At 49.2% G+C, this 234,197-nt stretch overlaps 4 protein-coding genes, 2 long non-coding RNA genes and 1 pseudogene across 11 annotated transcripts; 3 read left to right on the forward strand and 4 right to left on the reverse strand.

Annotated features, from left to right (window-relative positions):
* Nucleotides 1-22,814: 22,814 nt before the first annotated feature.
* LOC101145937 (cyclin-Q-like) lies at nucleotides 22,815-24,098 on the reverse strand. Its single transcript, XM_055387373.2, has one exon. It carries the CDS (start codon nucleotides 24,050-24,052, stop codon nucleotides 23,306-23,308), a length of 747 nt encoding a protein of 248 aa, XP_055243348.1. The 5' UTR covers nucleotides 24,053-24,098; the 3' UTR covers nucleotides 22,815-23,305.
* Nucleotides 24,099-28,918: 4,820 nt separating this feature from the next.
* DUSP1 (dual specificity phosphatase 1) lies at nucleotides 28,919-34,096 on the reverse strand. Its single transcript, XM_004042998.4, has 4 exons — nucleotides 31,418-34,096; nucleotides 30,992-31,137; nucleotides 30,401-30,620; nucleotides 28,919-29,958 (listed from the first exon to the last, which is right to left on the reverse strand). Exons 1-4 carry the CDS (start codon nucleotides 31,782-31,784, stop codon nucleotides 29,588-29,590), a joined length of 1,104 nt encoding a protein of 367 aa, XP_004043046.1. The 5' UTR covers nucleotides 31,785-34,096; the 3' UTR covers nucleotides 28,919-29,587.
* On the forward strand, nucleotides 33,053-40,555 carry LOC129533648 (uncharacterized). Of its 3 annotated transcripts, none has more exons than XR_008679940.2 (3): nucleotides 33,053-33,316; nucleotides 38,322-38,501; nucleotides 38,994-40,555. It is a non-coding gene; the product is annotated as an uncharacterized lncRNA (long non-coding RNA). The 3 variants fall into 3 exon arrangements; XR_010133998.1 differs by lacking the exon at nucleotides 33,053-33,316 and adding an exon at nucleotides 37,249-37,388; XR_010133999.1 differs by lacking the exon at nucleotides 33,053-33,316 and adding an exon at nucleotides 37,634-37,852.
* A 4,398-nt stretch (nucleotides 40,556-44,953) lies between these two features.
* On the reverse strand, nucleotides 44,954-46,707 carry LOC109026782 (phosphatidylinositol N-acetylglucosaminyltransferase subunit P-like; annotated as a pseudogene).
* Nucleotides 46,708-95,372: 48,665 nt separating this feature from the next.
* ERGIC1 (endoplasmic reticulum-golgi intermediate compartment 1) lies at nucleotides 95,373-213,359 on the forward strand. Of its 2 annotated transcripts, XM_019027663.4 has the most exons (10): nucleotides 95,373-95,549; nucleotides 149,793-149,854; nucleotides 157,990-158,062; nucleotides 170,589-170,683; nucleotides 175,630-175,754; nucleotides 184,646-184,750; nucleotides 187,147-187,207; nucleotides 193,090-193,190; nucleotides 195,838-195,960; nucleotides 211,370-213,359. In XM_019027663.4, exons 1-10 carry the CDS (start codon nucleotides 95,530-95,532, stop codon nucleotides 211,475-211,477), a joined length of 873 nt encoding a protein of 290 aa, XP_018883208.1. In that variant the 5' UTR covers nucleotides 95,373-95,529; the 3' UTR covers nucleotides 211,478-213,359. The 2 variants fall into 2 exon arrangements, with proteins under 2 accessions (XP_018883208.1, XP_055243350.2); XM_055387375.2 differs by lacking the exons at nucleotides 184,646-184,750; nucleotides 187,147-187,207; nucleotides 193,090-193,190; nucleotides 195,838-195,960; nucleotides 211,370-213,359 and adding exons at nucleotides 176,439-176,611; nucleotides 181,289-181,496 and having other exon boundaries at nucleotides 95,380-95,549.
* A 1,890-nt stretch (nucleotides 213,360-215,249) lies between these two features.
* Nucleotides 215,250-220,543, reverse strand: LOC129533650 (uncharacterized). 3 transcript variants are annotated; one of them, XR_008679942.2, is made up of 4 exons: nucleotides 220,368-220,543; nucleotides 218,817-219,111; nucleotides 217,845-217,992; nucleotides 215,250-215,767 (listed from the first exon to the last, which is right to left on the reverse strand). It is a non-coding gene; the product is annotated as an uncharacterized lncRNA (long non-coding RNA). The 3 variants fall into 3 exon arrangements; XR_010134000.1 differs by lacking the exon at nucleotides 220,368-220,543 and adding an exon at nucleotides 219,964-220,056; XR_008679943.2 differs by lacking the exons at nucleotides 215,250-215,767; nucleotides 220,368-220,543 and adding an exon at nucleotides 215,792-217,139 and having other exon boundaries at nucleotides 218,817-219,330.
* On the forward strand, nucleotides 219,531-230,396 carry RPL26L1 (ribosomal protein L26 like 1). The gene is made up of 4 exons (XM_004043000.5): nucleotides 219,531-220,142; nucleotides 220,542-220,718; nucleotides 229,138-229,278; nucleotides 230,086-230,396. The coding sequence occupies exons 1-4, from the start codon at nucleotides 220,065-220,067 to the stop codon at nucleotides 230,212-230,214; spliced, it is 525 nt and encodes a 174-aa protein (XP_004043048.5). The 5' UTR covers nucleotides 219,531-220,064; the 3' UTR covers nucleotides 230,215-230,396.
* Nucleotides 230,397-234,197: the final 3,801 nt, after the last annotated feature.

Raw genomic sequence — 234,197 nt, forward strand, 5'->3', positions numbered from 1 at the left:
GTCCCAAGTACAGGCCAACATCCTCCTGAAGATGGTGCTTTCTCTTCCTACTGGGGCTTCTCCCATGGAGACAAGAGGCAGCCCACAACAGGAATTTAGGGGACGTGCCATTGGCTCAAGAAGGAAATGCCAAAAGTGAGGAGGACAGAAAAGAGTCCCTGCTGTCCTTCCTGTGTCCTGGTGCTGGGTTTACTTGTCTGCATTTCCCTCTAGACTGAGTTCCTTACATGCGGGGGCTAGGGTTGGGGATGCTTCTCCATCTTTGTCTAGGAAACCCAAAACAATCAATTAAATTCAAGTAGCATTTTTGTCACATTTCTACCCCCTGGGCCTTTTCACTGGGGACAACAGAATGAGTGAGCATTTGGGCATTTGTTCGGAAATATTCACTGGGCTTCCAGGATGTGCCAGGCACAGCTGCAGCTCCCACGCTTGTGAAGCTCACTTGTGCTATTGCAACTGCAACTGACATTTTAAACCCACTCCACACTGTATGTATTTTGACTTGGGGAATGTTTTCTTCTTTTTTTTTTTTTTCTTTTTAAAAGAAAATAGTGGCCGGGCATGGTGGCTCACATCTGTAATCGCAGCTCTTTGGGAGGCCAAGGCAGGCAGATCACTTGAGGTCAGGAGTTTGAGACTAGCCTGGCCAACATGGTGAAACCCCATCTCTACCAAAAATACAAAAATTAGCCAGGCGTGGTGGTGCGTGCCTGTGATCCCAGCTACTCGGGAGGCTGAGGCAGGAGAATCGCTTGAACCCAGGAGACAGAAGTTGCAGTGAGCCTAGATCATGTCATTGCACTCCAGCCTGGGTGATAGAGTGAGACTCTGTCTCAAGAAAAAAAAAAGAAAACAGATTTCCACTCCTAGGAATATACTAGGTATATACTCAAGAGAAATGAAATTATACATCCACACAAAAACGTGTACACTCACAAATGTTCATAGCAGCATTCTTCATAATAGCAAAAAAAAAAATGGAAACAACCCAAATGTCCACCAACCAAAGAATGAATAATAAAATATAGTTTATTCATACAACAATGGAATATTATTTGGTCCTGAAAAGGAATACAGTACTGATACGTGCCATGACATGGAAGGCCTTGAGAACATGAAGCTAGGTGTAAGGAAACAGTCACAGAAGGTCACATCTTGTATGATTCCATGTATATAAAATGTCCAGAGTAGACAAAACTATGGGGACATAATTGGATTATCAGTTGCTTACGCTGGTGGTGAAGGGGAAGAGGAGTGACTCCTAATGGGGTAGGGGGTTTCTTTCTGGGGTGATGAAAATGTTCTTAAACTGATTGTGGTGATGGTTGCACAACTGTGAATATACTAAAAACCATGGAATTGTCCATTTTGCGTGGGTGAAGTATATGGTATGTGATTATATTTCAATAAAGCTGTTATAAAACAAAAAAGAAAGAAAATAGAGAATTTCCCCTTTCAAGCACACCAAGTGTCACGGAAATTGATTTCACAACCGAGTGTTCTGCTTTGGTTTATGAGTGGAATTTTTATTTTTCAACAGCTTTGAGCTCATTCTTCAAGTCTCCTTTTCTCAAGGTTTGCTTTGTCCTCAGAAGCCTCCAGTTTCCCTTGCCACCGCCTGTCTCCAGTCCAGGGAACGCTATCTGTGGCCCTTGGCCCACCTCATTCCTCGCCCACCACTGCCCCCACCCCCAGTGCCCACCCTGCCAGGCTGCTGCCAGCTCCCAAATGCCAGAGCTGCCACCTGGGGCCCTGGAGACGCCGGGGCCCACACTGTTGTGATGTGTTTGGATGGGGAGTGCGTTCGGTGCCAGCGTTACCAGGCTCGAAGGGTGACTAATCCCGTCTGCATTTTTGGTTTCAGCTGCCTGGCCTGCTCAGCTGGAGAACCCCGCATCTGTCAGCTGTTTTCGGAGAAGCTCACCTCACAGTTGTGGATGCCGGAGCATAAGCCCATTCCCCAGCCCCCCAGCACCACCTACACATGAGTGTGGGCCACAGAAATCGATTGAACACCTACTATGTGCCGGGCACTATTCTGAGGACACAGCAGTGATAAGAAAGAGTACTTGTTCTAACAGAATAACAAAAATACATAGGAAAGAAGGAAGGAAGGGAGGGAGGGAGGGAAAAAGAAAGAAAAAGGAAGGAAGGAAGAAAGAAAGGAAGGAAGGAAAGAAGGAAGGAAGAAAGGAAGGGAGGGAGGGAGAGAGGGAGGGAAAAAGAAAGAAAAAGGAAGGAAGGAAGGAAGAAAGAAAGGAAGGAAGGAAAGGAGGAAGGAAGAAAGGAAGGGAGGGAGGGAGGGAAGGAGGGAAACAAAAAAGAGAGAGAAAGAAAGAAAAAGAAAGAAACAAAGATCTAGATAATGTTAGAGGCTCTGCTCATCTAAATTAAACAAGGTGAAGTGATCGTGAATACTTAGAAGAACTTCTGATTGAGTGGTTGGTGTGGGGAGGCAGCCTCTCTGGGGAGGTGGCTGAGGACAAACCGTCTGCGTGAAGATCTGGAAAGAGAATGAGCCAACATGGTTCCTGCCTCACAGCCAAGGGGGAAGGAGGAAAAACGAAGTTGGGGCAGTGGGCAGGCCAGGTTTTCCTTTTTAAATGCCACAGGGCCAGGCATGGTGGCTCACACCTGTAATCCTAGCACTTTGGGAGGCCAAGGTGGGTGGATCACGAGGTCAGGAGATCGAGACCATCCTGGCTAACACGGTGAAACCCCATCTCTACTAAAAATACAAAAAAATTAGCCGGGTTTGATGGCATGTGCCTGTGGTCCCAGCTACTCGGGAGGCTGAGGCAGGAGAATCGCTTGAACCTGGGAGGCGGAAGTTGCTGTGAGCCGAGATCATGCCACTGCACTTCAGCCTGGGCAACAGAGCAAGACTCCATCTCAAAAAAAAAAAAAAAAAAGCAACAGGAAACCATTGGGGGTTTTCACTACAGAGGAACAGAATTTGATTTACATTTTTTGAAGCTCACTCTGGCTGCTGGGTGGGGAGTGGACAGGTGTTAGGTAACGGGAAAGTTGGAACCAGGACAGCCTTCAACCCTGGTTCAGGCCCTGCTCTGTCCGCCCCCTACTTCTTCCAATGGGGCCTGGGCAAGACTCCCCCACTCACTCTGGTACACTGTAGTGGTTTTGGTTGGGGTTTATTTTTCAGCCTCGGGTTCTTGCTCTGTTGCTAGGCTGAAGTGCAGTGGGCTCAAGCAATCCTCCCACCTCAGCCTTCCAAGTATCTGGAGTCACAAGCATGGCTGATGGCACCCAGCTAACTTTTTTTTTTTTTACTTTTTGTGGAGAACAGGATTTTGCTGTGTTGCCCAGGCTGGTCTCAAACTCCCGGGCTCAAGCAATCCTCCAGCCTCAGCCTCCCAAAGTGCTGAGATTAGAGGTGTGAGCCACTGCACCTGGCCTAACTTTATTTTTTAAAAGGAAATTATATCATAGCCAAAGGCCATGGGTTTGATGCACAGGTTACATGTGTTTTCTAATCCACATGAACATAAATATATAACTTTTTTTTTTATGAGACAGAATCTCACTCTGTCGCCCAGGCTGGAGGGCAGTGGCATGATCTCGGCTCACTGCAGCCTCTACCTCTCAGGTTCAAGTGATTCTCCTGCCTCAGCCTCCCAAGTAGCTGGGATTACAGACATGTGCCACCATGCCTGGCTAATTTTTGTATTTTTAGTAGAGACAGGGTTTTGCCATGTTGGCCAGGCTGGTCTCAAACTCCTGACCTCAGGGTGATCCACCCACCTCAGCCCCCAAAAGTGCTGGGTTCACAGGCATGAGCTACAGTGCCCAGCCTCCAAAATATATAACTATTTTTAAAGTTTAGGTGAATGAGTGAATATAGTCTTAATACTAAAGATGAATAGTGAAATTATAAGAATAAAGGTTTATGGGAACACATGGATTTGACACAGTATTTTTTCTAATATACATTAAAATAAAATAATTATTTTTTAAAAATGTTAACCCAAGTACCAGTTTGAATCATCTCATGCAAGTTTGGGAAATAGCAATACATAAATTAGGGTTGGGGACTTCATGCTAGCCGGGCTCTGGCTATGGTATTTCCTGGCTGTGAGGCTTTGACCTGGTTACTTAACCTCTCTGAGCCTGAGTTTCCTCTTCAGTGAAGTGGAGATAATGACCCAACCTCATCAGGGTGTTGTGAGAACTAAATGTATGAGAAGTGTTTAGAATGGTGCTGCACAGAGCACTGGCTGAATGCACAACATCTAGTTACACAAATCAAACAGGCTGCAATTAAATTCCACCAGAAGGCCGGGTGCACCACTGCACTCCAGCCTGGGCGACAAAGTGAGACTCTGTCTCAAAAAAAAAAAAAAAAAAAAAAATTCCACCAGGCTTTCCTGAGCACCTACTATGTCCTGGACCCTATAATAAAGACTAAGGGTCCAGAGGTAAACAAGAACAGTCCCTGCCCTGATACTGTTAATCGTCTAACTGGGAAGACAGATAAGCCTCTATGTAATCACAACCCGTGGTAAAAGGGGCATAGTAAAAGGATGCTACAAGGGGCACAGGTGGTCCAGAGGAAGGAGGGAATTCTGCTGCCTAGGGCAAAGTCATGGACAGCTTCTAGGAAAAGGTGCTGGTTAATTTGGGTTTTAATGGATGAATAGGAGTTTGCCAGGCAGACAGAGAGGAATGAGAACATTCCAGGCACAGGGAACAGCATATGCAAAGGTATGGAGGCCTGAAGTAGGAAACTACTAGAGCATGAAGTGCAAGAGGTTGATGGTGATACTCCCAGGTCCTACCTTTACCTCAAGCTTGGAAGGCGCCTAAATCGATGGGGGCTGTGAACCCACGCCCCTGCCTCCATTTTCTCCCGAGCCTGAGTGGAGATAAAGAAACTGGTGATTCAAAGATGAATAGGAAGAACTCAGACTCCAGAGTAGATGGCCATGGAGTGAAACCTTTTACTCTGTGCAAACTGGGTCCATATTTTCCTCATCTGTGACATGGGAATGAGGTACCTGATTTGCTGAGAGTTAAACAAGACAAGTGAATAAAGGGCTGGGCACAGGCCTGGCTCACGGTAGGCACTCAATGCCAGGCTTCCTCGTTCTTGTCCCCACCCCACCCCCACTGCAGTGTGTAGTGAGCTGAGCCACCCAGGGAGGGTGGGAAGGAGACTCCCAGCAGCCTGCATGCCCAGCCCAGCAGAAGCCAGACCAGCTAAGCCAGCCCCAGCCTGTCCTTCCCCTGGCCCCACCATGCCACTCTCCACACCCGGGAGTTCCCAGGTGGGCAGGCCATGGCAAATGAGATGCATACACATTGCTAAGGACAACTGAGTGACCTGTGTGCTCCAGCCTCTGCACACACGATTTCAGCCAAGGACCCCTTTGCTGGATCTTATCACAGCCCATTTTATCACCTACTGTGCAGACAAAGAGGCCTTGTCCAAGGTCACACAGTCAGGATCAGGATTTAAACTCAGGTAGGGGCTCCAGGATTCCTTCTTTGTCTCCTGCACACGCAAGTGCATGTGTCCGTGTGGTCTGAGTCCCTCCGAGGGCCCCCCCGACCTGCCTTTCTGGCCACCAGCCCCATCCCTGATTTCCTCCCTCACTCCTTCCACCCACGTCATAGGGAACCGCTTGCAGTCCCCGATGACTCTGCTTACTGTACACCCTGTGCCTTCTGCGGGCTATCCTCCACACCTGAAACGCTCTTCCTTAACCCTCACTCCTCAATTCACTCCTCTCCCATCTGCCAAACTCCTATTCATCCTTCAGGGCCCAGCCCAATCGCCTCCTCCAAGAAGCCTTGCCCAACAGAGTCAGTCTTATCATCCTTCTTGATCATAGGGTATCTTTAAATCACAATGACCGAAGAGAGAACAGACTTTCAACTTTGATCCTCTTAGTGTCTACTAATAACTTCTTTTTTTTTTTTGAGTCTCACTCTGTCACCCAGGCTGGAGTGCAGTAACGCGATCTTGGCTCACCGCAAGCTCCGCCTCCCGAGTTCACGCCATTCTCTTGCCTCAGCCTCCCGAGTAGCTGGGACTACAGGCGCCCGCCACCACGCCCAGCTAATTTTTTGTGTTTTTAATAGAGACAGGGTTTCACCGTGTTAGCCAGGATGGTCTCGATCTCCTGACCTCGTGATCCGCCTGCCTCAGCCTCCCAAAGTGCTGGGATTACAGGCGTGAGCCACCGCACCTGGCCTACTAATAACTTCTTAATGAACAAATAAGAGAATTCATAAATCAACTACTTTGCCGTTGCATGCTTTTAAGAGCTGCAATTTTGTTTATTGATTTTTCTTGTTGTTGAGAGCAGAGTGTGGCACGCTGATGGGGTTGCCATGTGCAACCTCATAGACTGTGCAGTGCGCAATGCCTTGGGGTGCTGAGCACACAGGCAGCGATGTGAATTACACTGTCTGGAGATGGGCAAGGTGCCAGCCCTGACCCTTGGCCATTCTGGAAATAGCTGCAACTCATCAGGTGGTGGAGCAAAAGGGGCACAGGCATTGCATTCAGACTCACTTGGGTTCAAATCCCAGTTTTGCCACTTCCCCACTGTGTGCTCCCAGACAAATGACTTAACCTCTCTGAACTTCTGTCATAAAACGGGAACAGGCACCCACCTCACAGAGCTTCTGCTAGAGTTATATAAGTCAATAGAAAATGTCTAACATGTAGCAGGCCCACAAAAAGTGTTCATTCCCCTCCTTGAACATCTGGAATTCCTGCTCTTCTCCCCTAACTTCCAGATTGTTTGCATGTCTAGGATGCAAGTGAGATATCCTAAGCCAGGCTCTTGCTAGACTGGCTGCAATACCTTTTTTGTCCTTGCTTCTATAAGCTTTGGCACTAGGTCCAGTTCTGACACGAATTAGTAAGGTCCTATTCCTCCAGGAGTTTATCTCACTGGTGATCTCATATATGTGCAAGAGAATGTGCACTGAAGTATTGTGAATAGAAGCCAAAGACTGGAAACAACCTCCATGCCCATTAGAAGAAACAGATCAGTGAATTACATGCATGCATGCAGTGTGTACCAGACAGTCGTAACAAAGAGGCAGCTCTCCATATACTCACAGTAAGTCATCTCCCAGATAATGTAAGAGAAAAAGAAAGGTATGGGATAATTTGTTGAATTGAGCAGCTGGGGGTCAGGGTCTAACCACAGAACAGAGAAAACGGCATGGGGGACTAATGCTCAGTTTACCCAAGGATGGCGCAGACCTGGAACCATACGGATGTAGAGGAGAGAAGTTAATTCCTTACACACCACAGATGCCGTGGGGCATTGAGACCTAGTTCTCTTGTGGAAGCCCCCTGAGAAAGCCTGGACAGACCATCTCTGGAAGGACATGCAAGAAACTGATAACATCAGTTGCTGGAATAGAGAATGAGGTGACTGAGGGTAGGCTTGGAAAGAAGTCACTTGTCACAGATCAGACCCTTGAGTAGTTTTAAGTATTTTGCTATGGATGTGATTTAATCTGTAAAAATGAAAGCAAACCATTTTAAATAAGGATTTTGTAAGGCCCATATGTCTGAAATAATAACTTGCTGTTTGACCTTGGGTGGGACTCACAGGGACTCCATATCTCCATCTTTGAAATGAAAAGACCGTCTCAAGAAGAAATGCAGGCTCCACATCAGAGACCCATTCCTGAGTCCCAGCACCCAGGGCTGTGGGCCTGGGCAGAACATTGCATTTCAGTGGGGCCAAACCAACCAAGGCAGGTTTGTCCTCAGAGGGAATGAGACATCAGCCATCCTGAGCCACTCCAGATTCAAGCACACGCTTTATGTCCCAATAACAGAAGCTTGTTGTTTACATCGTTTCCCAGGGAGCAGGATTACAGCAGCCCCTGGCTCAAGGGGCCTAATTTTAAACACTGGGTTCTGGGCAGACAGCATAAAAAGGCCAGACCCTGGCTACCTATAAGACACATGTACTAAAAAAAAAAAGGTGACCCTGAGGGTAGATAACAGAACAGAGAAAACAGTCTCTCCCTTCTACCTTTCTCCTCCCACAAACTGGCTTTTTCAGCAAGTACCTATCCTCCAGGAGCTCCAAGGAGCAGGAGACAGGCAGCTATCACTGCCTTGGGGGCAGTTCGCCTTTTACCCAAAGTCTCAAAGCTGCCTGATCCTAAGAATGCCATCTGGGAGCATCAGTTCAAAACAGATCACTAGGCCCCAGACAGGTGGTTCTTAGGGATCTATTTGAATTTCCTGATTATTTCATAATGTTTTTCATTTGTTTGATTGGTGAGTTTGCTTCACAGTTTGTTTAGATCAGAGTCCTAATGAGATCCAGACATGGTGACTGTTTGGCATGTCTCCTAATCTGCTTTACTCTAGAGATTCCCCCTCCCTGTATTTATTTATTTACTTGTTTATTTCTTATTTGTCTGTCTTTTTTCTTGCATTTTATTTGTAGAAGAGACCAGCTGTTTATCTATAGAATGTCCCACATCTGAAGTATGCTGACTACATCCCTGTGGTGCCACTTAACATGTTCCTCTGTCCCCTGTAGCTTCTGTAACCTGGTTGAATCTAGGGACTTGTTCAGATTCAGGTTAGAGCTTTGGACAAGACTGTTCCATGGGCGGTGCCACGTTCTGCCACCCACAGGCTCATACTACCTGCTTGTCTGTCTCTTTGTGATGTGAGCAGCTGTAGTTGCCCAATGCCTGGTTCCATTACCCCATCAGGAGTGGAACGATGACTTTCTCGTCTATCATCCCTTCTACATTTTTAAGCAGAAATAGAAACTTCCACTCATCAACCATTTGATTACCTGGAGGTGCCATTTATACAGAAAGCGCAGAATTAATTATTTAAATTCTTTTGGCACAGTGAATATGAACTTGCAGTGTGAGTGGGCAGGTTCCTCTGAGCGGGTCTCCACAGGTGTAAACTGGAGGTGCTGGTGACCTCACAGCTTTATCCTGGTATCTGGGGAGAGCTCATTCTCTTAGCAAATGCTGTGTGCATATGCATGCTTTCCAGGGCACCTCACAAGGTTTTCCAGCCTCTTCCCTGGCCCCAGCCTCAGTCCCAAACCCACTGTTGAAAGATGACCAATGCCCGTAGGACCCTCTCTAAGCAATGCACAAATTCTAAGCAAGACACAAATCCAGTTCACCTCTGTGGCCCTGTCTGCAGATAAGAATGCTAATACCTCCCTCCCAGGGTGGCTGTGGGTACCAAATGAGATAAGGCAGAAGGGCCTGACACTTGGGGAAACCCAGTAAGCAGTCCTCCCTTTTCCCAGTCAGGAAGCATAGGGCTCTATGGCCCTCCCACCCTAAGGATCGTGCGCGCGCGCACAAACACACACACCCACGCGCGCGCGCGCACACACACACACACCGGGCATCAGTCCCTCCCAGCAGCCCCGGCAGCCAGCCGGGCAGCCCTATTGTTCAGCCACTTTCCCAGCCCGAAGGGGGCCGCTGGGAACGCAAGGAGGCCCCGGCCCTTCCTGCTCCGTCGCTGACGCGCGGCCTGCGGAAGGAACAGCGCGTCTCCTGGGGCCAAACGCATTCCATTCATGCCCCGGCCGGCAGCACGCACGTCCGCACCTCGGCTCCCAGCGCACAGGCTCACTGGCGATCCGGGCCCGACTTGCTTAGGGAGAGAGAGACTTGGTTGGAGAAGTCAGATGAGCAGATCCCACTTGATATCCCGAACGCTCCCTTCCGGGAGTCCTGCGAGGATGCGCGCATCAGCCCATTCTACGGCTAAGAAAAGTGGAGCGCAGAGGCCAGGTGCGGGAGCTCATTCCTGTAATCCCAGTTCTTTGGGAGGCCGAGGCGGGCAGATCTCTTGAGCCCAGAAGTTCGAGACCAGCCTGGCCAACATGGCGAAACTTTGTCACTACAAAAACACAAAAATGTGCCTGTTATGGTGGCGCAAGCCTGTAGTCCCAGCTCCTTTGGAGGCTGAGGTGGGAGGATCACTTGAGACAGGGAACCCGAGGCTGCAGTGAGCCATGATCTCACCGCTGCACTCCAGCCTGGGTGACAGAACAAGACCGTGGAGAGACAGAGAGAGAGCCAATACCTCCTAAGCACTTGCTTTTCTCCTTTCATCCTCCTGACAACCTGGCCAAATACAGTGTCTTTCTAGGAAGTAACTGAATCCAGGTTTTCCTGGGTCCAAAGATATTATTTCTCCACACAGCACAATGGTGGACTCTGACACCATCACAGCAGAACTTAAATCCTGGCTTCATCACTCAGATAGCGGCCAGGCAAAGGCAAGTTGCAGCATTTCTCTGTGCCTCAGTTTCTTATGTGTAAAATGGAGATGATAACAGTCCGTACTGATAGGGTTATTGTGAACATTCTAGAAAATGATACATGTAGTTCAAGCTATTGCTATAATTTAGCTTCTAGAACTTAAAACGCTGTGAAATGGAGCCGGAGTGACCAACTGTCCCAGTTTGCTGGAGCCGAAAGCCCTGCATGCCGGAATTTCCAAGCTAAAACCAAGACAGTCCGTGGCAAACCAAGACAGATGGTCACCCATAACAAAGCTGTTGGTTTTTTTTATTGTTTTTGTTTTGTTTTGTTTTTGAGACGGAGTCTCACTCTGTTGCCCATGCTGGAATGCAGTGTTATGATCTCGGCTCACTGCAACCTCCATCTCCCGGGTTCAAGCGATTCTCCCGCCTCAGCCTCCTGAGTAACGAGCTGTTTTTAAAAGTCCATGCTCCTCTCCAAAGGGCAGGACAATGGCCATTCATGCTCTCACTATCGAGATTTTCCCAGAATTCCTTGGGCATCGAGCCCCTTGTCCTGCTCTCCCTGCTCCACCCTTGCTTAGCCAAAGGGAAACCAGACATTCTTGACATGAAAATTTTCCACATCCTTCAGGGCAATCTTTTGGTGCCAGAAATAGTCAGTAGGATTTGGGAGTTAGCCCAGGCCACTAAAAATAGCTTTCATTGCCCCCCGGAAGGCCTGCGCCATCTCGACTCCAGACGGCCTAATGAGCTGCCCGCCTGGGCCAGCGCCTTAAATGACCAAGAGCTCTGCTGGTCTGGCTGATCAAGGGCGCAGAGGAGGTCAGCTCCCACTCAGCTTCCTCAAACCGGCTATCAGGCCAGGACCACCCGGGCCGCCCACCCAGAGACATCCCCTCCTCCACCCACTGGCATGCTTATGTCCTTGACTCAGGCAAGCACAGCACCATCACACGTGTCCACACCTGGACAATCACCCACAGCCTCACAGGCATCCCTACAAAGGGGAACACACAGCCACACCCTCCCTGCCTTCTATACACTTCAAAACACCCAAAACAGCCACACACATGCGCTCATGGCTAGCATATCATTTTCACTATATAAATGTCAAGCTGTCCTCTGCATTCCTAACACAGTGGTTCCAAACTTTCCTATCTTTGCATCTATTCCTCCACAACTCCCACTCCATCCCAGGAAGATTTTTGTTAAATTTGCATTTTTCTACTGGGACCTGGAACTTGAGAACAAGAAAACAAGAAGTTTGAATATACATTCTCAAAATATTTTCAAACTGTCTGCTGCTCCCCCCATCTGACATCTGTCCTGTACCTGCCTCCTATCAAGTCAACGAGAATCCAAGGCCAATAAAGAAGGAGGATCCGGCCAGGTGCGGTGGCTCACGTTTGTAATTCCAACACTTTGGGAGGCCAAGGCAGGTGGATCACCTGAAGTCAGGAGTTCGAGACTAGCCTGGCTAACACAGTGAAACCCTGTCTCTACTAAAAACACAAAAATTAGCTGGGCGTGGTGGCAGGCGCCTGTAATCCCAGCTACTCGGGAGGCTGAGGCAGGAGAATCGCTTGAACCTGGGAGGCAGAGGTTGCAGTGAGCTGAGATCATGCCACTGCACTACAGCCTGGGCAATAGAGCAAGACTCTGCTTCAGAAAAGAAAGGAAGGAAGGAAGGAAAGAAAAGAAAAGAAAGGAGGGAGGGAGGAAAGAGAAAGAAAGAGAAAGAAAGAAAAAGAAAGAAAGAAAGAAAAGGAAGGAAAGAAAGCAAGAAAGAAAAGGAAAGAAAGAGAGAGAAAAGAGAAAGAAAGGAAAGAAAGGGAGGGAAGAAAGAGAGAAAGAAGGAAAGAAAGAAAGAAAAAGAAAAAGAAAGAAAGAAAGGAAATAAAGGAAAGAAAGAAAAGAAAAGAGAAAATCCCTGGGGAGCACCCAGGGGGCTCCAGATCCTCAGCCCAGCCTTGCAGCTTGACCCTCACAGCCAGGTCTAGGAGGGAGAAGGTGGGAAGATGCCCTGCCCGGGGTGAGGCGCCAGGGCTAGGAGGCCAAGACACCTGGAGGTCATTGCTACACACAGGAGCAGAAGCATTTGCTGGTGCTTCTACCTAGATTCAGCCCCAGGCTGCCCGCCTGCTCTCTGAAGGGGAAACAGAAGAGGAAGAAGAAGAGGTCTACACTGGAACTAGCCCTCAAAAATGTGGAGGCCACATCCTTGCCCTGCGGAAAAGCAGAGAAAGAAGAACTGCCTGCCGGGCTCTGACAAGACCCCAGCAGCGAGGCAGGAAGTGGGGTTCCCGTCAGGACCCTCCCACCCAGATTCTGACCTGTGCCGGGAACTTTCCCTTCACTACACTTCAGCTCCCACTGGCAGGTGGTGTACACAGGGCACCTTCCTGTGCAGACAGTCCATGGTCCTGTTCATTCACTCATCCATTTATTCCAAAACACGTTTCTTGAGCACCTGCTATGTTCTAGGCCTGGGCTGGTGCTGGGAGAAACAGCTGTGAACAAGACCGCTAAGGTCCCTGCCCTACAAGTGCCTACAGGGCCATCAGGGAGATAACACTAAGCCACAGTCACCCTTTAACAGAAGCTGGAGCAGTGCCTGGGGCATCGTGTGCTCAGGGAATGCAGGCTGCATGGGACAGCTATGGCTGAGGGTGCTATTAACCAAGGAATGGGTGCCCAGACAGAGCAACGTAGGCCACAGGAGGTAATGCAATCGATAAGACCCTCTGAGCAGGGGGAGAAGCCAGCCTCACAAAAGGGTGTGGAGAGGGGTGGGAATATGTTGGGTGTGAGTGTGCATGCGTGTGACTACACGTGAGTGTATATGGGAATGGGTATTGTGTGAGCAAACGTATTTGAGTGTGAATATTATGTGTGTGTGGGTGTGTGAGTGTGTGTGGTTGCTTGTGAGCGTGTGTGTGTGTGTGTTAGTGTTCAGGAATGTGTAGGTGGGTGTGAGCATGTGTGAGTGTGAGCATGTGTGAGTGCATGTATTTGAGCATGTATGTGAGCATGTGTGGTGTGCGTTTGTTGGATGGAGGGGTTAGAGTTCCAGGCAGAGGGAAAGGTGCAAATGCTCTGCAGTGGGAATAAGCTCAGTTTCTTGAAGAAATGAAAGAAAACCCACATGTTGTTTGCAGTGGTCAGTGGAAGGGACACTATGCCGTAGTGATACATAGTGAGGGCTTGCCATGTGCCTGACCCTGTGCTTACTACAGTAACTCATGTGGCTCTCTCCACAACCTGATGAGCTCTATTCTATTACTAATCCATTTTACAGATGAAGAACCTGAGACACTGAGAAGTTAAATAACGCCCAAGGTCACAGACATCGGAAGCAACACCACTAGAATTTCAACCACAGGCCTTGCTCTTAACCACTCTGCCAGAGACCCAGACTAGCTGGGCCTATGGAGGACACAGAAAGAGTTGGGCTTTATCCTGGATAAGATGGCAAGCCACTGGAAGGTTCTAAGCAGAAATATGACTTCATGTATTAGAATTAGGTTCATTTCCAATAAAAGCCCAGCATTACAGTAGCTTAAACAACACAGAAAGATAAAAATATAGTTTGCTCACACACACAAAAAGCCCACCAGATTTAAGAGAATGAGAAGACAAGCCTCAGGCTGGGAGAAAATATTTGCAAAAGATATATCTGATAAAGAGCTGTCATCCAAAATACACATAGAGCTCTTAAAATTCAACAGTATGGAAACAACTCACTTTAAAAATGAATAAAAGATACCTTAGATACCTTACAAAGAAGATACACAGATGGCAAGCGAGCCTGTGAAAAAATGCTCAGCATCATGTGTCATCAGAGAAATTCAAATTAAAGCAACAGTGAGACACCACTACACACCTAGTTAAATGGCCAAAATCCAAAACTCGGATGCCACCGAATGCTGGAGAGGATATGGGGCAATAGGAAGTCTCATCCAGGGCTGGTGAAAATGAAAAATGCTACAGCCACTTTGGAAGACAGTTTGACAGCTTCTTACAAAACTAAACATACTCTTGCCATGCAACCCAGCAATTGCGCTCCTTGGCATTTACCTGAAGGAATTGAAAATATTTCCACACAAAAACCTGCACGTGGATGTTTATAGCATCCAAACTCACAATTGCCAAAACTTGGAAGCAAGCATGATGTCCTTCAGTAGGTAAGTGAATAAACTGTAATACATCCAGAGAATGAAATATTATTCTGTGTTAAAAAGAAATGAGCTATCAAAGCCATAGAAGAGACATGGATGAATCTCAAATGCATATTACTAAGTGAAAGGCATTGATCTGAAAAGGCTACATACCATATGACATTCTGAAAAAGGCAAAACTACGGAGACAGTGAAAAGATCAGTGGTTGCCAGGAGTTATGGGGAGGGAGGGCTGAATACGCGGAGTACAGAGGATTTTGAAGGCAGTGAAACTCCTGTGTATGATACTACAACTGGGGATACCTATCACTAGACATTTGTCCAAACCCACAGAATGTCCGATACCAAGGGCGAATCCTAATGTAAACTATGGACTTTGGGTGATACTGATGTGTCAGTGTCGTTAACAGACTGTAACAAATGCACCACTCGCTCTGGTGGGGAATGTTGACAGTGGAGAAGTCTATGTGTATGTGAGGACGGGAGTATATGCGAAATCTCTGTACCTTCTGCTCAATTTTGCCATGAGCCTAAAACTGCTCTAAGAAATGGAGTCCATTGAAAAAATTTTTTTAAAAAGAGCCAATGATGCACACAAAAACATGGATTAATCTCAAAAAGCATCCTAATTGAAATAGACACAATAAAGGAATACTATATAATTCCATTTATAGAAAACTCTAGAAATCACGACTTTAGTCTACAGTGACAGAAAGCATAATGCTAGTTGGCTAAGGTGGGGAGGTTACGGACTGATTGGGAAGGAGCACAAGGGAATTTTTGACGACGGATATGTTCCATATCTTGAATGTATTGGTAGGTATAATACAGTCTGCAAACAATTGTTGAAATTTAAAAATATACAAAACTGTATAAATCTGTCAGAATCTATTAAATTGTAAGCTTAAGTGAAATATAGTTATTAAAATAAATATTATCTCAATGAAGTTAGAAAAAGGAAAACTTTAAAAAGTGCACCAGAGCTAACGATAGTGCTCTGCTCCGTGAAGTCCTTGTCAGACATATGAAGGGTCTGAGATTTATTTTCTCCTACTTGCAAACTAACAACTGAGCTTACCACAATTGCACAGATGCCAGCAGAAGACACAGGACTCTTAGGTCAGAGACAAAGGACTTTATTACTCACAACACGGGAGGCAGCTCAAGCTTTATCTTTGCTCTGGTTTACTTGCCTCCTAAGTTCCGTGGGGCTGGAGCAGGAGGCCCAGGTGGATCCTGTGTACACAGGGCTCATGTCAGAGCTGAGATATACTGATCTTAGGAAATTCCTAATCTTATAAGCATAAGAGGCTGCTAACAAACCTGGTCAACATTCCACCTGGAGAAAGGCATTACCTTTATAATCCTGGTCAGGAAATAAATCTGTCCTCTGCTCCAGAGTGAGACACTATTCCTGCTCCCCCAGGCTATTTGTCATACAAACATCCTTGAAAAGATGGTTCCACACAAAAGGTGTCACAAGAGGTATAAGAATGCCATGGAGAATTGCCCCTCAACAGTCCTAAGGGAAGGAGACTCCTTCTATCTTTCTGCTCTGCCATCATTCCCGACATCACTTCATGGTTAAAAATGGCTGCCTCAGCTCCAGCCATCACTCTGTATTCCAGACCACAGGAAGGACAAAACAGGGAAGAAATGTATCAGCCCTCTCTTTAAGGACACTCCCTGGAAGTTGCACACACATTAGGTTTGACATTCAAATAGCTATGCCTGGCTGCAAGAGAGGCTGGGGAATGTGGGACATATACCTGGCTAAAAGCCTATTGCTAAGGAAGATTAGAGCCTGGGGAAAAACCAGCCTTTCTGCTCTACATAGTCAGTGTCACAGTGGTCTGTGAATCTCTGCATAGTCAGCATCACAATGGTCTGTCACAATGGTCTGTAAGTGGTCTATCAAGTGCTGAGGACACAGGACACATGAACCTTTATTCCGGGAGTCCTTGGGGGAGCTTCTCATTTAGTGCCATCCTTGGTACTTCCTACTTTCCCCAACCTTAAAGGGGATGTTAGGCCCCTGAGTGAGGGTGGGATTCACCCTTGTCTTGCCTGGTACAGTGGAAGGCCCTGCCAGGCTTAGGTCTTGGACCACACACTGTGTTAAACCTGAGCTGTGGGTAAGTCCTCTCCTTCTCCAGGCCTCAGCTACTCACTCCAGGTGACATGGTGTATTCGTTTGTTTTGCATTGCTATAAAGGGATACCCAAGACTGGGTAATTTATAAAGAAAAGAGGTTTCTTTGGCCCACAGCTCTGCAGGCTGTATAGGCAGCATGGTGCCAGCATCTGCTCAGCTTCTGGTGAGTCCTCTGGAAGCTTCTAGTCATTGTGGAAGCTAAAGGAAGGAGCCTGTGTATCAAATGGTGAGAGGGTACAAGAGGGAGAGGGAGGAAGGGCCAGGCTCTTTTAAATAGCCAGATCTCGGCAGGTGCAGTGGCTCATACCTATAATCCCAGCACTTAAGGAGGCCAAGTCAGGCAGATCACTTGGGGTCAGGAGTTCAAGACCAGCCTGGCCAACATGGTGAAATCCCGTCAGTACTAAATACACAAAAATTAGCCTGGCATGGTGGCAGTTGCCTATAATCCCAGCTACTGGAGAGGCTGAGGCAGGAGAATTGCTAGAACCCAGGAGGCAGAGATTGCAGTGAGCCGAGATCATGCCACTGCACTCCAGCCTGGGCAATAGAGTGAGACTCCATCTTAAAAAATATATAAATAAATAAATAAACAGCCAGATCACACGTGAACTCGTAGTCAGAACTCACTTGGCTGGGCACAGTGGCTCATGCCTGTAATCCCAGCACTTTGGGAGGCCGAGGCAGGTGGATCACTTGAGGTCAGGAGTTCAAGACAAGCTTGGCCAACATGGTGAAACCCCGTCTCTACTAAAAATACAAAAATTAGCCCAATGTGGTGGTGGGTGCCTGTAATCCCAGCTATTCAGGAGGCTGGGGCAGGAGAACCACTTGAACCCAGTAGGTGGAGTTTGCAGTGAGCCGAGATCAAGCCACTGCACTCTCCAGCCTGGGTGACAGAGCGAGACTCTGTCTCAAAAAAAAAAAAAGAACTCACTCATTACCCCGAGGACAGCACCAAGCCATTCATGAGGGATGAACCCACCCCGATGGCCCAAACGCCTCCCACTAGTCCCCACCTCCAATACTGGAGGTCACATTTCAAGGTGAGATTTGGAGGGGACAAAACATCCAAACTCTATCAATGGTTTGCTAAACGTGGCAATAATAATAAGCCCACCAAGCAGGCTAGATGGATGTACTAAATCAGTCACATATGTAAAGCAAATACTGGGTGAGACCTGTCTCAAAAAATAAAGCAGATAAGTAGGAATCTGAAGCCCAGAGAGGTGATGTAACTTGCTGAGAGTCACACAGCAAGGAAATGCTACACTTGGGGCTAGAACACAAAGCTGCTGCCTGAAGTCTTTGGCTATGGCTCAGAAAGTCTTAAGTCATTGATGATGAGGAGGATATGACGAAGGAGAGTGGCCAGTGAAACCTACAACAGACCCTTCCTCTGGCTCATGGTGAAGGGAGAACAGCCTAAACTGCTCATCCGATGATGACATTGAGGGAAGCTGGGGCCAGCGGACAGGCTAGTGCTTTCCAGTCCTTCTTCCCGGCTGGTCATTTCCTTGGCTTCAGAGCAGCCCGGTGCCCACACTCTGAAACACCCACCGCAAGGGATACGGGACTCTGATCCTTTTTGCGTAAAATAGCAGCATAAGGGCAGGGACCCTCGTGAGGGCTCTTGGGAATTCAGTTCTAGGGAAGAAGGTTGGGCCTGGAACAAGTCCTGAGGCCTTTATTCCTCTTATAAAATCTATGGAACAGCAATAAATTGGCATCAGGTCATCCCTCGACACTTGAGATGGGAGTCCTTCCTGTGCCACGTGCTCAGCCTTCTAGGGCTCAGGGGTCACCTCTTCCAGGAAGCCTTCCTGTATTGTTCTCTCCTCTGCCCACTCTTCCCTGCATTTCTCCACCCCCTTGCTCTGCCCGCACCTCACCTACAGCCCCCAGATCACTGTGCCAAAATCATGGGCCAATGCATCAGTCTCCACCACTTGCCAGGAGAGCCTGAGGTCAGAAACCGTGTCTCCCCCAGTGTCCCATGCAGGGCCCGGCGCTACTAATAGCTCAGTATGGTTGGTTCCCTGACTGAACTGTGGGCGGGGGCTCGAGCATGTGTCTCCACCAGAACTGTCTTCCAAAGCCTCCCTAGCAACACCCACAGCAGGATCCCAAACGCTGCCACTGCCTTGAGGCTCTTCCAGGCTGGTCATATCCTAGAAGGAGGTCCCTCGCCCACAAAGTGTTCCTTCATGTATTCAATCATTCACTTCCTCAACAATGTGCCTAGTCCTGCAGTAGGGGCTGGGGACACAGAAATGAAAAAGGCACGATCTTGCCCTCAGGTGGCTCACAGTCAGGTGAGGGAGGCCAAGACCCTCTCCCCTGCCTCCCTCCATCCTTGCCTGTCTTCCTTCTTCCTTTCCGTATGTATTTATTGGGCAGGAGACACACAACTACGCAGTGACAAGTGCCAGGAAGGTGGCTGTTGAGAGCTCTGCGGGAGTCCCGAGAAGAATCCCCAGCGGTCACTAGAGGCCTTGACGAAAGAGATTTCCAGGAGACTCAGCATAGATGTTGAATCTTCCTATTGGAGGAGAAGCTGTGAGTCATAAGCCCCGAGCAGCCCTACAGATTTCCCCATGAATCACTCACTGCCCTCTTCTCTTCGTTGGAGGCACACGCCATGGGGAATTCTCCTTCGGACGGGAGGGAGGAAATATGAGGGAAGTGGTAGGAGGACAGGGCTCAGAGTGGAGTCCCCGAAGTAGATTTTCCCATTATCTTTCTAGACCCAAAGCCCTGACCCCAGACGCTGAGCCCCAGGATGGCCCCGGTCTTGAATAGCCAGGACCCTCATGTGGCTTCCTGCTTACAAAGCGCTTTCACACACTTTATTTCATCTGCCCACCACTGTGTGTTATGGGAAGGTCTCCAAGGGAAACTGCTTCATGAGGAAGGGAAAGAGGCTGGTCGAGAGCAAAGAATCACTTCCCCCTAGCTTGGACCCAGGACCCACCCAGGAGGGAAGGGAATTGTCCGCAGCCTGCAAAGATCTTTCACTTATCCATCACATTCATTGAGCACTCCCCTGCACGCCAGGCACTGTTCTAAGGGCAAGATGGCCAAGGTCCAGGCAGAAAGAAGAGCATGGGGCCCAGTGCAGGAGTGAACGTTGCCAGTGCTAGATAAAGCAATGAGGCCGGGCTGGCTAGAAGAGACGAATGAGGGAGGAGAGTGGCAAAGATGCGGTCAGAGATGTGCAGCAAGATAGTATCAGGTCTTGTAGCCTTTGTTAGGATGTGTCTTTTAGCCTGAGTGAGATGGGAACCATGAGAGGGTTTGAATAGAGGAGAAAAATTATCTGATATGCTAAAAGTTTCCCTCTGGATTTTTAAAAGCCCGACTCCCTTCTAGTCATGGCAGAGCATGGAATTCAGAACAATTCTACTGGTGAGGACAAGGTAAGTTGGACAAAATATTAACATATTTTCATTTAAAGGCATTATGACACTAAAAGGCAGTGAGGAACTTTGGGACCAAGACCTGGGAAAAGAAAAGTCAGAGGGATGAGCTGGGCCCAGTAGCTCACGCCTGTAATCCCAGCACATTGGGAGGCCGAGGCAGGTGGATCTCCTGAGTTCAGGAGTTCGAAACCAGCCTGACTAACACGGAGAAACCCTGTCTGTACTAAAAATACAAAATTAGCCGGGCGCGGTGGTGCATGCCTGTAGTCCTAGCTACTCGGGAGGCTGAAGCAGGAGAATGGCTTGCACCCGGGAGGTGGAGGTTGCAGTGAGCCGAGATCGCACCACTGCACTCTAGCCTGGGCAACAAGAGTGAAACTGTGCCTCAAGATGAAAGAAAGAAAAAAGAGAGAAAGAGAGAGAGAAAGAAAGGAGGGAGGGAGGAAGAGAGGGAGGAAAGGGAAGGAAGGAAGGAAGGAAGGTCGGTCAGAGGGATGAACACAGCCCTTGGGACCTCTTTTCCCCAAAGGGTATCTGCCAATTCTGAAATAAAAGGATCAAAGGCTGAGAAGTTGAGTGGAACTTTAAAAAGACTCATGGATCTAATGGGATGAAAGTTAAAGCTCAGGGCACACCAAGGGAGATCCTGGCACACCCCTATGCTTTTGGGAGTATTACCCAAAAAAAAAAAAATTCCAGGCTGGAGGGTCTGGTAGATCCACCAAGCTTTTAGTTGAAACTCCAAAGGGATACACCAATGGACTAAGAATGAACCAGTCATAACAGGATCTAAAGCCCAGCTTCAAGTCATCTCAACCCATCTCAATCTCTGCTTGGATTAAGGTGATGTGGGGTTCCTAACATCCCTAGACACCTCCTACAAATGGAAAATAACATTATCTTAAGCTTCAAATGATCTCTAAAATTTTTCATATACAATGCCTGACAACCAAAAATATGAGAAAATGAAACATAATCAAAAATCAAGAGAAAAAATAGGCAACAGAAATAAACACAAGGATCCAGATAGTTATTGGTTACACACATTAATTCTGTTTAATATGCTAAAGTATATAAATGGAGAAATAATAACTGAGAATTATCCAAGGCAAATGAAAGGCATCAAACCACAGATTCAAAAACCCCATGAATCACAAGCAATATAAACAGGAAAAAAAAACTATAGTCATATTATAAATAAAACTGCTAAAATCAAAAATAAAGAGAAATTCCTAAAGCAGAGAAAAAAGACAGATCACCCTCAGAGGGACAACAAGGCAGTTAGCTGACTTCTCAGCAGACGTAACAAGTCAGAAGACAATGGATTGTATCTTCAAAGTGATTAAATAAGGTCAAAACTTGAATTCTTTACCCAGGAAAAATTCTTCAATAATGAGGCCGGGCACAGTGGCTCACGCCTGTAATCCCAACACTTTGGGAGGCCAAGGCAGGTGGATCACCTGAGGTCAGGAGTTCGAGACCGCCCTGGCCAACATGGTGAACCCCTGTCTCCACTAAAAATCCAAAAATTAGCCGGGCAGGGTAGCAGACACCTGTAATCCCAGCTAATCAGGAGCCTGAGGCAGGAGAATCGCTTGAATCCAGGGGGATGGAGGTTGCAGTGAGCCAAGATCATACCACTGCACTCCAGCCTGGGTGACAGAGCGAGACTCCATCTAAAAAAAAAAAAAAATTCTTCAATAATGAAGATAAAAACATTTGTAGGGAGTTAGAAACTAGAATTTGTTCTCAGAAGCTAATGCCCTAAATGCAACACTAAAAGGATAGCTTTGCCGGCTGGTTGAAAATAGACATAGAGGGGCTGTGCTGAGGCAAGGAAGCCAGCTTGGAGGCTGCAACACTGTAGGCAAGATATGATGGTGGCTGGACCGGAGAGGTAGGTTTGGTCTCAAACTCCTGGCATCAAGTGATCCTCCTGCCACGGCCTCCTAAAGTGCTAGGGTTACAGGCATGAGTCACCATGCCTAGCTCAGAGAAGTAGTTTTGGAAATGATGAGAAGTGATATATTTGGGAAACAGATGTGTTTGAAAGTGGACCTGTCTCAATTTGCCATTGAATTAAATATAGGTTATGAGGGAAAGGGAGGAGTCAAGGGTGTCTCCAAAGTTTTTGACCTGAACTAATGGAAGAATGAAGTTGCTATTAACAAAGGTGGGAAGACTACAGAAGGAGCTGGTTTTGGGTGACTCAAAGGTTTGTTTTTGGAATTGCCAAATTTGAGAGTCTATTTGACAAACAAATGGAAATGTCAAGGAAGCTACTGGCTATTCAAGTCTGCAGTTAGGGGAGAGGTCTAGGCTAGAGATATGAGTTTGTTTCCTTTTTTCATATTTCCCTTATAATGATGAAGATAATGACAATGATGGTTAAAATAGCTAACATTTATTGTTTACTATGTGTCAGGTACTGTGCAAAACATTTTATATATACTATTTCATTTCATCTTGACAGCTACCATGTGAAGTGAAGCAAATACTTTTTTTTTTTTTTTGAGATGGAGTTTCACTCTTGTTGCCGAGGCTGGAGTGTAATGGCGCAATCTCGGCTCACTGCAACCTCCGCCTCCCAGGTTTAAGTGATTCTCCTGCCTCAGCCTCCCAAGTAGCTGGGATTACAGGCATGCGCCACCATGCCTGGCTAATTTTGTATTTTTGGTAGAGAGAGGGTTTCACCATGTTGGTCGGGCTGGTCTCAAACTCCTGACCTCAGGTGATCTGCCTGCCTCAGCCTCCCCAAGTACTGGGATTAACAGGTGTGAGCCACCGCACCTGGCCATGAAGTAAATACTTTAACTCCCTTTTTATTTATTTTATTTTATTTTATTTTTTTGACTTGCATCAGCTTTTATTACACAAAATAGATTTCAGCCATGTTGCACATTCATTCTCGCTATAGATCTGGCTTTTAAAAAATCCCTAGGGATTCAGTCTCATCGATTTCATGATTTTCCTTTCATTGATGTCAGGCCTCTATTGTAGTCAGAGTCCTCTCAAAGGACAAAAGCCGATGTGGCTGCCTTGGATCAGCTGCACACAGTGCACTCCCGGCCTGCCCGCTGGAGGCGCGGCTCCCATCACCTGCACCGCGACTGCTAGGGACTGTCAAAGCGGCAGCATGCCATCGCCTTCTCCAGCCCTTCTCCAGCAGCACAACAAGTCCTCCCAGCTGGTCCTCTGGGGACCAGCCGTCATGGCGACGTGGTGGCAATGTCCCCAGGCAGTCGACCATCCTGGGCTTCTCTTTGGACAGGCCTGGGCCAGGACCTTAGGGGATCTCTGTGTCCATGGTATAAATCTGAATGAGATCAGACACAATATTATCAATGATTGGCTTGGTAAGGTCGTCACCAAACACCTGCCACCACGGCTTCTCAGCCTTAACTTCGGCGGGCACCTCAACTCCGTAGACCTGCAGGGCCAGGTAGAGCACCGCCACCGCGATGTGCTGGGCCTGGAAACGGAGGCACAGACCCCCGTGGTAGCTGTCCCGCAGCAGGGCCCAGGGAGTGACGGCAACCGGGGTCCGCTGCCAGCTGTGGCGGTTCAGACAGTTTTTGAGGGAAACCAGGTAGTGGAGCAGGTACTTGTGTGGATGCTGGAAGGAGACCTGGAAGCGCAGAACTCTCAGCATGAGAAGCTCACACTGCACAATGCTGTCCCGGAGCTCCCAGAAGCGGGAGTCCAATTCCAGGGGCTCACCGCTCGGGTTAAAGTACCTGTTGGACACATTGATGATGTCATGAGTCCGCAGGTGCTGCTTTTCCGCTTTGCCGGCCAAGTAAATGGAAGACACGGCAATCAGGTAAGGGTCATAAGCGTCCAGGTTGGTATCGCAAAAGAACTTATGGTAAATGGTGCAAGCAGTGGCAATGGGAATGGACCTCATCCCTAGCTTGACACCTGCCTCCATGATGAACCTCGCCACTCGGAAGTGCACCCTGGCTTCGGGCGCCGGCTGCCCCTCGGGGCCCCGCGCTGCAGGCCCCCCTCCGCCGCCATCCGGGGCTTCCATGAGGCCCCGCGGCCCCGGCGGAAGGAGAGGCTGCTTCGCGCGCACAGGCCAGCAGAGCGGGGGGTGCTCGCCGCTCCTCCACCCCACCCCACCCCGCAGGGCCCGCACCCGAGGGTCTAACTCCCTTTTTAGAGATGTCAAAACTGAGGGTTTGAGAGGAGAAATAATCCACTCAAAGTCATACAGACACTAACTAGTTGGACCTATCAGTTTTGTCCCAGGTATTTGGAACAGAATCTCAAAATTTCCTTTGGTGGTATGATTTTCACATCTACTGAGTGTTTTACAAACCATGGGTACTTAAAATATGTTTATTGGATGAGTGAATGATTGATGTCGATCTTGGTGAAACTTTTAAATCCCATCTTTGCAGTGTGCTCCACTGCAGAGGGCTGTGCAGGCTGGGAGGGAAGGAGGGCCCAGGGGTCAGAAGTATGCAGTGCCCCCACAGGCCCTTGTAGGGGAACCCATCCCTGCAAGAACCAGTCACATCTCCATAACACCAACCGACCTTCTGAAGGTCCAGGATCCCTCACTGCCTCTTCCCAGAAAGTGTCTATTTCCTCCCCACTTTGTCTCCCTGAACCAGCCTTCAGGAACCCTGGGGATTCCAGGACCCTCCCAAGTTTGGGTATGGAAGGGACTTAGCACTGGCAGATGGGTGGGAGAGGAGAATAGATGAGGTTCACCGCAGGGTCTTCTTACACATGAGGGTACGAGGCCCCGAAAGGGGAAGCAGCTTGCCCCAGGTTAGTGGAGCAGGGCTAGATGGGCTCAGAACAGAGGCCACTGCTCCAAAGCTCTGATGGCCTAGAGTAAAGCATTGTCTGATGCGCGCCCAGGGTGTCACTTTGGTAAGGCAGCCCACTTTTGTGGGCGCTCAAGCACGAGCGCCCCTCCGGAGCGCTCCGCAGCCACTCCGGAGGGGCGCTCATGCTTGAGGGACAGAATAGGGAGCAGCTGAGTCACAAGAGAATATTACTGGGCCGTATTACAGATTGGGAAAACAGAGGTTAAAGAGTTTGATAGCAGGCCGGGCGCCGTGGCTCATGCCTGTAATCCTCGTACTTTGGGAGGCCCAGGCGGGTGGATCACAAGGTCAGGAGATCGAGACCATCCTGGCCAACCTGGTGAAACCCTGTCTCTACTAAAAATACAAAAATTAGTTGGGCGTGGTGGTGCGTGCCTGTAATCCCAGCTACTCAGGAGGCTGAGTCAGGAGAATCGCTTGAACCAGGGAGTCGGAGGTTGCAGTGAGCTGAGATTGCGCCACTGCACTCCAGCCTAGCGGCAGAACAAGCAACCATCTCAAAAAAAAAAAAAAGAGTTTGATAGCTTACACACCACTAACAGGTGGCAGAGTCAGGACTTGAACGCAGGTCTAGCCAACTCCAATTCACACGCTGTATCCACTGGTCCACAAACATACCTCTCAAACATCAGGTCTTTGCTGCTCTCCTGGCCTTGGAGCCCTCTTTCCAGTTCACCTCTCAAATGGGCAACTGGGTTATATCATTCAGGTCTTAGTTTATCCTGCCTTCATAGCCTTCATCCTTATCTTATTTTGTGATTATCTTATTTCTATAACCCCCCCATATAGAGTGCCATGAGATGGCAAGTGACAAAGTAAAATTACTTTTGCTGTTTAGTGAAAATAGCAAAAGTAATTTTAGCTACTTATAAGTAGGAATTTTGTCTTGCACCAAAGTATCCCCTGAGACTATACTTATCAATATTTGTTGAACACATGAATGAATGAATGAATGAGTGAATGAATGAACGAATGAGTGAATGAATGCGTGGGCCTCCTGCCTAGCTTTAAAAGCCACATTCAAGGAAAAGGTGGCTATGAGCTTATCTTCCTTGGCAGAGCAGTTTTGTCCACTGTGGCGCTAGCAGAGAGTGCACCCTTTGTTCTCCACGGGGTGGAAGACACCTCCTCGGCGGGCAGAGGGGAGCAGGGCTGCTGGTCTGCACCTACAGGCTGTTCTCAAACAGGCTCACCCCGCAGAGCTCTGGAAAAGAGATGAGCAGCCCTCCCACCTGCTCTCCAGAAAGCAACCTGCAGAGAAAAACAGCCTGGGATGACCTGGATCCACCCGGCGGGCGCGGGGAGGGGCCGCAGCGGCATTGTTTGCCTCTGTGTATGGCAACCAGAAACCACCGCAGCCAGCACTTCTCAGAGGCACCCCGCCCCCCTTTATTTTAATCTCCTAAACTGATTTGTCAGCAGCAGGAAGTGACATGACAGCTTTCCTCACAAAAGGGAAACTCCTCCGCGTTACCATGGGGATGGAGGCCACTGTAGGATCACAGATTTATATAATCTTAAAGGTGTACACACAATGATGTCATCCTCTGACAGGCCAGGGGAGGGAGGGAAAGGGACGCCAGAGGCTGCAAGTCCAAAGCAAATTAGCTACGATTTGCAAAATTCCAAGGAGAGGATGCGGTGGAGGTGGGGGAGGGGGAGGGGGAGTGTTAGAGGTATTATAATGAAATAATGGGTGCCTGGAAACCACAGAAAAGCATAATGTATGCATTGATGCATTTTCTACATCCCAGAATTAGAGAGATGGGAAGAACAGTACTCAGATCCAGTGCAAATTGGTCATTTTACGGAGTGGGAAAACTGAGCCAGGAGAACTGCCAGAAGCCATTAGGACAGAGACAAGGGGATGGAAACATTTCTCCATGGCCCACTGTGTGCCAGGCACTTTACATTCATCAGCCCATGTCTTTCTCACAAGTGAGCCTCAGTTTTGTCCTCTGTAAAATGGGTATTGCTGTTAAAGGTTACTTAACCTTAGCAGTACCTGGCACACAGTGCTTACTCTAAAACTGGCAACCATCGTTGCCACATTATCAGTATTAAAAGTCTTATTTCAATCTCTTCCTGGGAAACAAACACATTAATAGACTTTAAGTATCTTTCATCACGAGATATTAATTTTTTCCCAAGGAAAGCAGTCTGAGGCCAAATATGAGATTTTCTGGAGGGTCTGAACACAGTGACTCCAGTACATGGGGATCGGGGGTTATCATTCCTGGCTCTCAGGGCTGGCATGAGGCAGAGTGGCTTGAGCCGGGAGAAGTGAGTGACTTGTTTTCACTGGCGGCTCCCTTAGGCAGCCGCTGTATTTTTCCACTGCGTGGATCACACTGGAGATTAATTTTGGTTCAGCCAGTGCCTGCCAAGCAGAAAGCGAAGGCCCTAGCCCACGGGGAAGTCAGCCATGGCATCTGTCACAGACTCAATGTCGCTGGTACATTTCCATGGAGAGAGATATTTACAATAGTAAATTTCTAGGCTTTGATAAAAACACTGGGTACGATTTGTTTTGATAGGCATGAACATACTTGTAATCGGAAACCCAGCTGAGGAAATGAGCTTGCCAGCCCGGGGTAAGTTCTTAGAACTTAGAACACAGGGATCTTTCAGACCCTGGGAGTCAAGTGGCAGACAGTGAGCCACAGGGGCAAAGTCAAGGACACTGATTCTGCGTAAAGACCTTGAACAACAGGACAGGACCAGAACCATAGCACAGGGTGCTCCTGGATAAGGCGAATGGGATATTTCCTTTTCTGCTTCCCATAGCACTTTGTCCAGAAACAAAGAGTGGGGTGGGGCGCTAAGGGGCCAGTAATCCAAGAGCTTCGCTGTTTCTTAACGCAACATTATAGACTGGATTATGGATTGGTAGCAATTACATCTCTTCTGTTTTTTGCCTGCTTGGCAAAGGAGTACAAATTCAGAATATTATCCTAGAACAAGTCAGGTTTAATTGCTTATCTTCAACAAAACTATGAAATCAGAGCAGCAGGTAACATGAAGGAGGCAACTACCAAAAATGCCATGTCTCTATGCAGAAATGCCAGTGTGAATGTCCTCCACAATGTTAGCGATGGTCAGGTTGGGGATGGGCTGTTGCGGGTGATTTCTTTACATGGTATTTGCTTATAGTGCTTGGATTTTTTGTCTTTTTTTTTTTTTTTTTTGCCAATGTATTTAAGTTTTCACAAAAACAAAAGCCTTTTTAAAAGCAAAAAGATAGGTCAGGAGTTCGAGACCAGCCTGGCCAACATGGTGAAACCCCGTCTCTACTAAAAATACAAAAATTAGCCAGGCATGGTGACGCGCACCCGTAATCCCAGCTACTTAGGAAGCTGAGGCGGGAGAATGGCTTGAACCTGGCAGGCGGAGGTTGCAGTGAGCCGAGCTCACGCCAGTGCACTCCAGCCTGGGCGACAGAGTGAGACTCCATCTAAAAAAAAAAAAAAAAAAAAGCCATGACACGGGCAAGTGAAAGTCTGAAACAGATGTAGATTCCAATTCTCCTATTTCTGCCCCTTAGCCATGCTGGGTCTCAGCATCTCATTTGCAAAAGGCCTTGCTGAGTTTCTCTAGGGGCAGGTAGCACACACCTGCCTTATGTCATGTGTTTGGAAAAACTTTTGTCTCCTCATAACTCCAGCACAGCTCAGAGATGAGAAGGCGACTTTTTATATTAACCTGAGGAGGGTATTAAATGAAGAAGGCAATCCAGGCAAGTGGCTATTTCCTCCTAGCTTTGGCTCTGGGGACACCCTGGCATCCTGGGTGACATAGTAGGTTACAGAGCTGCTAAAATGGGCATGGGTAGACACACTGATCCAATACTAAGAGTTCAGCTGTAGCGTCTGGTGTTTCACGATACTCACTTGTCTTCCTCCCTTGCAACCCAGCCATTTCATGGGACCAACGGGCCACCACAGGGCTTGGGATCAGATCTCAACACATTCTGCAGGCCCTTGTCGAAATTCTTCCCTAGTTCACTAGTGGGAGAGGGATTGGGTGTGATTGCCAAAGAAATAAAAGCGTTGAAATTTCAATAGAAATGCCATAATTTATTCCATTGTATAAAAAAGTCATCCTTATGTAACAAAATGTCTTCTTAGAAGAAGAAATATATTATTTCAGGTCATAAATAATCAGCAAACATACAACTGTTGGCAACTAAAAAAAAACCCAACACTGGTATTTTCCATCAGTGCTGAAAACAAACCTGCTTAAGATATATTTACAGGATAGTACAGTACTCAAAAACAAAAATTGAGGTATTTGGTTCTTCTAGGAGTAGACAATGACATTTGTGAAGGCAGACACCTACACAAAAATAAATAAGGTATATTCTCATATGTATATGTGTCGTCGGGAATGATAATACTGGTAGGTATGTCAAGCATGAAGAGATTCTACAAAAAACAGGGGCGAGCAAAAAGAAACCGGCTCACACACTGAGTCCTTTCTCTTCTGCCCCATTTTGTCAGATGGACTTGATGTACCCACTATATATTGGTCCCGAATGTGCTGAGTTCAGCAGATGTCTTGACGCTAAGTCATCACCATAACTGCTTAGAACCCCAGAGGAACTCGGGTGAAGTTAAATAAATAAGGACCAGCCCTCTCGAGCCCCTCCCAGAGTTATTGCATTTCTCCTCTCAAGGAGCATGGAGTCCCAGTGGGATGTGAAGAGCCTCACCTCCCGTGGCCTTTCAGCAGCTGGGAGAGGTCGTAATGGGGCTCTGAAGGTAGCTCAGCGCACTGTTCGTGGAGTGGACAGGGATGGAGACGGGGAAGTTGAACACGGTGGTGGTGGAGGTGCCTCGGTCGAGCACAGCCATGGCGGGGCTCCCAGCCTCTGCTGAGCAGTGCGGGGCCAGCACCTGGGACTCAAACTGCAGCAGCTGGCCCATGAAGCTGAAGTTGGGAGAGATGATGCTTCGCCTCTGCTTCACAAACTCAAAGGCCTCGTCCAGCTTGACTCGATTAGTCCTCATAAGGTAAGCAAGGCAGATGGTGGCTGACCGGGAAATGCCTGCCTGGCAGTGGACAAACACCCTTCCTCCAGCATTCTTGATGGAGTCTGGAAAACAAAAGGAGCGGCTGGTTACTTGAGAGTTCAGGAGAACCACCCCAAGCCCAGGTACAGTGTATCTGAGAAAGGTCATGTGTGTCTTGTCTAGAAATGGTCAACATCACCACATGCCGTCACATGGATCCTGTTCATGGAGGCAACGTGGGCACTGTGCAAAGGACGGCACAGGATTTAAACTCAGACTGGGGATTTCCACTTAGCAGATAGATCTCAGACCAGTCAATTCAACTTTGTGAGCCCCAGTTTGCAAATCTGTAAAGTGGGACATCGAATCAAATTCATATTTTACAGGAATGTTGCCCACAGCAGACTGATACTGAATGTGTGGAAGAAGGCTCAGAAAACTTCAAGCTTTTGCCACAGAGGTTGGGCTTAGTGGCTAAAATGAGAAGAGAGAGGCAGAAAAGCCCCAGGCATCCATTCCATTTACCTATGAAGTCAATGGCCTCGTTGAACCAGGAGCTGATGTCTGCCTTGTGGTTGTCCTCCACAGGGATGCTCTTGTACTGGTAGTGACCCTCAAAATGGTTGGGACAATTGGCTGAGACGTTGATCAAGGCAGTGATGCCCAAGGCATCCAGCATGTCTTTGCGGGAAGCGTGATAGGCACTGCCCAGGTACAGAAAGGGCAGGATTTCCACCGGGCCACCCTGAAATCCAGAAATATCCAACATTCATCAAGCTTGCTCAAAGCCAAGGCCAGTGCCCATACCCACAAAAACTTTCTGCTGGAAAAGTCAATTTCAGATACCAAGTGAACTCAGTTCTGTTGCTGGAGGATAAATAAATAGGGAACTAAGCCTATTTTATTTGCCTGGGCAGGACCAGCAAGTTCATTTCTGTAGAGCCTACAATTAGAGACTCGGCTCCGTCAGACCACTTAACTGTGGAATAAATCATATCCCTGCGTCCCCTCCGTTATAAATAATGCTGCAGGTCACTTTCTATATTCTCCCTGGCACTACTCTTCCATGCCTTTGCCAGTTCTTACTTCTTCCCTGTGGCAGGGACACCTACTAACCTGATCGTAGAGTGGGGTACTGCAGGAACTGCACCCAGATTCCGCGCTGTCAGGGACGCTAGTACTCAGGGGAAGGCTGAGCCCCATGGGGGTCGACTGTTTGCTGCACAGCTCCGGGCAGGAAGCCGAAAACGCTTCGTATCCTCCTGGGAATACAAAGACATTTTTTTTTCCCCATTAGTGACGCCGGGACACGGCACCTTCATACAACTCCCCCACCCACCAAGGGCTGGAAGTTTACATCGGAAAGGCCCAGGCAAGTCTTTGTTTCCAGAGCCAAACAAAGCCAATGACAAGTTCCAGAGATAAATGTACTCCAGCGCCCACGCGCTGCAGGTGGGGCGACCCCCCGGGAGCCGAGAGCCAGGGGTACCGGGCAAAACCTCAGGGGTGTGCGGCCCGCCCCGAGCTTCCCCGAGGGCGTACCTTTGAGGAAGAAGACTTGCGCGGCGCGCGCCTCGCGGCAGAGCGCGCCGGCCGCCAGGGCCAGGGTGCCGTCGCGCTTGGCGCCGTCCAGGGCGGCGCTGCGCTCGTCCAGCAACACCACGGCGTGGTAGGCGCCGGCCAGCAGGCGGCCGCGGAGCTCGGCGTTGGGCACGATGTGCTCCAGGCCCATGGCGCCCTTGGCCCGGCGCCGCACGATGGTGCTGAAGCGCACGTTGACAGAGCCGGCGATGTGGCCGGCGTTGAAAGCGAAGAAGGAGCGGCAGTCCAGCAGCAGGCATTGCGCCGCTCGCTCCCCCAGCAGCGCCCGCAGGCCTCCAGCGTCCAGGGTGCCCACTTCCATGACCATGGCCGGCCTCAGCGCCCCCAGCGTGATCGGCCCTGCGGTGCTCTTTGTCTGTCCTCGGGGCCAAGGGCAGGGCGGCGCTTTTCGAGGAAAAGCTAGACCCCCGGGTCTCTCTGCGCCGAACCAAAAGCCGCTTTTGGACTGAGAGAGGAGCGTCACGCGGGGCTCCGGGCTCCTCGGCTTCTTCGCGGTTCCCCCGACTGCCCCTCCGACCCGCGTCGCACACACAGCCCAAATGTCCTTCGCAGCGAGCCTGGCCCGGGGAGCGCGTTTATATGCGGCCTCTGGGGGACGGGGCGGGCCAGACCCGCGCGCAGGGGGAGGGGGGGTGTTTGTTTGAATGGTGATCACGTGACGGGGCGGTGACGTCACCCGCCCTGCCAGGCCAGGCGCCGCCGAGCCAGAGGGGGAGACGTCATCAGCCTCGGAGCTGGGTCCGCTTGCCGCGCGCTGGCTCGCGGCCCGGCCCCCGCCCTGCTGTCCGGCCTGCTCTTGGCGCGTCCCCAGGGACCGGGCCCGCGCCGCGCTCCAGGCCCAGCGGGGAGGAGGAGGGCTCGCTGCCAGCTGAGGCTGACCTCCGGGATGCGAGCGGCCGGGAGAACGGGCGACGTGCCACCTGCCTTGGCCTCGCCGCTCCTCCCTCTCTCCCTCCCCGTGTCCCCTTCCCCGTGCCCCTCGGCCGCCGACCTGAACCGAAAGGGGCTTCCTGTGCTTTTGCGTACTCTTGTGCCCTTTTTTCTCATTTCCTCATCACTAACAGGCGGGGAAACAGGTTCCCCAGGCGAAGCGACTGACTTGCCCAGAACCACACTACTGGGGTGAGGGCAGCAAAGAGGCGCCTAAGATGAAGTTTAGAGAAAAATGAACAACTCTGCCGATAGAAAAGTCGTCCCTACCAAGACCGACTCGAGCGAGTTGGGGCGGAGAGGTTCAGGGCAATGCTTTCCTGTTTCCCAGACTTTCTTTAAGGTGGCTTTAAAATATCTACATTTGCTATGAAAGTGTAAGCAAGCAAACTCCCACCGGGAAATAATGCTATTCCTAGTCTTGTGGCCCCCGGAAGACTTGGAGCCAAGGGAGGCAGGTCAGGGGGCTGAAATCCCGGTGAGGGGTGGCAAGGCCTCGCAGTGGATTCCAGGGTTTGGCGTTTGGAGGGGTGAGGGGCGACCCGCAGCGCGACTCGACGGCGCCCCCCAGGGGCCGCCCGACACGTTTCTGTCACCTTGGCTCCAGACTGAGCTTCTCCATCCCTTTCTTTATTATACAAATAGGCAGTATACACAGTGAGCGCCCACTAAGCGCTGGGCTGGGGGGCTCCAACCCGGAACAGAAGCCGGCCACAACCCTCGCTCCCTGTCGTCGCGGCCGTTATAGGCCGAAAGCAAAATCCAATCCCGGGCCATTCTGGGCGGATTGCCAGGACCTGGATCGCAACGCTTGGGAAGACCCCCGCCCCGCCCAGCGATATCCGTGCCCTGAGTCCCAGTGACGGCCCCCTGGACAGCGGAGCCTGCTGCAGCGACGCGACGCGCTAGGTACACAAACATAAACATTGCGCCACCCGCCCGGGTGCCGAGTCAGGAACATTCTGCGGTTTCCTCCCCTCCTGGGGGAGGGGATTTCGCTGGCCACCCTGTGTCGTCGCTGTGCGAGCTGTATCACCAGTGGCAACTTCTGCATTTGCCTCGCTTAGCTTGTGTGTTTTCGCCTGCGCAAATGTTCTGCCTGGATTCTTCTAGAAAAGTTCAGGGCATGGAGTGCTTTTTTTTAAAAGGGCGTTTTCTACCTTCATTTGAACATTGGTCGAGGACAGCAAAGAGGTCCTCAGATAAGAGCAACACCCTCCCTGTATGGAGAGATAGAAGAAAAAGAAATTGTTTATACTACTTATTCAGCTGAGGAACTCAACATAGTTTTTGCGTTGAATCATAGAATGTTACAGCTGCTGACTTTTCACTGCATACCGACTTGATTTGTCCCATTTTTTTTTCTCACCAAGAGCATTTATTATACCTTCCCCTACCGAAATTTTTCAAAAAGAAAACTTTTTTAAGAGCTGGGCGCTGTGGCTCACACCTGTAATCCCAGCACTTCGGGAGGCCGAGGGGGGCGGATCATGAGGTCAGGAGATCGAGACCATCCTGGCCAACATGGTGAAACCCTGTCTCTACTAAAAATACAAAAATTAGCTGGGCGTGGTGGTGGGCGCCTGTAATCCCAGTTACTCGAGAGGCTGAGGCTGAAGCCAGGAGGCAGAGGTTGCAGTGAGCCAAGATCACACCACTGCACTCCAGCCTGGTGACAGAGCAAGACTCTGTCTCAAAAAAAAAAAAAAAAAAGAAAGAAAAGAAAACTTTTTAATGCCATTATCACAGTAGTAGTGGCACAGTCTGGCCCTAGAGCCAGGTGTCTGCTGGCCTCTCCTGCTTTTCTCTCTCCTCCCTCGCTGGAAAGAGTGCAGAGAGTAGACTTGAACCCTGTCATTTTGCTGTTGGATGGTCAGAGGTGAGTCTCGACCCCTACTGAGCCTCCAAGCCCACATCTGTACAGTGCGTCTACACTGGCCCACTTTGTAGATGGTTTGAGGCCCAAGTGAGAGATGGGGGGTTTAGGGAACCCAGGCCCTACCTCACCCCTGCTCTTTATGATTCACTGTATCTCTAGGGTTTCCCCTTCCCAGCAGAATGGTTCTTTATATATCATCATGCCCCTGTGCCTTTCAGAGACTTGCCTCAGAACCAGGGAGAAGGTCACTGCAAGCCATCTGCTTATGAAAGGCATCAGTGGACAGGGGCCCAACTCAGGGAGAGCTCCTCTTTAAGGCCCACTAACACACAGTGCTCGGGCCAGTGGGTCACCTGCCCGGCGACAAGTGGTAAACGTGTAGCCACCTAGGCCCCCAATCCAGGCAGTGGAGATGCTGCTTCTGACTGAGGATGGAGCCAAAGAGAGCCCAGCATAATCTGGTCTCTGTAACCACAGAAGGAGTGAGGGACTGGCCCTGTGGGCCTGGCTGCCAGAGGGAGTGAAGCAGATAAATCAGTGGATGTTGACTCAGGGGAGACAATTGGGCCTTTCTGACCTGGGCTGTTCCCAGTTCTACCTAGTCCTGCTTAGGAATAAACCTGGAGACAGTGAGGAGTAGCGGGAAGAAGGGTTCAGGGTTCCACACTCCCCAAAAAGCTGGCCTGGATTTTCTACCTTTAATGTGTGGCCTTGAGTAAGTGCCCCCATGGTGCTGAGCTCCACCCCCTCCTTCCCATGATGGAGAGAAGAATAATAACATTCACCTCCAGGGACTCTGGGGAGACTCAGTGTAGCCAGGGTTGGCCCTAGCTCACAATCCCTGTCCTAATCCTGCTCTCAAAGGCGACTTTGGATCTCTCTTAGGATCACAGGAAAAGAAAAGAGTTGAGCTCCCGCTGATGACAGTCAGAAAGAGGCCCCCGCTCACTGTCTGCTTGGTGACCTTGGGCAAGCAGCTTACCATTTCTGAGCCTCTGTTTCCCCATTTGTAAACTGGGAATAACATCCATTTAGGACCAAGTAAAACAGTATATAAGAACGTGATGTGGATGACACCCAAAGAGGGTGCTCTCAGGAGAGGGAGCAGGGCCCCACATTCATGTTCCCTCTTTCAAAACCCACGGCCTTTTTCCTGTCTCCCCTCTGCTGTATGGGGGTTCCTCCCCTCAATATCCTTCTATAACTCCCCATTACTTAGCAAATCCAAAACTCACTGCCACTGGGCCTCGGCCATCTATATGGCTCAGCTTCCCCCTCTCTTTGCTTTCTCTCTTGTGCTCCAGGAAAATTCTGTGGGCCTGTGTTCTTAGAATGTTCTTGTCCTCTCCTACATCTTTGCTCACATTCCTCCCCCTCCCCCTGCCAGACAGTGGCCCCTCTGGGCTCCCCCATAGTCTTTCCAGGTGAAGACTCCTCTGGTTTCTCCAACTTCTCCCTCTCCTGTGTCTGGAGGACATTGTCCGTATATTCTGATTATGTACAAGTCACCTAGATCTTTGTCGTACTCTCCCCAGGTTCTAAGTTTGTCAGCTTGAGGGCAAGGGGTGTGTTTTTCTCAACATTGCACTCCCCAGCCTACTACCTTTGAGGCAGTGCCTGGCACATAGTAGGTTCACGATTTGGGAAACGGTAGAATTGTTTCGAAGGGTACTGTTGAAAAGTGTCAGAAGAGAGGAGGGTGGTCACTGACACTTATTAGGCCTCACCTCTGGGCCAGGTGCATTACAGGTATCATTCCATGAATCTATCAGTGATCCTGTGAGGTGCTTGTTGTCCCCATTTTATAGGCAAGGAAAGAGGCTTAGAGAGGAGACATGCCAAAGGTCACATGCCTAAGGTTATAAAGCTGGTAATCATCAGACACAGATCCAAACCCAGCGCCTGTCTGACTTGAGAGAGGGAGCTGGGCCTGGGTCTGTTGAGGCCTCCGCGTCTGCCAGCCCCATGTCTGGCAGCACTGGCTGAAGCCTCTGCCTCCCGGCTTCCTGGAGTTCTTCTCGCTGGACGGAGTGGTCCCTGGTGTCAGCCCAGCAGGGAGCCTGGAGCCTTCTAAGACTCCCAACTCAGGCCCTAGTGCCGCTGCTGAAGAGACTCTGTAGCCACTCAGGCCTACCTTGAGGGACTGGCAAGGGGCTGACTTCACCCTCTACACCCAGGCAGTTGGGACAGAGCTAGCTGCCATTGCACAATCTTTACAAACAGATCTCCATGCTCAGACCTGGCAGGGCCCACAGAGCTGTGTCATCCTGTCTAACCTCCTCATTTGAGAGGCAAGAGCCCAGAGAGGTTAGGCAATCTGTCCAAAGTCACACAGTGTTCAGAACATTCTAACTGTAGTCAGCATTGTGTGAGCTGTGTGTCCAAACCCTTAACAGTGTTTATCTTCAGAAGGTAGAGTTCCTTTCATTTTCTTCCTTATGACTCTGAATGATTTGAACTTTTTAAACTTAAATGTGTAACTTTTGTAACGAAGAATAAAAGAAGATTAGAAGGCAATCATATGTAGGTAACAGCATTGTTGTTAAAACCAAGTTACAGAGTTAGACTGCCTGGATTAGAATCCCAGCTTGCTTACTCACCAGCTGTGTGTATTTGGGCAAGTTACTTTACCTCTGTGAGACTCAGTTTTCTCATCTTTAAAGCGGGAATAATAATCATATCGATCTTGTAGGGCTGATAGGAAGGTTATATAAGACAGTGATTGGCACACTAGAGCCTGTGAACCAAACCTAGCTCGCTCCCTCCTTCTGTACAAACCACAAACTAAGACTGGTTTTTATATTTTAAATGGTTGGGGGAAAAAAATCAAAAGAAGAATCTCATTTTATGACATGTGAATGTCATATAAAATTCAAACTTCAGTGTCCATAAATAAAGTTTTATTGGAACACAGCCACACCCATTCCTTTACATGGTATCTGTGGCTGCTGTCACACTACAATGGGAGGTGTATACTGTGACAGAGACAGTATGGCTCACAAAGCCTCAAATATTTACCCAAGTCCCTTTACAGGAAAAGTTTGCCAACCCCTGATAGGAGCTCATGGATGAAAAGTACTGTAGAACAATGCCTGACACAGAGTAAGTGTTTAGAAAACTTCGTTATTATTATTATATAGATATTTATAAAATCTTCTTCCCTTCCGATGTTTTTAAAAGCAGTAATTGCTTTCATCATATAATTCATTGTGTTGAAGGCACAGTTTTCATATTTTAGCATTTCTCAGAGTGTAACAATTGGAGGCATGTCATCATTAATTGACAGCATTTTCCTTTCTTAATGGTGCACAAATTAATGAAAGGGCCTCAGAACTGATGACATCTTAGAGCCAGTAGATGCAGTAAAGTATAAAAGGTTTAAGATGGAGAAGAATTAAAGTGCTACAGTCATTCAGTTAACAGCCGTTCTAGTAGTGGGACAGACTTGTTAAGTGCCAGGATAGAAACTGGGTAGCCCAGGAAAGATGCCCAGAGGAGGGGACGTCTACTTGGAGATGTAAAGGCTGATGTAGGATAGAAATACCTGGAGGAAATGCCTTTGAGAGGTGGGCCTCAGTTACTTACCACTTTCCCCCGGAAGCCTCACCTCCCCATAAAATAAGAATAGTAATAACCCCTAAAGACCACTTTGTGATTCATTTTCTTTCCTTTTTTTTTTTTCAGCTGGAGTCTCGCTCTATTGCCCAGGCTGGAGTACAGTGGCGCGATCTCAGCTCACTGCAACCTCCGCCTCCAGGGTTCAAGCGATTCTGCTACCTTAGCCTCCTGAGTAGCTGGGATTACAGGCACCTGCCACCACGCCTGGCTAATTTTTGTATTTTTAGTAGAGACAGGGTTTCACCATGTTGGTCAGGCTGGTCTCAAGCTCCTGACCTCATGATCTACCTGCCTTGGCCTCCCAAAGTGCTGGGATTACAGGCGTGAGCCACTGCAACCGGCTTATCAATAATCATTTCTATCTCTCCCACTAGCTTGGAAGCAAGGGCATGATTTCTTGTCTCTCTTGGTCCCCAGTACAAATCTCAAAGCAAGGCTTGTTGGACAGATAAATGAAGATGAGCCCAAGAGCCCAGGAGAGGGACCGGGAACAGCAGGGCCTCCGTGACTCACACAAGCTTCATCCCTGAACCAAGGACGCAGCCTGCCAACAATGGCCCCAAGCCACACCCCGCCACAGGGGGAACTGATGCTGCGGTGAGAAGTGACAGCTTTCTGTTGACTCTTTTTTTTTTTTTTAAACAGAATATGAATTGAGACATAATTTCATTTTCATAATCAGAACCTAACACTTAGTAACTAATGTTGGTGGAAGCAAATGAGATCACAGTTTGTCTGTTCCAAACTCATCTCTGGGAAAAGGAGGAGGAAAAATTATTGGCACTATGTTCAGAATCGTAGCTGAAGATGCAGAAATTGTTCATCCCAATTTTGCCTTTGTAAGTAATGTGGGGGCAGTTCTTATTAGTAATTGCCAATCTCTACTGAGACACAGTATTTTGCTAGGCACTTTATATTCATTTCCTGGTATGATCATGACATTAACCCTGTGAAATGGGTACCCTTACTATCTCCATGTGAAGAAATGAGGGAACTGAGGACCAGAGAGGTGAACTGACTTGTCCAAAGACACACAGTAAGGGCTGTGACTCTCCGCTTTCTAAGATTTTTGTTCTTATCTCTCCACAGCACATAGCAGGCGTAGTATGAAGGCGGCATGCTGCACAATTTCGCTGTTTGTTTCTTGGAATAATAATTTTTAGGGGGCTGCTTCTAGATTCCAAAGGAAAGAGAAAGGAAATATGCCCCAAACTCAGGCTTTCTGCCTGGCCCTGCCTGACTCACTGAGCTGCCTTGGACAAATGATTCATTCACTGGCCTTGACCTCAGTGGGTTTGGCCACCCATTGAGAGTGAAGTCACACCTCCAGCACTGCGATGCATTTATTGATCCACTCACCTAGCTTCGTGGCAGGCAAGAAACAGGCCTGTGTGAGCCTGCCCGGGATCAGGGACAGGAGAGCACACAAGTGTTTCTGGATATCCTCAAGCTGTAGCCTGGCTGCTCGATTCTTCCCTAGGAGATCCTCCGGGGGCCTGAATTAGTTTGCTAGGGCTTCCGTGACAAAGCGCCACAGACTGAGCGGCTTAAATAAAAATGTGTCATCTCATGGTTCTGGAGGCTGGAAGTCTGAGATCAAGGTGCTGGGGATTAGGACTTGAACATATGTTTGTTGGGGGCACACTTCAACCCACCGGAGGGCCTGTGCCCCAAAGAGAGCCTCCTTCTGTGTGCAGTGAAGGTGTGAGTTCTAAACATGAGAAAAAAACACCCCTTGTTCTTGGATAGGGTGACTCGATACCACAAACAGGTCCAACTGGCCCAGGTAAATATATTCGTTTAACATGATCGTCACAAAAATATTGAGGGTAGTTGTTTTTTTCTGGAGTTAAACAAGTTGATTCTGGAGTTGATGTGAAATGATAAACAAGCAAAAATAGCCAGAATTGTTTTTTTTAAAAAAGGGCAGTGGGGTGGAGGTAAGCCCTACCAGACATTAAAACACACCATAAAGCTTCTGTAATTGGCAGGGCACAGTGGCTTATGCCTGTAACCCCAGCACTTTGAGAGGCTGTGATGGGAGGATTGCTTGAGCCCAGGAGTTTCAGAGCAGCCTGAGCAACATAGCGAGACTCCATCTCTACAAAAATAAAAAATTAAAAGTTAGCTAAGTGTGGTGGTGTGCACTCGTAATCTCAGCTATTCCAGAAGTTGAGGTGGAAGGCTTGCTTAAGCCAAGGAATCTGAGGCTGCATTGAGCCATGATCACACCACTGCACTCCAGCCTGGGGGATGGAGTGAGATCACGTCTCTAAATGTTTTTTTTTTGAGACAGAGTCTCACTCTGTCACCCAGGCTGGAGTGCCGTGGTGTGATTTCATCTCACCGCAACCTCTGCCGCCCATGTTCAAGCAATTCTCCTTCCTCGGCCTCCCAAGTAGCTGGGATTATAGGCGCCTGCCACTGCGCCCAGCTAATTTTTGTAGTTTTTAGTAGAGACGGGGTTTCATCATCTTCGCCAGGCTGGTCTTGAACTCCTGACCTCATGATCCAGCCGCCTCAGCCTCCCAAATTGCTGGGACTGTTACAGGCGTCAGCCACCGCGCCCGGCCTCTAAATTTTTTTTTTAATGTTTTAAAGCCTCTGTAATAAAAATGGTGTACCTGGAAACGAATAGCGAGACAGACCAATGGAACACAATAGAAAGTCCAGAAATGTATCCAAGTACACATGAAGATTTGGTGCATGGCCAAGGTGGCGTCTCAGATCACTGGAACATAAGACTTCTTCATAAGCATGCTGGAACCATGGCATTGCATTTGGAAAAAAGACAAAAGTGGATCCATACCTCACACCAAACATCAGAATAAACACCGAATGGTCCAGAGATCCAGATTTTAAAAAATGAAACCTTACAACTTCTTTTTTATTTTTATTTTTTCATTTTTTAAGACTAGTCAACTACAGTAGTGAGAAGAGGGGAAAGGGTAGAACAAGGAGTTTGATCAGTAACTGACAGTCAACAATTCATTGAGATAACTCTCTACCTTTGAACCAGCCAAGGAAAGTTTACAACTCTTTTTTTTTTTTTTTTTTTTTTTTTTTGATACAGAGTCTCACTCTGTCACCCAGGCTGGAGTGCCGGGGAGCAATCTCTGCTCATTGTAGCCTCCGCCTCCCAGGTTCAAAAGTCTCCTGCCTCCGCATCCTGAGTAGCTGAGACTGCAGGCACCCACCACCATGCCTGGCTAATTTTTCTATTTTTAGTAGAAATGGGGTTTCACCGTTGTTGGTCAGGCTGGTCTCAAACTCCTGACCTCAAGTGATCCATCCGCCTTGGCCTCCCGAAGTGTTGGGATTATAGGTGTGAGCCACCACACCGGCCAGTTCACAACTTTTAAAAGAAAACAGAGGGAAATGTATTTATAACCCAGGAGTAAGAAAATTTTTTATCTATTTAGGACTCAAAAGCCACAAACAATGAAAGAAAATTTTGATAAATTCAACTATATAAAAATTAAAGGCAAATTTTTAGAAAGCTTTTTATGCCTAAAGCTCCATAAGCAAAATTAAATTTTATTTAAAAAAAGGCAAATAGGGCTGGGCGTGGTGGGTCATGCCTGTGATCCCAGCACTTTGGGAGGCCAAGGCAGGCGGATCATGAGATCAGGAGATCAAGACCATCCTGGCTAACACGGTGAAACCCCATCTCTACTAAAAATACACACACACACAAAAATTAGCTGGGTGTGGGGGCGGGGGGCCTGTAGTCCCAGCTAGTCAGGAGGCTGAGGCAGGAGAGTGGTGTGAACCCAGGAGGTGGAGCTTGCAGTGAGCCGAGATCACACCACTGCACTCCAACCTGGGCGACAGAGTGAGACTCTGTCTCAAAAAAAAAAAAATTAACAAAAATAAAAAATAAAGGCAAATGGGAAAAAAAAATTGTAATTTACAGATGAAGGCCAATTCCACCTATCTTAAAGGAATTCTTAAAAACAAAGGATGAAAAAGCCAAAAATATGATTTTAAAATAGACAAAAACTGTGAGCAGATAGTTTACAGAAAAAGAACTACAGTCCTTCTGAACACGTTAAATGCCCATTCTTTTTTTTTTTTCCTTTTTGAGACAGAGTCTCGCTCTGTCACCCAGGCTGGAGTGCAATGGCATGATCTCAGCTCACTGCAACCTCCGTCTCCTGGGTTCAAGCTATTCTCCTGTCTCAGCCTCCCCAGTAGCTGGGACTATAGGCACCCGCCACCACACATGGCTAATTTTGTAATTTTAGTAGAGACAGGGGTTCACCATGTTGGCCATGCTGGTCTTGAACTCCTGACCTCAGGTGATCTGCCTGCCTCAGCCTCCCAAAGTGCTGGGATTACAGGCGTGAGCCACCACACCTGGCCTAGATTCCCACTGTTAATCATAATAAGAGACAAGAAAATTACTTAAGAGACTGTTTCTCATCCATCATCAGATTAGCCAACATCCAAAAACTTGACAGCACCCTCTGGGACAAGGGATACCTGACTATGGACTGGATATTAGGTAATATTATGGAATTGTTAATTCCACTTTGGTGGGTGCCTAGAAGAATATCTTGTTCTTAAGAGATGCATGCTGAAGTATTTAGCAGAGAAGGGTCATGATGTTGACAACTTGGTCTCAAATGGTTTGGGGAAGAAAAATATGCACACAAATAAATCAATTAATCGTGGCAAAACATTAACAATTGTTGTGTCTATATGATGGGCATAAGGGTGTTCACGTGCAATGCTGTTGAGCCCAGAGGGCATTATGCTGAGTGAAATAAGCCAGACACAGAACGGGATCTCACTTACATGTGGAATCTTGAAATTCGAACTCATAAAATCAAAGAATAGAATGGTGGTTGCAAAGCACTGGAAGGGAGGGGAAATGGGGAGATGTTGGTCAAAGGGTACAAACTTTCAGTTATTGAGGATGAGTAAGGGTTAAGGTTAGGGTTAGGATCGAGTACACCTTATATTTATGTAATTTTATTTGTCAATTATACCTCAATAAAGCTGAAGAAAGCCACCACTAAGAAAACGAAAAGAGAAGCAGCAGACTAGGAGAAAATATTTGCAAAACCAAATCTGATAACGGACTTGTATCCAGTATTTGCAAAGAACTTCTAAACTTAATAACAACAACAGCGACAAAGGAGCAAAATCCCTGGTGGTCTAGCAGTGAGGATTAAAAAAGAAAGAAAAGAAGCAAAATATATGAACAGCTGTTTCTCCAAAGGAGATATACCAATAGCTAATAAACATATGCACGGGTGCTCAACATCATTAGTCATTAGGGAAATACAGATTAAAATCACCATGAGGTACTACTTCACACACACTAGAATGACTAATCAAAGACAGATAGTAACAGAAGTTGGCTAGGATGTGGAGAAACAGAACTGCTATGGTTTTAACGTCCCCTCTAAAACCCATGTTGAAATTTAATTGCCATTTGCAGTATTAAGTAGTGGGACCTTTATAAATTACCCAGTCTGTGGTATTCTGTTATAGCAGCAGAAAACAAACTAAGACAAGAACCCTCATACATTGCAGGTGGGAATATAAAGTGGTGCAGCCTCTTTGGAAAACAGTTTGGAGGTTCCTCAAAAAGTTAAACATACAATTACCATATGACCCAGCAATTCCACTCCCTAGGTATCTACCCAAGAGAAATGAAAACAGGTACTATACAAACAAAGACTTGTGAGTCACTGTTCATACAGCATAATCCATAATAGCCAAACACTGGAAACAACCTAAATATCCATCCACTGATGAATGAATAGGCAAAATGTGCTCTATCCATGCACTGGAACACTATTCACCAACAGAAAGGAGCAAACTGCTGACGCACGCTGCCATATGGATGAACCTCAAAGGTGGGAAAGTTCAAGAAGCTAGGCACAAGGAACTGCGTATTGTATGATTCCATTTATATGAAATGTCCAGAAAGGCAAATTTAGAGAAACAGTAAACAGATTAATGGCTGGGGCTGAGGTGGGAACATGGTTATCTGTAAGTGGGCATCAGGGAGGAATCTTCCTGGGAACTATGAGAATGTTCTAGAATTGATCTTTAATTAATTTTTATTGTTGTTGTTGTTCTTTGAGATGGAGTCTCATGCTGTTGCCTGGGCTGAAGTACAATGGCGGGATCTCGGCTCACTCCAACTTCCACCTCCCGGGTTCAAGGGATTCTCCTGCCTCAGCCTCCCGAGTAGCTGGGATTACAGGTGCCCACCACCACGCCCAGCTAATTTTTTGTATTTTTAGTAGAAACAGGGTTTCACTATGTTGGCCAGGCTGGTATTGAACTCCTGACCTCGTGATCCACCCGCCTTGGCCACCCAAATTGCTGGGATTACAGGCGTGAGCCAACGCACCTGGCCCTTCAATTAATTTTTTAAAAGATGTGATCTTGCTCTGTTGCCCAGGCTGGAGTATGGTGGTGTGATCCTGGCTCACTGCAGCCTCAACCTCCCAGGCACAATCAATTCTCCCACCTTAGCTTCCTGAGTAGCTGGGACTGTAGGCATGAACAACTGTGCCTGACTAATTTTAAATTTTTTTTTTGTAGAGATGGGGTCTTGCTTTGTTGCCCAGGCTAGCCTTAAACTCCTGGGCTCAAGCAGTCCTCCAGCCTCAGCCTCCCAAGTAGCTGGGATTAAAGGCACAGGCAATTGCTCCTGGCTATAAAATTGATTTATAGTGATGGTTGCACTACTTGGTAAAGTTACAAAAAAACATTGAATTGTATACTTGAGTAGGTTGAATTTTACAGTATTTAAATTGTACCTCAATAGATCTATTTTTTAAAAAAGATTCGAGTTTCTTTTTTTATTGTAATCCAGTACAAATAAAAATTTGTTCTGCCCATTAATAGCTATTATTTGTGAACATTTACAATATTAATGGAGCTTAATCTAAAATAAATTCAACTTACTTTTTAAAATATCTCAATACTGGGTATTAATAAAAAAAATAGTCAAAATAATTATGGTCAAAATTATGCCAAAAACTTAAAAACAAATGCTTCGTATTAGTATGTCTACACACAATTCAGTATTTGGCGTAAAGTTTTTTGGCTGCAAGAAAGGATGCTAGTTTTACTTCACTACGGGGAGTATCTCTTAATGCTTGGGTGACCTCTTTTGGTATTCCTTCTGTTGTTGGTTTTTGGCCTAGTTATCTGTGACTGTATGAATGGAGTTGAGTGGAGGGGTATCCATTGTGTTAATTCCAAATAAGAGTGCATAACTTACATAGTTTGGATATTTGTCCCCACCCAAATCTCATGTTGAATTGTAATCCCCAGTGTTGGAGGCGGGGCCTGGTGGGAGGTGTTTGGATCGTGGGGGTGGATCCCTCATGGCTCGGTGCTGTGTTCGTGATAGATCTGGTCACACCTGTAATCCCAGCACTTTGGAAGGCCAAGGCGGGCAGATCACTTGAGGCCAGGAGTTCGAGACCAGCCTGGGCAACATGGCAAAATCCAGTCTCTACTAAAAATACAAAAATTAGCCAGGCGTGGTGGTGGGCGCCTGAAATCCCAGCTACTCAAGAGGCTGAGGCAGGAGAATAGCTGGAACCTGGGAGGGGAAGTCTGCAGTGAGCCAAGATCGTGCCGCTGCACTGCAGCCTGGGGGACATAGCGAGACTCCATCTCAAAAAAATAAAATAAGAGTATATGGTACCCCCTACACCCTGTCTCTCTCGTTCCTGCTTTCACCGTGCAATGTGCCTGCTCCCCCTTGCCTTCTGCCATGATTAGAAGCTTCCTGAGTCCTCCCCAGAAACAGATGCTGGTGCCATACCTCCTGTATAGCCTGCAGAACCATTAGCCAATTAAACCTCTTTTCTTATAAAGTTCCCAGTCTCAGAATTTTTTTTTTTTTTTTTGAGATGGAGTATCACTCTGTCCCCCAGGCTGGAGTGCAGTGGCTCGATCTCAGCTCACTGCAACCTCTATCACCCTGGTTCAAGTGATTCCCCTGCCTCAGCCTCCCAAGTAGCTGGGATTACAGGCTCCTGCCACTGTGCCCAGCTAATTTTTGTATTTTTAGTAGAGACGGAGTTTCACCATCTTGGCCAGGCTGGTCTTAAACTCCTGACTTCATGATCCACCTGCCTCAGCCTCGCGAAGTGATAGGATTACAGGTGTGAGTCACCGCGCCCAGCCTCAGATATTTCTTTATAGCAATGCAGGAATGGCCTAACAGTAACTGATTACTAAAATAAGGAATAAGGAGATAGACAATGTAACTGCCCAATAATTTTGAGGCCCATAATTTAAGCCTAAGGAGTTTAACCATGATTCAGGAATAAAGGCCCACACAATATACAGTATGAAGTTAAACTGGAAACAAGAAAAAAAACAAGGCCAGGCACCGTGGCCACACCTGTAATCCCAGCACTTTGGGAGGCTGAGGTGGGAGGATTGCTTGAGTCCAGGATTTCGAGACCAGCCTGGGCCACATGGCAAATCCCCGTCTCTATAAAAAATACAAAACTTAGCTGAGTGTGGTGACACACACCTGTAGTCCCAGCTACTCAGGAGGCTCAGGTGGGAGGATCACTTGAGCCCAGGAGGTCAAGGCTGCAGTGAGGCAAGATTGTGCCACTGCACTCCAGCCTGGATGACAGAGCAAGACCCTGTCAGAAAAGAAAAGAAAAGAACAGAAGAGAAGAGGAGAGAGAAGAGAGAAGAGAAGAGAAGAAAAGAAAAGAAAAGAAAAGAAAAGAAAAGAAAAGAAAAGAAAAGAAAATCCATAAATGCCTCTTTCTGGCAACAGCAAGGGTGAAACTTCCACCATTTTCCCTGTGACTTTGGACAATCTCAGCACGTTGTTCACATTACTCTCAGCTCAACTCTGGCCAGGGAACCACAGGGTCCAGAGTTCAAGGTTCAAGTTCAATAATTCAGTGTTGAACACCTGACCCAAAAGGCCTTCTGGCTGTACTAGGCAAGGATAGGACCCACTTCTTTTGCCATGGAGCCCTTGCTGGGCATGGTAGCATTGTAGACACCGACCCACCCCACGTAGGATGGGCACTGGTTTGTATTCATTTATATAGTCAGCTTTCCACTTCGGTATAAACTTCTGAGGACAAATGGGACTTAGTAAAGGCTTACAAAGTTAATAAGTGTGATTTGGAAAGCCAGAGCCAAGCAGAAAGAGAATGCCACTTCCGATTTTCTTTCGTCAAGGAAGTGTTTGATTGAGATTTACATTAGTGTGAGAATAAGAAAAAAGAAAAACTTAGCATGGCAAAAGTCCAATATATTTAACCTAATGTGATTTTATCCTAGATATAAGAGAACCCTGGGCAAAAGGGAAAATAGCCCACTTAACGTGAACGAAGTGAGCAAACAACCTACTGTTTCCCTAAAAAGGGTTGGCGGAGAATAGAAAGTAAGAGAAAAATATAGGTAAATGAAAACTTTGGTTGGAGAAGCTGATGCATCTGGATGATAAAAACATGTTATATGAAAGAAACAGAGAGACAGGAAGAATGAATGAAGAGAAGGAAGGAGAGAGAGAGGAGGCCAGTGTAGGGGGACAGCATAAGTGAGGGGGAGAGAGGAGGAAAGAGTGCAGAAAGGTAGGGGACCAGACTTTGCAGGGCCTCTCAGGCCATCAAAAGGATGGGGGGTTTCTCCCCTGAGTGAAGCAAGAACGCTGGACACAGTGGGCACAGCAAGGACGGATGGATGTGTATGGTACCAGGACAGTAGGACGCACTTCATTTGGGAGGGTGAGGAGGAGATGGGTTCACAGGAAAGTCCTCAGCACACTGACACACAGTAAGCACCAAGCCCACCACTTATATCATGAGCCCTATTCTATCCCCCAATACCTGCAGGCCCAGAGAGGTAAAGCGCCTGCCCAAGGTCACAGCCACAGAGACACACAGACATACACAGAGACATTTGTCTAGAGGACCGTGGGGAGCCGGGGTAAGCGAGCGGGAAGTCCAGAGGCAGGTTGGCTGCTGGGCAGGAAAGGGCAGAGAGTACAGGGTTACTGTGCCGCCATTGGCCTCTATATCTGTTCCTTACCTAGGGGATGGGGGAGTAGCAGTGACATCTCCTACATGAGTCATGTAGGTGGCGCGCACACACACACACACACACACACACACACACACACACACAAAGAAACAAACACAGACACACAGAGAGACATAGACACACAGAGGCACACACAGAGACATACAGAGACACACATACATACACACAAACACACACACACACAGATACACAGACATCTGGAGACACACAGAGACACACAGATACACAGAGAGACCTCTAGAGACACACAGACATACAGAGACACACATACATACACACAAACACACACACACACAGATACACAGACATCTGGAGACACACAGAGACACACAGATACACAGAGAGACCTCTAGAGACACACAGACATACAGAGACACACACATACATACACAGAGACACACAGTTATACAGACACACAGAAAGACAGAGACACACACACAGACACAGACACACACATTCATACACACACACAGAAACACACACGTAAACACACATAATACATTAGTAAACTGAACTGCCAAATTGTCAAAATAACAAATTCCAGAATGAGCTAAGTGTTGATGAAATTCTTCCTGTAGAAATGAACAGAAGAGGTGACACCAGGGCTAACCTACTCAGGAATGACCTGGATAAGCTCTTCCTAGGACAAGCTGTCACAATCTCCCCAAGGAGAAAGAGACACTATGCCGTTATGGTTAAAATAAAGGGGTATTTCCTTGACTTCCCTCCCACCATTTTCCCAGGCAGAAAGCAGCACAGTGAGATTCAGATGCAAGCACACATTACTTTTCACCTTGTCAGGCCTCTGAGCCCAAGCCAAGCCATCATATCCCCCGTGACCTGCACGTGTACATCCAGATGGCCCGAAGTAACTGAAGAATGACAAAAGACGTGAAAATGGCCTGTTCCTGCCTTAACGGATGACATTACCTTGTGAAATTCCTTCTCCTGGCTCATCCTGGCTCAAAAGCTCCTCCACTGAGCACCTTGTGACCCCCACCCCTGCCCGCCAGAGAACAACCCCCTTTGACTGTAATTTTCCTTTACCTACCCAAATCCTATAAAACGGCCCCACCCCTAACTCCCTTCGCTGACTCTCTTTTCAGACTCAGCCCGCCTGCACCCAGGTGAAATAAACAGCCTTGTTGCTCACACAAAGCCTGTTTGGTGGTCTCTTCACACGAACTCAAGTGAAACACCTCACATGCCACGTGGAGGGCCTGGAGGGCCGGCTCCGACGCTAGTGGCCCGGAGAAGCCCGGAGCAATACTCCATCCCAGGCTCCTCACCTAGGACCTTTTGTGATTCCTGCCTCCTAAGTCCCACCTCCAGAACTTCTGATGTCACTCATCTGGGGTAGGCCTGGGCATGTGGACTTTAAACATCTTCACAAGGGTCCCAACATACAGTCTCAGGGCTGCAAACTACTGACTTAAAGGGTTATCTTTCATGCCCAGCATATATTATGGAGAGAAAATAGCAAGTCAAGGAATCTGCACGGTGGTTGGCAAATAGTAGGTGCTCAGCATATGTTCACTGGAGGGTTGAAGTATCCAGCATGGATTCCCTCCTATTATTAGACTTGCCCTTTTCCATGCTTATTTTCTAGCTTTGGCATTCTTTACTCCAAGCTTGTATGCTTTTTTTGTTGTTGTTGTTGAGACGTAGTTTCACTTTTGTTGTCCAGGCTGGAGTGCAGCCTGGACACTGCAGGCTCACTGCAACCTCCGCCTCCTGGGTTCAAACGATTCTCCTGCCTCAGCCTCCCGAGTAGCTGGGATTACAGGCATGCTCCACCATGCCCAGGTAATTTCGTATTTTTAGTAGAGACAGGGTTTCTCCATGTTGGTCAGGCTGGTCTCGAACACCCGACCTCAGGTGATCTCTCCGCCTCGGCCGCCCGAAGTGCTGGGATTACGGGCATGAGCCACTGAGCCTGGCCGCTTATATGCTTTTTAAAATCAATAATAATGGAGACGATTTGCCAGCTGTTCAAGGATCCACAGGTCAGTTTCTTTTGCTTCCTTTTACTTTCCCTATTCAAGGGACAGGAAACGCCCATAAATAGCCATGGAAAGGAAACGCCTCAGTGGGGGCTGAATCTGTGAGCTGAAGCCCACAGGGCTGAGCTGCTGAGCCCTCCAAAACCCCTTCAAAAGTCCCTAAGCTCGGCAGCCTGGATCCCGCCGTGGGTTGTGGTAACAGAAAAGCTGGGGAGGCCCTGTGGGATGGTGGCACTGGTGGGGGTTGGGGGTGGTCCTGGGTTCCTGAGTCAGCTAGCCTTGGAGCTCCACTAGATCACTAGATCAAGGTCGTGGAGACAAGTCATTCTAGTGACCTCACACTGACATAGCCACCAGGACCCGCCTCTGGGTGTTTCAGAGAAAACTCCAGGCAGCGGTAGGAGAACGCTCCAAGGGCTATGTTATCTAGGGTAAAAGCCACATGACACTCTGTGAGGGCCAGCTCAGGGTCTTTGGGCTGCTGATAGGGACACCAAGGCCAGGCTCAGGGTCCCTTGGTGCTGGTCCTAAGCCACACAAGCTCCTGAATTTTAGGACCCTGAAATTCATGGCATCCTGAGGCCTGGCTCCACTCTGGCACCGTCCTGGGACTCTGCCTCAGGCTCTCCTGCCTAGACACAGAGCAGAAGCCAGGTAACTCTACAGCCTAAGGAAGACCCCCAGGAAACCTGAAGCATGGCAAAGCACTAGGAAATCCCTGCTCCAGCCCTAAGCCTGTTGGAGCAGGGTTCTAGCAACTGCTTCCCCAACCAGAAGCATAGCACCTGCCAGGCCAGGAACTTAGAGAAATGAAGGCCTCCCCTAATCCCAGGGAGGCAATACTATTATTTCTCCTGTTTACAGACAAGAACCCTGGGGCTGAGAGCCATTTGGTCACGTGACCAGGGCCTTCCCTGCAGAATGGGCAGAGCCAAGTCCCCTGACCCCGAAGTGCAGGCCTCACAGTGCTTTTGGAGTGCCTGAATGGTGGAGGGGGCTGAGGGCTTTCTTCCCAGCCCTGGTCATCTCGCCCCAGGCCTCAGCTGTGGGCATCTATCTACCCAGGAAGGCCAGGAGAGGCAGGCCTGAAGAAGAATCTGGAAGGAGGAAGTCCACCATGGGGCATCAGATACTTCATTTGTATGCTGAGCCAAGCTGGGCTGGAGGCCGGGGGCCCCTCGAGGGCAAGCCTCTGGGCCGGGAGCCAGGCTGACCTCTGCCCACTGAGGCCAGGATGAGTATGTCCTTTTCTGCCTCTCTCTTTCTTAGAAGTACTCTCAGCCCAGTACTTCCTGAGATTTCTGCTGCAGTGCCAAGCAGCCTGCTTAACCCCCTCACCTCCCACTCCTTCCGAGGCGACTCAGAACCCAGAGAGGAAGGGTCAGAGGTGTACAGGTGCCCAGGGGTTCCAGGGAAAGACAGCATGCATCCGGGACCCTGGAGGGCTCTGTTTCAGCTTCACCTCTTAGCCTATGCCTTAAATGAACCACTTCACCGCTCAGAGCCTCTTCAGCTTCAAATGGAGTTTGGCGATGACAACAGCCTGGTAGAGCGTGCTTGCAGATGGAACAAAGACAGACCTAGATGGGACACCAAGCACCTTCTCTGGGCCAGGCACTGGCATTACTGATTGATGTGCATTTCCTATTCATTCCTTGCAATCACCCAGTGAGGTGGAAATTAGTATTTCTGCCATTTTATTTTCATGGGACTAAAGCACAGAGAGGGAAGGTAATTGTCCAAGGTCACGCAGCTGGCAGGTGGTAGAGCTAGGGGTAGCTGAGTAGAAGCAAAAAGAAGTCTCATTTGGCCTCTGATGAGTATTCTCAGCACTTTAGGGGCTTCTGGTAGACTGTGGCTCACGCAGGGGTCAGGCCTGGCCGATTCACTGTGCATCCCAGCACCAACACCTAGCAGGATGCCTGGTGCAGAGTCGGTACTCTGAATGGCAAGAGAGCAACAGTGCAGACATGGGAAGGAAATTCCCTGGGCTCTGGAGTGAGGACTCCCCTCCATCCCCCACCCCACTGTTTGCCAGCTCTCTCACTTCTCCACTCTGTTACTGCTTGATTGCTTCTGCCTCTTGGAACCTCCGTCTCCTCATCTGTAAAATACAATCACAATAATAGTACCACAAAGGGGATTATGAAGATTCAAGGGTAAGAGGTGCATATAAAGTCCCCTTACACCTGCAATGCTTGATAAATGGTACCTGCCATTATTAATTGGAAATGGGGAACTGTCTGCAAAGGGACTTTGAAGAGCAGACCCAGTATCTTCGGATATGTTTTGCTGCTATTGAACTTCCTGAGTTCACAGACAGAAGGAGAACTTTCCTAGGTCAGGGTGAAGGTGTGAGGGCCGCAGTTCAGAGGAGGGACTCAGGGATATTTGATATCACCTTGTGAGCCAGCACGTGATGGGGCCAACCAAGGATGTGAGACACAGCCTGAAACTCGGGTGGGGCCAGCCTGGGAGCAGGCTGCCTGCTCTGGCCCAGAAGAACCCGCTGAGGGCTGCCAGCTGGATTCTCAGACCAGAGCCTAAGGCTGATGCCAGCCAGGTCAGGGGCCTCAGGCAGGTCCTACCCCCACTGCCTTGGCCAGCTCAAAGAGCCTGCCAGGACCACCCACACCCACGCCCAGCTTCTTCATTCTGATAGGGAAAAGCAAGGCCCAGTGAGGGGCAAGGACTGGCCAAGGTGCCCAGCAGGCACTCGGCAGGGACCAGGATGCCCAGCTCTTGACCCCAGCCATGCCCCTCACTTGGCTGGGCACTCCAACTGAGGCCACCCTGCCCACATCCAGTGCCCAAGAGGGGACAGACTGTGGACAGGTTGATTTCTGCCTCATGATCACCAGCACCAAGCTGATATTCCCTGGTTCAGGCCCTGGCATGTGGTAGGGCTTGGAAATACCTGCTGCGCAAGTGAGACCCTACTTGGTGCTGGGCGCAGGGGTAGGACCCTTGGAGCCTCACGGGGCTGCCCACCAGGAGACCGTGAGTTCACAGAGGTGGAAACCATGTGAATCAGTGAGGAGGGTGACACAGGCGTGATTTATTAGGGTAGCAGATTTATTAGGGTAGCAGGCTGATGTGGAGGGTCACAGGCTTTGGGCCACACTGTCCAGGTTTAAATCCCAGCTCTACCAGGGACCAACTGTGGGGCCTTGGGAAAGTGCCTTAGCCTCTCTGTGCTTCAGTTTGCTGGGTCCTGGAGTGCTGACCCCTTAGGGTTGCCATGAGGATTAGTGAGATATATGCACTTGGCATGGCCCGGAGTACAGTCAGCACTCACCCAGTGGTGGCCATTGTTGCCCTCCACCATCGTTGTCTCCAAGCCATGCACATGCCTGTATATGCATGTGGGGTCCCAGAGAGCCGCACTGCTTCCAAAGAGGAGCTGTCACCGCGACTCACTGGAGCAGAGCTTTCTAAAGGGTGTCAGCTCTTCCCTGCTGCTGCTGGTTTTTACATTTTTACTTATTTATTTATTAGACAGGGCCTTGCTCTTGTCACCAAGGCTGGAGTGCAGTGGCAATCCTAGCTCACTCCATCCTTAAACTTCTCAGCTCAAGCAATCCTCCTGTCTCAGCCTCCCAAGTAGCTGGGACTACAGGTGTGCACCACCATGCCTGGCTAATTTTTTTGGGTTTTTTTGGTCTTTTGCACAGACAGAATCTCATTCTGTTGCCAAGGATGGTCCTGGCCTCAAGCAATCCTCCCATCTTGGGCTCCCAAAGTGCTGGGATTACAGGCATAAGCCATTGCATCTGGCCTCTGCTGCTACTGCTAATTCCCTCTGGATCTTTCCAGATGACTCCAGTCCATCTGAAGCCCCTTCATTCCTGCCCTGGGCTGTCACCCAGCAATTCCTGGGGGTGGGGGCACTGAGGCCCATGAGCGTCCTTACTCTAAATGGCCCCAGAGTGCTGGGTGAAGTGGGGTCAGCCAAGAGCCTTGGGCAGTGGAGCAGGGCTTCTATCCTGGCTCTGCCTGTGGTTTGTGGCAGCCTCGGGCTGGGCATCTCTCCCCTCGGGGCCTCCACATTCTCGTGGTAAGGTAGCAGATGATCTAAAATAAGATTGTGATCTCCACTGCCTCTTTGATGGCACAGACTCCGTTATTCTATTTTTGCGTCTTCTGTTAATAGCATCGTTGTCCTCAACAGTAGCGAGCATTTATTGAACACCTGTTATATGCCAGAGACTGAACTTGGTGGTTTGTATCATGGTAGCTATCAGTTACTGCATGCTCGGATCCACCAGCCATAAGCGCGTGGCAGGAGCGTCTCATTCAATCATCACAGATCCCTTCTGGGGAGGAATTATGATCATCCCAACCATAAGGATGAGCAAAGCAGGTTCCACATGATGAGATGCCCTCATTCTGCCAATTTGGACGTAATCACCAAACCATGACCAAATCCCACTGCTCTGTGAAGGAAGAATTTTCATCTCCCATTTACTGACTAAAGAAAAACCAAAACCCGCTGCCCAGAGAGGGGAAGTGACTCAGCCCTCATCCCACTGTTTGAGATGGTGGCCTCTGAGGACATTCTGCCTCTACTCTCTATCTTCTTTGATGCCAATGGTCTCAGCTGAGGCTTCAAAGAAATGTGACCTGGGCTTTGTGACTCCCAGTTCCTCCTCAGAATTCCTGTTCAGTTACTCTGGGTCTACAGTGGACTCCAGGTAACTAAGGGTCTAGCCTTTGGACAGAGGTCTGACCTCCCAATAAACTTGAGCTCTAGGGAAGAAAGGCACAGACCATGGAAGGTCACACCGTCTCCACTGCTCCTTCCTCCCTGAAGCTCAAGCAGGGGCTTCTTCCCACCTGGGCCACCTGCTCCGTGATGCACCCACGTTATCTTCTTTGTGGCCTGTGACAATTTGCTGGCTCGGGATGAGGAGCTTCATTTTGCAGATGAGGAAATTGAGGTCGAATGGTTTATCCGAGCAGGGAATCATTGGGTGGTGCCCCAGGCAAATAATATTATCAAGGACGCTTTTTAAAATTCCAGCAGACTGGAGAGGGTGGGTTGTTTTTCCACTTTTGGGTAAGGAAATTGGACTTCAGCCTGCAGGCCCTGCCTCCAGCCAGGCAGAGGAAAAGGTCGCATGAGAGATGCAGCTCTGGTTCAAAGGTCCCTCACGGAGAAGCCTTTTCCTTCCAGCAGCCGCCATGGAAGGCTGACTTACTTGCTCTTTTCAGGCCTCTATTATACTCGCCTTTTACCCCTAAGAGCAAAGAAAAGAGGAAGCTGCTGTTTGCTTTCTGGAGGCCCAGGCAAAGTGAAAATAGGAGCACCCATGAGAAAGATGGTGACTCATTCCCTGACGGAGGGACCAGGCCAGCTAGAGCAGAGGGGCCTTGGGAAGACCTGGGCTTTTGTTCCTTTTGGGACCAAAATGAATCACTGATCTCATTAAGTCACACCGGCCAGTCCCAAACTTTCCCGGGTAGAACCACTGCAAGCATCAAATCTTAGGTGAGGCCCCATCAATGGGCATGAACAGGAGCAAAAAGGTTGAGCTTCTCCTCATTCAAAAGGCCAGACAAGACCTTGTTCTCCTTGGAGCAAAGTGGTAACTGGACCCAGAAGAGGAAGGTCAGACCGGTCAGCAAGGTGGTAGCCCCCTACCTAGGCACACTAGTGCTTTGGGACGCCATACAACACACCCACTCATTTGCCCATGGATTCAGACAGGGAGTCAGCAAGCATTGACAGGACATCCAGCTGGTGCCAGGTGTTCTACATGCCATCTCTTCTCCAGACCCTGCATAAGAGGAAGAGGAGCCTCATTCCACAGACAAGAAAACAAAGGTGGCTGGGCGCAGTGACTCACCCCTGTAATCCCAGCACTTTGGAAGGCCAAGGTGGGCTTATCACCTGAGGTCAGGAGTTCGAGACCGGCCTGGCCAACATGGTGAAACCCTGTCTCTACTAAAAATACAAAATTAGCAGGGCATGGTGGTAGGCACCTGTAATCCCAGCTACTTGGGAGGCCAAGGCAGGAGAATCGCTTGAACCCAAGAGGTGGAGGTTGCAGTGAGCTGAGACCGCACCATTGCACTCCAGCCTGGGCAAAAAGAGCGAAACTCCCCCCTCAAAAAAAAAAAAAAAAGAAAGAAAGAAAAGGAAAGGAAAGGAAAGAAAAAAGAAAAGAAAAGAAGAAAAGAAAAAAAAGAAAAGAAAAGAAAACCAAAGCACTGGCCTGGCTCACACAGCCAGGAATCCATCCCAGAGCTGGCTGACCCCGAACCTTTCTTCTTTTGATGTTTTCTCTACAGAGACCTACTCTTCATCAGCAGGCACTGAAGGCACATTTCACACATCATCATCTGCGTTTGTCTAGGAGAGCCTAGAAAGTCAGAGATTTTTCTCGACAAAGCAGCCTGGGTTATTTCAGAGGAGGAACCTGCTGCATGGAGAAGCAGAAACTTGGGCCCATCCTCCAAGGCTTCAGCATTCCAGAGGCCAGATGTGTGAGCCTGACGTCACCCACCAAGTCGTGGCCCCATTCCAGGCTGCGCTCCGATGGATTGCGACCCCTGTTCCTCCATGCTGTCTCCTCCTCCCTTTCCTCGGCATGAAGGAGACTGAGTGGTGCTGGCAGCCACTCCCCAGCATCTGGCAGAACATTCTGCCCCATAGTTGAGCTCTTTTCACTCCCCAGCTTCCCCTAGGGATGGCTGGTGACTCATATTTCCATTTTCAATGTGGGGCCAGGAGCCCGATCTTTCCATGACCACCAGGACTGGCTATATAGCGTCGGAATCAAGGACATGAGCTATGACGTCAGATAGGCCTGAGTTCAAATCCTTCTCTACTGCTTGTTGGCTGTGTGATTTCAGTCAACTAACTCACCCTCTCTGAGCCTCTCTTTCCTCATTTGGAAATGCAGGCCACAATGATCCACTCTGATGTCTTCCTTCTTGCAAAAGTCCCTTCCCTTTTGCCTGAAGCTCTGAAAAATGAACCGTTCCCTCTATCAGCTTTCTCTTTTAAATATTTACCTTTCACAAGCCAAGGAAAGTGGAAGCTGATATTAGATTTTTTGAAATAGAATAGTAATATTTATATGCCATTTACTATGTGTAAAGGATCTATTTTCAGGTGTTATTATTCACCCCATCTTATAAGTGAGGAAACTGCAGCCCAGAGAAGTAAAGTAACTTGCCCGAACCAGTAAGTGGCACGGCTGAAATTCACACCCAGGCTGTCTGTCTTCAGAGTTCATGCTCTTAATCCCGATATAGAGAAATGCAAACGAGATGAAATGGGGAAGGCCGTGGCACAGTGCTGGGCCCACAGTGAACTCCAAGTAAGTGTTTGCTGCTAGTACTATTCCTACTATTACTTCACCAGCATGTCAGAGTCTCATCCTTGCACATGAGAAGAAGCAGGGCAGGGATCCCTGCCCTTCTGGCCAAATCCAGCAGTCAAGATGCTCTTGAGTTAAAGAGGGCCAATCGCTCACCCCAAATGTGGGGGTCCCTTGCATGCCAATGGAATGTTCTTGTCACGTGGCCTGCCAAAGGGGGATGCTCTCCCTTGTCCTTAGGGTGGAAACAGGAGAGGCCCCATAGATGTCAGCAGATTGTCAGGTGACCGTCCAGCCCAGGCAGCTTGGCTCCAAGGGCCAGGTTTAACCACCGGGCTCTCTGCTTCCCCGAGAGACCACTCCTATCAAAAGGTGAAGCTTGCGATTTGGGCCCAAAACCAAAAACCAATGAGATGCTGGTAACAGAACACCTACCAGAGACAAAGTATCCCTTCGTGGTTACAAGTGAAAGGCTGGGCCCAGGAGTATCAGGAAAACACAAACAAAAAGAAAGCAGGGCTAGCAATATGGATGACAGACAAGACAGAATTTGAGGACAAAAGCATGAAATTGAAGGATAAGGGGACCTCTTTGTCTCCATGTGCCACCTCCAACTGGCCTCTCATTTTTATTATCCTTCCTAGACCTCTTCCACCTCATCCAGTTCTTCTGTGGCCCCTTGGTGGCCAAGGCCCACCCTCTTCATGCCCCACGAGAGATGAGCCAGCCTCCAGGCCTCCCACTGCTGCTTGGTTTCCTTTCTCAGGGGCCTTTGGGAGGTTGAGATTTTTTTTTTTTTTTGAGACGGAGTCTTGCTCTGTCACCCAGGCTGGAGTACAGTGGCGCCATCTTGGCTCACTGCAACCTCCACCTCCTGGGTTCAAGCAATTCTCCCGCCTCAGCCTCCCGAGTAGCTGGACTACAGGCGTGCACCACCATGCCTGGCTAATTTTTGTATTTTTAGTAGAGACGGGGTTTCACCATGTTGGCCAGGCTGGACTTGAACTCCTGACCTTGTGATCCGCCCACCTCAGCTTCCCAAAGTGCTGGGATTACAGGTGTGAGCCACCGTGCCCAGACGAGGTTAAGATCTTTACTGCTTGGTCTTCTTTGACCAGACATGGCTATTATCCCCTCTCTCCCCCTGTTTCCAAGGTTCCAACTCTGCCTGTTCTCAGGGCACTAGGGAGCTTGCCTCCCAGAAGGAGTGAGAGCGAGGGTGGACACCCAAAGGCCCTCTGCCTGGCTGGTTGCTCACACAGCTGTCTTTGAGTGAAGCACCTGGCCCACAGTAGACATCCATAAATGTGTGTTGCCTAAACTCAACTGAACCCTTAGTCTATAAATTCTGTTACTTTAACTGGAAAAAAGTGATGAGGAGGTCTTATCTGACAGTATTCATCCTGAGCTATAGAGATCATTCTAGAAAATTTCCTACCGAATGTTTTCAGCTAGAAAAGAAGCTCACTGGAAGCCCCCAAGCCCATGCCTGTCCCTTACTTCCTTCATTCAATGAGCATTGATCAAGATTGCTACCCAGCACTTGATGTTGTAAGAAATGCAAAACTGTGTAAGGCTTCAAGCTGCTAACACTATAGAAAGGACAGGAAGTCCTCCAGCCACGGGTCGATGTCTATGGAACATCAGCTATTTGCTCCCAGATATCGATTACATACAGTGCAACAGGAAACAGAACACTTCGTGGAGCTCATAGTCTCCAGCGGGGGTTGACAGACATCAAAACGAAAATCACAGCCCCAAGCGCAATCACCCCAAGCCCCCATCACAGTACCAGGCACCCCATGCAAACAGCTGCCTTTCAAGACACTCACTTCAGAGTTGGGCTCAGCTGGCTAGCACCTCAGCTGCATCACTTACTTTGTGTGACCTTGAGCAAAAGGTTAAACTCCCTGAGGCTTAGTTTCATTTTCTGTAAAATGTAAATAATAATCACTTTCTTCCTGGGGTCATGATAAAAACGAAAAGCAATGACCCAAGTAGCTGGCATATCATTATTATTATTATTATTATCATTATGATAATGACCATGACAATATAATAAATACCAGATGAATGGCACAGAAATGGGAGAGGGAGGGAATACTTCTTCCTGGAGAGAGGGTGGTATGAGGATAATTTTCGGGAGAAGGTGGGTGTTGGTGCTGAGCCCTAAAGGAGGGGTTGGATTTCTATACAAGGAAGTGGCGAAGAGTGAATCAGTTCAAAAGTAGAAAAATGAATGATTCAGAAGGTCATTAAAGTAAAACAAATAAAGAATCTAAACCAAATGACTGGGTTCCTTAAAAATAGGACATTGCATTGCCAAGCTAAGAAGCATTAGTCAGGCGGAGGAGGTGGCTACTGGGAAATTTCACCCAGTTCAGCATTATTGAGAAGTTGTGGGTTCCTGAAGCCTTCAGTGGGCGTTGTGCAATCCTGAGGGGTTAAGGTAACCCCAACCCTGGTCCAGGGAGTGAAAGGGAACTGTTTAGGTTGGGGTCAATATTAGAAAAAAGCTCCTTGAAAAGCACAGTGGTCTCCAGGGAAAGTAGTTAAGTATGTTGGAGGAGTCTGGGGCGGTTCTACGGGCCAGGGGGCATCTGTCCGGGGAGCCATGACAGAGAACATCTGGAAGGCAGGGACTGTGCAGCCCGGGGTCTGGGTCTGACCCATTCATTCTCCCTGCAGTGTCTTGCAGTCTCTCCTTGCTTCTCTGCGTATTCTTCTGCGACAGGCACACTCCACCTTCCCTGTCCAACTGGTGGGGCTTGGTAGATGGGGCTCAAACCCCAGCTCTGCCACTCACTTGCTGTGTGATATTGGGCAAGTCACCTCACCTCTCTGTGCCTTCATTTTCCATCCATAAGAAGGGTGATCATAATAGGATTATGGTGAGAAATAAATGAAACACGCCTGACACACATAGGTCAGAAAATGTTACTTCCAGCACCTTCTGTTCTCCTCCTTGTCCTGGCCTCATCCTCTCCTTCTCTACCTCTTCTGATGATTTCTTGCTGGAGGTGACCATGGATTCTATTAGGCAAATAATTGAACACCTCCTGTCTGGTGTCCTGCCAGACAATGACAAATGTCATTGATTCATTTGTGTCATTCCACTTACATTAACAAATAACTATAAGAGGATGAGCATTGTTCTTAGAATGAAAACAAAAATATGATACACAGACAGAGGGACGAGGGGCATACAGAGATGGAAAGGAAGTGGCCAGGGACTGGGAAGGGAGAAGCCAACATCTGCAGTGCCCCTGTTGTGTGCTGGCCATGGAGAAGGACCCCCAGGATCAAGAGGAGAATGGAGCCCAGCCTGGGCTTTGGAGGTGCCACGGCGCAGTGCGAGACAGACGCACAAGCCTAAATGTTGGGGGTCCCGGGAGAGACTGTGGTTTTACTGTCTTGGGTGAGCTGGGGAAGGCTTTTGAGAGGAGGTGATAGAGGAGCTGGGGGCTGAAGGTTGAGTGTTTACCAGGAAAGGCATTTTAAACAAGAACAACCCATGTGAAGGCTGAGCGGCATCAAAGAACAGAGTATTTGGGAAATAGTTGGGTGTTTCTTTAGAGTAAGTGAAATTAAACCTTTTCATTTAGCATAGGGCCAGACACAAAGTAAGTGCTCAGTTAAGTGATTGAGCATGGGTCCAGCACGTTGGTACTGTTAGATCGTCCATCAATTTGCCCCCCAGCTCTAAGCCCATATTCCTCGGGACAGCCCCATCATCTTCCAGGATGAGGGCAGCCTCAGGGTCAGAGGGAGGAGAGAAGTGAGCTACAAACAAAGAGAGGCAGTGGAGTGGGACAGGCCAGGGCTCGTTTTCTGCTTCTCAAGGGCCTGTGCAACGTCTTTCCTGCCTGGGGCCGAATGTTCTGTTCCCTTCCCCGGACAGAACCCGAAGGTTGAGCCAGCCTGCTGACCCGGGCTGAGCTAACGGGAAAGTGGGCCGCACTGGGCCCCAAGTCATCAGCTCACCCTGATGAGCCAGGCCCTGGAGATTCCACCAGCCCCAGGCAGCATTTAGAGAAGTACTAGGCCGAGTCATCAGCTCTGTGCAGTCACTGCCTGCTAGGGCTGCGCAGGGTGAGTGGGGAAATAAACAGATTGCGGCACTGAGCTGTGGGAACCAAGCGCAGGGGCACTGGAGCTCTCTCCCTGGGTTTGTTACCAGAAGATGGTTATGTAATCAGCTCACTCATGCCTTCAACAAGCATGTATTGAGTGCCGACTGGGTGCCAGGCACTGTTTCTAGGCTCTGGAAATATAGCTGGGACAGATACAGAGACCCTGTCTCAGGAAGGTGACATTCTGGTGGACAAACGCATGTGAACACTGTCCTCCTGCATTCAGTGAGTGTTTACCGGAAGCCAAGTTCTGTCCCAAGCACTGTGCTGATGATATCTCATTTCATCCTCTCTGTCACTGTAGGAGGCAATCTTTATTGTTATCCCATTTTACAGAACACACTCTCCTGCCTTAAGAACCCACCAGCAAGAACCCCCTTCCCCACATCTTCCCATGGTCCTTCTCATCCTTCAGGTCAAATTGCTTCTCAAAAGGCAGTGAGGGCCAGGCACGGTGGCTCACACCTGTAATCCCAGCACTTTGGGAGGTCAAGGTGAGTGGATCACTTGAGATCAGGAGCTCGAAACCAGCCTGGCCAACATGGTGAAACCCCCTCTCTACTAAAAATAAAATGTAAAAAAAGTAGCCAGGCATGGTGGCGCACACCTGTAATCCCAGCTACTCGGGAGGCTGAGATGGAGAATCACCTGAACCTGAGAGGTGGAGGTTGCAGTGAGCCGAGATAGTGCCACTGCACTCCAGCCTGGGTGACAGAGTGAGACTCCACTCAAAAAAAAAAAAAAAAAATGCAGTGAGGTAAGATGGGGCACAAATGGTGACACCTTGCCTTACTCTCAGCTCTTGGTGATCTAATGGGTCAGGAACGAGGGGCCTGGCATCCTCTGATAACAGTCAGGCCCTGCCCACCCAAAGCACTCTCCTGAACTCACTGGAACTTAGAACTTTCAAATGCTGTCAGAGCCTTGTAATCATGCCTTTTCCAGCATTCCTTAATCATCATTACTCTGGGCTCAGGCATTTAATTGCTCATCAGTTTCTTCATACTTTCATGAATGGAGAATTTCTTCATTCTTTCAGGGCGAGTACAGCCTTTGGTCAAATTGTGCCGTAGGTGAGTCCTCCCCACCCCACCAATTCTACCCCTGCCCCATAACTGGTATTCTGCCATATGCCTTCACTTACTCACATGAGCCCTGCTGTGTGCCAGGAAATTGGGTCAGGAGCCCCAAGGGAGGCAGAGGAAGAAGCAGCCACCATGATCAGGGGCCAGAGAGAAGGTGGCACCAGGGAATTGGTGAGCCCAGGGATCGTGTCACCCCACAGGGCTAAGAAAAACATTGCCTGCCATCAGCTGCATCTGGAAGGCTAATAGAAGTCATCCAGGTTCAGGGCTGTCTGGGCAGAGAGCAGTGAAAGGACACGTGGCCTTTGGGGAACCTGGACACAGCCAGGGGTGCACCACAACATCTGGAGGGTAAAGGGGCCCAGGCAGCCAAAGGGCCAGCAAAGAGATGAGGGTGGCCAAAAGGGCAAACTCATGGGAGGTCTTCAGATTGGGATTAAGAATTTAACTTATTCATTCAAGAATGAATTCAAGTTGTTGAGCCATATTTCTGATCTAGGAACTGTTCTAGACCTTAGAGACTTGACTACGAAGAAGAAGGCAAGGCTCCTGCCCTCAGTGGAGTCTACCTGGTAGTGGGAGAGTTAGAGCCAGATTGCACCTGCTCACAAGAACAGGTTGTTTTAGATTTTCAGGAATTTGGACAGCCGTGTGACATCACTTTGGCAGCTTGAAATTGGCCACAGTGGATATGTTTACACCACAGAAATTGGCAGACGCTGTAAGGCAGCCTCCCCACTACCCACAACCATCCTGCACCCAAAAGCTGATGTTAAATATTTGCCAGGATACCACCAGGGGATATAGACAATAAATAAGTAGGCAGATAGGCAAATGTGGTAACAATAGATTGTACATAAGGGAAAAAATCAGCAGGGCCTTATGGTACAGAGGGACTGATGGGATGGGGGTGACCAGGGATGGCTTCCAGGAAGTGAAGTCACCTGAGGCTAATATTTAGATCCTGAGGAGGAAGGAATCAGACTTTTATTTTGTTTGTTTGTTTCTTTGTTTTGCGTTTTTTTGTAGACACAGGGTCCTACTTTGTTGCCCAGTCTAGTCTCAAACTCCCGGGCTCAAGCGATCCCCCGACCCCAGCCTCCCAAAGTGTTGGGATTACAGGTGTGAGCCACCATGCCCAGCTAGAACCAGGCTTTTGAAGAACTGGGACAGTGTTATAGACTGAATTGCTACCCCCTCAAAATTCGTATGTGGAAGCCCTAACCCCCAATACTTCAGTATGTGAGTGTATTTGGAGATAAGGCCTTTAAAGAGGCAGTAAGTTAGAATGAGTCATCACAGTGGGCCCTAATCCAATGACTGGTGTCCTTATAAGAAGAGGAGATTAGGACAGACACCAAGGATGCGTGAGCACAAAGAAAAGACCCTCAGAGGACACAGTGAGAAAATGGTTATCTGCAAGCCAAGGAGAGACCAAACCTGCTGGCACCTTGATCTTGGACTCTCAGCCTCCAGAATTGTGAGGAATAAACTTTTGTTGTTTCACTATCACACACTATCCAGTGTATGGGATTTTGTTATGGCAACCTTAGAAAGCTAATAGAGACAGTATTCCAGGTAGATGGTACAGCAAGTGTCAGCAGCCTGGGGACATGGAGGGAGGCCAGTGCACCTGAAGCACTGTTGGGAAGAGGGGCCTTGATAAGGTACCTTTTCAAAAATTTTTTTTGTGGAGACAGGATCTTTCTAGGTTGCCCAGGCTTGATTCAAACTCCTGAGCTCAAGGGATCCTCCCACCTTGGCCTCCCAAGTAGCCGGGACTACAGCCACACACCACTGTGCCTGACTAAAGTGCCTGGTTTTCGTTTAAGTGAGTTGGTGACCCATTTGGAGAGGTTTTATTTTTTAAATTCATTTGTGACTTATTAAGATGACTTTTTTCGTGATCTTTCTAATATTTTCATTAAAAACTTTTAATTGGTATTAATATATAATTGTACATATTTATGGGGTACACGTGATATTTCAATACATGCAGACAACCTGTAATGATTAAATCAGGGTAATTGACATATCCATCATCTCAAACAGTTATTATTTCTTTGTACTGGGAATTTTCAAAATCCTCTCTTCTAGCTGCTTCAAAATAAATAATAAATTATTGTTAATTATAGTCACCCTGCTGTGCCATAGAACATCAGAACTTATTTCTTCTATTTAACCATTTGTACCCATTAATCAGCCGTTCCCTACCCCTCCTTGCCTGCTTCTCTTCCCAGCCTCTGGTAACCACTGTTCTACTCTCCACCTCTATGGAATCAACTTTATTAGCTCCCACTTATGAGTAAGAACACGGAATTTATCCTTCTGTGCCTGGCTTATTTCACTTAGCATGATGTCCTTCATTTGGAGAGTTTTAAGCAGGGAGTAACAGTATAGAGCTCAACAATAATCATTTCTTCTTCTACCAAGAAGATCCAACCAAGAGTCTACCAAGAAGATCCAACCAAGATTCTACCAAGAAGATCGTGGGGGATCCAACGAGATGGTGAGCATTCCAACTGTTAACTGCTCTAAATATGATGAAATGTGAGAGAAATTGGGAGAATGGTAATAAGGGGGAACAATCCAACTTAGAACAAGGAGAGTCAGAGGTAGACGGTTTAATGATGGGAAGTTCTTCTCCCTCTGTAACAAGCCAAGAGGCAACACATCTGCAGAAATCAGCTTCTAGATTCAATTCACTTCAACAAGTATCTAGTGAGCCACGCCTGATGTTCCAGGCTTGTTCTAGATTCTGGGGATAATTGAGATTTAAAAACAGCAGACAGTCCAGGTGCAGTGGCTCACACCTGTAATCCCAGCACTTTGGGGGGCTGAGGCAGGAAGATTGCTTGAGCCCAGGAGTTCAAAACCAGCCTGGGCAATGTAACGAGACCCTGTCTCTACACAAAATACAAAAATTAGCCAGATGTGGTGGCACACACCTGTAGTCCCAGCTACTCAGGAGACTGAGGTAGGAGGATGGCTTGAGACTTGGAGGTTCAAGGATGCAGAGAGCTATGATTACACCACCGCACTCCAGCCTGGTTGACAGAGTGAAAGCCTGACTAAAAAAAAAAAAAAAAAAAAAAAAAAAAAAGGCAAAAAACGAAGAACAAAACCAGCAGACAAAAATCTCTGTCTTGTGGAGCTGGCATTCTGGGGTACATGTAGGGGAGTTGGGAGACAGCAAACATGTAAGTAAGATATAGGCTATGTCAGGTAAGTGTGGTGAGAAAATAAAGCAGGGGAGCATGGGGAAGGGTGCTTGGGTGGAGAGGGGTTGCCATTTTCAACATGACAGCCAGGGAAGATGTCAATGAGAACATGACACTGCATTGAAGACCCCAAGAAGATGATGTGGATGCTGCAGGGCAGGCCTGTGGGCCCCAGTGAGATGGGGACCCCTGGAGGGTTGTGAGCAGGAGAGAGACACAATCACTCTGTGTGTTGTACCAAGAATAAACTCTCACAGGGAGACAAGGAGACTGGGTGGGAGGTTACTTCAAGAATCCAACAAATGCCCTTTTAAAAAATTGAATGGATGACTGCAGGCCTGTCCAGCCCAGAAGCCACATGTGGACATAGTATCTCTTCAACCTTCAAGAATATGTCTCCTAACACATGCAGCCAACTTTGGAAAGGATGTCACAGATCATCAGGGGCTGATGTAGCTGTCCAAGAGATGGCATTGAATTTAAAAATTAGGTTGCAGAACAGCATAATCCATTTTGTGCATGAAAAGTGAGTAGGTGATAGATAGTAATAGAAGATAGATGATAGATAGATAGATAGATAGATAGATAGATAGATAGATAGATAGAGGATAGACAGATAATAGGTAGATGGTAGGGAGGAAGGGAGAGAGAGAGGAAGTGAGAGAGGACGAAGGAAGGGAGGGAGGGAGGCAGGAAGGGAGGGAGGGAGGGAGGAAAGGGAAGGGAACAGAAGAAAGGAAGGAAGGGAAGGAAGGAAGGAAGGAAAGAAGATACGGAGGGAGGGAGGGAGGAAAGAGAAAGGAACAGAAGAAAGAAAGGAAGGGAAGAAGGAAGGGAAGAAAGGGAAGGAAGGAAAGAGGGAAGGAAGGAAAGAAGGAAGGAAGGAAGGAAGACAGGCAGACTCAATACCCACTTGGTACTAGCTCCTTCAGCTGCTCTCCTGCTGAACTGAGGTCAATCCCACCAGAGCCCATCTCCTTCCAAACCACAAATTCAACCCTATAGTATTGCCAAACATGTGGATTTTAAAAAGTATTTTCTTTATTATGACATATACATATAAGGAGTATATATGTTCAGGTCCACCATATTGCCAGAACCCAATGTCTCAATCACATAGATTTTACTGCTGTTTTCCTCTAGAGATGGAGGAGGGTGTTGCACCACACAAGGCCCATCAAGGCTTCTGAAAACTTCGCTTAAATGCCCCTTCTCTTTTCCCCAAGCTCCTCTGTCCACGGCATCCCTGACACCCCACCCTGAGCTGTCTGTCAAATGCCCCTCCCAGCTCCGCAGCACTCTGGCCGCCTTGCTTCTTCTTTCTCTTCCTAACATTTCCAAAGCTGAGAGACTGAGAACTGGGCAAAACAAACAGTGGGCTGAGGGCCAAACTGGGATGCTATGGTCCTCCAGGACTTCCCTGGGGGCCTGCTCAGACTCACAAAAAACTCTCTACAGGGGTTACCTTGGGGAAGGCTCAGGGGCTTTAGCTTACCATTTGCCACCCTTTTGAACAATTTCTTCCTTGGAGGTATGTCGGTTTTAGAGAGACAGTAATCATACCCCCACCCAGACCTGTCACTCCCAGTTTGGGACACAGGGAACGAGAGCAAAAGGAGGTCCTTGATCCCTGCCTACCCCTTCCCTTCCTGCCCCTGATCCAGCCTCTGGGAAGCTGTGTGGACAGCCCAGCCTGAACTTGTCTTGCCCGCACTCTCACCCCTAAAGCTGCCCTTTGGTCATCCCTCAGCCCTAGGTCTACTCTTGTTAGATCAGATGTGGAAAGAGGCCTAGGTAGGCCCTGGAAATAGATTTGGGGATATTTTAGCAGTGAATTATGTCCTGGGTGCCCAGAGCATGGGGTGTGGAGTGGCAGAACAGAGGGGAGGTTAATACTGCATCCACCCAATGATAAGATTACCAGCATCTTTATCCTTTCATCACCTCTTCTGTATTCTGTATTTTCTTTTCTTTCTTTCTTTCTTTCTTTCTTTTTTTTTTTTTTGAGATGGAGTCTTGCTCTGTCACCCAGGCTGGAGTGCAGTGGCGTGATCTCGGCTCACTGCAAGCTCCGCCTGCTGGGTTCACACCATTCTCCTGCCTCAGCCTCCCGAGTAGCTGGGACTACAGGCGCCCGCCACCACGCCCAGCTAATTTTTTGTATTTTTAGTAGACACGGGGTTTCACCGTGTTAGCCAGGATGGTCTCGATCTCCTGACCTCGCGATCTGCCCGCCTCGGCCTCCCAAAGTGCTGGGATTACGGGCGTGAGCCACCGCGCCCGGCCTGTATTCTGTATTTTCTATCAAGCAGAACCCTGAAGATCTTTGTGTGGTCTCCAAATTGTGCGGCCACATTTGGAGGAATCGAGATGACTACACAGTGAAGCACAGTGAATGGGAGGCCCGAGGAGCCACGAAGACCTGTAGCACATTCTGGATTTTGTCACATCTTAGCCGGGTGCCCTGAGCAAGTCCCCTTGGCTGTCTTGAGCCTCAGTCTCCTTCTCTGTAAAACAGGAATAATAATAACCACGTGAATGGCACAGAGATTTTTAAGATGTAGTTATTACTATTTTTTAAACGTCAATTGATGCCAGGAATATTCTGCCAGCCCTCCAAGGGTGGTTTCAGCATGCTTACTTCCTGGTCATAATCACTTCCTCCATCCCCGGCTTCTGTCATGCTCAGCCCTGACCTCACCACCGGCCCGCCCCGCCCCTCCCATTAGCTGCGTCACCACTGCCTGCCCCCACGTTTAGCCCAGCCCCCAGCCCAGATCTCAGCCTTGGGTGAAAAGTGTCAGCCCGCACACTTTCTATTTTACCTCCGGCTGCTCTTTTAACCTTTACCCTTTCCCTGCCCCCTTTCAGACCCTCTTACTCACCTCTACAGATGACGTGTAAAAGAGCTCAAATCAGTGTGTTACCTTTCCTGGTGTTATTTTCTTTTTAAACTGAGGTTTTGTCCCTTGGTGAGAAAGCTGGGGTACCGCTGAAAAGAAAGCCAGCCTGGGAGCAAGAGACTTGGATTTAAATCTTGCATCTGTACTTTCTAGTTGTGGGGTCTCTGATGAGTTACTTTAGCTCTCTGAACCTCAGGGTCCTCATCTATAAAATGGAAGAATGTCCAATGCTTTGGGAGGCTGAGGTGGGGGGATCGCTTGAGCCCAGGAGTCCAGGACCAGCCCGGGCAATGTAGCAAGATCCCATCTCTATGAAAAAAAACCCACAAATTAGCTGGGTATGTTTGTTCCCACCCATAGTCACAGCTACTTGGGAGGCTGGGGTGGCTCGATTGCTTGAGCCCAGGCGTCCGATGTTACAGTGAGCTGTGTGATCACACCACTGCACTCCAGCCTGAATGACAGAGCAAGACCCTGTCTCTTTAAAAACAAAAAAAGAGAGAGAGAGAGAATGAATGATTGAACAATTTCTACCCAACAATTTTGTATATCGAACCACCAACATGTGTAAGACACAGAAGAGGAGTTTGGTCAGTGATAGGTATGTAACCGCCCAGTGGGTTCATCTCGTCTGCTGCCCAGGGGAATGGAAATAGAGACAAGAGTTTATACACGCAGAGCCTGCTGAACAGGAAACCGGAGTTTTATTATTGCACACATCAGCTTCCCAGAAAATTTGGAGGCTAGGGTTTTTTAAAGATAGTTTAGGGGGCTAGGGTATGGGTGCTGCTGACTGGGTGGGGATGCAATCGTAGGGGTGAGGAAAATGGTCCTCGTGTACTGAGTCCACTTCTGGGTGGAGGCCTCAGGACTGGGTGAGTGGAGAGTCAAGGGTCCAGGTAGGGCCATACAGTTGTCAGAAATGCAAAACTCTGAAAAGACATCTTAAAAGGCCTGTCAGGCCCAAAACCCTAAATTCTTTTTTATCTTTTTTTTTTTTTTTTTTTTTTTTTGAGACGGAGTCTTACTCTGTCGCCCAGGCTGGAGTGCAGTGGCGCGATCTCTGCTCACTGCAAGCTCCGCCCCCCCGGTTCATGCCATTCTCCTGCCTCAGCCACCGCACCCAGCCCCTAAATTCTTTTTTTATTTGATTTCTGTTTTGTTTTGTTTTCTTTTCTTTTCTTTTCCCAGATGGGGTATCGCTGTGTTGTCCAGGCTGGAATGCAGTAGCGATATAATGGCTCACTGCAGCCTCAACCTCCCAAGCTCAAGCAATCCTCTTGCCTCAGCTTCCTGAATAGCTGGGACCACAGGTGTGTGCCACCACACCAGCCAAGTTTTTATTTTTCTGTAGAGATGGGGTCTCTGTATGATGCCCAGGCTGATCTCAAACTCCTGGGCTGAAGCAATCCTCCCACTCAGCCTCCCGAGGTGCTGGGATTACAGGCTTAAACCATTGAGCCCAGCCCCCAAACTCCAAGTTGTTAGGGGAAAACAAAACACCTAGTGAGACTACAACAAAATGAGAACCAGAAGTGTGGGTGTCCGATAATAGCAGGTTAGTCACCGTAAGGAGAGGAAAAGCACATTATATGCAGTTGACTATAAGCACATTTTTAGGAAACCTATACATGGATACAAGATAATATTTACAAAAGCAATCACAAATATAAAGTCTCCAAGTTAAGTCGTTGTGGTGTTATGATCTGTATTGATTTTCATCCACAGTTCCTGGTTCATAATCCCATAGCCCTAGTTACAGTGTTTTATTATAATGTTGGGTGAGTTGGGTCTCAGGAAACAAACTCTCCTGACCTCGTTTCACTTACTTCAAAGAAGAACTCTAATCTTCCCCCATCTTTTTGACTGTGGGTTTTAAGACCCTCCCCAGAAAGGGCCCTGTCCTATATCATGGAGGAAGGAATGCTGACTGACATCATTAAGCTTCCATAAAAACCCAAGAGGATGAGGTTTGGAGAGCTTCCAAGTAGCTGAACATGTGGAGGTTCCCGGAGGGTAGCGTACCCAGGGAGGGCATGGAAACCCCACATCCCTTCCCTTATACCTCACCCTACACATCTCTTCTTCTTGGGTTGGGAGAGGATGGCCAGTCTTGGGAACTGAGCCCTCACCCTGTGGTATCTGACACTATCTCCAGGTAGATAGTGTTGAAATTGAATTGGAGGACACCCAGCTGTTATCCATTGCTCAGTGTATGGGGAAAATACCACACATTTATTTGGTCACAGAAGTCTTCTGCTGTGTTGGTGACTGTTGTGATGGTGTGAGAGCAGAAGAAAAACATGGTTTGAGAGAGGTTTTCCCTGCACAGTTGTCAAGACTTCTTTAAGAAAATTATAAATAATATTAAGTGGCATTAAAGAAAACCTAAATATATGGAGATGCATACCATGTTCATGGACAGAAAGGCAATTATCTTCACATTGTCCTAATGCTATTTCTTTTTTCTTCTTTTTTTTCTTTTTTTTTTTGAGAGAGTCTCACTCTGTTGCCCAGACTGGAGTGCAGTGGTATGATCTCAGCTCACTGCAACCTCCACCTCCCGGGTTCAAGAGATTCTTCTGCCTCAGCCTCCTAAGTAGCTGGGACTACAGTTGTGTGCCACCACACCTGGCTAATTTTTGTATTTTTAGTACAGATGGGGTTTCACCATATTGGCTAGGCTGGTCTCAAACTCCTGACCTCATGATCCGCCTGCCTCAGCTTCCCAAAGTGCTGGGATTATAGGTGTGAGCCACTGCACCCAGTGTCCTAATGCTATTTCAACCAAAAGCCCCAAGCAGTTTTTCGTATAATTTGACAAGCTGAAACTTCAATTTATATGAAGGAGCAAAGGACCAAGGAAGGCTAAGACTTGCCCAAAGCAGAATTCTGGGCAGGTACTTGGCCTCCAAATATTGAGATTTACTATAAACAACCACAAGTAAGATAGTATGAAAATGACATAGAGATTGACAAACAAATGATGGAACAGAATGAAGGGCCTCAAAATGGATCCACACAGGGATCCAGAATACCTGCTTTCTGGTGGAGGATGCCCTGAAGACTAGTGGGCAAAGAACAATTTATTTCATAAATAAAGCTGGGACAATTGGCTATCCAAATTGGAAAGACAATACCCCTTAACACATAAAAACTCAATTCTAGGTGGATCAAAGTCCTAAATGTGAAAATAAATCCTTAAAACTCTTAGAAGAAAATGTAGAATATTTTTATGATCTCAGGGTAGAGACAGATTTCTTAAGCAAAATACAGAAAATGCAACCACAAAGAAAAAGACTGACATTTTTTGAAACAGTAAGTATGTGATTAAAAAAAAAACTGGCACATTTGATAAAATAATTTCTGTTCATTAAAAGACATCATAGGTCAAGCACAGTGGCTCATACCTGTAATCCCAGCACTTTGGGAGGCCTAGGTGGGAGGATTGCTTGTGGCCAAGAGTTCAAGACCAATCTAGGCAACATAGCAAGACCCTGTCTCTATAAAAAATACAAATTAGCTGTGTGTGGTGGCATGCACCTGTAGTCCTAGCTACTCAGGAGGCTGAAGTGGGAGGATCACTTGAGCCTGAGAAGTTGAGGCTGCAATGAGCCATGATTACATCACTGCACTCCAGCCTGGGTGACACAACCAGACTGTCTCTTAAAAAAAAATTGTTTTTGTCTGGGCACAGTAGCTCACACCTGGAATCCCAGGCTTTGGGAGGCCAAGGCGGGTGGATCATCTGAGGTCAGGAGTTTGAGACCAGCCTGGCCAACATGGCGGAACCCTGTCTCTACTAAAAACACAAAATTAGCCAGGCATGGTGGCGCACACCTGTAATCCCAGCTACTTGGGAGGCTGAGGCAGGAGAATCACTTGAACCCGGGAGGTAGAGGTTGCAGTGAACAGAGATCACACCACTGCACTCCAGCCTGGGCAACAAGAGCGAAATTCTGTCTCAAAAAAAAAGTTGTTTTAAATAATAATTTAAAATACATCATAATACATGAAATGATGTCATAAACTTAGAGAAGATATTTTAATGTATAATCAATAGATGATTAGTATCCAGAATAAAGTCCTACCAATTCATAAAACTAAGATAATCTCATAGAAAAATGGGCAAAACACTTAAACAGATATTTTACGTAAGAGGAAACAAATGTGACAAAGGAACTTACGACCAGATGCTCAATTTCATTATCATTCATGGAAATGCAAAATCAAACCACACTGAAATATCATTCTGTACCCACCAAACTGGTAAAAACCGAAAGTCTGACAATAATAAATGTTAGGATGTGGAGCAACTGTGATGACCATATATTCTTGATGACACTGTATGTTGGTGCTGCCACTTTAGAAAATAGAACACTCGGGCTGGGCGTGGTGGCTCAGCACTTTGGGAGGCCGAGGTGGGTGGATCACAAGGTCACGAGTTCAAGACCAGCCTGGCCAAGATGGTGAAACCCCATCTCTACTAAAAAAAAAAAAATACAAAAATTAGCCGGGCCAGGCGCGGTGGCTCACACCTGTAATCCCAGCACTTTGGGAGGCTGAGATTGGTGGATCACGAGGTCAGGAAATCGAGACCATCCTGGCTAACATGGTGAAACCCTGTCTCTACTAAAAATACAAAAAATTTGGCGGGCGTGGTGGCTGGCACCTGTAGTCCCAGCTACTCGGGAGGCTGAGGCAGGAGAATGGTGTGAACCCGGGAGGTGGAGCTTGCAGTGAGCTGAGATCATGCCACTGCACTCCAGCCCAGGCAACAGCAAGACTCTGTCAAAAAAAAAAAAAAAAAATTAGCCGGGCACGGTAGCAGCAGCCTCTTAAACCAGCTACTTGGGAGGCTGAGACAGGAGAATCGCTTGAACCCAGGGGGCAGAGGTTGCCGTGAGCAAGATCATGCCACTGCACTCCAGCCTGGGCGACAGAGTGAGACTCCGTCTCAAAAAAAAATGAAAAAGAAAATAGAACACTCACATCTTATGACCCAGCAATTCCAACTCTAATTACATAACTAGAAAAACCTCTTGTACATGTGCATCAGGGTATATGTACAAGAATGGTCATAGCTGTCGTTTATTAAAAATTCTGGAACCAGCTGGGCGTGGTGGCTCACGCCTGTAATCCCAGCACTTTGGGAGGCTGAGGCGGGCAGATCACTTGAGGTCAGGAGTTTGAGACCAGCCTGGCCAACATGGTGAAACCCCGTCTCTACTAAAAACACAAAAATTAGCCCGGCATGGTGGTGCGTGCCTGTAGTTCCACCTACTTGGGAGGCTGAGGCAGGAGAATCACTGGAACCTGGGAGGCAGAAGTTGTGGTGAGCCGAGATTGTGCTACCGCACTCCAGCCTGGGTGACAGAATGAGACTTCATCTCAAAAAAATAAATAAAATTCTGGGACCATTTTACGTACATTAGGATGGCTATGATAAAAAAAAAAATTTTAAATAAAAATACCAGAAAATAACAGGTGTTGGTGAGCATGTGGGGAAATTAGAATGCTTGTGCACTGCTGGTGGGAAATGTAGCATGGTGCAGAGACTGTGGAAAACACACGGTGGATCCTCAAAAAATTAAACATAGAATTACCAGATGATCCAGAAATTCCACTTTTGAGAATACACCCAAAATAACTGAAAGCAGGGGTCTGGGGCGGTGGCTCAAGCCTGTAGTCCCAGAACTTTGGGAGGCCAAGTGTCTCACGCGTCCGTGTGAAGAGACCACCAAACAGGCTTTGTGTGAGCAATAAAGCTTTTTAATCACCTGGGTGCAGGCAGGCTGAGTCCAAAAAGAGAGTCAGCAAGGGGTGGTGGGATTATCATTCGTTCTTATAGGTTTTGGGATAGGTGGTGGAGTTAGGAGAAATGTTTTGCAGGCAGGGGGTGGATCTCACAAAGTACATTCTCAAGGGTGGGGAGAATTACAAAGAACCTTCTTAAGGGTGGGGGAGATTAAAAAGAACCTTCTTAAGAGACCAGCCTGGCCTGAACATGGCGAAACCCCGTCTCTACTAAAAATACAAAAATTAGCCGGGTGTGGTGGTACACACTTGTAATCCCAGCTACTTGGGAGACTGAGGCAAGAGAATCCCTTGAACTCTCTTGAGGCAGAGGTTGCAGTGAACCGAGATTGTGCCACTGCACTCCAGCCTGAGCAACAGAGCGGGAATGTTTAAAAAAAAAAAAAAAATTAAAAGCAGAAACTCAAACAGATATTTTATACTGATGGTCATGGCAGCATTCTTCACAATAGCTAAAAAAGGTGGAAGCAACCCAAATGTCCGTCAATGGATAAATAAATAAACAAAATATGGTATATACATACAATAGAGTATCTTTCAGCCTCAAAAGGAAGGAAATTCTGACATATGCAACAACATGGATGAACCTTGAGGACGTTATGCTAAGTGAAATAAGCTAGACTCACAAAAAGACAAATACTGTATCATTCCACTTATATGAGGTCCCTAAAGTTGTCAAATTCATAGAGACAGGAAGTAGAATGCTGGTTGCCAAAGGCTGAGGGGAGAGAGGAATGGAGAGTTATGGCTTAATGGGTGCGGAGTTTTAGTTTGGGAAGATGAAAAATTCAGGAGACGGATGGTGGTAATGGTTGCACAACAATGTGAATGTACTTAATACCACTGATCTATACACTTAAAAATGGCTAAAATGAGGCTGGGGGTGGTGGCTCACACCTGTAATCCTGGCATTTGGAAGACCGAGGAAGATGGATCACTTGAGGTCCAGAGTTCAAGACCAGCCTGGCCAACATGGAGAAATCCCATCTCTACTAAAAATACAAAAATTAGCCGAGCATGGTGGCAGGCGCCTGTAGTCTCAGCTACTCGGGAGGCTGAGGCAGGAGAATGGCATGAACCTGGGAGGCAGAGGTTGCAGTGAGCTGAGGTTGTGCCCCTGCATTGCAGTCTGGGAGACAAGAGTGAAACTCTGTCTCCAAAAAAAAAAAAAAAAGAAAGAAAGAAATGGCTAAAAAGGTAAATGTTTATATATATAGACAGAGTATAGACATATATACACATGTATACAACATATACACGTGTATATGCTGTATGTACATGTGTATATCATAATAGAAAAATACCAGTAATCACTTAGCTTAATAAAATGTTTTAAAGATAAAAAAAATTCCTGGAAACCACCCACGTGTATATCAGCAGGAGCATAGATGAATACAGTATATTCATATGGTGTATCATTGTACAGCAATGACAATGAATGATCTAAACCTGCACCATCAACATGGGTGAATCTCACAAACACAATACATGAAAAGGGCAAATTACAAAATAATACAATCCAATTATATATAAAGGTCAAAAACATTACATCATTTTGGGACTTTATCTATCTATCTATCATCTATCTATCTATCTATCTATCTATCTATCTATCTATCTATCTATAGTAAAACTATATAAAGAAAAGCAAAGGGGCCAGGCGTGGTGACTCACACCTGTAATCTCAGCACTTTGGGAGGCCGAGGTGGGAGGATTGCTTGAGTTCAGGAGTGTGAGACCAGCCTGGGAAACATGGTGAAACCCTGTCTCTACAACAAATAAAAAATTAGCCAGGCATGGTGGCACATGCCTGTAGTCCCAGCTACTCAGGAGGCTGAGGCAGGAGGATTGCTTGAGCTCAGGAGGTCGAGGCTGCAGTGAGCCGTGATTATGCCACTGCACTCCAGCCAAGGCAACAGAGCAAGACCTTGTCTAAAAAAAAAAAAAAAAAAAGAATGATTTGCACAAATTCAAGATGGTGGCTACTCAGGGTGGGTAGAAAGAGGCACATGATCAGAGTGGGGCATGAGAGGGCTTCTTGGATATTGATGATGGTCTATTTCTTAAGCTGGGTGATGGATACACGGGTATTCATTCTACATTTGTTCTTTAATTTACACATATGTGTTATACACACTTTTTGGTATCTGAATGATAGCACATAATTATTTTAAAATGCTATATATAGAAAAAAGCCTGGAAGAACTCTAAATATAATGGTGTCTCAGTAGTGGGACTTTCTTTTTACTTTCTACTTTTTGTATTTTTAAAATAGTCTTTTGTACTTTTATAATGAAAAAAAGCATTAAATTACAATAAGAAAAAAAGAAACAAAGAGAGTTTTCCCCTCAAATTTGTTCGGAGAAAAGGGAAGCGAGAGAAGATGGGTGAAAGCTCTGGGCTTCCCCCAATTCTACTGCAATAAAAGATGACATTGGAATTTTGAGGTTAAATGCTGCTTAGGAGATAATGAGTTTTAACTGTTATCTTGAGAAGGGAAATGTTCCTCCGAAAAGCAAATTCCCTGGTCCCTTTTCTCAGAAATTCCCTGCCAGTTTCAAGAGTGGGCAGAGAGTTTTGATGTCCTTTGGAAACAAGGGGACATAACCAAGGAGATAAAGCCACGGGACCCAGCCAGTCCTTGATGAGACTGATTTCAAATGAAAATCTTGACACAAATCCCCTTTCAACAGCCTAAAGAGCAGATGAAAGAGATGAAAAAGAGGAAATAACAGAGCTAAGAGAAATTGTAGAGCTGGGAGATGGCTTGAGAATATATGGTCCAACACAGGTAACATAGTTCTGGGTAGTGCGATGGCCTTTTGGCTAAATTTGATTCAGGAGATCTTAGGTTTCTCTTCTTAGTACTATCATCTTATGTACCTGGTCGCTTTCCCTTCATCACTCCCAACACAAGATAACAAACTCAACCATTCTCTCTCTTGAGGCATCTGTGTGCCCCACAAACATGTATGCAACACCCACCATGTCTACAAGCCTTGTTCGGCACCTAGAGATGCAGGAGAATGACACAGTGACTGTCCCTTCAAGAAGCTACCCCCTCAAGGTTGGGAGGCAGATACAATGGCCATTAGAATGGAATGTACAAGACATTGTGGGCCATGTGGAAGGGACTAACCCAGCCTGGGGTAATAGGGAGGGCAACCAAAAAGAGATGGCCCTTGTATGAAGTCATAAAGGATGAGCTGCACTAAGCCAGGCAAAGAGGGGTTACGGTGAGTTCTTCCAGGCAAAGAGGACTTTGCCTGGAAGTCCTCTTTGAGCAAAGACATGGAGTCCACATGAGCAAAGACATGAAGGAGAAAAATGGCATGGCACGAAGGGAACTGCAGGTACTGTAGTTTATTTCTTTCTGGGAAGGTGACCATGAGGCAGAGCCTGGCCAGGGGAGGGTGGAGAAACTAACGGGAACCATGTCTAGAAGATCCTTTCTCAACAGGTAGAGGGACTTAGACTCTGTTTCTTGGGCACTGGGGAGCCATGGAGGTATTTTAACAGGGAAGGGAGGTGGCCAATGAGTTCTTTGCATTATGACCAATCTACTATTTAAATGGCCCACTTGATGATGTCAGGGAAACAAAAAAAAAAAAAAAAAGAAAGAAAGAAACTATAGGCAGATTAGGGAGAGGACAGATTCATGCTAAACTTGGAGAGACACATCCCTGTCTGAATCCTGCCTCACTACTCACCAGCTGTGATGAGTCACTTCAACATTCGCTGAGCCTCTGCTCATCTGCAAAGTAGGGGCAGTGTGGGAGCATCCAGTGAAATGTTTTTGTAGATTTGTACTCACCTGATCTCCCAGATATATTGTTAACCCAGAAATTAAGTGGCTGCATAATATGCACAATATCATTAATCTTAAAAGACTAATAAAGCAAAACACACATGTATGTAAAATGCAGAGAAAAAAGTTGGAAGGAGTCACACCAAATCGAAAATAGGGGTTGCCGCTGGAGAGGTGGAAGGAAGCCAAGATTGGAGCTGGAGATCAAAGGGAGATTTAGCCTCATCTGTAGTTTTCATTTGTACAAGGAAAATGTACTCCTACATTACTTTACTTGCATCCTTAAAAATTAATTTTTAAAGGCCGGGTGCAGTGGCTCACAACTGTAATCCCAGGACTTGGGATCACAAGGTCAAGAGATAGAGACAAGCCTGATCAACATGGTGAAACCTCGTCTCTACTAAAAATACAAAAATTAGCTGAGCATGGTGGCGCACGCCTGTAGTCCCAGCTACTCAGGAGGCTGAGGCAGGAGAATCGCTTGAACCCAGGAGGCGGAGGTTGCAGTGAGCCGAGATCATGCCACTGCACTCCAGCCTGGGCGATAGAGCAAGACTCTGCTTCAAAAAAAATTAATTAATTAATTTTTAAATAACCTAACAAAAGCCCTTGACAGAGAGTAGGTGTCCAGTCCGTGTTATCTCCCTTCCTGTCACTTACACAGTAAAGGTCTTTCCAGTTCCATTTCCTAATTCACCCTCATTCCAACTTCAGTTCAAGGCCAGAGTTATTTCTGGCCCGTCATAGTCACTCACTAAATATTCGTAGAAGATCTTCCCTGAAGGGGTCAGTTGATCTCTTGCAAGTGAATTGAAGATTGTCTTGGCAGAACCATGAGCCCAAGGCTTTGACGCCCTGGAGACCACAGAGGAACTGAGCTAGTCCTCAGCAGCCATCCTGAGCCATACTGAGGAGCTGCCATCCCTCTAGCCTTCTGGTAGACCCTGAACTCCTTGGGAATCATCTGCTCTTGCTCCTTTCAGGATTCAGAGCTCCTGGCTGGGAAGACAGAGTAATCGCTGCCTCCATTGCCTTCCCAAAGAAAGGCCAAGATTATCCCTGGCACATCAAAGAGCCCAGTCTCAACAAAGGAAACCATCAGCAGTGGTGGCCTTTGCACCAGGGGAGGAGGGGGATGCCAGAGAGATTTCACTTCCTGCTTAGGGACCCTTTTCCTTTTTTTTTTTTTTTTCTCCAGACAGGTCAAAAATCCTCTGTCACCCATGCTGAAGTATAATGGCACCGTCACAGCTCACTGCGGCCTCGACCTCCAGGGCTCAATCAATCCTCCCACCTCAGTCTCCTGAGTAGCTGGGACTACAGATGCACGCCACCATGCCCAGCTAATTTTTGTATTTTTTGTAGAGGTGCGGTTTTACCATGTGTCACAGGCTGGTCTCAAACTCCTGGCCTCAAGTGATTGGCCCACCTTGGCCTCCTAAAGTGCTGGGATTACAGGCATGAACCACCATACTTGCCTTCCTTTTTCCTGTTTGAATATCTTGTTTAAATGTTACTTTTTATTTTTTATTTAGTTTTATTTAGGTTTCTTTTTTTGAGAGAGAGTCATACTCCATCGCCCAGGCTAAAGTGCAGTGGCACGATCTCAGATCACTGCAACCTTCATCTCCTGGGTTCAAGTGATCCCCCCACCTCAGCCTCCTGAGTAGCTGGGATCACAGGCATGCACCACCATGCCTGGCTAATTTTGTATTTTTAGTAGAGATGGGGTTTCACTATGTTGGCCAGACTGGTCTTAAACTCCTGGCCTCAAGTGATCCACCCGCCTTGGCCTCCCGAAGTGCTGGAATTACAGGCGTGAGCCACCGCAACTGGCCTTATGTTACTTTTTAAATTAAATACATACTATTCCTTTAATCGGATGAGACTGGGTGCATTCAGGGTAGACAGAGTGTGGTATCCGGTGGGAGTATCCAGGGCAGATAGAGTATGGTATGACCATAGACCATTCTTTTAATTAATTAGTTGATGCAAACAAAAAATAAATTTTACAAATGGAAATTCTAGTTTGATAACTCTGATTTAGGCCAAATGAGGGTTCTTGGTGAATATATGATTTTTGGGGTTATAGCAGAAAGAACAATGATCATTTGATGATTCTAAACATGAACAATGGTGGTATTACTTTTCTGGAGAGGAGGATAAAGTTGATGTCTGTATCCTGCCCACATAACTCCTAAAGCACTTCCTGAGGCTTGGGTGAGGATTTATTTAATTTAATTCACATAGGAAGCCAAGTCCAGGGTCTGCTAAAAATGTAGCTGTTTTGTATAGGAGGGGGAAAAGTGAAGAGAAGATGGGATGAAGCCACAGAGCAAGAAGAGGCCTCGGTTGCTGTCCTGACCAGTCCCCTCACTTCACCAACAAGGCCATGAAACCCAGAGAAGGGATGTGACTTGAGACCCAGCCAGAGCCAGATCCAGAGTTGGGAGGGCGGGGGTGCTACAATATGATCACAGAATCAACACTTGACCCCTCCCAGCGACCTGGCAAAGTGGGCACTAACTCCATTCTGCAGAGGTGGAAACAGGCCAGTGTGGGGAATGGAAATTGACTGGGCTAAGCTCAGAAGCCTGAACTCTGACCCCAAAGCTCTCTTGTACCTTTGACCCCCTTGTCTTGTCCTGCAGCTCTTAAGGTTACAGTGAGCCAGTTTTTCATTTTGCCTTTCTCCAACGGAGGCACCTTGGAAAATAGAGATCTGGCTGGAGCAACCTGGAACATTTGATGATTGGGCTTATTTATAATTATCTATAGAGTGATAAGCACTTATATGCGGAAGGAGAGAGTTCCTGTCCTGCTCACTGATGTATCATCAACTTGCTAATGAATGAATGAATGAACAAATGCTAATCCTCACAGATCACCTCTCTACAGAGGAAGAGGCTGAGGCTCAGGGAGGTGCAGCGACTTGCTTCAGAGACACAGGAATCATGCCAGGAATCGTCGGGCCTCCCTTTTTTCTCAGAGAAGAAAGATTGTTTCTGTTTCCTCCTCCGTCATGCTGGGCTTGTCAACCAGCCAGTCACCGGCCCTCCCTGAGGAAGCGCAGCACAGTCACCAGCCAGGAGAACAGATTCACCTGCCCCGGGACGTCAGCGCTGCCCACACACGGTGCCGCCCACGCACTGTGACACACACTCACACTTGGGCCCCAGACTCCCCAGGTCCAACCAAGGAGCGGGAATGGCAGAGGAGCGCACAGGGGTGGGGCAGGCACTGAACCCCGCTGGGGAATGGAGGGGGAAAGGGTGGGACAGGCCCCACCCAGCCCCAACTGTCAGACGACGAAAGAAAGGGTGCAGGTGGGCTCCAGGTTGGAGAAGAAGAAGGTGAGCCAGCAGAGCCAAGTCACGGCAGCCTGCCAAGCCGACTGCTGAGGCAGAGTTAGCACTGGCTGGATGAGACACTTCACACTTCACAGCTCCTGAAAAGTGTGGAGGAAATGCCCACACCCTACATAGACCAGAGGGCCACTATCTCTTGAAACAAATGGCCCCTTCCTGGACATCCTTTGTTCCCCTTTATGGACAAAATGCTACTACCTTCACTTACACCCTCCCTAGAGATCTCCCAAAGGAGGAGGATGAGGGAAGCTGCCTTTGGTTGAGTCTATACTATGTGCCTGACTCTGTGCCAAGCTCTGGACCTCCACCAAGTCAGGTGACATGATGATATGGGCACTGCTAACCCTGGTTTCCCAGTGGGCAAACTGGGCACGGCACAGAGTGGATCAGTAACTTGCCCTGAGTCACACAGGCTGGTAAACGGGAGCCAGGATGGGACTGAAATGCAGGTCTAGCTCAGCCCAAAGCACATCACATCAAGGGTCTCACAGAGCAGGGGTCCCAGGAAAGGTTACCATGTCAAGCAGAAAAGGGCCAGGCAAGCAAGTCCCCAGCAAGAGCCAAGACTGCACTGTACCTTGCAAGGGGCATTAGACACTTCCAGATTTATCTGGATTCAATGACAGAGTGAGGACTCATGAAGGAAGGATAAGGTGGGGCTCAGAAAAAGAGAGTCCAAAGAACTGAGATCTCATGTGCATTGAAAATGTTAGAAAGTTGCTTCCCAGGGGCTGGTGACAAAGTGGGTTTTGACATAGCTGTGGGGAGCATCTGAGCACTTCATATAAAATGGAAACACTACCCACACACTCATTTGCTCATGTGTGCACACACTTATAGGTGTGCACTCACACACACACACATGCATATGTATCTTCCCAATGGGTGGGCATGTGTGTGGCATGCAGAGGTTGGTGCTGGAGGAAGAGGGGAACACATACCTACCGTCCATATACCTGCTTACTAATGAGCACCTACTGTATACATGGTGCTTTGCCAGACACTGATTGTCCAAAGGGGAGTCACTGTGATTCCCAGCTCCGAGGTGGACTATATGTATAGGCACGAAGAGTTAGCTCTTCAGACTTCTCATCACTCTCCGAAGGCCTTGGATTGGTAGGTTGCTTTGTAGCTTCCAAAGCACTTCTATATATGTTCAGTCTCAGTGAAAGGAAGAGCCCAGCACGGTGAGTGTAGGAGGAAATGTGAAGAGTGCCCTGAGCATCACCACCACGGATGAGTCTTGCCTGAATCAATTACTGGGATGAGTGTCAAATGGTTTTCCAATTCCATCATTCCTTCTATGTCTATTTAGTTGGCATCCTACTGCAAGGGAGAGCTCTCCCTTCTCCCCCATGTAGTGATCTACTTGTTTATATTTGTATAAACCCAGATTCTTATTTTATTCCATGTGTAATCACCCATGATCATCATTTTTGGTTTTGATGTTGAAATTGTCCCAGATTGGCCCGTATTTGGCCAGTGGGAGCTCCTTCAAGCTGGCTCCATGTCCTTTCACATGCACGTGCCTATTATACCTTGAGCATGTCCTTACTTCTGACCTGAAAAGATGCTCCGGACTCATCTGGCACTTCCCCCCGGCCCAGCCGAAGAATCAGCTCCAGGTTGAGTAGCCTTTATCTGAAATGCCTGGGACCAGAAGTGTTTTGGATTTGGGATTTTTTTTCCAGATTTTGGAATATTATTTGCACATACATAATTAGATATCTTGACCTTGGGATCCAAGTCTAAACATGAAAATTTTTCAGATTTTGGAATATTATTTGCACATACATAATTAGATATCTTGGCGATGGGATCCAAGTCTAAACATGAAATTTCTATAAAACATTCATGTTTTATACACATCATATACACATAGGCTGAATAAAATTTTACACAATATTTTAAATAATTTGGGGATTTTTATTTGTTTTGGTTTTTGTTGTTGTTGTTTTATTTTATTTTATTTATTTATTTTTGAGATGAAGTTTCACTCTTGTTGCCCAGGCTGGAATGCAATGGTGTGATCTCAGCTCACTGCAACCTCTGCCTCCTGTATTCAAGCGATTCTCCTGCCTCAGCCTCCTGAGCAGCTGGGATTACAGGCGTGAGCCACTGTGCCTGGCTTGTTGTTTTTTGAGATAGTGTCTCACTCTGTTAACCAGACAGGAGTGCAGTGGTATTATCTCTGCTCACTGCAACCTCTGCCTCCTGGATTCAAGGGATTGTCGAGCCTCACCCTCCTGAGTAGATGGGATTACAGGCATGCACCACCACACCTGGCTAGTTTTGTATTTTTAGTAGAGATGGGGTTTTACCATGTTGGCCAGGCTGGTCTTGAACTCCTGGCCTCAAGTGATCCTCATCTCTTGCTAGGCAGGATCCATCTGCGTTGGCCTCCCATAATGCTGGAATTACAGGCGTGAGCCACTGTGCCTGGCCAGAAGCAAGGTTTTGACCACATGTTGACTACAAGCCATTTCATGAAGTCAGGCGTGGAGTTTTCCACTTGCGGCATCACATCAGTGCTCGAAAAGTTTCGGATTTTGGAGCATTTTTTATTTCAAACTTTCAGATTGGGGATGTTCAACCTGTGCTTCTCCAAGGACCCCTGGTTCTATTACATGGAGATTGGTATTAAGAAACCACGATCTGGGCAGTAAGTATGTCACTAGTGCTTCCTAGATAACAGAGCTAAGAAGATATATGCATATTCACACACACACATTTCTCCATCTAATCTATCTATCATCTCTCTATGCACATAGTAAAATCCACGAGTTCACACCAATACCCCCAATTCCAATACAAAACGACAAGGCCTCTTCTAGTCTTCCTTTTTTCCGTATTTGCAATTCCCATCTCCAAAGTAAGAACCTGATTCCCACCATCCCCAACACATAAACTTAATTGTTCAATGCTCCTGTACGTAACAATTTCCCATTAACACAGGCCTCTTCCTTGGCCCTGGCCTTGCTGGACACGGGGGCCACAAAAGCCAAGTTCCTGCTGGCCCTGGTATCACTTCACTCTGATTTACATTCATTCCTTCAATAAATCTTTACTGATCACCTACTGTGTATGTGCCAGTCACTATTCCAGATTCTGGGAACCAAACACATACCAAAAAATCCCTACCATCATGAAGCTGAGGTTCTAGCGGGGAACAGAGAAAACATGCAAGATAGGTAAATGAAAAATAAATGAGTGGAATTGTATGTTAAAAGGTGATAGATGCTATGAAAAAAATAAGAGTAGGGTAAATGGGCATCAGGAGTGTTGGGGAGGTATGTAACTTAAAATAAGGGGCCAGAAAAGCCTCCCTGAAAAGACGTTTGAGCAAAGACTTGAAGAGGAGGGGGCTGGACAAGCAGCCACTGGGGGAGGGCAGCAGTGTAAAGGCCAGGGGCAGGAGCATCCCTGCTGGCTTAAGGTGTGAAAAGCCACTGCAGCTGGAGCCGAGTGAGCAAGGGGAGGGGGCCAGGAAAGGAGGTCAGAAGCACACTGAGGCAGATCCTGCAGACTGCAGGCCATCGTAAGGACTTGCCGTTTATTCTCAGCGAGACAGGAGCCTCTGGCATGTTCTGAGCAGAGGAGGCACATGGTCTGACTTCGGATAAAAGGTCAGTTCTGGCTGCGGTGTTGGAAACAGGCTGAAGGCGACAAGGCTGAACGCAGGAAACCAGTTGAATAGCAATGCCTGACCCAGGTGAGATATGATGATGACTTATATCAGGACAGCAGTCATGTGAGGTGATTAAAAGGGCTCAGATTCTGGATCTGAATTTTGAAACCCAGGGAGACTGACATCAGAGTCAGGGTCTGCCACAATTTGATGACCCTAGTAAACCTCCCTAGCTTGGGCTGTGACCCTGAAAGGGCTGTACCCTAGAAGTAGGGGTGAAATAAAAGCAAACTAGTCCTGAGCTTCAGGTCATCTGGGTAACCTAGTAAATTTCAGCCTCTGAACTTGAAATAAGGTGATCCTAGAATGCTGATTTGCTCCAGGTGCCTGGAGAAAGGGATTTTTAAAACAATCATCCCAGGCCTAAAATTATTTTTATAAATATTTTTCCAAATACAGTATTTTTTTTTTTAGCACATAATCGAAGATAACCAGATTTCATGAGGGGAAAATACACCATGAATGGTAACAAGCAGAAATGGATCTCAAGGACTCCAGACATGGAAATTATCAGACACTGACTGTAATATAATTATGCTTCCTATGTTTAAGGAGATTAAAAGTCATGCCTGAAAATTTTGTAAGGAGACCGGAAACTATACAAAGTAACTATGTCAGTCATGTCTTGTCCTGAATATGATGGCATAATCTAGGTGGTTAGAGGGGAGTTTAACTAAGCGATGCTTTCATTTTTATTTTCATCATTTTTTGAGACAGGCTCTGGCTCAGTTACCCAGGCTGGAGTGCAGTTGCATGATCTTGGCTCACTGCAACCTCTGCCTCCCAGGTTCGAGCCATTCTCATGCCTCAGCCCCCTGAGTAGCTGGGATTACAGGCACGTGCCAACAGGCCCAGCTAATTTTTGTATTTTTAGTAGAGACAGGGTTTCACCATGTTGGCCAGGCAGGTCTCAAACTCCTGACCTCAAGTGATCCACCCACCTTGGACTCCCAAAGTGCTGGGATTACAGGCATGAGCCACTGCACCCGGCCAGACGCTTTTAACAGAATGAAAAGAGTATAGGGAAACTACAAGAGATACTCTAGAGCTAGTACCCTGGAGTAAGTAACAGTGGAGTGCTATTACTATCCCAAGGCCTGAAGGGGAAGGAGAAGAAGTGGTTACTGGAACTAAGAGGAGTGGACCTAGGTGAAGACTACCACCTGGTAGAAATTATGATGTTCACTGAATGACACAATCAACCTGGGTGACCACTCAGGGCAGAAGCTGGGCAAATACATACCAAAACTTCATTCTTCTCCTTCCTTCCAATCTACTGCAGGTACTCCCCACAGGCTGAAATCAGTCAGAAGCCAAAAATAAGGAGCCATCAAAACAGGTCAAGAAACCTCCCAGCACACAGAAAAGGGTGAAGAAGCAGAGTTATTCTGGAGGGACAAATAGAAGGCACCTGGCACAGTGAAGTCACATATTTGAAAAAGAACCAAACACAAATTCCAAAACTGGGAAATACAATGATAAAATTAATAATTCAATGGTCAGGTTTAATAGCAGATTCAACACAACCAAAGAGAGAATTAGTAAACTAGAAAACAGGTCAGAAGAAACTATGTAAAATAAACAGAGAATAAAAGCAAGATGAGAGAAGAGAGATAACAGGGCAAAGTTAATATCCACAAATAAGTAGTTGGTAATTTTCCAGGACATTGAGAAAACATCAATCCACAGATTCAGTAAGTCCAATGAACCTCAAGTCTACACTCACACTCATTATAGTGACCCTGCAGAGACAGAGAGGAGTCAGGGATGATGGTAAAGATAACAGGCAAATGGAAGCTAATGGAGTTGCCCTGGACTGAGAGGAGAAGACTGAGAGGAAGGAAAATTTGGGAAATTTGAGGAATTGTCTGCCTGGCCCCTGCAAGCCCTTGTGTTTGAGCCCCCTAGTCCCCGGATCTTCTGAGTAGTTCTACTGCCTCCAGACCCATTCCCCACTCCCACTGACTTGGGCCTACTCCCCTTCTCTTCTCAGGAGATTGTAGCAACCTCCTCTTTGGCCTCCCACTCCAGTCCCTTCTCCACATTGGCTGCCAGAGTCATGCTTCTAAAAATGGCAAATGGTTGGTGGTATGATGTGGCCTAATTGTGGGTGATATACTTTCCTACTGCTCTGGTTTCTACAAAGAAGGATTTCCCCTCAATACTCTGGGCTCCCCTCAAGCCCCGCCAGGTAAGATGGATGAATTCTGACTGGTGAGTGTGGGACTGGAGTCTGAGATGGTGGTGCTCAGCTCTTCCTTTCTTCTTCCTTTTGGGAGAAGACCACCCGCAGGGAGCTGCATTTTGCTCTCCCCTCCCCAAGAAGGCCTGTACTTTTTCTTTGCTTTTTATGCCTCCTGTGTGGGTCTGTCTGCCAAATTCTGAGGTTCACCGTTAGGAAGCCCTCTGCAGATAGAAATCACATTTGTTCAGACCATTGGCAGAAAAGAGAAACTACATTGGGTTCTCCAAAACCCCCAAACCAAATTATTGCAATACATCCTAACTTAAAATGCTTCAGGGCCTCTAACTGCCTACCAGAGAAAGTTCACATTTTTAACACAGCCCTCAAAGTCCTTCACCATCCAGCCCCTACCTCTCCAGCTTGATATTAGCCCAGGCTGCATCTATGCTGTCCTCTCTCCTACCACCCATGTTATTTGGATCCTTACCCAGTATGTAGCCAGTCCCTTGAAGACTACTTTATAAAAGGCAGACTCTCTTTCCTCACTCACACTGGGGAAGTCATATCATGAGCAGCATTATGGAGAGGTCCATGTGAGAAGGACTGAAGCCTCCAGTCAACAGCCAAGTGAGTGAGTGTCTATCCCCCAGCTCTAGTCATCAGCAGAGTATGTAGCCTTGACCGTGCCAGAACCACCCAGCTAAGCTGCTGTTGGATTCTTGATCCTCAGACATGGGGGCATAATAAATATATGCCATGGTTTAAATCCATCACCCAAATTTTATGTATTAAAAACTTAATCCCCTAATTCGTGTTGATGGTATTTGGAGGTGGGGGCCTCTGGAAAGTAATTCGGATTATATAAGGCCATCAGGGTGGAGTCCCCCTGATGGTACTGGTGGCCTTATAAGAGGAAGAAGAGGTCAAACTCGGTGGCTCACATCTGTTAATCCTAGCACTTTGGAAGGCCGAGGCAGGCGGATCACCTGAGGTTGCCAGTTCGAGACCAGCCTGGCCAACATGGTGAAACCCCCATCTCTACTAAAAAAAAAAAGAAAAAGGCAAAGAGAGGCCTGAGCTGACATGCTCATGCCCTCTTACCATGCTATGCCCTCCACCATGTATGAGACAGGAGAAAGGTCCTCACCAGAGGCAGCCCCTCAGCCTTGCCCTTCCCACAGCCCCCAGAACTGTAAGAAATATATTTATTTTCCTTATAAATTCCCCAGTCTGTGGTATTCTGTATAGCAACAGAAAATGGACTAAGACCTTGTGTATTGTTTTAAAGTTTTAAATTTTGGGTAACGTGTTTTGCAGCAATAGATAACTAATGTACCCAGCCTGCTTCTCTCCCCTTGACTAACTTCTTCATCAGGTCTCAGCTCAGACTCTTCCTCCTCTCAGAAGCTTTGCTGACTCTGTCCAAGACACCTGATGGTTTAGCCTCCCAATACCTCCTTCTCTGGCTGCACTGCCCAGACTTTTCTTTAGGGAACCACTCTTCGTCCATCTGAGTCTGTGTGTGTAGGATGAGGGTGACTCCACCCCAGGTTTGAGGGCCTGGCTGCCAGCCTAGGCCTGGCCAATCAGCACTCTCCAAACCCCTGGAGCCACTGTTTAGGCTGTTACCTAAGCCAGACCCTTGGGGGTCAGCCCAGGAGCCTTTCAGGAGGTACGGGGGAAGTGGTAATCTTTATCTCCTGGCATTGCTGAGTGGGAAAATATCAGCCTGGAGCTACAGGCACACATTTTGCCAGCACAAGGGGAAGCCTGCCTCAAGACAAGGCCAGAGGAAAACAAAGAAGAACCTGGGCATGGGAAGAGACAGATTCCTGATGCAATTGTTGAAGTGCCTGTATCCAACTGTGCCTGAAATCCAAATCTACCTCTGGACTTTTGGACTTTAATTTTTCTTTTTTCTTTCTTTCTCCCTCCCTCCCTTTCTTCCTTCCTTCCCTCCTTCCTTCCTTCTTATCTTTTTCTTTTTTTTTTTGAGTGCCATAGACAGTGTGTGTTGCTTTTAGATGATTTCTGTCACTTTCAGCTGAAAGAATTCAGACCAATTCATCCCCACGGGTGGAATCAGGGACTCCCTCTAGACTCCCAGATCCTCTGGTACCACCCTTGTCACTGCACTTATCACAAAAAACTGCACCAGAGATACGTGACCCTTTCCCTGTCCCTGATTTTTTTGTGATGGTATCACACTTTTGCTTACCTCCTCCCTTCTTTTTTGAAATTTGAGGTATGTCAGGTTCATTTCTACATCCAGAGTATCTGCCTAAAAGAGGTATTCAGTGAATAATGGTATAATGAACAAATACAAGAAAGGATGAATGAATGAACACACGAGTGTCTTCTAGTTGGTCAAGAGACTTTAATAGAGTGAGAAAGGAGAGTTGTTTCTCCAGAGACCTACCTGCTATGAGATCTAAGTTACACTAAAGTCCTCTCTGAGCTGACAAAGGATTATTATTTTTAAATCTCTCTTCACCCAGACCACAGCTGAACCGGCCACACCCATGGGACACAAACCCATCTCCCATTACAGAAAAACAAATCTGACCCAGCCATTCTCTGCTTAAAGCAACTTTTGGTGACGTTTTGGACGGGAGTGGGTGGAAGGGAGTGAACATTTGGATTCAGAGAACATTCGGTGTTATAGAACATTCATTTGTTTATTGACTGACTCATTAGACAAGCAATGAATTAGCACCTACTATGTGTGGGCACTATACATGTTACTTCATCCTCACAGCAAGCTCTGTCTTAGGCCAATGTATTTGTTATCTGCTACTGCATAACCAATTACCCTAAACCTAGGGGCTAAAGCAACAAACATTTGTTATCACACAGGAATCCAGGTGCAACTCAGCTGGCTGCCTGTGGCTCACAGTCTCTCATGAGGTTGCAGTCAAGCTGGGGGCCAGGGCCGGGGTCATGTCAAGCCTCCACTGGAGCAGAAGGATCCATTTCCAAATTCATTCACAGGGTTGTTGTCAGGCCTTAGCTCAACCTTGTCCAGTGTGTGGTCTGCAGGCTGCCTGTGGCCCCGGATGGCTTTGAATGCATCCCAGGACAGCTTTGAATCCAGCCCAACACAAATTCTTGAACTTTCTTAAAACATTATGAGATTTTTTTGTGATTTGTTTTCCTCATCAGCTATTGTTTGTGTTACTGTTTTTTTGTTTGTTTGTTTTTTGAGATGGAGTTTTGCTCTTGTTGCCCAGGCTGGAGTGCAATGGTGCAATCTCAGCTCACTGCAACCTCCGCCTCCTGGGTTCAAGCCATTCTCCCGCCTCAGCCTCCCGAGTAGCTGGGATTACATGCACCCACCACTACACCCGGCTAATTTTTTGTATTTTTAGTAGAGACGGGGTTTCACCATGTTGGTCAGGCTGGTCTTGAAGTCCTGACCTCAGGTGTTCGGCCTTGGCCTCCCAAAGTGCTGGGATTACAGGCATGAGTCACCGCACCCAGCCCGTGTTACTGTATTTTATGTGTGGCCCAAGACAATTTTTCTTTCTATTTTATTTTATTTATTTATTTATTTTTTGAGACGGGGTCTTCCTCTGTCACCCAGGCTGGAGTGCAGTGGCTCCATCTCTGCTCACTGCAACCTCTGCTTCTCAGGTTCAAGCAATTCTCCTGCCTCAGCCTCCTGAGTAGCTGGGATTACAGGCACGCGCCACCATGCCTAGCTAATTGTTTTTGTTTTTAGTAGAGATGGGGTTTCAGTATGTTGGTCAGGCTGGTCTCAAACTCCTGACCTCGTGATCCACCTGCCTCTGCCTCCCAAAGCGCTGGGATTACAGGCGTAAGCCACCACGCCCGGCCCCTAAGACAGTTTTTCTTCTTCCAGCGTGGCCCAGGGAAGCTAAAAGAATGGACACCCCTGCCTTACTTAGAAGAATCACTTGCAAACTCACCCACAGGGGCTTTTCCTTAGGGCACAGAAGCCAGCTTATCCAGGGTGACTGATCCAAGAGATAGCAAGAGAGTGTCCAAGACAGAAGTCACCATCTCTTGATAACCTAATCTCAGAAGCAACATGCTCATCACTTCTGCCATATTTTGTGCATTAGAAATGAGTCCATAAGTCCAGCCTACACTTGAAGGGAGGAAATTACACAAGGGTATGAATACCAAGAGGTGGGTTAATTGGGACAATTTCAGAGGCTACCTGCCACAGGTAAGGTATTATTATCCTTCATTTCATACCTAGACACCCAGCTAGTTAAGCAACTGGTCCACGTCACCCAGCAGAGAGTGAGCTGAGTCCGAAGTGGTTTTCTATTTCCCCAGGCTGGCGGGGGGTGAGATGGAGGAAGGCAGGGAGAAGTTACTGGTAGGAAAAAAAAATAATGAGGATGGAGTCTCTGTTATTTATCTACTGCTGTGTAACTAATTACCCACAACTTAATGGCTTAAAGCAAACGTTTATTATCTTATAGTTTCTATGGATCAGGAATTCGGGAGCAGCTGAGCTGGGTGTTTCTCAGGGTCTCTCAAGAACCTGTGGTTAAGCTGTGGGCTGGGGATGCAGCTTTGAAGACCTGACCAGGGCTGAGCCGCTACTTCCAAGAGAGCCCACTCACATGGCTGTTGGTGGGAGGCCTCATTCCTCACCGACCAGGCCCCTTTATAATTGTGCTTGAGCCTCTTTAGGACAGGCAGTTGGCTTCCCTCAGAACGAGTGATTCAAGAGTGGCTAAGCAGAGCCTCAGTCTTTTGTGACGTAGCCACAGGAGTCATAACTGTCGTTTCTGCAATATCCTGTTGATTACACAGGATAGGTCAGCCCTATTCATTGTGGGAGGTGATTCTAGAAGGGCATGGGAATACCAGGAGATCAGGGTCACTGGAGGCTGGCTACCTACCACAGGCTTCCACAAGACTGATAATCCGAAAACTTAACTTGCATTGTTGTTCCCCTGCTCAAAGAGACCCAGAGCCTTCCCACGTACTGCAGACACAATCTGATTTTCTTAGCTTCATCTCCCACTGGCTCCTGAGTGGATGGACCATCTGGGACTGACAGCCTGGTCTGCTCACAGACCTCACCAGTCCCACAGCAGAGGCCCATGTTGATACCTCCCCTCCCATCCGCTGTTCTGTTGGTAAGGCCTGCCTCCGTGGGAAGGCCTGGCTCCCTGGGAAGCCTCTATTCAAACTTCAACGCATAGTTAGTGCATCCCCAGCACGTGCAGGGTCTGGCTGGATGCTAGGATATGATGGTGATACCACCTTGTCTCAGGGAACTTTCCTTTTTTTTTTTTAATTATACTTTAGGTTCTGGGATACATGTGCAGAACGTGCAGTTTTGTCACACAGGCATACATGTGCCATTTGTGTATGGCATCATCGTTTGTGTACCCATCAACCCGTCATCTACATTAGGTATTTCTCCTAATGCTATCCCTCCCCTAGCCCCCTACCCCTCGACAGGCCCCTCTCAGGGAACTTTCACTCAGATGGGGTAGTAGTTACTAGCGAATTAATAATAACCTAATCACACGTCATGCCCAGTTCTCCCAAGGAAACCTACAAGGTACCATGCGATTATATAATAGGGGACTGGCCTAGTCCATGAGCATTGGGGCAGTCAAGTAGCTAGCCAGGCTACATAGGTGTATCAGCATTGGGTTTAGGTGTAAGTGTCTGAAAATACAGAATAACAATAGCTTAAATAAGATAGATGTTTGTTTCTCTTGGGCAGGTGTTTGAGGACAGGTATTTTGCCACTTAGAGACAGGAACTCAGGTTTTGTTTTGTTTTTTTTGAGACAGAGTCTCGCTCTGTCGCACAGGCTTGAGTGCAGTGGTGCGATCTGGGCTCACTGCAACCTCTGCCTCCCAGGTTCAGGTGATTCTCCTGCCTCAGCCTCCTGAGTAGTTGGGATTACAGGTGCGCGGCACCACGCCCGGCTAATTTTTGTATTTTTAGTAGAGACAGGGTTTCACCACATGTTGGTCAGGCTGGTCTCGAACTCCTGACCTCAGGTGATCCGCCCGCCTCGGCCTCCCAAAGTGCTGCAATTACAGGTGTGACCCACTGTGCCCGGCAGGAACTTAGGCTCTTTTCGTCTTGTTGCCCTGCTCTGTGGTGGCCTCCACCTTATGGTCCAGGATGGTGACACCTACATTCCCGGCAGCCAGATGGAGAAAGGGACACAGAGGGTAAAGCAGACATACCAACTATCCCAGATGCCCCACAAGACACTTCCCTTTACTTCTCAATGCCATATCTAGCTACAAAGGAAGCTGGGGAAATGCAACTTTCACTGTGAGCACCCACATGCCCAGCCAAAAGTTGGGAGCTCTATCCCCACTCGAAAAGAGCAATGATAGTCAACTCTGTCTTGCACTTACTCTGTGCCAGGCATTTGCTGACCTTGGATATCATCCCAAATGCACACTTGATTCAGTAGGTCTGGCCTGGGGACAAGAGTCTGTCCTGTGATGGCCATGTGGCTGGTCTGTGGACCACAGTTTGAGAAGGGAGGATTCAAGGTCAAAGATCCATCATTGCATGTTTCCTCCCACACAGGGCCAACGAATGGCTGTTTGGAAGCAGTGGCTGCTCAAGACCCCTTAACTCTCCCTGCTGCAACTAGGTTTCCAGTTCAGGCTGAGATTTCCTTTTCTCCCCCAACACTGTCAGACCACTGACACTGAATGAATGAATGAATGAATGAATGAATGGAGTGAATGAATGAATGAATGGAGTGAATGAATGAAAAGGGAACGCAGAGGTCAGGTCCCGGCATATGCTCTAGGGGAAGGCTTTGGTTCACCACGCCACCCTACCCCAGACCCCGTGCTAGTGCTGTCCCTTCTGAATCCTCCCGGAGGAACCAGCACTGCGGTTCCCCTCTATTTACACAGGGGGAAACTGTCTATTGACTCTGCTTTTTGAACCCGAGCCCTCACCATTCTCCCCTGGGTTTTTTCAAGCCCTGTGCCACCACAACCTTGGAGAAAGGGCCAGTGACAGAACCTGGGGGAAGTTCAGGGAAGTTCAGAGTGAGCTTCCCCTACTCAGGTCTTGTGTGACCTCAACTACCATCTCCTCTAATCCAGCAGTCACGGATGCAGCTGCTCTGTATTCCTGAGGAGGAAACTGAGGCTCTAAGGAGACAATCGGCACAGTCCACGTTGCCCAAGTCACAGTGCAGGTCCCATCTGCCTCTGCCACAACCCTGCATGTTCTCGATGGACCTGGTTCAGAGCAGATGCTCTATGAATGCCCACTGGAGTGAACCACAGGGGCAGATGGAAGCAGGGACAGCCACTGCCAGCCTCAATAGTTTCAGGTGCCTGGCACTGTGCTAAGCCAGTCTCCTGTTTCTCAGCTGATCCCCAGGAAAACCCCCTCAAGTAGGTGTCATCGTCCTCTTTGTGCAGATATGCAAAAGGGGCGGGGCGGGGGGGCGCTCTGAGAAGCCCAGTGGCTTTCCCAGAGAGGCACGGCAGGGGCAGAGGTGAGTCCACCTTAACAGCCTAGGATGGCCGACCTCTTCCCTTCCCCCACAGTATTAGGCCCTCACTCAGAGCTAGACGCTGTGCACGGCCAAAGTCTGTATCACCCCCCCGCCCCCAACTCAATCACAGTTCAGTGAAACTGTTAACAAATGTAAAAAACTGGGCTCGGAGAAGCAGAGAATTTGTCCGAGGTCATCCAAAGAGATGGAGAAGGAAATCTAAGTGGGAGGCTTGAAGGAATGAGTACTGGAGTCTTTGGGGTGCTCCCTTCCCTTCCGACAGCCTCGACTCTCCGCCCCTTCCCTGCCTGCCCGCGGGCCCCTTTAACCGGGTGGCGGAAGGGGCGGCCGGGCGGGCGGCGCCCAATGGGCTGCGCGGAGCGTCACTTCCCGGCAGCGGGAGGCGAGTGGCGAGTGGCGAGTGTCAGGGGGGCGGCCGGCGGGGGCGGGGCGGCCGGAGGAGGCGTTGGCAGCGGGCTCGGACCCACGCGGCGCCGCGGCCCGCCTGGCCTGCAGCGCTCCCACCCCCGGCGGCGGCACGATGCCCTTTGACTTCAGGAGGTGAGTGTGGCGACCCCGGCCAGTCGGGAGTTCCCTCAGCGGGCAGAGGGAGCGCCCCGGCACGCCGCGGACCCCTCCCGCCCTGCATGCAAAAGCGGCTCCCCGCCCTGTGCATGCCTCCGCAGGCCCCTAGGGACCCCAGGCGAGCCCCCCCTGCCGCACACGAAGCCAGCCAGAGCCGCGGAGGCCCCCTCGTGCAGCGGGAGACAAATCCACCCACCTTCCCTCCGCCGAGCCCCCTCCCCAGCCTGCCCGGATACCTTGAATTCCCCTCCCCCACACTAGGAAACATTTCCTCCCTCCTCCCAGATGGGAACAGCCCTTAACACCCCAGCATCCCTCTCCTCCCTCTACTGAGCCTCCTTGGTGGACCCCACCCCAGCTGACAGGTGGGGCAGGGCACCTGGAATGAGTCCGGAGGGGCCTGGGGCCCCATGCAGTCTGCCGGCAGCTGGAGGGTTTTAAGTTTCTGTAGCCTGAGGCTCCCCCAGGCCGGACAGATCAGGAGGCCTGCCCCCGCCCCTCCCTCCCTCAGCCCCAGCCCTGTCCGCTGGGTATGGGGGCACCATGGGAAGGGGAGGAGGCGCCTTGGGCAGGACTCTGCAGAAGGGCCACCGGGGTCTGGCCTTGGCTTTCTGCAGTCACCACAATGAGTCCTTTGTGGGGTCCAGCTGCCTCATGGTCTAGGTTGCATGGGGCATTCTGGAAGCCTGCGGGGGAAGAGATCTCCACCAGAGGTTCCCTTGAGGTGTGGAGCCCCAGGGGATGTCCTGGCCTGAGGCAGCCACACATGGTGTCTGGCTGGGAAAAGAGCAGGGCTTTAATGCAGGGAGGAGCTGGATTAGAATCCTGGCTCTGCCCTTTCTACTGAACAGCTCGGTATATTCTAGAAGTTAGGGGCAAAGGCTCTGGGTTCAGAACTCCCTGTCGCTGCTCGGCTGACTGACCTCAGCAAGTCTCCGAGCGCTCTCAGTTTCACCACCTGCAAATCGGGGCTAAAAATAAGGTCTCCGCTTGTGACGACTGAGTGCGTGAAACACCCTTAGCAGAGTCTGGCATGATTTAGAGCTCAGAAATAGGGCATTAGTGGATGGGGGGTGTTCTCCAGGAGGGGTTTTCCACATCTACAAAATAGTGATTCAGATGCCTGTGCCACAGGAGGTATTTCTTCCTCTCTTCTTACATGTGAAGGCAGTGTAAAGTGACAGTCTACCCAGAGAGAAAGGCCCTTAGCCTGCCATGACCCCCATAGCATGGGATATATTGGGTGGGGTTTAGGCCCAAAGAGGACACTGGCCTTGGACCTCTTGATTGGTTGACATGGTTTTCCAGCCTGTCCGGGTCCCTGATACCAGCTAGCAAATGTTTGCCGGCTTCTTGCCCCTGCCGGGCAGCCCTGAGGCTAGCAGACCTAGGCAGTTTTGAACAAGGAGAGCCTCTCTGATGGAATTCAAGGTCAGTCCTAATAGCATCAGTTAGGTCTGGGCCATAAGAGCTGTGGTCGGCACATCAATTTCTGGTTCCACAAAGCCTCCCCTTACCCAGGCCAACCATAGGGATTTGTGCCACCGCCGCCCCCCGCCCCTGTGTGATTCAGTAGGTTCCGGTGATTTTGAGCTTGCTGGGGAAATTGCTGTTTTTGATCTTTTAATCCTTTCTCCCTGCACCTCACCCTTCCGTCTTACCAAGGAGGAAATGAGGCTCCAGGGATGAGGGACTTATCTTGGACTTTATGGGTGCTAAATGGGAAGGGTAGATAGACTTAGGTCTCAGGTCACACATGGCTCCCAACCTTGTGCTCCTTGAATTGGTGGCTTGTGGGGGCAGGTAAGGGAAGTAAGGAAAATGGGTAAGGCCAGCTCTAGCCTTTGGCCTTGGAAGGGCCCTGTGTCAGGCATTGATATTTAAAGAGAGAAATGCTCAGCTCTGAGAAGCTGGCTAGTCTGGGGCTCCCTTGGTATACTTCAGGTCCCTGAGCGCCCAGGTGCCAGGGGGCGCAGCTTAACTAGGAAATACTCTCAGGGCTTGGGCTCACTGTGGAATGGTGAGAATGGATTCAGTGCTTCACATTTGCACCTTGGAGGATGAGCCATGTGTGCCCAGCAAACCTGCACTCTTTAAGCTCTGTGAACTTCAAGGCTCCAGGACCTGGGTTCTACCGAGGGTTCGACCATCCCCATGCGCCTTCCTCCGCTTCAGTGTGCATTCATCAAGCATTCATCAAGTGTCCAGTCCATGCTCAGCCCTCTGCCACAGGCCCCACCGTGAGGAGGTGGGTGGCATGTGGTCCGGCTCTCTTTGCATTCCAAGAGAAGGGAGGAGGGCTTATGGGGTCCCAGGAGTGGGGGTGTGCGTGAACTGGCACTCAAGGAGCATCTACCACTGTATACACACTTTGGGGTGCAGACATCGATTCCCTTGTCACCTGAGAGAGGGAGTTTTAATCTTCATTTTAAATCAAAGGAGAGGGGAGCTCCACTGAGTAGAAGCCGTTTGCTCTGGCCATGCAGTGCATGAGCTGGTGGATCTGGGATTTGAACTTGGGGCTGTTAGCTCCAAAGCCTTAGATCTGGGAGAAAAGGGAGAGATCGGAGGGGCCCACCATCCTGTCAGCTCTTTTAAGAATTGTGGGGAGTGGAGAGGGGTATACCATGATTAGACCTCCTCCCCCAGTTCAAGGCCAGGGAGAAAACCAGCCTTCCTGCTCGTGTTCCTCTTCTTAAAATCAGAAGCAGGAAAAATAGTGCACTCTTGCCCTTCCCTACGGATACTTCTGATTTTCTTACTGCCTGTAGAGCCTGGTGCAACTGAGTTCTGTGTTTTCCTGTCTGTGAAATGGGAATGAGGAGAGTACTCACCGAAGTAGAACGGTTGAGGGATGAGGCAGTGCGGAAAGCATTTAGACACAGAGTAAGCGCCCCATCCATTTTGGCCGCCATATTTATTTGTGTCATTTTATTTAAGCACCCGTCATCTTCTAACACATTATATAATTCACTTAATTATCATGCTGCTTCTCTCTCCCTCCCATTAGTACATGAGCTCCTGAGGGCAAGAAGTTTTTATCTGGCTTCTTCAAGGTTGCATCTCCAGCACCTAGAACTGTGCTTGAGCCAAACTCGATCCTTGGAGATGCCTCTTGAAATCTGTCAAGGAAGCCATAGACATGACGTGACTTGATATGCCAGCTTCAGTGGGCAGACTTTCAGCCATTAGTGGAGAAATCTCCCCTCTCCACCCTTGAATCTGCCATTCCTAGGTTGTTTTTGGGGTTAAGGAAGGAGGCAGAACGCAGGGGAGGGAGGCTGAGCTTTCAATGATTTATTGTGTTTGCTTTGCTCTTGTTAAATTGTTTCACTAATGGCTGGATGTTGCAGTTGTGGAACTGGCCTTGTGACCCACATCCGTGTGTGTTGTTTCGAGTTCCGGCTGGCCTGGGGCCAGTAGCACCTGCTGCCTTCTGCACACCAGCCCAGGGTGGGTGAGGAGGGAAGATAACAGCATCCGGAAGCCCTGTGCCCAGGCCCAGTGGTGCCTGAGCACTGCCTTCCGGGAGGTGCAGGTGGCTGCTGTCCCACAGTGACAGCCCCCATGTTGAAACCCCAAGGCCTGGGAGGTGCCGCTGCACTGGCACTGACCAGATGTGCTCTGGGACCATTGACTTCCCCTCTCGGAGCCTCCATTTCTTCATTTTAAGGAGGGGATGTAAACTTCGCTGCCTCACCTGGTAGAGTAGATGTAGGGGCAAGTGTGATCAATGCACACTTGCAGGATCAATGTGCAATGCAACTTGCAATGCAGGATCAGGCCCATAATTTGTGGGGCCCAGTGCAAAATGAAAATGTGGAGTCCCTTGTTGAAAAAGTATTAAGAATTTCAGGACGGCAGCAGCAGCGCATTCAGCCAAGCATGGACCCCTCTGAGTGTGTGACCCTGTGTGCCTGCACAGGTCATGCGGCCCTGATGGGGCTGGCCCTGCTGCAGGGCCTTGGTTTGGCCTCTACCATTTTTCACTCTGGCCTTCTGAGTGGTCTTTCCCCCTCCAGGATACCCCAGACCTCCTCAGGACTCCCTAGTGAGCGTTCCAAAGTTGATCTGATATTTTCATGTCGTGATTTCAACCTTCAAATGGGTCTCATTGCTCTAAGGATCCAGTGTGAATTCCTTTTTTAAAAAAAATTATATAGAGATGGGGTCTCGCTATGTTGGCCAGGTTGTTCTTGAACTCCTGGCCTCAAGTAATCCTCCTTCCTTGGCCTCCCAAAGTGCTAAGATCACAGGCATGAGCCACTGCGCCTGGCCCAGTCTTAATTCCTTAGGCCCCAACAGGGAATGGGACCCTGGTAGCCCCATCAGTTCCTACACCAAGCTAAGCCCCAGCCACCACAGGAACCTCTGAGCACAGAGTTAACATTCAGCAGAGAGTAGCTAACATGAATGCCTGTATTTCCACCCTGCTGTTTCTTCCAGAAAGAATTCCAAGGAAGCTGACAAGAACATATACTTTACAGCAAGTTTTAAAAAATATAAAATGAGCACTGTGGCTCATGCCTGTAATCCCAGCACTTTGGGAGGCCGAGGTGGGCGGATTACCTGAGGTCAGGAGTTTGAGACCAGCCTGGCCAACATGGTAAAACCCCGTCTCTAATAAAAATACAAAAATTAGCCAGGCTTGATGGTACATACCTGTAATCCCAGCTACTCGGGAGGCCGGGAGGCTGAGGCAGGAGAATTGCTTGAGCCCGGGAGACGGAGGTTGCAGTGAACTGAGATCTTGCCACTGTACTCCAGCCTGGCCAACAGAGCGAGACTCTGTCTCAAAAAAAAAAAAAAAAAAGTGTATATATATGGGCCAGGTGTGGTAGCTCACACCTGTAATCCCAGCACTTTGGGAGGCCGAAGTGGGAGGATTGCTTGAGGACTGCAGGAGTTCAAGACCAAGCTGGTCAACATAGCAAGACCCCATCTCTATGGGGGAAAAAAATGGCCAGGTGTGGTGATGTGCGCCTGTGGTCCCAGCTTCTTGGGAGGCTGAGGTGGAAGGATCTCTTGAGCCCAGGAGGTGGAGGCTTCAGTGAGCCATGTTCATGCCATTGCATTCCACACTGGGTAACAGAGCAAGACCCTATCTCAAAACACACACATACACACACACACACACACACACATACACACACACACACACACATACACACACATACACATACACATATAGGCTTAAAAATCAGGGCAAAAAGAAAATAAAAATTAGACCAGAGAGAAAATTATGTGAAAAGGCCAGTATTTCGGGTTTATTGAACATTTGCTAGTGCCAGGCACTGCTGTAAGGATCTTACTATGTCAGCCCCTTTAATTCTCCACAGTCCTACAAGGGAGATGCTGTTGTTACCCCACTTTACAGATGAGCCAGCGGAGGTGCCACAGAGTTCGGAAACACGGTCGTTCCCATTCCTGGAGCTGGGATTGGAACACTGCCGTTTGGCGCCAGCGCTCCACTGTGTCCTGTAGGCTCATCTCTAAAGCTTTCTCTTTTCCATTCACTAAATTCAGAGAGAACTGAGAACTCTTCTAATTGGATTCATTGGATTTCTCTTCACTAATCCTCACCCAACAGCGCTCATTAAGAAGCTTAAAGCCATCAACTTTTTTCCCCCTAGCTTCATGTAGCCTGATACCTGATTCTGAAATGGTCTTCAAAGACCCTCACTCCAGCTAATGGCATCACCCTCGAGGGGCTCAGTTTTCCCACGCTGACCAGTGGGGGTTTTCCAGCTTAGAGCATCATGTTTACCTGCTCGCGGGGACATGGAATGAGATGGAATGTCCTCTCCTCCCAAGGCAGTTTGGATTCCTGACTGTGGTGCTGTAGTAGCAGGAGACAGGGCTTTAGCCAGCTGTGTCCTGGTTAAGTTACATTCCCCATCTGGTAATCCTTTCGTATTTCATTTGGAGTTACTCCTAGCCAGTTTTCATCAGGCGTGGGAGAGACAGGCAGGGTGTGAAGAGGGCATTTGGGGTGAGGCTTACCCGGTACATCTAAATCAGTGAGCCTCAACCCTGGCTGTATATTAAAGTCTCTCATGTGATTCTAATGCACAGCCAAGATGGAGGAGAAGTGCTCTGAATTGGGAGAAGCAACAGCAAGCAGGGCTGAGAGCAGCAGGAGAGCCAGGTCGGGTGGCGGTGGAGAGCCTTGCCTCGGGAGGCTGGGGCGTGGAGTTCCTGTCCCACCCATCACTCCTGCATGACCTTCGGCAAATCTGTTACCCCACCAGTGAAGTGGACAGTAAGGGGCCGTAACTTTCTACTAATAACCTTGCTCTTCAAAGTGCAGTCCCAGATGCCAGCTTCAGCAGCACCTTGGAGCTTGTTGGAAGTGGAGAATCTCAGTGCCCACCTGGAATCTGAATTTGTATTTTAACAGAATCCCCAGGTGATTCATGTATTCATTAAAATGTATAAAGCCCTGGTCTGTATGATTGATTTGACTCAGTGTCCTCCAGTCTGTGTCCCTCCATGCCGCACCGGCTGCCTCACTGAGGGCCCTGAAGAGTCCGGCACTGAGCGAACCAGAGTTATTTGGTTCAGCCCAGCATTTGCCACATGTATAGTCTCAGACGCCCTGTTGTTTATGGAGCAGCTAGTACCATTTCTCAAAACACAGTTTGGGAAACACAGCCCTAATTGATCCTTTAAGGAAGTGGCAATTAGCCTAATTGTCTGTTGTCAGCTTTAACTTTTAGGTCTATTAACTTAATTACATTGATTGTATATGTGGGAAAAGTACAGGACAGGAAAAAAACCTCCAACGCTGGCTGTATTTGTTTAAAAAAAACTTGACCCACGGGAGAGGCAGGGTGAACTCAGGGTTCTCCATACAGCCAAGAGCCAGGGGACATGTGGGGTCCTTTACAGATACCTCTTCTCCCTCGGAGTGGGCATGATCCTTCCTGTTTTATGTCCAGGGAAACCGACCCTCAGAAATGCTGGGTCACAGCTGGTGCATCTGACAGCGTAATCCTCATGCCCTTGACAATTAGCCTTCCTCCTGGCACCTGCCAGGCAGCACAGCTACACAGGAAGGAAGATCCGCTTGAAATGGACAAACCATTCTGTTTCTCCAAAAGGTGGAAACCCTATTCGAGATTAGAGGCCTGGCTGTAATTACAGTTAGTATAGTCAGAGGACCCGGATGTCCCTGATGTACTGGGGACTGGCATTGTGATAGCCCCTCCATACATTAGCTTTCCTTTCTCAGATTCTGGTCTGGGTCTTGAATATCTTTGGAGGAGAAGAAGTGATGCTCATCTTATTAGCAATACCTCACGGCCCTTCAGCTTGTAATGTCTTGAGCACTGGGCTAGGCATGTCATTGGACTTATAAAATCACACTGGCCTTACAGACAGATACAATGATTCATGATTTATTTTCTTTGTTTTATTTTTAAAGTTAGCATATGATAAAATTAATGTGTGTTTGTGCACTCTTCTATGAAAGTTAAGGCTTGTTTATCATGTAATCACCACCATCCAGATACAGGACAGCTCCATCTCTATCACCCCTCACATCTCATGCTGTCACTTTATAGTCATACCATTAATTTGGTTATTTTTTGTGTGGTAAGAAAACCTAACATCAGAGCACCCTCTTTTTTGAGACGGAGATTCATTCTTGTTGCTCAGGCTGGAGTGCAATGGCGCAATCTCGGCTCACTGCAACCTCCACTTCCCAGGTTCAAGCAATTCTGCCTCAGCCTCCCAAGTAGCTGGGATTACAGGCATGCACCATGAAGCCCAGCTAATTTTGTATTTTTAGTGAAGATGGGGTTTCACCATATTTGCCTATTTTAGATACTTCATGTAAGTGGAATCATGCAGTCTTCATTCTGTGTCTGCCTTATTTCACATAACATAATGTCCACCAGGTTCATCAATGGTGTCACAAATGACAGAATTTCCTTTTTTAAGGCTGAGTAATATTTCAAGGTGTATATATACCAATATTTACCCATTAATAGACATTTAGGTTGTTTCCACATCTTGGCAGTTATGAATAATGCTGCAGTGAGCATGGGAGTGCAGATGTCTCTGAGATCCTGATTTCAATTCTTTTGGATAAATACCCCAAAGTGGGACTGCTGGATCCTATGGTAGCTCTATTTTTAATTTGTTGAGAAATCTTCCTCCTGTTTTCCATAGTGGCTGCACTATCTTTCCTTCCCACCAACGGTGTACAAGCATTCCCTCTCCCCACATCTTGCCAACATGTCTTTTGTTTTTCTGGTAATAGCCATCCTAACAGGTATGAGGTGCTATTTCATTGTGATTTTTATTTGCATTTCCCTGATGAATAGAGATTTTGAGCATCTTTTCAAGATCTTGGCCATTTGTATGTCTTGTTTGGAGAAATATCCATTCACATTTTTTGTGCTTTTTAAAATTGGAGGGTTTTTGGCCAGGCATGGTGACTCACACCTGTAATCCCAGCACTTTGGGAGGCCAAGGTGGGTGGATCACCTGAGGTCAGGAGTTCGAGACCAACCTGGCCAACATAGAGAAACCCCATCTCTACTAAAAATACAAAAATTAGCTGCGCATGGTGGTATGCGCCTGTAGTCCCAGCTAGTTGGGAGGCTGAGGCAGGAGAATTGCTTGAACCTCCGGGAGGCGGAGGTTGCAGTGAGCCGAGATTGCACCACTGCACTCCAGCCTGGGTGACAGAGTGAAACTCCGTCTCAAAAATTAAATAAAATAAAATAGGAGTTTATTTTTGCCACTGAGTTTAAGGAGTTGCTTATATATTCTGGATATTAGCCCCTTATCAGGTGTATGGTTTGCAAATGTTTTCTTCCATTCTGTAGTTGCGTTTTCACTCTGTTAATGTTTTCTTTATTCAGTTTTAAAATGGTAAGCCAAGGCACAGAGCTGGAATGGGAATAGCCCAGGACACAGCTGGTGAGGTGCGGAGCTGGGGTCCCAGAGCCTGGCACCTCACATGGTGCTATCCTGCTTTGCTGATTTTTCTTGCTGATTTTTCTTATTCTTCACTACATCTTCTCTCCCCTCCCACTTTCACACCAACATATAGAATTACCTAAAGTATCCTTTAAGAACTTTGGGAAACCCTGGTGATATTTGGCGTGTTTTGATGTCTTGCTGGGTCCAAGAGTATGTTCATGGTGTGCAGAAAGAGTCTCCAAGTCTTCAGGGGAAAGTGGTATGTAGCGGTCCAACCCTGGCCACCCTTTCTGAATGGTCTTCGCCCTTGCAAACCCCTCTGGGGACTGACCACAGGTCCCCTGGGGAACGCTGTGAAGTGCCCTTGGAACTGACCCTCACATTGCACTCATTCGGCAGAACTCTCTGGATTGAAATCCCTTCCTCAGTGTTTACCAGCTGTGGGGCCCAGGACAAGACACTTTGCCTCTGCAAGCCTCAGTTTTCCTCATCTGCAAATTGAGGTGCTCATACTTTCTTTGCGGGGATTTTGTGAGGGTGAGATGAGCTCATGTGGAATGTGAGACAAGTGTACCTGGAGGCGGGAGGACATTTCCCTCTCCTCTGCCTTTCCTGGCGGCATAGTCCTGTGCACCTCGCCGAGCCGTGATAGATGGCAGTGTTGGGTCTTCTGGTAGGTGGACGTGGTAAAACCAGGGCCTCCGGGGTTTGCAGGGCACAGATACAATCACGTGGGAACACCTGAGATGGTCAGACCCAGAGTTAGACCCCTCTCCCTTTGCGGTACCCACACAGCCATAGATGTCAAACACCAGTCTGTGGTAAGGGAGAAAGTGGCCAGAGGGCCACACACGCAGGCGCCCCTACCTATCAGCAAGTACCTCGGTCGGTGATTGGGCAAGATGTGGGCCGTGGCCACCTGGAGCACGAGGCCCTGTGGGGAAGGGACAGCTGACAGGCAGCTCTGTTGCTTACTGCCTACAGATGCCCTGATTTTTCAAGAGACAATGAAAATCTGATAAATTGCGTGAAAATGGTTGGCCACTGATCTCAATTTTATTTCTGTTAAACACCAAACAAATCCTTCTGAGGGCTGACGATAGCCTATGACAGGCAGGGTGCCGCCTCTGTGTCGCACATGGCAGTGTGACCAGGACAAGCTCGGGGTGGGCAGGACCTTGGGCTCCTGGGAGGTGGCCTGGTGGGCATGGACTTGAGGCTGGAGGCTGAGGAGTGAGGGACCGACAAGTCAATTTCTTTGGGCACAGGCAGCCTCGGGGCCCCATCCCATGCTAAGCCCCCTCCCACCCGGGGCCTGGCCTGGCCCTAGGACCTTGATTCCTTCAGGTGTCAGCTGGGGCTCCCCTCCTCTGATGGTGTGGGAATGGCACCACCGGCCCCTGCCATTGGACCTGCTGTCCTCTTTGGTGATCCTAGAGCTGGCCCAGGTCCCTTTGGAGTGACACACCCTTTCTGCAGATCCTTCAATACCTTCGTCCCCGGGGTGTCTTTCAGGTGACTTCCCAGGGCTATGCTGTGACAACAGTAGTGCCCACAATAGTCACTGCTTATCAAGTGCTAGACTAAAGGCTTTTCTTGGATTCCTTCAGTCCATCCTCAAGTCAGGTAGGAGCCATTTCCCATTCCCATCTTCTTGAGGAGGACGCAGGGGTATAGAGGGGGGACAGGACTTGGCCGAGGTCACACAAACAGCAGGTGATGCAGCTAAGACCCAAGTGCCTGTCTCTATGCCAAAGCTGGCTTTCTTAGCCAGTATCGTGCCCCAGGAGGGGAGTGTTGTTACCTTGATTTTCTTGCAGCCCCTCCGTGGATACCCCCCATCTACTCAGCTGTGTTTACAGTCTGTTGCCTTGGGGGCAACAGACTGTGGAAGTGGAAGCCTTGGGAGGCCCTGGTTGCTGGAGAGGAGGCTGGGCCTGGTGACGATTTCCTACCACCTTGTGCATCTGTGGGCGAGAGATTATGCTGAGCCCCTGCTGGGGGAGCCAGGAAGGCGTGCAGCACTTCCTGTGGACAGCGGGCAGGGCTGGTCCTCTTGCCGGAGGATGCTCTGGCCAGTCCCCAGGGCCCCTGTCCACAGACCAGGAGCAGCTGGGCCATAGAGTCATCTGTTGGTTGAACACATTGATTGAGGGCCTGTGTGCCAGGTATCATTCTAGAAGCTGGGGACATAGTGCTGAGCCAAACAGACAACCCCTGCGCTGCAACTCATGATTTAAAATTCATGTTTTAATTCTGGTATTTTGCTTCTCTCTCTCTTTTAACTAAATACACTTTTTATTTTGGAATAGCTGAGATTTACAGAAAAGCTGCAAAGCTAGTACAGACACCCTACATCCATTCCGTGAGGGTCCCCACCTTCCATTACCACATTCTCACCACTAAGAAGCTGACCTTTGCTCATGAATATTCTCTAAACTCTGGGCTTTATTTGGATTTTACCCATTTTCCACTGATGTCCTCATGGCACCCCAGGATCCCATCGAAGGTCCCACATTTGCATTCAGAGCCCGTGTGTCCCCAGGCTCCTCTGGGTGGGGGCAGTTTCTCGGTCGGTCCCTGTTTTCTATGACCTCGGCAGCCTTGAGGAAGACAGGCCAGGCATCCTGTAGAATGTCCCCGGCCTGGGTTTGTCTGATGTTTCTTCCTAAGTGGACAGGGTTATGGTTTTGGGGAAGCATCCCCAGAGGTGAAGCACCCTTCTCAGCACATCCCATGGGGGTCCATGGCATCCATTTGACCTCTCTGGCGATGTCAGCCTTCAGTACCTGGTTAAGTCCTCATTTGGGTTGGTGGTCTTTCTACCCCTCCCCCAATCCCCTGCACCCATCTTTCCTGTAAAGTGACCCTCCTGGAGGGAAGTGGACTGACTCCCAGCATCTAGAATCCCTTGTGTGATGCTACGTGACTTAACAGCGCCTCTTTCTGCGCTGTCTGTGCAGGATGCCCAGCACTGGGCACTTTGAGTCACTTCTGAGCCCAGCAGCGTAAGATGGGGCAGGAGAAGGAGCTTGTAAGAACCCATTGTCCTCCCTGGCCTGCCCCTTGTGCCAGGCTGATGTCAGGTGGTTTATGGTTATGATCTCATTTCACCATCATTACACACCTGCATGGTAGGAGGAACTGTCTTGGCTCTGAGTTGGGAGACAGCAGAGCTAGGATTGCAGCTGATCTGGGTCCCCACTCCACAGTCTTTGGATTATGCCCTGTGCCCTTTGTAAGAAGAGCCAATAAGAAGGGCTATAGGAACCATGTCATAAGAGTAACCTTCAAAGGAATAGGAAGGTTTCTCCTGGCGCAGGGAAGTGTTTTAAGAGGTGAGCATGAGACTTGACCCAGAGTCTTTTAGGCCCCTTACAGTAGACAGTGGTGGGCCTGTCTGGAGCTCATTGCTGTGGATTCAGGATATGACTCTTGACTGCCGTGAGGACTAAATAAGTTTGCCTCTGTAAAGCCCTTAGAACTCTGCCTGGCATCTGTTAGGTGCTTGATATCTATTCGTTACAGAAAAAAGCACCAGGATATCCAGGCTGTCAGAGAAGATTTATGGATGGGCAGGAAGTTGGACTAGAGATGCCTCCTTCGTGTTAGCCTAAGTCAGCTAATTCCTATAAACAACCTGCAGATCTCAGTGTTGTAATGCAGCACACGTTTGTTTTTTGTTCAGTGTAACTTATGCTGGGACTTGATGACTGCTCATGAAGTCCCAGCAGACGATGGGGTGCTCCGCTCCCCCTGGGTACTCAGAGGCCTTGACTCCTTGCATCTTCTGGCTCTGTCCTCCTCTGGGGTGTGCTGGATCCTCTCCTTGGCCTGGCAGTGGTGGGGAGAGAAAGGAGGATGGGGACAATTGGGTGGCAGGTCAAGATGTGGGGCCATCACTTCTGCTCACACTCCTTTGTCCAGAACTCAGAGACCTGGTCACACCTAACTGCAGGAGAGGTCAGCAAATACAGTCTAGCAGTGTGCCCAGAGGAAGAGGAAAGAAAGGGCTTTCATGAGCATGTTAATAAGCATGTCTCTACCATGGCAACTGAAATCAGTGGTTTTTACCCTTCCACTGTTCTGCTACTATCATCATAATTTTTGGCAGATTCCTAAACAGCATGTGATATATATATATAGATATATATATAGATATAGATATATATATTGTTGTTGTTGAGAGGGAGTCTTGCTCTGTCGCCAGATCTCGGCTCACTGCAACCTCTGCCTCCCGGGTTCAAGTGATTCTTCTGCCTCAGCCTCCCAAGTTAGCTGGGACTACAGGTACGCGCCACCACACCCAGCTAATTTTTGTATTTTTAGTAGAGACGGGGTTTCGCCACGTTGACCAGGATGGTCTCAATCCGTTGACCTCGTGGTCCACCCGCCTTGGCCTCCCAAAGTGCTGGGATTACAGGCATGTGCCACCACGCCCGGCCACATGTGTTATTTACTTAATGTTTTTTCTTTGAATTAATCAGGTTTTGAACTTAACACTTTTATTGATGAAAGGTGACCTTATAACATCTTTGAAAATGGAAAAGCAATAGCTCCTGCTGTAAATTGATACAGATAATTGCAATGTGTTTGGTTCTCACTAGCATCTGGTGCCTGGTGAAGTTGCTGGGTTTGTTAAAAAAGAGATATTAGCAAGTGCTAGAGAGAGGAGATGCTGAAGACATGGTAGTACCACCCTGAGACTTTCTCGTTGATATTCTGAGCATACTCAAAAGAGAGCTGAACAGGGAATAACTTTTTTCATGGTGGGGTCTGATGTCATTTAACCACCAGGGAAGTAGGGTTCATTCCTTTTTTCCCTCCATCAAAAATTTGTTGGAGGGATTCTGGGGAAAACAAGACAGACACTGTTTCCACCTTCATGATGATTCCAGGCTATTGGGGAAGATGGGCAGAGCAGCAGGGAACAAATCATTGCACAAGTGGTTATTTTCCATTGTGATGAGTGCTGAGAAGGAAGGCAAAGTAGATGGGGTGATAGAGAGTTTGTAGAGAAGGAGCTCACTGGATTAGCTTCGCTAACTAGTACTCTTCCTCAAAAAAGATCTTCCCGGACTGCCTCTTCAACCTAACTTGGGTCACCTGCCACCCCTTTTCTGGCCGCACCTTTTTATGACACCTAGACAGGTCCTTCAGATCCCTTGGCACAATTAGCACAGTTGCAGTGATTTGTTTGTGCAGTTTGTCATCTTCTGTCTGTCTTCCTTGATGGAGTCTAAGTCCTCGAGAGCAGAGGCCATATCTATGTGTTCATCACTGGATCCTGGTGCTGAGCCAGGGTCTGCACACTGTGGGTGGTCAGTAAATATTGACTGAATGAAGGAAGCAGAGAGACAGGGAGGAAGGGTCCAGCTGAGACCCTCCTGCAGTGTGGCAGAGGGGTTCACCTCCGCAAGAATGGAGGACTTCGTTGCTATATCCCTTTGTGTTTGGAAAATGTTTCTAGTTTTCTCCTAAGTGCATCTCAAAGAATTTATTTTGACCGAGTCCTGAGGAATTGGGAAGTCAGACATTACTGAGGCCCTGCCTGAAGGAGGGGTGGGTGGCCCACTACCTATCCTGATGGGAGGCCACCACGTGCCAGCTCCCCTTGCTTGAAGCCATGTTAGTCCCCAGAACAGGAGTAAGGCAGCCGGGAGAAGACACCTGACATTCCACCTTCACTCCTGCCTGGGCATTAGGATTCATTGTAATTATTCCCATTTTGAGGAAATGGAGACCGAGAGAAGTTAAAGACCTGGCTCAGGGTCATACCTCTGGCAAAGTAACAAACCCAAGCCCTAGCTCTACTTTCCGACCCCCAGAAAGTAATGCTTTCAGTTAGATCACCTAACCCTGGAAATCTTAGTTGCCTGTTTTTGAGTTGAGCAACTGTGCTCTCTCTAGCAAACTGGCCAGTTTCGCTAATCACCTGGGGCCCTGTGCGGATCCGGGAGAGTCAGATTCAGGTGGCCTGGGAATCTGCATTTTCACCAGTGTCTTCAGTGATTCTTAGGGTCAGGCAAGCTGGAGAGACCCTGAATAAGGGTTCCCCCATTATGTTCCCAGCGTAACTCTGGAACTGGGTACCACAAATCTTTGTTAACCTAGTAATGACCATCACAAAAGCGAGTGATGGGACTAAGACTTCAGAAAGCCCTTGAAGATGTGTGTGCTCTAGGGATCATTGTTTTCTCTGCAGATGAGGAAGCTGAGGCTTTGGGGGGTTGAGAGATGGGGGTCACACCTGCAGGATTGCAGCTCTTCTGAATTTGAATCCCATACGTTTTCCAGTTGATGGCAGGAGTCATATGTGCCTTGGTGAATGTTAGGTCCTCACATACCCCCAATGACAGCAGCTGTGGGTCTCCTCTCTGTCCTGGTGCATAGCACAAGACCTCACCCACGCTGTCTGCACTCAACTTGTTTCTGGAAGGCAGGGAGGAAGGAAGCTGTCAGTGCTAGACATTTGCAGGGGAACAGGGGTGGGTAGGTGGTGATAGTAGAAGTAAAAACATTCACTGAGCATCTCTGGGGTATCAGGAGCAGTGCTACAAACTATAAATATCATCTTCTTCTGTTCTTACCCATCAAGTTGGGGCTTTTATTTGCCTCATTTTACAGGTGAGAGAACCGAGGTGGTGTGATCTGATCTAGTGTTGGGTGTGTCAACGTCGTGTGCTGATTAGAATTAGTAAACACGGAAGCTGGAAGGGTCCCAGGATGGGTTCAGTGTCGCCCTGATGTACCCAACAAGCCAGGTGGCAGGAGCTGGTTCCACCCTTCGGGCCTGCCTGACTTTCCCCAATTCGGCTTCCGTTGGCCAAGCTGCAAAACTGGGTCACACTTGAAGCCAGGTGATTGGTCAGAGCTGAGTTAACCCTGAGTCAAAGGAGGGCATGAGAAGGTTCGCCTACCCGCCCCCTCCCTGCCCCACCCCACCCCACCCCACCCTGGGCCAGGCCCCTCACAGTGGAGCCACACAGGCACGTCATCCTGCTTGGGCCTCCGCCTGCCCCACACTCACCAGAGCATGACAAGTCAGCCACCCGGGAGTTGGCTGTTCTAGAGGCACTGTTCCATGCTGCCAGGCAGACCTGGGACAGCTGGGCTGAGGGCTCGGGGGAGTAGAGGGAGGTGGGTACAGTGTAGTGCGGAGAGGCCTAGGGCTTTGGAGTCTGGTGGACCTGGGTGCTGATCCTAGTGCTCCCACCCACTCGCTGTGTGTCCTTGGGCAGCTCACTTCACCTCTCTGAGTCTGTTTTCTGCTACAAATGGGGATATAACCCTGACACCAAGCAGCTGCTGTGTAGAGTTAACAAGAGCCTCATATAGCCCTAGGTCTTATTTCAGTGTCGAACCCCTCTTTTCTTCCTGCATTTATGAAACTTCCTGACACATTTGGTCTTCTAAAGCGGAGGTTGCAAACTGGTGGCATCAGAGGTTGAGTTTTGCCCACAAATGTGATTATTTGGCCCTCACATTTTTAAAAAATTGAATTTTATGTCAGCATTTTTGAATGAAAATATTTCGCATAAAAATTTGGATTTCCAGCCGGGCACGGTGGCTCACACTTGTAATCCCAGCACTTTGGGAGGCTGAGGTGAGCGGATCACTTGAGGCCAGGAGTTCGAGACCAGCCTGGCCAACATGGTGAAACTCCATCTCTACTAAAAATACAAAAAATTAGCCGGGCGTGATGGCATGTGCATGTAACCCCAGCTACTCAGGAGGCTTAGGCAGCAGAATCCCTTGAACCCGGGAGGTGGAGCTTGCAGTGAGCTGAGATTGCACAACTGCACTCCAGCCTGGGCAACAGAGCAAGACTCTGTCTCAAAAAAAAAAAAAAAATTAAAAATTCAGGCACAGTGGCTCACATCTGTAAAGCCAGCACTTTGGGAGGCCGAGGCAGGCGGATCACCTGAGGTCAGGAGTTCAAGACCAGCCTGACCAATATGGTGAGATCCCGTTTCTACTAAAAATACAAAAATTAGCCGGGCATGGTGGCATGCACCAGTAGTCCCAGCTACTCAGGAGGCTGAGACAGGAGAATCGCTTCAACCCCGGAGGCAGAGGTTGCAGTGAGCTGAGATTGCGCCACTGCACTCCAGCCTGGGTGACAGAGCAAGACTCCGTTTCAATAAAAAATTAAAAAATTGGATTTCCAATGCATCTGGAAAAATGGACCTCAGTGGCCACATGGCAGCCCAGGGCTGTTGCTGGGCAGACCTCTGGGACCTTAAAGCGGGAGATGTGAGAGCCAGGATCAGGTTGCAGGGCCTAGACAGGGAGGTGGGGGGGGGGGGGTATGGTCACCTCAGGGGCTTCAGGTGCCCGAGGACCCCTCTGAGACATGAGGACAGTCTTCCAGTGTGACTGACTTAATTCCACCTAGTGAGGAGGTGGCTTTTAGAGTCTGGATGCCCCTGGGTAAAAGGGCTCCACTTACCAGCTCCTTGGGCCAGTCACTGACTTGTCTGTGCCACTTTCTCATTTGCAAAACAAGAGTAATGGGTTGTTAGTAAGCACCATGGTAAGCACTCCACTCGTGTCATCAGCTCATATGAGTCCATCCCAAGTAGGAGATTTGCCCGAGATCGTCTTTGAGAGTTGTCTTTCTAAAGGTTCCTGGAGAGACAGGCCTGTGTCTGGAAATCCCAGGCAGGGACTCTGACTGTGATCAGGCCTCCACCTGTCAATGGGTGAACCAGCCAAAAGGAGACCGCCAAAGCATCAGGTGCATTGCCAGGGGCATTGCCATGATTTGATTGGGAGGGAGTGTCAGTGTTGCATTTTTTGTACCCCCACTTTGAGCCCTGTGCTTAAAGGCACCATCAAGGCCACCCCCTGATGCTCTTGGGAATGGATAGAGCTGAAAAGAGTGAGTCCCAGAGGCAGCTTTTCGTTTTCCAAAACGCAGGCAGGGTCTGCCCAGGTGCCCTCTGTGGGCTTGTTAGCCTGCAGGAGCTGGTTTCTGCTGGCTGATGTTAAGTCAAAGAGGTCTCCTGGCTCTAACTCAGACACTTCCTCATACAGTCTTCTTAGTGGGCTTCCTGCTGACAGTGGATGCCAGGGACCCAGGCAGGGAGGTCTCCCTTTTGAAAGGGGCCACTGGCCTTTGGGAAATAGTAGAGACCATTGATTAAGAGCTTGATCTCCAGAGCCCCTCATAGGCTGTCAGTGACATGAGAGCAGAGACCGGCTCAGCCTTGTTCTCTACCAGGTCCCCAGGGCCAAGGACACTGAAAGCCCTTTTTAAAAAAAGTGTTGAATAGTAAATGAGCAGGGTCTTCCTCTTGGGTCTGAACCTCAGCTCTCCTACTTGAAGCCTCTCTTGACTTGCCAACAACTTACCGTGTCATCAGCGGGGATGGTAATGGTACCTTCCTCCTGGGGGACAGTAGAGTTTCAGTGAGATAACGTGTACATCACTCAGCGTGGCACGCAGCCATGCGACGTGCTCAGCACATGTGGCTGTGATGACTGTTTGGTTTGCACAGGCATTTCTATGTGTGGACCTTGACATAGGTTCCCACACAGGACTCTGGCCCCATGGGTGACGGTGTCACAGCTGTCCTTTTGGAATCTTCACCTCACCTAAACTCCCTGGCAGTCATAGCCCAGGGGAGAGAGGGCATGTGGATTTGGCCAAGGGAGAGGATCTCTGGGGAAAGTCACCCTGTTTGTCCAAGAAGCGCCTGTGTGTACATGTAGATATGAGTGTGCAAATGTGTGAAACTGTGTGTTCATGCCTTTGCTGCAGGCCCACAAGGTGGTTTACCACGTGCTGTTGTTGCCTGGAAAGGTATTGTGCAGGATGCCGTGTGGTATGATGTCCCTGGCCCCAGCAGCCCCAGTGACTGGTGAGTGGCTCCTGGGTCTGCTTCTGCCTCCAGTAGAAGCAGCCACAGGAGTCCTGGCCACAGCCCCCATTGCGGCCCCCATCGTGCTGGGTGCTGGCTTTTGGAAATCCCTGCATACCCGCAATGGCTCCCGTGGTGGGGGTGGAGGTGGAGGAGCTGGTCAGGCCACCCAGAGGCATCTTCCTCAGTGGAGCCTTCTGCCAGGTACCTCTCAGCTGTTTTCCAAATGACTACTTAGCATTTCCCTGCCTCAATCCCCACAGCAGCCCTGTAGGGAAGGAGTGGCCCATTTCACAGATGAGAAACTCGAGGCTTACAGAGTCAGTCTGCGCAACTGGGGCTGGGGGCAATGTGCTGGTTAAAATGCAGATTCCCATCTCACCCCGCCCCGGAGGATGGGATGTGGGAATCAGGGTCCAGGCCTTGGTGTTCTAAGCAGCCTCTCCAAGGAGCTGCGTTGTCAGGAGAGTGGGAAGCAGAAGCAGGAGCCTTGGGCCTTACAGTTCTGGGAGTGTGCTCTGGCCCTGCTGTTTGCTCAGTTGGGGCAATTGCATCAGCTTCCTGGGCTTCCTTCAGCTTTCTCAGCTGTGAGCTGGAGAGAGTGGTGCCCACCTCCAAGGGGCCTGGTGAAAATTCCATGATCAGTTCGTTTATCTCACTTGGGATAGTGGAATTCCTGGAGAGTTCAGTAAAATGGTTTGTTGCTATTATTCCACATGGGATTTACTACAAAAGCAATTTCAGAAACATCCAAAAAGATATCCATGTGCATAATTGACAGTAGGGTATCTGCTCATCTCCTTCGAAGTGGGAGTTTCACAGGATGGTGAATCAGGGTTGCTCTAACCCCCATTTTAGAGATTAAACTACAGCAGGCAGGGCACGGTGGCTCACGCCTGTAATCCCAGCACTTTGGGAGACCAAGACAGGAGGATCACCTGAGTCCAGGAGTTCGAGACCAGCCTGGGCAACATAGTGAGACTCCATCTCTACAAAAAAAAAAAAATTAGCTGGGCATGGTGGCCTGCACCTGTGGTCTCAGCTACTCAGGAAGCTGAGGCGGGAGGATCACTTGAGCCCAGGAGGTTGAGGCTGCAGTGAGCTGTGATCACGCCACTTCCACTTCAGCCTGGACAACAGAGTGAGACTGTCTCAAAAAACAAAAAAAGAAACTACAGCAGACCCTCGAATAATGTTTTGTTATAAAACATTGATGAGAAAAAAAGTATTTCCTGGCTGGGGCCACTGTCTGTGTTGGATTTGCACGTTCTACCCACGTCTGCGTGGCTCTTCTGCAGGCACCCCCACCCACCTACCCACATCCCAGACCTGTGCCTGTCAGGTTCATCAGCATGTCCGCATGGTCCCGGTGTGGGTGAGTGTGGGTGTGTGGGCATGTGTGCCCTGCGATGGGAGGGCGTGCTGGCCAGGGCCGGTTCCCACCTTGTTCCCTGAGCAGCTGGGATGGTCTCTGGCCACCCGTGACTTGGAACTGGAATAAGTGAGTAAACAGTGATCTTACTTGTTTTGACAAATCTTTCTTAAGTGTATGTACAGCTCACATGTATTTTAATGTCTAATAGTAGAAGTGTTTTGATCTTTATTTGGAAGTTTGGTGTTGTTTTTGTGATCAGAAATATGCCTTAGGAACTTAAGTCTTGTTTATATCCATTAGCCTGTGGGGAAATTGTTTTTCATCTTCTGCTGTTTCCCTCAAAGTCATGGTTTCCAAGAACCTACCAACAACCTTAAGTGAGGCCTTGCTGTACTGAGGGGCCACTTGGGACTCACATAGGTTTTTAGCTACCAGGGTTCTGGGGCTCCTGAAATGGACTCAGCTCTCCTTCAGACACCTACCTGGGCTGTGTTCCCCCAACGGACAGTGGTGGATGTGGGTTGGGATGTCACAGGTCACTGCACCACCTGCCACCTCCCTGGAGTGGCATTTCCCAGAACAGCAGGACACACTGCCGGGTGGGAACAATGACGCTGGTTTCCAGGAGAGCAGTGGGGGTGGGAGAGGAAGCATGCCTACCTGTCTTCCATGCCTGATCTGGACCCAGAGAACACGGCCCTGAGGTGCTCCATGCCCCATACCTCTCTGCTGGGGGCTCCAACCACAGCCCTTCTGCTGAGATGGTCTCAGGCCTAACCAGGACCTCGCTGGCCCATTTGCTCACTCAGTCATGTAAGAGATGTCTGTTGCATGTTTACTATGTGCTGCGCCCTGTGCTGAGGCTGGAGTATCTGGCTGACCCCACAGACATGGTCCCCACTGTCCTGGGGCTTACACTTAAACAGGGAAGATGGACAGTTGGAGGATCGAGAGTTTTCCCAGCAAGAATATCCAGGGAACTCTGGGGATGTTCTGACCCAGCCTTGCGTGGGGTGCGAGCAGGTCCTCCCCACGATGTTCAACTCAAGGCCTTAGTGAGGAGCAGAGCTGGTTTGGTGCTGGGGCAGGGAGCCAGGCCCGTCCAGCACGTGGTACACTGATGAGGGAATGCACCAGGCAGGCAGAGCCTTCGGGCACGGTGAGGAGTGTGCCCTGTCCTCAGCATAGAGAGGCCATGCCTTGTGTTGGGGAGCCGGGTTCCATGTGGGCTGTGAGCGGCCCACTCAGCCTGTGCTTCAGAGGCTGGCCTGGGTGCAGCCCGGCAGGGGCCAGGCCAGCGACTGTCAGCTCCTGTGGCGTCCAGTCTTTTTGCCAAGAGGCCTCTTTAATTCACATTTTCCACATCGACTTGATGTTTTGAAAATGTCGACCTTTAGTTCATCAAATGTCACTTATTAAATCATAAGTCACATCCCATTCAATTAAAAAAAGACAATGGACTGGTGACTCAGTGTGTGGTCTCTTGGCAGGAGAGACCCTGAAGCATTTGAGGCCAGAGGAAGACATGCGCCTTGTCAGTGATCCCTGCATCCCTAGGGGTGGGCAGCACGTCATTCCTGTGAGAGGCTGGACTGGAGAGAGACTGGGTTGGCAACCAGGCTGGAGAAGCTGTGACCAGCCTGGAACACCAGGTCCAGGCAGGTGGACTTGAAACTTACTCACAAGAAGCAAAGAGCCCTGTTGGAAAGGTGAGGTTTGGTCAGTCAGGCCAGAGAGGAGTCAAGGCCATGCATGCAACAGTGCTTGACTGGAAGAGAAGCAAATGGCAAAATGTGTACAGGCAGGGAGTGAATCAGGGGGCTTCCTGGAGGAGGGACACTTGAGAGATGAGTTGGAGTGAAGTCAGTAGAGGTGAAGGGATTCTAGCCAAGGGCTCTGCAGCCTGATGAGAGGCTAGGAGGTGGGAAAGAGCGGGGGATACAATGGGCAGGTGAGATGGGGCTGCATGTGCTGCCTCAGGCACTGGGGAGCCCTAGCAGGTTCTTGAGCATGCGTGTTGCTCCGGAAGAAAAATAAGATCAAGTGAATGTAAAAGCTCCCTACAGCTTAGAGGAGGGAGCACCGAAAGTCTTTTGGTATGGGTTAGAACGGTTCCCAAAGGCTGTGAGGGGAGGGTTCTCCCTGCTGAGATGACTGCGCCTTATCAGACCTTCATGGAGACGGAAGACAGACTGTGGAGACCAACCTGAGACTGGATTGTAGCCTTGCCCTCCTACCCTTGCACCTCAGTATCCCTATTTATGAGGTGGGAGAACCAGTAATCTGCCTCACGGTTGTGCGAAACGTAATTAAGCCGTGCATACAAAATGCCTGAAGCATACTGCAGGCCTGTAGACAGCACTGGGGTAGCCAAGGGTTGGGGCCCCTGGAAACCCCACAACAAGAAATTCACAGCTGGGGAATTTAAGAGCTTTTTGAAAAAACAGTGTTGGGGCCCCAAGGCCACCAGTAGACCTTAGGAACATGATGTACGCTGAAGTTCATTCAAATAACACGGTAAAGAGACTAGCCACCATGTTTTATGTATCTTAAATTAGGAATAAGGGAAACTTCTTGAAGCCTCAGTTTCCTCATTTGTAAAATGGGGCTAGTGACTGCTTCACAGGGCTGTTGTGAGGATGAAATGAATGGGGCTGAGACACTTGGCATTGGACGTGGCTGAGGTAGGGTCTCAGGTGATATCCCTGGAATGGTTCGATTCATTGCCATGCACCATCCTCCCTCAGTAGAGGAGTACACATTTCTGCTCCAGTAGTTTCAAGGAGATGCTTATAAATATGCGTTCCTTCCTTGCAGACATGCCTGCGGGAGGAGACTTCTCTTGAGCCTGGGACTCACTGCCTTGTGTGCAGCAGTGAACAGTCACAGCTCTGGCCCCACCCTTTGCTGGCTTTGGGACCTTGGGCAGGTCCTTCACCACCCTGGGACTCAGTTTCCTCACCTGTAACAATGGGCTAATAATGGTGCCCCCCCCACTCACCCTTAAGCATTGTGTGAGGCCAAAATGAGAATAGTGCACATGCCAATAAGGGCTCAGCCATGGCTACGTGGTCATGGAACCCCTCCTCCTGGGGTCTCACATGGCCCCAGGACCCCAGGCACCCCTCTTCCATGGAACTTGGCTTCTTCCCCGGGTTCTTGTCTTACAGCTTACGTTATGGTTCCTGGAGTGAGAAGAGTAAAATCGGTCTCCCCATCTGCTCTCTGCTTTGCCTTCCTTTTCACTTTTCATCTCCCCAGGCTGTTCATTCGCTCATTCATTCATACATTCACTCACTGACACATTTACAAATATTTATACTGGTCACTGTGCCAGGCACTGCGAGACCCGGTGGTGAACGGCAGGGATATAGCCCCTGCCCTCATGGGGTCTTGGGCTTCAGCAATTAAACATCCAATTAAATGTATAATTCTCAGTTGACATGTGACTATAAAGGAGAAAAGCAGGGGGCTGTGAGGCCTGCGTCTTCTAGGGGATCGGGGGAACCTGACTGCAGTGGTATTTGACGGCTGTCTGAAAGGTGCTTAGGGTTCACTGGGCCACTGAGAGGCAGGGAGGCCCAGGTGGAGGGAGAGCATGGGCAAAGGCCCTGAGGTGGGAGGTCACAGGTCGGCCGGCTGAAGCGGCTGCCGGACAGAGAGCTGGGGAGTGCCAGGGCTGGAGGACTCAGCTGGCCAGACCGTGAAAGCTGCATAAAACACCGTAAAGAGTTTATCCTAAGAAGCTTCAGCCCTTACAGGGTGGTGAGCAGATCCTCACGAACTCTTGATGCGAAGGGAAGAGCGGACCCATTCCGGGTCTCGGGCAGTGTCTGAGCAAGGGGCCAGTGGTCTGTGCATCTGCACACTAGGCCCTTCCTCTTCAGTCACACGCTAGAGGAACAACTCACAATTTGCACTTAGTCCTGAATCCGGGCGGTGACACAGAAGAAGGTCATAGACACTCGGGGTGGGGCAGAGGGGCCCTCACTGAGTCCTCTGCCGTCATCCAGCCCTGATGATTGATTCTAATCCAGGCCGCTTCTGAGGACGCGAGGAAAAGGCTGTTAGCATAGGCCCTACTGCGTACCTAGCAGACCCAAGTTCATCATCTCAGCTGACCTTACCAGCCCCCCGCTGGCATGGGTGGGGGTCCGCTGTTGTCCACAGAAAGAAAACAGGGCTGGGAGCTTGTGAGGGCCCTGCCCAAGATTCCAAGGCCCCTGCCAGCCAGATGTTTGGGGCCAAAGTCCATGCTTCCCTGCCCTGTGGGTAACACGGGGGAGATTCCTGTTTGAAGTACTTTGGACAGTCACACCAGGTCAAAAGGTCTGTGTGGTCAAAAGCTACAAGGCCTGTGGCTGGGGGAGCTGTGCTGAGGACGTGATTTTGAGGCTTTCTTAGCCCAGACTTACCTTCATAGCTTCCTGGGATCTCCCAGGTCTGGGTCGTCATCGGCGTCCTTACCGGGGAGGGCTCTGCTCCCCTAAATGCCCCTGTGCACCTGCCCCAGCCCCTTCCCTCCTCCTGGTGCTTGGGTCATGTCGTTCCCTGTGCATGCCAGTCCCCTTACATGCACATTTTTCCTCTATGATTTTTCCTGTTTTGATGAGACACTGCTCTTGGCCGTGCTGGTTCCCAAGAGGGGACCAGGCCCCGGCCTGGCCAGCTGGTCATTCAGGAACTTTGCTTCTAGGCCCAGCCCCACACCCAGCCACATTCCACTAGGGCCAGAACCTTTGAGCTCCGTGTGAATGGGGCATGTCCCACCCACCCCCAACTCCCATGGCCGCCTCCTTATCACCCTTCCCAGCTGACGGAAAAGGCCATATTCCATCCTGGAATTAGCTTTCCCCCATTTCTGTTTGCTTCCAGACTGAAGGGTGGGGAAAAAAAAAGTCCTAAAGGTCACAGTGCCGTCCCAAGCCTTTGAAGTGTGGCTGCTCTCATTGGCTTCGCTTAGCAGGACGAAACTGGGGCTCAGAGAGCTGCCGCAGGTGCCTGGTGCTGCTGGTCACTTCTTTGCCACCTCTGAGGGAATCACCTTAAAGGGGCCCCTGGAGCCCTCCGTAGCCCTCACACCTCCTGTGCTAGGCCTGGGCTGGATTGCAGCCCTTGCTGCTATCCTCCGCAGGTGTCCTTGGACAGGGGACAGCCTGCCCAGCTGTACACAGTGGCCTTGCCAAGACCACCTATGGGTGGTGGCTTCAGGATTTGGAAGCCCGGTTTCTCTAACTCCAAACTCCACAGTCAGTACTTTGGGGTTCTGGATTGTTTGTCGGCTGGGTTAGCTCTGTTCTATTTTTCCAACTGTTTCTTGCCTTTAAGCTGTGCTTTGCCTACAGGCCTTTTCTTAATTATTCAGCTCTGCCAGAGGTGCTTCTGTAGAAAGTACTTGTCCTGAGTAATTTCAAGCTTTTAATCTTACCTTTGAAGAAATATTTAACCACCCCATGCTCCTATATGTTTGTTTATTTCTTATTCATTCTTTCACCGAACAGCATTGATTCAGTGCCAGGGAGGGGCAGGGACAGAGGTGAACAAGACATGTCTCCAGCCTCAGGTAGCTCAGGTGTGTGAGGCAGTGTGCTCAAGTGGGCTCATCAGTTCCCTGACGGGGAACTAGCAGAGGAGGGCAGGAGGGCGTGGAGAGGTGTGGCAACCTTGAAGGACTTTGGTGATGGTGATGATCATAGCCAGCCCTGAATAGGGTTCTCTTTATGCCTGCACCATTCTACCCCCTCACATCTGTTAACATGCTTCATCCCCACAACCAGTCATTAGGAACAACTTACACATTGGGAAGCCAAGGCACAGAGAAGTTAATTAACCTGCCCAGCGTTGCCTGAGCCAGGGCAGAGCTGGGGTTTGAACCCAGGCCTCCTGGCTCCTGCATCTGCCCCCCTCACCACTGCACCTCACTGCATGCACGGGAGCTCTTTGGATGCAGGGATGGGAGCGGTGTGTGCAAGCCTCAGAGCTGTGACCGTGAAAGAAACAGACTGCTCTGAGGCTTTGCTGCAGAATCTGGGCCAGCAGGTGTCTGGGAGGAAGCCACCCTTGGGCTGGGGCCAAGCATGGGTCCTGGGGTCAGGACAAGGAGAGGGACTGGTGCTTGAGTCCTTTTGGAGCTGCAGATCCACGGTGGGGCTTCTGAATGATCTTGTGTGAGGAAGGAGTCCAGGGTGTTAGCCACGCCTGTGTTTCTTTGTGAGCACAAAAACATATTCCATAGCCAGAGTTCCACAGTGTTTGGAGCTCTGCCTGAGAACCTAGGCTGGGGCTGTGTGGGGAGGAAGGGCCAGCGAGAGCGGATGTAGGCTGAGCCAGCCTCGGCCGGAGACCGGCCCTGGCACTGACTGCCTGGGGTCACTCTGGGTGAAACTCATCCACCCTCCTGGGCACTCTGCGCTCTGCTTCAAATCAACCGCCGAAAACAAGCTGAGTCCTGCCCCAGCCTGCAGGGCCTGTGGGATGTGTCCTCCATCCGCCTCGCTGACCTCGTCCCGTGCCACCTGCCCCTCCCTGCATGCCAGCTGCAGTGGCCACCGCTGCTGCTGACACAGGCCAGCCACACACCCACCTCAGAGCCTTGGCCAAGCACTGGCCATTCCCTCTGCTCAGAATGCTCTTCCCAGGCACTTGGCATAGTGGCTCCCTCCCTTCCCTCGGGTCTCTGCCCTGACCTCACCCAGCCTGCAGTGCCCTCTGTCCGGCTCTGTCAGACCCACGTGTTCTCTTTCATAGCTCCTCCCACCCTCTGGAACAGTCCCATCTCCCTTTGGCTTGTTTATTATCTGTCCCCTCCATGGGAACCTCGGTTCCTCAGAGGCTCAGGCTTTGCCTGTCTTGTTCATGCCTGTTGCCCCAGTGCCATCAATGGAGACTGGCACTTGTGGATGCTGACTACTCGTTGGCTGAATGAATGAACCTCAGTTGCCTTATTTGTAAAATGGGAAGCATCACACTGATCTACTAACGTTGGTGTAAAGATGAAAGGCATGTTGTTTGGGTCAAGACACCCAGCACCATGCCTGACACATAGTAGGTACTTAGGAAGTGGTAAATAATGCGTGTGTCAGCCCAAGTGTGAATTACTGGCCTTGTTTAGACAAAGTGTACACGGCATAGCTCTATTTTTTGACATTGCCAGGACAGCCTGGTGCTCCCCAGCTCTAAAACTCAGGGTGATAGGTGGGGCAGAATAAGGTAAGGGCAGAAGAGAAAAGAGGAGGAAGTGAAAAGGAAGAAGCCCTTTGCAGTGTGGACTACTTTTCAGTAGAAACGTAGAAAGACATAGTTTACCTCAAGGCCTCGCTTTGTCCACTGGAAAGTTTATAAATTCCTGCCAAGAACTTTTATTTATTTATTTATTTTTTAATTTTATTATTATTATTTTTAGATGAAGTTTTGCTCTTGTCACCCAGGCTAGAGTGCAATGGCATGATCTCGGCTTGCTGCAACCTCCGCCTCCCGGGTTCAAGCGATTCTCCTGCCTCAGCCTCCCGAGTAGCTGGGATTACAGGTGCATGCCACTACACCTGCTCATTTTTATATTTTTAGTAGAGACAGGGTTTCACCATGTTGGCCAGGCTGGTCTCCAACTCCTGACCTCAAATGATCTGCCCACCGCAGCCTCCCAAAGTGCTGGATTACAGGCGTGAGCCACCTTGCCTGGGCAACTGAGTGAGACTACATCTCAAAAAAAAAAAAAAAAAAAAAAGGCACAAGATAAGGGAGGAGATAAGGAAGTGCAGTAGAGGAAAATGTAGGTGGAGACTTCCTTACACCATCGAGACCACACAAATGGGCATGTGTTTATAGAAAGGCCCAGTGGTGAGGACGGCAATGGTGGTGAGCACTCCCGAGCACAAAGGTGGATGCCCTTCAGCTGTAAGATCCCTTTTCCTTGAAGAATTCTCCGCAGCAAGCTGGCTGGCCAGCCTTGACTTTTCTCTTCCTGAAGGGAGCCTGGTTCTCTACTGACTCAGCAGGGAATGTGTCCTTTAGTGCCACTTATTGATGTCAGGATATGAAAAACTTCCCCAACCTCAAATTTGGGACGTCCTTACCAGTGTTCCTCAAATTTCAATCACTCTAGGGCCACTGTCACAGTTTGTGCCACACCTACATCTACTCCTACTGTTATATGCTTTGTATTTTATTTAAATGGACTCACTTTTTAAAAAGCTTGCATAGATGAGTTTTAAAAGGCAAACAATTTACCTTCTCTCTAAAATGGAAGACCAGGATCACCTGCCATGAGTCCAAGCTACCTGTGAAAGTCAAAGCAGTGAGATGAAAGTTGTAGCATAGAGTTATTGCTGGTAGACAGTTCTGTGCCTGAAGCCGAGCCTTCTATTTATTTATACACACATATATACATACATACGAAGTCTCCCTCTGTCACCCAGGCTGGAGTGCAGTGGTGCAATCCCAGCTCACTGCAACCTCAGCCTCCCCATTAGCAGGGACTACAGGTAGCACACCATCACACCTGGCTAATTTTTGTATTTTTAGTAGAGACAGGGTTTCGTCATATTGGCCAGGCTGGTATCGAACTCCTGACCTCAAGTGATCCGCCCACCTCGGCCTCCCATAGTGCTGGGATTACAGGCGTGAGCCATCGTGCCTGGCCTAGTCTTCTTTTTATTAAAAGGTGAGATTATTAAGTGTAAAAAGACCTACTAGCACCAAATGAGATTTTTTTCTAAACTCGATTATGAGAATTGAAAGAAAAGCGGAAAAATAATCACTTCTTCTGTGGGTGATTTGTGTTATTTGCTGCCCAATCTGTCTCAGGTACACCACTGCGCAGCCTCCCAGAACCACCCACCACCTTCCTGACGGCCAGGAGACAAAGGACCCTTGGGCGCGATCAGCCGCACCTTCAGGCTGAGTGGCCAGGAGTCCTCCCGTGGCCCAGCCCACCTCTCTCTTTCAGGAATTCAAGTCAGCGTTTTTGTTGGTCCAGATCTGAAGCCACTTCTTCCAGGCAGCTGCCCCTGATCTCTCAACTTCATAGCATTTTGGCTCTTTCAAAAAAAAGAAAGAAAAAAACCAAACGTGTGACTTTCTTAGAGGCGTTAGAATTATCCTCCTGGTATGTTGTTATTCTGACTTAATTCTGAGAGCAGGGCTTTGTCACATGGAGCTGGTACCTACTGTGTCACAGCACTGCATGTGGCTCAACAGACCAGGGCTTTTAATCGCTTTTGACATCTACTCTCTGAAGAAATACATTTATATCACAACCCAGTGTACAATACATGAAAACTCAACATGGCCGGGCGCGGTGGCTCACGCCTGTAATCCCAGCACTTTGGGAGGCAGAGGCGGGCGGATCACTTGCGGTCAGGAGGTTGAGACTAGCGTGACCAACATGCTGAAACTTCTCTCTACTAGAAATACAAAAAAATTAGCTGGGTATGGTGGTGCATACCTGTAGTCCTAGCTACTCGAGAGGCTGAGGCAGGAGAATCGCTTGAACCCGGGAGGTGGAGGTTGTAGTGAGCTGAGATCACGCCACTGCACTCTAGCTTGGGCCACAGAGGGAAACTCCATCTCAAAACACAAACAAACAAACACCTCAACAGTGCTTCTCTTACTACACACAATGACAATGAATATTTTGTAGTCTTTTTTTTTTTTTTTTTTTGGAGTCTTGCTCTGTCACCCAGGCCAGAGTGCAATGGCATGATCTCAGCTCGCTGCAACCTCCACCTGCCTCCAGGGTTCAAATGATTCTCATGCCTCAGCCTCAGTAGCTGGGATTACAGGCACGTACCACCACACCTGGCTGATTTTTGTATTTTCAGTAGAGACGGGGTTTCACCATATTGGCCAGGCTGGATCTCAAACTCTTGGCCTCAAGTGATTACAGGCAAGAGAAGGATAAATACCACATTTAGGAGAGTATTTCTCCTAGGGTGGGATGGAGATGGGTCAAAATGGAAAGTGCAGACAGAAGAGGAATATAGGGGCCGTCTTTTTTTTTTTAAATGCTGGTTGCAATCTACTACTTTGATTTCTTAACTCACTAGTCATTGTCATCTGCAGTTGGTAAAAACATTGCTGTAGAGGGTTAAAGCATGAACCATATTAACAGGTCCCCCCCCCCTTTTTTTTTGAGCATCTATTATATGCTGGGCACAGTGCTGAACACTGTCTCATTTTGTCCTAACCACGTTTTGCGTATCAGGCCACTGAGTCTCAGAGAGGGACATCACTTAAGCCCAGCTCACACAGCAAGTAAGAGCAAATTAAGATTTCAGCCTGGGTCAGCCTGACTTATTTTCATGTCCTTGAGGCCTTGGAGCAGTTCCCTTGTGTATCTGCTGCAAAGCCTTGCTCAACGCTCTTCCCAGAGGAAGTGATCGAATGAAGGAATCAAATATCAAATTGCTATAGAAAGAAATTCTTTTTTTTTTTTTTTTTTTTTTTTGAGACAGAGTCACCCAGGCTGGAGTGCAATGGCACGATCTCGGCTCACGGCACCCTCTACTTTCTGGGTTCAAGCAATTCTCTTGCCTCAGTTTCCCAAGTAGCTGGGATTACAGGCGCCTGCCACTGTGCCTGGCTAATATTTTGTATTTTTAGTAGAGACTGGGTTTCACCATGTTGGCCAGGCTGGTCTCGAACTCTTGACCTCAGGTGATCCACCCGCCTTGGCCTCCCAAAGTGCTGGGATTATAGGCGTGAGCCACCGCACCTGGCCTATAGAAAGAAATTCTAAAACAGTCTCTTTAATATTAACATAAGCCAGTGCAAAGGGTTCCCAAATGTGGCTGATGACTTGGTTTTCTTTCTTTCTAAATGTGTAAGGAATTTTTAAATTCAGGTATTGCAGATTGTAAAGTGTTCTTATCTGAAGTATATAGCTCAATGGCTTTTTTACCTGATACCCCCATGTGGCCACCCCCAGATCAAGGTGCACACCACTTTCAGTAGCCCAGAAAGCTCCTGCATATGCCTCTTCCCAGCCAGCACCCCCACCACGGGGTGACCTATCTCCTGACTTCCCTCCCCTTGCTTTAGTCTTGCCTGTTCTTCAGGTCACACACGTGGAATCATATGATCTGATCTGTGTGTGTTGGACTTCTTTCATCCCATGTCCCATCTGTGGGATTCATTCATGTGGTCGGATCAGTGCTTCATTCTTTTTTATTGTTATAGTATCTGATTGGGGTAGTTTTGAGCTTATTTTTTATTTCATAGACTATTTTGGACATATAGAATCATATAGAATCACACCCACCTCCCATCCTAAGAAGCAAACCTTAAGCCCCTATATTCCTCTTCTGTCTGCACTTTCCATTTTGACCCATCTCCATCCCATCCCAGGAGAAATACTCTCCTAAATGTGGTATTTATCCTTCCCATGCAAGTTGGTAAATTTGTACTACCTATGTACAATTTCTTAACAGATCCTTTGAGTGAGTATACACTCTCTTTTTCTTATTTTGTATTGCCGAGTCCAATTAAATTTTAATTTAAATGTTCCAAGTGTTTCTGGGATTCGGAACCTCAGCTCCATGCTCTAGAGGTCAAGACAGTTGGAGCAAAGTCCAGAAGGAAAGGCCAACTGGGGAGAGGCAGGAGGAGAGCAGAGTGGGGAGAGAAGCGGAGGGAGGTGGGTGTGGGAGGGAGATGCTCACAGCCCTCAGCAGCCATGATCTGGTGGGGGCCCCTGCTGCTGCCCTGGTTTTTCTCTCATCTTGGACCTATGGGGAATGCACCATGCCCCTCTTTCTGGCCTAATTTCCTGTGTCCACTGGTGCCACCTCTTTGCAGAGGCAGCCTTCAGAGGGATTTGTAGGGGAGAAGGAGCTTCTCCTTTGGGAAGAAAATGCTTGTGGTCCTCCATGTACCCTACACCCTGCAACTGCGTCACAGGGGAAGCACTCCCCCATGGGGGCCACGCGCTGTGCTAAGCCTTTTCCCTGTACTAACATGTGAACCCCCTCTGAGCAAGCCAGCGAAGTGAGCACTATTTGACAGCCTGAGAAACTGAAGCACAGGGCAGTGAAGTGAATTCCCCGAGGCCACAGCTAGCAAGTGGCAGAGCTGGGACTTGAACCCAGAAAGGGCAGCTCCAGGCTCACCACCCGTATACTCTCCAGCCTATTGTCTAGTGGAGGCACGGGCGGCCCAGGGGCCTTCCCTGATGCTTATCTCATTCTGTAACTCCGCATTCTCAGTGGAGGTTTTCTTGACTCTAGCTCCAGGCAGGCAGAGACTGCCTTTGTTTGGCTCCCATTTTTATCATTAGCAGAGCAGGTGCTAGTGATATTTGCGGAACAGGTGCTGAATGAATGCATGAACAAATGCATGAATGTGGAAATGAAAGGGGATGCAGATGGAGATGATGCAGATGGAGATGATGCAGATGGAGAGCAGTGGCCATGCAGAGTCTTTGCAGACCTTGGCTTGGCTTCAGGCTGTGGGGGCTCTGCAAGCCAAGGGTTTGAGTTCCACCTCCAGTGCTTGCCAGCAATGCCACCTTGGGTGACCTTTATCGTGCTACCTGGAAAGTGGGGATGCTGGCAGCCCCTCCCTCCTGGCATCACTGACACTGCATGGTCAGGGTGTGATCCCTTTGGGTATAGGCGGGGGTGGTGGACCTCCCAGGTGGGCAGGTCCAGTTTGGATGAAAGGCCAAGGACAATTCATAGGAGAGCACAGGAGTCCTTGCTTAGCCCCAGCAATTCCACAGAACCTGCTGTGAACTGCTGGCTGCTGCCCGTAACTTTTCCCTGTCCCTATTTCCACTCCTTGGAGGCCGCAAGAACAACTGCTGGCTGGCCTTGGCCACTGCCTCAGTGTTCCAGCCTCTGCCGTCATTTAACACCAAGAAGACAGCCAGGCAGGCCTTGGCTCACTGCAGAGGTGTTACTCCACCCCGGAGTCCTAGCCGCCCCCTGTCCTCTGGGTCCTGGCTGGGCTGGGCAGGAGGGCACTCACCTCTCCCTTCTCTCTCTGCCCTAGCATGAACCAGCAGAGGGGCTCTCAATCCTGGTGCTGGGCAGTGGGTCTAGATTTCCCTCTCCATCTGCAAATGTACCCACGATTTCCCTTCCCTGCATTCTGCGCTCAGCAGGGCTATTCACAGGAAGCACGGAGGACCTCTCCTTCACAGTGAGCAATTGACCTTTTTTGAGCACCTACTGAATGCCAAGGGTTTTTTCTACATTTCAATTCGTGATCTCATTTGTTTCTCAAAATCTCCCTAGGAGGGAGACGTAATGCCCCTCCCCATTTTACAGATGAGTAAACTGAGGCTCCAAGAGATTCAGCCAGTTGCCTAGCAGAGTCAGGATTTGAGCCGAAAGCTGGGTTGTCTCTACTCCCCTCCATGCTGCTCTGCAGAAGAGAGAAGCCATAGAAAGCTCAGGAATGTAGTGACAGTCGCAGTGGTAGCGATGATGATAATCACAGCTCACATCCACCATGTGCTTGCTACGTGCTGGGAGCTGCCATTCATGCCTTACATGCGTTTCTGCATTTAATCCTTACTCCTGTGAGGTAAGCAGTATTTTAACCCCATTTTACAGATGAAAAACACTGGTGGTTCAGAGAAAAATCTGTCCAAAGTCATGCAGCTAATACATGAGACAGCAGAGCCCCTGGCTCTGAAAATCCGTGGGGATTGAAATACCAAGCACACTGGTTCATCCAGACAATGGGATATTGCTCAGGATTGAAAGGTAGTGAGCTAGAAAAATGTGAAAAGACATGGAGGAACCTTACATGCCTCTTACTAAATGAAAGAAGCCAATCTGAAAAGGTTCTATACCATATGATTTTCACTCTGTGACTTTCTGGAAAAGGCAAAACTATGGAGACGGTAAAAGATCAGCGGTTGCCAGGGGTTGTGGGGAGGGAGGGATGAATAGGCGGAGCATGGAGGATTTTTAGGGCAGTGAAACTGTGTGTGATGCTGCAGTGATTGATACGTGTCATTAGACATTTGTCTAAACCCAAGGAATGTACAACACCAAGAGTGACCCCTGATGTCAAGTATGGACTTTGGGAGACAATGATGAGTCAGTGTTCATTCATCAATCATAACAAATGTACCCTCTGGTACAGGATGTTGATAGTGAGGGAGGCTGTGCATGTGTGGGGACAGGCAGGATATGGGAAATCGCTATCTTCTGCTCAATTTTGCTGTAAACCTAAAACTGCTCTAAAAAAATAGCGTATGTTTTAAAAGAGGGAAAAAAGAAAAACAGGTTCACGATGCACTTGGTGCTTGAGCCACCACAACCCCCAGCAGTGATATGCAGCGGGGCGTGGCTCTGCACTCTGGGGGGGCTTCCCGGGCTGGCTTAGCTGTGGTCTCATCTTTTCCAGTGGTTCTTCCAGGCCTGCTGTCAGGTGTAGTTTGAAATCCAGTTCAGGAGTGCACCTTGCGTGGGGAGCTGGAGGGAGGCAATGGTTGCTGTTGGGTGACTAGCAGAGGCTGAGGGAATGGCAGGCATGCCAGGGCTCTGCCAGTGTATAGACAGATCTTCCCCCCTGGGGAGGAGGAAGGAGGAGGTGAGGGGGGTGACAACTACATTCTTTGGTCCCCATTCCCCAGGACTGCATGTGCTCAGGGGAGGCTGGCCTCACCCCTGCCAGGGGATTGCAAAATTCAGCTTCAGTTGAATGAGTGTCCTTTGGAAAAGTACATTTTGCTCAGGAGCCAAGTAAAACTGAGGACTCTGCAGCCAGCACACTGAAGTCGCTAGCCATGACTCACACCGAGTGGGATGGGGAGGGCCAAGCTGGGAGGCAAGCCATGGCTCTCTGGTGGGTCCAGGCTCCCTCTGGCGCCAGACCCCTCGGCTGGGCTCAGGTCCCTCAGCTGGGATATTTCGTGTGCCAGAGGCTGCAGCCTCAGATGGCTTTGTCAGGGTTCAGACTCTCCTTGCTATTTAGAAAAGATGTTGTCTCTAAGAAGTCATGGAGAAAATGAATCACTGTAAAAATCAAATTTTCTTATCCACTTGCATTATTGGTTTAGAGATGGCTTCTCTCCAAGATAAGTTTTTGGTAGACTGCAGATCAAAATGTTTAGGGGCATCTGGGGGTGTCATGAGAAGAGCCCCAGATGGGACACCCGTTCTTCCTTGTGACATTAGGGAATTTGGTACAGCTTTCTGGATCAGTTTTTGCCTTTAAGATGCATCTGGACTCATCAAACTCAGAAAGTGTAGAGCAAATGTTCCTATTCCCGTGTCCTTGGCAGACATTGCTAATCTATCTCAGGGCTCCAACGGAGTTGGGTCTCAGCCTTACCAGCCTGGCAGCCACTAGACTTGATCCCTGAGATGAAACCTCTTGACCACACAGGAACTCCATGATCTTGAAGCTCCCTTCTGGCTCTATAACTTTTATGTCTCTCTGTCTCTTCTTGCTGTATTTTTCATTCTACTGACTATTCTGATACAAAAATACTTCACGTTCAAGATTTAAGGCCAAGTTCACAAACTGATAATACTCAGGCCAAATCTGACCCACAGAAGTGTTTCCTTTGCTTTGCATATATTTTATTTTTGAAACACTTGCCATCATTTTTTAATTGGTGATTTTACCTAATTCCCCAGATTTCTGGTTTCACTTAACGGGCTGCCCTCGGACCCCTTGGTTCCAGCCATGTGCCAAGCTGGGAGGCTTTCTATGGACTCCACAGTTTGCCACAGGCCACACCCAGCCCACTTCTCTAATTTCCAGTTCCTGCCTATTCTCAGTAGGCATTTTTCTACTCCAGAGAAGTATACTTCTGTCCCACATGTAAGGCCTGGCTGTCTCTCATTTGCTGATGTGAGCTGCTAGATGACCAATGCTTGGGTCTGTTAATTCACTTGGGATGCTGACGTTTCCTGGAATCTCTCTCAGAGGGAAAGGTGTTTCCTCTCTATGAATAATAACTGCCTGATGAATTAGTTTTACATTTTTATTTTCTCATGTGGGCTTTCCTCAAAGCAGGGGCTCAGTTATGCCATGAACTGTTGAAGAAAGCACAAGTTGAGGCAGATATGGGAAATTTAGCAGGGGGAGCGGGGAGCAGAGCCCTTCCCTCGCTCTCGCAGCCACTCCCTTCCTCCCCGCCTGCCTGCCTGGATCTCCTCTGTGAAGCCTCATTGCTGGTGGGTGGTGAGGAAGCCAAGTGGCTCCCCGAGGGTACTTGCCTGCACAGCTCAGGTGAGCTCTTGGCTCAGGAAAGACTCACAGTCTTCCCTGGCTCAGCGGGCCTTTTGCTGCTTAAAGATGATGCTCGCCACTTCAGATCACAGTGCCAGCCCCTGGGGAACCCCAAGATGCGTAAGACAACCTCCTGCCCTTGAGGAATTCACAGCTTTGAGGGGAAGACACCAATAGTATTAATGAGGCAGTGTGGGCCGTGCTGTTGTTTGTGAATGCAGTCCACGCATGCTCAGTGACATCAATCATCGCATGTGCCCGGTAGTAACAGGGAGACCTCAGGGGCTGCAGAGGTCCCCGTGGGGGCACTTCATCCGGCCTGAGGCTGATTGGAGATGGCTTCTCAGAGAAAGGGATGCGTGAGCTGAGTTTTCAATTGCCCGAGACCTCTGACCTCACTGGCCACTCCAGCTGTATCAGCCTCGCTGCTGTTCCAGGAACCTGCCAGATACGCTCCCTGCCTCGAGGCCTTTGCACTTGCTGTCCCTTCTGCCTGGAATGCTCTTCCCTGGCTATCCCTGTGGCTGTTGTCTCACTTAATTCCGATCTCCATTTGCATGTCATGATCTCCTTGTCTGATGAGCCCCATCCGAAGGGCCCTGGCATTACACTATTTCCTTAACCTGTTTTATTTTTCTTCATAACGCTTATCAGCACTGACATATATGAGTTCGTTCACTGTTGGTCTCTCCCACTAGGAGATGATCTAGGTGAAGACTGGGAGATTTGTGTCTGACCTCCGATGTGCTCCCAGCACCTAGATCAGTGCGTGGTCCACAGTAAGCACTAGAGGATGCAAAGTACTGTGAGCTGATGAAGGAGAGAGAGGGGGTGATGCAGACAGATGGCACCAAGCTGGAATAGCAGTGGTCTTTGGGGAACAAAGAATGTTGGCGGGCAGTGGGGTGGGAAGGAGGGGCAGATAACACACAGCCAAAGACAGATCTGCTAAGACAGGCCCTGTGTCTCTCTTTTCATTTATAACCTGCTTATTATAGAAAAAGTGACAACACTGAGATGTGCCGAAGTGGAAGTGATCACCAACTAGCCTCTCAGCCAGGCCCACGAGGAAAACATTCTGACCCCTTTCCTAAGGCCCTTTTGCCTGGGATTGTGTGGAGAGTTTCACCTTTTCATTTGTGAGCCAGATCTTGCTTTCTAAGTGCACAGCTGCCTGCCCCTTCAGGTCTCTTCGCTGTGCTCCCAGCCCAGTGCAGTAACCTTGTGTTCAGATGGGCGAGGACATGTACCCCAGCTTGGCCACGAGATAGAGTAACCTTGGGCCTCAGGGGGCCATGAAGCTTTGCAGGAACCTCCACCCTTTCTCCTCCAGCCTCGTCCCCACGTGTCTGCCTGTACTCAAGGCCTCAGTCTGAGTCACTGTCTCTACACAGTCTTTCCTGAACCTCAGTTTTATTTTTCTGTAAAAATGGGGATGAAGCTAGTGTTTATACCTTGAATGGTTTTGAGGATCAGATTTGAGGATCAGATGAGACTATATGAGTTACTACTTGGGTTCATGGGAGGTGCTCAGTAAATATCATTCTCCTTCCCCTCTTAAAATCTTAATCCTGCACTGTGCTTTTACCCCAGGCCTCACCAGAACTCAGCCTTGACTTATTTCTCAAGGTCACTGAGAGTGTTGTCAAAAGGTGGTCTCAGGCCGGGCTTGGTAGCTCACACCCGTAATCCCAGCACTTCGGGAGGCCGAGGCAGGTGGATCACTTGAGGCCAGGAGTTTGAGACCAGCCTGGCCAACATGATGAAACCCTGCCTCTAGTAAAACTTCCAAAATTAGCCTGGTGTGGTGGCACATGCCTGTAATCTCAGCTACTCAGGAGGCTGAGGCAGGAGAATTGCTTGAGCCCGGGAGGGGGAGCTTGCAGTGAGCCAAGATCACACCACTGCACTCCAGCCTGGGCAACAAGAGCAAAACTCGATCTCAAAAGAAAAGAAAAAAAAGGTGATCTCATAGCACAAAGCAAAGCCGAATCAATTGGGCAGGTGGAGGTCAAGGGACACTTGGGGTCCCCAAAAGGGGCACCTTTCACAGGTATCTTGGCATGGCTCCTTCCCCTAAATACTCCCCTCCTAAACTTAAAAACACTGACAGCAACAGTTTATTCTTTTTAAATCTCTGTGAAAGGCCGTGCCTGGCGGGGAGCCACGGGCATGAGAATCCAGTCCCCGGAATAGCTCCTGCCGCTCAGCGTTTAAATGCCGTCTGTATTTTTATCCGATGATGGGCCACTTTTGAAAAACCCCGCTCATGCTCTGCCCCTCTAAGAATACATTTCCATTTATAGCATCTGCACACAGGATGTTGTTCTATCCCGGTGTGGGGCCAGGAGGCCGTGTCCTGTTTCCAGTGAGTTGGAAACACTTGGGGGGCCCTTGCTCCCCCCAGTCCAGCACTCCCTGTGGCCTTGACAAGCGGGAAGCCTGACTCCCGGCCAAGCCCTGGCTGCCTTTCCTCTTCCTGTGCAAGCCTGAGCTCATCTGTCTGTCGCAGGTTGGGGAGGCGAGTGGGGGTGAGGGGCCCCTCTCCAGCCTTGCCCAGCCAGGGCCTCCAGGTGGCACAGCACCACAGTTCCTCAGCTCCGTGGACCCTGCATCCTTCACTCACTCACCCAGTGCCACGGCCTGCTGTCAGCATGAGCCCTGCATGGCACAGGAGAGCAGCAATGAGTACAGAGAGCCAAGGCTCCCGGGGGGCCCAGTGGGGAGCTTTTGGGAGGCCAGGGAGGATCAGTGTTCAGTCTCCAGGATGAGGCTGGCCAGGGTTCCAGTCCTGACTCTGCTTCTTGTTAGCTGTGTGAGCTTAGGTAAGTGGCTTGGCCTCTCTGAGCCTCAGTTTCTGCATTTGTTGAAGGAACCTCAGGAGTAGTAGGGAAGATTCTGTGGACAGAGTAGGCCAAGTGTCTAAGCAGTGCTTGGCCCATAGGGTGGGAGTCCAGGAAATGCCAGTCCCCTTTCCCGTCCCTCTGTTGACCTGTGGTAACTCAGGTGGGTGCAGGCTAAAACTCTTAGGAAATCTGCTTGAAGTTAGATATAAACACATGCCTTACACCTTAGGAAATCTAGCACGCATGGGCATCTCCTGAACTGTGCTTTTCAGCAAAGCAGATTCCTGCCCTGCCCATCTCACCCCTCACCAGTTTAGTTCATTCTACAGTGGGGCCCTGGAATCTGCAAATTTTTTTTTTTTTTTTTTTTTTTTTTTTTTTTTGAGATGGAGCCTTGCTCTGTCCCCCAGGCTGGAGTGCAGTGGCGTGATCTTGGCTCACTGCAACCTCTGCCTCCCAGGTTCAAGCGATTCTCCTGCCTCAGCCTCCCAAGTAGCTGGGATTACAGGCACACGCCACCACGCCTGGCTACTTTTTTTGTATTTTTAGTAGAGACGGGGTTTTACCGTGTTGGCCAGGCTGGTCTTGAACTCCTGATGTCAGATGATCCACCCGCCTCGGCCTCCCAAAGTGCTGGGATTACAGGCATGAGCCACCATGCCTGGCGGGAATCTAAGTGTAACCAGCTTCCCACAGATTCTGAGGCAGTGGTCCTTGGACCACATTTTGAGAAATGCTGCCTTCTTCATCCATTGCAGAAGTGCTTCTCCTGAACCTACTCTATGCCGGACACTTTTCTAGGCCCTGGTGATGTAGACAGATGGGGTTCCAGCTCTCTGGTGACATATTCTGATGGAGTCAGGCAGTGAGCAGATACACATAACTCAACATCAGGGAGTGATTTTAAGTGCTGAGAAGAAAGAAGAGGGCAGAGGCTGGGTGTGGTGGCTCACACCTGTAATCCCAACACTGGGAGGCTGAGGCAGGCAGATTGCTTGAGCCCAGGAGTTTGAGACAGCCAGGGCAACATGGCAAAACCCCGTCTCTCCAAAAAGTACAAAAATTAGCCAGGTGCAGTGGTGTGCGCTTGTCCTAGCTCCTTGAAAGGCCAAGGTGGGAGGATCACCTGAGCCTAGGGAGGTTGGGGCAGCAGTGAGCCATGATCGCGCCACTGCACTCCAGCCTGGGCAAGAGTGAGACCCTGTCTCAAAAAAAAAAAAAAAAAAATTAAAAGAAGAGGGCAGAGTAAGCACAGGCTCCCCCGAGGAGATGACATTTGAAAATAGACTTAAGTAAGGGAGCAAGCCATACAGAGATGCAAAGGCAGAACCTTCCAGGTAGAACGGTAATTCATTCAAGTTCTCCAGCTGTTGAGTGGCAGAAAGTCAAGGCCTTTCCATACCTCCTCTGCTTTTTCTTTTACATGCTATCTATAAGGGTGCTTTTTTAGCTGAAGTAGCAGAAAAGTGGACTAGAAGAGGTTTAAATAAGAGTTTTTTTGTTTTCATTTTTTTTCTCATGTAACAAGAAGACTGGAGGTAGCTTGCTCCTGGTGTTGGCTCAGCATCTCAAGGATGCCAGAGTTTTTATCTCTGCTCTCAACTGCACTTTTCCCTTATGGTCTCAGAGGAGTTCCCCCAGCTCCAGATGTTATGTCTGCACCCAGGACAGGAAGATGGGGTTGGGGTGGAAGTGTTAGTGCCGGTGATGTGTGACCCTTTGATTATAAAACCAAAAGCCCCCTACCCCCAGCAGGCTTCTGCTTATTATCATCAGTCAGAGCAATGGTATATGGCCACCCCATGCCACAAAGGAGGCTGGGAAAGTGAAAGTAAGTGGTTAGGGTTAAAGGGAATCAGAATCCAACAAGGTCTACCTATTGCCTGTGGGCTTTCTTGAGACAGGATCTCATCCTGTTGCCCAGGCTGGAGTGCAGTGGTGCAATCATGGCTCACTAAAGCTCAAACTCCTGTGCTCAAGTGATCCTCCCACCTCAGCCTCCTAAGTAACAGATTAGTCATGAGCTACCACACCTGACTAATTTTTTAATATTTTGTGGAGACGGGATCTCGCTATGTTGCCCAGGGAACTCCTGAGCTCAAGAGATTTTCCTGCCTTGGGATAACAGGCATGAGCCACCATGCCTGGCCACGTCCTTTCTTTATTGAAGAAACTAGGTCATTTATTCTGTAGGATGCCCGCATTATGGATTGGGCTTATTGAATCATGTAACCTGTTCCTGGTATTTTCTGTAAACTGGTGGTTAGATCTGGAGCCTTGATTAGACTCAGGGTCAGTTCTCTTGGCAAGAAGCATTCCTGGGTACTGCTGTGTGCTTTGTATTGTGTCACATTGAGAGGTACAGAACAACTGGCTTTCTTCTCTTTGAGATGCTCAGATGGATCACTGCGTTCAGGCAGGCAGATGGATCACTGCGTTCAGGCAGGGGCAGCCTGGTCTATCTGTTAGGAAGTTTCCTGTCATTGCTGATTATTGTCTAGAGCCAGGATTTCATCAGCGGATGCACAAAGAGGATTTTTCTAATTCTCTTAGTCTTTCTGCATACATTCTTTGAAGTTATTCTATAAAACAGAACGTTGCCCTCATCAACTATTTGGCTAGCTAGAAATACATTTTATACCAAGAAAAAAAGTCAGAGTAAGTGCATTCTCTTTATTTACCAATTTTCAGAATAATGAGTTGGTGGTGTAGGATCTTAAAGGTGTCCAACAAGGCTTGTTACTTGTTTTTAGGAAGTATCTTTATGAACTCATGGATCACTTAATGTATGGGATGTATTTCAATCACGGCTGTTACTAAAATGTTTTATTCAGACAGCTTTATTGAGGTATAATCGACTTACAATAAATGTCACATGTCTAAAGTGTACAATGTGAAAAATTTGACATATGTATACGTCCAAGAAACCGTCATCACAGCCAAGATCACGGATATCTACACCACACCCCAAAGCTTGCTCCTCCCTGTCCTTTCCGCTCTCCCTGGGCAGCTGATGATCTGCTGTCACTCTAGATTAGTTGGCATGTTCTGGCATTTTATATAGACAGAACCATACCATATGTACCTTAGTTTGCTGCCATTCAGCATAATTATTTTGAGAATCATCCATGTTGTTGCAGTGAGCCGAAATCGCGCCATTGCACTCCAGCCTGGGCAACAAGAGTGAAACTCCGTCTCCAAAAAAAAAAATTTAATGAAGCCTAATTTATCATTTTTCTTTTATTACTTGAGCTTTTTGGTGTCTCATCTAAAAAAATAATCTTTGCCTAACCTAGACTTACAAAGATATTCCCTTATGTTTTCCTCTAGAAGGTTTATAGTAAGTCTGGACATCAGATCCAAATTTGTTCTTTTTCACAGTTGCTTTGGCTGTTCTAAGTCCTTTGTATTTCCATATGAATCTTAGAACCAGCTTGTCAATTTCTACAAAAATACTTGCTGGGATTTTGATTGGAATTGAGTTGAATCTATGGATAAATTTGGGAAGAAATGCCATCCTTACAATGTTGAATCTTCTGACCCACTAACATGTCTATATTTCCACATTTACTTTTGCTTTCATGTCTTCTTTAATTTCCCTCAGCAGTATTTTCAGTATATGGGTCTTGTACTTTTTTCTCAAATTTATCTCTAAATATTATATATGTGTGTGTGTGTGTGTATATATATATAATGTATATATATAATGTATATATATATGTGTATATATATATGTGTGTGTGTATATATATATATATATATATTTTTTTTTTTGAGATGGAGTTTTGGTCTTGTTGCCCAGGCTGGAGTACAATGGCACGATCTTGGCTCACTGCACCCTCCACCTCCCAGGTTCAAGCACCACCCCCCTGACACAGGGACACACACATAAAATGTAACAGAATGCAGCGTTCTGCCTTGGCCTTTTCCTGTTACTGTATCCTGGAGATTCCCCTGTGACAGTGTCATTCTCCCATCCAGCTGTATCACCCTCTGCCTTATGGGTGATCTGTAGTGTCCCCTTTGGCTGGATGTTTGGATGACCTCCCGTCATTTGCTATTACAGCAGGTGCTGTGGTACATAGCCTTGTGTAGACGTCAATTTATATTTTCACCTGGAGTTCACTGAGTGCTATTAATGGGCCAGGCCCTGCGTGACCCACAGAAGATTCAAGGACAAATCTGACCCAGCCCAGCTAGAGTGGAAGACCCTGCAGCCAGCCTGGGGCTGGGCCGGGTATAGTCCCCAGAGCCTGTGGAGACTGGGGAGCTGCCTTGGGATGGGGAGTGTGGTTTGTCTGGCCTTCCGGAAGTCAAGCAGTCAGATTTACTCTTCTTCCTCTTTGTCCAGACTTGGTCTTTGTGGTAAGGAGGGGAGGGGAAAGGCCAAGACTTTGTGGTCAGAAAGGGTTATCACGGATGGGAGAGGTCACATGTGGAGATGATTGGGGTAGAAGTGGAGGCTGCTGGAGCTGGGAGGCCATGCCATGGGCACCAAGGTCTAGGGAGAGAGCTGCAGGGAGAAAACCTTATATGCGTTGGTGACATCAGCATTATGTGCTATGTAGACCAGGAGTCGTCACCCAGATTTCTCATAAATCCAGGCCTTCACTCCTTCACCTGCCAGCCTGTTTCCCTCTTCCAGGCAGGCATGTGGCCCAGGGGTGAGAAGAAGTGTTCTACTGCCAGACTGTGCCAGTTCAAGTCCTGGCCCTGCATCTTGGGCAAGTAAAACAGAAAGAATGCTACTGTCTACCATACAGGGTTATGAAAGTGATCTGAGATACTGAACGCAAAGTGTAAGCCGAGGCTTCGTGCACAGTAAGCCCTCGCAAGGGGGGTAGCAGCAGTCATAGCTGTGATTGTTACTACTATTATTATTATTATTCCTCCCTCAAAGTTGCTCCATCTGGGCTGGAGACAGAGATGGACCTTTTTTCCTTTGGACAGAGGGAGAGAGTGGTATGAACTCATCTTAGTAGTATGAATGTCAAGGTCAGGATTTGAGGGGGACGATGAGAATGATTCTAGGGCTCCCTCCCGCCTGCCTCCACTTGGCTCTGGTGTGTTCATTTGCCTTCATGCCCCCCAACACACATACACGCATGCACACACATACACTAGCACAGCCCCCGGGCCAGTGGTTCTCAGTAAGGTGGAGGGAATGAGTAGGTGAACAAACGAGTGAGTTTTTCGCCTCACTCCCTGGCGCTCGGCACCGAGGGCTCCGACAGGCTGGTGGCCAGGGCTGACCAGCCAGAGTTTCATCTGAAAGCCTCGATGGCTATTTTTGGGACAAATGACCCACCACTTCCAATGACTTGCTCCGAAATGGCATCTAATTTCATTAAGCCTTGGAAACAGTGACATCACAAGTGCCTGCCCGGTAGCCGCCCACATATGGCGAACCACAGAGTGATCTGAGATTCGTCTGCAAGAACAGGGGAGAACTAAGGTCCCAAGCAGCAAAAGTTAAAATAGCAAAGCTGAGGCATTCTGCTATGAAAAGAAATTACAGATGAAATCCATTAGTCAGACATTTCCAGCGGCAGTTTCCTTGCTTGGGAGCAGGGGAAGACGTGTTTACTGGGGGTTGGGCTCTGCAGCCATTCCTCACTCTGTAGGCTAGATGTGGCCCGGACAGTGGGTTTCTGTTAAGGAAATCCTATGTTCTCATTGACTTTTAGCACCGACCTTCCTGTACATTCTCATGGAATTTGCTGTATCCTAAGGCGCGAGGAAGCTAGAGACATGGATTTGGCACCTTTTTGATTAACATAGTGACACTTATACTTACCACACCCTTACAGTAAGTCACAAAGTAAATTCAGATGGACTTCATCTTTTCCCTATGGGTTCCTTTGCTTTGTTTTTTTTCCAAGTGAGCGCTGCCTTCTCAGGCACAGAGCAAAAAGGGAGAGGGAAACACTGCCTAACTCCAGATTCTTGGTCTCCATGGAGGCCATCAAGGCGGTGGCCGTGACATCACCCATCGGGGGCAGGAGCTGCTGGAGGCCCCTCAGAGAGAGCATGGGATCAATGGGAAACCTTCTATGTGGGAGATTTTATTCCGCACACAACAGAGCTTCCCAGCCTCAACCCTATTGACACTTGGGGCTGGTCATTCTTTGTCGTGGGGGGACCTTCTTGTGTGCCATGGAATGTTTAGCAGTACCCCTGGCCTCTACCTATGAGATGTCAGTAGCACCCCACACCCAGCGACGGCCCAAAAGACAAATGTCCACTGAGAGGCAAAACCTCTCCTTACATGAGCACTATCAAGGATTGATTGGAAAGCTTTTTAGTGGCTTGTGTTTATTTATTTACTTTATTATTTATTTATTTTTTGGAGGCAAAGTCTTGCTCTATCTCCCAGGCTGGAGTACTGCAGAGCCGCGATCTTGGCTCACTGCAACCTCCACCTCCCAGATTCAAGCAATTTTCCTGCCTCAGCCTCCCCAGTAGCTGGGATTACAGGCACCTGCCACCATGCTTGGCTAATTTTTGTATTTTTAGTAGAGGCAGGGTTTCACCATGTTGGCTAGAATGGTCTCGAACTCCTGATCTCAGGTGATCTGCCCGCTCTGGGGCTTGTTTTTATTTTTTAAAATTATTATTATTATTTTATTTACTTATTCTTGAGACAGGGTCTTACTCTGTCTCCCAGGCTGGAGTGCAGAGGCATGATCTCAGCTCACTGCAGCCTGGACCTCCCTGGGCTCAAGCAATCCTCCCACCTCAGCCTCCCAAGTAGCTGGGACTACAGGCGACCACCACCACACCCAACTAATTTTTGTATTTTTTTGTAGAGACAGGGTTTCACCATGTTGCCAGGCTGATCTCAAACTCCTGACCTCAAGTGACCCACCCACTTCAGCCTCCCAGAGTGCTGGGATGACAGGCGTGAGCACCACACCCGGCTTTGTTTTTGTTTTCAATACTTTGAGTTTAATTGCACCTTCAAGTGAGCAAGGCACACCTCTTCTTGAGGCTTTGATTTTCTCTTCTGTAAAGCGAACGGGTTGGACACAGTGATCTCAGAGTCCCTGAGAGAGCTGACCGTGAGGAGCGTTGAGGGCAGGGGGCCCTATGGGGTCTCTGTTTGGGTTCTGCCCCAGCGGGGGATAAACCGCGTGCCCAGCTAGCCCCAGTCCCCACTCCCATTCCCTTGACCCTGGCATCCAGGTTAGTTTTTCTTAAGTCCAGTTGGTTCCTCTCTTGCTTTAATTTTGTTCCATTTTCCTTTTTAAAAAGTGAAAATGTGGCTGGACACGGTGGCTCACGCCTGTAATCCCAGCGCTTTGGGAGGCTGAGGCAGGCAGATCACCTGAGGTCGGGAGTTCGAGACCAGCCTGACCAACATGGAGAAACCTCGTCTCTACTAAAAATACAAAATTAGCCAGGCATGGTGGCACATGCCTGTAATCCCAGCTACTCGGGAGGCTGAGGCAGGAGAATCGCTTGAACCTCGGAGGCAGAGGTTGCGATGAGCTGAGATCACACCATTGCACTCCAGCCTGGGCAACAAGAGCGAAACTCCGTCTCAAAAAAAGAAAAAAAAAAAGCGAAACTGTCTAAGTATCCACAAAAGTAGAGAAAACAGTACAGGGACCACGGTGTACTCACCGCCCAGCTTCACCACTGCCCATCTTATCTTAGTCTCATGTTTAAGGCTATCCAGTGGGCCTTCTGCTTGTGCAGATCCATTCATGGACTCAGTTCCCCAAGGGCCTAGGCTGGGTAGCGAGGAGGGCAGTAGAGGAAAGGTCTGGGACCTGCCCTTGAGAACTCATACTCCAGTGGCCAGGGAGGGCTGGGAAGGAGTGTTTCTTAAATAATAAATATTTATTATAATCCGTCCTTTAGCTTTCTGTGTTTGAGGCTAAGCAGTCCAAATCTTTAACTATTCTTCCAAATATTTTCCACCCAAATGGGCCTGATTTGTCCCCACACTGTGGGGGAAAAGCAACAGGACCATAAATTAGATCTGGATTCAGATCTCTGCCGTGGCACTTCATAGGTGTGTGAGCCTAGCCAAGTCGCCAGCCTCTCTGAGCCTCGTCTGTAAAATGGAACAATAATCCCTAATTTGCAAGTCAGTCAAGACAGTTAGATGTGAACATGCTGGTCGAAGGCCTCTGTGGCCCTAGTATATAGCAGGTTTGCTGTAAGCACCCCTTTCCCTCCTCCATTCTCTTCACCCTTTCCTCCACATTCTCTTGACGGAGAGCTGGTCACAACTGGTCACATCACCGCAGCAAGGGACTGACTAATGTCAGCCAGGGAGGACGGCTCACTTCCTGGTCTGTCACATGCCTGGGGTTCTCACCAGCCTCCTGATAACCCATTTTCTTAGTGACATTCATGCTGACTCACTTGGCTTGTGGTCAGTTCTGAAACCAGGGTCTTTTTGAGCTCTCCCTTTACCCCACCACTGCTGCCCAGCGTGGCTCTGTGGCGTGGGAATGGAGTCAGTATTACAGTACATAGTGTTGAGGTGGCCACTCCCAAGGAGCCAGAAGCTTTGCTAGATTGGCAGCTTCACGGGGTGGTGTCTGCCTTGATCACTTTCATTTCCCCACTGTCTAGAACACTGCCTGATATAGTAGGTGCTTAGCAAATGGCTGTTGAATGAATTAACGAATTTTGAACTGGTGCCTGTCTTCCAGGTGACTCTCATCTGCTCTGGGGCAGCATCCTTGGAAAAGCAGATGAGCAAAACCATGAGACCTTCATCTGATTTACCAAAAAATGAGCTCTAAACTGGTGATTCCCAGAGTACGGGCAGCGGAAGGACCATGCCCTGTGGACTCAGACTTGGGTTTGAATCCTAGCTCTGCCACTCACTGGCTTGGTGACTCTGAGCTTCTATTTTCTCCCTGGAAAAATGAGATATCAGTATTTTCCAGGGTTTTGTGAGAAATACATGCAAATATGTATGTCAAAGTGCCCAGCATAGAATGGAAGTGATTATGGTTAAGCATCATTTACTCTTTCCTTTGACTGCCTTCTGTAGTTTTGGTCCAAATCTCACCTCCCTCTTAGAGCGTCATCATCGCCCAGCCTGCCTCCCTACCCCTGTCCCCATGCCCAGCAAAGACTTACTCTGCCTGACACCCAGGAGTCAGGGTTAAACCAGCACCTAAAATTCAGCACCTCAAATTCAGGTGCCTACAAGGACCAGCCATATGTGAAGACAACAGGCTAAGTGGGGTGATGATGATGATGATGATGATGATGATGATGATGACTATTAGAGATGAAGGTCTCTTTAGCTCAGGCTGGAGTACAGTGGAGTGGTCATAGCTCACTGTAGCCTCAATCTCTGGTCTCAAGTGATCCTCCCACCTCAGCCTCCTGAGTAACTGGGATTATAGGCATGCTCTAAGTGTGATTAAGTGGCATCTCTGTCTTTCATGTTTTTTTAAATTTCCATTTGAAATACTTTTTTAACTTTTTGTTTTGAAATAATTTCAGACTTTTCCGCCAAACTGCAAAAATAGTACAGAGTTCCTGTATGCCCTTTACCCAAGCATCCCCAGATGTTAACATCTTACATAATCACAATACCATGATTAAGAGCAGGAAAATCCATTAGACAGTGCTGCTGGCCAATCTGCAGATCGTACTCAACTTTCTTCAGGTGTCCCACTGATGGCCTTTTTCTGATCCAGGATCTCATCGGATTTAGTTGTCATGTCTCTTTAGTCTCCTTCAATCTGTGACAGTTTCCCCATCTTTTCTTGTGCTTTATGACCTGAGTGCTCTTGACAAATGCCAGCCAGTTTTTGTTTTGTTTTGTTTTTTTGTAGACTGCCCCTCACTTTGGATTTGTTTGATGTTCTCTCATTGTTAGATTGAAGCTGTACCTTTTAGGCAGGATCCCCCAGAAGTGGTGCTGTGCCCTCCTCAGTGCGGCATATCAGGAGGCACGGGGTGCCGATGTGTCTCCATGCTTCTGGTGCCCACTGTCTTCACCTGGTTAAGATGATGCCTGGGCCAGGCACAGTGGCTCATGCCTGTAATCCCAATACTTTGGGAGGCCGAGGCGGGCAGATCGCTTGAGCCCTGTAGTCGAAGACCAGCCTGGGCAACATGGCAAAACCCCATCCCTACAAAAAAATTAAAAAATTAGCCAGGCATGATGGTGCATCCCTGTAGTCCCAGCTACTCGGGAGGCTGAGGTGGGAGGATCGCCTGAGCCTTGGGAGGTTGAGGCTGCAGTGAGTCATCACATCACTGCACTCCAGCCTGGGTCACAGTGAGACCCTGTCCCTCCAGCCCCCATCAAAAAGACGATGTCTGCCAATTTTCTCCACTGCACAGTTACTCTTTCCATTTTGTAATTAATAAGCGTTTTCTGGGGGAAGTGCTTTGAAGGTATGTCAATATCCTATCTTTATCAAAGTTTTGATTTGTTCATTTCTTTATTTCTATGTATGTTTTATCCTTTCTGTTTTATCCAATGGCTTATAATCTGTGATGATTGTTATTTATTTTGATGCTCACGTTGTCTATTCTTCGGCCAGTGGGAACCCCAAGCTTTTTTTTTTTTTTTTTTTTTTAAAGACAGGGCCTCACCCTGTAGCCCAGGCTGGAGTGCAAGGCTCACCATAGCATTAAACTCCTGGATTCAAATGATCCTCCCACCTCAGCCTCTTGAGTAGCTAGGACTATAGGCACACACCACCACGCCCAACTTTTGTTGTTGTTTTTTGTTGTTGTTGTTTGTAGAGATGAGGTCTTGTTATGTTGCCCAGGCTTTTCTTGAACTCCTGGCCTCAAGCGATCCCCCCACCTGGGCCTCCCAAACTGCTGGAATTACAAGCATGAGCCACTGACTGTGTCTGGCCTCTTCTTGTCCTTTTGACATGTCCTTTTCATTCTTTGAACACTTTCTTGGTTTCTGACATAAGAAGGTGCTCCAGGCCCATCTTGTATTTTTCTTGCCCAGCCTAGAATCAGCCATTCCAAGGAGCTCTGACTGCTTTAAGTAGAGAATAGTGATTAGAAGCCAAGGTTTGGGTGCTCATTACACTCACTGCTATTGGGCTGTTGCTGTTGCTGGATCTTCTCTATGGAAAGAGCTAGGAAATGTATGTATATATGATACGTATATATACATGTGCATATTTCAGTATTTGGGTATATTGAAAATGATTAATTCATACTGATATTTCCATTACCACTATAATACCATGTTTTCACCTCCCTTCCCTGATAGTGAGGCACCTGGCCCCACCATCCTTGTACATGTACATGTTTGACCAGTCTCTCTGTATGTAACAATCTCCTATCTCTCTCTTCCTCACCCTGACTGAACTTAGACACTCTGCCCCTAGCCACTGCTGCCTCCTCACCCAGAGCAGCCTCTGACTTCCAGTTTTGAAACAATGGTTCTTATATTTTTTATTTTTTAATTTTTATTTTATGTATATTTTTGAGATAGGGTCTCACTGTGTGACCCAGGCTGGAGTACATTGGTACCATCTTAGCTCACTGCAGCCTCAACCTCCCAGGCTCAAGTGATCCTCCCACCTCAGCCTCCTGACTAGCTGGGACTACAGGCGCACACCACCATGCCCAGCTAATTTTGTTCATTTTTTTTGTGGAGATGAGGTCTCTCTATGCTGCCCAGGCTGGTCTCAAACTCCTGTTCTCAAGCAGTCCTCCCACCTCAGCCTCCCAAAGTGCTGGGATTACAGGCAAGAGTCATCGTGTACAGCAGTTTCTGTATTTTTTAAACTGCGAGGCCCAGTTTCTGCTTGTCGGTCCCTGATGGTGACCTGGACAAAAGCTGGGCTGTTAGCCACCTGGGGTATCGAGCCCCAGGACACGGCTGTCAATTCAGCTTTAATCTGCATGGGAACTTTTAGATCCCCTATGCACCCCCTCATTTCATACTCAGAGAAGCTGAGGCCCAGCAAGGGCCAGGGATTTTCTGAAGGTCTAAGACGAAGTTGGGGTGGAGTGAGGACGAGACCCCTCCCGCTGCAGCCCTTTCCCGCTGCCTCACTACCTGCTGCTCATTTCTCCAGTCTTCTTAGGAGAACCCACGTGCCCTCCCCACTGGCCCAGGCTGGCCTTCCTATGACACGAGGCGGACCACATCCTCCTCCAGCTCCACAAGGCCTCTCCTCTCAAATGGTCACCGCCTAGGCCCCAGGCCTCATGTCATCTGCAGACACGTCTCATTTGTCCTGTAGAGTGTTGGCCCAGCATTTGAGAATGGTGAACTTCCATGTAAAATTCCATATTTTTGGCTTCTCTTGGACAATCAGAAGGTCTGGCCTCCTGAGCCCGCATCTCTGCCTGGCAGGTGTCAGCTGGGGCTCGGTGATGGCCCCCTGCTGGTTTGTTTTCTCTCCATTCCCTCTCCCCACCCCCACCTCCCAAATTTGCTGACCTCTCACAGTCTCCCACAGTAGACCGCCCGCCGGCCCCCATCGACACTTGGTGTGAGACTCCCTAGCCACAGCCTGGCCCTCAGGACCCTCTCCTCCAGCCCCGCCCCAGTTTTCCATCCTCCTCTCCCTGCACATCGGGCTGTACCCCATGCCGGAGAGAGGACAGCGCCCAGCTTCCCAGATTCGGTCCTACTCTGTCTTTGCTTCTGCTCCTCTCCTTGCCTGGGCTGCTCTTTCCCTCCACCCATCCATCTTCTCCCCCTCCTGCTCTGTTCACACATCACCCCCTGTAGGAAGCTTCACCGAGGACCCCAGGCCAAGTCAGGTAACCCCTCCTGAGTTAATCCAGCACCTCGTGATGAGGATGCCACTACCTTCTCCTTCCCTTTCTTTGCCTCTACTGCTAAACTACAAACTCACTGGGCCAAGGGTTGATTTTTATCTCCTTGCCTAAGGGCCTAAAAGAGGGGGTGTGTTAGTAGGCACTGCGTAAATGTTTGTCAAACAAGCGTTAATAATAATAGTAACCACAAATATCCACGTGGCATTTCTGGGGTGCCAGGCTCCGCCTAAGTACTTTATATGTGCTCAGTCATTTGAGCCTCACCACCATGCTGTGAGATAGTTACCGTTGTTGCCCCCACTTTATAGACAAAGAAACTGAGGCACAGAGAGGTTAAGTGACGGTCCCAGGGTGGTACAGTAGTGGTCATAGTTGAGCCCAGGCACCTGATTCCATAGCACATGCTCTTACTTCTCACACACCTCTCGGTGTTAAAGTGGCCCCCACTTTCTGACTAAGGGATATGAGTAAATATGGACAGGTGAGTTGCAGAGACCCCCAACCTCCCGACCACACCCCAGCCCCAGCTTCTAGTACCCTCAGGGGCACAAGCACAGGTGACTGGGAGCTAAGCAGGGGGCAGAGAAAGTGGTACCTTTTAACTTGGCAGCCCGCAGGAATTTTTCCCCCCTGAGGTCTTAGGAAACTGAGCATGTTTCACGTGTAATTAGGGTGAGCACACTGATTCAAGCATCAGCCCTTACGCAAGGTTTCCAAGGCATTGCGTCGGGTTTAGCTGGGCATACTCTTGTTTCCCAATCACCAAAGAGGAACTGCACACCAGCCTGTCACCCCCAAGGGCTGGAGCCGCTGGCCTCTCCAGCAAGTCAAGTTCTGTCTGAGAGCTGGGATGCCATGTGGAGTAAGGAGGGTTCTGTCGATCAAACTCTGCTGTGGGAGAACTGTCTGCTACGCAGGTTCAAGTGAAGGAAACGAAGCCAAGTGCGTGGGGAGCCTCCCCTGCGAGCTCTCTGCGTCACATCCTTTACAGACACTTCTTTCCCTCACTCCTTTCCGTGGCCTCGCCGGGTCTAGTAGTAATGGTCCCATTTTTACAAAGGAGGAAACAGGCTCTGAGAGGTGAAGTCGTTTGCTGAAGGTCACATGGTGAACGAGAGGACCAGCCGAGATTTGAACCAGGGTAGTCTGATTCCAGGGTCTTAACTCTTAAATAGCTGAAGCAGAGCTAGAATTAAACCTGTGTCTGTCTGATTTCCAAAACCCTGAATTCTCCCACTACACCACACGATTTCCCTGTGCTCTGGTGGGATCCATAGGAAAGAAAGACATCTGTCTGCTTCTGTGAGGGAAAGAAATCACACAAGACAGGAACCAGAGCCATCACGAGCTGATGCTGAGACCGTGGGCTCCTGGCAGGACTTTCTGTTAACCTCATGCCTTAGCATTCTTAAGAAGAATCTCCATGAGGCAGACAGCAGGAGCTGGGGGGTGCAGCAGGAGTGGAAACAGGAGGAGGCAGGAAAGGGAAGAGGGGGAGGAGAGGTGACGTGGAGCAAGAATGCAGCATCGTCACATAACTCGAGCAGGGCTGTGCGTTTCCTTGCTTCCTCTAGCGTCAGAGTCACCCCCGATTCAGGGGTTCCATTCATTCCATAATTATCCAGTGCCTACTATGCACCAGGCCCATGCTAGGGTTTGGGAACGTGGCAGGGAACAAAACCTAACTAGGCCCCTGCTCTCGCAGAAGTTATACTCTGATGGAAGACCCACCGATGAGTGGGAAGGTCATCTGGTGGTTCACGCCTGTAATCCCAGCACTTTGGGAGGCCAAGGTGAGCTTGAGCTCAGGAGTTCGAGACCAGCCTGGGCAACATGGCAAAACCGCATCTCCACCAAAAATACAAAAAATTAGCCAGGCATGGTGGCACATGCCCGTAGTCCCAGCTACTTCGGAGGCTGAGACACGAGACTCACTTGAACCTGGGAGGCAGAGGTTGCAGTGAGCCAAGATTGCACAACTGCACTCCAGCCTGGGTGACAGAGCGAGACCCTGTTTAAAAAAAAAAAAGAAATGTTATGAAGAAGAGATGACAAGGGGATGTGATCTAAGGGTGTTGTGGGGAGCAGGGGTTCCATCAGAGAAGCATCTTGGAGAAGGTGTCCTGAAAGAGCAGAAAAACTGTGGGAAGAACCATGGTTTGTTGAACCATGTGTCACACGAGCCAGCACCACTGCCTGCTGCCTTGAGACCCACCCTTTGTGCCCACCTCACTCCTGTTCCATTTGCTCTCCACAGGTTTGACATCTACAGGAAGGTGCCCAAGGACCTTACGCAGCCAACGTACACCGGGGCCATTAGTGAGTAGCCACCCTCTGGCCATGCCCTCTGCCCCATCTCCACTGCCTGTGCCTGCTCTCTCTGTGCAGATCATCTGGGCCAGGGGGGAAAGAAGGGAAGACAGGAGGGAGGAAAGAAATGCTGAGCATCTTGCGGGGGCCCTTCAAGCATTTCCTCACTTACTCTCTATCCTCACTGTAACCCCGCAAGGCACAGGCACCATCTGGAAGGACATGAAAGAAATTGTCAAGAGTAGCTGCCAGGCTGGGCGCGGTGGCTCACGCCTGTAATCCCAACACTTTGGGAGGCCAAGGCGGGTGGATCAATTGACATCAGGAGTTCGAGACCAGGCTGACCAACATGCTGAAACCCCGTCTCTATTAAAAATACAAAATTAGCCAGGCATGGTGGTACATGCCTGTAGTCCCATCTACTCGGGAGGCTGAGGCAGGAGAATCGCTTGAACCAGGGAGGTGGAGGTTGCAGTGAGCCGAGATCACGCCATTGCACTTCAGCCTGGGCAACAAGAGCGAGACTCCATCTAAAAAAAACCAGTAGCTGCCCCTGGGAGAGGAATTGGGCCCAGGGGTAGGAAGGAGATTTACTTTTCTCTTTATACCTTAAAAATGATTTGAGTTTTCCACCAAAGCATGTTTTTATCCATTAAAAAAAAAAATCACAATCTCATCCAGATTTTGGGTTCTAAAGACCATTCTTCAATAAAAGGAACCATGGCTCCTTGGAGAAATGGCTGATTTCAGGGCTAGGCAGGGTAAAGACAGAGAAGCCTGGAGCGCCTGGTGTCAGCAGGACCTAGGAGCCAACTTGAAAGTCAGCCTGCGGCAGTTTGAGTAATAAAATAAATAATGACATTATTGGCTTAGAAGCCAGAGAATTAAGAAAGAGTTCTGTGAGTCCTAATTGATATCAATAAATGGGGGAGAAGAGACAAATCCATTCAGAAGAATTCCAAATAATATACAGGCTGAGTATCTCTTATCCAAAATGCTTAGGACAAGTGTCTCAGATTTTGGATTTCAGATTTTAGAATATTTACATTATACTTATCAGTTGAGCATCCCACATCCAAAAACCTGAAATCCAAAATGCTTCAGTGAGCATTTCCTTTGAGCAACATGTTGGCACTGAAAACGTTTCAAATTTTGGAGCACTTAGGATTTCGGGTTTTCAGATTTGGGATGCTCAACATGTATGTAGCTATTCTCCCATCCCGGTGGTGGAGTTTAATTCCCCTCTCTTGAGTGTGGACTTAGTAACTCTATTTCAAAGAATAGAGAATGGGAAGGAAAAATAAGGCCTTTACTGAGGAAATATGGCAAGTGCCAGTGAGGAACCAAGTGAGAAAGGTTGGCATCACCAGTGATAAGCCACGTGCATATCGTGAGCCCCTGATAGGATGCATGGAGGCATCTTGCCTCCATGGGATCGTACCAAAAAACCACAGTTCAGTCTAATCATAGGAAAACTCACAATCCCAGGTCAGGGGACATTCTATAGGATACTTGGCCAGTACTCTTCAAACGTGGCAAGGCCTTGAAAAACACAAAAGACCGAGGAACTGTCACTGATAAGAGACTAAGGACCCAGGATGAAAATGCAAAGTGGACTCCCAGATCAGTTCCTGGAACAGAAATCTGGAGTTTGTGGGAAAACTGGTGAAGCCCAAATAAAGTCTGTAGCCAAGTTCATGGTACTGTACTAATGTTCAGTTCTTCCTTTTGACAAATGTAAGATGCTAACATAAGGGGAAGCCCAGTGAAGGGCGTATGGGAACTGTCTGTACTACCTTTGCATCTATGATTATTCTACAGTAAAAAGTTTTAAAAACAAACCAAAGCCACCTTGCAAACAGGGGATGCTTTCGCCTCATTTTCCCAATGAGAAAATGAGCTGAGAGAGGTGAGCTGAAATTTCACAGCTCACAGAAGATGGAGCCACGACTCATACTCAGGTGGGCCTCTTTGCACCCCACAAGCCCCCTTAGTGCCTGGTGTGGGAGAGGGAACTGCCCCCCTGATGGTCCCAGCCCTGCTGCCTGAGCAGGGTCCTGGGCCAGGCAGTCGGTCATATTGGAGTCCACTTCTCCCAGGTCAGGCCATTCTTAGTTGAGGGAGGACCTTGGGGATCTGGCTGGGCTTGTTGAAGCTGCAAGATGCCTTTGAGAGCCCTGAAGAAGGGACAGCACAGCCGCGTGGCAGGATGCATGTCACACAGGCTCTGTGTTCAGGCAGAGCAAGGTTCATCCTCCCATTTAGCAGCAGTGTGACTGAGCAAGTCACTCCCCTCTCTGAGCCTCAGTTTCCTGATCTGGGGATTAAATGTGTCCCGGGATGTGTCTTGTGCAGGGCACGTACTAACCCCTCAGTGCATGGATGACTCTCCTCTTCTTCTCACTGTCCTCCCGGAGCCTGCAACCCATGAGGGCCTGTGGCCTGAGAAGCTGTGCAGCTTTGTGCCTTGACACCCGAGGAAAGGATATGGAGGGGACCAAGAGAGGAAAGAGCCTTGGTAGTTTATGAACCTGATCCAAAAAAATCGAATGAGGCTTCCTGCCCCATTCCTACCGTCCACCAATGGCTCCATCCTCTTCCCTCTTCTCCATCTTTGCAGTCTCTCCCTTGTCTGGTATGTTTAACAGTCAGGCGTGTATTTTTCTAGAGTTTTTAAAAATATATTTAGGCTGGTTTTTTTTTTTGAGACGGAGTCTCGCTCTGTCCCCCAGGCTGGAGTACAGTGGCGGGATCTCGGTTCACTGCAACTTCTGCCTCCTGGGTTCAAGCAATTCTTGTGCCTCAGTCTCCCCGAGTAGCTGGGACTACGGATGCCCACCACCATGCCAAGCTAATTTTTGTATTTTTAGTAGAGACGAGGCTTCACCATGTTGGCCAGGCTGGTCTCGAACTCCTGACCTCAAGTGATCCGCCTGCCTCGGCCTCCCAGAGTGCTGGGATTCCAGGCATGAACCACTGCACCTGGCCTATTTAGGCTTTGATATACCTATATCACTGTTTGAAACACAAAAGGGAGCATACTCTGCACACTGTTCTTCCCTTGCCTTTCTTCTGCTGATACATCCTGGGCACCTTTCCTGCCAGCGGATAAACAGCCACCACATTCTTCTTTCCAGCTGTGTCACATTCTGTTATCTGGCTGACCTACGGGGCCTGTGGCCAGCCCCTGAGGGTAGACATTCCCCATTCTGGTTTGTTGGACATCCTTGTCCATATCTTTTTGTATCCTTATACAGTTATTTCTGTAAGGTAACTTCCCTAGAAGAGGAATTACTGGGTTAAAGAGTATGTGTGTTTTGAAACTTACAAGGTCCTGCCAAAGGGCCCTCCAGGGACATGGTCTGATAGACAGTTTCAGCCACAGCACAGGAGACAGCAGATTTCCTTACACAAGAGGAAAGGCGTGAGGCATAGGAAGCCAGCCCTTAGCTACCATTTAGTGAATAAATATTTATTAACCAGGTCCTTGGGCCAGGCGCCATGCCAAGCCCTGGGACTGTGCTGATGAACGGGGCTTCCATCTTTGTCCTTGAGGAGCACACGACTGGGCAGGGCGGGCTGACTTGGACACACACCATTTCATTACTTTGTGGTGGGTGCTATTAATAACTGAAGGAAAGATCAGGGCATTGGAGACTTACAGCTCAGGGTTTAAATTTTGCCTCCTCCACTTACGTGACTGTGTGACCTTGGACAAATTCCTTGGCCTCTTGGAGCCTTGGGTCTCAGGTCCAGTGCCCCCTTTGGCTGGCCATACCAGGTTTCCTACCATCAAGCCTTCTCCTGGGGTCACATTCCTACTGTCCAATGCCTGAGTCAGTTTCAGAAGAAGTCTGGAGTTAGAGAGCCTTAGAGTCTTGCCCAAACATGGACTGAAAAACCTTCGTCAAGCCTTCAGTATCAGAAGGCCTTTCTGGTTGAAATAGTTTTTACCTCCTGTTGTGTTTTTTATTCATTCATTCAATAAATATTTATTTTATACCTTCTCTGAGCCAGGCACTGTGCTAGTCTCTGAGGCCACAGTGGCATTGTGACCTGGTCTCTGTCCTCCTCCTCTATCTGGGGTAAGGGTAACACACACCATGAACGCGTGTGATCAGGACCTTTGGACCACTTGAGTCTCTGCTGAGTAGACTTGGCACTTATTGTGTCCACCTGCTGGGCTGACCAGGCTTCAGTCCGAGCCTTGAAAAAGCACACAGATTTCAGAAGGAGGCCTTTCCATCCCATCCCCCCGGCTCTGGTGTGGATAGAATTAGAACCCTGGGACACACGTCTACAAGCATGGAACACGGAAAGTAGCTAGGAGACCTGAACCCATCCAAGTTAGCACTGACCTTCATGAACACATCCTGTTTTGTTTTGTTTTTTTGAGACGGAATTTCACTCTTGTTGCCCAGCCTGAAGTGCAATGGTGTGATCTCGGCTCACTACAACCTCCGCCTCTCGGATTCAAGTGGTTCTCCTGTCTCAGCCTCCCAAGTGGTTGGGATTACAGGCGCCCACCACCGCACCTGGCTAATTTTTGTATTTTTAGTAGAGATGGGTTTTCACCGTGTTGGCCAGGCTGTTCTCAAACTCCTGACCTCAAGTGATCCGTCTGCCTCGGCCTCCCAAAGTGCTGGGATTATAGGCATGAGCCACCATGCCCGGCAACACTCCCTATTTTGTGCCTGTTCATCATTACAGCATCCAATGGGTTGTCGGGGCTTGGGGGAGGAGGGTGCAAAAGATTCTGAAATGTGGGTCCTATATGATCCTGGTCAGAAAGTTGCAAGCTTCCAAACCAAGGATGTTTTGCCTGCTCAGTTTTCCAAGAGGTTTAATAGCCTCAGTTTGCGGGTGAGAAAGGGAAGAACAGAAGCCAGGAAATTTGGATTGATAGCTGATCTCTTCCAGTGGATTTGTTCAGCAGCTGGAGAAAACAATTTGAAATTTATCTCTCTGCCGTTCGAAAATGAAGGAAAACACGGCTACTCAGTAAACTGATGTGGAACCTGTTTCAACATAGATTGCTGAGTGAGCAAAGCACGGTGGAAAAGAGTGTGCCCATTACGCTGCTGTTCGCATATATATATATATATATATATATATATATATAAATGTCCATGATGGACACATGAAACTGTAACAGGGAATCGGGGGCTGCAGATCAGGAGAGACAGACTCACTTTTTTTATACAGCTGGATTTTTTTTTAAATAATACGCATTGTTAACTATTTTTTTCTTTAAAATTTTTTTTTTTCTCACTCTGTCTTATGGTGCTGATGATACTTTTTTTTTTTTAAGTAAAACCTTTAAATGCTTCCCCAGTACAACTTTTTCTTTCTTTTTTTTTTTTTGAGACGGAGTCTTGCTCTTTTACCCAGGCTGGAGTGCAGTGGCACGATCTCAGCTCACTGCAACCTCTGCCTCCTGGGTTCAAGTGATTCTCCTGCCTCAGCCTCTGGAGTAGCTGGGCCTACAGGCGCCTGCCACAACACCCGGCTAATTTTTGTATTTTTAGTAGGGACGGGGTTTCACCGTGTTGGTCAGGCTGGTCTCGAACTCTTGACCTCGTGATCCGCCCGCCTTGGCCTCCCAAAGTGCTGGAGTTACAGGCATGAGCCACCGCGCCCGGCCAACTTTTTCAAAGTTTGAGAGAAATTGGGAGTAATTCTAGTATCCCCCATGTCTCAGGGTGGTTGGAGAGACTCAGTGAGCAGTCTGGGGACATCCTGCCCTTCACTCGGAGCCTAAGTTCTTGAGGTTCCTTTTCTCAGGGCTTTGGCTCTAAAACATATGGCTTCCAGTCCTGCCTCTCCTGCCCCCACACAGTGAAGCCTTGGGCCAGCCTCCTTGTCTCACTGTGCCTCCATTTCCACACCCTTAACATGGGCCCCGCCCCCCTCAAGGCGGTGGGAGTGTGAGGTGACAGGACATCTGTTAATGCAGTCACAACAGGGCACATAGTAAGTGCCCAGCAAACACTCTCTTTCTTCCTCCTTCCCTCGGAATGCATCTTTGGCTGTTTGTTTTGAAGACAGATAGATGGCTATTTGCTTTGAAGATAGATCGATCAATCGATCAATGTTTGGCTGTTTGTTTTAGATAGGCAGATCGATATATGTAAATAGATACAGACTAAGAAAAATAATAGAGATAACTGGCTGTCACATCCGTGACGCTGGCTCTGCCAGTCCAGGTGCAGGCTGCGGAGAATGCAGCAGAATCAGCAAGAGGGATTGGGAAGTCGTCTTTGCAGGAAACTAAGGGTCAACCAATGTGTTGAATCACTTTCCCCAGATCACCAAACCCTTCCCACATCTCTCTGATGTAAGTCCTACTCATGAGCTGATGCTCAAGTAATTATTACCTGCCGGGCTCTGTTTCAAGCTCAATCCTTGTGTTGTTGAGATCCTCAGAGAAGCCCTATAAGGCAGGTACTACCATTGCTGCCATTTACAGGTGAGGAAGTGGAGGCACAAAGAGGTTAAGTAACTCACTTAGGGCCATGCAGCAGGTGAGCAGTGAGGCCCCAGCATGGTCCTTAGTGAGCCCTTGCCCACTAAGTGCCTCTGGGATAAACTCAGGTGTGGCGTATTCAGCCCTCATTTTATATCCTGGGAGCTGACTCTCTGCCGTACACAATACCTGTTAGTCCCCAGCCCCAGGCCAGGCACTGGAACTCCAGAGTATTTGTCTTTCTGGATATCAGTCTAGTGGGAGAAACGGCCACAGATAACCGATAAAATGTGGGACATGTTCAAGTAGAGGCTGGGAACACAGACGAAAGAGTGACCAGCTCCACCTCTGGGAGTAGGGGAAGCTTCCCATCAAAAGGGACATTTGAGTTGGGCCTGGGAGGATGAGTAGGAGTTCAGCAAGCAGAGAGGATAACCATGGAGGAGGAGGGATGATGAGTCCAGGCAAAGGAACAGAAATGAAAGGCATATTTGGGGAACAGCATGCAGCTCGCTGTGGGTGGGTGGTTAGACATTGTGGGGAGTGTCAGGAGATGGGGCTGGTGAGTGGAGTTGAGGGCCGGACTCTGGGGCACTTGTTATGTCCTGCCCCCAAGGAGTGACTCCAAGGTCCACAAACCCCAGTGTCTTTAGGTGCCAGGCAGATGAGAGAAAGACAACAGACATGGCCGACCCCAGAACTCTGTTCTACACTCTGCATTTTAAACATATTGGACCGGCCGGGTGTAGTGGCCCACGCCTGTAATCTCAGCACTTTGGGAGGCTGAGGCGGGCGGTTCACTTGAGGTCAGGAGTTCAAGACCAGCCCGGCCAACATGGTGAAACCCCGTCTCTACTAAAAATAAAAAAATTAGCTGGGTGTCGTAGCAGGCACCTGTAATCCCAGCTACTTGGGAGGCTGAGGCAGAAGAATCGTTTGAACCCAGGAGGTGGAAGTTGCAGTGAGCCGAGATTGCGCCACTGCACTCCAGCCTGGGCAACAGAGTCTCAAAAGTAAAGAAATAATAAGCATACTGGACCATTCTTCACTTCCATAAAGAATTATTTCTTCTCTTGAAGCACCGCTGTCTATAGCCCCTTCTAAGGACAGGGGCACCGTGTGGATGGCACCACAGAGGGAGGTGATAAACAGCGACAGACTCTGCCTCAGCCTCAGAACCAGAGAGGCAGAAGGGAGTGGTGGGGCCTGTGGCAAACTCATGGGCTCGGACCCTCTGTGGGAACAAGGGTTAGATGTTCTGGAGAAGCCAGAATGCTGGCCTTCTATGTGAAATCTGCTGACTGTTCAAAGTGGACTCCAAATTGTGAAATATGTTGTCACTCGAGCCAAACAGAACACATCTGTGGGCCACCGGTTTGCAGCCTCTACTTTTGGCTGGCCTCTGCATTAAAGAGCTCCCCTGGAAGGAAGCGGGGCCAGCCCCAGGAGGATTGCTCATGTCGGCAGGTTGATCCACACCTGGAGGCCAGACCAGTACCCCAAAGGCAGGGGGTGGGGCTGCTTCATATTGAGGCTCGAGTCAGAAGGGGTTCTGGAGGGTCTGTGGGCACACCCCCACACCCTTGTCCTGGGGCCTCTTTCCTCTTCCCTCTAGGCTGGTCTCCCTTCGTCAGTGCCCAGCACCCTTAACAGTTTGCATTTCTGTTGTTTCTTCCAGTCTCCATCTGCTGCTGCCTCTTCATCCTCTTCCTCTTCCTCTCGGAGCTCACCGGATTTATAACGACAGAAGTGTAAGTCATACTTTCCCGATGGGGCATTCCAGGATGTTCTGGGACCCCAGACAAGAAGAGGGAGGGGTCTTTGGCCAGGTTTGGTGGCTAACACCTGTAATCCCAACACTTTGGGAGGCCGAGGCGGGCAGATCACGTGAGGTCAGGAGTTGGAGACCAGCCTGGCCAACATGCTGATACCCTGTCTACACTAAAAATACAAAAATTAGCTGGGCGTGGTGGCGGGCACCTATAATCCCAGCTACTGGGGAGGCTGAGGCAGGAGAATTGCTTGACCCTGGGAGGCAGAGGTTGCAGTGAACCAAGAGTGCGCCACTGCACTCCAGCCTGAGTGACAAAGCAAGACCCTGTTTCAAAAAAAAAAAAAAAAGAGAGAGAGAGAGGAGTCTTAAAAAGGAGAGCAAGTTCCAAACCTTCCAACTTCTGTCTCCAAGCCTGTGGCATCGGTCACTCTTCTGTTTCTTAAAAGGACTTTGAAGTCAGAGCAAAAGTGAATATTGCCTTGTTAAAGCTGAAGGGAACATTTTGGTTCCATTCCGTGGGGGTTCTCCTGGGCTCAAAGATGAACAGAAATAATTTGCTCATCTCTGCCATCCCTTTGTTTGGCCAGTGGGCTTTATTTCCCTCTGAATCATCACAGGGTCATTTGATGTGAGAGCCGAAGAGTTCAGTGAAACTAATGGGTACAGCTTCCTACCAGAGGGGGCGAGGTTGCTGACATCAGCGCCCGGCCCCCTGGACTAACCCCCTTCCCATTTCTCAGGCCCACACTTGGTGAGGAATCGGTGCAGGCTTCCTGGCAGTGGCTGACGCAGAGTTAATCCATTCCTGATTCCTAGAATTATCTGTTGTCCGGATAACCTAGTAAACGCTCTGGGGTGTGTGTAACAGAATGCCATTAGAATTATGCAGTCACGACCTCATCGGACGCCCCTCTGTGATGGAATTAGACCCAGGAGCTTCCTGCCTTTGGCACTGGCTTGAGGCTTCAAAGCCTCTTCGTTTCTGTGTTTACAGCCCGGAAAGTCATCACGGAGCTGGGCCCTGGCCACCCACTCTCCTGCTCAGCACTGGAATTTTCTTTTTCACTAATGGGATTTCTTGGTTTCCTTTGCCTCCACTCAGCCACAAGACAATAGGAAACTAAATACATAGCTGCTTAGCCCAAGAAGACTCTCATTATACAAGCATTACCACCTTTAGTTCTGAAACAGCCTCAGGAGGGAGCTGCCCCCTCTTTACAAAGAGGAAATTGAGGCCCAGGGGGGTGGAGGGACCTGCCCACAGCCATACAGTTAGGAGCTGGCTCCCAGCCCTGCCTGTCTCCCTAGCCCACGTGTGTTTGACCAGCACACTGAAAGGCCTATGAGACAGGAGGGCTGGTCTCACCTTGTTTCTGGGTATACCTTTCAGCCCTCCCCTGGCATGGGAGAGTTTGCCTTTCCTGGTCACTCTGATCCTGTTTTAACCCTGATGGCGCCAAAGCCCAGGGGACCTTTTACAGTGGTGGGAAGAGTACAAGATAAGGCATTGGGAGACCCAGGGCCAGGTCTCTGCTTAATTACTACTTTGCTGTGTGACCCTATGCAAGTTGCCGAACCCCTCTGGGTCTCAGTATTGGTAGCCAAATGAAGGAGAGTAGACCAGAGTCAGAGCTCCCTTCCAGCTCTGGGAGAGGTTGGTCTGCTTCCCAAGACATGACCCTGTGGCCATGCAGGGTTCGAAGAAGGGGTTTTATTCCCCCCAGGCCTCTAATGGGAGATGGCCATGTCCAAGTCAAGCATCTTCCCCTCTGTACAACTCAGTCACTGGACATCTTAGGATCACCCTATCATGAATCAGAGGTCGAAGCAGGGAGAGTGGCAAGAGGTTGAGACTTGCTGATGTTATGAGGTACCAGTTGTATGCCAGGCACCCACTGGCCTCTGCAGGCTGTACCCCACCCCCTAGGAGGGGACCTGCTTGGCTTGGCAGGCCTGTCATGTTCTGAGCAAGGTGACAGAGGCACACATGTGTCATCTGCTGAGACCAGGCACCAGGCAGGTGGCTTTATGTGCTGTGGGCAGGACACCAGCAGGTGCAAAGGGCCTCAGGCAGGGGTGACCTGATGCATGTGAAGGCAGGAAGAAGGCCAATCAGCCAGGACAAAGTGAGCAAGCGGAGAGGGTAGGAGGTAGAGCAGGCAGGACGGAGAGGGGCCAGGCCTTCTGAGCTGCCAGGTAGAATTGGGAGTTACTTCTTCTTCTTTTTTTTTTTTTTTTGGAGATAGAGTCTCGCTCTGTCACCCAGGCTGTAGTGCAGTGGCGTGATCTCAGCTCACTGCAAGCTCCGCCTCCCGAGTTCAAGAGATTCTCGTGCTTTAGCCTCCTGAGTAGCTGGAATTACAGGCGAGCGCCACCATGTCAAGCTAATTTTTGTACTTTTAGTAGAGACAGCGTTTCACCATTTTGGTGAGGCTGGTCTCGAACTCCTGACCTCAAATGATCCACCCGCCTCAGCCTGTAATCCCAGGCTGGGATTACAGGCGTGAGCCACTGCGCCTGGCCTGGGACTCACTTCTTGATGATGGGCTTGTGGAGCCCAGGGCTGGACCTGCACACTCACTGCTCTGTGGCTCCACACATGGAGGAGCTGAAAATGCCAGTGGTAGACACAGTCAACAAGCAAACAAAACTAGACTATATCGATCAGGAGCAAGTACTCCAAAGACAAGAACTAAAGCAGGGCAGGAGGTAGAAAATGAGATGGCTGCAGGTACATGATATTTTATGAGGATCAAAGAAGATTATTTAGCTGAAAGCTAACTTAATATAGTGCCGGCTATACTTTAATATCATAAGGTCCGTATCTCTTCGTGCATTTATTCATTTCCTACATAGGCTGCATCTAACTCTAAAAAGGTTTTAAGGCCGCTCCGCACCAGGCATATAAGTACTCAGGGAATGTGAATTCCTTGTCCCCTCTTCCGCTTTGAGTTAAGAAGACGCCTCTCTTGCCTGCTGCTGACAGCGTGTGGGGTGGCATTCCCAGCTCATCCCACATGAGGTGGGGCACTGAGGCAATGGGCTGCCAACAAGTGAGTTTTGACGTCACAGCTTGAGGCTGGAGCAGGTGGGGCCCCACCCGCAGAATGCCTGGGAGCATTGGGGAAGGGCCCTTCCAGCAAGCCCAGACAACTCATGCAGCTTCCCAAGGGCAGGGCTGCTTCTTTCTGAAGAGCACAGTGTGTTCCCACTGCTCCCCATTCCCCTGTGCCAGGACTTCCTCTCCCTCTCTCCCAGCGGCACCCCGGACGCTCTGATCTCACCGAGTCCCTGGAGAGGTACAAAACTTAGGGATGAGGGGAGGAAGGGGGCCAGGTGCAGTGGCTCACACCTGTAATCCCAGCACTTTGAAAAGCCAGGGCCAGAGGATCACTTGAGCCCAGGAGTTCGAGACCAGCCTGGACAACACAGTGAGATCCTGTCTCTGCAAAAAAATTTTAAAAACATTAATTGGCCGTGGACACACACACCTGTAATCCCAGCTACTTGGGAGGCTGAGGTGGGAGGATCACTTGAGCTCAAGAGATCCAGGCTGCAGTGAGCCATGATTGCGCCATGGCACTCCAGCCTGGGAGACAGAGCGAGACCCTATCTCAAAAAAAAAAAAAAAAAAAAGTGACATTTTTTGAGCATTTGCCTTGAGTCCAACCCTGTGCTAAGTCAGCGGCTGGAGAGACGGAGGGAGGCGGAGATGAATAGAGAGATCTCTCCGGAGCTGAGGCCAGATGCTCCAGCTATGAAGATGCAGTGACCCTAATGTCCCCTTCCCTCCCTGCTGCCTCCTTACTAAGGTATAGGAGTTGCCCGAAGGGCCTCCGCAGGATAAGCCCTAAGACTTACAGAGCAATCGAGAGGAGAAAGCATCGCATCTTTGGGGTCTTCCAGTTGTCAGAAGCTTGTGACCCCCAGGAAGCCCTACAGGTTTGGGAACAACTGAAGGTCACAGTTCTCGTCTTCTGGGTGGCTGGCCCTCTGTGGCAGGTTTGTGGCCACAGTGGGGTCAGTGCCCCCTCCCGCCACCATGAGATTGTAACTTAAGGAAATGAGGTCACCGTTGGTTGGATCAACATGGCTCCAGCCCCAGCCTGTGGTTATCAGTGACATAAGACGCTTATTCTGGCCTGGGCCTGGTGGGGGGTGAGGGGGAGGCACATTTGTTTGGGTGGTTGGGCTCCAACCTGGCTTTGGACAGGCCGTTAATTATCCTTGGGAAAGAGGCCCCACAGAGTGTTCTGAAACTCCGTGTTTTCAGGGAGCAGGCCCCTCCTCAGGCAACCTGGCCACAGAATGTTCCAGCCTCTGACTGCCCAGTCTCTGACTGCTCTGAATAATTATTAACCTCATGAGGATTTATACTAATAAAATATAGTAACTGGAACTCTCCATTGATAGTTTATAATGTAATATAACTCATGGTACCTTCCATACTATAACTCATGGATTTATCGTGTGCATGCCATCACCTAGGTCAGCACTTTATTTTTATTTTTATTTTTTGTTTGTTTGTTTTTTGAAACAGGGCCTCATTCTGTTGCCCGGGCTAGAGGGCAGTGGCTCAATTATGGCTCAATGTAGCCTCGACCTCCAGGGCGATCCTTCTGCCTCAGCCTCCCGAGTAGCTGGGACTACAGGCAAGAGCCACCATGCCTGGCTAATTTTTTAATTCTTTGTAGAGACAGGGGTCTCCCTGTATGTTACCCAGGCTGGTCTCAAACTTCTGGGCTCAAGCAATTCTCCTACCTTGGCCTCCCAAAGTGCTGGGATCATAGGCATGCAGGCTGCCCCCGGCAGGTCAGCACTTCATGATGGTCATCTCACTGGTCATCGCAGAACCCCTTGAGGCAACTACTACTGTTCACCCCATGTTACAGCTGGGGAAACTGAGGCACCAGGCAGCCAAAACCACATGAAGCAGTAAGTGGTGTAACTGCAGTCAAACACAGGTCTGTGATGCTAAAGCCCAGACTCAGCACCTCCCCTCTGTTGTACCCCACTTCCCTGGCCCCAGCATTTCAGGGCCCCAGGCTCATGGGAGCCACTGCTTTTTGATCAGAATAGTTGACTGGAGGACTTGGATGCACCCTTCTAGGGTGAGGTGGCCAAACAGGCAGATGGAAGCCTGGGAGGTGGGAGCTTGGAGGTCACCTGGAGGTCACGGTGTTCTCACAGGCTCCCCGTAGGAGGCCCGGAGTGGGGAGCAGTGGCTTAACCAGGAGGAGGAGCTGGAAGTCTCCAGGTTGCCTGCCTTGAGCCTGGGTTGTGAGCCAGGCTGGGTAGAGGGCCCCAGGCATCCCATTAAGGAGCATGAAGGACATTGCTCTTAGCAATAGGAGGCCTGAGGGCGTCTGAGTGTGGAGTGACGGGTTTATGTCTCAGACAGCTCACCCCCTGTGAAGATGGGTTTGGTGTGGGGCCACCCAGAGGCCAAAGCGCTGGTGGGAGCTGGGGGATGACCCAAGCCAGAGGGGCCGAGGGTGCTGGGACTTTGGCTTTGGAGCAGGGGTGGGCAGAACCCGGTGACTGGCTGTCGAGGGATTATTTTAGACATCCACCTGGTTGGTAATAGATGCACATACTTTTACCTGGACGACTCAGGATTTGAAACTCAAGGTTCCGGAGCACGTGCTTGCAGAATCTCCATCCCTCCACCCCACCCCAAGCCCTTGCGGCAGGCCTCACCGCCGCCTAAGTTTCCATTCGATCAAATTTTGAAGCATAGAGGTCAGAGACTTCAGGCAGGAATCTGAACTATTTAAGGGCTCTTCAAAAAGCAAATAAAATTGTTTTGTATAGATGTCATCGAACTCATGCCTCAGACTAGAATTTCAAGGCCCTCCACCACATTCCATTTACACTCCCCCCACCCACACCTCCCCAGGCCCTTGCGTACCTCTCCCTACAAGGCCACTGTCCACCCACACCCCCCACCCTCCCACGCACTCGCCTGACTCCCTGACGCCATCTGGCGTCCCCCACCTGGAATGTGCTCCCGACTGCTCCACCAGCGCGTGCCTTCCCTGCATCCTGGGAGTTCTGCTGAGGACTCCCTCCTCCACTCAGGCTCATTCCACCGAAGTTTGTGAGCACACGCTCTGTGCTGAGGCTCAGGGAGCCCTCGTCCTGGGGGTGTTGACGGGAGTGGGAGAGGCTTGTGGGACAGACGCAACTGGACCCCTAAGCACCCCTGTACCCTGCAGGCACCTGGGCCCCGGTGGGAGGGGGCACACCTGAAGATTATGAAAAAGGACTAGGATGCCTGCATCACACGTCCACTGAGGGCCACCAGCCCCTCAGCTTTTCACCGATTCCCATCCCATCCAGGCAGTGCAATGCCTTGGAAAGAGCATGGGCTCTGGGCCCCCTGTCCCTGGGCTCGGATCCTGCCTCTGCCTCCTCTTGGTCCTATGATCTTGGCCAGCCAGCTGTGCTCCTCTGAGCCTGGTTTCGTCGACGTGAAGGGAGAACAGTACCCTTATTAAACACTGGATCAACTCATTGAGCATCGACATTAATAATAATGATAAAAACAGTGGACATTTATTGAGCACTTACTGTTTACTAAGACCACACTTAGCATTGCTCTTGTTCTCATTTGATCTTCTCAGCAACCCCATAGCAACCCCTATGATTGTCCCCATTTTACATCTGGGGAAACTGATGGATGGGAAGCCCCTTGCCCAAGTCAATCAGCCAAGAGGTGGCAGAGCCAGGATTCGAACCCTGGTAGCCTAGGCTTCCCCCGCGCTGCTGTATTTTCTTTACCAAGAAGGGTGTGGAATCAGCCCTCGAGAGAGATGAGTCTCTCACACACACACACACACATTGACTCACACTAACATACACACACTCACTCACTCTCCTGCCCTGGGGCAGCCAACAGCTTGACCTGGCAGTCCTCCAGCAGCCCTGTGAAGTAGACGGAATCTTTATCCTTATTTTCCTCTTTTTCTCTCCTTTCCTCTCTCCCTCCTTCCTTTCCTTTCTTATTTTCTTGTTTTAGTGAGGTATGTGTAACTTACATACAGCAAAGCATACAAATATTAAGGTAGAGGCCTGATGAATTTTCACCTGTGTTTACACACGTAACCATCACTCTGATGAAGACATAATACATTCTATCACCAAAGAAGGGTCCCTTGAGCCCCTCCCAGTCAGTAGCCCCCACCACTATTATTCTGACTTCCATTGCCATAGATTAATTTTGCTGATTTTCGAACCAATTGAAAGCTTTTCCAGTTTTACAGATGAGGAAACTGAGGCTCAGAGAGGTGAAGCAGTGTGTCCTAGGTCTCCCAGCTCCTCAGTGGCAGAGCCAGGAGGTGAGCCCACACCGGTCTGCCACTGCCTCCATAGGCCTTCCCACTGCCCACACTGGTGACAGGGGAGTCAGGCCCATGGAAGTCCTCAAACCACAATGAATCCACAAAAAACATTTCCTTTTCTTCCAGGTGGGTTGATTTGTGGCAGCCCGTTGGCCTTTTAAAATCAGTTCAGCCCTAGCCAATGAAGTTAGTTAGCCTTGGCAGGCCCCTGCCGTGGGGTGGTTGTGGGTGAGCTCGTGGCACTGGCTGGGGTGGCAGGAAGCCAGCAGCCCTGGAACATTTGCCTTGGACACGAAGGCGGCTTTATTGACCTCATCAGGCGGCCCAGGTGATTGAATTGTGTTTATCCCACAGCCTGGGGCCCTCCAGGAAGGAGCCTGGGAGCAGCCAGTTCTGGCCTTAAATAACCAGCCTGGCCAGAGCTCCTCAGGCCGTCCCTGCCCAGCACCGCCGCCCCCTTGTTCTGGGTGGCCCTGTAGCCCTGCGGAGCCTGTTCTCTGCTTATTCTGGTTAGGAAGACAGGGACCCACGCCTGGGAGAGGCTTCTTGGGGCCTTGTGGGTGAGCTCACCTTGGCGCCACACCCCGGATTCACTTTGCTCTTGGCTGAGGTCACCTCCAGAGGGTTGCCAGTGGATGACATCATCCCACAATCCCTCAGTGCTGTGCGGAGGCCCAGCCTCGCCAGGTGGGAAAGGTGAGTTGCTTCAAGGAAGAGTCTCAGACGGCTTCCTGGCTGGGAAGGGAAGCCCAGGCTCTCCTTAGTTGACTGTGCGTTAATCACCCAGCAATTTCATTACTCAACAGCTCTCCAGAGTTGCACATTACAGCTGGGGTAGAAATTGGGTGCTGAAGGCCAGGCAGAGCATTTGGCTGTGGGGAGGCCGATCCTCCTCGGGCCTGTTACGGGCGGGTCTTTGTTCTTAGACCTGGGGTTCTTGGCCTCACGGATTCCAAGGAATGGAACGTTGGGCCACGCGGTGAGTGTTACAGCTCTATTGGAAGCCGTGGGTCACAGAAGAGAACTGTGGAACCCAGCGACTAGTGTGCAGCTCATTTAGGACAAACCCGGGCGCTTAGCCACGCAGGAACAATGGCCAGCCTCTAGCCCGATCGGGAGCGGCAATGGGAGCCTCGCTGAATAAGCACAGCGGACACCCTGCCGGATCCAGAGGGGTGGAAGTCAGCGGTGGGTCTGTGACGACTGCGATCAGCACCACGAGCTAAAGCTCAGCTCTAGCCGGAACAAACATGGACCAGAAGAGTGTGTAGTTGCAAGACTTAATAGAGTGAAAACAGAGCTCCCATACAAAGGAGGGACCGAAAGGGAGTTGCCCAGTCTAGCTCGAATGCCTGGGTTTATATCCCCATCATTGTCCCTCCCCCTGTGCTCTCAGGCGATAGCTGATTTGACTGTTTCTTTACCTCCTGCCTTTAGCCTAATTGGTATTTCAGTGAGCTCCCTTTACTACCTGATTGGTCAGGTGTGAGCTGAGTTACAAGCCCCGTGTTTAAAGGTGGGAGTGGTCACCTTCCCCAGCTAGGGTTAGGAATTCTTATTTGGCCTAGGAAATCCAGCTAGTCCTGTCTCTCATAACCTCCTGGGCTCCTGTTTACCTCTCTCCCTCCAGCTCCTTTGCTCTTGGTGGCCTCTGATTGGGGCCAACACTACAAGCAAGGTCAAGTGCAGGCCCGTGTCTCACCTCTCCCATCCTAAGGCTTCCCAGGACCAGGGCCCTCCTTCATTTTCTTCCTTGACCCTGATGCTGAGGAGAGGGCTGGGAGGCAGCCTGAGCTGTGGAAAGGCTGGGTTGAGATTCTAGCTCGGCCATTTCCTAGCATGTGACCCCGGGGATGGGACACACCCTCTCCGAGCCTGTTCCCTGGTTTTAAGATGGGGCTCAGGGCATTTCACAGGCGCACATGGGACAGCGTGAATGCACGTAGTAGGCCTCCCCCAGCTTAACGAGTTGAGGCCCATCTGTTGCACTCTTGTCTCTGGGAATATCCTTGTGGGCCCCACAGAGAAGCCCCAGGTGTCTTTTCAGAGCCCACCGTTCCTCGTGAACAGGATCACACCAGGTGCTAGGGGCGCAAAGATGTGGTCTTAGTAAAAACGAAATTCCTTTGCCTTGGTCTGACTCATTCTTTCCCTAAGATGTGGCTATTTACAAAGCTCTCTTGGAGTCTTCATTGCTTAGATAGGGCAGTTCTCTTTTATTTTACAGCCTAGGGACTGGACCCAAGGGGCCTAATAAATGTTTAAAATAACCACAGCCCAGCCACCTGAAGCACTGCCCCCTTCAGCTGCCCCCTAGGCCAGGCCTTTAGATTTGGTTCCCTCTGGGTGGGGGGCATTATCTGGGAATCAGATGCGGCCATCAGACATCCAGCAGCTACTTGGGGATTCCTCAAGACACCTGGGCTCAGCACAGCCTCTGGCACTCAGTACCTCTCCCTCCTGCTGGTCCTGTTCCTCTTCCAAGGGCTCTCAGCCCAAAGAATGGGTCCAGGAAGAAACACAGCAGTGTGTCTGCATTCCCCCCTCACCTCACCCTCCTCCGCCCAGTCCCATCCATCAGCAAGTTCCGCCTGCTCTACGTGGGTTCCTACAGCCCTCCTGCTCTCCATTCCCATCCCACCCCATCCAAGGCGCCGCCATCCCCCGCCTGGTCTCCCTCTTGCATAGCAGCCCCTCCAGTGTGTCTTCCTCGCAGCAGCCAGAGGGAGCCCGTGTAAGTGCAAGCCTGACCCCGTGGCTGTGCTCATATCAAGTCTAAAGGCCTCGGCCGGGCACGGTGGCTCATGCCTGTGATCCCAGCACTTTGGGAGGCCAAGGCGGGCAGATCACCTGAGGTCAGGAGTTCAAGACCAGCCTGGCCAACCTGGTGAAACCCCACCTCTACTAAAAATACAAAAATTAGCCAGGCATGGTGGCGCATGCCCAGTAGTCCCAGCTACTTGGGAGGCTGAGGGAGGAGAATCGCTTGAACCCGGGAGGCGGAGGTTGCAGTGAGCCGAGATCGTGCCACTGCACTCCAGCCTGAGGGACAGAGCGAGACTCTGTCAAAAAAAAAAAAAAAAGTCTAAAGGCCTCGTGCAGCCTCCTTACACTGCAACCACGGTGACCTTCATTCAGTTCCCCAAAGCAGCCATGCCCTCCCCAACCTCCAGGCCTTTGCACATGCTGCCAGGATGATGCCTACGCATCCCCCAGACCTCAGTCACACCTCAGAGAGGTCTTCCCAGCCCCTTCTCCCCAAAGGTCAGTGGCCCTGTAGTCCCTGTCACGGCCCCCTGCAGCTTTCTGTTAAGTACTAATCAGTGTTGGGGGTAGCAGCATATTTAGGGGCTGAGTGATGTCTGGTTCTTGTGTCTATAAGCTTGAAGAAGGCAGAGACAACGTCTGTCTGATTCATTGCTGTTTCTGGCTCCTGACAGGTAGTAGGTACTCAAAAAGTATTTGTTGAGCAAATTTGGATTGCTAACAGATGCCAACACTGTGCTGCTGACAGCAAGGTGACATGGCTGTCTGTGGAGCCACCTGCCCCTAAATATGGCCAGTGCGGTCGACAGAATAATGACCCCCTGCCCCCCGTGATGTCTAGGTCCCTGTCCCTGATGTGTGTGGCTGTGTTACCTTGCATTCAAAAGGAACTTTGCAAATGTGATTACATTAAGGATCTCGAGATGGGGAGAGGATCCTGGGTTAGCCAGGTGGACTGGATGAAATCACAAGAGTTCCTGTAAGAGAGAGGTGGAGGCCAGGCACAGTGGCTCACACCTGTAATCCCAGCACTTTGGGAGGCTGAGGTGGGGGGGAAGAAGGGGGAGGGGGGGGAGGGGGGGTGTGGATCACAAGGTCAGGAGTTCGAGACCAGCCTGGCCAATATGGTGAAACCCCGTCTCTACTAAAAATACAAAAATTAGCTGGAGTGGTGGCACGCACCTGTAGTCACAGCTACTCGGGAGGCTGAGGCAGAAGAATTGCTTGAACCTGGGAGGTGGAGGTTGGAGTGAGCCGAGATCGCGCCACTGCACTCCAGCCTGGGTAACAGAGTGAGACTCTGTCTCAAAAAATAAAAAAAGAGAGAGGCGGAGGTCAGAGAAGGGGGAAGCTGCTGGCTTTGGAACTGGGAGAAGGGGCCACAAGCCTAGGCAGCGCCTAGAAGCTGAAAAAGGCAAGAAAATGCATTCTCCCAAGAACACAGCCCGTTTTAGACTTCTGACCTCCAAAAGCATAAGACAATAAATGTGTGTTGGTTTAAGCCATTCCCATTGTGATAATTTGTTACAGCAGCCACAGGAAATTAATACAGCCGTCAAGTCGTTCTCAGAACCGGTTTTGCCCCTACGGGTGAGCATCAGGGAATTCCTGGCTTCCCAGCTGGGGGGAGGGGACCTCAAGAGAGGAGGCTGTAAGGTCCTCTGTGCCTGTTGGCGCCAGGCCCTGATCCCTTATAAGACCCCTATTTCTCATTTTAGTGTTCAAACCACCTTATTTGTAATGGGTGGTGTTATCCCCACTTAACAGGTGTGTTCACAGAGGTGAGCATAGGAAGTGCCAGAACCATAATTTGAACTTGAATCTGTCTGACTCTGAAAGATATGTTCTTACCACTGTGCTATCCCACCCCACCCCTTCTCTTTCCTGAGCCCCAGCCCTCCCCTCTTTTTTTTTGAGACGGAGTTTCACTCTTGTTGCCCAGGCTGGAGTGCAGTGGCGCAATCTCGGCTCACTGCAACCTCAGCCTCCTGGGTTCGTGATTTTCAGCCTCCCAGGTAGCTGGGATTTCAGGCATGCGCCACCACGCCCAGCTAATTTTGTATTTTTAGTAGAGACGAGGTTTCACCATGTTGGTCAGGCTAGTCTTGAACTCCTGACCTCAGGTGACCCACCCACCTTGGCCTCCCAAAGTGCTGGGATAACAGGCGTGAGCCGCTGCGCCCAGCCCAGCCCTCCCGTCCTGAGAGGTAAGGCTGCACTTGAAGAGTGCAGCCTAGACCCGTGCCTGAGGGCACAGGAGGTACAGGCTCTGCCCAGGTGGAGTCTGGGTTATCTAAGTTGTGGTCACCAAGTGAAGTGGTCCCCGGCTGTCCCCTGCAGCTGAGATCTTTGCCGCCATCTCAACAAAGGTTCCTATACTTGTCTTTCCCCTAGTGTGAACGAGCTCTATGTCGATGACCCAGACAAGGACAGCGGTGGCAAGATCGACGTCAGTCTGAACATCAGTTTACCCAATCTGCACTGCGAGTGTGAGTACTCCACGCAGCCCCTCCCTCCAGCAGGACACCTCCTTAGGGCAAATGTGTGTGTGCAGAAATGGCAAGATCTCCAGGACAAGCCAGGCCAACATATGGTTCTCCCCACTCTTTTTTGGAGGAGAATATAATTGAGTATGCATGCACTTGGAGGTTTTCTGGCATAATAAACACAAGACACTACTCATAGGGGTTAACCCTGGAGAGCAGTTGATTTGGTGTAGGGAGGTGGGATGTCTCTTAGGGTCATGTTACAGCTTCGCAGCAGAGCCTGAGAGTCTCATGCAAGTGACTCGTTGAGGGGAGGAAGCTGTAAGGGAGTGAGAGACGCAGGATAGGGCAGTACAACAGGATAAGCAAAGATGTGTGTTCAGCTGAAGTCCAAACTCAGCCTGATCTCACAGGATGCTGTGGGGTGTGAATGACACCATAGCATTTGTCACACCCAATAGCAATGGGACCAGGCTGTTATTATCCATGTCATTGGGTAATGGCTGCAGAGTGGTGTGCGTGGCAGGGGTCGTATCACCTCCCAAGCATCTCAAGCGAGAAGACCTCCGGTCAGCCAAGAGCATTCATCTGGAGAAGGGCGCAGCTCTGAGTCATTGGCAGCTGACACCTACAGAAGCTGGAGCGGTCCACCATCCATGAGAGAGTGCAGGACAGGGCTCAAGAGCATCTGCGACAGTGAAGGGCTGGGAGATTCCCTTTTTGACTTCACACCTATTTTGTTTTAACCAAAAGAATGAATTACTTCTTTTTTTTTTTTTGAGACGGAGTTTCACTCCTGTCACCCAGGCTGGGGTGCAATGGCACGATCTTGGCTCACTGCAACCTCTACCTCCCAGGTTCAAGCGATTCTTCTGCCTCAGCCTCCCGAGTAGCTGGGATTACAGGTGCGCACCACCATGCCAAGCTAATTTTTGTATTTTTAGTAGAGACGGGGTTTCACCATGTTGGCCAGGCTGGTCTCGAACTCCTGACCTCAGGTGATCCACCCACCTCAGCCTCCCAAAGTGCTGAGATTACAGGCATGAGCCACCGTGCCTGGCCCAGAATGAATTACTTCTACAAAACAAAACTCATTTGAAGTCTGATTTGGAGTCAGATCCTGGCTCCTTTGCTGGCTAAAACTGTGACCTTGGCTAGGGTGACCTCTCCGAGCCTCAGATTCCTCATCTGCAAAATGGGCTTAGTAATGTCTGTTGTCTGAGGTTCTTGGGAGAATCTAATGCCATGGTCCCTAGACTTGTCAGCGAGTGGACTGGGTGCCCTCTCCTGGACTGGGGTTCCAGCCGTCCATCTGCCCAGCCTGGCACAGAGCCTGCTGCAGGCCCTTCTCTCCCCACCCCCTCTTCCTGTTAAAGGACACAGCTGAGAGAACACTGGGTGCATCTCCGGCCAGAGATAGGAAGAGTCTCAGCCCTGTCATTGCTTTTGGTGAGATTTACGTCACAATTTTGAATCCTCGCTGGGCCCCAAGCCAGGGAACCTGTTGAAATAGGTCGGTCTTATTTTTTGTTATTTTTTTCTTTCACTTAGAAAAATAATTCATCTGGCAGATTCTCATTCAGGAGTGACTGTATCTCTGGAACAAGGAAATTCTTAGTCAGACCAGAGGACTGGGACAAGTGTGGTAGGAAAGGGAAGAGATGTGGTTCCAGGAGGGGCCAGGCAACCTCCACCCCGTTCCCTGCCATGCCCTGCTGGATCTGTGGGGCTATAACCTGAACCCCCAACCCCCTCACCCCTGTTAGAGCCCAGCATTCTGGCTTTTCTTTAAAAGAACTTCACATTTTTATTATAGGAAAAAAACGCATGCTCATCATTATACTTCTGGAAAACACAGGGAAGCAAAAGAGATCACCCATAACTCTGCCACCCGACAGCAGTGTTGGTGACATTTTGACATCATTCTGTCCAGCTGGCCTTCCTTTCTGTGTTTCTGAACATAGCTGAGATCGTACTGCATGTATGATCTCATATCCTGCTTTTAAAAGTAATATTCTTCATTATACAACTAATAGAATATATTTTAATCTTAAAAAAGATATACATTCAAAAATACAAAAATAATATGTTTTTTAAAAAGCAAAAGTACCCCTCCCCTGTCCCCCTTCTTGTCCCAGCATGCCATCTTCCCCAAAAGACACCTCTGCTAGCAGGTGGGGCCCCCGTTCCCTACCCCTACATGTGTGTGCGTGTCTGTGAACATATATTGGGTTTGGGGTTGTTTTTGTTGTTATTGTTGTTTTTTCTTTTTACGTAATTAATTGGGACCCTACCATATGGGAACCTTCTGGAGTTTCTTTTTTTTTTTTCTAGCTAGTGTCTTGGAGCTGTTCTCATATTACTCATAATATGAGTAAAATAATAACAGCTGCCATTTATTCCATTCTTCCAGGCCAGGCCCTGTCCTGCGTCCTTTGGCTATGTTAAATCCACTGGGATTTGAGGTGTCTTAGCAGAATGGCTGAAGGGTGTGGGCTCAGAAGCAAATCCACCTGGATTTCATTCCAGGCTCTGCTGTTACCTAGTGGTGAGGTCTCTGTGCCTCAGTTGCCCTAGATGTAGAATGAGACTGATAATATTATCTTCCCCACAGGGGTGTTTAAATGGTGTTTTTTTTGTTTTGTTTTGTTTTGTTTTGAGACAGAGTCTCACACTGTCACCCAGGCTGGAGTGCGATGGCACGATCTTAGCTCACTGCAACCTCCGCCTCCCGGGTTCAAGCCATTCTCCTTCCTCAGCCTCCTGAGTAGCTGGGATTACAGGCGCCCGCCACCACGCCTGGCTAATTTTTTGTATTTTTAGTAGAGATGGGGTTTCACTACATTGGCCAGGTTGGTCTCAAACTCCTGACCTCGTGATCCACCCGCCTCAGCCTCCCAAAGTGCTGGGATTACAGGCGTGAGCCACCGCGCCCAGCCAGGAAGGTGTGTTCTTACATAAAAGGCACTTAGAAGAGAGTCTAGCACATAGTAAGTGCTATTTTACTTTTCTTTTCTTTCTTTTTTTTTTTTTTTTTTGAGATAGAGTTTTTCTCTGTTGCCCAGGCTGGAGTACAGTGGCATGGTCTCAGCTCACTGCAACCTCCACCTCCCGGGTTCAAGCGATTGTCCTGCCTCAGCCTCCCGAGTAGCTGGGATTACAGGCACCTGCCACCACGCCCAGCTAATGTTTTGTGGTTTTCGTAGAGATGGGGTTCGCCATATTGGCCAGGCTGGTCTCGAACTGCTGGCCTCAAGTTATCCGCCCACCTTGGCCTCCCAAAGTGCTGCGATTACCGGCGTGAGCCACTGTGCCCAGTCCTGTTTTACTTTTCTTTAACCCTCACAACAAGCCTGTGATAGAAGAGGAAACTGAGGCACAGAGATTAGGCAACCTGCTCGAGGTCTCAGCGCTAGTAACTCAGCCACTGATCTGCTGTGAGCCTCCTCCACACACCTGCATTTAGCCCATTCTTTGTACCTGCCGCATGGCACTGGGAAGAGGGCTGTTCCACTGGCTCCAGTGACAAGCAGTTGAATTGCTTCCAATTGCCACTATTTCAGATAAGGTTGCCTGAGCAGCTTTGCACACACATTGTGGATCTAGAGGACAGGCTGCAACGTTGGAACTGCTGAGTGAAAAGCGGACCTGCTTGTGTTTTCTCTAAACTTCACATTATACCATTGGCATTTCCCGTGTCCTGTGGACCCGTGAGGGTCATTTCGAATGGCTCCAGCGCGTTCCCTTCTATGGCTGGATCCTCACTTACTTCTCTGTCCTCATCGAGGAACACAGAGTTGTTCCCAATTTTCCCTTTTAAGGTTGTCCCTCTTTAAAATTGCTTCCAGCTGTTCTTCCTCTGTATGGCACCTCCTTTCTAGCGCTCCTGCCAGGGAAATTCCTACATTTCCATAGTTCACAGGGATCATCTCACCACTGGCTACTTGGACCATCTCTGGGGATGCAGTTGGCATTGGCCTGCCCATTTTACAGATGGGGAAGCCATCTGAGTCACAGTGAGGTGACAGAGGGCAGGGCCTATCTTTTCCCTTTGTGCATCCCTGGTGCTTATCATAGGGCTGGTAGCATAGGCGATGGGTAAAGGAATGTGTGAATGAATGAGTAAGTGAATGATGGATGAGTGGATGGGAGGCCTGAGCTTATTCACCCTATAAACCCAAAAACTCTCTGAAGGCCAGGAATGGTGGCCTACACTTGTAATCCCAGCCCTTTGGGAGGCTGAGGCAGGTGGATCACCTGAGGTCAGAAGTTCAAGACCAGCCTGGCCAACATGGTGAAACCCCATCTGTACTAAAAATACAAAAAAAAATGTTTTGTATAGGCGGGCACCTATAATCCCAGCTACTTGGGAGGCTGAGGCAGGAGAATTGCTTGAACGCAGGAGGCGGAGGTTGCAGTGAGTCGAGATCCTGCCATTGCACACCAGCCTGGGCAACAGGGCGAGACTCTGTCTCAAAAAAAAAAAAAAAAATACAAAGACTATCTGAGATACAAGAGCTAACATTTATTAAGCACTTTCCACCTAGCATTCATCAGACCCTAAGCATTTTCTACATCTATGAACTATTTGATCCCCATAATCTTTCAAGGAGGGTTCAATTATGGTCAGTCCCCCATCTTACAGAGAAAGAAACTGAGGCATCCAGAGGTTAAGTACCTGAGGCAGGACCCAGATTCAGAGGACCAGTATGGCAGACCCCAGGGTGGCCCCGGGACCCCTACTATGCACCGCCCCCTTCGGCCTCACATTTAGCAGAGTCATTGCCCTGTCACCTGTAGTCTTTGGACCCCAGACCATGAGCTCCTGGAGGTCCCCAGCCCGGCTTGCCCCTGCAATGGATGAATGAAGGCTCCCAGAAAGAACAGGCTGGCCCCCATCCTCCTGCATCTCTGGGTTTGTGACTGCTGTCTCCCTTTGGCTCCTGCAGTGGTCGGGCTTGACATTCAGGATGAGATGGGCAGGCACGAAGTGGGCCACATTGACAACTCCATGAAGATCCCGCTGAACAATGGGGCAGGCTGCCGCTTCGAGGGGCAGTTCAGCATCAACAAGGTATGGAAGCCCTGCCTCAGCCCTTTCTACCTGCTCCCCTTTCCTGCTGTCTCCCCGCTCCCTGGAAACTGGTTGTGGAGGCACTCACTCGACCTGACCCCAACACAGCCCCCAGCAAGCGAGGGTTCGTGTCCAGCTGCCTGGCCGTTCCTGCTGAGAATCTGGATGGGAGGTCCAGGCTTCCTGGGGTTTTAAGCCCCTGATGGCTGGTTCAGGAAGGAGCTACTCTTCTCTCCAATGAGGGAGACGATGATGAGAAGACCTGAGGATTTGCAGCCCCCAGCCCTGGGTTCAAGTCCCAGCTCTACCCCCTCTTGGCCCCTACAAGTCACTTGACCCATCTTAGGCTGAGGGTGTGATGGCGATAATAGTATCACGATACCACCCACTTCACAAAGTTTGTGTGGGGATTAAATGAGCTAATGCAGATTCATTCATTCAGAAAAATGTTTGAATGAGCACGTTCTGTGTTCCAGCGTCGGTGATAGGCTCTGGGGCAGCGTTCCTGGGCTGCTGGTGGGGCTCCCATTCTGGTGGAGGGAGACAGTCTACAAACCAGAAAGCATCAGGGATGCTAAGTGCAGTGATGAGGAATAAAGCCAAGGGGAGTGAGATGAGGTGGGCTTGAAAGTACCTTGTCCGCTCGGAAGGACCATTCAAGGTTCACTGTTGTTTTGTCCTCAGAACCAGGAGCTTCAGATCCTAAGTCAAGTGGGTGAACGCAGTGCCCTTGGGAGGGCCGAGGCACCCGGTGGCAGCTGGCAGGGTTTTGCTCAGCACGTGCCGGCCTTCCTCGAAGCTCGGTACTGTCACAGTGGAGCCTCTCAACAACGCTGTGAGGCAGCACCATTGGACAGGTTAGGATGCTGGGGCCCAGAGAGGTTACGTGTCTTGCCCGAGGTCACACAGCTATCTGCATGTCCCACAACTCCCCTTCCCAGCCCCAGCCAAACTGAGCCACTGGCCACTCCTGGCTTCTCCTTGTCCCTCCTGCAGCCTCTGCTCAGAACGCCCTTCCTCCAGACCCTGACACCTGAGCTGGGGTTGCAAAGTCACTGGCCACATCCAGCCCAAAGATAAATTTTGTTTGTCCAGTATAGCATTTAACTGCATCAGAACCAGTATGAAAAGATCAGGAGTCCAGATTTCTGGCTTTTAAAAGTCAGAGGCTCTCACTACACTGGGTCCGTGTTCCCGCTATGACAATGACCTGGCACCAATGGGCAGTGTTCCCCTTTAGAGAGGGTGTGTGCTGTCCCTTCCCACAGTCCCTGGCAGGCAGCTGGAAGGCCAGGCCTGGTCATCTGTCAAGCAGGGTGGACTTCTTACGTGACAGTTCAGGGCTCCATTAAGTGCTAAAGCAGAAGCCGCAAGGCTTTCTTAAGGTTTCGACTGTTGCTGGGAGAAATCTGCTGCATGTTATGGGTTAAAGTGAGTCTCGCACCAGCCCAGGCCCTCAGGAGGAGGAGATACCAGGAGGCAGGGATGCTGGGGGTCGCGGTTCACTGGGGGCTCTCTCTGCCCATGAGCTGCCACACAGCACCTTTGCCATGCCCTGTAATTTGGATTTTATGGTGGTTGTGATGGAAAGCCATTTGAGGGTTTTGAACAGGGAGGCAATGTAATCAGATTTATGCCTTAGAACTGGACTATCCAATAGGTTGCCACCAGCCACATAAGGCTATTTAAATTAATTCAAATTAAATAAAATGTACAATTTCAGTCACTCATTCTCATCAACCACATTTCAAGTGCTCAAAGCCACGTGTTGGCTAGGGGCCACAGCGTTAGACAGTGCAGAGAGAAAGCACTTCCATCGCTGAGGAAAGTTCTGCTGGACCACACACCTTTAGAAGGATGGCTCTGGTGGCCAGGCGCGGTGGCTCAAACCTGTAATCCCAGCACTTTGGGAGGCCGAGGTGGGTGGATCGCGAGGTCAGGAGATCGAGACCATCCCGGCTAACATGGTGAAACCCTGCCTCTACTAAAAATACAAAAAAAACAGAATTATCCGGGCGTGGTGGCAGGCACCTGTAGTCCCAGCTACTCAGGAGGCTGAGGCAGGAGAATGGCATGAACCCGGGAGGTGGAGCTTGCAGTGAGCCAAGATCGCACCACTGCACTCCAGCCTGGGCGACAGAGCGAGACTCCATCTCAAAACAAACAAAAAAAGAATGGGGCTGGGCTGGAGAGGGTGGCAGGCAGTGGTTGTGGCAGTGGAGCTGGGGAGATGTGGTCCGATTAGGGAGGCAGAATCAATAAGACTCAATGAACAATCGGATGTGGGGGTGAGGGCACATGTGGAAGCAAAGAAACCTTTGACATCTTTGTCTTGACAACCGGGTGGTCCTGTTTCTAGACATGGAAGCTTAGAAAAGCCTGGATTCTGTGGGAAGTAGGTAGGGCTGGGCATTGGTCATTCCACTCTGGTTTCCTTTGGGGTTCCCATTAGGTGTCTACAGGGAGAGGTGAAATTGGAAGCTGGAGGTGTGGAGAGTTCAGGAGAGGGTTCTGGACCACAGATGTTGAGGTGGGAGTCATCAGTGAATAGATGATGTTGGAAGTCATGGGTCCTCAAAGTGGGGGCTCCTTAAGCCTCCAGGCCAGCAGCATCAGCATCACCTGGGAGACTGTTAGGAATGCAGATTCTCAGGCCCCCTGAGACCCACCGACTCTGTGCTAGAACAAGCGCCCCTCAGAGATTCTGATGCCACTGAAGTTTGAGGAGCATTGGTTTAAGCAAGATTACCTACGGAGAGGCTGTAGATCCGTGTTCTAAACCTGGGGTCCACAGACACCCCCAAGAAGAGCGGATTGAATGCAAGAGATCTGTGAAGTTGGATGGGGGAAAAACTGGCATCTTTATTTTTGCTAAACTCGATCTAAAGTTTAGCATTTCCATCTGCGATGAATGTAGGCCACAAACCACAGTAGTAGTAGCAGTGCCTGGGACCTCCTCAACAACGGAAATTGCCGATATTTATAGCACGTTACAGTTGTTGCAGATAATTTCCAGAGACTGTTTATAGGCACCACTGTTTTAAAATTACGGTGACTGGCCAGGTGCAGTGGCTCACACCTGTAATCCCAGCACTTTGGGAGGCCAAGGTGGGTGGATCACTTGAGGAGTTCAAGACCAGCCTGGTCAACATGTCAAAACCCTGTATCTACAAAAAAATACAAAAGTTAACCAAGCCTATGCTTGTAGTCACAGCTACTCGGGAGGCCGAGGTGGGAGAGTCTTCTGAGCCCAGGGAGGTAGAGGCTTCAGTGAGCTGAGATCGCACCACCACACTCCAGCCTGGGTGACAGAGTGAAACCCTTAATCAATCAGTCAATAAAAATTACAGTAACTGTTAGACCCACCGCTAGGTCATCTTATTTGATGCATCAGTAAAGCAGCATATTCAAATGTGGATTTTTAAATATTTTAATTACTATTTAAATATCTCTTTACTTTGTAATCCTATGCATTTTACGCATTAAAACATTTTAAGCATTTAAAACGTAGGTATCATTAGACTGGCAAAGGATCATCCGTGGCACCAAAAGCCTTAAGAACCTAAGGTCTGGAGAGAATCGCAGTTTGAGGACTGAGTTCTGGCGCCCCCCCAGTCACTTCGAGGTAGGGAGATGCAGGGGTAACAAAAGGTGCAAGAAGGGGCAGTCGGACAGGAAGGAGGAAGCAAAGGCTGGGCAGAGCCTGCAGCCTGGAAAAGAACATATGTATAGATATCAAAGAGCAGGGCTGGCGCTGCCAGGCTCTGGAAGGCAGGGTTGGAATGGACAGTGATCTAAGTGCTGCAGAGAGTGCTCCAGAAAACGCTGATGATGAGGAGAGAAGGGGCCGCTGCAGGAGCCACGTCCTTACGAAGCAAGGAGAGCCAGATGCAGGCCACATTTGGGGGTTTAAGGCCTTGGAGAGGTTCACAGTGCCGGCAGGCAGGTGGGGGGATTGATGGGGGACCTCTGCTGGGCCTCCATACCCTCCCTCTGTCCCCACCTCATCCTCTTGGGGAACCACTACTCACCCACAGGCCTCAGCTGATGTGGGTCCCTCAGGGGAAGTCCTCCCTCCCCTTCCCTGCCTGCCCACATTCACTCCCCACCACACCCCTCATCACGCTGCGGCTGCTGCCTGTGCCTCCTCCTTGACTTGGCCTCTCCCTTTGACCACTCCACTCAGGCTTTCGTGCTATTGAGCATCCACCTCACGCCTGGCTCTGTGCTTGGCGCTGGGCTGCAATGGGAGAGAAACAGCCACGTTCCCCGCCGTTGGTGGCCCATGGTCTATAACGGGGGGACAGCCAGTGCTCAGGTAAACAGGAAATGTGTGATTTTGATAAAGCAGCCGTGAAGAGAATGACGGGGTGCTGTGGTGGAGAATGAAGGAGGAGACCCCTGAGGTTACAAAGGAAGCCCTGTCTGAAGGCTGAAGATGAAGATGCACAGATGAACAGACGTACACACACACCTCCTCATTGTGGGCCCCCCGCCCCCGGGGAGATGCAACCACCTGGGCTGAAAAAATATATATGCCCCAGATGGTGATCAAGAAGGGATCGTGCTTATTCAAGCACCTGGAGTGACAACCCACGAGACAGCCCTGCCACCAAGCCCTCCCACCTCTTGGCAAACACGCCCAAAACTGCAGTCTGCTCCCCTTAGAATGGGCTGTGCTGGAGCCCCCAGCCAGCTCTGGGTGAACTTGTCCTTTGGGGTCAGACAGACCTGTGGTCAAGGATCCCGGCTACCATGGTCACTGGTTGAATGACTCTGGGCAGTTTAGCTTCTCTGAGCCTCAGGTTCCTCATCTGTAGAATGGGGATAATAATACCTCACAGGCTGTGAAACATGAACAAACTCTGCAGTAGAGACTGGACAAGCATCCTGGCCTGCCTTATCTCCCGTCAGTGCAAAGTTTCCATGACCTCATCAGCTGGCACCCACCTTACAAGTGCGCCTGTGGAAGGCGCATGGAGGGCGTCCAAGAAATGGGCCTTCTCTGGTCAGGGGAGTGCCAGGGAGTCTTTGAAAGGCTCACACCAGCCTTTCTTAGACCCGCGTTATGGCTGCCACATACTAGGTTCTTAACCAGCCCTTTCCACATATTAGCTCCTTTAGTCTTCACAGTAGCCTGGAGGAAACTGAGGCACAGGAGGTTAAGTGACCTGGTCAAGGTCACGCAGCCAGGATTTTAACACAGGCAGCCTAGCACCAGGGCCCTGGCCCTCTGAGCTCACTGCCTGTGGCTGCTTCTCCCAACATCTTGGTTACACATGTCATGACCAGCTGTGTCTGTGAGCCCCAGGTCACAGCCTAGGGCACCCTCTGCCCCATACTTCTGGAGGGAGTAGAGACCGTCCCCCACCCCAGCCCAGCCACTTTCTCTTTGAGGAACCGCCCATCAAGAGGTGCTCAAAGAAGCCACCGGGGTCCGTGTGCTGTGATGGCAAAGTCAGCAGCCAGCCCCCACACCTCTCTCCCAGCATCAGGCTGAGACTTGTCCCACGGCCTCCTTATCCGACCCCCAGGAAGTTGACCAGCAGCCAGATGTCAGAGTTGGCGTGTTTTGAGCAGCAGCGGCAGCCCCACCAGAGACCCCACGGTGACCTCGTTTCATCAGCCAGCCCCGCAGGAGGAGGACAGGATGGGGTGAGGGGTATGGGGCCTGGCTCCAGCTATATGTTTTTAAAATCCATCAGAGACACTGACGTAGGTTCCTAAGTCACAGGCTCTAAAAGCGTTGCTGTTTCTTTCTTCAGCCCAGCATGTGCTGGCATGAGTCAGCCACCTGTGATGTATTTGGTGTGGAGGGGGAGTGGGTTCCTGAGTCACAGCCTCGCGCGGCCCGGCAGGGGTGGCAGGTGCTGAGGGGACAGCCTTCTTGACTCACTTCACTCCAGGACGCACGCGGCCCAGGCCCCAATCCCAGTTCTGAACTCTGCCATGGCCCGATCTGCGGAAGGCCCTGTGTCACTGCGTAGAAGAACTCTGGGAGGACACACGCCTTGTGGCTGTGGGTTTCTTACTCCCAGGGGTGGTCAGCAACAGGGTCTTTAGTCTGACTGTGTCTCATGACTGTTTTATCATGAAAATGTACCCAGGCGTTATTTTTATCGGTGAAAATGAGGCATAAATGTTAAAACCCACAGTGGGCTTTTCCTCACGCCCTGCCTGTGAGTGTTCCCTCTTCCGGGAGGGCCCTTCTTGGTTGGCTCCGGTGACAAACGTGTTCACCCTACAAACACGATCTGAGGCCAGCTGCGGGCTGCTTTGTATGCATCACCTCAGTGAATCCTCCCAGTAGCCTTCTGGCTTTACGCCCATTTTGCTGATGGAGAAACTGAGGCATGGAGTGGTTACTGACCTCGCCTAAGGCTCCCCAGCTAGGAAGTGGGGCTGGGCTTGAGGCCAAGTGTAGAACTCAGAGCAACCGCTCTACTCTGGGTTACTGGGTCCCTGAAGCAGGCGATGCTGTCCCTTGAGGGAGATCTTGCCACGCCGTCGTTTCTGCTCCACTCCTGACCCAGCAAGTGTCCCTTCTCCGCTGTAGCCTGCAGCTCGCTCCACTGCGAGTTTGCTGAGGCCGAGGCTACAGACTGTCAGCTTGATGCCTCCCCTGTCAGTCACAAGCTCGGGCCCTGCTGAAGTAGGAATATTCCTGCAGGAAGTCCACAACTTTGTGTTTGAAACAGACATGCTTACAAAATCAGACGTTGATGGGCTGCTGCACGATAAGCTATATTCCCTCCTCAGACACAGCTCGCACAGTCTTCTTCATTGGGCTGGAATAAGGTAACCCCTGAGTTTTTCAGTGTGGCATTTGGGGACCTTTGATAAACAGCCCCAACTCCTCCCTTGTGCCTCTTTGTTTCCTGCTGCTGTCAGCACCGCCACCTCCGTCTCGTTTGGAGTTCAATAATACCAGACTCTTAGTTCCTTAGACAGCCCACATGCTGGGCAGTTTCTGTCCTCTGCACCTGTTCATGCTGTTCCCTCTGCCCAGATGCCTTTCGCTCTCTTCCTGAGTAATGCAGACTCATCTTCAGAGCCTTAACACAGGATGCCCTTCCCCCTGGGAAGCCCTCCCTGAATACAGCCTGCACCCTCAATTGAGCCGGGGGCCTTCCCTATAACCCCCATGGTCTGCAAATTCCTCTGGGCCAGGGTGGATCCCACAGAGTCTCATTGTCTGTTCCAAGTCTGTGTCACAGGGGCTTGGCCAAGGCCAGATTCTTGTCTGCTCATCTCCCCAGTCCCGGCATCTCCTGAAGGACTGGCGCCATGTGGCCATCAGCCCAGGCTGCGGAGGTAGATGGCATCCAGGCATCAGAGGAGGGAGCAGCGCGTCCAACAGACGTGAGCTGAGACTGCAGCTCTCGACATGTGACCTTAGCAAGTTTCTTCACTGCTCTGAGCCTCCATTTTCTTTTCTGTAAAATGGGAATTATCGGATGACAAAGTCAAAGGATTCAGTGTTGTTTGTTTAGTCATTCATTCATTCAATAAGTGTCTGTTGAGCACCTGCTATGCATCGGAGTCTGGGGAGCACAGCAGGGCGTGGACATGCTAATGGGAGGAGGCAGACGAGAACAGGATGGGTATGAGATGGCAGGTGATCCCAGAGGCTGTAGGAGGTAAGGGGATGGGGAATGGGGGCCAGGGTGCTCTTTTGCACAGGTGGACATGGAGGGCCTCTCTGTTGGGCCCTGAGGGGCCGAGGGAGGGCCATGTGGAAGAGGGTCCCAGGAAGGGGTGCAGGCACAAAGGCCTAAAATGGGGCCACACTGGATGCTGTTCCCGGCACAGCAGGGAGACCAGACAGGAAGCAGCAGAGGACACAGCAGCAGGAGGCCAAGAGGTGGGGACACGATGCTTGGGCAGTGGCCAGATGTGGCCTGTGGGCCACCATGAGGACATGGACCTGGACTCTGAGAGAATAGAAGCCGTGGAGGGTTCTGGGCAGAGGAGTGATGAGATCTGATGTAGGGTTTAAAAAGATCTTAACAGTCATTATTGGGAAAAGGCCCAGGCTGTGGGGAACGTGGAAGCTGGGAGCCCAGGGAGGAGCCTGCCATTCTTGTCCATGAAGAGACGACCTTGGACCAGGGCAGCAGAGAAGAGGTCAGGCACCAGGTGTGTTTGGAAGGTGGAGCTGACAGGGTTTCAGCTGATGGATGGGATGTCGGGAGTGAGAAAGGGGGGTTCCAGGATCATACCAAGGGTTCTAGTCTAAGCATCTGGGAGGAGGAGGGGGAGGGGGGTAGGAGGAGGGACTTCGTGCTGAAACAAGGAGAAGCTGCAGTGGCCCCTGCCACATGGTTGTCACCAGCATCCTTTGTTCTGTAAATACTCATCCAGCACCTCTTGCTCACTTGGCTCTGCAAGGGCTTGAGACCCAGGGAAGAGATGAGGCTACCACAGTCTGTCCATCAGGGATCCCCTGTCTAGGGCACTGGGGCAAAGTTGGGTAGGAAATGATAGGGGTTTGGAGTCCGAGGAATCCCCATTAGTCTGCAGGCTCAAAGGTCATCCCCCAGCTGACTGTGGGGTCAGCCGCCCGGAATCCACAGAGCTGGAGGGGGAGCAGCTGCCATGAGTCCTGGCTTTGTGCCCGTCGCCCAGATGGGCACTTCACATGCACCCTCTCACCAGATAGTCCTGGCAGCCCCCGCGGAAGCTATGGTAGTGCCCCCATTCTGCAGATGAGGAGCCTGAGGCCCAGAGAGATGGGGTGACTCCTTTGCACAGTTGAAAATGATACAAGCAGGATCCAAACCCAGATCTGCCTGATTCCAGTGTCCTCCCTGGATCACACAGGGTGAGGCCCCAATGTTCCGCCCCCTGGAGAATCAACCAAACTCCTGAAACTCACATTTCTCCCCCAGGTCCCCGGCAACTTCCACGTGTCCACACACAGTGCCACAGCCCAGCCACAGAACCCAGACATGACGCATGTCATCCACAAGCTCTCCTTTGGGGACACGCTACAGGTGAGCAGGGGACACTCGAGATGGCATGGCTGGGGGTGGGCCTTCAGGGGCTCTGTCACCCAGTGCCCTCTGCCCTCTCTGGGCACAAGGAAGAGTTACCCTTAAGGTGACATCTAAGCCAAGCCTGGAAGGGTAAGAAGGGTTTCACCAGGAACAGAACAGGGAAGTGGGTCCTAGGCAGGGGGCGTCTCAAACATCACCCCTCTCCTGGAGCACCCAGCTGGTGGTTTTCATGTGAAAGACCGTCAAGGTTACTTTCAGAAAAACGGATCAGTAAGCGTATGTGACACGGCATGTTCTGTGCCGAGATGGTCCAGGGCACAAGGGCTCGCTTGGCAGCTGAGAGGGCCCAGAGCACTTGCCTGAAGTGGGAGCCGGCAGGTGAGGTGTGTGGGGTGCGAGAGACCCATGGTAGATTGAGGAAGGTGGAGACTGAAGGTCTGGTTGGTGACTCAGAGCACCCATCTGCAATGAGGAAGATGGACCCAGGAGGCAAGACTATAGGCAGGGAGGTGAGGGAAGGGCCCAGACCGAGGCAGGTGGAGGGGAGAGGAGCAGCGGTCTCGCATTGCCACGTGCAGGGGCAAAACAGAAGGACACAGAAACTACAGTCCCAAGTTTAGTCATTAGTGGGGTGGAAATCTGATTTTAAAAAAAAAAATGTACAGAACTTAGCTTAGGGCCCATCCATCCATTCATTTTCTGTCCATCCATCTATTCAACAAATATTTACAAAGTACCTACCGTGTCCAGGCCTTGCATACCTTGGTGAGGACAAACATGGTCCCTGCCCACCTGGAGCTTCCAGTCTAGGGGGGAAGACAGATGTTGATCAAATAATGGTACAGGCCAGGTGCGGTGGCTCACTCCTGTAATCCCAGCACTTTGGGAGGCTGAAGCGGGAGAACTGCTTGAGGTCAGAAGTTTGAGACCAGCCTGGCCAACATGGTGAAACTCTGTCTCTACTAAAAATACAAAAATTAGCTGGGCGTGGTGGCAGGCACCTGTGATCCCAGCTACTCAGGAGGCTGAGGCAGGAGAATCACTTGAACCTGGGAGGTGGAGATTGCAGTGAGCTGGTATCGTGCCACTGCACTCCAGCCTGGGTGAAAGAGTAAGACTCCTCTCAAAAAAATAAAAAATAAAAATAAAAATAAATGTTACAAATAAATGTGAGATAAAGCCATGTCACATCACAATGGAAGAGAACATTCTAGCCTTCTTGTCTCTGTAACCACCGTTCTCATGGGTTAGAAATGAAGCCTTCACACGGTCAGTCTCAAGACAGCAAATAGACAAACTTCCTTTTCCTTGTTGAGAAATTGCAGTTCCTTCCAGTTGTTGAGGAATTGCTTGTTGAGAACATGCAGGTATGTTAAGCGCTCAGTAAACATCAGCCGCCTGAGACCAGGATCAGGGATTACGCCACCCCGCTGCTGCCCACTGCTCCTGGAGTGGCCACAGAATCATGTCCCCACCTACCTCTCCGATGTCTCCTCCTTCTATTCAAATACCTCACTCTCCTTCCTCCTGGGAGCCACGTGGGCCTGTCTCCATACTCAAGCCTTTGTACATGCTGCTTGCCAGTTTAACTTCCCACTTTCCTCCAGATCTTGGTGTCAATGTCATTTCCTCCAGGAAGCCCTCCAGGGTGTCTACCTCGATAACCCCTGTTAACCATGCCCATGGTAGCATGCTCCATTTACCAGGTATGCCTTGTCCTTCTTTAGATGTTCCTTGAGGCCAACCTGGTTTCCCACTGTCCTCAGAGAAAAGGTGAGATGTGGTTTTCAGCCCCACTCTACAGCAGCCCGCCCCACTGCCCGGAGGAGGGTTTTCTTCACATCTGCTATATGTTCTCTGCAGCAGACATGATGGGGGGCCCACAGCTCTGGGGCATCCCTGCCTGGACTCCTCTATGGGCCTTTCAGAGGACCTTGGGATCTCAGGAGAAACTTTCTGGGACCCAGAATCCATGTTCACTTGAATTTTCTGTGTGACTTCATGGAAAGAGTCCAGCTTAGTGTCAGACAGACCTGATTTCAGAGTTTAGCTTAGCCACTTACCAGCCGGGCAAGTTTTGGTGTCTTTCCAAGCCTTGATTTGCTCTTCTGTAAAATGGGCCCAATAATACATCATTAGGGGCATGAAATGAAATTATATGAAGGGGCCAGGATGGAGCAGCACATAGTAGGGGCTAGAGATGGGAAACAAGCTTGTGCCTACTGTGTGCCAGGCCCCTGCTGCCTCTTGCTCCCCACAAATCCGCTGGAGCCCCCTTTTACACATTGGTAGGGTTCCTAGACCAGGTGGTACCTGGCCGTCCCCCACAACCAGGGCCAGGCCTGGAGGTGGAGGTGTCCTGGGGACCATCCCCTCACTGCATTTTTCCACAGGTCCAGAACATCCACGGAGCTTTCAATGCTCTCGGGGGAGCAGACAGACTCACCTCCAACCGTATGTATCCCTGCTGGGAACAGCCTTCTGCTCCAAGATGCCCAGTACAGCAGGCAGGGAGGGGGAGGGCAGAGAGATGGGGGTGCCTGTCCAGCACCCACTCCAAGGCAGGGAGGCTGCTGCTCACACTCCATTCCCACAGCTAACCAGTGGGAAGGTGGACCCAGCCCCGTCCAGACCCAGACCCTGACGGAGAAGGAAGAAGGCTTGTCCCGGGGCACAGCAGACACACGCACGCAGTGGATACCAGCTATTACCATTATTGTTGCTGTCATCACAGCCACGTCATCATCCTTAGTTGAACTAATTACCTAAGATCCCACAGGGAGCTATGGCAGAACCAGGATCTGTTCTGCCTCCAGGTCGCACCGTGAGAACAGGTCTGTGGGTGGCCCAGTCAGCTCTGACCACATGGCTGCCTCCCCCACACCTCACTCTCCTCCTGCTCAGACTCCTCCCATCGACAGTGGCTCCTCCTAGAGTCCTCGCCCTCCTTAGCTCCCTGGCACCTTGGCCCAGATCAAAGAGAACAGCACATCTCCACACGCAGACAGGAGAGCATGCATACCTTTCGTGCACACCAACACACATGAGCTCACATGGCCCCAGACACGTGCACAGAATGGGCCCGGGAGGCCTGTCTGCTCAAGCAGACCCGCAGACCCACTGCTGCACAGGGTACCTGGATTTTTCTTATTTCCTCACCTGAGCTCACCTTTTAACCCACATCTTTTCTTATTATTTCCTGAAATGCGTTTGCTCTCCCATTGTCAGGGATCCAAGGCAAAGAAAACATCCCTCTGTGACCTGCCCCCCCGACAAATCGAACCTCATTTTTCTGTGTCCCTGTGAATCCTTGTCCCTAAGCAGAACTCACTTTTCTTTTTTTCCAAGGCATGGATTGCAGTTTACCGTCTGCTTTTTGTACTTGACCTTATTACATAGCCACGATTTTCTTACTTTCCAGTTGTAATGGGAGCACAGTTGTCCATCTTGCAGCTCTGCTGTGCTTTTTTTTTTTTTTTTTTTTTTTTGAGACAGAGTCTTCCTGTGTCACCCAGGTTGGAGTGCAGTGGCACAGTCTCGGCTCACTGCAACCTCAGCCTCCCGGGTTCAAGCAATTCTCCTGTCTCAGTCTCCCGAGCAGCTGGAATTACAGGTGCCCGCCACAATGCCCAGCTAATTTTCTGTATTTTTAGTTGAGACAGGGTTTCACCACGTTGGCCAGGCTGGTCTTGAACTCCTGACCTCAGGTGATCTGTCCCCACTCTGCTCTGCTTTTCTAAGTCATTGTCTTCTCACCGAAAGTGTCTGTCGTTTCCTGTGTTTCACTGTGGCAATAATGCCTCTGATGTGTACAGGGTTGGCGCTCTGTTACCCGATTGCTTTCCAGCTGTGTCTGGTTCCCATTCATGCTGCCTCCAGCAACGGATAAGTATACGGCAGCACCTCCTTATTTGAGTGCAAATGTCTGGTTGTAATAGAGGTAGATGATTCTTGGTGTGGTGCTGTGGTCATTGTCGTTTTGTGTCATGGTAACATGTCATCCGACGTCGGCCGTCCACAAATGTCTGCAGCTACAATGGACCCTCAGCTGCTGGACAGGAAAGAGGATCAAGCTAAGAAGGCCCAGAGTGTGCAAGCAGAGAGAGGGTGTGGACAGAAAACCTTGCCTTCTCCAGGGCTAGTGACGAAAGCTATCTCAGGCTGGCTTAAGTGGAGAGAAAAAAGCATGAGATCAAGCAATGGACAGCTGGGGAAGGGCTGGCTTTTATTTCCTCAGCTCCCAAGCTCAGTCCCTGGCACTGGGCCTTTGCCTTTGTAGGTCCCTCTGTGCCCAGGTCTTGCTATGGGGGTTGTTTCTTGGCATTAAGGTCTCAGTTCAAATGCCACCGTCTCCAAGAAGCCCTCACTGGTCACCCTATCTAAAGTAACCCTCACTCCTAAGGACAAACCTGTTTTTCCTTCCTAGCATAGACCACTCTCTGAAATCACCTTGCTCTCCCAGTCATCTGCTGCCCTTGGCTGTTGCACCAGCTATAACATAGCACTCTGCCTTGCCCACTGCTTTGTCCCCAGGACCCAGCCCTGTACCCAGGGTATAGTAGGTATATGATCGATGATAAGAGGCCTGGAGGCCACTGTGGAAGAGCTCCTGCCAGATGGTGGTGGAGTGCGGTCATGAGGACCTCGGCCTCCAGTGTCCGACTCCACTCTTTCCCAGCCCTGTGGTCTTGGGAAAGTCATTTAACTCTGCTAAGCCTCAGTTTCTGCATCTGTAAAGTGGGAAGAATCCTCTCCACCTTAAGCCTTGCTATGAGGATTAATGAGATGCGTGTACAGAGTTTAGTACACAGCCTGCCACATTGTGAGTGCTCAATAAATGTTGGCCGTTCTCTTCATTATCGTCAGCAGCTAACTTCAGGAACGAGATCCTCTAGGGCAGAATCTAAGGAGAAACTTTCCTATATCAAATTGTATCTTGTATTGTGGTACTGAATTGTTTAACTGGTCCTGAATGATATAACTGGGATGAAACCAGCTTGTCATGTATATGTATACACATAATATGGGCTGTCATATATATATATATGTGTGTGTGTGTGTGTGTGTGTGTGTGTGTGTGTATAAGTATACACACACATACATATATATGGGCTACTGGTTTTAAGAATGCAGATTCTGGGCCCCACTCCAGTGGCGGGGTAGGGATGAAATAAGATTGGCCATACGTTGGTAATTGCTGAAGTTGGGAAATGGGTACGTGGGAGTCCATTATACAATTCCCTATGTTTTAGGTTTGAATTTTTCTGTAAGAAGATTTTGCGGGTAGGGGAGGAGGGAGTGAGCCTGAAGGGAATGTGGGTCGGCCTAGACCAGGTTGGAGCCAGCAGTCTCTAGGAATGGTCAGCTCACAAGGAATCCACATGGGTGTAATTAACTGCAGTGTCTCCAGTGGGCATTTGGCAAATTGTATCAAAGGCCTTAAAAATGGTCATTGCCTTTGAGTCATCAATTGTACTCATAGGAGAGTAAGCTAAGGAAATAATTAAGAGAGTGTACAAAGATCTAGGAAAATAATGTTCATTAGGTCATTGTTTATAAAATTGAAAATGAGGAACCACGTCAGTGTCCAGCCATAGGGGGTTGACTGAGCATGGTAACTGCCCAAGATGAGCGAGGTGTGTCAGGACCTTACTGGCAGTCAGGCAGCAAAGATTTATTGAGCACCTACTATATGCCGGGCATTGGGCTAGGTTCTGGGGATAGAGAGATGAATAAAACAAACTCTGCGGAGCTTATGTTCTGTGTCTTAGACCTGAAAAGTTGATCACGATGTTCAGTTCTTAGAAAAAGATGGCTGGGCGCGGTGGCTAACGCCTGTAATCCCAGCACTTTGGGAGGCCGAGTCGGGTGGATCACGAGGTCAGGAGTTCAAGACTAGCCTGGCCAAGATGGTGAAACCCCATCTCTACTAAAAATACAAAAAATTAGCCATGCACGGTGGCAGGCGCCTGTAGTCCCAGCTACTCAGGAGGCTGAGGAAGGAGAATCACTTGAACCCGGAGGGTGGAGGTTGCAGTGAGCCGAGATTGTGCCACTGCACTCCAGCCTGGGTGACAGAGTGAAACTCCGTCTCAAAAAAAAAAAAAAAAAGATACAGTATGGTCCTATTTTAGGAAAATACAAATATATGTATAAACATGTCTGGCAGTTTATATGTGAGAATGTGAACCATAGTTTTCTGAGGATGGTGAATTTATGGTGATTTTTTGTTTTGTCCTTGGTGATCACCTGTGTTTTGTACAATTTTTTTTTTTTGAGATGGAGTCTCGCTCTGTTGCCCAGGCTGGAGTGCAGTGGCAGCTCACTGCAACCTCCACCTCCCGGGTTCAAGCGATTCTCCTGCCTCAGCCTCCCTAGTAGCCGGGACTACAGGTGTGTGCCACCAGGCTTGGCTAATTTTTGTATTTTTAGTAGAGATGGGGTTTCACCATGTTGGCCAGGTTGGTCTTGAACTCCTCACCTCAAGTGATCCTCCCACCTCGGCCTCCCTAAGTGCTGGGATTACAGGCATGAGCCACCACATCCGGCCTTGTACAAATTGTAACAAGAAATATTACAGGGGTGATTTTGATAAGGCACTCACTTTTTCATTCCTTCAAGTTTTTAACCTAGGACAATGGGCGTTTGGACACCACTATCAAGCGTGGTCTTGGGCTCTTGTTTTAAAAATGCAAATTCTGAGCTCCACCCTTGACCCATTTAGCGGGATGCTCCTGGAAAGAGGTCCAGGTGTCTTTTTATTCCAAATGATTCGACTGCTTCTGACATCTGAGAACCATTACAGGGTTGAACAGAGGGATGTTGGAGTCTTCATGGACTGGGCTCTGTGGCTGCAGGACTTTTCTCAGGTTTTCAGAGGAACCTACTCAAAACAATTCAAGAAGCACTTCCTTTGCTTACTGAGATACGGCTTTGGCAGGAAGGGGCAGGGAGGGAGTGTCAGGGCAGTGAATGCTGTCTGCATCCCCAGCCTTCTTACAGAAGAGGACTGACTCGACTCTGCGACCAGGCTTAGAACCCACAGGCCTAAATTTCTGTGTTATTTTAGCTCTGTAGTCCATGACCTGAGATTGTGGAAGGCCCATGAGCTTCCTGTAAGCATCCCAGAAGGCCCAGGAGAGTTCATACCTTTCCTGAGTGATATTTGGCAGCTCTGGGCCAGCATTCTATCAGCCCAGCATTGGACTCCAGTTTCCTCACGCTTATCAGCAGCTGATTCATCTGTGCTTTCATTCATGCCCCTGTCCAGTCATCCTTCCATCCGTTCATTCATTCAGTAAGCATTTGCCACGGTCCACTTGGTACCAGGCCCTGCACGGGGCTCTGGGGACAGAGATGAGTAAGGCTCCATCCCTGCCTTCAGCAGCTCCCCCATCCAGGAAGAACTGATCTGCTGTTGATTTCTTTCCCCATTTTCAGTTCATCAGTGCTTCATTGGTCCAGTTTTTCTGGTTGATAGGCTCTTTTCTTTTTAATACTGAAAACCTAGTTTGTTTTAAAAGTAAAACTATTCAGACAATGTCAGAGGATGTACAATGAAATGGGATCTTTCTCAAATCCTGCCTTCCTCCCCCGAAACTAAAGCTGCCTGTGGTTCCTTGGGCATCTTTCCAGATAATTCTCCTATATATTTACATTGATAGAGAGTGTCTCCTCCTCCCCCAATCCATGGACACATGTGTATCCTGTCCCATGACTTGGTTCTTTTCCCTGTTGGAGAATAGCTGCTCCTAGCACCCACACTTTTTTTTTTTTTTTTTAAGATGGAATCTTGCTCTGTCGCCCAGGCTGGAGTGCAGTGGCGTGATCTTAGCTCACTGCAACCTCTGCCTCCCCGGTTCAAGCGATTCTCCTGCCTCAGCCTCCTGAGTAGCTGGGATTACAGGCACCCGCCACCACGCCTGGCTAATTTTTGAATTTTTAGTAGAGACAGGGTTTCACCATCTTGGGCAGGCTGGTCTCGAACTCCTGACTGCGGATGATCCACCTGCCTCGGCCTCCCAAAGTGCTGGGATTACAGGCCTGAGCCACCGCACCCGGCCAACACTCTCTCATGGTTGCTCTATTGATGGACATTTGGGTTGTTTCTAGAATTTTAATAATGTGCACAGTGCAGGAGGAAACATCCTGATGGATAGAGTCTCCCATTTCCCGGTATCTAAGGGGAGAAGATGAAGAGCAGTTGGTTGGTGGTAAAACTGGGGAATGAGCCCCCTGCCGTGCCCAGGGAATTTAGGCTTAGGATTGAAATGACATAGAGCTGTCAGCGGGCAGTGCCCGTCCCCCCGCTTCATTCTGCTGTGTCCTTCCCGCAGCCCTGGCCTCCCACGACTACATCCTGAAGATTGTGCCCACGGTTTATGAGGACAAGAGTGGCAAGCAGCGGTACTCCTACCAGTACACGGTGGCCAACAAGGTGCGCGGGCAGTGGCTGGGCCGAGCTATGTGCGGCGGCGCCCTCTGCTGACGGAGAGCAGAGACGACAGGCGGCTGCACCGACGCACTTTCTTGTTCCTTTCTGGGGAGGCCTTTCCTGGGGGTCAGCTTGGGCCAGGCGCTGTCTCTGGGTAAAATTGAAAGGCCCAGTCCCTGCCATGTGGCAGTCTCAGAGTCAAGGAGAACAGATCTAACCAGGAGATAGGGTGTGATGCGTTTGACAAAGAGCAGGTAGTCTCTGTCCTACAAAGGTCCTGGGGTTGCAGGTCTCAAACAGCCCTGCATCTGGTCCGAGTCTTTTAGACACAGACCCCTGGGTACCCAACACAGACAGACACTCCTGCTCTCAGGGCACAGGCACTTTACCCAAACTCATGAGGCTGCTGAGTCACACCAAGATGGCTGTTGATTAATTTGCTGTTGATTGACAGGGGTGTCCCCAGGACCCCAACACTCAAAGTCGTGGAGAAGACGCCAGGCCTTAGTGGGCAGCAGAGCATGGTCAGAGTCTGCAGAGTGGGATGACCCAGCAATTAGTGGTCTCAAGACAAGACAGCCTTGGGCTTCCCCGGGGGTATCCCACCAATGGGACATGAATACTTGAAACCTGTTGGTTGAAACGCCCCTGCTAGACCCTGGTGGATGGGTTTTTCCCACTTACCACCAGGACTGTCCTTTTTCTTCTGTTCCAAGGCTGCCCAAACCCCTTATAAGTGATACCTGTTTAGCTCAGTTAATTATAACAATAGTAGGAGGCATAGCTGTCACTCATTGAGTACTTCCTGGGGGCTAGACATGCTAAGCTCTCCTCTTCCGTCTTCTCAATCATCATGACAGCTCTGATGTTGAGACTGTTATTGAGCCCATTTTGTTGATTTGGCCATTGAGGCACTGAGAGGTGGTTGTAGAGCTATAAAGTGGCGGAGTGGGGATTAGAACAGGTTTTCCTTGGGCTCCAGAGCTTGGCTTCTTGATCACCTCACGCCTCAGTCTGAGGAAGGGGCTGTGAGTCTGCCCACCTGGGAGCTGCTCTCTGTCCAATGACTTAGTCCCTCTGTTCTGACTCACCCTAAATTGATGTTCCCGGGAGCCCTGTTTCTTTTATTCACTGTTTCACGGGGGGCATCTCATTGTAACCCTCACGTGCTCATAGCAGCTAACAGATGGAAAAGCACAGATGCAAGCTCAGGACCACGCTGCAGTTCAAATTCCAGCTCAGTCATTCACTAGCTATTGACCCGGGACATGTCACATAGCCACTGTGTGCCTCAGTTTACTCATTCATAAAATGGAGATGATACTTTATAAGAGTGCTGTCACATGAGGCAATGTTTTCAAAAATGCCTAGCCCACCAAAAAAAAAAAGCCTTTAGGTAAGTGATACTGACTGCTGCTATTTTTCACTCTTTTTCTCTGTCCCTCAGCTCTGGGTTGTGACCCAGACAGTCACCCTGCCCCAGCAGCTCTCCTGGAGAAAGCTGGTCTTCCCTTGCGCAAAGCTCCTTTTCCCAATGCTTTGGCAAAGCCCAGCAGCCAGATACAGCTTGCTTAGCTTCTCTATGGCTACAGCCACACTCTGCCCTGGGAGCAGGCAGCAGCAACCCAGCGGGAGGTGAGGGCTCAGTGTTACTTACCCCCAGAGCGGCCTGGGCTCCTCAGGCTCAGCATGTGGGGTTGGGAGTACCCCAGTGGTTCAATTTGGCCTCCAGTTGTTGCAGACTTTAGCACCTTGAAGTGCCCAAACTGGAGAGATCCCAGGGGTCATCATCCCAGGCCCATCCGTGTTTAGATGGGGAAGCCAAGTCCCTGAGGGAGGGAGGGGCTGGCCCAAGGATGCACTGTTAGCTCAGCCTCTTAGTATCCTTAGTCCCTGCTGTGTGCATTCTCAGGAAGGTTGGTGGCAGGGCGGGGCCTTCTGGCTTTGCAGTTCAGTCTATTCCTCTGAAGAAGCTAGCCCACTCCCCACATGGCATTTACACCCACCACACACACACACACTGGGACTCCTGCTTATTCATCATGTGTGGCTCAGAATGTCCCCTCCCCAGTCTCCCAGATGCCGCCTGGGAGAATGGGTCATTCATTCATTCCCCTCAACACTCCATGTCCATCTATCCCACATGCGTGATATCGCAGTGTTAGGGATATTCTTATATCTTCCTCCTTCTGCAGACTGTGACTCCCTCTGGGGAAAGGGCAGGACTTGCTCACCTCGGGGTCCCCAGCAGCCAGCCATGGGCCACCACAGTGGAGGCGTTCAGCAAACCATTGTTGAATAAATGAATGGATTTCGCGTGGCCCAGAGGTTGAAGGAGGCAATAGCCAAAAATTGCACTTTTCCTTTTACAGCTCTGCTTTCTAATTTATTTTCTGATTCTGGTCCTGCTTGCAGCTCACATGGTCAATTTCTAAACAACCAAGGGGGTCAAAAATGCCCAGCTGTGCACGGCAGAGTTTAGGGCCTCCAGGGGAAGGGATGTGAGAGAGGGAGTGGGGGAGTCTGGCTTCGTGGGGCAGAGAGGGAGGAAAGTCCTTTCTGGAGGGTTGCTGGGGGGCCCTCTGCAATCCAGTCCCCGCCCACCCTGAGACACAGTTTGTACTTCTGATTCTTATATCCTCTACCCCAGGAATACGTTGCCTACAGCCACACGGGCCGCATCATCCCTGCAATCTGGTTCCGCTACGACCTCAGCCCCATCACGGTCAAGTACACAGAGAGACGGCAGCCGCTGTACAGATTCATCACCACGGTGAGTGGCCTGGGGCAGTGGGTGGGGCCCTGAGCCAGCCACCCTGCGCCTGCTCTGGGCCCCTTTCCTTGGCACCCCTCACCTGTTCTCGCTGAAACAGGAGGCAGCCTGCAGGGCTAGGGGCTCTGGCTGGGCACAGGAGGCTTCGACCCCAAGGATGCTGAGAAATGTTGTCAGAAACACATCAGTATCAGTGACGTTTTGTCTAGAAAGTATTTTCCAGAGGGGAATGCCCTGAAATCCATTTAATTCCTGAAGCAAATCTCCATATGGTTCCACTAGATGTTTAGGATTTTCTCCAGCTTTTTATTGTTATGGAAATTATTCTTAGCAGAGTTTATCCTTTAATGTGTAAATTTTGCACCAAAGATTTAACTCATTTTTTTTCCAGGTCTAATTTCCAGTTATAGCTGCTGATAGGGTCCGATTTTTCCCTTTCCTTCCTCTCTGTTCTCTTTTTTGCCATGGTCTCTACCACATCCAGTTTTCTCTAGGGCAGCTTCAAGCTGATGTTAGTTTTCCTTTATGCTGATTATTTCTATCATGTCTACTGTTTCCTGGCCTCCCATTCAGAAGGTCCTTGGGGTCAGAACAGGAGGGTCAGGGTGCCCTTCTTTACCCAAGAGGCCCAGGAGGTACTGAAGAAGCCAGAGTTAGCTGAGGTGGAAGAGACAGGGTGGCTATCCCTACTTCACAGATTTGGAAACTGAGACCTAAAGGTAAATATGGCATTGGGAGGCCCTTATGCTTCTGTACTTCTTCATGCTTGTAATGATGGTTCAAGATCAAGGGCCTTGGCTCTTTCATTTCCCGCAATAACTAGGTCAGTATTAGTCAGGACTCTGTTACCGAAGATCCAGAACCAGACCTTGAGCTGGCCTGAGGAGTAGAAGGCCTCAGGCATGGTTGGATCCAGCCTCAAACATTGCCAGGAGTAGGTCTCTATCTTCGGATCTGCTTTCCGCTATACTGGCTTCATCTTCAAGTAGAATTTACCAGTAGAAATGGCCTCTTTCTCAGTCATTCTAACCAAGTCCTAGATAGGACAGAGCTCTCACTGGCCCAGCTCAGGCCTCATGCCATCCTTGTGGCCTGGGAAATCAAATGCTCTGGTTGGCCAGGCTTAGGCCCTGTACCCTCTCTGGTGTCAACCCCATCCAAACCGCAGGGACACAGATTGTGAGGAATGAGGTTTCTCAAGAGAAAAGGCAGGGGCCAGCTACTGGAAGAGGAAAGAGTGGGTGCCAGGAGGCAGAACAGTGGGATGTTGTGACAGGGTCTCTGCCTTCTCATCTGTGAAGTAAGAACGATCATCTCTGTTCCTGCCACCTCCCAGGGCCTTGTGGGACTCAGAGGAGATTGTGAAAGGAGAAGCTGTTTGCAGATGTGAAAAGCCAAGTAGGACGGGGCACAGTGGCTCACACTTGTAGTCCCAGCAGTTTGGGAGGCTGAGGCGGGAGGATCACTTGAGGCCAGGAGTTTGAAACCAGCCTGGGCAACATTGTGAAGGCTTGTCTCTAAGAATCTTCTTAAAATAGCTGGATATGGTGGTGCATGCACCTGTAGTCCCAGCTACTTAGGAGGCTGAGGTGAGAGGATCACTTGAGCCCAGGATTTTAAGGTTAGAGTGAGTCATGATCATGCCACTTCACTCTAGCCTGGGCAACAGAGCGAGACCCTTTCTCTAAAAAACAAAAATCCCCAGAAAACAGACAGAGAGATACAAAGGGTGTCATAAGTCCGGTGCTCACATGAGCCTCAGAACAGTTTTTTGCTGTTCTCTTTGACCACATAAAAGTTAGAAACTCCTGTTCAACAAACGGCACATAACATAAAGCAAAAATCTCACACGCAGCCTGGGAAAAGATACTTGCCATCCATATGGGAAAGGGGTAGCCTTCAGAATTCATATGTAAAGAACTCCTACAGATCAGTAAGAAAAAGTTAACAACCAAAAAAAGCAGACAAGGCCAAGGACCAACTCTTCACAGAGGAGATGATATTGGCAGTGAAAAGATGCCCAAGTTCACTAGAAATTGGAGGGATGGGATTTAAAACAAGACTCAATTCAGGCCAGACGTGGTAGCTCACACCTGTAATCCCAGCACTCTGGGAGGTGGAAGCAGGAGGATGACTTGAGGCCAGGAGTTTGAAACCAGCCTGGTCACCGCAGCAAGACCCCCTCCCTACAAAAGAAAAGTTAAAAAATTAGCTAGACATAGTGGCGCATGCCTGTAGTTTCAGCTAGTTGGGAGGCTGAGGTGGGAGGATTGCTTGAGTGTGGGAGGTTGACACTGCAGTGAGCCATGATGGTGCCACTGCACTCCAGCCTGGGCAACAGAGTGAGACCCGGTCTCAGAAAAATAAAAAAATTAAAAGACCCAATTGAATCCTATTGGACTGACAGAAATTGAAAACTTGCCCGGCTCACACCTGTAATTCCAGCACTTTGGGAGGCCGAGGCGGGCAGATCACCTGAGGTCAGGAGTTCAAGACCAGCCTAGCCAACATGGCAAAACACTACTAAAAATACAAAAATTAGCGGGGCATGGTGGTGGGCGCCTGTAATCCCAGCTACTTGGGAGGCTGAGGTGGGAGAATTACTTGAACCTGGGAGGGAGAGGTTGCGGTGAGCCAGGATCACTCCAGTGCACTCCAGCCTGGGCAACAGAGTGAGACTCCGTCTCAAAAAAAAAAAAAAAAAAAAAAGAAAGAAATTGAAAACCTGCTACTACAAAGATTGGGAAGATGTGAAGCCCTGGGAACCCACATGTGCTATTGGTGTGCAGGGACATGGGTACAGCTACCCTGAGGGGAGATGCACAAACCCCAGGACCCGAAAAATCAGGGGATTTGTGAGCAAATGATTTAACCCAAGACCCCGCAGGGTAGCACACCCCAAGTGGGTCTTGGTGCTGATTCTTACTGCAGCTCTCCTACTCCACACCCACGATAAGCCACACACAAAGATACAAGTAGGTTCCCTGGTGCCTCCATGAAGGTCTAGACCACTCCTCAGAGGCCCTAGGGTCTGTAGCATTCACTATAGCAGAGAAACCCCCTCCAGCCATGCCTCACAGTAGGGTTCAGAAGGCTCTTTTCTGTCCCCATTTCTGTTTGCTCCTGTATGGAAAGCAGCTGAGACTCTGGGCATTACAATCATTTGGCAATGGCCGGGCACGGTGGCTTATGCCTGTAATCCCAGCACTTTGGGAGGCCGAGGCGGGGGATCACTTGAGGTCAGGAGTTCAAGACCAGCCTGGCCAACATGGCAAAACCTCGTCTCTAGTGAAAATACAAAAATTAGCTGAGCATGGGGGGTGGGCACTTGTAGTCCCAGCTACTCGGGAGGCTGAGGCCGGAGAATCCTTTGAACCCAGAAGGCGGACGTTGCAGTGAGCTGAGCTGATGCCACTGCACTCCATCCTGGGTACCAGAGCGAGACTCTATCTCAAAAAAAAAAAGAAATCGGCCGGGCACGGTGGCTCACGCCTGTAATCCCAGCACTTTGGGAGGCTGAGGTGGGCGGATCACCAGGTCAGGAGTTTGAGACCAGCCTGACCAACATTGTGAAACCCCATCTCCACTAAAAGTACAAAAAATTAGCCGGGCATGGTGGCACATGCTTGTAGTCCCAGCTGCTTGGGAGGGTGAGGCAGGAGAATTGCTTGAACCTGGCAGGCATAGGTTGCAGTGAGCCGAGATCACACCACTGCACTCGGGTCTGGGCGATAGAGTGAGACTCCATCTCAAAAAAAAAAAAAGAAAAAAGAAACGAAATCACTTGGCAAGTGGCTGAGAAATGAAGCGACTTCATTTATTCACTTAACATTTGCTAGAATTCACTATGTTCCGGCCCCTGTAGCAGGCACCAGGGTTAGCTGAATCATACACAGTCCCTGCCTTGAAGGAGCCCCCTGCTGAAGGGGCAGATGAGTGAGCACAGGGAGCTGTGACCGGCTCTAGTGGAGATGTGCGCCAGACACTGCAGGCAAACAAGAGGGCGCCATCCCCTTTGTTTGGGAAGCTCTAAGAATGGAACCCTGTGATGGGCCTTGAACTGAGGCGGAAGGGCCCAGGAAAGGGAATGCTATGCGCAGAGGTGCCCAGTATAACATGTGCTATGAAGGCCATGCCACCCCCTTTGGCAGGTGACGAACTCCCCAGTGAGCCGCTGACCTTCTGAGAGCAGGAGGCTCCAAGAAGCCACGGGGAAGACCCTTCCTTCGTCAGTGACCCAATGCCTCTATGACTCCTCCTTCTCTTCCTGTCCTTGGCCACCAGCCTGTCCTCCATTTCTGCCCCATCCACCTCTGCTCAAGCGTGGGCTGGCAAAGCCCTGGGCTTGTGGGCCACACTGCTGCAGGGAACCTCCTGACATCATTAGCCTGGTGGTTCTTCTGAAGGCCCTGTGCCACCACCTTGGTTGCCATGGTAACCGTGGGGTCAGCTCTGAAGGAGCCAGCCGGCCGGCTGTCCCTGGCAGATGGCGTCATTGTGGAGCTTCAAAGGCCCTTGTCACAGGGCAGCAGATGTGGGGATGACGCCAGCACTCAGACACACACGTACACACACGGCACAAAGATCCCTGGGAGCCCTTGGAGGGCGGGGTGGGGCCGGGATGGAAGTGGAGGCACCTGCTGTGGCTTCTCTTTCTCTCTTTTTAAAATCAAACACTTGCGTGCAAAGCCCCTAAACGGCAAATGGGGGCCTCTGCAAATAGCTCCTTAGAGGGGCTGCAGATGAAGAGGGGCTTAGGTCAGGATGTCGTCATGTGGCGGCTGCGGGGCTGGGAGGCAGCTGTGGGTGGGCTGGAGGGAGGGAGGGTAGAGGCAGGTGGGGCCTCCCAGCTGCATTGCCAAGTGTTTAGTACCTGACTGCTTCCAGGTTGCCCCCTCCAGGATCTCATTGTCCCAAAAGGGCTTGTTTATCCCTAGCCTACAACAGTTTTTCCTCCTGGAAGTCTTTAGCCAGGCTTCTTGGAGCTCCTCTCTCTCGGCACATGGGGCACCTTGCTCAGAGCGATGCTCTGTGCTATATCAGAACATTCCAGCGCCAAGGGAATAAACAGATCGTGTTTGACGACATGCAAGTAATCCCCTCCAAAGTGCTCCCCTCCCACACACACATTTGTCCTCTGCCACTTGCTGTAGCTCCCTTTTTGAGATTGAGATTGCCTTCAAGTGGGTTGTGGTGACAGACTGGATGGCTTCAGAGGTGTCAGATCTCTTTCCTTGCATGGTTTATTTTATTTTGGAGGAACAGCCAGAAGTCACAAAGTGCCAGTTGGGCCAGTATGGCCGGGATGGTTTTTGCCCACCAAGAAGTACCGGATGGCGATGACACCCTCCCATTGCGTGCTACTCAAAACCTGTCATTCTTGAAGAGTTGCGCAGCTCACTTAAGTGGTGCTCAGGGCCCTTGGCCAGGGCTTAACCTGGGTCTGAGAGAGAGTTGCTACAGGGAGCCCCACCCACAGACGTTCCTCTCTGCTGCCCTCTTTCATGCTTTCTAACCTGGGGACTAATCCCCCAGACTTTAGATTGCCCTGCATGGTTGTCAGCCCTGATGATGACCTCCGGATCTGACTTACCTGTGTCCCCAGCATCCAGTGAAGGGCCTGGCCTGGACACAGGTGCTCAGAAATGTGTAAGAGGCAGCTGCCTAAAGAAGTGATCATATTTTCAGCTGGGTGCAGTGGCTCACACCTGTAATTCCAGCACTTTGGGAGGCCAAGGTGGGCAGATCGCCTGAGGCTAAGAGTTCAAGACCAGCCTGGCCAACATGGCGAAACTTCGTCTCTACTAAAAATACAAAAAATTAGCCAGGTGTGGTGGTGCATGCCTGTAGTCCCAGCTACTGTGGAGGCTGAGGAAGTTGGAGGCTGAGACAGGAGATCTTGGCAGTGAGCCAAGATCGTGCCACTGCACTCCAGCTCTGTCTCAAAAAAGAAAAAAAAAAGGTGATCATATTTTCCCTAGCCAGACAGGATGAGGGAAAAAAGTGATCATATAGCTACCCTTATTAAGCACCTACTATGTGCCAAGTAATTACATAGTTACCTCCTTTGGCCCTCCCAGCAACCTCTCAAGGTAGATGATTTTGTTCCTGTTTTGTAAATGGATTAAACTGAGGCTCAGAGAGGTGAAAAAACTCATCCAAGATCACACAGCCAGTAAATGGCAAGGCTTGGACCTGACCCCAGTGCCTGCCTCTGCAACATCCCCTACCCCCAGCACTGTCTCAGGAGCCTCTATCTTCCAAAACAAGGGCTGTCAGGGGTGTTGCAGCAACAAAGCCCCCAGAAGTCATAGAACTCTTGGTAGGACAGACATCAGGATCATTTGATACAGTGACTTTCATCCTGGGAATCAGGAAGAACTATTAGAGCAGGAAACAAAGTTTTATTGTGAATATGCATGGTGAAATCACAGCTTCACACAAACCATTAAAAAAGCCAACGTCCATCTAAGGCAGATTGGCTGATAGTTTGCAAGTTTTCCTGCCCATATCAAACACCTTTTGTTCATCTGTTTAGGCTTCTGCAAACATTTGCCAGAAACTAAGGCAGCCAAGTGCTGGGGGCAGGGAAGAGGGCAGGGGCATTAAGAAGAATTGACAAGGCCGGGCGCAGTGGCTCACGCCTGTAATCCCAGCACTTTGGGAGGCCGAGGTGGGCGGATCACAAGGTCAGGAGTTTGAGACCAGCCTGACTAACATGGTGAAACCCTGTCTCTACTAAAAATACAAAACTTAGCCAGGCATGGTGGTGCACACCTTTAATCTCAACTACGTGGGATGCTGAGGCAGGAGAATCGCTTGAACCAGGAGGCTGCAGTGAGCCGAGATCGTGCCATTGCACTCTAGCCTGGGCGACAGAGCAAGACTCCGTCTCAAAAAATAATAATAATAAAAAATAAAAAAAAGAATTGACAAGAGACAAACTTCAAACTCAGAAGGTTCTACCCACTAAGATGATGTGAGTTGGAAAAATGACCATCTTGGCCCTGGGGTGGCAGGAGAGCCTTCCCAGCTCCCATCTACCGCCTCGGTTCTCTCCTCTCTGCCCCCGCTACCCTGCTCAGGGTTCCATCGGTGTCTCTCTTCCCTGGACCACGAGCTCCAGGTTTAGTCATCTCTGGTCTCCAGATCCAGTGCATCAATGTGGGTAATAAATAGGTGCCAAACAATGAGCAAATAGAAGAAGAGGTGTACGCCTTGGTCCACCCCCGACCAAGAAGATTGCTGTTACTGGAGGGACAGAACAGAACCCATATTAGGAGCTGGCGATTCAGGTCTGGAAATGTGCAAAACGCTTCGGTTCAGATCCTTCCATGGTATTCCGAGCTGAACTAGATCTTCAAGAAGGTGTTCCAGAGACAGATTGCTCCAAACTGGGTCTGTGCACAGAGAGGGGTCTCCTGGCGCGTGCGTTCCCAGAGCAGGTTCGGAGGCGGAAGAGGAACGTGAGACCGAGTGGGCTCCATTTTGCACACCAGCCTGGTTTTTATAGTTGCAGAGCTTCTGACTTCCAACACTTTGCTGACGGGGACCCCTTACGTCAGGATATTTGCTACGTAAACCTTAACAGAATTGAGAAGACAGATTCCCTGCATGGAAGCTATCTGTACATGAAGAGAGGGGCTAGGAAGAGTCTTCCGGCTGGGAATGAGGCCAGGTGGGCTAACAGAAAAAGCAGGCCCTTTGCAGCCTCCCAAACCTGGCTTCTAGTGATCCTTGCTTACTCGGTAGCCCTGTGACTGTGGACAAGTCATTCCCTCTCTGACCCTCTGTGTCCTTGTCTGTGAAATGAGGGTCACCTAGCAGTGGCAAGGATTGAATGAGAAAAGAGAAGGTGCCATCTCAGACCCAGCACATAATAGGTGCTCAACCAAAGTGAGGTTCTTTCGAGGTGGGGTGGATGGGTATTTTGCAGCCCATAGGAATTGTAAAAATGTCAGCGGGAGGCCTCTCCCCAGGCCCCCGGAGCTCTGGAAGGCCTGATACCACACTCTCTCCTCCCCCACCCCCAGCCTTTCCAGGGCCCAGTCAACCACTTCCCTTCCCTGACTACACCCCCCACCTCTGCCTCCTCCACGACTTTGGTGTTCTCATCCCCGGCTCCAGCCTGTCTGCCGCTGCTGGAGCCTGATGAGACTCCAATTCATTATTTATTTCCTCATGCGGCGCCTCCTCCACACGCTTTTAAAGCAGTGCTGACTGAACAGGGAAAGTGACTGAACAGTTCCTGGGCACTTAGGGTACAGCAGGCAGCTGGACAGTGTCATCCCGGTCCCTGCAGTGGGCCCCATTCTACAGATGGGGCAACTGAGGCTCAGAGAGGTAAACTGGCTTTCCCAGCCAGGGCCACAGAGCTGGGATTGGACCGCAGGAGTGTTTACTCCAAAGCCCACAATCTTGCCTCCCACGGTGGTGTGTGTATGGTGCTTCTCCATTGCACGCTATGGGAGAGTAATGGGGAGGGGAGTAATGATGCACTGGGAAGGCGTTCGTGCTGGTGGAAAAACAGGCATTTAGCTCCCCCTCCAGTGCGGCTGGAACACATCCTTCTCATATTATAAGGAATTAAGAACCATAATGAAAATGTAAGGGAAACACACACGCACCCCTTTTAAAGGTAGACAAGCTGACTTCGTTCTAGTCACAGTGGAAGGCCAAGAAGCTGATGGGACCCCTGGGAGGAAGTTGCTGGTGGGAACAGAGGGGCATTATCGGATGACGTCTGATGAATGCCACTTCCTGCACTGCCCTCAGACTCACTGGGGCCCAGGTATTGAATTGTCCTTGTTTTTGTTTCTGGAGCTGTGGCTGCTGCCCAGAGCAGTGGTGCATGCACTGGCCGAGGTGGCCCTCCCTGGCTCAGCGGCCCTGCTCCCTCATCCCCGACGGGGAAGATCCCACCCTAGGTTGTCTCTGAGCCTTGAGGCCTGGTTGGGAGATACAAGAGCGTGGCAGTGGCAAGGGACCAAGCCACTCTCAGTCAATGCCACCACAGTCCTAGGGGGTGAGGATTAGTCTTCCTTTTTTTTTTTTTCTGAGACAGAGTTTCACTCTTGTTGCCCAGGCTGGTGTGCAGTGGCGCGATCTTGGCTCACTGCAACCTCCACCTTCTGAGTTCAAGCAATTCTCCTGCCTCAGCCTCCTGAGTAGCTAGGATTACAGGCACCTGCCACCACGCTCAGCTAATTTTTGTATTTTTAGTAGAGACAGGGTTTCGCCTTGTTGGCCAGGCTGGTCTCGAACTCCCGACCTCAGGTAATCCACCCACCTCGGCCTCCCAAAGTGCTGGGATTACAGGCATGAGCCGCCGCACCCGGCCAGTCTTCCCATTTTTAAAAGCCAGAAAACTGAGGCACTGGGAGCTAGGGTGGCACAAGAGCACATGGATGGGAGGAGTCCAAGCCAATTCTGCCAGCCTCCAAAGCCCAGTCCCTCTATGGCATCGCTTTCCAGGTGCAGGGTCTCCAGGCACAGCAACTTAGTGGAGAGGGGCACCTGCTGCCTGCCCCGTCCGGGGTCTCCCCCTCCAGGCCCACCTTTTCATCAGCACTGCCTTCCCCACGCCCCTGGCTGACACCCCTGAGCGAGTCACCTTTGCCCCTGCCTTGGGTGTGGAACTCTGTGCCTTTCCTGGGTAGTCATTCATTCCCTCACTCTGGAACCCACCCATCGGCTCCTCATTCTTTCTCTCACTCACTCCTTTATTTATTCAACAAACACGTCTTGTGCACCTCCCATGTGGTCAGTTGTGTCTGCTATCTTCTCTCCCTTGGGCATTCAGGAAAATGAGAGTTTTCCCAATAGGCTTGAGGTGGTGAGATTCAGGGAGCTCCCTCACTGGCCAAAGGATGGAACCCACCTCTGGCCTAAGGTGCTTTGCCCCACAAGGATGTTCTTCATCACAGACACATCTTGGCAATTGCCTGAGGGAACAGGACACCCTGTCTGGGCCTCAGCTACCTGTTCTGTTGAATGGGTTGCTGTGTAACTTCAGAGGGCCTTAAGAGTGCGTGGGCCCCCCGCGGCCACAGAGAATCTGCCTGTGGTGCTGGGACACTCTTGCGGTCCTGTTCCTGTATGACTCGTCTTGCCTTCTGCTAAAAGTGCCAGAGAGAGAATGAAAGTTGAGACCCAAAGGCGTGCTCTGGAGAATAAGTAATATTTTACTGATTTTTCTGGTTAAAGTGGGTCTCAGGTTGAGACAATCCCATTTCTTAGCCATAAGGTTAGAGCCTTCCAGTGAACTGAAAGATAAAGATCAGGTTTCATTTACTGAGCATCTACTAGGTGCTAGGTGCTCCAGATGTATTTTCAGCAGAGCCGCAGGGGTTTTCTCGTTTTATTTTTATTTTTATGTATTTATTTTGGCAACAGAGTCTTGCTCTGTTACCTCGGCTGGAGTGCAGTGGCTGAATCTCGACTCACTGCAACCTCCACTTCCCAGGTTCAAGCAATTCTCATGCATCAGCCTCCCGAGTAGCTGGGATTACAGGCACCTGCCACCATGCCCAGCTAATTTTCGTATTTTCAGTAGAAACAGGGTTTCACCAAGTGACTAGGTTGGTCGCAATCTCCCGAGTTCACGTGATCCTCCTACCTTGGCCTCCCAAAGTGCAGGGGTTGCAGGCATGAGCCACTGCACCCGGCTGGCTTTCCCGTTTTATAGATGAAGAAACTGAGGCCCAGAAAGGCTCTCCCATGGCTAGAATTAGTAAGTGATGCCACGACGCAGCCTCCAAAGGCTGGGTGCTCTCTGCTGCCATGGCAGGAAAGCCGGGTGGACTCCCCAGCCCTCACCTCATGCCACCCTCACTATGTCCAGCAGGGAAGTGCACACCTCCCAGCCCCAGCTTTGTCCTGGACTCCCCTGGAGAGGCCCGGCTCTCCTCACTCCTCTGTGTGAACAGCAACAGGCTGTGGGAACTAAGTGTCACGACTGCAATTTGCTTTGTTTTCAGTTTCATTCATTAGTGTTCCTCCCAGGCCCCATCCCCACAGCCCAGGGAAATGCCAATCACCGTCTTCCCTCCTGCAGCGGCACCCCTGCCCTCCCCTCCGTGAGTTCCTGAGATCCCGCCAGCATCTCCTCCAGCTTCAGAATATCTGCTGTTGGATCCCATTGTTCCCACATCATCCCAGGAATCCTAAATGGCAAAGCCTGTCATCTTGCTGCCGCCCATGTAGGGCCTGAATTCCAAGGCAGACACCACCTGGCACAGCCTTGTGGCTGCATCTCCCCATGTTCCAGAAGGTATGATGACCTTCTAAGATGAGGGACAGCCATGACCAGCCACTTCCCTGAGCGAGTTCAGGTGTGAGAACGCCCTGGCACTGGGCATTTCTGAATCTTTCCATATGTCAGAATCCAGGAAGTGCCAGTCCTGGGAGCACCAGAACCCTCTCCTGTGACTCTACGTCACCTCATGCCAGTCACCTCCTACTGACTGCCAGTGTGTCAGGGAGGCCTGAGGGATGAGAGATAAAATAATGAAAGCAGGGCCATGGCAATGTGGGCCTGGCCACTAGAGTTCTCTCAGCAATTTTTTTTTTTTTAAAGTCACGGGGCCAGGCATGGTGGCTCACACCTGTAATCCCACCACTTTGGGGAGGCCGAGGCAGGCGGATCACTTGAGGTCAGGGGTTCGAGACTATCCTGGCCAACATGGTGAAACCCAGTCTCTACTAAAAATACAAAAACTAGCTGGGCATGGTGGTGGGCACCTGTAATCCCAGCTACTTGGGAGGCTGAGGCAGGAGAATGACTTGAACTCAGGAGTGGAGGTTGCAGTGGAGGAGTGCAGCCGAGGTCACCCCATTGCACTCCAATCTGGGCGACAAGAGTGAGACTCAATCTCAAAAAAAAAAAAAAAAAAAGACATGATCTTGCTCTGTCACCTAGGCTGGAGTGCAGTGGTGCAATCATAGCTCACTGCAGGCTTGACCTCCTGGGCTCAAATGATCCTCAGCCTCAGCCTCCAGAGTAGCTGGGACTACAGCCACCACACCTGTCCAATTTTTTTATTTTTTGTAGAGATGGGGATCTCACTGTTTTGCCCAGGCTGGGCTCAAGCTCCTGGACTCAAGCAACCCTTCCATCTCCCAAAGTGCTGAGATGACAGGCATGAGCCACTGTGCCCGGCTGAGTTATCTCAGCTTTGAGGAAACCTCCCTGGGATGTGTGAGGATTTCCCCTCCCCTCACCTCCTCAAGTGAACAGTGACCAGCCCCTTCAACAGATGCGGGGTGATGGGGGCACGTTGAGCAAAATCAGTAGATACTCATAGGTAGTCTGCCTCAGGGTTCCCCCTTAGCCTTCAGGCTTGCAGTCACTCACCCTGTGACTGAGCCAGTTGCATAGCAGTTTCCATGCCCCAGGGCCTCAGTTTCCCCTCAGGCGATGTGCTTTCCTGTGTACCTCAATACACACATTGTCTCCCTCTGGTCTGGGCCAGCCCCATGAAAGGAGAGTTGAGACTGGGTGCCAGGTGTCTGTGAGTCATAAGCATTTGGGTTCCAAATTGTGTGTAGATGAATACAGATGTGTTTTTTGTGTGTGTGTGTGTGTGTGTGTGTGTGTGTGTGTGGTTATTTTTTATTTTTTGCTTCATTGCACGTAAGTCACATTTTCCTATCTTCTGATCCAAGCTCTAAAAGCGTTTTGTGGTATAAAATCTCCCATCATCTGATCCACTCTACCGAAATAAACCAGCTCCCCTGCCGTCATCTTCCCTGAAAAGTCCCCCTGCGTCATGCTCTGAGGCCGGCAGGGAGGGGCCTTGCCCACTTAAAACACTTCACCATAATCCCCCCAGCGCCCCTGGTCCTCTCCACTCCCTGGGGGGCCGCTCTGGTTTCCTGGGCTGTTATTACTGGAGGACCAGCTGCTCCCCTGCCACCCATCCATACAGACCTGGTCTGTCCATCCTGGGCCTCACAGGCCCCCACTTAGCTCATCTCATGCAAATATCATTTAAAAAAATAAACACTGGTTTGATTCGCACTTCCCTCTCGCCTTTGCTATGTCTCCCAGCCTCCCACCACTGGGCACCAGTTCATCTATTAAGGTGTTCTTGGCTCCCAGAGTTCCCCAGAGGTTGCAGGTCAGTGGCTGGCCGTCCACCTGTGTTGCCTCTGGGGCTGCTAATGTCCTCTGGGGCCACACAACTGTTTATTTCTTCTGAGTCCTGTGGTCATTTAAATGCCCCTTAAATGTGGCATGGGGGAAAGAGTGAGTGCCACATGCGCTGTGTGACCTCGGACAAGTTACTTCCCTCTCTGTACCCCATGGGTACCTCAGTGAAGAGGCATCTCCTTCATGGGCTGTAGGGCTCCTGCTGCTCCGAGGCCTATGGCTGCTCCTAGGGTGGGAGGTGTTGGTTCTTATGAATGACATAAAGTAGATGCTCAAGAGGAAAATATGTTTAAAGTTTTCTTGCAAGGTCTGGAACAGTGGTTCATGCCTGTAATCCCAGCACTTTGGGGGGCTGAGACAGGTGGATCACTTGAGTCCAGGAGTTCGAGACCAGCCTGGGCAACATAGCGAGACCTCACCTCTACAAATTAAAAATTTAAAAAAATTAGCCAGGCATGGTGGCATCACCTGTAATCCTGGCTACCCCGGAGGCTGAGGCAGGAGAATCACTTGAGCCTGGGAGTTGGGGTCTGTGGTGAGCTATGATCACCCACTACACTGCAGCCTGGGTGACAGAGTGAGACCCTGTCCCTACAAATAAATAAGTTGCCTTGCAAACCTTCTGTGAACTTCATTTGTCTTCCATCATCCATGCTTTGATTCTCTGAAGTCATCAGAAGGCAATTTGTAGGCCATAACATTTTGAGTAAAACATAACGTTAGTTTGATTAGTCCCAAATGGTGTTCTGACAACTGCAAAGCTTTGTGATTCAATCAGGTGGGTGTTTTGTGCCTGAGAAGCAACAGGGTGTCACATTAAGAGCACAGACTCCAAAGTTTTGAACCCCTATTCAGCCACTTGCTGTGGCATTGGACGAGGGATTCAGGGTCTCTGTGCCTCAGTTTCTTTGGCTGTGAAATAGTCTAAGAATAGTACCTACTGCCTAGGGTTGAGCTGGGGATTCACTGGGGTGGTAGGCATGGAGCACTGTAACCCACCTGGCCCAGGGAAGGTGCTGCGTAAGTACTGTGTATTTTGTTGTGGTTAGTATATTATGATGTGGCAGACAGTTATGAAGTACAGACATAACAGGTGACATTCATTATCCCCCTGCTACCGCCGTTCTCAACCAGGGGCAATTTTGACCTCTGGGGACATTTGGCAATGTTCGGAGACATTGTGGTTGTCACAGCGTGGGGGAGGGGGGATGATTGGCATCTCCTGGGTAGAGGCCGGGGATGCTAAATCCTTCTGCAAAGGACAGCCCCTGTGGCAAAAAATTCTCTGGCCCCAAATGTCAATGGTGCCATTAGAAACCTTCCCCTGGCCAGGCACAGTGGCTCGTGCTTGTAATCCCAGCACTCTGGGAGGCCGAGGCAGGTGGAGCACGAGGTCAGGAGATCAAGACCATCCTGGCTAACACGGTGAAACCCCCCCACCCCGTCTCTACTAAAAATACAAAAAATTAGCTAGGCGCGGTGGCAGGCAGCTGTAGTCCCAGCTACTCGGGAGGCTGAGGCAGGAGAATGGCGTGAACCCGGGAGGCGGAGCTTGCAGTGAGCTGAGATCACGCCACTGCACTCCGGCCTGGGAGACAGAAAAAAAAAAAAAAAGAAAAAGAAAAAGAAACCTTGCTCTAATAGAAGCTTTCTGGTAGCACCAAAGGCCTCTCTGTCCTTTGTAGCACTTGCCTTGGTTATAATTTTGCATTTATTGGTATGATTATTTGCTTACTACCCATCAAGTCCCAGGATGCCATTTCTTGGCTGTGTGACCTTGGGCCCCTGGGACTGCCTTTCAGAACCTCCATTTCCTTCATCTGCAAATGGGATTGTAAATATGTGATCAATTCAGAGTTGAGGTTAAGACCACAGGCTCCAGGGTTAAGACGTACCTGTGTTCAAGTTGCATCTCTGCTAGTGGTGAACTTAGGCAAGTTACCTGATGAACCTCAGTTTCCTCCCCTGTGAAATGGGTCTAATAATTCCCTTCCTCATTCAGAGGGTGGATGTGGGAATTAAAGGAGCTCATAATGGTGAAAATTATTTTATTATTATTAAATCCACCATCCAACAACTGGTTTTCTTTGAGCCCTAAGTATGTTCCGGACTTGGTGACTATGTTGGGATATTATGGGCTTAACGGGCAATGTCTGCCTTGCAGAGCCATCATCTCATGATGTGGGAGGGGTCTGGCCTGGTGCATCCTCCAGCACTGACTTCTGACACTCCCACCCCACCCCTGCCCTCTTGCAGATCTGTGCCATCATTGGCGGGACCTTCACCGTCGCCGGCATCCTGGACTCATGCATCTTCACAGCCTCCGAGGCCTGGAAGAAGATCCAGCTGGGCAAGATGCATTGACGCCACACCCAGCCTAATGGCCGAGGACCCTGGGTATCGCCAGCCTTGCCTCCAGTGCCCTGTCTCCTTTGGCCCTCAATCTGGTCCCAAATCTGGCTGTGTCCCAAAGGGTGTGTGGGAAGTGGGGGGAAAGTAGAGGATGGCTCAATGTTTTGCAGCTACCTCTTTTCCCCGTGTTTCTTTTTAGACAAATTACACTGCCTGAAGTTGCAGTTCCCCTTTCCCTGGGGAGCCCCAAGAACAGAGTCAGGCAAGGGGTGGGGAGTCCAGGGATCTTCGGGACCCCTCCTAGGAGAGCTGCAGTCTCTTCCCTCAGGGGAACATCCCAGAATGCATATCGATCAGCTCTCAGCCAGGCTTCGACAATCTCGCAGCCCCCACTATGTGGACACATTAATGATTTGGTTTCTCCCCTGGGCAGCCAACCTGCCCCAGAGGCACCAGACCTGGGCTTTCAGCTTTGGGACCAGGCTGCCCAAAGGTACTCCTTTATACACCCGGCACCTTCCATGAAAGATGGTACTTCCCAAGCAAGCCCCTATGATTTGTCACTATAGATAGAACCCTGACTTCTGCCCCATCCCTTCTTGCCCAACCTAGAACCCAGGCCTCAAGTCTTTACCCCACCCCTTTCTTGTTCTTCCAAGAAGCAGATGCCCAGTTGCTCAGCAGCAGCGGTAGAGACTTGAATCTGCCCACCAGTCACAAGGCGGGCCACAGATTCCTCTTCCTCTCTTCTCCTCGTTCCTCTGAACCCTCCACCAATGTGCCTCAGCCTGTGTGCTGTGTGGCAACAGCATTTCTTGGTGAAGGGGCTGGTTCCCACTGCCAAGATCTCCCACCACTCTGCTGGGATCTGCAGTGGCAGGGAGTGGGGGTTGTGTGAAGGGGAAGTCATCTTTTGAGATCCAGATAGACATGGTTTGTGCACTTACGTCCAGATGGGAAGCATCCTTCCTGCAACCCTAAAATAATCATGCAGCCTCTCGGACGGACGCCATCGGTCCCAAGGCCTTAGGTGGAGGAAGCAAAGCAGGCCAGCCCTGTCCTGTCCGTGGACCTCTACCTTTTGGACTCCCTACGGGTGCAGAGCACTTGGGTTTCTCTACAGCCATCGTGGCCCACTTGATACTGTGCTCCTCCATCAGCTGGTCACATGCCAACACGTTCCCAGCCCCTGAGGCAGCTCCAGGGTGCCCCACCTGCTCCTGAGGTGGGTCCCTACCCTGCTGCTCCTCTTCATCCTTTCCCTTTTGTCCTGAAAGGGAGGAGCAATGGTCCAGGCATTAATTCCACCCAGGGAATTTTAGCTATGCCCTCATGTCCCAGGGAGAGAGCCACACGCCTGTTTTCCATTTATAGCAAGATTGTTTGCATACTTTTGTAATGAAGGGGAGTGTCCAGTGGAAGGATTTTTAAAATTATCTTATGGATAGCTCAAGTCTCTGCCATTTGTAATTTTTGGCTCTAAGCTCCAATTGGAGACGCTTCTCCTTGTGCATATGAGTTGACTGATGTTGTGAGTGTAAATGCATTTGGTTATTTCTGGTATCTGTGGCCACTTGGATGGATTTCTTTTTTTACATTCTGTTCCCCAGTTACAGGAAGGAGTCCCTTTGGTGTGTGAATATGTGTGCCTGTAGAGGGTGGGGCAGGGTGGGGTGGGGATGGAAATGTGTGGCATGCACATGAGTTGAAATTCTTTTATGCAATTTTTTGGAAAAAAAAAAAAAAACTCTGAGGACATAGGGGATGTCAGTTTCCTATGGAAGAGACACCTCTGACCCGTTATTCTTATAATCAAAATCTGAAGGGAAAAAAATGTTTTAGTTCTTTCCCCACTCATTGGGTTCAACTAGATTAAAAGGCTGATTTTCAGAAATATTATGGTGTGATTCTTTCTACCTTGACTGGGGCTGGGTGACCCAAAGGCTGGAATCACAGCCAGAATGGAATTCACTTCTAGAGGAGAGAAGGTAGAAGAGTTGAAAAGGAGATCTGTGAGGATGATCAGAAGGTCAAACCCCGGCCAGGCGCGGTGGCTCACGCCTGTAATCCCAGCACTTTGGGAGGCCGAGGTGGGCCAATCAGGAGGTCAGGAGATCGAGACCATCCTGGCTAACATGGAGAAACCCCGTCTCTACTAAAAATACAAAAAATGAGCCAGGTGTGGTGGCGGGCGCCTGTAGTCCCAGCTACTCTGGAGGCTGAGGCAGGAGAATGGCATGAACCCAGGAGGCAGAGCTTGCAGTGAGCCGAGATCATGCCACTGCACTCCAGCCTGGGCGACAGAGTGAGACTCCATCTCAAACAAAAAAAACAAAGTGAAACCCCCTTTGGCCAGGTGCAGTGGCTCACACCCGTATTCCCAACACTTTTGGGAGGCAGAGGTGGGTGGATCACCTGAGGTCAGGAGTTCAAAACCAGCCTGGCCAACATGGTGAAAACCCATCTGTACTAAAAATACAAAAAATAGCTGGGTGTGGTGGCAGGCACCTGTAATCCCAGCTACTCAGGAGGCTAAGGCAAGGAGAATCGCTTGAACCTGGAAGGCAGAGGTTTCAGTGAGCTGAGATCGCACCATTGCACTCCAGCCTGGGGGACAAAGCGAGACTCCGTCTCAAAAAAAAAGAAAGAAAAGAAGAAAGAAAGTCAAGCCCCCTTAGATTAAGTACTTCCTTTATTGAGTCCCTACAGAATGTTCTTGGGTCTGTCACCTTCTAGCTGTGCAGCTTCAGTCCAGGTCCTTAACCTCTCAGTGCCTCAGATTTGTTGGGTGAAAATGAGGATAGTAATAAAACTACCACATAGGGCTGTTTCAGAAATAGAATCTATAACGTGCACAGAAATTATATTAGAATGAGATTGTCTATGTAGAAGAGTGTTTACTGCTGGTACACAGTAAGTTTTCAAAAATGGTGATTGGACCATTATGAGCATTCCCAAATAGGATATAATCTTGAGAAAAGACTAACTTTAGAGCTTTGAGCTAAGGGCTCCATAAATGAAAGGTGATTCATAAATTCTTCTTGATTTCAAAGGACCTGGCACTCCTTTTTCAACCCTAAGCTCAGCAATGAGAGATCATCATCAGCTATGAGCAATGGACTTCCGTGGATCTTTCCCATCTTGCTGCCGAGTCCTACAAGACTTTCATCAGAACAGCCCTAACATGGATAAACACACCAGGGATGAATGTGGGAGGGAATCAGTCTGTGAGAAATTCTTAACTCTCCCCATGCTCTCGCTCTTACATCCTGATACTTGAGTTATGTGTGTTCCCAAACCTGTTTATACCAGTTGTGCTTTTATACTGGTAGGATGTGATTTGGGGAACTATTAGTTAAACCAATGAGCTACGAGAAATGAACCTAGTACAACTAAGTTGAATGCTTTAGAGAGACTTGATTAAGGTGAGTTGTTACCCCTCCCAACTCAAAATGCCGCTGAATGAGAAGTGAACAAGACAACTGTAAAAGATTTGGGAGGCCGGACGCGATGGTTCACGCCTATAATCCCAGCACCGCGAGGCTGAGGTGAGAGGATTGCTTGAGCCCAAGAGTTTGAGACCAGTCTGGGCAACATGATGAAACCCCGTCTCTATAGAAAAAATACAAAAAGTAGTGGGCGTGGTGGCCTGTAGTCCCAGCCACCTGGGAGGCTGCAGTGGGGGCAGGAGCGGCGGGTGGGGGGGCGGGGGGGGAAGTGCGGGGAGTGGTGGAGGCTGCAGTGAACCAAGATCTAGCCGCTGCACTCCAGCCTGGGTGATAGAGTGAAACTGTCTCAAAAAAGAGAGAAAGAGAGAGGGAGGGAGGGAGAGAGGGAGAGGGAAGGTGGGTGTAGAGAGGGAGAGAGACAGAGAAAGGAACAACTGAAGATTTTTGGTTGGTTGATGTAAGGAAAATGAAGGTGAACACCGGTACAGGTTTCTCTGTAAGGCAGAGCCTTAGCCCAGGGTCATTGTCGAATGTGTTTTACGTTGGCATACAACATTTAAGGGATGGATGCCATTTTTATTATTTCTCCTTTCAGTGAACTTTTCCAATTGTCTAACCAGATGTGGATTACAGTGGTTTCATATAAGAGGATTTCTAAATCAGGATTACAGAGCAAAACCCTCCAGGGGTGCGTGACAGGTTGGGAGCTGTGGTGGATCCAGGCAGAAATGGCTTCCCTGGGAAGGTGCTGCGGAAGAGGCGTCTCTGGAGACGTGCTTCGTGAGAAGAGAAGCTGAAGTGTTGCAAACAACACTGGTTGGGGTGGGGGAAACCTGGGAAGAGGGGGTGAAACCTGGGAAGAAATGGGGTGTGGCACTAGGGTTCATAAATAGTAGCTGTGGTTAGTTTTTTTTTTTTTTTTTTTTTTTTTTTGAGACGGAGTCATTGCCCGGGCTGGAGTGCAATGGCGCGATATCGGCTCACTGCAACATCTACCTCCCAGATTCGAGCAGTTCTCCTGTTTCAGCCTCCTGAGTAGCTGGGATTACAGGCACCCACCACCATGCCCAGCTAATTTTTGTATTTTTAGGAGAAACGGGGTTTCACCATATTGGCCAGGCTGGTCTCGAACTCCTGACCTCAGGTGATCCACCTGCCTCAGCCTCCCAAAGTGCTGGGATTACAGGCGTGAGCCACTGTGCCCAGCCTGTGGTTAGTTTTTATTACTATATGTTACAAATAATTTTTAAATTCTTGCCAGAAACAATGTGGCAGGCCACTGGAGGTCTCAATCCCTTCTTAAGAAACTGGTCCTTTATTCCAGAAGGTTCATTAGCTGCTGCAGCAGCTAGATGCAGTGGTCCAGGAACATGAGTGGGGATGTGTGTGGACAAGAACACTCACTGGAGACCCTTTTTTCTTGCCCTAGCAGTTGTTTCCTGTCACTTATGGAGTGATGAGGTCATGCACTTCATTCTGGCCAGTCATTGATATGATTTGGCATTCTCTGCATGCCAGGCAAGAGTGACTGCTCTTCAGGCCAGATCTTCCTTTGAGATGGATGTTATCTCCTTTTTAGGAAGGAGGAAACAGAGAGACCTCGTAACTTGGCGTGGCCACACAGTGAGTCACGCAGTTAGTAAAGATGGAATTCATACCCAGGTCTGCCTGACTCTGGGATTATGAAGAATTACATGGTTCCACCTCAGTCCCAAGATCATCTTTGCTGTGCCAAAAGGGAAAACTGGAAATAGGGGTGGTCAGAGCAGGAGGTGCTTTTTTTGGTTTTGTTTTTCCTTTAAAACAACCTGCAGAGAAAATCTAAATTAAACATTCACAGGGACAGCGTTCTTACAATTTTTTAAATCTTCAAAATGTAATTTTAATTACACAAATAACACAGGCTCATAAGCCCACTGGAGGAAAATTATCAAATACTAAAAAAAGTAAAAGGGGAAAAACGAAAGTCACCCGTAATCCCACTAATCAGAGATGATCATTTAATGATAACATTTTAGTGATGCCTTTTGATAAGCAAAATGGGATCATACTGTTCATATTATTGTATAGCTTAGCCCTCACTTAACAGACATCTTCCTAGATTAATAAATACGGATCGCATTATCTTTATGGGCTGCAAGATAAATAATAACCATATTGAGCATCTAATGGTAGATTATGTCCATCCTTTGTTCCCATCTCACTCAGAGCCTCAGTTTTCTCACCTGTAAAAGGGACAATTCATACTGTTATTTAACGGACTGAAATGAGGTAATGCTTGTAAACCTGTTAGCACAACGCCTGACAGTAAATGCTCAGCCCATTAAGAAGAGCCATTATTATCCATCTAATAAATAAATAAATTCCAACATTTATTAAGTTCTTCCTCTGTGCCAGGCATTGTGCTAAGGGTTCATTTAATCCTGACACCAGGCCGGGTGTGGTGGCTCACATCTGTAATCCCAGCACTTTGGGAGGCTGAGGCAGGTGGATTGCTTGAGGTCATGAGTTCAAGACCAGACTAACCAACATGGTGAAACCCTGTCTCTACTAAAAATACAAAAATTAGCCAGGCGTGGTGGCATATGCCTGTAGTCCCAGCTACTCAGGGGGCTGAGGCAGGAGAATCACTTGAACCCGGGAGGTGGAGGTTGCAGTGAGCCGAAACTGCGCCACTGCACTCCAGCCTGGGCGACAGAGCGAGACTCTATCTCGAAAAAAAAAAAAAATCCTGACACCAAACCAATGAGGTAAGTACTATCATTATTCCCATTTTTCAGATGGGAATAAAGTGAGTGACCAAGAGGCTGAATATCTTCTCCAAAGCCAAAGAACCAGGCAGTGGCAGAGATCCAAACCCAGGCGATTTGGGTGCCAGGGCTCAAGCACTTCCCCATGCAGCCACTGCCTCGAGAAATAAAAAGACTCACCAGACACTTCCTCTGTGCTAGGTGCTTGAGTTCCTGCGCATGTTTCCAGGGGTGGGCATGAGACAAGACAGCCAGTCCCACTACATTGTTAGAATGACAGCCTCCAGCTCTTGTCATCCAGGATATCATTGTGCCTGTTTTAATTTTACTGAACCACACAGCATGTTAAAAACAAAACAAAACAAAACAAAAAGCCTTCCCTGCTCTGCTTGATCATGGATACTCCTTGATGATCTTGGGTTCTCAAGATATGTCTTTACATGGCTTTCCTTCACCAGTGAGGCTCTGAACTTCTTGGGAGCACTCCTCCCCAGATCTCTTTAATCAAGACCTGTACCTGGCTCCATGTAGGTACCAAATAAATTGATGAGCAAATGAATGAATGTATGAGTAAATAAGTGGGTGAATGACAATAAATGGATATGTGATAGAGAAATGAGTGAATAAACAGAACCAGTGAGTGAGTGAATGAATGAATGAATGAACTCCTTGGGGCAGGGCATGGGTTTGACTAACACCTAAGGACTATTCTAAGAAGAACCTCTGACCTTTACTGTGTGTGCACCGTTATGCCAGCGTCTGCTCCTGGGTTGCCGATGGGTAATGACTTCCTTTCTTAGGACTGCCCCCCAACCTCCTTATTCTTGGAGCCTGGGCACACGCACAGCTGGGTGGCCCTTCAGCTGATACTGCCTTAACTGCTTTAACTCTGCTTGCTGTGCTGTCCAGGCTTCTGCAAATAGCCCAGGTGTGGCCATCCTCCAGAGGCCTCCAACATTAACTGTGAAGGGCCCGGAATAAAACCTAGTATTAGTAGGCCAGGCGCAGTGGCTCACGCCTGTAATCCCAGTACTTTGGGAGGCCGAAGCGGGAGAATCACCTGAGGTCGGGAGTTCAAGACCAGCCTGACCAACATGGAGAAACCCCGTCTCTACTAAAAATACAAAATTAGCCAGGCGTGGTGGCGCATACCTGTAATCCCAGATACTGGGGAGGCTGAGGCAGGAGAATCGCTTGAACTTGGGAGGCGGAGGTTGCGGTGAGCCGAGATGGTGCCACTGCACTCCAGCCTAGGGAACAAGAGCGAAACTCTATCTCAAAAAAAAAAAAAAAATCTAGTATTAGTAAACGCAGGTGTTTAACAATGTCACCACTACATGTCAGGGAACACCGATAAACTAAGAGAGAGCACGGGACCTGCCTGGGTGTGGCTGCTGTGCTTGCAAGACATCTTCTTCTTTAAGTTTCAGCATGCCGGCATTTGGCACTAAGTTGTCGTTCAACATATATGGAATGAATGAACGAAAGGGAGAGTTGGAGTTAATAACACCTTGCATAGAATAAACCCCGTCGGTTCTTAACCCGAAGAGAGTCGAGACCCAGAGCCCTTTTCCCTCCCTGCCGCCACGGTGCCCACGGAGGGGACGTGGTTGATCTCCCTCACAGCTCCGTCGGGACCAGAGACCCGGGGACCTTTTACACCCAGGGTCCGCGCAGAGTGTCGGCCTAGCCAGTGGTTGGGTGGCGCCCGGGCCTCCAGGCAGTCTTCCAGGGGTCGGCGAACGAAACGCGGAGCTCGGGAGCGACCCGGCGGGGCCAGGCACGGGCAGAAGGGCCACGAGGGCCACAGGTGGGCGCGGATCGGCCGGAGTGGGCGGGGACTGGATGAGAGGGGCGGGGTCTAGGGGAGAGGGGCGGGGCGGCGGCCACAAACCCGCAGGCACGCCGCCGGCCGCCGTTTAGTCCCAGAGATAGAAAAAAGTAGAGGTAGGAGGGCGCGGCGGCTCACGCCTGTAATCCCAGCACTTTGGGAGGCCGAGGCGGCCAGATCACGAGGTCAGGAAATCGAGACCATCCTGGTTAACTGGGTGAAACCCCATCTCTACTAAAAATACAAAAAAGTAGCCGGGCGTGGTGGCGGGCGCCTGTAGTCCCAGCTACTCGGGAGGCAGAGGCAGGAGAATGGCGTGAACCCGGGAGGCGGAGCTTGCAGTGAGCCGAGCTCGCGCCACTGCACTCCAGTCTGGGCGACAGAGCGAGACTCCGTCTCAAAAAAAAAAAAAACACCAGTAAGCCTCTACTGCAGGCCCTACACAAGCAAGCAGGCCCTTGTACTCACTGGCATCGCCCTCCCGGGGCCCCTAGGAATGAGGCACTGAGATCCCACCCCAAGCCGCTGGGGGCGCCATTCTACTTCGCTCCTACGGAAATGGGGCTTCGATGTCTTTCTGCGCTTGCGCGGCACGGAAACTCACTTCCGGCCCTGCGCACGCGGGGTCTGAGGCCGCTAGTAGCCGGGTGAGTGGAGGCTGGAGTTTTCTCGGACTCTGAACCCTACCGCCCCGTGAGACCCTGCCCTATGTGTCGCGGGAACACATGTCACCCCACAGCTCTCTTTGAGTGACCTCTCGACCACCCATTCCTGCCTAACCCTAGCATTCCTTCCTCAGCCTCAAGGTCCCAGTGCCACCCTCTCCCCCACGACCCCTTTAGACGGGCATGCGACCTCCACACACGTCTCACTTTATGTGATAGTCAGACTAGTCACATCTCTCTGTCCTCCCTCAGTTGCCTTTTCAGAGGCTACCTCCCCTGTAGAGCCTTTGTTGGGGGATGAGGAGGAGTGTCTTGGGTCGAGAACAGGCCCCTGTAACCCACTGAGCGCCCCTTCATTCCGTCTCTCTCCGCCCTTTGTAGAGGGTCACCATGAAGTTCAATCCCTTCGTTACCTCGGACCGCAGTAAAAACCGCAAGCGTCACTTCAATGTCCCCTCACACGTGCGCAGGAAGATCATGTCATCCCCGCTCTCCAAGGAGCTGCGGCAGAAGTACAATGTCCGCTCCATGCCCATCCGCAAGGACGACGAGGCCCAGGTACGTCTCCCTCCGGCGCTAGTGGCGCTTGGACACCTTTGCCTAAGAACGTCATGCGTGGAGCAGTCACAGACTCACATGCCTCAGGACTCTGGAAAGTAGTGTGACCCTTCAGATGTGTTAGGCCAGAGATAGGGTTCAGAGCCACCAGAGAGTGCCTGCGTTGCTTTAGAGCATTTAATTATTTAATAGTAATAGTAAAATTTAATAAAACAGTATGTCAACCAAGCAAAAACCTGCTTTTTTGTTTGTTTTGTAGAGATAGGGTCTTGCTATGTTGCCCAGGCTGGTCTCTGAACTCCTGGCCTCAAGTGATCCTCCCACCTCAGCCTCCCAAAGCACTGGGATTACAAGTGTGAGCCACCGTGCCCCGCCAAAAATACTTTTGATTTAACCTTCTGGCTGCTAGTTTGCCAAGTGTTGTTGCCCAGGGTGGCTTGTTGAACCAGACTGTAGGGGAAAGTGCTGCAGTGAGAGTAGTGTTTTAGTATATTTGGGTGTAGTGGGATTGATGGACAGAGATTTGTGGGAGCTGGCCATGTGATAGCATTGGATTTGGCAGGAGAAATGGTAAAGATGCAGCGAGTCACTGTTTCATAATTTCTAAAAGACTGGCCCATGTGAGAACGTACAAGCCCTCTGTTCTCTGTGATTGGAGCTTAGAGTGCATGAGAGGAGGGAAGGGAGTTGGATATGAGTGAAATAAGCAGGGGCTAGATTCATTCCTCAAAGGAATATTTATGGAGCACTTACCAGAGATTGTTCTAGGACAAGATTGACAAGGCCCTTGTTCTCATGGAGATCACGTTTTAGAGCAGGGTTTCCTAGCCTCAGCTCTATTGATATCTTGGACTGGATAATTGTTGTGGGGGGTGGGAGCTGTCCTGTGCATTGTAGAATGTTTAGCAGCGTCCCTGGCCTCTCCCCACTAGATGCCAGTGGCACTCCCTCCCTTCACAGTTGTGACAAGCAAAAATATTTCCAGATATTGCCAAATGCTCCCTGGGGGGCAAAATCAACTCTTCCCTCACTCAGTTAAGAGCTATTGTCTTAGAGAATGAAATGACATAAGGTGATGAGGCTTGGTGTATCATCTGAGACATTGGGACTCTTTGAAGGTTTGGGGATATGTTAAGGAGGAAAAAATGTGGAGTTAAGCCGGGAGTGTGACAGGAAGAGTGGAAAGAGTAGTTCAGAGGTATGATCAGCAGTTTCATCCCCCTCTCTCCTGGATCCTTCCCATCAGACATGTTCTAGAATGGGGGAATTGCAAATACTTCTAGGGGATAGGTAGGGATAGAAAATGGCAAACTGGAAAGCTCAAGCCTCACATGTAAGATATAATCATCTACCTTTAGCCCATTGATGCCTGGGGGAAATGCAGGCCCATTGTTAGATTCTTGGATTTTCAAAGAGAGCTGGAAAATTTGGATTCACTTCCCTAGCCCACATTTCCTTCCAGCTACTACGCTTTGTTCTCTATTCATAACCAACCTCCTCAAGAGAGCTGTCTACACTTCCTCATCTCCCATTCACTCTTGGATACTCTTCAGTCTATTCCCTGTCCCCACTACATTATAGAACCTACTTTGGCGTAGATCACTAATAATCCCTTCGTGACTGAATCCAGTGGACACATCTAGCATCTCTTTCTGCTCTGTGTTCTCTACGTAGGTAAAGAATAGGTAATAATCTGTTCTTAGAGCTTTAAATGTCTGCTGTGTGCTAACAACTCCCTCTTTTATATCCCAGTCCAGACCACTTTAGACAACCTGTATATCTGACTACCTATAACACAGACCTATAGATCTGACTACCTACTGAACATCTCTATTTAGGTAGCCCATTGACATTTCAAGCTTCTTAAGAGTTCTCTTGATCCTAACACTGTCACTGCCTCCAGAATCCAACTCTACTCCCATCTTCCACATCTCCAGTAAGTGCCATTTATATCTCCCCAGTTGCATATGCCCCTAAACCTTTGTTATCTTTAACAACGCTCCTTAACCCCCTCTTGTAATCTGCCATCAAGGCTTGTTGATTCTACCTCCAAAGTAAGTCTTGAACCTATTTCCTGTCCAGTTCAAGGCAGCATTGCAGTTCCCTCTCTTACCTTTGTCCATTTTCCACAGAGTGGTATTATTTGCAAATCAGGTCCTATTTAAAACCTTTGGCAGGCTGGGCATGATGGCTCACGCCTGTAATCCTAGCAGTTTGGGAGGCCGAGGCGGGTGGATTCCCTGAGCTCAGTTTGAGACCAGCCTGGGAAACATGGTGAAACTCCATCTCTCCTAAAAATACAAAAAATTAGCCAGGCGTGGTGGTGCACACCTGTAATCCCAGCTACTCGGGAGGCTGAAGCATGACAATCGCTTGAACCCGGGAGGCTGAGGTTGCAATGAACTGAGATTGTGCCATTGCACTCCAGCCTGGGTGACAGAGTGAGACTCTGTCTCAAAAACAACAACAACAACAAAAAACGGCCAGGCACAGTGGCTCACGCCTGTAATCCCAGCACTTTGGGAGGCTGTGGCAGGCAGATCATGAGGTCGGGAGATTGAGACCATCCTGGCTAACATGGTGAAACCCATCTCTACTAAAAATATAAAAAATTAGCCGAGCGTGGTGGTGGGCGCCTGTAGTCCCAACTACTTGGGAGGCTGAGGCAGGAGAATGGCGTGAACCCGGGAGGCGGAGCTTCCAGTGAGCCAAGATTGCACCACTGCACTCCAGCCTGGGTGACAGAGTGAGACTCTGTCTCAAAAAAAAAAAAAAAAAAAAAAAAAATCCTTTGGCAGTTTTATATCTGCCAAAACTGACCTGTGCATTTTACTGTATGTAAATGATGCCTCAGTTAAAAATAAAATGATTTCAAATTGTGTTCATTGCTATGAAGAAAATATAAAGGATGCTATGATATTGATTAAAGGACCTGGGAAGGCTTCTCTGAGTAACTAATACATTTAAGAGAAGACCTGAGAAATGAGGAGTTAGCCAGGTGCTTACCAATGGTGCCTGATGTGCTTATAAAATCTACAATCATGGCCAGGCGCGGTGGCTCACGCCTGTAATCCCGACACTTTGGGAGGCTGAGGTGGGTGGATCACCTGAGGTCAGGAGTTCGAGACCAGCCTGACCAACATGGTGAAACCCCGTCTCTACTAGAAATACAAAAATTAGGTGTGGTGGCACACACCTGTAATCCCAAGTACTCGAGAGGCTGAGGCAGGGGAATCGCTTTAACCTAGGAGGTAGAGGTTGCAGTGAGCCAAGATTGCGCCACTGCACTCCAGCCTGGGCAACAGAGTAAAACTTGGTCTCAAAAAAAAAAAAAAAATCTAAAATCATTGACTGCAAGGCCCTGTATGGGCCAATCCTGGTCTACTTCTCCATCCTCATCTCCTCCTAACCCCCATGTGCTCTACACTTTAACCACACTGGGCTTCTGGGGTCTTTAAATACACCTTGATCTTTTCTCCCACTGGAATGTTCTCTCTGCCTGGAGTGCTCTTCCTTCTCTCCTTTACATAGGTAACTCCTCATTCTTCGGATCTTACCTTAAATGTTCGTTCCTCAGAGAAGCCTTCCCAGATCCTTTAACCAATATTATAGCCTAGCATTCTTTATTTTTTCTTCGTAGCAGTAAGCACAATTTGAAATCATTTTATTTTTAACTGAGGCATAATTTACACACAGTAAAATGCACAGGTCAGTTTTGGCAAATGTAAAACCAAATAGCCATTACCCTAATTATGATTAGACCATTAAAAAGACCATTTTTAATCATCCCAGTAAGTTCCTATGTGACTTATTCCAGTTAGTAGTCATGTATTTGTATATGTACTCATTAACAGCTTACTGGCCATCAGGCTAAGCTCCATGAAACCAGAGAGTTCATCTTGTTTGTTGTCTGACCTCAGTGCAGAGCCTGACACTTAGAGAGGAGAAGGGTCAGTCAATATTTGTTGAATGAATGAAAAAAATTTTTTGACTAGGTAAGATGTAGAAGGTGAGACAGAGAAGGAGGGCAAAGAGGGAGAAGGAGCTGCTGTTAAATATATATATTTTAAATTAGAGACATTTATTTATTTATTTATTTATTTATTTATTTATTTAAAAATAGGTATTGCTTTGCTGCCCAGGCTGGTCTCAAACTCCTGGCTTCAAGCAATCCTTCTGCCTTGGCCTCCCAAAGTGCTGGGATTACAGGCATGAGCCACAGTGTCTGGCCTGTTGCCCTTTTTTTTTTTTTTTTTCTTTTTTTGAGACAGAGTTTCACTCTTGTTGCCCAGGCTGGAGTGCAGTGGCACAATCTCGGCTCACTGCAACCTCTGCCTCCCGGGTTCAAGCCATTCTCCTCCCTCAGCCTCCCAAGTAGCTGAGATTACAGGCACACACCACCATGCCCGGCTAATTTTCATATTTTTAATAGAGACGGGGTTTTACCATGTTGGTCAGTCTGGTCTCGAACTCCTGACCTCAGGTGATCCACCCGCCTCAGCCTCCCCAAGTGCTGGGATTACAGGCGTGAGCCACCACGCCCAGCTGCCTGTTGCCATTTTTTGAATGCCTAAGAAGTATGAATTGTTTCAGCCAAAGGCCATACTGGCTGAACACTTCTCCACCAGGAGAATAAAATAGCCCCGATTGGGTTTGTTAATATTGCCTCCTCTCACAGGATCTTCTGAATCTCACTTACCTTCCTCTTTCTCTGAGTAGGTGATGGTTCCTCCTACTTTACAGAGAAAATTGAAGTTATCAGCCAGGAACTTTCAGAAATCATGGCTCCACACCTACACGTTTACCTGTAGTTCCACCCCTCTTATTTTCTTTCCCTTCTGTTACAATAAAAGAAATATCCCAGGCCTGGTGCAGTGGCTCACGCCTGTAATCTCAGCACTTTGAGAGGCCAAGACAGGTAGATCGCTTGAGGCCAGGAGTTCGAGACCAGCCTGGCCAACATGGCGAAATTCCGTCTGTACTAAAAATATAAAGATTAGCTGGGCGTGATGGCACATGCCTGTAATCCCAGCTACAAGGGAGGCTGAGGCAATGAGATACCACTTGAACCCAGAAGGCGGAGGTTGCGGTGAGCCAAGATCACGCCACTGCACTCCAGCATGGGTAACACAGCAAGTCTCTGTCTAAAAAAAAAAAAAAAAGAAAAAGAAATATCCCTGTTTCTGCCTAAGCCTAATCCATCTGCCACTGGGTGCTGCTCCATTCTTCTCTTGGAGCTTTTTTGGTCCCTTATCTTCTTTCTCTGTAGTTTCTTTTACCCTCTTCCTCCATACTTGTTCCTTCCCATCAGCATTTAAACACAATCATGTTTTCCCTTCTTTAAAAATAAAAAATAAAGAAAAGTTCCCTTAGCTTTCCATCCCCCTCAAACATCTATCCCCTTCTCATCTTCAGAGCCAAGCTCCTTTGGACTGTCTTTTCTCACCTTCACCTTCTCACCTGGTACGCTCATCACTTTACCGTAAATGGCCTCCATCCCAGCACTCAGTGAAGGCATTCCAGCCACAGCCACTGGTGATGACCTTGTTGTCAGATCTGTTAAATACCTTATCCTCTGTGTTCTTGACAGTCCCACAGAATTTGACATTCTTCTCTTGGCTGCTGTAACACCACACTTGCATGATTTCCCATTCGCTCTGGCCACATTAATCTCTCACAAGCTCTTCCAAAATGCTGGCTTTTCTCACATGTGTACATTCTGCCCTTTTCTCATACCATCACTCCTTGAGCAACATGAAGCTCCTAGTTGCCTCTCTGTGGATGACTCCCACGTCTCTATTGCTGGCCCAGTTGGCATTCCAGCTGTGTCTGAATTCTCTGTTAGAATGTCCCCAGATGCTTCAAATTTAGCATGTTCCAAACTAAACTATTTCCTCCTAAAATACGGGGCTTCCCCTATGTTCTCTGCATCTGGCAATGGCATTTCCATCCACCTGGTTGCCCAAGCCAGACTCTGAGTATCATCCTTCCCTCTTCATCCTCACCTCTCCAGTCTAGTCGACCAGCCGACTTAGTCTTATCCTGTCTCCTGTCTTCCTCTTCACTATGTCCAGAGGTTGTCCACTTCTCTTTTTAAAAATTTTTTAAATTAATTTTTAATTTTATTTTATTTTGAGACAGGATCTCATTCTGTCACCCAGGCTGGAGTACAGTGGTGCAAAAACAGGTTGCTGCAGACTCAACCTCCCGGGTTCAAGTGGTCCTCCCACCTCAGCCTCCCGAGTAGCTGGGATCATAGGCGCATGCCACCATGTCTGGCTAACTTTTTTTTTTTTTTTTTTTTTTTGTAGAGACGGGGTCTTGCTATGTTGCCTCAGCTGGTCTCCAACTCCTGGACTCAAGCAGTCCACCTGCCTGAGCTTCCTAAAGTACCAGGATTACAGCTGTGAGCCACCATGCCCGGCCTAAGATCTTTCTTCAGTCTTGGCCAGGTGCAGTGGCTCACACATGTAATCCCAGCACTTTGGAAGGCCAAGGTGGGTGGATCTCTTGAGCTCAGGTGTTTGAGACCAGCCTGGGCAGCATGGTGAAACCCCGTCTCTTAAAAAAAAGTGTGTATGTGTGTATTTCTTCAGTCTTGATGGTAGTTAACAAGACTTCTTCCAGGTGTGTCCCGAGAGTCCCTGGTCATGTAGTCTGTGGTAGATTTTTCACTGAGATATGATTGTCCTCTTCAACCTAAAAATCGCCTTGGAAAATAAGCCGAACAAGCTATACGTAGACATTTTAGGAGTATTGGGGTTCCCTAGTTCTTTATATGTGGTATTTCCTCTATGCTTATTAATCAGAGTCACATCGTACCTGGTGTTTTTTTTTTTTGAGGCGGTGTCTCGCTCTGTCGCCAGGCTGGAGTACAGTGGCACCATCTCAGCTCACTGCAACCTCCGCCTTCCAGGTTCAAGTGATTCTGCTGCCTCAGCCCCCCGAGTAGCTGGGTCTACAGGCGCCCACCACCACGCCCAGCTAATTTTTGTATTTTTAGTAGAGACAGGTTTCACCATGTTGGCCTGGATGGTCTCGATCTCTTGACCTCATGATCCACCCGCTTTGGCCTCCCAAAGTGCTGGGATTACAGGTGTGAACCACCGCGCCCGGGCCCGATGCATGGTGTTTAATAAGCTCTTGTGGCTGGGCATGGTGGCTCACACCTGTAATCCCAGCACTTTGGGAGGCCGAGGCAGGCAGATCACTTGAGGTCAGGAGTTCAAGACCAGCCTGGCCAATATGGCGAAACCTGGTCTCTACTAAAAATACAAAAATTAGCCAGGCCTGCTGGTGCGTGCCTATAATCCCAGCTACTTGGGAGGCTGAGGCAGGAGAATCACTTGAACCTGGGAGGTGGAGGTTGCAGTGAGCCAAGATCATGCCAGTGCCCTCCAGCCTGGGGGAACAGAGCGAGACTCCGTGCCAAAAATAAATAAATAAATAAATAAGCTCTTGCTTTCAAGGAAACCCTAATCTAGTTGGTTTTTGAATAGAGTAGATTTTTAGTACAGTAAAACAGTCTGTGAGATTTAAAATTTTTTTTCTGACTTTAAAATATTTGTATTAAATGTAGCAGTGTTGAAATTTAGAAGAATATAAATCTAAAAATCAGTCATCTGTAATCCTGCTTCCTGCCTAATGGCAGCTGTTACCAATATTTATATATATATTTTATCCCACTGTGTCATGCTATATATATGAAATGTGTGTGTATATATACATATATACACATATATACGTATGTATATGTATATATTACATAGAAGTACATATATGTATGTATGGCATATATGTATATATTACATATAAGTACATGTGTATGTATATGATACATGTATGTATATATGACAAATATATACACATATGTAATATATATTTTTTATACACACACACACACACACACACACACATACACTCATATAGTTTGAGTATCTCAAATTCAGAATGCTCCAAAATCTGAAACTTTGTCAACGTGATGGTCAAAGGAAGTGCTCTTTGGAGCTTTTGGGATTTCAGATTTTCAGATTTGGGGTGCTTAGCTAGTAATGCAGATATTTCAAAATCCCAAAAACCCTAAATCCAAAACACTTCTGGTCTCAAGCATTTCGAATAAGGGATACTTGACATATATATGTATATATATAGTTCAGAGTATATTCTATATGTAGTTTTTTATTCTCCTTTTTCCTCTAAAGCTCATATCGCACATTTCTGTGGGATCCAGGTAAAAAACCTCCATCCAACCATAGCACAACACAGATTTATATCAGAAAAGTAGCTAATTTTTGACTGCCAGGATTAAGCTGCTTTTGACAAAGTTATATGTTTAGCCCATGTGTTCCTGATGGTTAGCTTCCTCATTATGATCATGCACTACAAATGGAGGGGGATTCTCTTTTGTATTTTCTCTTAGGTAGTTCGAGGACACTACAAAGGTCAGCAAATTGGCAAGGTAGTCCAGGTGTACAGAAAGAAATATGTCATCTACATCGAGCGGGTGCAGCGTGAGAAGGCCAACGGCACAACCGTCCACGTGGGCATTCACCCGAGCAAGGTATGGTCAAGGACTGAGTGGCAATAGCAGCCATGGAGTGTGTCAGTACTGTTAAAAGTTATTGGTGTTTTGGTACTCCCTGCACAGTTGGCTGAGGCAGGCCAGGTGGACTTGATTGATTCAGTAGCTTTGTGATATCATCAAGGATCCAGATTTTTCTTCTCTTCTCTTTTCTGTTTTCCCTTTCTTGGTGATGGCTGTGTCTTTTTTTTTTTTTTTTTTTGAGACGGATGCTCGCTCTGTCACCAGGCTGGAGTGCTGTGGTGCGATCTCGGCTCACTGCAACCTCCACCTCCTGGGTTCAAGCGATTCTCCTGCCTCAGCCTCCCAAGTAGCTGGGACTACAGGCACACGCCACCACGCCCAGCTAATTTTTATATTTTTAATAGAGACGGGGTTTCACCATGTTGGCCAGGATGGTCTCGATCTCCTGACCTCGTGATCCGCCCGCCTCGGCCTCCCGAAGTGCTGGGATTACAGGTGTGAGCCATCATGCCCGGCCGATGGCTGTGTCTTTAAGCTGGTTGCAAGAGGCTTCCAAGTGTTCCAGGCATCACTTCCCCTACCACATAATATTCAGAGGAATAAGAGAGAATGTATCTTCCTGTAGCCCTCATGCCTACCTAGTGGAACATGCTATTTCTCCTTTGTGTTCCTATTTTGTATTGTGTTACAGGGTCTGTTTTCCTTCCAGAGTTTCAGTTCCTTAAAAGCTGAATGGCTGAGGTCTTACTTAACTTATGATGTCTATATTGCTCAATAGCTGGTGGGGATGCAGAAATAAAGATGTTTTCTCACTCCCAACAGGTGGTTATCACCAGGCTAAAACTGGATAAGGATCGGAAAAAAATTCTTGAACGCAAAGCCAAGTCTCGACAAGTTGGAAAAGAGAAAGGCAAATATAAAGAAGAACTTATTGAGAAAATGCAGGAATAAATAGAACCTGTTGTGCAACCACGGTTTAACCGGAGATTTTGAGGCTAGTGTGTGTTTCTTTCGAACTTTTCGGAATGTCTCTGGAACATTTCATTTCCTGTTTTGTTACCTGTGGCTCTGTAAATCTGCTTTTGCAATTTTAATTAATAATTTTATGAATAAAAATGGGATATGCTTCCTAATTCCAAATAGTATTTGCATTGTTTTATAAATAAATTCCACTTACTATCAATTCCCCTTTGCCAGTCTTTTCCTATTTAATGTGTGGAACAGCAGAATTGCAGGGGTAGGGTTAAATGGCCCTCCTCTTGCCTGGACTCTTGTGCTGATGAAGTAGAAAGGGCAGGGCTCTAGTCCTATATAGACAGGCCTCATCATCTTGCCCAGGCTGGTCCTGAACTCCTAGGCTCAAATGATCCTCCTGCCTTGGCCTCTCAAAGTGTTGGGATTACAGGCATGAGCCGCCATGCTCTGGTCCTTGACACAGGGATTTGCCCCACTCAGTAGCAGTCGTAATGTGCACTGTCACATCTCACGCCTGACAGATTGCTCTCTGGCCTCCTGACTTGGGCTTCCCCGGCTTTCTCTCCAAGTGCCAATCAAACCAAATCATGTGCAGCTCCCTGACCAGGTTTATCTTCCCAAAGTTTTGACTTTGCAATTGCCATTTTCATGTGACTAAAAAGCCCCTTTTCCTCTGGAACTAACTTGAGAAACTGGCAGCCTACAGGAAAGATTTAACTGAGATACTGTTTTTCACTATATTTTATAATTTTAAAAAATTTCCAACATTTAAAATGTGGGAGACTCCACAGAGAATCACCTGCTTCACCTGGCTCCACGGGGCTCTCCCTGTTTTGCAGTGTTAAGTGCAGCCAAGGGCTTGGCGGTTCCCTATCCCACCTGCTCTGCTCCCATACGCTTCTTGCCTGGCCTCCATTGGCCTCCGCATTAGACTCCTGGTCTAACTTTCAAGGAACTAAATCTTCAAGATTTAGTTCCTTTGGCCAGGCACAGTGACTCATGCCTGTAATCTCAGAACTTTGGGATACTCGTGGGAGGATGGCTTGAGCCCAGGAGTGTAAAACCAGCCTGGTTAACTACTGAGACCCCACCACTACAAAAAAAAAAAAAAATTAATTTTTTTAATTAGAAAAAAAGATTTAGTTCCTTTGAGAGGTATGTAGTGAATAAAAATTTTTAGAAAATGTATCTCCAGGGCCTCATCCAAAATCCTCTGTCCCTGTGGGAAAAAAAAAAAAAAAACTTTTTTTGAGACGGAGTCTCCATCTTGCTTAGGCTGGAGTGCGGTGGCGCTGTCTCAGCTCACTGCAACCTCCACCTCCTGGGTTCAAGTGAACCTCCTGCCTCAGCCTCTCAAGTAGCTGGGATTACAGGCCTGCACCACCACGGGGTCTCCCCATGTTGGCCAGGTTGGTCTTGAACTCCTGACCTCAAGTAATCCGCCCGCCTCAGCCTCCCAAAGTGCTGCAATTAACAGGCATGAGCCACTGTACCTGTCCTAAAAAAAAACACAAATTTTTTTTAAAGAGAGGGTCTTGTTCTGTTACCCAGGTTGGAGTGCAGTGGTGTGATCTCAGCTCACTGCATCCTTCACAGCCCAGGCTCAAGTGATCCTCCCACCTCAGCCTCCCAAGTAGCTGGGATTACAGGCATGTGCCACCACACCCAGCTAATATTTAAATTTTTTTGTAGAGATGGGAGTCTCAGTATGTTACCCAGGCTGGTCTCAAATTCCTGGCCTCAAGTGATTCTCCTGCCTTGGCCTCCCGAAGTGCTGGAATTAGACATGAGCCACCATGACTAGCCTAAAAAATAATAATGTATTGATTAAAATGTATCAAACAGCCTTTTATGACTTTCCAGTAATGGTTTATCTGACACACTGGAATTTCTTAATAAATGTTAATTGAATCAGTGTTGTTTCCCATTTTGACTGATGAAGAAAACAAACTTAACTGTCCAAATCACAGCATAAGAAATGAAGCCAAGATTTGAACCTGAGCCTGACTGCATCAAAAGGCCATTCACTTCCCACATTAGCCACTTATCTTTAGTCTTCCTTCCTTCACTCTTGTCAGCCTTTCACTGGAGTCTGATAAGAGACTGGATATTTATGTGGAACAGACAAGAACCTATGTGTTTGCAGCCAGTAGTGCTACTTAGGAAAGCATTATCACCAACTGTCCAGGTCTAATCCTAGCTCTGCCACTGGGCAGTCATCAGCCTTTGAGCAAGTTACTCATCTCTGGACTTCTAAACAGATGATAATACCTGCTCTGCCTTCCTATCTCATCGAAAATGCAAAGATAAAATGGCAAGATCAGATGGGCCGTTTCTGAGTACTCTTTGAAAGCTATGAGTATACAAATGTTAATTTCACTATCATTGTTCAGTTTACTTATATATCCAATTCTGACATTCACTCTGCACTCAAAGAGGCAGTTATTTTTCAGAAAAGAAATCAGTGAGTTTGGCAGGGCGCGGTGGCTCACACCTGTAATCCCAGCACTTTGGGAGGCCAAGGTGGGTGGATCACTTGAGGTCAGTAGTTCGAGACCTGCCTGGCCAACATGGTGAAACCCCGTCTCTCTACTGAAAATACAAAAATTAGCTGGGTATGGTGGCACGCGCCTGAATCCCAGCTACTTAGGAGGCTGAGGCACGAGAATCGCTTGAACCCGGGAGGCGGAGGTTGCAGTGAGCCAAGATTGCGCCACTGCACTGTAGCCTGGGAGACAGAGCGAGACTGCATCTCAAAAAAAAAAAAAAAAATCAGTGAGTTCAAAAACCACAAAACTCAAGATGTGTTCTCTGACTTGGCATTGATACACTGAACTCACTGATACAAGGTAGACAGATACTGTCCTGTCCCTGGAGTCAGGAGACAGATTTGGGTTCAAATCCTGCTCTTGTTCTTGGGAGGTCATTTTTCTGATTCTCTGTTTTTCTGTTTATGTAAAAAGCTGCCAGACAGTGGCTCACGCTTGTAATCCCAGCACTTTGGGAGCCCAAGGTGGAAGGATCGCTGGAGCCCAGGAGTTTCAGACCAGCCTGCGTAACATAGTGAGACCCCATATCAACAAAATAATTTAAAAACTAGCCAGGTGTGGTGGCCCATGCCTGTAGTCCCAGCTATCCAGGAGGCTGAGGTGGGGAGGATTGTTTGAACTCAGAAGGTCAAGATTGCAGTGAGCCATGATGACATTGCACTCCAGCCCGGGCAACAGAGCGGAACCCTGCCTCAAAAATAACAAATAAGTAAAACAGAGTAGGTGCCCACCATACAGCAGCTGTATAATCATTAACATGCTGAGCTATGTATCTAATGAGTATAGTGAGTAGGTTAACTAGTAAATTCTGAAATTTATATTTTCTAATTTGATTCTTGTCTTTGTTCTCAACCAATACATATTTTAGGACCTAAGAGTTGCATGGAAGTCAGATTTCATACTGAACTCACAGCTCCTTACTCTATAGTCTGTTACCTGGTCTGAGCTCCAGGCTCCAGCCATTACTTTCATTAGTAAATTTAAGTTATATCATCTAGGAATCAGACTTGGCTTGTTTTCAGCAACTTATTCCAAGAAAAATGACCAATAAGAGCTTAGAGAGCTGCAATCCCCCTGCAGGTATCCAAATCATACCACACTGCTTATACTAAGCCAGGTTGATAATAATAATGCATGATCAAGAGCAGGAACTAGGCCTCAAGTTGAGTTCTAATCTTAGCTCTGTCATTTCCTAGCTGTGTGACCTTGGGCAAACTGCTTAACCTCTCTGGGCCTCAGGTTTGTCATTTATAAAATGGAGATAAAATTAGTACTTACTTCATAGAGTTGTCAGACTTATTACTTGAGATACTGTGTGTAAAGCACAGAGTGCTCAGGAAGTTTTAGCTATTGTCTTAAAGGAGATTGGCAGTGGAGTTCGTTCACAGGAACACAGTTTTTCTCCAGGGA

The sequence above is a fragment of the Gorilla gorilla genome, chromosome 4 (genome assembly GCF_029281585.2).
Source record: "Gorilla gorilla gorilla isolate KB3781 chromosome 4, NHGRI_mGorGor1-v2.1_pri, whole genome shotgun sequence".
NCBI lineage: Eukaryota > Metazoa > Chordata > Mammalia > Primates > Hominidae > Gorilla > Gorilla gorilla.

Excerpts from the sequence above, each read along its gene's own strand:
- LOC101145937 (XM_055387373.2), bottom strand. The coding sequence starts at position 24,052 with ATGGAAGCCCCGGATGGCGGCGGAGGGGGGCCTGCAGCGCGGGGCCCC.
- DUSP1 (XM_004042998.4), bottom strand. The coding sequence starts at position 31,784 with ATGGTCATGGAAGTGGGCACCCTGGACGCTGGAGGCCTGCGGGCGCTG. Across the intron at positions 30,621-30,991 it reads GTACCCCACTCTACGATCAG|GGTGGCCCGGTGGAAATCCT; the intron begins GTTAGTAGGTGT and ends TCTGGATTTCAG. Across the intron at positions 29,959-30,400 it reads CGAGGCCATTGACTTCATAG|ACTCCATCAAGAATGCTGGA; the intron begins GTAAATGGAATG and ends TTTGTTTTCCAG.
- ERGIC1 (XM_019027663.4), top strand. The coding sequence starts at position 95,530 with ATGCCCTTTGACTTCAGGAG. Across the intron at positions 149,855-157,989 it reads AACGTACACCGGGGCCATTA|TCTCCATCTGCTGCTGCCTC; the intron begins GTGAGTAGCCAC and ends TGTTTCTTCCAG. Across the intron at positions 158,063-170,588 it reads GGATTTATAACGACAGAAGT|TGTGAACGAGCTCTATGTCG; the intron begins GTAAGTCATACT and ends TCTTTCCCCTAG.
- RPL26L1 (XM_004043000.5), top strand. The coding sequence starts at position 220,065 with ATGTCTTTCTGCGCTTGCGCGGCACGGAAACTCACTTCCGGCCCTGCG. Across the intron at positions 220,143-220,541 it reads CTGAGGCCGCTAGTAGCCGG|AGGGTCACCATGAAGTTCAA; the intron begins GTGAGTGGAGGC and ends CGCCCTTTGTAG. Across the intron at positions 220,719-229,137 it reads GCAAGGACGACGAGGCCCAG|GTAGTTCGAGGACACTACAA; the intron begins GTACGTCTCCCT and ends ATTTTCTCTTAG.